The sequence below is a fragment of the Mustela erminea genome, chromosome 18, assembly GCF_009829155.1.
Source record: "Mustela erminea isolate mMusErm1 chromosome 18, mMusErm1.Pri, whole genome shotgun sequence".
NCBI lineage: Eukaryota > Metazoa > Chordata > Mammalia > Carnivora > Mustelidae > Mustela > Mustela erminea.
Window position 1 is genome coordinate 1,547,182 of NC_045631.1, and position 263,233 is coordinate 1,810,414.

The 263,233-nt window shown below is 59.1% G+C and overlaps 23 protein-coding genes and 3 long non-coding RNA genes across 63 annotated transcripts; 12 read left to right on the forward strand and 14 right to left on the reverse strand.

Annotated features, from left to right (window-relative positions):
* Window positions 1-15,340: 15,340 nt before the first annotated feature.
* Window positions 15,341-35,494, reverse strand: KIF1C (kinesin family member 1C). 2 transcript variants are annotated; one of them, XM_032320889.1, is made up of 23 exons: window positions 35,391-35,494; window positions 33,740-33,860; window positions 33,359-33,491; window positions 32,852-32,928; window positions 32,289-32,468; window positions 31,667-31,732; window positions 31,072-31,250; window positions 30,874-30,985; window positions 30,679-30,756; window positions 30,488-30,553; window positions 30,313-30,388; window positions 29,837-29,915; window positions 29,461-29,606; window positions 28,428-28,597; window positions 28,186-28,265; window positions 27,996-28,071; window positions 24,222-24,301; window positions 23,367-23,461; window positions 20,580-20,663; window positions 20,063-20,249; window positions 19,897-19,969; window positions 18,251-18,859; window positions 15,341-16,599 (listed from the first exon to the last, which is right to left on the reverse strand). In XM_032320889.1, the coding sequence occupies exons 3-23, from the start codon at window positions 33,462-33,464 to the stop codon at window positions 15,910-15,912; spliced, it is 3,309 nt and encodes a 1,102-aa protein (XP_032176780.1). In that variant the 5' UTR covers window positions 33,465-33,491; window positions 33,740-33,860; window positions 35,391-35,494; the 3' UTR covers window positions 15,341-15,909. The 2 variants fall into 2 exon arrangements, with proteins under 2 accessions (XP_032176780.1, XP_032176781.1); XM_032320890.1 differs by lacking the exon at window positions 33,740-33,860 and having other exon boundaries at window positions 35,391-35,483.
* Window positions 35,495-35,670: 176 nt separating this feature from the next.
* On the forward strand, window positions 35,671-41,490 carry INCA1 (inhibitor of CDK, cyclin A1 interacting protein 1). The gene is made up of 7 exons (XM_032320896.1): window positions 35,671-36,123; window positions 36,745-36,905; window positions 39,483-39,596; window positions 39,792-39,831; window positions 40,087-40,301; window positions 40,717-40,876; window positions 41,073-41,490. Exons 1-7 carry the CDS (start codon window positions 35,713-35,715, stop codon window positions 41,217-41,219), a joined length of 1,248 nt encoding a protein of 415 aa, XP_032176787.1. The 5' UTR covers window positions 35,671-35,712; the 3' UTR covers window positions 41,220-41,490.
* Window positions 41,453-45,836, reverse strand: LOC116577884 (translation initiation factor IF-2-like). The gene is given in 7 exon segments (XM_032321670.1): window positions 41,453-41,862; window positions 41,865-41,952; window positions 41,955-42,018; window positions 42,090-42,580; window positions 44,217-44,256; window positions 44,829-44,879; window positions 45,712-45,836. Coding segments are annotated over 7 exon segments (1,251 nt in total). The 3' UTR covers window positions 41,453-41,470.
* On the forward strand, window positions 41,751-56,535 carry CAMTA2 (calmodulin binding transcription activator 2). Of its 8 annotated transcripts, none has more exons than XM_032320888.1 (23): window positions 41,751-41,838; window positions 43,156-43,250; window positions 43,456-43,559; window positions 44,618-44,685; window positions 44,765-44,900; window positions 45,418-45,504; window positions 45,685-45,838; window positions 46,090-46,224; window positions 46,732-47,669; window positions 48,266-48,392; window positions 49,748-49,882; window positions 51,501-51,616; window positions 52,130-52,314; window positions 52,616-52,694; window positions 52,793-53,015; window positions 53,106-53,383; window positions 54,236-54,432; window positions 54,641-54,824; window positions 54,960-55,031; window positions 55,148-55,168; window positions 55,326-55,543; window positions 55,666-55,740; window positions 55,856-56,535. In XM_032320888.1, the coding sequence occupies exons 2-23, from the start codon at window positions 43,220-43,222 to the stop codon at window positions 55,917-55,919; spliced, it is 3,627 nt and encodes a 1,208-aa protein (XP_032176779.1). In that variant the 5' UTR covers window positions 41,751-41,838; window positions 43,156-43,219; the 3' UTR covers window positions 55,920-56,535. The 8 variants fall into 8 exon arrangements, with proteins under 8 accessions (XP_032176779.1, XP_032176771.1, XP_032176774.1 ...); XM_032320880.1 differs by lacking the exon at window positions 41,751-41,838 and adding an exon at window positions 42,308-42,418; XM_032320883.1 differs by lacking the exon at window positions 41,751-41,838 and adding an exon at window positions 42,308-42,418 and having other exon boundaries at window positions 55,326-55,513.
* A 147-nt stretch (window positions 56,536-56,682) lies between these two features.
* SPAG7 (sperm associated antigen 7) lies at window positions 56,683-60,156 on the forward strand. Of its 2 annotated transcripts, XM_032320903.1 has the most exons (7): window positions 56,683-56,786; window positions 58,808-58,875; window positions 59,097-59,185; window positions 59,296-59,380; window positions 59,495-59,584; window positions 59,667-59,823; window positions 59,930-60,156. In XM_032320903.1, exons 1-7 carry the CDS (start codon window positions 56,702-56,704, stop codon window positions 60,037-60,039), a joined length of 684 nt encoding a protein of 227 aa, XP_032176794.1. In that variant the 5' UTR covers window positions 56,683-56,701; the 3' UTR covers window positions 60,040-60,156. The 2 variants fall into 2 exon arrangements, with proteins under 2 accessions (XP_032176794.1, XP_032176795.1); XM_032320904.1 differs by lacking the exon at window positions 59,296-59,380 and having other exon boundaries at window positions 59,421-59,584; window positions 59,930-60,092.
* A 777-nt stretch (window positions 60,157-60,933) lies between these two features.
* ENO3 (enolase 3) lies at window positions 60,934-66,958 on the reverse strand. Of its 3 annotated transcripts, none has more exons than XM_032320895.1 (12): window positions 66,870-66,958; window positions 64,900-64,986; window positions 64,551-64,646; window positions 64,316-64,374; window positions 64,048-64,117; window positions 63,589-63,722; window positions 62,522-62,744; window positions 62,219-62,416; window positions 61,839-62,040; window positions 61,352-61,460; window positions 61,176-61,234; window positions 60,934-61,086 (listed from the first exon to the last, which is right to left on the reverse strand). In XM_032320895.1, exons 2-12 carry the CDS (start codon window positions 64,982-64,984, stop codon window positions 61,017-61,019), a joined length of 1,305 nt encoding a protein of 434 aa, XP_032176786.1. In that variant the 5' UTR covers window positions 64,985-64,986; window positions 66,870-66,958; the 3' UTR covers window positions 60,934-61,016. The 3 variants fall into 3 exon arrangements, with proteins under 3 accessions (XP_032176786.1, XP_032176784.1, XP_032176785.1); XM_032320893.1 differs by lacking the exon at window positions 66,870-66,958 and adding an exon at window positions 66,233-66,358; XM_032320894.1 differs by lacking the exon at window positions 66,870-66,958 and adding an exon at window positions 65,627-65,737.
* Window positions 66,959-67,931: 973 nt separating this feature from the next.
* Window positions 67,932-70,695, forward strand: PFN1 (profilin 1). Its single transcript, XM_032320905.1, has 3 exons — window positions 67,932-68,222; window positions 69,573-69,765; window positions 70,365-70,695. Exons 1-3 carry the CDS (start codon window positions 68,091-68,093, stop codon window positions 70,460-70,462), a joined length of 423 nt encoding a protein of 140 aa, XP_032176796.1. The 5' UTR covers window positions 67,932-68,090; the 3' UTR covers window positions 70,463-70,695.
* Window positions 70,696-71,183: 488 nt separating this feature from the next.
* On the reverse strand, window positions 71,184-75,695 carry RNF167 (ring finger protein 167). Of its 3 annotated transcripts, XM_032320901.1 has the most exons (10): window positions 75,517-75,695; window positions 74,890-75,384; window positions 74,731-74,811; window positions 73,445-73,570; window positions 73,251-73,338; window positions 72,969-73,059; window positions 72,651-72,756; window positions 72,409-72,502; window positions 71,767-71,847; window positions 71,184-71,686 (listed from the first exon to the last, which is right to left on the reverse strand). In XM_032320901.1, exons 2-10 carry the CDS (start codon window positions 74,971-74,973, stop codon window positions 71,385-71,387), a joined length of 1,053 nt encoding a protein of 350 aa, XP_032176792.1. In that variant the 5' UTR covers window positions 74,974-75,384; window positions 75,517-75,695; the 3' UTR covers window positions 71,184-71,384. The 3 variants fall into 3 exon arrangements, with proteins under 3 accessions (XP_032176792.1, XP_032176791.1, XP_032176793.1); XM_032320900.1 differs by having other exon boundaries at window positions 74,890-75,695; XM_032320902.1 differs by lacking the exon at window positions 73,445-73,570 and having other exon boundaries at window positions 74,890-75,695.
* Window positions 72,055-78,668, forward strand: SLC25A11 (solute carrier family 25 member 11). Of its 2 annotated transcripts, none has more exons than XM_032320897.1 (8): window positions 72,055-72,365; window positions 76,609-76,761; window positions 76,842-77,048; window positions 77,228-77,318; window positions 77,407-77,497; window positions 77,578-77,677; window positions 77,757-77,808; window positions 77,918-78,668. In XM_032320897.1, exons 1-8 carry the CDS (start codon window positions 72,070-72,072, stop codon window positions 78,071-78,073), a joined length of 1,146 nt encoding a protein of 381 aa, XP_032176788.1. In that variant the 5' UTR covers window positions 72,055-72,069; the 3' UTR covers window positions 78,074-78,668. The 2 variants fall into 2 exon arrangements, with proteins under 2 accessions (XP_032176788.1, XP_032176789.1); XM_032320898.1 differs by lacking the exon at window positions 72,055-72,365 and adding an exon at window positions 75,830-76,060 and having other exon boundaries at window positions 77,918-78,663.
* Window positions 78,669-80,220: 1,552 nt separating this feature from the next.
* On the reverse strand, window positions 80,221-84,192 carry GP1BA (glycoprotein Ib platelet subunit alpha). Of its 2 annotated transcripts, none has more exons than XM_032320891.1 (2): window positions 82,969-84,192; window positions 80,221-82,735 (listed from the first exon to the last, which is right to left on the reverse strand). In XM_032320891.1, exons 1-2 carry the CDS (start codon window positions 82,972-82,974, stop codon window positions 80,663-80,665), a joined length of 2,079 nt encoding a protein of 692 aa, XP_032176782.1. In that variant the 5' UTR covers window positions 82,975-84,192; the 3' UTR covers window positions 80,221-80,662. The 2 variants fall into 2 exon arrangements, with proteins under 2 accessions (XP_032176782.1, XP_032176783.1); XM_032320892.1 differs by having other exon boundaries at window positions 80,221-81,285; window positions 81,388-84,192.
* Window positions 84,193-97,588: 13,396 nt separating this feature from the next.
* CHRNE (cholinergic receptor nicotinic epsilon subunit) lies at window positions 97,589-104,722 on the forward strand. 4 transcript variants are annotated; one of them, XM_032319877.1, is made up of 12 exons: window positions 97,589-99,668; window positions 99,873-100,015; window positions 100,113-100,157; window positions 100,267-100,376; window positions 100,506-100,661; window positions 100,757-100,857; window positions 101,167-101,367; window positions 101,442-101,556; window positions 102,787-102,901; window positions 102,993-103,179; window positions 103,290-103,382; window positions 103,460-104,722. In XM_032319877.1, the coding sequence occupies exons 1-12, from the start codon at window positions 99,623-99,625 to the stop codon at window positions 103,774-103,776; spliced, it is 1,629 nt and encodes a 542-aa protein (XP_032175768.1). In that variant the 5' UTR covers window positions 97,589-99,622; the 3' UTR covers window positions 103,777-104,722. The 4 variants fall into 4 exon arrangements, with proteins under 4 accessions (XP_032175768.1, XP_032175770.1, XP_032175771.1 ...); XM_032319879.1 differs by having other exon boundaries at window positions 97,591-99,668; window positions 103,481-104,722; XM_032319880.1 differs by having other exon boundaries at window positions 97,592-99,668; window positions 103,276-103,382; window positions 103,460-103,716.
* On the reverse strand, window positions 101,656-102,789 carry C18H17orf107 (chromosome 18 C17orf107 homolog). Of its 4 annotated transcripts, XM_032319885.1 has the most exons (4): window positions 102,602-102,789; window positions 102,308-102,508; window positions 101,914-102,192; window positions 101,686-101,821 (listed from the first exon to the last, which is right to left on the reverse strand). In XM_032319885.1, the coding sequence occupies exons 1-4, from the start codon at window positions 102,689-102,691 to the stop codon at window positions 101,723-101,725; spliced, it is 669 nt and encodes a 222-aa protein (XP_032175776.1). In that variant the 5' UTR covers window positions 102,692-102,789; the 3' UTR covers window positions 101,686-101,722. The 4 variants fall into 4 exon arrangements, with proteins under 4 accessions (XP_032175774.1, XP_032175773.1, XP_032175775.1 ...); XM_032319883.1 differs by having other exon boundaries at window positions 101,656-102,192; XM_032319884.1 differs by having other exon boundaries at window positions 101,683-101,821; window positions 102,308-102,789.
* On the reverse strand, window positions 104,140-146,613 carry MINK1 (misshapen like kinase 1). Of its 10 annotated transcripts, none has more exons than XM_032319872.1 (34): window positions 146,497-146,613; window positions 118,816-118,881; window positions 117,230-117,286; window positions 117,018-117,143; window positions 115,486-115,596; window positions 115,137-115,227; window positions 114,593-114,723; window positions 114,298-114,352; window positions 114,077-114,155; window positions 113,691-113,866; window positions 113,431-113,500; window positions 113,009-113,222; window positions 111,636-111,749; window positions 111,104-111,190; window positions 110,719-110,907; window positions 110,411-110,584; window positions 109,741-110,001; window positions 109,253-109,338; window positions 108,983-109,093; window positions 108,740-108,849; window positions 108,520-108,608; window positions 108,293-108,316; window positions 108,012-108,172; window positions 107,639-107,741; window positions 107,419-107,556; window positions 107,213-107,321; window positions 106,719-106,886; window positions 106,477-106,620; window positions 106,144-106,278; window positions 105,929-106,029; window positions 105,697-105,846; window positions 105,459-105,618; window positions 105,230-105,369; window positions 104,140-104,962 (listed from the first exon to the last, which is right to left on the reverse strand). In XM_032319872.1, exons 3-34 carry the CDS (start codon window positions 117,242-117,244, stop codon window positions 104,879-104,881), a joined length of 3,906 nt encoding a protein of 1,301 aa, XP_032175763.1. In that variant the 5' UTR covers window positions 117,245-117,286; window positions 118,816-118,881; window positions 146,497-146,613; the 3' UTR covers window positions 104,140-104,878. The 10 variants fall into 10 exon arrangements, with proteins under 10 accessions (XP_032175763.1, XP_032175755.1, XP_032175753.1 ...); XM_032319864.1 differs by lacking the exon at window positions 146,497-146,613 and adding an exon at window positions 145,629-145,911 and having other exon boundaries at window positions 109,741-109,941; XM_032319862.1 differs by lacking the exon at window positions 146,497-146,613 and adding an exon at window positions 145,629-145,911.
* A 656-nt stretch (window positions 146,614-147,269) lies between these two features.
* Window positions 147,270-162,979, reverse strand: PLD2 (phospholipase D2). Of its 3 annotated transcripts, none has more exons than XM_032319876.1 (25): window positions 162,866-162,978; window positions 162,301-162,410; window positions 162,089-162,219; window positions 161,857-161,999; window positions 161,323-161,428; window positions 161,166-161,231; window positions 160,978-161,036; window positions 160,755-160,847; window positions 160,502-160,654; window positions 159,937-160,086; window positions 156,826-156,909; window positions 156,604-156,682; window positions 155,784-155,894; window positions 155,429-155,599; window positions 154,960-155,086; window positions 154,634-154,752; window positions 154,446-154,559; window positions 154,218-154,322; window positions 153,915-154,003; window positions 153,698-153,811; window positions 153,514-153,563; window positions 153,168-153,302; window positions 152,857-153,010; window positions 152,171-152,285; window positions 147,270-147,419 (listed from the first exon to the last, which is right to left on the reverse strand). In XM_032319876.1, exons 2-25 carry the CDS (start codon window positions 162,407-162,409, stop codon window positions 147,393-147,395), a joined length of 2,604 nt encoding a protein of 867 aa, XP_032175767.1. In that variant the 5' UTR covers window position 162,410; window positions 162,866-162,978; the 3' UTR covers window positions 147,270-147,392. The 3 variants fall into 3 exon arrangements, with proteins under 3 accessions (XP_032175767.1, XP_032175765.1, XP_032175766.1); XM_032319874.1 differs by lacking the exon at window positions 147,270-147,419 and adding an exon at window positions 151,084-151,899; XM_032319875.1 differs by lacking the exon at window positions 147,270-147,419 and adding an exon at window positions 151,785-152,107 and having other exon boundaries at window positions 162,866-162,979.
* Window positions 162,980-162,986: 7 nt separating this feature from the next.
* Window positions 162,987-164,168, forward strand: LOC116577108. Its single transcript, XR_004280384.1, has 2 exons — window positions 162,987-163,411; window positions 163,897-164,168. It is a non-coding gene; the product is annotated as an uncharacterized LOC116577108 (long non-coding RNA).
* A 7,555-nt stretch (window positions 164,169-171,723) lies between these two features.
* Window positions 171,724-173,693, reverse strand: PSMB6 (proteasome 20S subunit beta 6). Its single transcript, XM_032321839.1, has 6 exons — window positions 173,551-173,693; window positions 173,084-173,151; window positions 172,634-172,765; window positions 172,389-172,518; window positions 172,065-172,209; window positions 171,724-171,941 (listed from the first exon to the last, which is right to left on the reverse strand). The coding sequence occupies exons 1-6, from the start codon at window positions 173,650-173,652 to the stop codon at window positions 171,799-171,801; spliced, it is 720 nt and encodes a 239-aa protein (XP_032177730.1). The 5' UTR covers window positions 173,653-173,693; the 3' UTR covers window positions 171,724-171,798.
* A 3,617-nt stretch (window positions 173,694-177,310) lies between these two features.
* GLTPD2 (glycolipid transfer protein domain containing 2) lies at window positions 177,311-179,540 on the reverse strand. Its single transcript, XM_032322222.1, has 4 exons — window positions 179,317-179,540; window positions 179,145-179,209; window positions 178,752-178,918; window positions 177,311-178,657 (listed from the first exon to the last, which is right to left on the reverse strand). The coding sequence occupies exons 1-4, from the start codon at window positions 179,438-179,440 to the stop codon at window positions 178,120-178,122; spliced, it is 894 nt and encodes a 297-aa protein (XP_032178113.1). The 5' UTR covers window positions 179,441-179,540; the 3' UTR covers window positions 177,311-178,119.
* A 1,289-nt stretch (window positions 179,541-180,829) lies between these two features.
* Window positions 180,830-182,553, forward strand: VMO1 (vitelline membrane outer layer 1 homolog). The gene is made up of 3 exons (XM_032321971.1): window positions 180,830-181,695; window positions 181,805-181,920; window positions 182,195-182,553. Exons 1-3 carry the CDS (start codon window positions 181,510-181,512, stop codon window positions 182,490-182,492), a joined length of 600 nt encoding a protein of 199 aa, XP_032177862.1. The 5' UTR covers window positions 180,830-181,509; the 3' UTR covers window positions 182,493-182,553.
* An 841-nt stretch (window positions 182,554-183,394) lies between these two features.
* On the reverse strand, window positions 183,395-189,716 carry TM4SF5 (transmembrane 4 L six family member 5). Its single transcript, XM_032321972.1, has 5 exons — window positions 189,382-189,716; window positions 184,404-184,484; window positions 183,958-184,094; window positions 183,569-183,749; window positions 183,395-183,485 (listed from the first exon to the last, which is right to left on the reverse strand). The coding sequence occupies exons 1-5, from the start codon at window positions 189,556-189,558 to the stop codon at window positions 183,471-183,473; spliced, it is 591 nt and encodes a 196-aa protein (XP_032177863.1). The 5' UTR covers window positions 189,559-189,716; the 3' UTR covers window positions 183,395-183,470.
* LOC116578072 lies at window positions 184,025-186,311 on the forward strand. Its single transcript, XR_004280725.1, has 3 exons — window positions 184,025-184,117; window positions 184,411-184,496; window positions 185,294-186,311. It is a non-coding gene; the product is annotated as an uncharacterized LOC116578072 (long non-coding RNA).
* Window positions 189,717-206,176: 16,460 nt separating the features above from the next.
* On the forward strand, window positions 206,177-209,820 carry LOC116577665. The gene is made up of 3 exons (XR_004280572.1): window positions 206,177-206,756; window positions 207,633-207,756; window positions 208,931-209,820. It is a non-coding gene; the product is annotated as an uncharacterized LOC116577665 (long non-coding RNA).
* A 10-nt stretch (window positions 209,821-209,830) lies between these two features.
* On the reverse strand, window positions 209,831-214,704 carry ZMYND15 (zinc finger MYND-type containing 15). 4 transcript variants are annotated; one of them, XM_032321223.1, is made up of 13 exons: window positions 214,103-214,704; window positions 213,482-213,716; window positions 213,239-213,394; window positions 212,839-212,999; window positions 212,232-212,384; window positions 211,839-211,919; window positions 211,569-211,685; window positions 211,382-211,470; window positions 211,198-211,296; window positions 210,931-211,084; window positions 210,791-210,849; window positions 210,340-210,500; window positions 209,831-210,115 (listed from the first exon to the last, which is right to left on the reverse strand). In XM_032321223.1, exons 1-13 carry the CDS (start codon window positions 214,683-214,685, stop codon window positions 209,944-209,946), a joined length of 2,220 nt encoding a protein of 739 aa, XP_032177114.1. In that variant the 5' UTR covers window positions 214,686-214,704; the 3' UTR covers window positions 209,831-209,943. The 4 variants fall into 4 exon arrangements, with proteins under 4 accessions (XP_032177114.1, XP_032177113.1, XP_032177115.1 ...); XM_032321222.1 differs by having other exon boundaries at window positions 211,382-211,482; XM_032321224.1 differs by lacking the exon at window positions 211,839-211,919 and having other exon boundaries at window positions 211,382-211,482.
* An 895-nt stretch (window positions 214,705-215,599) lies between these two features.
* CXCL16 (C-X-C motif chemokine ligand 16) lies at window positions 215,600-219,510 on the forward strand. Its single transcript, XM_032321227.1, has 5 exons — window positions 215,600-215,848; window positions 216,175-216,313; window positions 216,582-216,664; window positions 218,170-218,586; window positions 219,216-219,510. The coding sequence occupies exons 1-5, from the start codon at window positions 215,782-215,784 to the stop codon at window positions 219,260-219,262; spliced, it is 753 nt and encodes a 250-aa protein (XP_032177118.1). The 5' UTR covers window positions 215,600-215,781; the 3' UTR covers window positions 219,263-219,510.
* A 121-nt stretch (window positions 219,511-219,631) lies between these two features.
* MED11 (mediator complex subunit 11) lies at window positions 219,632-221,208 on the reverse strand. Its single transcript, XM_032321228.1, has 3 exons — window positions 221,023-221,208; window positions 220,756-220,886; window positions 219,632-220,179 (listed from the first exon to the last, which is right to left on the reverse strand). The coding sequence occupies exons 1-3, from the start codon at window positions 221,105-221,107 to the stop codon at window positions 220,042-220,044; spliced, it is 354 nt and encodes a 117-aa protein (XP_032177119.1). The 5' UTR covers window positions 221,108-221,208; the 3' UTR covers window positions 219,632-220,041.
* Window positions 221,209-226,124: 4,916 nt separating this feature from the next.
* ARRB2 (arrestin beta 2) lies at window positions 226,125-234,100 on the reverse strand. 3 transcript variants are annotated; one of them, XM_032321313.1, is made up of 15 exons: window positions 233,970-234,099; window positions 231,223-231,253; window positions 230,495-230,555; window positions 230,339-230,383; window positions 229,977-230,173; window positions 229,635-229,694; window positions 229,207-229,274; window positions 228,936-229,071; window positions 228,653-228,737; window positions 228,383-228,455; window positions 227,968-228,105; window positions 227,194-227,277; window positions 227,023-227,102; window positions 226,860-226,914; window positions 226,125-226,611 (listed from the first exon to the last, which is right to left on the reverse strand). In XM_032321313.1, the coding sequence occupies exons 1-15, from the start codon at window positions 233,990-233,992 to the stop codon at window positions 226,518-226,520; spliced, it is 1,230 nt and encodes a 409-aa protein (XP_032177204.1). In that variant the 5' UTR covers window positions 233,993-234,099; the 3' UTR covers window positions 226,125-226,517. The 3 variants fall into 3 exon arrangements, with proteins under 3 accessions (XP_032177204.1, XP_032177203.1, XP_032177205.1); XM_032321312.1 differs by having other exon boundaries at window positions 226,860-227,102; XM_032321314.1 differs by lacking the exons at window positions 226,125-226,611; window positions 226,860-226,914; window positions 227,023-227,102; window positions 227,194-227,277; window positions 228,383-228,455 and having other exon boundaries at window positions 227,328-228,105; window positions 233,970-234,100.
* A 5,652-nt stretch (window positions 234,101-239,752) lies between these two features.
* Window positions 239,753-258,705, forward strand: PELP1 (proline, glutamate and leucine rich protein 1). Its single transcript, XM_032321167.1, is given in 19 exon segments — window positions 239,753-240,070; window positions 246,506-246,570; window positions 246,950-247,055; window positions 250,915-251,064; window positions 251,254-251,325; window positions 254,095-254,154; window positions 254,415-254,565; window positions 254,686-254,815; window positions 254,927-255,014; window positions 255,437-255,525; window positions 255,604-255,720; window positions 255,829-255,976; window positions 256,120-256,279; window positions 256,556-256,611; window positions 256,744-256,935; window positions 257,033-257,362; window positions 257,364-257,725; window positions 257,727-258,459; window positions 258,558-258,705. Coding segments are annotated over 19 exon segments (3,351 nt in total). The 5' UTR covers window positions 239,753-239,821; the 3' UTR covers window positions 258,651-258,705.
* Window positions 258,706-263,233: the final 4,528 nt, after the last annotated feature.

Below are 263,233 nucleotides of genomic sequence, written 5' to 3' on the forward strand. Positions count from 1 at the left end.
CATCCCCATTTCTGGTGGGCATGAGGATGTATACAGCTGGTGTTTCATGGTCTCCCTACAGGCTTAGGACTTGCACAGTATCTTTTTTACAGATGAGGGGAAGCAGTTTCCCTACTGAGTAGGAATCTCGGTCACCCTCTTGAATTCATGCAGGGACAGACATGTGGAAAATAAAAGACACCCCAGTCATGTTCTCCAATGGCCCTTCTCTCCCGTCCATGGAGAACGCGAGGAGAGCTCCCAGCACCGCCCACATCCCTTTGTTAGAGTTTAAGATCGATCACATCATCTCAGATGAATCTTACGACTCTGTTTCAGACCTAGGGCTCATCATGATTATGTTTTAATTGTCTGCAGACCACATTCCAAACTATCACCACACCATTAGGAACAGCACTGGATGTCCGCCCACACTTCGGCAGCACCATGAGCCATAGAGAGGCTCCTAGAGATATAGGACTGCGAGCACCACCTTGTGTACCTTCGGGTCCCTCCAAACCACCCCCCCCCCAGACATGTAAGCCAGCCAGGACAGGCTCCAACACAAGACGCTGGCTTGCATGGCCTTCTCTCCCTGGGAACCTCCCCACTTCTCACCTCCCTACATCCATGTCCTGTGTGACCTGTCCCCTCCCTCCTCAAACCTGCCTTTCTGCCCTTCTTTCAACCAGGCCAACCTCACAGTATATCGGGGATGCAGAGTCTCACGCAGCAAGGCACAGATGTAACTGGGCACAAATGATTCCACTGTTTCCCAGGAACGTGCCTTTCCCCGGTATAGATGGTGTTCCTTGAGAGCCTGGACTGCATTACACGTCCCCAGAAGACTCTGGCCGTGCCCAGCCCATGTTCGGTAGAAACCGGCCGAGCTAAAACACTCATGTCTCACCTCCACATACTGAAGCAAGAGCAAAAGTTGAGTCAAGACTCAATTAAGTCTTCCGTGTTGCCCTCCATCCTCCAGCGATGACGAGGCAGGCAGCCTCCTGCCGCAGACCTCGCTGTTATCCCCGAGGAGCCCAGAAGTCATCTAATTCTATTCCTGTGCTCAGGCGGCAACCCATCAAGGAGTCTTGGTTGGGGTGCGCAGCTGTCTCAGTGGGTGCAGCGTGCGACTCTTGATCTTGGGGTCATGAGTTTGAGCCCCATGTGGGGTGTACGGGTTACTTCAAATGTTTAAAAAAAAAAAAATCTTGGACAAACTATTCCTTCCTTCAAAAAACATCCCTTCTCTGTGATATCAACTTTCTCCTCAGGCTGACACGATCCATTTACCAACTCCCACACCATTAACTCGCTCTCCAAACCGTGTTCTCCCAGATGCCACATGCCTGCCCACAACACAGTCCTCGTCCCCACCACCGCCGAAATCCTCATGGCCCCTCTCAAGGAAAAGAGTCCCTTTGTTTCCGAGGCTTCGTTTTGCTGCCAACACCCACGACTCTCTCCAGACTCATCCTGGGCTCCTGGCCGTCCCTCCCTGCAGTGAGTGACCCCATGACCAAGGATAGGGCTACAGTGTTAATGCCGCAGAAGAAATCACAATGCATACATCTTACCCAGTTGGCAAAATATGGGTCTGGAGGCGACAGAACAACAAATCCGATCCGTACAAGTATCTCACACAGTTTGCAAAGCCCCCTCACCTAGACTGGCCACGGGAAGAGTGTCCCAAAGCTTAGACTGTCTACCGCAGGTGTAGGGGAGGCTCTCCTGGATGAGGGGGCCCAGAGGAGTCAGGAATTCGTCCAAGGGTCATCAGGTCAGACACCATGAGGCCGGGATGAGCACCCACACCTTCAGACCCCTCCGCAGACTCTTGTCACTCCAATCTGACCGCCTGCCCAGAGTCCCGCGCAACCTGCCTCCACCCCTTACAGGGGCCCCAAAGCGTGCCCTGTTTTGTCCCTCTTTTCCACGAGTCAGCTCCAGGGAGGACATATCAAATCCGGCTTTCACAAGATCTCACTTCCCTGACATGTGCAGAGCTTCTCCCATGGACCAAATTAAAGCCGTGCACAATGCTGGCGTCTGGGTCACCTCTGTGGCTCCCCTCCTCCCGGCATCTGACTCAGAGAACGTCATACATTCCCCCAGCCACCTCTGATTCCTCCCCTCCGGTTGCGACACGCAGCGCTGCCCCCCCGACCCTGGGCGTCGGGGCTTGTGCTCTCCCATAAGAACATTTTCCATCTCCCCGCCCGGTGACAAGAGCCCCGCCTGCCCCCTGTGAGGGTACCTGTCACTCAGCACTGACCAGAGCGTGTGCGTGGCTGACGGAGACAGGCTCCCGCGGAAGTCAGCCACGATTGACTGGGAAGTTCACAGTGGCTTCGAGAACTAGAACTTAAAAACCAAAAGATGGCACGAATTGTGCTGGGTATCGGGGAGTGTAGAGATTTGCCAAATCAGAGCTCTGCACCTAAAGCTAATGTAACATCGAATGTTAATTATATTTCAGTTTAAAAAAAAGAATAAGGGGGACACCTTGGTGGCTCAGTCAGTGAAGCGTCTGCCTTCGGCTCAGGTCGTGTTCCCAGGGTCCTGGGATGGAGCTCCACGTCAGGAATCCCTGCTCGGCAGGGAGTCTGCTTCTCCCTCTCTCTCTGTTGCTCCCCCTGCTGTGCTCTCCCTCTCTCCCTCTCTCAAATAAATAAATAAAATCTTTTTCAAAAAAAGAACACATTATAAGAACATTTGAAATGATAATAGTACATTTTTGCCATCTTTGTAATTATTTAAGATTTTATTTCATTTCATTTCAAGTAATCTCTACACCCAACATGGGGTTCAAATTTACGACCCTGAAATCAAGAGCCCCATGCTCTTCTGACCGAACCAGCTGGGCACTCCCAAGTAAGCTTTTAATTTTAGAACGGTTTTGAATTTATAGAAAAGTTACAAAGGCAATACAGAGAGTGCCACATCCCGGCCCCTGATTTCCCCCATCAGCATCCAACATAAGTCTGATACCTGCGCTACGATTAGTGGCTCATACACTGTTATTATAACACACTCTGACCAGCTGAAGCCCACAACTCACTCAGCTCTTGCTGGTCTTCACGGACGTCCTCTTCTGACCTGGGATCCCATCCGGGCATCACGTTTCATTTGGTAGGCATGTCCCTTTGGCTCTCTTTGGCTGTGACATACTGTACATTTAAAAATAACAGCACGACCCAGCACGTCACCGCAGGACATGCAGAAGCAAATCAAAACAACAAAACAACTCCCGAGTTCCCACGACACTCACACGAGATGCCAGCATGTTTGCGCCCACTAACCGGGCATTAGCATGAACAACGCAGCGTCCTTCTCCAGCTTTCAAACGGTGAACCCCCAGATCATTCTGATGCATCACGGCACCATTAAATGCACACGTCACCTCCACCCTGGGGAAAAGCCTGTCAGTTCGAAGTCAGTACCCACAGCGCACACGGGAGAGGATACCAAAATTTACACGCAAGAGAAGTAATGATGACTGTTTCAGTGAACGTGTGCCACGACACAGTAGAGGGACATCCCTAAACCTCCATGCACAGGTTTTTAAATTAATTACTGAGGGGTGCCTGGGTGGCTCAGTCGGGGAAGCCTCTGCTTTCGACTCAGGTCATGATCCTGGGGTTCTGGGATTAAGCCCTGCATCAGGCTCCCTGCTCCTTGGGAAGCCTGCTTCTCCCTCTCCCACCATCCCCCCACCTTGTGTTCCCTCTCTCACTGGGTCTCTCTCTCTCCGTCAAATACACACACAAAATCTTTTTTAAAAATTTTTTTAAAGATTTTATGTATTTATTTGACAGAGAGAGATCAAAAGTAGGCAGAGAGGGAGGCAGAGGGAGGGGGGAAGCAGACTCCCTGCTGAGCAGAGAGCCCAATGTGGGCTCGATCCCAGGACCCTGAGATCATGACCTGAGCCAAAGGCAGAGGCTTAACCCACTGAGCCACTCAGGTGCCCTGTAAAATCTTTTTTTTTTAAAGGAAATTTAAAAAAATATTTAAAAAAATAAGTGAGTTACTAAAACCTAAAGTATATTTATTTATCCTTGGAATATTGTTGTGAATATTTTTTTAAAGATTTTATTTATTTATTTGACAGACAGAGATCACAAGTAGGCAGAGAGGCAGGCAGAGGTTAGGGGGAAGCAGGCTCCCCGCTGAGCAGAGAGCCCGATGCGGGGCTCGATCCCAGGACCCTGGGACCATGACCTGAGTCGAAGGCAGAGGCTTTAACCCACTGAGCCACCCAGGCGCCCCTATTGTTGTGAATATTGATATGTTCTAATAACACACAAAAATGTACTTATCCAGTAACACAAGTTAAGATAACTTCCCCTTGAGACAAGGAATATAAAACGATGCTGTGGTCAAGCAATCATAAAACAAAACAAAGGAATGGGAGAAGATATTTGCAAATGACAGACCCAGTAAGGGGTTACTATAGAAAATATACAAAGAACTGATAAAACCCAATGCCAAAAAGTAAACAATCCAGTTAAAAAGGGCAGAAGACAGGAAGAGACATCTGCAAACACATAAGCTGGCAAGCAGCACTTCACTATCGGAGAAACGCCAATCAAAACCACCACGAGATACGGCCTCCCATCTGTCAGAATGACTAAAATCAAAACCAGAAGAAACACCAGGTGCTGGCAAGGATGTGGAGAAAAAAGGAACCCTCCTGTACACTTGTAGGAGTGCAAACTGGCGCAGCCGCTCTGGAAAACAGTAAACGTTTCCCCCTCCGAAAAAAATTAACAATAGAATTACCCTATGATCCAATAATCCCACTACTGGGTATTTATCCAAAGAATACAAAACAGTAATTTGGAAAAGGATATGCACCCATGTTTATAGCTGCAGTAATTAAAACAGCCCAACTATGCAAGCAGAATTGTCCGTCCAGCGATGAATGGATAACAGGGAAACAGTAAAACTACAACAGAATATTACTCGGCCATGAAAAAGAATGACCACTTGCCGTTTTCAACAACATTCATGGAGCTAGAGAGTTTAATGCTAAGTGAAATAAGTCAGTCAGAGACAGACAAACAGCCATGTGATTTCACTCACATGTGGAATTTAAGAAACAAAACAGGCAAAGAAAAAAGATTTAAAAATGGGGGGGCTCTTAAATACAGAGAACACACTGATCGCATCCAAAAAGGAGCCAGGTGGGCAATGGAGTCCGCATTCCCCGACGAATCACTCCACTGTACACCTGAAACTCAGACAATGCTGTATGTTAATTATACCGGAATTCATAAATAAATAAGGAAATGAGTAAATCGAGCAAAGAGGAAATAAGAAATATTTACTTGGAGTGCTGACGTGTGAGTAAAATGAAAAGAAGACAGAATGAGGAGCAGGCAGAATTACTGACAGGACCACTGGAATTCTATTATGCATTCGTCCTAAGGCTTGGTTAGCCTGCTCTCACCCCAGCATCCAAGGCACCCTTATCTCTCCGGATTGGGTCCCAGACTTACCACCAGAGGTGGTGGCACCATTTCACTGTGCCCTGATGCTCCCCCAGGCACTTCTTAGAATTACCTGCGGAGCTAACAACAACCTGATGTCTGTGTCCGGGAGTCGGCCAGGGCTTCCAGAAGACGACCCGGTGGCTTACACATCAGACGTGTGTCTTCTCATGGTTCTGGAGGCTAGAAATCCTCAACAGGTTAGACTGAAAGGGAGGCTGGAAGAGCACAGCAAGGCCTCTGAGCCCTGAGGACAGAGTGGATTAAGGGCCACGCCTGAGCCGAAGGCAGAGGCTTAACCCACTGAGCCACCCAGGCGCCCCACAAGATTTATTTTCTCGAAATATTTTTATTTTAAATTATTTCAAAATATTTGTGGTCTTTTGGGGCACCTGGGTGGCTCAGTGGGTTAAGCCTCTGCCTTCGGCTCAGGTCATGATCTCAGGGTCCTGGGATCGAGCCCCGCATCCAGCTCTCTGCTCAGCGGGAAGCCTGCTTCCCCCTCTCCCACTCCCCCTGCTTGTGTTCCCTCTCTCGCTGTGTCTTCTGTCAAATACATAAATAAAGTCCTTTTTTAAAAATTGTGATATTTTAATTTTGTCAGATAAAGACTTTGGGGTGGGAACCTGTCAACATTTTACAGGAAAGAAGGAAGGAGTGGGGGCGGGGGAGGGAGGGAGGGAATTATGGCAGCATGAAGGAAAATCCTTCCCAACAAAGGCGACCTCACATGTGCGCACACTCGTCTCCTGGGCCGTGCAGGCAACAGTTTCCCTCGGCACAGGGACAAAGTGTGCCAGCAGTGTTCGACGGCTCCTGCAATGAGACAGAGAAGAAACAGGGCCTACACGTTCAGAAATGGTGTACTTTTCCCAGGAGTTGGAGCACACATGTGTGGGGAGGGCCGCAATCTTCTGGGTGGTTCGGTCTGATTGGGGACTGACTTTTCCCTTCCGGGGGCAAGGAGACAGCCCCCTTCGCCCCACTACAAGCTGTTATTTTCTCTAAGGCTGAGGCTTCCCTTTGGTCACTGAAAACCACCCTCTGATTGGTCCAGGCGGGGGTGGGGTGTTTTTGTGATATTTAAAAACAGACCTTGATATTCCCTTTAAGGGGCAACCGTCTGGCTCAGTCAGTAGAGCGAGACTTTTGATCTCGGGGTCGTGGATTCGAGTCCCATGTGGGGTGTGGAGATCATTTAAAAGTAAAATCTTTAAAACAAAAAAGAGGGGTGTCTGGGGGCTCAGTTAAGCAAGCAGGCTCAATTGTGGCTCAGGTCATGATCTCAGGGTCATGAGATCCAGCCCTGCATGGGGCCCCATGCTAGGTGTGGAATCTGCTTAAGATTCTCTCTCTCTCCCTGTGCCCTCCCCACCCCCACCCCACTGCTTACACACTCTTTCTCTCTTTTTTTTTTTTTGCTCTTTCTCTTTCTAAATAAATAAATTCCCTTTAAAATAAAATAATTGGGGGGAAAAAGCAAAGCAAGAGTGTTTCATATATATGTGTGCATACACGTGTGTGTATATAAAAAATATATTTTGTATGTAAATGGGTATATGTGTGTGTGTGCGTACATATGGGTATATGGGGTGTGTGTGTGTGTACAGGCATGTGTGCAAAGAAACCAGATGAGTGTGTATATGAGCACACACAGGTACACACGCATAGATTCTGCCTGTATGAGAGCTGTTGGTCTTGACAGTGACGGTCTCCGGGGGACAAGACTTGGGCGCCACCGCAGCAGGGAGCCCCATTTTCACCACGTGCGCACGCCCCTCACACAGAGCGATGTTTTACCGTGTGGTTCTCAGAACACTTGTTTTGGTCTCTTCATTTCCCTTCATTTAATCTCTTCACTGACTGGACAGAGTTCATTCTCACCTCGCCACACTCACACCCATCTGAACAATCCAACAACAAAATAAGACCTGAACAAAGAATGGGAAAATCGGTGTGGAAACCGAGGGCCCGCTGTGGCCAGTCCAGACTCCTCTGTGGGGGCGGGCCAGGTTCCAGTCCCTTGTCACCTTCTGCAACACGTGCGATAACCCAGCTTCTCCCACCACGCCTTTCTGTTTTTTCACGTCCCACAGCATTTTCAGGTGGTTTGGGTGTTTTCAAAATTCATTTAACACGCTATTATTTGAATTTTCAAACACACACTGAAGTCGAGAGGCCAATACAAGGGACCCCCCCATATTCATCACCCCCATCCAGAGACCATCAGCTCATGCCTGACCTTGTTTCACTGATAACCCAAACCCACTGGGGATCGTTTCCCCCCAGAAGACCACAGCACTGATACCTGCTTTTCTTGCGGGGATGGGGGAACTTTTCTTTAATAACTTTATTGAGCTATAATCCACATACCATAAATTTCACCCCTTAAAATGTACAATTCAGGGGCGCCTGAGTCAAGCGTCTGGCTTCGGCTTGGGTCATGATCTTGGGGTCCTGGGACCAAGCCCTGTGTCAGGCTCCCTGCTCAGCAGGGAGCCTGCTTCTCCCTCTCCCTCTGCCTGCCCCTCCCCCTGCTCATGCACTCTCTCTCCCTCCCTCTCTCAAACAAATAAAATCTTTAGGGAAAAAAAAAGTACAATTCAATGGTTTTACCATGGTGACCTAATTTCAGAACATCTGTACCCATTAGCAGTCACTCGCCCTCCATCACCAGCTGCTGCAGCCCCAGGCCATCCCTTATCTGCTCCATGTCTAGGAATTTGCGGTTGCAAACATTCCATATAAATGGGACCACACCTGATGCTGAGAACGCTTCCTTGGGACTTTCCTAAACCCAACACCTCCGTGATTTAGTAAAAAGTCAGACGCTCAAAGGAAGTCAGCCCTCTGCCCCTCCTCCCGCTGTGTTCACCAAGGACGAGGGGTACCCCTCCCTGAGCCCCGACAGTCCCTGTTCTGCACTCCTCAAGCTGTAGGTGGCCCTCCTGCCCACGTAGGTAACCGGCCACCTTCATGTAAGGGAAATACGGGCCCGGCTCGGGGATGCACCAACCAGTGTCCCCAGCCACCCTTTTCCTTCTCTTCCCCGTCCCCCTTACAAGGCTGCACAGAAACCGGGAGCAGGTCTCCTGCCTCCCAGCTCCCGGGACGCTCAGGCCTCTGCACGGAAAACCTTAGTTGTTTTTCAGAACAGAAACAAAAGCAATGCCCTTAAAAGGAGAGGAACCACTGCACGGGGAGGGTCGGGAGGACGGCACTGCAGGGCCAGCCTCCTCCCACCCCGCTCTGGTCTCCGATCTCCCGCTTGCAAGATAGGAGGGAAACTCGGGTCCTCGCCTGGGAAGACTCCTAAGACCGGGGTCTGGGGTCTGTCCCCTCCCTGAAAGAAAGCAGGGCTGGGGGAGCTTCCCCGTGCCTGCACACTCCCTCCAGCGCCCATGCAACTCCGACCCAGGACCCACAGTAAGGAAAGCTTCTAGGAGAGCCATTCTCCGAGCGCCGGGTGGGACCAGGCGTGCGAGACCGGCCACTCGGCTCGGCCACAGTTCAGGGCAGGACTCAGAATCCAGCCAACGTGTCTGTCCTCTGCCACTGGCCTCCTCTGTTCGGCACCTTAATACGGTTCTCGAAAATCCACGTCGGCCTGTGGGAGGGGCTCCTCTAGACCGAGTCCCTGGGACACAAGAGGCGATGCTTGCAGAGCGAGAGCTCTCCCCAGTAGCCTGGGCTTTGGCGAAGGATCAGAAATAAAGCAAAGAAACACTCACATACTCATGGCCATAAAACGTAAGGGAAATCTGTATGATGGATCTTGTGCTGTGAAAATGGGGTTACTACTTGTTTCTGCTTTCTAGAAGTACCGAAGACCTTCTCATTAACATTGGAAGGGCTGTTTTCCTAATTCTAAGACCTGGGATTTTTAAAAGATTTTTGTTTCTATTTTGGGGGCACCTGGGTGGCTCAGTGGGTTAAAGCCTCTGCCTTCAGCTCAGGTCATGATCCCGGGGTGCTGGGATCGTGTCCTGCATCGGGCTCTCTGTTCAGCAGGAAGCCTGCTTCTCCCTCTCCCAGTCCCCCTGCTTGTGTTCCCTCTCTCACTGTGTCTTCTATCAAATAAATAAAATCCTTTAGACAAAAAAGAATATTCACATTTGTGACCTGGGCTCCTCCCGATCATTGTATAACCTGCTGGACACTCGAGGGCTTTGGCACTGAGAATGAAGGCTGGATGGCTCTCAGTCTCCTGGCCAGCTACCTCCGTTAGCTGGAGATGCCTCTCGCTCTGGCCTGCTGCCTGGAAGAGTGATCTGCTTGAGGAACAGCCTCAGTGTCCCATCTGTACTACCCTCACCGTTTTGATCACACCCGCCTTGCTGGAGGCCTCAGGATGGCTTCTCTCTCCTGCTGCCCACAGGAGAATCTGGGTCTGATTCTTAGGATGAAGTCAGTTCAACCCGGAATTTTAAAGAGCCCAGAGTCGGCGGCCGCAGTGGGGATTGGGGGAGGATGACCAGCCCCGAAATTCATAATTGCATGGTCACATGGTAACCGTAGTCACAGACGTGTATCCTGGGGAACCTCCGGAAGAGGAGTGCTCCTGACCCAGACTTGGGGGGCCAAGGTTTCCCAACACACAGCAGCTGGGCTGAGATTCACAGGGGCAAGCCGGAGGCAGCCCGTCAAAGGCGCAGTGAGGCTGGAGGAGGAAAGGCACAGGGCGGGAAACAGGGTGATGTCCGCAAAGAACCGTGAGCGATTTGGTGGTAGGCCCAGGGGGCCGGAAGGAAGACTGGAGACCAAGGACAGGGCCAGGCGCTGGAGGATTTTACGTGGATATTTAACGTCTTGGTATTGTCTGAAGCGCACAGCAGAACGTGTCCCATACAGGAGGGCCCCCCCTAAGTATATTTCTAAAGAAATACAGTGGGCGGATGGGTTAGGAGCTCTCTGAAGTTCCTCTGTCCTTGCAAACCAGCGGCTCTCAAGGCCTCTATTTGGCCCGAGTTCTAAATACCGTGAGTTTCTCTTATTATTATTATTTTGTTTTAGAGAGAGAGAGAGAGAGAGAGCATGCAGGGGGAGGGGCAGAGGGAGAACAAGCAGACTCCGTGCTGAGCGGGGAGACCCCCCTCAGGGCTCGATCCCATGATTCCAAGTTCACGACCTGAGCCGAAACCAAGAGTCGGATGCTCAACAACCGAGTGGCCCAGGTGCCCTTACACAGTGTGAGTTTCTAATGGAGTAGCAAGGGTCAAACCTCATCCGTAGGCTTATCTTCTAGAAAGTATTCTAGAATTATCCCTCTGGGGGAGAGGGCGTGATTTCGCCCTCACCTTGAAGGTACGATGTCCGGTTTGGCTGGCCTTTCCTGCTCCTCGGTGAGCTGTCAGTGGCCCGGATCCCAGACTGGGGGCGGAGAGGATGCGGCCCCTACAAACGCCTGTGGGGTGGGACTCCGGACCCGACGGGCCGGGCTGGAGTAGAGGCTTAAGACGAGCGAGGAAAAGATTCAGGCTGACTGGGCTCGCCCGCCTCTTCCATAGGAGGCCGGAGCTCCGCAGGCGCAGGGCAGGCGGGACTGCTGAGGGCGAAGAAGGCCAGTGGGGAAGAGAGAAGGCGGATCCGTGGTGACCGCGGGCTGCGGCAGCTCCGAACCAGGGCGGGCCTCCCCTGGGCGCGGCGGGAGGAGCCGAGGGCGTTCGCAGGCCGGCCGGGTCCCCGCTCACAGCCTAGGGACACTCGGGCGGCCTCGCGGGACCTCCAGGCAGGGCTGCTGGCAGCCGTCGAGGCTCCGGGCACCGACCAGGCGAAGGACGTGAGAAGTCCGGGCCTGCACACGCGGACACCGCCCACCGCCCGCAGCCCGCCCCCGGGACCGGCAGGAGGAGGGGCGCAGGCGTCCCTCCGGCCTCGCCGGCCTCAGCGTGAGAGCAGCCGCGGGCCCCCCGCTCCCGCCCCGCCCGGAGGCCGCTCCCCAGGACGCGGGCTCCCGGGGGGGCGCTCGCTGCTGGGGGGCCGGGACGCCGAGCAGCCGCGCAGATTCCGACGGGAAGGAAACTCGGACCCGGGTCGGCCCGCACCTTCCGCAAGCCCCCGCGCAGGGTTGGCCCCAGATGAAGCGATCCCTGCACGTTTGGCTTCGGAGCCGCAGGGCCCCGGCCTCACGCCGTCTGGGTCCGGCCACGCGGGAGGCGCAGCCTTCTGCGCGTGCGCGCCCCGCCCCCGGCCTGTCTCGCGGGCGCGCACGGCCGCGGGGTCCCGCACGGCCGGGCGCGCTCGAGGCTCTGTGAACGCGCAAGCGAAAGCCGCCCCCGGGGGAGGGGGAGCCTGCGCCGTGTCTCCCCCTGGCGGACAGCGGGGGAACAATAGGAGGGCTGCAGGGAGCTGTTCCGGCGGGCGCAGGTGCGGGCGGTGCGGACCGCGGAGCTGAAAAAACGCTTTGCGGTCGGGCCCCCCGGAGCCGACCTCGCTGTGCGGCGCCCCCTCTTCTCCCTGCTCAGAACAAGGGAACCGGAAGGCGCCCGCCGCGGGCCCCCCGCAGGCGCTCGCCCTCCGTGCTTTATCTCACGGATCTTCCCGGCGGCGTCACAGAGGTCGGGTCCAGGCCCGGCAGGGAAGCGGCAGCTGATGCGCGCCCCAGGGCTGTGCGCCCTCCCTGCTGCGGACCCAGAGCCTGGCCTAAGGCGAGCTGCTTCTCCTCCAGCGGCGAGAGCGCAGGGTCCCACGAGAACCTGGTTACGAGGAGAACCTTCCAGGCTCGGGACGCCCCGGGGGCACCGTCGGCCCTCCGCTCGGGCGTGACCCCAGTGTCGTGGGATGACCCCCAGACTCCCTGCTCAGCCTCTCCCTCCGCCTGCCACTCCCCCTGCTTGTGCTGTCTCTCTGACAAATAAATAAAACCGTAAGAAAGAAAGAAAAGGAGGGAAGGAGAACATTTTTTAGGCTAGTCCATGGGCGTGGGGCACCAGCTTGGAGCCACAGGAGCTCAGGGCAAGACCTTCCCAGGTATCTCGAAACATGTTTCTTCTCCGGGGATTCTGGGTGTGGTGGGGGGAGCCGAGGGCACGTGCCCGCTGATGAGCCCGCCAGGGACACTGCAGGTTAACGGCAGCTCCTAAACTGTGGGCTTGTTTCAGGATGAGAGAAGCAGCTGCTACAACCCCCGTCTGGTGACGAGACCTTTAGAGGAGACATCCTACCCAGATGCCAGTCCCCTCTTGCCTTCCAAGAGAGACAGACGTGGGAACATGTGCGGTGAGACAGACGCTGCTGACCTTGGGCCTGGAGGGAGGCAAACACTGAGTCACCTTTAAGGGGTGGCTGGATATGTTGAAGAAGGGCCACGGAGTATCCGGGCCATAAGGAGAACCTGCAAGCCAAGTTAGGTTAGGTTAGGTGGAAAGCTTAAAGCCAGCCTCCCTTGGGTAGCATCGCCTAAAACACTATTGGTACAGGAAGCAGGACCCCGGGGCACCCCCAGGGTCTCAGATGCCACATGAAGGGCACAATGGTGCAAACCCAGATGGTGATTCAGCCGGGGGGGGGGGTGTCTCAGTAAATGGCGAGTAGGAGCTGCCGAACGTCCACCCGAACCCACACACCATCAGGCAGCTGCTCACATTAAATCTTTAAAAGGGAAAAGAATGATTTCAAACGAAATCAAAGTAGAAGCCAGAAAGTATAGAAAAGCTGTGGAAAAGACTGTTTTTAAAGAAAGTTTTGGGATCCCCAAGTGGATTCAAGATCCCCAGACTCAGGTGGGAAAAAAAAAAGTCCTGACGAACAACTAAGGGAAGGAAGGAGGCCCCTCCAAGGAGGAACACAGAGACAAGTAAATGGCATTTCCAAGGAAACCAAGGGTGAAAGTGAAGAAATGTCCACACTGAGCAGGCAAGAAAGCTGGCAGACTGGGCGGCCTCTGCCCATGATCCCGGGGCAGGCCCACAGATAGCAGCTCCCGTCTCTTCAGGAGCGGCTTTGGCGAAGGCCAGAAGTGGGAGGCAGACTCAGGAAATACGTGAGACCCCTGAAGTGGGAGGTCATGGTGGCTTCTGGAAGGAAAGGTGACATGTGACGTCCAGGAGGCGTGGAGTCAAGTCATCAGGGTTGAAGCCCTAACTTTGTTCCTTAAGAACTGTAGGACCTCAGGAAACCCATTAATCTATTTAGACCTCAGTCTTCCCATCTGAAAAATGGACACTAAACGGATCAACTTTATAGGGCCTTAAGGATGGCATGCACGTGGAGTGCGGGCACATGGAGTGCAGGCACGTGCAGCAGGGAGGACCCGTGGGCACTTCTCTAAGCCTAAAGCTCATCACATTTTAAAACACTGATCTGGAAGGACGAAGCGGATAAAACACATTTACATAGGGTAGTCTTCCGGGGAAAACAACCCAACTGTATTTTTAAAATAGTGAGCTCAGGGTGCCTGGGTGGCTCACTGGGTTAAGCATCTGCCTTTGGCTCAGGTCCTGGGCTTGAGACCCCAGTCAGCAGGCTCCGCTCAGCGGGGAGCCTGCTTGTCCCTCCTCCCCTCCCCAGCTCATACTTGCACTGTCTCTCTCTCTCTCAAATAAACAAACTCTTTTTAAAAAATAATAAAATAATAAATAAAATAAAATAATGAGGGTGCTTGGGTGGTTCTGTCGGTTTTGTGGCCGACTCTTGATTCCGGCTCAGGTCATGATCTCGGGCCACGAGACTGAGCCCCACTCTCACCTCTGTGTTCAGCGTGGAGTCAGCTTAAGATTCTCTCTCTCCCTCTGCCCCTCCCTCCGCCTGTGCTCTCCCTCCCCCTAAAACAAATAAGTAAATTTAAAAAAAGAGTAGTGAGCCCTCCCATGCCAGGCACGGCTGTATGTGTCCGTACCACCCTGCGGCACGCTCCAACCCGCCCGGAGCCTGTATTCCATCATTTTCCTGCTCACATTCTATCTCCTGGACCAGATGATAAACTGCTCAAGTAAACACTGTCGCCAACCTATCCATTACATTCCAGGTCGTGGGTCACTGAAGACCTGGCAGTCACAGCTGCCAGAAGAAAGGTAGCCAGCGTCGGGGTGTGGAAACCAAGAGTAAATATACCATGCCCTCGCCCAGAGCGGTGGTTCGTCTGCAGTTGGGATAATTCTGTGGTTTTGGCTGCTGTGGGCAAACAGCTCTCTTTTTCACAGGGTGGAAGTGTTTCCCTGAGAACAGGACGGATGCATGGGGATTCCAGAGTTCTGCAAGGTGCCGCAGGCCAGGGATACAATGTAACCTCCAAAGCCTTTCCCATGCTGTGTGCTCCTTTCCCCCCAAGTCAGATCCTTAAAGCAAGCCCGAAGCATCCTTCCTGGACAGTATTAAGACAATATACTGATGCTTCCTGGACAGTATTAAGACAATATACTATCTGGAAGGCTGAACACACCCAGCCGAAAAGCAGGGACACGAAAAAGATGCAAATAATCAGGTGCAGGAAACTTGACTAACTCGTTCACATTCAAGAGCCATCAGAATCTCAGCTGCTGGGAGACCGTCCCAGCAGTGAGCTGACTGTGTGGTCTTGGACCCCACGTGGCCCCCAGATCCTCCAAGCACTGCTGGAACAGCTGGTGGGGCATGGATGCATGCATTTCCCGCAGCCTCCCCTCATCCCTCCCTCTCTCCTCTGTCCAGGACGGAGGGCGGTGCTTGGGGTAGAGGCGGAGCATTGGGTAAGCTGAAACCAAGGGAAATAACGGGCAACATTCAAGACCAAGACACAGCGGTCCTGAATCTTGATCTGGGTGGTGAAGGTGAGGGTGCATGCCTCTGTAAAAACTCACTGGACCGCACGCTTAGGACATGTGCATTTCACTTAGACCCTCTACACCTCCGTGAAAACCCAACCCGAACCACCACCAGCAACGAGCTCCCTGCGTTTGCTACCTTTATTGAACGCCCCACATCCTCCCAGGACCCCAGCCAAACCAGAACCCAGACAGGTCCCCCAAATATAGCAGGAGGCCTGGAAGGGGAGGGTAATGACTTGCCATCCATGCCCCACCTCCCTGGAAACAGAAGCCCACCACAGACAAGACAGACAGACAGGGGCCCTGAAGAGGACATGCCTCACCCTAGGTCCTCTTCCCTTTGCCCCGCTTGAAAAGAAAGTCAAAACCCTGGCTACGCAGCACCCAGCCCCCCACCCCACCCCTAGCAGCATTTGTGGGACCGCCCCCCCACACACACACACACGCGCGAGGGGCGCCCCGAGGCAGCGCCCATCCTCTTCCTTCACTTTGGTTTGCTCCTGGCAACTCCGTGTAAGCTTCCTCTCTCCAGCCTCCCGCCCAGCCTCTCCCACACCGTCCAGCACCTACTCGGACCTTCTCGCCCACCTGTCGCCTCCCTGCGCTGGGCTCCTGGGGCGGCCGCGGCTCCTCACCCCCCCCCCCCCCGCTCGGCTCCCCCCTACTCCCTCAGCCCTGCCGGGCCGGGCTCACACGGCTGCGCTGCTCTCTTTGAGGTCAGGGGCTGAGCGCTGGCGCCTCATGCGCGGGGGGGTGGTGTAGGGAGGGTAGCGGGGCCCCGGGGGCCGCTGCGCCGGGTAAGGTTGGGGCTGCTGGGGGTAATAGTTGTGCTTTTTGGGCTGGAAGTGCTGTGGTTCCGGCTGCGCGGACCCGCCTCCCCGGGACCGGCCGCCTCCGTCCAGGGAGTTCCTGCGGGGCCGGTGGGACCTCCGGGGACTCGGAGGCCGGCGCGCAGGGGCAGCTAGAGGGGGTGCAACCTCCTCAGGGGGTTGGGGCGGCGCGGGGGCCTCCCCAGCCGCCGCCCCCGGCCACGATTCCCGGTGCTGGGGGTTGCTCTTGAAGGGGAAGCGCAGCTTGCAGTCATGAGGGGGCACAAAGCGGGCGGGGGGCCGGCGCAGCCCCCCGCCCCGGCCCCCCGCACCCTGCAGTCCCTGCAGCCGCAACTGCTCCTGCTTGAGCCAGCGCAGGCGACCCCGGCGGAAGGCCGGGTCCTCCTCCATGAGCCGTGACACCCTCTCCCAGCTGGACAGGGGCGGCGACGGGGGCCGCGCTGGGGCCAGGGGCGCGCGCTCGCTGGGGGCTTCCTCCTCTGCTGCCTCTGTCCCCGGGTGCGCGGCCCAGGCTGCTTCCCGGGCCTCTTCGTTCTCATCGTCATTATCCTGCAGTGGGGAGAGGGCAACAGAGAAGGGCCGTGAGGAGAGCCGAGCGCTGAGCCGCGAAGGGCAGGGGTCCCAGAGGGGCTTGGAGACAAGGGCGCTGGGACAGTGGTCTCAGCTGATCCTGGCGGCCACTTCCTGTCGCTGTGGTCTGTGCCCTGGCCAGTAACCTCCCGTGCCCCCCTCCTCAATCCTCGTGTGCCAGGGCACAGGACCTGCTGCACAGGGCTGGTGGAAGGATTAACTGCTAACCCCATAAAGCACGTAGCTCGGGGGTCCCCTGCAGAGCAGGCACCCCAAAAATCCCGCTGAGTAAGTACCATGCCCCAGGGATGGAGAGGGCAGCACCGAAGGGGAAAGAAGCAATGGACCAGTGAATGAGAAAGCTCCACAGTGCGATAATATTCCCCACGTCCAAGAAAAGGTCAACAGAAGGGCATACCCATGCTCTTAACATATGTTATCCACGTTTCCCAAGAGCATCTGTAACGTAGGACCCCACGTGCTTTGTAGAAACGTGTACATTTGGAGGCACCTGGGTGGCTCAGTTAAGCGTCTGCGTTCAGCTCAGATCATCTCAAGATCCTGGGATTGAGCCCGCATCAGGCTCCCTGATCAGTGAGGGTGTAGAGGGGGGATTCTGCTTCTCCCTCTCCCTCTGCTCCTCCTGGCACTCATGCTCTCTCTCAAATAAATAATCTCAGGGGCGCCTGGGTGGCCCAGTCCTTAAGCGTCTGCCTTCCGCTCTGTCATGATCCTGGGGTCCTGAAACCGAGCCCCCATCAAGCTCCCTCTTTAGCGGGAAGCCTGCTTCTCCCTCTCCCACTCCCCCTGCTTGTGTTCCCTCTCTCGTTCTGTCAAATAAATAAATAAAATCTTTAAATAATCTTAAAGGGAAAAAAGTGTACAAATGTACATTCAGGTGAAGGGCAGAGCAGGGAAGGGGACAGGAGCCAGGGTGAAGGTGACTGCCACCGGGGGCCAGTGGGAGGCTGTCATGGCAGCAAACACCTGGGGGGCTTGGGGGGGGAGGCACTCTAGGCTCTGGAAGGCCTGCGGGCGGCAGGTGCCCAGAGAGATCCAGGTCCAGCAAGGAAGAAATGGCAGGAGCAAGTAAGCCTCAGTGACCCGGAGCCGGCAAGTGACCGCCGATCATACGTCCCGGAGGGCACGCGGGAACACCGCACCAAGCAACCCCCACACGGCCAGCCCCGCACTCCCTGAACACTTGTTCAGTGACTCCGCGCACGCCAGGGCTGGGTGACCAGGCGCCCCTCGAGGGCTGTTGTCCGGGGTTAGAGGAGGAGTGCGGGAGGACTGCCCAGCCAGACAGCTCCCGCAGCCACCTGCCACCCGGCCCCGCGGGACAGGGGCGGGTTCCTGGGGTGCATGCGCGCGCCCAGCGGCAACTTAAGGACTGTGTGCTTCCTACGGGGCTTCTCAAGCTCGGGTACCTCAGAGCCCCCCGGAAACCCGTTACAGATGCAGAGTCGTCCCCCAAGGCACGGAGGGTGGGTGCAGCTCGGGGATCCGCATCTTGGATGCGCGCCCTGGGGCCGGATGCAAAGCCCTCCCGGGAAGCAGGGGAGGCGCGGAAGGAGGCAGGGGAGGCGCGGAAGGAGGGTGGGGAGGCGCGCGCGACCGGGCCTCGCACCTGGGTCAGCGGGATGACGCGCTCCATGCGCAGCATGCGGTCCCGCAGCGCCTGCAGCTCGCGGTCCTTGCTGCTGTTCTGCAGCTTCACCTCCTGCAGGATGCCCGTGAGCTTGTCGATGTGCGCGCGCAGGTCCTCCACCTCTGCCCCGCGCGCGCCCTCCTCGCCGCCACCGCCGCCACCGGCCTCCTCCTCGCCCACCGTGTCCCAGACATCGCGGGCCACGGCCCTCCAGGCCTCCCCGGGGCCCTCGGGCTTGCCGTAGGTGCGGCACAGCTCCCGCATCTTGAGCGCGGCCAGGGCCTCGATCTCGGCGCGCCCGTGGCGGAAGTCGGCCAGGGCCACCTCATAGCAGATCTCCTTCACCGCCTGCATCTTCAGGTCGGCCATGGTGGCCCAGCGCGGGTCCTTGCCCTGCAGCCGCCGGCGCTGCGGGATCTGGTAGACCCGGCGCGGGGCCCGGCGCTTGCCGCTGCTGGGCAGGCCGCAGCGCTTGACGATGGTCTGCACGGTGGTCGGGGGCAGCTGCTCCCGCAGCGAGGAGATGAGACGCCAGCTCTCCTCGCACGAGCGTTTGTCTGAGTCGTCGCCACTGTCAGAGTCAGCATACTGCGCGGGAAGGACGGGACAGTGAGGGCGGGCGGGGAGGGCGGCCCGGGGCGCCAGAGCCACGCCGACTGCACCCCGCGCTGCGCTTCTCCCCTGTTCCGCTGGACCTCCTGCTTCACCCCCCGTTTCAGCCCTGTTCCGCTGCACTGCCTGCTTTAGCCCCCACGTCACCCCTGCTCCACTGCACCGCGCTTCTCCCCTGCTCCACTGCACCTCCTGCTTCACCCCCTCCCCTGCTTCACCCCTGCCCGGCTGTACCCTACGGTTCACCCCTGCTTGGCTGATGCTCAGGTGCACCACGCTTGGCCCCTGCTCTGCTGCACCACGTGCTTCCTCCCTGCTCGGCTATATGAGGGAAGGAACAAGCCTCCCTCGAAGACACTCGCTGAGGCTTTAAGGATGCCAGACGCATGGACAGCACCTGGCACAGCGCCATCCGCAAGCGGGAGCAGGGGTTACACCGAGTCTGCGAGGCCAGCGGCAATCAGCGCTCAGGACCAGATCACACATTCAAGGGTGAGCCTGCTGAAACCACTATCTTGTCAATGACGGCACAGGCGGTACTTGGATTCAGTAAAGATCAGACAGATCTATTCCAGGAAGCCCTACTCCAGTTGGCGGACTCCCTGCACCCAGTCACCGTCCTGTCCTGTCTCCTCCTGAACACCTCGGCCACCCCTCCACGCCATGCCATGCCCGCTCCCTACTCCGGCTCAGCATGAATGAGAAGCAGAGTCGGGCTGAAGCACCGCCGGCCCATCTCCCGCCTCTACAGGCCCCGCGCTCTGTGTGCGCCCCCTGTGCCCCACTGTCCGCACCACACCACTGCATGCCCCCCACCCTCTGTGTCTTCCCATGCCCCGCCCCCCAAGCCCGTCCCTCCGCGCGTATGTCCCGCCCCTTTTGGCCCCCACTCCTGTCACTCTGCATACGCACTCCCTGTGCCCCCTTCCGGTCCCGCTGCGCATGCGCCCCCTACCCCTTCTCCTCTGCACAGGCACCCCAACCCACACCCCCATGCCCTGCCCAGCCCTCACCAGTCGCTGCTGCTCCAGCAGAAGATCAGCCTCCTCCTTCTCCTTCCGGTACTGGTTCTCCAGGTCCTGCAGCCTGCAGTTGGGCAGAGGAGGAGGAGGAACTGCTTGGGGCTCTGGCGCCGCCACAGTAGGGAGGACGGCGACGCAGTGCACGCTCTCCCCGTACCTCTTCTCCATCTCCAGCTTGATGTCAATGCCCTGCTGCTCCAACAGTTCTTTCTGGGCGAAGTTCCAGTCCACGGGCTCGGAGGGCGGCCCGGGGGGCGGGGGCACTCCTCGCTCCCGCTCCAACCGTGCCTGCTCCGGGTGATTGAAGCGGAAAACGTGGTTCTTGCCCATCACAATCCTATTCCCTGCAGAGGGGAGCACAGAAAGGTGGTGTTGCTCCCCTACAGCAGCAAACCCATCCCGATGCCCACAGGGTCCAGGGCCCTGCCCACAAGCCCAGGAGCCCTGACGCCATCTCTCCCACCACCCCAAGTCGGAGGGCAGTCAGTCCCCTGCTGATTCTCGTCCCTGATGGCCAAAGGGAATCAAGGGACCCTGGCACCCTCGTCCTGCTTCTCCAGAGCCACAAGAGATAACGAGAGCGGGGTCCCTCCCTGCTACTTCTTGGCCCTTTCCTCCTTCCCATCCCCCTGCTGTCTTCTGCTTGTTTCTGGGTCCGGCACCCCTTCCCCTACCTGACTTCAACACCAGGGGCTCGGTCACCAGTCTCCCATTGACATAGGTCTCAGCTCCTTCACAAGGTTCCAGGGTGACCACCACTGCCAGAGGGAGAGAGGAAAGGGGGCCATTAGACCCTGGAGAAGAGGGGTGATGGTTACAGATGCCCATCTTGCAGGACCCTCAAAACACAGGCATGCACCCCCAGGCCCACCCCCAGTACCTGGCAGGGGTGCCACGGCCCCTCTGGTGGCAGGCAGCACAGGAAAGGAAGAGCAGAAGGAGGGTTAGAGCCCCAGCTACAATTCAGAAGCCTGTGCAGGGGATCCCTGGTGCCCCCCACCCATCCTCCCCAACAGGGGCTCCGCAAAGCAGTCACTCTCCGAGGGCTGGGTCTCCGGTGTCCAGCAGCTGGAAGCCTGTGACTTCTGTCCCTCAAGATGCACACTCCTTCCTTTCCCACAAACGCTCTCCCTGGCCCAGCCTGGGCTCCTGCCGCAGCCCCCAGCACACTGCTGTCTGCCGCACCTTCCGGACAGCCCCCTGCCTGCCCTCCCCAAGCGGCAGCCAGCAGAGCACTGTGTCCGCAGACAAGACAGAACCAAGCCGGCTCAGATGTCTATGGAGGCGTGCCTTGGGCCGCACCCGCCCTGGAGCCTGCCACTCGCTGGGACGCGGAGACCAGGCAGCTCGCCGTCCTCCAGGCGCAGCGCCCTACCTCAGAGCCTCCGCAGCCTGAGCAGAGGCCCACGGGCAGGCTGACCGACCTGCGAGGCGTCTATCAGCCTGGACGAGCAAGTCCTTCCTTACAGGGTCCTTGAAAGGTGCAAAGCAAGCGCCACGTGAGCCTGAGTTCCTTCGTGGGCCGTGGGCAGTAAAGCAAGCAGGATAACTGGGCCTCGAGGCCAGGGGAGAAGAAGCCAAGCAGAGCGGGCAGCTCAGGGCAGAGGAGGGCTCCTGTCGGGAAGGGGCAACCTCGGGGCACAAGCTTGGAGCCAGACCCACATCCGTCACCTCGTCACCTCGAGGAGGAAGGTGGTGGCAGAGGACAGGGCAGGAGTGGCCGTGGGGGTACCGGTCTGTCCCCTCACGCCCCCAATTCATTCACTCACTCTACAAGCGCTTTGCCCCCCACCATGTGCCAAGTGCTAGTTTAGGTCCTAGAAATACCCTGGAGGTACCCAGCGCTCACAGGGTTCCCACGGCTGGTCAGACAGACAGCAAGTCCACCAGCAGACAGTCTGGCGGCACAGGGAGGCAGCAGGAGACAGCTTTGCTCCTACTGGGCCAGGGAGGCCCCGTCTGCATCCACGAGCCCACAGCCGCCTGTGCACCCGAGCTGGCCACGGTGCATGTGATCCGGTTCTGGTAGCACTCTGACAAGTGCCCCACCCCCCACAAGCCTGAGTCCCCACGGCCGGGGGCAGCAGCACAAGCTGGATGGTCACTATTCTTCCCTGGCCACCGTCCCACTGGGCCGCCCAGTCCACTCTGCCTGGCTCCCGTCTCTTGTCCACTGCATGCAACCAAACCATGATACCCCCCCGCACCCCCTGGTTCCCAAAATCAGCAGCTGTTCTCGCAGCTGAGCCACCAGGCCAGGCCCGCCTCCCATCTCCCCAGACACACTCCGCACTCGCTCCGCATGCCCTGTGTGGTCTGGGCTACCACCTAGCACGTGGCTTGAGGTGACCCCAGAACAGGAACTCGGCAGAAGCCCTCAGGGCCATCCTGATGTGAGCTTGCAGCCCACTGCGTTCAGCTGCCGCCCCCAAGCCCTGCTGAGGCCCAATGGGCACGGGTCCCCCTCAGCTACCAGCCCTATATGGAGCCCTTCTTGATCTCACGAGTGCGCCGACCACAGGCGCCCCATCTCCCCGTCCCTTCCTTCAGCCTCAGGGGCCCCCACCAAGGCTCAGCCAAGGGAGTGCTCCCCTGTTGGGCGTCCTGCCTCCCTGCCCTGCGCACTTCCCGGGGCTTGAGTCCATGGGGGCCAGAGTAAACCTAAATCATTCCATTTCTTAAAACAGTCACTGAACCAGGACAAGACGGTGATCTCAGCACACAGCCTGGGCTGCCAGGTGGAGCAGCTGGCTGAGCGCAGGACTCTCTATTTCTGTTCAGGTCAGGATCTCAGGGTCACAGGCTCGAGCTGCACGTCGGCCCCCACGCTCGGCGCGGAGCCTGCTTGAGGCCCTTGCCCTCTGCCCCCCCCAACTCATGCACGTGTGCAGACGCGCGCTCTCTCAAAACTAAACCGTTAAACAGAAAAACCAAAAATCACTCCAAACTGCATGAGTATCGTTACTGCCTTCACCCGTAGGTCTCGTGATTCCTAAACGCCTTCGCTGCTATGACCAGGTTAGGGCTAGAAATCTCTGAGTCTTAGGGCCAAAGGGATACGCAGGCCCGAGGCTCTGTGGCCTGGACAGAAGTGGCTTTTGCACAGATCAACTCAGATTCCCACCAAAACAAATACAACTTTTCTTGGGAGGTAACCAGGGCACTATTTGAGGCTAAAAAACTAGAAGAGGCCAGGAGGTCCTCCTCACCAAAGCTCACCCCCACACACGGCATGGAGCTCTGGGGGACGACGCCGCCCCCTGGCCCCCGCAGAGACCGCCTTCCTGGGGCCAGTGCCCACAACCAGAGCTTCACCTGAGCTCGAAGCCCTGCCGAGAACAGGCACACGGCCCCTGTCACACAGCCGCACTCCCAGGCTGCAGACCCACCCTGGAGTCTGTATCCAGTGTGGGACAGGACCGCGTGCAGCAGACGCGCCGCTCTCCCCGCACCAACATTACCTTCTCCGTCCGGCTGAGGGCTGCTCTGGAACACACAGTGCTGCTCCCGGATGAACTGCCCGGTCAGCTTGATGTCCACGTCCACCTGGCCGACCCTGGGGAAGCAACGGCTGACGTTTTCTGACCGCGGGCCAGACGTTCGCCATGCCCCTTTGGAACGCAAGTTCACCCAACTCCGTCGGCCACTCTGGCATTCCCGCTTCACAGGTCGGGAAGCAGAGGCCCAAGGTCACATAGCCCTGCAGCAGTGATACTGGGGTCTGACCCCCAACCTGCCCGACTCAGGAGTCTGTGTCCGACTCACCATCTTACACAAGGGGAGAGGAAGCCTGGAGCGCACGGGGTCCCTCCCATTCCAAGGGCTGACCATCCTGAGGGCTCACTCCCTGTCCAGGGTCATCACCCAGGACAGCTGTCATGCTTCTGGTGGGAGAAGGGGCACCCCCACCCCTTTGGCTCCGGGACATGACCTCGGAGGCCCCGGGCCCCAGGGGATCGTTGGCCTTTGCCACCAAAGCCCCCTGCCCTGCCGGCACTGGCTCCCCAGCTATGAAGCTGGGGCTTCATAGCACCAAGGGAGGCCAAGGGCCAAGAATGTGGTGGTCCGAGTTTCCCGCCTGCTCTCCCACCCCATAAATCAGGGAGCGCGCCCTCCAAGCCAGGCCCCGGGAGTGGCTCAGCCATCCCAAAGTGACGACAGAGGGGATGGCCACTGTGCAACCGGGCTCACAACTTCTCAGGAAGCCTGGAAGGCGAGCTCAGCCTGGTGGGAGGCCGTCCTGGAGCTCTGGAGTATCTCCGGCAAGGTCACCGGAAAAGGGAGTCACTGACGTGGGCGTGACGGGGACGCGCTACCTGGTGATGCCGTCTTTGATGTGGTAGAGCAAACACTCAGACATGAGAGGGTCCTCATTCAGGTTCACCAGGTGGGGGGTCTGAGGGTGGAGGAAAGGGATCAGGCCCTGCTTGCCTGCTGTGCCCCACCTCGGGGGCTCTCCCACCCTGACCCCCACAAAACACCACCCTCCACACACACACGCACACACACACACACACACACACACACACACAGTCCACAGACCTGCCCCACCCATCCGGCCCCCCAACAGCCCCCAGTCCTCTGCACAGGCCGACCCACCTGTGCCCCCATCAGAGACCTCAAGACCCCCCCAGCCCTTGCCTCTGCTCTCCCCATCCCCTCCTGCCCCACCTTGGACCCCTTCAGCCTCTCGCCCCTCATGAAGAGTGCAAGTGGGCTCTGGGTGAGGGAACCACACTTCCCCAGGCAAGTTTCTTATGGACACAGACGACTCTTACGACCAAAGAGCACTACGCATCAGTTTGATGCAAGTACGAGTGAGACCAACAGGCCTGCAGCCCACAGCAGAGTCCCTGCTCCCCCGGCCACTGCCAGCCCAGGCTGCCTCACCCGGGGCCTCCCCGCCTGACCCATCCCGCGCTCCCGGCTGCCCAAGCAGGACGCTGTTCCACACCAACACCCAGCCCGTGCCCCCTCCCCAGAAGCACCTTTCCCAACCACAGTCTCTCTGCCGACACTCCCGTCCTCCCCAGGCACGCACTCCGGGCAGCCCGGACAGCCAGCCTCGTCCCTCCACAAACCCCACAGCCCTGACCGCCCAGCCCCAGGAAGTCTCCCTCCCTCCCCTCCCGCCCACAGCCTCCTTCAGCCCTCCCTGCCGGGGGCCAGCCCCTTGCCTGCACACTCCACAACTGAGTGGGGCCCTTGTCCACCCCTCCGCAGGCTCCAGGGGCACCCCTGGCCACCTGACTCGAGCCTGCTTTAGATGCAGTACCCCTGGCCTCCAGGCCAGAGCCCCCAGGTCAGGGCCCCAGCCCATGCATTGCAGCCCCGTCCCAGGGCGCCCCTAGCCTTCTGTGTTCCTGCCTTGTGGACTGTGGCATATCCGCTCCAGAAGCAGGCTCCCGCATCCCTGAGCACCCCCGGAGTTGCTCCCAGGTTCCCTGACAGGGAGCAGCCTCTGTCCCGGCCCCACCCGACCCCACCTATCAGAATCATCACTTCCTGTCCCTCCAGGTCTGTCTCAAGCTGACACGTCACTTCCTCCACAGAGCTTCCAGAGCCTTCCACTGCCAACACAAGACACCCTGCCCGTGCTCTGTGAGGACTTGCTACGGCCTCTCTACCTGCCTGATCCCAAGAGGTGCCAGGAACCCACACATGAGCCCCAACCTGACGCTGCTGGCCCCTCGGCCGGGGAAACAGTCAGTGTGGGGTGGGACCCACACACGTGGGAAATGCACGCCCCGTGGAAGTTTCTGACATTTTCAGGCCCTCCCTCAGCTCCCTCACTCATCGTCCCTGTCCCCAGGGCGCTAAGGCAGTGCTCATGACAGAGAGCAGTAAAGATCAGAGTTCAGGGCATCAGAGGACAGTGTGGCAGCTCGTCCTTGAGGACCAGGGGGACGAGGACAGTGGAAGACAGGCTCAGGACGACAGCCCCAAAGCAGGAGAGCACAGCGTGCTGGGATGGCAGGGAAAACAGCCAGGCTCCTGGCCCACGGCTCTCCAGGAGCGCCGCAAACAGCAAGCCCCCGGCGTCGTCCACGGTGGATACGATGCGTGTCAATGCGTCTGCTCTAACCGGGCACCCCGCCGTTACCACCACCCACCCCCCGGCTCGAGGACGCTCACGCCCTCGCGGCAGCCTCTGGCCTGCTCTGGAACAGCAGATACGGACGGGCCCTGGAAGCAGAAAGTGATCTATCCCTTGGGAGAGGAGACACGATTTAGGGCAGAGCTTTTCCATCTTTGCTCGGCCCTGGAACCCTTTGTTCAGATGAAACCGTACCTGGGAGCCTAATACGTCAAGCAGATAAGCAGGGAGATGCCAGGGCCGTGGCTGGGGACAGGGGACCCAGAGTCTGGCCCTGTCCATCCCCCACGGCCCCCAGGAAGGAGGCCCTGAGCTAGGTTGGAAAATCAGATCCTCAGGGCCAGCGGTGGGAGTCCCGGGAAGACCTTCTGCTCTCTCAGAGACAAACTAGCTTTTCCCGCAAGACCCGATCCCTGCCAGAGCCTTCCAGGCTGGAGATGGCCCCCCCAAGGCAGAGCCTAGCAGCTCCCCTCCTGCTGTATGCACGCCGCTTCACAGGCAAACGCGTGCCGCCTTGCCACTTGAGCGGCACGACAGTGAGCTGCCCTGACGCACCTCCTGCACCAGCGTGGCCTGCAAACCCCAGAACCCCAAACGCGGTGAGGGAGCATGGGCTCCCCTGTGGTGCTCCAGGCATCGGAAAGGGGCACGGTTGTGATCTCTGGAGGACACTTTAACAAAATACACCAAAATTTACACGGCGACTGCTTGACCCCAAACCCCCACTTCGGGGACTTTGTTCTCAAGATGATGAACCTACCCACGAGGCCACGCAGCGACACGTGGTTTTCAGGGTTCAAGACCGTGAGACAACACAACCGCCCGTGGGGAGGAGGCTGGGTGAACGTGGCCCCCGTCTACTCGAGTGTTCAGACGCAGAGAGAAAGTACAGACAGGACGCCGACATCCTGTCCTTGGAGAAGCGTGGGGTGGGGGGAGGGGCGGGGACCCAGTGCCGGTCCAGAGAGAGGCGGCATGCGTGGACGTGGGGACAAGTGTGCGTGGCTCACGCCTGTCTGCGCGCAGACCACCCCTGGATGAACACATCAGGAATGGGTAATGGCCTGATCCCGAGCCTTCGGCTGTGGACCAGACGGGCAAGGCCAGCTCCCTGGAAGGACTGGACACCCCTGCTGTGCTCCAGTGGGCCTCCACGGCACCCTCCGCTGCACCGGGGGTCTACAGACCGTCCCTGTGCCAAGCTGGCCGGTGAAGACCGAGGGCCCCTCCTGCCTCCAGCGAGGCTGACTGCACCCACCCTGCCTCCTTCCTTTCCCTGGGCATCTACCCCACAGCAGGCCAGAGACAGAGGTGCCCTGCTCGGCTGACACGGCCGTGATGTTCACCCCGGCAGTTGCCTGTCACCCACGTCCTATGCGGCCCGCAGGGCCCACGTACCAAACTGTGTCCCCAGGATGCCAGTTTCCACACGTCTCCAGTGGCACGGACCCTCGCATCCTGGAGCTCAGCGCCTGCATCCCTGCCTGTCCCCTTACAGCATCGTCTTCCCGTCACCCTCTCACGAGCACACGTCTGACTGCACGTCTGAGCACATGACATACGCACAGAGCACAAAATGTGACACAGTAGAGTGGCAGCACACACACGGCCATCCTAGCCCACACCCCAGCCTCCCACATCCTCCCCTTGCCCCTGGGGTAACCCCTACAGCCTGTTTCTTATGAATCAGAGATGAATTCCACATGAGCTCACATCGATCCGTGAACACAAATTCTAACCAGCTCTGGATCCCCTGCCTCCCGTAGGGCAGGGACGGGCAGGGATCCCAGCATCCGTCCACGGTCCCTAGAGCTCCGGCCACAGGTGTCTGATGAGACCAGCAGCAGGCTGCTGGCAGGGAGGCCGGACCACGTGCAGGAGGTAGCGGGTGTGGGACAAACACCGAGATCAGCGCTAGGGCTCGCCCCATGCCCCCTGAGCCTCTGTACCAACCCTTCCAGCGTCTCCTGGGCCTCAGCAGACCCTCACTCACCTTCTTTGGAGAGAAGACGCCCACAGTTCCCCCGTCCTCCCGGACAGCCACCCCCATCTCGGCCAGTAACGCTTCTCTGGAGGCAGAGAGACAAATGGTCTTACGGCGGCCCATGAACTCCTTCCCCGCAGGGCCCAGCCTCCCCTCCCCGGTGCCCCCCTCCAGAGCCCCAGCCGCCCGCCCCCCGCACCTCTCCATCCTCAGGGCCTCAGTCTTGCGTAGCTTCTCCTCCCACGTCTCATTGAGCTCCGCGATGATCTTTTCCGTCTCCTGGGGGCACACAACGTGTGGGGCTTGAGGCAGTTGGGGACAGGGACCCGCCACAGGGGCCATCCTGCCGCCGGGATTCCTCCTTCCTCCTCAACTCTAGCCTCGGGGAACTAGGCCCCCAGCAGCCCCCGGCTCCCCACCTTGCCGGCTCCGCCCACCTACCTGCAGCCTCTCCATGGCCTCCTCGGGCCCAATCTGGGGCTCAGCACTGGGGGAGAACGATGGCTCCAGCTCGCCGTTGTGTGCAGGGGGATGTGAGGGGGAAGCCGGGGCAGGAGGGGACGATACAGCTGGCAGGGCACCTCCGGAACCCCCCTCGTCCGCCTTCAGGCCTGAGGGGAGAAAGAAGTCAGAGGAGGCAGAAAAGATAGGGAGCTCATCGGAGATGCACAGAAGCTGTGCGTGGGGCCCCATGCCTACAGACTCCGAAAGACATCTGGTCAACCTTAGCCAAGCGGGGCCCTCCACTACTGTGGCCTTGACACATGGGCACTCGGTGTCTGCTTTTTCTTCTCCAGGCACGAAGAGCTCATTACTTAACATGGCTGTGAGGTGACTCCCACCATCAGAAAGTTCTCAGCTGCAGGGAGCCACGATCTGCCCGCATCACGGGTGCCTTCTAGGTAAGAAAGACTCTACTGCCCTCCCTTCTGCGAGCATCCCCTCCAAATGCAGGAGGGGAACGTCACGTCTACCTTACCCTGCTCCTCCCAAGAGCAGACCGCCCCCTGCCCCACTGTGCCCCTCAGGTGTTGACTGTCCACGGGGGGAAGGCCCCCGGGACTGGATGCAGAGTCCACACAGGACGTGGCTAGCATGGGTCAGGCACCCTCTCACCAGAGCACCACCCGGCGTCCGTGACATGGACTGTCATCGTGCTTACAGCCAGTTGGAACCTCTGACAATCCACAAGACCCTCTGTACAGGCAGGGCCCCCGAAACCTCCCTCACCTGATTTACTGCTTAAGCCACGGACGCAAGACTTGCCATCTATCCCCACTCGTCACTGTGGCAGTCCTCGAGGCCCCCGGAGAGTCTGGCCCCCCGGCTCTGGAATGGCTGAAGGCCTGCGACGGCCCCTCTGCGTATCTGCACCCACACCGCTGGGTGTACGAAGAGTCCCGTGCTCGGCGGACCCTCTCCGGTCTGAGCCCCCCGCGAGGGCGTCCCTGAGCGGCCCTCCCCAGACCCCTACCTCCCAGAGCCGAGGCCGACAGCCCCTGGGCCAGCAGCAGCTCCCGCAGTCGGGCCACCTCCTCCTGCAGCTCTCGGATCAGCCGTGCATTGGGGTCCTCGTTGATGACCGCGTTACAGCGGATCTGCTTGGTGCGGTCGGCGTACCTGGGGAAAGAGGCGGGCGGGCTGGGTGAGGCCCAGACGCCCCTGGGTCAGCGGCCCATCTTCCTCCCTCCCCCAAACTGGTAAACACTGGGTCCGGCGGAGGCCTGGCCTATCTCCTGGCCCAGGCTCTGAGCTGCCGCCTCCGAGCTCCGGGCCAGGTCCCGGCCGCCCCGCTCCCGCCGAGCTCTCCGGGCCAGGTCCCGGCCTACCCACTCCCGCCCAAGCCCCACCTGAGGGTGCTGAGTGTCTCCTCATAGTTGATGTCTGCGGGACTGAGCGCCGCAATCATGGCCGTGCGTGAGTTCCCACCTGCAAGACGGACACGCAAAACTCAGGCTGGTCCGGCCTAAGGACAGGCGGGCTGGGTCTCGGGGTTAGGGGTCTGACGGGTTCACCATCCGAGATGGGGCGAAGCTAGGAGTCATGGAACTTTCCCACGGACGCAGGTAGTCAGATGGGGGGAGGGGTGAGATCAAGGACACCTCTGACATCTTCGGGACACATCAGCGGGAGGAGGACGAAGCCAGCGGTGGGCACGGAGTCAGAGAGGGCTGTGGCTTTCCTCAGCATTGGGACATCTGTCAATGATGTCCCCCGTAGGGGACGACTGTGGGATTTGAGATTCTAGGGGTGGCGTAGGGTCTGTCAGACATATTGAAGCTGGGATGGGGCGGGGGCGTAAAGAGCGAGAAGAGGGGCTCCTCACCCAGATTCTCCTTGAGCAGCCAGGTGAGCACAGAGTCCCTGTAGGGGATAAAATCCGACTTCCGCTTCTTCGATTGCTTGGGAGGGGAGGGAAGTGCATCAGCATGAGCCGCCCACCTGCACCCCCTGCCCCCCGGCCTGTCCCAGAGCCGCTCCCTGCCCAGCCGCCTTCTCACCAGATCCGCCAGGGCCGAGATCACCTTCCCAAGGGTCGTCAAGGACTTATTGATGTTTGCACCTTCCTAGAGAAGGATAAGGAACGTGGGCAACGGAGGCCCCCTCCCCAGTTCCGCTCTGCCTCCCCCCAGCCAGAAGCACCACCCGCAGCGCCCAGCACCAACATCAGCCCCCTCCTAAGCCCCCTCACCTTCAGGCGCATGCCCCGGGCCCCGGAGGAATCGGCCCGCTCGCTGCCAGCGAGGTCCACCAAGCTGATTTTGCTGACCTGGGGGTGGAGGGGAGGGCAGGAGATGACAGGGTGTGGGCGGTGGGCAGGGCGGGCAGATCAGGGGGATGCCCGGCAAGGGAACGGGGCAGGCAGCCCGTGCTGGAGGAACCCCACCTTCTCCGAGTCCAGCCCAGTGAGCTGGTCGTGGCAGCGCTGCGTGAAGACGATAGTGAAGACAGCGTGGGAGCGGCTGCTGGTCTCGTTCATGTTGGTGGCGGCCACCGTCCTGGGGGAAAGGGAGTGGTCACTGCACCCGGCCTCTCACCTGCCTGGCCTGACTCCCTCTCCCCATGCTCCAGCCGCTGGCCTCACCGAGCCTTGTTTCCACAGTCCATGAGGTCAGCAATGTCCGCGTAGGAGGTCACGGCCAGCTTGGACAGGTCCTGCACGTAGGGGCCCAGGATGGGGTGCTCCCGGACCCGCAGAGAGCCCCGACTCTTGGGGTTCAGGAGGTCTCGCACCCGCTCACAATAGATCTCCATGTAGCTCACCTGAGCAGAGTGAGGCGAGTGAGCGGCAGGGCTGGTAAGCGAACCAGGAAGGACACCCGCGCCCGGCTCCCGGGACGGGACGCGGCTGTCGGCGTCTAGCGGACACCAGCACTCCGAACGCCCGGGCGCGGTACTGAGCACTCAGCACACACAGGCTCGCCGACCCAACAGCCTGAGGTTGGGGGGGGGGTTGTCACTGTCATTGCGGAGGGGGGTCACTGTCATTGCGCGGGGGGTCACTGTCATTGCAGGGGTGAACACACTCAAGAGAAGGGAGATGAAATCATCTGCCCAAGCCTCTGTGAGTGAAAGGAAGGGCCGGGGGAGCCCCAAGGCTGCCTGAGTCCTCAGACTGTGGGGAGCCTTGTCCCTGCTGCCCCTCCCCTGCCCGGGGCCCCTCCGAGACCCCAGCTCACCTCCACAGAATAGGAGAGTTGAGCGCTCTCGTTCTTATTAACACGAGAGAAGAGGTCCTCGCAGAGCTGGAAGGGGACACAGAGAAACTGCTGTTAAACCCCACCACGGCCCTGAGGGGGCAGGTGTTCCCACCATACAGATGGGAAAGCCATCTCAGAGAAGTTCACGCCTGCCCAGAGTCACCAACTACTACGCGGTGAGGCAGGAAGCACACCCCAACATCAGACGCACAAGGCTGCTGTGCCGCAGGGGCGGGGGACATGACGGTCAGCCCCCAGTTATCCCCAACTGCCTTTTCTACATTGTACACCTGTCTGCAGGGGGACTGTACTCATAGAGAAGTCTGACGCGAGATAAAACAGCTGCAAGGGGCAGAACCGGGCTCCAAACCCAGGATTCTCCAGCAACAAGGCCTGGGCTCTTCTCAGGAAGCTCTGCTGCTTCCATGGGGGTAAAGACCCCTCCCCATGGGGCCAGGAAGTCCACATAGCCGCCCACCCCTCGCCCCCAGCACATCCCCTATCGGAACAGCCTCCGAGGCCCAGGTCTCGGCTTCACGGTCCAGAGGGGGCAGGGGAAGCTGTCCGACCCCCGCCGCCCCGCCAGGCCGCAGGCGTGTACCTGGGGCACGATCCCTTGCTGCCCTGGCTCCTGCCGCCCCATCATGGTGTACGACTTCCCGGCCCCAGTCTGCCCATATGCAAAGATGCACACGTTGTAGCCTTCGAAGGCGTGAAGCAACATCTCTTCTCCAATGTCTCGGTACACCTGCTGCTGAGATGCAAACTGGGGGTCCTCAGCCTAGGGAGGTGGGGGCAGAGACTCAGCAGGAGCCCTACATGACTCGGTCCTCAGGGTCTGGCTCCCGAGAGTCTCGCCCCCATTGCCGCTGACCACCCAAAGGTTCTACGTGCCCGAGCAAACCCCACGCATGGTTCCAATCGCCCACAACGGGAGCCTGTGCAGCCTCCTGCCAGACCTGACCACCCCGAGGAATCCTCCTGCCCCATCCTGGTCCCAGTCACATCCTAAGGGTCCTTCTCGCCGCCACCCTAGGGTTCCAGTCCTCCCATCCCACCGCCAACGCACCCCACGGAGGTCCTATCTCCCAGTAAGGCCCCCTCCCCGGGACCTAACCCCCCATTCCTCGCCACAGAGCTCTCCTCTCACCCCAGCAACCTCACCGAGGTGTGTGACCAGTACGAGTAGTCGAAGGTGAAGCTTTTCGGGGCATCCTTACTCTGTTTGGGATTGGTGATGGCTGACAGGGCAGCAGAAGGAAAAGCAGGAAGGCCAAGGTCAGGTACTCCGGACCTCTCCGCCCATTCCCCCCGCGACCCGGTGTGGGAGTCCAGGCATCCCGCCCCTCACCTCTGTGCTAGTTCATCTCTCCCCTTTAATACTCCCCGCCCCCTCTAGCCACCAAGGCTAATTTTGGCTCCCAGGACCCGCCCCTCACCGGGGCTGCCTCCCCGATTGGGCAATGGAAGGCTCCAGGCCAACACCCCCCCACCACCGGGGACTGGCAGCATGGAAAGGCCAGCCTGCCCCGGCCCTGCCCCCGCCCCCGCCCTCTCCACTGGCACCTGCTCCACACCCAGTGTAGTCCTCCTCCCCGTCCGGCCCAGCAGGCCAGCGTGGTGGGCCCGCCCGCCCCACCCGTGCCCAGCCGACCCCGGGGACTCACTCACAGGTGGTGCTGCCCTGCATGCTGACCACACACTTGGCATCCTGGCTGGTCTCCCTGGCGTTGAAGGGCCGAACCCTCACTGCCACTTTTACTGAGGCCCCAGCCATGCTTCCCAAGACTGTCACCCTCCTCAGCTGAAGGACAGAGACAGGAAAAGTGGTCAGAGCCTGCCGGGGGCACCCAGACATCGCCTCTTGTCTTCTCCCAGGATCCGGCATCTCCACCCCCTTCCCCAGCTCCCCGGCCCCACCAGGACCTAGCTCCTGGCCCTCTGGCCTTCCTCCCAAATGTCACTCTCCTCAGGGACTCCCAACGGTGTTCCTGCCTCTCTCCCCAGCCATACCCCAGCTCTCCGGGACCTGGGCCATCATGCCCCAGTTACCTGGCGTCCTGGCCCCAGACCAGGGGGGCTGTATCAGCTCTGGCTGCCACCGGCCCTCGTAGGGGAAGCCCCATCCTACCTTTGGGGCCTGGCCACACCAGCTGGGGCTGTGGGGGAAACCCTGGTTGTGGGGGAAGAGTGGTTAGGAGGCACCTGTGGCTCCAGAGATGGGTAGGAGTTCCAGGGCTGGAGGGCAAGGTCAGGGGCAGGGGCAGGGGGCAAGGTTAGGAAAGGGGAGGACGGCGGTCCCTCCCGAGTGGCTGAAGGCAATGTGAACCCAAGGGCAGAGACGGCGGTATTTTTATTCCTCGTCACTCACAAGTGCACTGGACACCCAGAGAGAGGGGAGAGAGAGAGGCTGGACAGAAGGAAGCCGAGGCAGAAATACTGGCAGTGGCTGGAGGAGGGGCAGAGGGGGCAGAGTGACAGAAAGTCACAGACAGCAAGAAAGGGAGACAAACAAGACAAGAGGAAACAAGATCCAGGTCATGCTATCGACGAAATGAGGAAAGAACAAAAGAAAGGAGCCACAGAAGGTGGCAAAGACAGAAATCTTAGACAGGGAGAGCAGCTCTAGGGCAACGCCACAAAGTGGGAACCCAGGAGAGACATAAAAGACAACTCCAGACATAAAATCTGCCCTGAAATTCCCCCACAGTGCCAGCCAAGAAGTAGAAACCAGCTCCCACCTGGAGCCCACAGCCTCCACACCGGGAGGAACTGCCAGTGGGCAAAGTTCAAGGGCTGCAGGTACAGCCCAGCCCACCCTGGCTGTGGGCCCCAAGCCCCTCACCCAGCCCCCAGCACTTCCTCCTCAGGATCCTGGACAATGGGCAGGAGAGGGTGGGGACATCCTGCATCCTCACCAACCCCCAGGGTTTCTCTGTTGGGGGATCCCTGCAAAACACCTGTGCCTTTACTGGGGCACAAGGAAGCACTGTGGTGTCCCCAAAAGGAGGCAGGCAGGTCCCAGCCCCAGCCTGGGGCCAGCCCTATGGCTTCCACTGCCCTGGGGAAGGTGCCAGGCAGGAGCCCAGGAATGTGGGTGCTCCAGTGCTCACACCCTGGGAGGAGAGGCTGAGCAGCCCACGCCCACGGGCAGGAGGGTGGAGGCCAGCAAGACAGACGGGGATGCCCCAAGAACTAAACGCCCGACCGCTGGGCCTCACCTCCGCAGCCTTCCCGGGCAGGGCACGGGAAAGGGGACAGGGCTGGTGTGTCCCAGGACAGGAAGGGAGGAGCTCAGATCCCAGAGGCCGTGCCGGGAAGCGCAGCCCTGACCCCCGAGACCCTGCCCAGGGCAGGGACGACGACGGGGACGCGGCGTGGTCAGGCCGTCGCGGCTCATGGGGCAGGGAAGAGGGTGGCGCGGCCGAGGGTCGGCCGGGGGTACCTGCCCCCAGCCCGCCGGTGATCCCCGCGCCGACCCCGGTCCCGGCCTGCGCGGGCGGCCATGCGGACGCGGTGCTCCCTCCCGGCCGGCCGCCCGACGGCCGCCCCGGGCCTGGCACCTCTCTGCGCCTCCGCGGGACAAACAGCACATGACCCGGCTCCAGCGGCCGGCCGGGACCCCGGCTCCCCGCCCCCCAGCCCGGCACATTCCTCGGCGGGCGTCCCCTCCCTCCCCCGCTCTCCCCCGCCCAGCGCTCACCTCGTCGCGGCGGGGCTCCCCGGGCAGCTCCGCGGAGGGCACGGGGGCGACCTTCCCGGGGGGGGGGGCGTGAGACGGCGGCCGGCGATCGGGAGCGGGCTCGGGGTTGCCCCCGCCCCTCGCCGGGTCCCGGGCGGCGGGCGGCAGACTTGCGCCCCGGGGGCGGCAGCAGCAGCGGCGCCAGCGGCCGGCGCCCGCCCGGGCAGCGCGAGCTGGGGCGGGAGCGAGGGGGGGTAGCGGCGGGCGCGCGCACGCGGGGGGCGGGCGCGCGCCGTCCCGACTGGGGCCAGAGAGCGCCCCGGGAACGGCTGTTAAGGGGGCAATGCCCTCGCACTGTGGGGCCCCTCGGGTGCGGGCGCAGAAAGGCGCACTGGACGCTGGCTGGCGGGAGGGTTACGGCGCGCGAGGAACCGGGCCGGGGTGGGGGGGGGGTGGGGGGGCAGGGGGGGCAGGGGGCGGGCCCTGGAGGGGACCCAGGCCCCGGACCCGCGCACGTCGCCGCCGTCGGAGGCGCGCCCAGGGGCGGAGCCGCCCGCCGTGCCCCGCCCAGGGGAGCCCCCACCCAGGCCCCGCCCCTGCGTGCGCTGCGCGCCGGCTCCGCCCCCGGGCTCTCGGCCGCGCGTCTCTCCTCAGCGCCCGCCGGCGTTCTAGAACTCGACGCGCCGCCGCCTCAGGTGCCGGGACCGAGAGCGGGCGGCGGCGCCGGCCGGTCCGCTGCCCGGTCCCCTGCCCGGTAGGCCGGCCGCCGCCTCAGCCTGGGTGACGTCTCGGGCCCGGGACCCCTCACCACAGGCCGGGCCTCCGCTCACCGCCGCGCATCCCTTCCCTACCCCGCCCCCCGGCCCGCCCTGGTCGCTCAGGCCCTCTGCGGGGTGTTGTCCCCCTCCCTTCGGCTGCAAGCGCCCCGGAGAGGGGCGGCGCCCACTGAGACCCCTAAGCTCAGCTTCCCGCTGAGGCGCGGACGCCCACTCGGACCCCTCCGCGGCGCAATGCTTTGCTCTTCCTGCGCGCCGCCCCCCTGCCCGCCCTTCCGGGTGCGCGGGGCCCCTGCCCCGCTCGCGCCCGCTCTGCCCGGTCCCCCGCGGCGCGAGCCTAGCACCTGACGTGCCGGCCGCCCTGGGTCTCCTGGCGGCCGCACGGCCGGTTCCGCGCCGACTCCCGGCTCCTTCCGTCCGTCCGTCCGTCCGTCCGCCGCCCGCCGTCCCCGGACCTCGCTCGCTCCGGAGCACCCGTGTCCCGGCCATCTCTGGGCGTCCGACCCCTTCAGCGCTCTCCGCGCCACGTGCACGCTCTGCCCCCGATCGCGCGGCGCCCCAGACGCCCCGAGGACCCTCCCCCTCTCCTCCTGCTGCAGACCCTCCTCCAGCCCTCGACGGCTTCACGGCCTCCTCCAGCCCGCCGGGCGGTGCGCTACGACTCGTTTCCCGCGATGCTGCCCGCACCGGCAAGGAGACTCGGCCCGGCCACGCGTCCGGCCGTGCGGGACGATGGACACAAGCTCATCCCCTTTGCCAAGTGAGTCGTCCCCACCCCGTGGGGAGGGGACGAAGGGAAGGTAGGCGCCCGGTGTCCCCCCGACGGCAGTGCTCGACGAGGGACTCGGGGCTCAAAGCCTGGTCTCCGCAGGCGCACGACGCGCTCGGCTGTCCCGCCGACGGGATCCCTCCAGAACGGCGGTGTCCCGGCCGCGACGTCAAGCGCGGCCCCAGGGTTAGAAGGACGAGGGACAGACAGACGGAGCTGGCCTTCGAGGGGAGAAGATGGCACGTCCCAACACGAGTGTGACTTCCCTTAGAGTGTCAGGAGAGACGAAGTAGTGACCTGTGCTGGCAACCGGGGCGCTCTGCAGACACTTGGACTGTGGAAGGCGGCTCTGGGGACCCGAGTCTGAGCTTGGATCTGAAGATGAGAATCAGCCGGTCCGACAAAAGCCCAGGCGGGGGGTGAGGGGAGAAGAAGGAAGAGTGGGGGGACCCCCAGGAAAGAGAGAGGCGCGGGATCTTGTAGGACCGGGAAGCCCGCCAGCGAGACTGAAACTGGGTGACCCAGGGAAGAGTAGAGAGCAGCGTCGGCATTGGGGGCCAACGTCTGCAGGACCTCCCAGGCCACCGGGAAAGGTTCGGGTTTCATCCTAAGGACAGTGGAAGTCAGTGGAAGGTTCTCAGCACGGAGATGACACGAGCAGAGCTTTCTCCTTCCTCCCCGATTTCTTTGTTGTGAAAAATGTCAAAAAGCAAAGTAGAGAAACACTCGTTCTGGAGCTAGCGTCCGCGTTCTGGGAGCTTCCCACCTCACGGTTCCAGGCACGATCTGCTCATCTGTGCCAGCATCTAGCCGCCTCCCGCTCAGCTTATTTTGAAGTAAATCTCCACCCGTCCGTCATTTCAAACGACCATGGTTAAAGGGTTACTCACACTGCTCGGGCAGCAGACATGATTGCGGGGTGAGGACGGCAGCAGGGGGAGCAGGGGGAGCCCCTTGCCTTAATAGTCTGGGCTGGGGCAGATGAGCCGGAACAGCGGTGGAGGAAGCAGAATGGGCGAGGAGCGCTCAAATCGGATGTATTTTACTTTACTTTATTGTATATTTCATCTTTTTGAAACTTAAGTGAAACTTTTTTTTTTTAAAGATTTTATTTATTTATTTGGCAGAGAGAGATGACAAGTAGGCAGAGAGGCAGGCAGAGAAAGAGGGGGAAGCAGGCTCCCCGCTGAGCAGAGAGCCCGATGCGGGGCTTGATCCCAGAACCCCAGGACCATGACCTGAGCCGAAGGCAGAGGCTTTAACCCACTGAGCCACCCAGGCGCCCCTTAAATGAAACTTTTAAAAAATTTTATTTATTCATTTATTTTTTAGTTTGAGTAAGCTCCACGCCCAACACGGGGCTTGAACTCACAACCCTGACATCACACATCACATGCTGTACCTACTGAGCCAGCCGACCTCCCCCTCCTTTTTTCTATTTAAATGAAACTTTACTTTTTAATTATTTTTTTTTTTTTAATTTATTTATTTGACAGTTAGAGATCACAAGCAGGCAGAGGGGGGGTGGAAAGCAGTCTCTCCACTGAGCAGAGAGCCTGACGGGCTCGATCCCAAGACCCTGGGATCATGACCTGAGCCAAAGGCAGAGGCTTTAACCCGCTGAGCCACCCAGGCGCCCCTTAATTATTTTATTTTATTGAAGATTTTATTTATTTATTTGACAGAGAGCACAAGCAGGGGGAGTGGCAGGTGGAGGGAGAAGGAGACAAGGAGCCCAGTGTGGGACTTGATCCTGGGACCCTGGGATCATGACCCAGGCTGAAGGCAGAGGCTTCACTTACCAAGCCACCCAGGCGCCCTAAATTTTTTTTATTTTTAATTAAAATCTGGGTGTATTTTAGATGTAACTGACACAACTTGCTGATGAACTGAATATGGGAGCTGAGGGAAAGTGAGACAAACCTGGTTTGTGGGCTCCAGCATCTGGCCATCTGGGGTGCCTTCCCAGGAGGTGGGGCAGGCTGGGGGGAGATGTGCGTGCAAGCCTGGAGTCCAGGGGAGGACACGGATTTGGGGTTTTGTTAGCACATTGGTAGTACGTAAAGTCATGGCCCTGGGTGAGAGATGGAGATGAGAAGACAGAGGGTCCAGGCCAAGCCCTAGGACACTCCCCTGGGGAGCAGGAGACCAGCTGGCATCCAGTCTGGGGACTTTGGAAGTGCTGAGCCCTGTTCTCACACCCTTTGCTACCCAGAAGGATAGCAGTTTCTGTGAGTTAGGGGACACAAAGCAAAGTGAACAAGGGTTCTACTGGAAGGAACCTGCCCCGTCACGTCAGCTGAGCGGATGGGGCCTTCCTCTTTAACAGTGAAACCTGGTGTTCTCTGGTTGGGGTGCTTAGATGTTTGAGATCGGGCGAGATCCAGGCTCCAAGACTGCTAGTCTCGTCTCGCAAATCAGATCTTACCACCTCCTCTGCTGCAGTGGCTAGGAGAGCATGTGGCCAGCGGGGCCCATGGAAAGGCGGGACCCCTGAATGCCCGGAGTGAGTGGACGCTGTGAGGGGTGAGCTGAGCCAGCCCCGAGCCTCCCTTGTCCTCCTTTCAGGTGTTCCAGGGTTGTCTGCCGATCGGCACCCCCCGGCTTGCCTTCCCAGAGCCCCGGACTGATGCCCCAGCAATACGGAGACCTCTTCTGGGAGAACCTTAGCCAAAAGCCCAGGTGGGCAGACACAGAAAAGGAGGAAGTAAGACTGTAGAGTTTTGCATTAAGGCTTACAGCAATAAGGCCTTGTCTGGGGACGGTGGCCGATGGCCACCGTAGCTCCTACTGCCAGGTGGACACGTGGTTGGGAGAGTGGTCAGAGAAACAGATGGGGGTGTCCTCTGCACATAGCTCCCCTTTTGTGGTTTTCAGCCCCACCTGGATGGAAGAACAGTACACCCCACCCCTGCAGGTATGACAAACGTTGTGCCCTTAAACAATTCTTGATTAAAATTGTACCCACTGCCATTCTATCCTCAGCTGACCTTAACACCTCTTCTCTCTGCTGTCCCCCAACCAGTGCACGGACCACGCCCTCCTTTCTTTGCATTAGTCCCCGTTTCCACAGTCTGGGCTTCAAGACCCCGACTCCCTGTTTCAGTCCAAGCCCTCCCTTGAGAGGCCCAGTTCTGCCCTCTAGCCCCTTTCTCCCCATTCTTGGGCACAGAGAGCCACTGGATGCTCCCAGCCTAGCACTGGATGCTCCCAGCCTAGCCTGTACCCCCCTGAGGGGCTCCCACCACCGGAGCTGCTTTGCAGAAGAAAGAGAAGGAGGCCCCCTTTGGCAGGAATGCAGCAGGGACCTGGGGGCATCCCAGCCCGGGTGAGGGCAGTCGCTTATCATCTGGAGGATCTAAGGAGGCGACAGAGACTCATCAATGAGTAAGGAGAGAGACATCTGGGGCTCTGGGAGCCCAGCAGGGCTTGGGGGCAGGAGGGTTTGAATTAAGGAAGGAGCTGAGAGCCTTAAGGAATTGGAAGCTGTATGGAGACAGGGAGGGACCTGGGGGAGGAGGATAAGCCACAGGAGCCCCAAGGAGTGGAAATGGGTCACCAAAGACAGGAAAGCCATCCACGTAACTGGAGGATACTGGGCAGCCGCAGGTCACCTGTGAGTCCCTGGACGCAGGATGCTCCCATCTGAGGGGAGCAGGAAGCTGGGGGTGGAGGGGGGGGAAGTCCAGTGGTAACATCCCTGGGTCCCAGCAGGAACTATTCTAGGGCAGAGGGCTGAAGAGTAGAGATACAAGAAGCCTGGCCTCCAGGCACCTCATTCCTAAGCCTCACGTCCCCACAGACGGAAAAATGCCCAGTGGGGCAGCTCTGGGGCTACATCTGAGCCCCTGGCCCATGACCTCGGTGGAGTCCCCAGTGCCATCCAATACCGGCGTCTGGAAGAGGAGAGGGCTGCCTATCCACAGGAAGACGGCCACCTTCTCACCAGTGGCGGGACCCAGGTCTGGCAGAGGGACCTGGTGGGGTGGAGGAGGGTGTGGGGGGGCTGTCTGGTCTTGCGTGGAGGGACAGCGGGAGCCAGGATCCCCAGGCTAGGTGGCTGGCCTGGAGAGGAACAAAGCGCAGAGGGGCGGGGGTGCCTGGGCTTGGGGGCTAGGAAGCCCAGAGAGACAGCCTTTCGCGTTCTCAACCCTACAGCTGCTCTGGTCTCCCTGGAGCCCCCTGGACCAGGGCGGGTCTTGCCTCCCCAGGCGGCTGGGCTCCCTGGCCTCCTACAGCGCTGTCGGGGCTAGCAGGACGCTCCACTGCAAGCCCTGGGGGATAGAGGTGCGGTCTGAGGAGTGAGGATGGACGCCGTGCCCCCGCTGCCCCCCGCTGCCGCCGCCCCGCGGGCCCCAGGCTGGCTGGCGGCCCTGGAGCTCCCGACTTGTGACAGCGAGGCTTTTCCCCTTCCTTAACGTCTCCCAGCTGCCCCCACCCCTAGCCCCCTCGTCCTCCCTGGTCAACCCGCTCCTCGCGGGGCTTCCCGGGCCGGCTGCCCGCCCCTAGCCCCCAGGCTGGATCCCGGGCCCTGTGCCCACTCCTCTGTTCTGGCATTAAAAAGCAAGCGAGTCGAGCCCGGAGTGTCTCTCTGCCGGGGGAGCAGTGATGGAGAGGCCCGCGGGGAGGGAGGCCGCCGTCCGCTCCACCAGGACGCAGCTAAAGTGAAGTCGGGCTGGATCCCGCCGAGCCCCGGGGTCCCCGACACCCCGGAAACCTGCCCCCGGCGCGCCGCCCCCCCCCCCCCCCCGAACGCGGCCACCGCCCCGGGCTGCCTGGCTGCACCCGTCCCCCCGCAATCCCCTTAACGGGGAGGCCCCGCCCCGTGCGCAGTGACGTCGGACGCTGCTGTCAGCAGGCGCGGGGGGGGGGTCGGTGTGGGGTAGAATGGCCGCTGCCGCCGTCACCCGCGGGACCCCGGGAGGTAAGAGCCGGGGCCTCTCCCCGCCTCTCCGCCCCCGCGCCAGGGGGCGCCGCTCCGGGCTCGGCCGCGGGCGCGCGGCGCGGCGACCCCCGCCCCTCCTCCGGACTCGCCCCCACGCCGGCTCCCGTCCTCCTCCCCCGCGGCAGGGGGCGCCGCAACGCGCAGGGCCCCGCGGCGGACCTGCGGCGCCCGCACCGCCCGGGGACCCCGCGCCCCGGGCCCCGGCCCGGCCCTCGCCGCCGCGCGCCCGCGGGCTCTGTCCCGCGGCGTCTCTGGAGCGCCGCTGCGTGCGGGCGGGCGGCGGACCCTCGCACGTCGGGGCTTCTCCGAGGACCCCCGCCCGGGCCGCTCCGCAGCCTGGCAGCCTGCCGGGTCGGGACTGCGCACCTGCGCCCTGGGGCGGAGTCCTGACCCCGACCCGGCTGCCCTGCACGCAGCTCGCGCGGACCGGCCGCCTCCCCCCCCACCGCGGACACCTGGCGGAGCCGGGCTCCCGGAGCCCGCGCGGAGAGCATCCTCCAGCTCCCATCTGCTCCCGCGGGAGGGTGGGGGCTCGGGCTGGAGCCGGAGTGTGGATGGGGTACGCTGGGCCCGGAGGCCGGTGAAGCGGAGGCGTCTGGGCAGAGCGCTGGTGGGGGAGGGGTGCGGAGGGCCGTGAGCCTCCGGTGGAGCATGGGTTGTCCTGTGGGTGGGAAGCCGGGACCTGGGTACCCGGCCCGGCTTCGGCCAGGCCGTAACCAACCTGGACGACAGGGAGGAGGTTGCGACCAGTCGTCAGATCTGCCCTTCCTTCGGCAAATATCAAATTGGGGAGGAACCCAGGGTGTGTCTTGTAAGGCCCGGCCCTCCAGCAGACTTAGATCTGCCCTTCCCTCAGCATCCAGGCTCCCCTTTGCTGACCCAATCTCCAAGGATCAGGTGCCCGAGTGCCAGCCGCCCCCCCCCCCCCCCCCCCCGGCCCGGACCCCACCGTAGCCCCAGGGTCTCCGAGAGTCCCTGGTGTAGGGCCTGGGAAGCGCCAGCTCTGCCAGCCTCCCCCCTCCCCCACCCCACCGGTCTCTTCCTGATGACTGTCGGTGGTGTCCCTGGTGTCTCCCCACTCCTGCTGGCTCCTGGCACCCGGGTCTCCGTTCTCCCTCTCGTCCATGCCCAGCTCTACTCACACATCTCAGTCTGACCCCTTTCCCCTGCCTCCTCATCTTTCTCGGACATCACAACCCAGTTTTTCCCCGCTTTTCCAGTTCAATCTTCTTATCCTGGGTTGGGGCGGGGGCGGGGGGGGGGCTTCTGCCATGACCTTGTTCTCTCCCTTCCCAGCACAGACTCCCCCTCCCCCCGGCCCCTCAGGCCGGGGGTGATCTTGCCCCCTGGAACCCTCACCATGAATACCAAGGACACCACCGAGGTTGCCGGTGAGTTCACAGCCCAGGTTCTCAGCCCTTCTTTCTTCTAGCTATGGTGACCATCAAATTCTTGGGTCCCTGCTCTCCTTGTCCTGGTTCCAGGTCCTTCCCCCCCACCCCCGCCCCACCCTGTGCTTTGGATTCAGCCCTTTGCCCTGGGCTGCCAAGGGTGTCAGAGGCAACACAATGCACCCTCCCTTCTGGTTGTTTCTAGAGAACAGCCACCGCCTGAAGATCTTTCTCCCCAAGAAGCTGCTGGAGTGTCTTCCTCGCTGTCCACTGCTGCCTCCAGAGCGGCTTCGCTGGAATACAAATGAGGTTTTCCAGGGAGCCTTGGGGCGTAGGGCCTGGCAACATGGGCTGGAGGAGGGTGAATGGGGGTCTTCCTAAATGCAGAGCGCTGCCCTAAGCTCCTTGGGAGTCATGGAAGGGGTGTAGGGACCTCATCTTGGAGGCACTCACCAGCACATTTGCCTGGGTCAAAGTGATAGCAAGCAGCAACAGAATACTTCTCCCAAGCTGAGTGCTGTGCTAAGTCCCCGACCTAAGTCCTTCAGCAACGCTGTGGAGCAGACGTTGTTGCTCCCCCTGTGCTGGCAGGAGGAAACGGTCTCCCTCGTGGGGTTCAGTGAAGTCTGCAGCCTCTGCTTTTGACCACTGCTGATGCTGGCTCCTTCTGGAGGCACGGTCTTAGTGCTACACACCTTCTGTGCGCTCCCGACACACACACACACACACACACACACACACGATGCTTCGTGTGTCCTAGGCGCTCATCATCGGCTGGAGTATTTTGTTAGATGAAAACCGTCAGCAAGAGGGCACGTGTGGGTGTGATTGTTGCAGATGCAGGAAGGGCCAGGGCAGGGAGCGGGGCTCGGTGGAGATCCGGGAAGGGATGTGGTCCGTGGGATGACTAGGGTGTCCAGGCTCAGAGAAATGAGTCCAGGGCAATCAGGTCTGGGGGACACGAACACTCAGGAGCTCGCGGCTCAGGGCATGATCAGAGAAGAATCTGCAGAATAAGGGTAAATGGTGGGAGCAGGTGCTGGCTTTTGGGAGAAGCTTGGACTCAGGCTGAGGAATTCACAATTCCTAGCAGTGTCAAGCCACTGAGGTTTTCTGAACCAAGAAGTGGGACAAAATGGGATTTGGAAAGCAAAATCAAATGCGTGGAGGATGGAGGGTTTGGACGGCTGTGGTTGAGAGGGAGGGAAGGAGAGATTAGACTCGTGTTTGAAATGGAGCCTGGGACCCAGGAGGGCGGCAGTCCTCGCTGGGAGCCTCCACAGGCCCCTGGAGCTCAGTGGAGTTGGGGGGGGACCTGCCCCAGCCTCTATGCGGGGACCCCCAGCTGAGCGCCCCTCGTCCTACAGGAGATCGCATCCTACTTGATCACCTTTGAGAAGCATGACGAGTGGCTGTCCTGTGCCCCAAAGACAAGGTGAGCGGGTCTGTGAAGGCAGGCAGTGGCCGGCCCGGGATTCCCACCACGGAACTCAGGCCAGCCCTCCCCTCGCCAGGCCTCGGAACGGCTCCATCATCCTGTACAATCGCAAGAAGGTGAAGTACCGGAAGGACGGCTACCTGTGGAAGAAGCGGAGGGACGGGAAGACCACGCGCGAGGACCACATGAAGCTGAAGGTTCAGGGCATGGAGGTGAGGCGGGCGTGCAGCGGTGGCCGGGCTGCTCTCCTCCGTCCTCAGCGGGGCTTTGGCCCACCTCCTCCCACCCTCCGGGCCACTCCTCCCTTCTCACTCCGGTGTTTCAGCCCCGGGGGTGCCTCAGCCATGCGCCACCTCCTCGGACCAGCCAGCTCTCCGGGACTTGGGCACCCCCGGGGGCCGTCCAGGCCTGTTTCCCTCAGGGGTTCAAGTGCTGAACCTCGGAGCACAGGGGTTTCCCCCACCAAATCACTGCTCCAGTGTGTCCTCGCCCTGCTCTCTGACCTCGCAACAGTCCCTCCCACCTGTCCTGTCGGCCCGCCTTGTAAGGCCCCGGCCCCACTCTTCCTTCCTCTCAACCCCAGCTGAGTGCTGGGATGGGGAGGGTGTGTGTGGCGTGCAGGTGGGGGTGGCGAGGGTGGAAAAGCCGCTGGTGGAAAGATGGGGCTTCCTGCAAAGGGATGGAACAGAGGAAGAGTCGGGGAGCAGACGGGCCCTCCCCCCACCCCAGCCTGTCTCCTGGCAGTGTCTCTATGGCTGCTACGTTCACTCTTCCATCGTCCCCACATTCCATCGGCGCTGCTACTGGCTGCTGCAGGTGAGGGGGGCTGGGGGCTGGGAGATGGACTGAGGGCCACTGGGTTCTGAGTGGGAGGAGGAGCTTGGGAAATGGAGGGGAGTACTGGAGGATGGAGGGCGCCGGGCCTGAGGGTGGGGGGAACTGCCTGGGAAGAGAGCGGGGACTCCACCGTGCCCTGTGTGTGCCCCTGTTCTCCAGAACCCTGACATCGTGCTTGTGCACTACCTGAACGTCCCGGCCCTGGAGGACTGCGGGAAGGGCTGCAGCCCCATCTTCTGTTCCATCAGCAGCGACCGGCGCGAGTGGCTGAAGTGGTCCCGGGAGGAGCTGCTGGGGCAGCTGAAGCCCATGTGTAAGGGGCTCCCAGGGGGGCGTGGGCTGGCCCTTGGGGGCAGAAGGGCTCTGTACCCAGCAGCGTGGGGTGAGCGGCTCCCTCGAGCCAGGGGTGCTACCCGGAGGGAGTGAGGATTTCTGGCGTGTCCTGAGGTCTTGCAGTCACGGAGAAGGGCTGGAGGACGTTGGTGAGCTGTGAGGCTGCTGGCCGGAAGTCCCTGGTGCTCAGGTCCCCCAGCACGCCCCCCACCCCCCACAACGGTCTTCCAGTTCATGGCATCAAGTGGAGCTGTGGGAACGGGACAGAGGAGTTCTCTGTGGAGCAGCTGGTGCAGCAGATCCTGGACACGCACCCCACCAAGCCTGCGCCGCGAACCCACGCCTGCCTGTGCAGCGGGGGCCTCGGTGAGTGACCCCTGACCCTGGGACTGTGCTCCTGCCTGGCTGCATGGCGCTTCCGGCACCTCAGTCCTGCCAGGATTTGCATGCCGGTTTGCGTGTGTTTTGCATAGCGGAGACCGAGGGGCGGGTGCACAGAGGCCTTCCAGTCTGGGCACACAGGCCTAACCCGGACGCCATCTGCCTGCTGTCCTTCGCAGCTCCCCGCTACAACAGTTTGAGTGTTGACGCCCAGACTTAGCTTAATCTCTCGCTGGTACTTCCTTTGTCGTGTGCTTGTGTCCCTCAGGCCTTTACCTGCTTCTCTAACTTCTCCCCCCAGAGCCCCTGCCGTCCTGTTTAACTGGGTGGGGGCAGGGGGCACACGACACAACCGCTCCTGCCTCCCAGTGGCCACAGGAGGTAGTACACCTCCCATGCAGGACCCAGTGCCTGGAGGCTGGATGGAGGTTGCTGGGAAGGGGTGGTCCAGGCGGTGGAGAACCATGGTCCTCCCGCCCCTTTCCACTGCAGGTTCCGGAAGCCTGACCCACAAATGCAGCAGCACGAAACACCGCATCATTTCTCCGAAAGTGGAGCCCCGAGCGTTAACCCTGACCTCAGTCCCCCATCCCCCTGAGCCTCCTCCGCTGATAGCCCCTCTTCCTCCGGAGCTCCCCAAGGCACATACTTCCCCTTCCTCTTCTTCCTCCTCCTCCTCCTCTTCCTCTGGCTTTGCAGAACCCCTAGAGATCAGACCTAGCCCTCCCACCTCTCGAGGGGGTTCATCAAGAGGAGGCACAGCCATCCTCCTCCTGACGGGACTGGAGCAGCGGACCGGGGGCTTGACGCCCGCCAGGCACTTGGCTCCCCAGGCGGATCCTAGGCCTCCCATGAGCGTGGCTGTGGTTGTAGGCTCAGAGGCCTCTGCCCCACCGGCTCCTCCCAGCCCTGCCTTTGACCCGGATCGTTTTCTCAACAGCCCCCAGAGGGGCCAAACATACGGAGGGGGGCAGGGGGTAAACCCAGACTTCCCAGAGGCAGAGGCCGCCCACACCCCCTGCCCTGCCCTAGAGCCCGCTGCTGCCCTGGAGCCCCAGGCAGCTGCTCGGGGTCCCCCTCCTCCGCCAGGAGCAGGTGGGAGAAGAGGAAACCGCTTTTTCATTCAAGATGATGGCAGTGGGGAGGAGCTCAAGGCCCAGGGGGCCACCCCACCCGCACCTTCACCCCCTCCTTCACCCCCTCCTTCACCCGCCCCCCTGGAGCCGGCAGGCAGGGGAGGTAGAGGGGAGGCCTTGTTTGGAGGAGCTGCTGGGGCCAGCGAACTGGAGCCCTTCAGTCTTGCATCATTCCCAGACCTCATGGGGGAGCTCATCAGTGACGAGGCTTCAGGCGCCCCTGCCCCAGCCGCCCAGCTCTCTCCTGCTCTTAGCACCATCACGGACTTCTCCCCAGAGTGGTCCTACCCAGAGGTGAGCCTTGGGCCCCAGCCCATCCTCCATCCCGCTCACCAGCGCTGCCACCTGCGTTTCCCTATCTGCATGGCGGCTTTGCTCTCATCCCACCTGTCTCTATAGACAGAGCAGAGCGTAGTTGCTTCCCTTGTCTCTCCAGGGAGCCTCTCCCCGACTCCCCGTGCCCACCCCCCACATGCTGGGTATGGCTGTGAGTCCCCCAAGAGCCCTTGATATGGACTTGGGGAAGCCGAAGGTCTGTCCCCTGCAGTGAAGTTCTGCTCTCTGCTGCCCCAGAGAGCAAGAGGAGGAGCCTCGGTGGGAGGACAGTGGGAGCCCAAGGCAAGGGCTTTGGCCCATGACCACTGTCTGCCAATCAGCTGGTAGCTTTGGGGGAAGCAGTGAGTTCCCTATTCCTAGCAGGAGTGCTGGGAGGAGGGGCCAGGCTAGCTGACCTCACCCTTCGGGGTCCTGCCCCATTCCTGTACCCCAGAATCTAGCACAGGGCCTGCCGCACCGCAGGTGCTCCCTGGGGGTCTGAAGTCAGGATAAATGAACGAGTGAATGAACGCCCAGCGGGGCTCCAGTCACAGGACTTGGCTTTGTCTCTGCAGGGTGGCGTCAAGGTGCTCATCACAGGCCCCTGGACAGAGGCCGCCGAGCACTACTCCTGTGTCTTCGATCACATCGCTGTGCCGGCCTCGCTTGTTCAGCCCGGGGTCTTACGCTGCTACTGTCCTGGTACGGGGGTGGGAGTGCCCCGGGTAGGGGCTGACTCGTGGGCCCGGGAGCCTCATGCCCCCCCCACAGGCACAGGAATTAGCTGTGTGTCAGAAGTCTAGGCTCTGGCGTAAGCAGTCTAGTCCTGAGCAGACTGGCAGTCTTGGAGAAATCTCCTTTCTCCGGTCTGTGGCCTCCCTCCTGGGAGGTCAGGCATTTGAGCGGTGGGCCTCCACTGTCGCTCCAGGCCCTCTGGTTGCTTGGAGTCGGTTTCTAGTTCCAGTGCAGGGAGGTCTCAGAGCATTGGTCTCCCTCGATCAGTCTTGGACTAAAGGACATTGTCTCCTAGACCTGGACTGTCCAGTATGGTAGGGTTAGCCACGTGGGCCCATGGAAATTCAGTAGAAAAAATGAAAACGTGAAGATTCAGCTCCTCCAACACAGCAAACTCATATTTTTTTTGTAAGATTTTTTTAAAAGATTTTATTTGACAGAGAGAGATCACAAACAGGCAGAGAGGGAGGAGGAAGCAGGCTCCCCGCTGAGCAGAGAGCTCGATGCAGGGCTTGATCCCAGGACCCTGGGATCATGACCTAAGCCAAAGGCAGAGGCTTCAACCCACTGAGCCCCCTAGGCGCCCCCAGCAAACACATACTGAAGGTTCAGTAGCCACACGTGGCTTCATGCTGCCCTGCTGGACAGTACCAATCCAGAACGTTCCCGTTGTGGAGGCAAGCTCTGTTGGACAGCATGGTCTAGAGATCATTGCCAAGGCTCGCCTCTGCCCTTCTGCCCCCAGTTTTGCTCCTTACCTGCACCCAGCAGTCAGTGCTGCTCTGGGACCACAGGGACCACCAGAGTGACGGGACAGATTGGCGGTCTATGAGCATGCCCTATTGTGACAGCCTGGTCCAGCGGTGCATGAAAGGCAAAGGGAGACCAGGGAGGCTGGGTGCTGGGACTTCTCTCAGCCTACAGTCTGGGGACTAGTGCTTTCGTCAAGGCCATAGACATGAAGAGCCCAGACACAGCTCTCACTGGACCCTGCTGGTGAGTGGCTGCTTCTCTCTCCCCGATCTTGGTAACAGGCTCATGACCCTGCCCCAGACCTTGGGGGATCCGGCTGCTTCCTAAGCAGGGGCATCTGTGGACCCTCAGCCTCCCAGGCACCCCGGGCCCAGCCCGCAGCAGGTGTTAAGTTCTTGAGTGATGGGAATCCGGCCCCAGGTGGCACCAAGGACACGTCAGCCAGGGGCGTCCCTGCCTCCAGCAAGGGTACAGCACAGCCGACTGTGAAACAGTCGTGTGCGGCTCTCTTGCGGGGCCAGAGAAGGAGCCAGGGCGAGAGACTGTGTCCCTGACCCTGTCCCCCCCAGCCCATGAGGTGGGGCTGGTGTCTCTGCAGGTGGCAGGCCGGGAGGGGCCCCTTTCCGCCTCTGTGCTCTTTGAGTATCGAGCCCGCCGGTTCCTGTCACTGCCTAGTACTCAGCTTGACTGGTTGTCATTGGATGGTAAGTACCCTGTGTAGGGCCCAGCATTGGAGTGGGGCGCACTCCTAAACACCCCAGGACTCCAGTGGCCTTTTCCCAACTCCTGCTTCATGCTTCTAAAGGGGCAGCCACTGTCCCTCCCATACCCTCCCCTGGGAATCCTGGAGCCATCTCTGTCCCAGCTCTTGGCCTGTCCTCTCTGCCCCAAAAATGGGAGAGAGCCAGGCCAGGCCAGGAGGTGGGAGGTGGGACGGGGTCTGGAACAGTGTGCATGGGGGTCCGAGTGCACAAGCTTGCACGTGTACTGAGGCACATGATTTCAACTTCCTTTCTGTTTCTGCCTCTGCCTTTCAGGTAGGTGTTTGCAATAAGAAATCTGGGGTAACAAGAAATCTGGGGTAACAGGCACAAAGTAGAAGACTGACCACGTCACTGCTCTGTGACGTTCACCTTTAATATGCTTTAACACGCTTTCCTGTAGAAACATGCATGTGCGCACACACGTACTTACACGGAGACCCACGTGTTCCTGTCCTGGTTCTCCCTCCTGTGGCTCTCAGCGCAGTGTCCCCGCGGCCCCCACAGCCAGCTGGGGGTCCCCCTTCTCTGGGTTTCTCTCAGTTGCGCTGCCGCCCCTGCCACCCCCCTCCATCGCAGGACTGCTTTGCCTCAGGAGCCCTTGCCCCCTGCTGTCTCAGCCTTGGGGGGCCCCTGCCAAAGCCCTGCCCCACCACCCTGTCTCCCCCTGGGGGGTCTTCTCTCTCCCTGCGCTTCCCTATGCCCTCACCTGCCCCACTCCTTCCCAGTGCTCCTTTGCCACATCTCCCTCCTCTTCCGTCCTTCTGCCCTTTACCTCACCGTCCACACTCCTCCTGGCCATCAGCTCCAGGCCCTGAGCCTTTTCTGTCTTGCCTCTTAAGCAGGACATCTCCAACCTCCAACCCGTTGGGTGCCTGTTGTCCTGTGGCTCCCATTCCCTCCCGCCTCCCCTCCTTGTCCTCACGTGATCTCAGGAAGGAACAGATATGGCTTGGGGTGTGCGTGTGTGTGCGCGCACACGTGCTCTTGTGCCCAGGGTGGGGGAGGAAGAGGAGGAATGGACATGGCGATCCATCTTTGTCACCTCCAAGCCCCGCCATGCTCTCTATGGACAGCTGCGGGGGGCCGGGAGGAGGGGGTGGTGCTTCTTAAATCACAAGCCCCAAGCTCACTTGGACAGTAGACGACAGACAGGAGGGGCCCCAGAGTCCTTCAGCGCAGCGTGGGGGACAGAGATCACACTGGGGCAGGGAGAGCTGACGGAGGGCTCACCTGGAGGGCTGGGTGTGTGAGCGTGTGCACACGTGAGCGACCTGGGGCAGCTCGGGGCTGCACGTTGGGACCCCTGCCCCGTCTGTGTTTGGAGGAACGGGGTTTTGGTTCCAGATTCCGGTGCCTGGTCGGCGGGTAGCGCTATAGGTCCTCATTTTAGGCCTGCATCCTGGCTGGGCTGTATACAGGGCGAGGGGCCCAGGGGCTGTTGTTCTGGGGAAGAGGAAAGACCGTGGTGCCTCGTCTTCACCTCTCGGGTCTAGCCGTGGTGGCACGGGTATCCCCTGCGCCCGCCCGCTGCTCAGCCTCCCGTACTGCCTCCCCTCAGACAACCAGTTCCGAATGTCCATTCTGGAGCGGCTGGAGCAGATGGAGAAGCGGATGGCGGACATGGCAGCAGCCGGACAGGCTCCCTGCCGCAGTCCTGACGCGCCTCCGATCCAGGTACCTCCGTGGGGAGGGAGGTCTGGGTGGGAAGCCGAGGAGGGTCTCCCTGGAGCAAATGGCTCTGCTGTGGGACTCGCTTGTCCCTCCTGTCCCCAGCCTCCTCCTCCCTGACGTCACCCCGTGGCAGGAGCGGCTATTCTGGGCGCCCTCTTGGCATGACAGGCCACAGACGACAGACTATTTCTGATCCGAAGCGGGTGGGGGTGAAGGTGGAGGTGGGGGAGGGGACAGAGAGCCTGTGGGCCCGGGTCTCTGAAGACGTGGCCGGGCTGTCTGCAGGCACAGCACTGACCACAGCCAGCGTGAAGGGCACACACGGGCATGGCTGTGTGAGGTCCGGCTGCCGCAGCTGCTGAAGGAAACGAGCCATGGCGTGGGGAACGTCAGGAGCTGGAGTGGGAGGCCTGGGTGGCAGAAGCCTGGACGGGGAGGGGAGAGGACAGGTGGGGGCGGCCCAGGCCATGCCAGGCCGGATGCTCAGGTCCCTGCCTAAGGGGCTCTTCTCCACAGGATGAAGGCCAGGGGCCAGGCTTCGAGGCTCGAGTGGTGGTCCTGGTAGAGAGCATGATCCCTCGCTCCACCCAGAGGGGCCCTGAGCGCCTGGCCCACGGGAGCCCCTTCCGTGGCATGAGTCTCCTGCACCTGGCCGCTGCCCAGGGCTACGCACGCCTCATCGAGACACTGAGCCAGTGGCGGTGAGCAGGGCCACGGGGAGGCGACCAGGGCCAGGGACCGGGGAGGGCCCAGACCACCTGGAGCCCTGCCAGGAGGGAGTTGCAGTCGCTGTGGTTAGAAGGGCCAGGAGAGGGCTCACACTCCAGGAATTTCAACACCGCGGCCCCATCCCCCTACTTGGGACTCTGAATGTTGGGGCTCCTCCTGCCCTGTGTCTCTGCAAGCACCCCCCACCCATCTTGGTGCTTCTGGACAGCATGCTCCCGTGGCACCTGCCCTTACCCTGACCGGGCTCTGGTGTCCCTGTCCCAAATTCTCCAGGAGCGTGGGGACGGGGAGTTTGGACTTGGAGCAAGAGGCTGACCCGCTCAATGTGGACCACTTCTCCTGCACCCCGCTGGTGAGCATGTGCGGGCCGCTGCCTGGGGGCAGGTCTCACAGGGGAGACCCAGCCAGGGAGGCCCCAGGCCTCACTTCCTGCTCCCCACCCCCTTGTAGATGTGGGCCTGTGCCCTGGGCCACCTGGAAGCCGCGGTGCTCCTCTTCCGCTGGAACCGGCAGGCGCTGAGCATTCCCGACTCCCTGGGCCGGCTGCCCCTGTCCGTGGCGCACTCCCGGGGTCACGTGCGCCTTGCCCGCTGCCTGGAGGAACTGCAGAGACAGGAAGCTTCAGCCGAGCCCCCGCTCGCCCTGTCGCCACCCTCCTCCAGTCCTGACACTGGTGAGGCTCGACGCTGGTCTCTCTAAGAGGAGGCTGCAGGTGGGAGGACAGTCGGGCACCCCCTACCCTGGCTTCCCCCTCCCCTCACAGGGCTGAGCAGCATCTCCTCGCCCTCGGAGCTGTCAGAGGGCACCTTCTCCGTCACGTCTGCCTACTCCAGCGCCCCAGATGGTAGTCCTCTGCCAGCCTCCGAGACTGTCCCTGGCCAGCTCTCCACCGGTGGCCCCGAGGTCCCCCTGTTCCTCATGGACTGTGAAACCACCAACCCCCACGGGCCAGCCCCCTCCCCACCTCCTCTTCCAGCAGCCCCAGAAGGTGGGGCTGCCCCTGAGGAAGCAGATGGCCCGCCGGCCGTGGACGTGATCCCGGTACGCCACCGTCCGTGGATGGACGGAGCTGTGAGGGGTGCGGGGTGGGGGGGTGCAGTGCAGACACTGAGCATCCCGCAGAGCAGAAGCAGTGTCTGGCTTCAGCTGGGAAGAAAGGGTCGGCTGCCCTTGTTTTGGGGACAGGCACAGGAACCCTTTGCTTAGCACCGCTCAGAGCTTGTGACTCCGAAGTCATGAGGCATCAGAGGTTAAAAATCCTGGGGAGCAGCCCCTGCTGATCCGCGAAGACACGGGGTCCTCGGGGATGCTGGGCAGCATGACGGAAAGAGGAGCAGGGAGGGCAGCACGGGTTGACGGCAAGGATCCTGGGGGCTGGCAGCACCTGGGATGCTCAAAGCTGGGATGTGCCTTCCCCAGAGAGGCTGCCAAAGTCCCCAACAGCTTAAGGAATGGCAGAGAACCGTGCTGCGTGTGGCCAGAGCAGTGCACGGGGCCATGGAGGGGGCCTCCGGGGCCTGGGGTTTTGGGCCTGGCCAAGCCCATGGGGAGGGCGTGATGGGGGGCTGCCCAGGAGTGGGGGGCAGTGGGTAGTCAGCCTGGAATGCCAGGGGCTCTGTCTGCTCAGTTCCTGTATCCCCGTCTGGAGCAGGGCCTTCCTGTCCTGTTTGCTACAACGTCTCCACACAGAGGGCCATCATGCACCCACACAGGAGCCCAGGGATTATAAATGCAAAAATCTGCGAAGTGGGGAGCCAGGACAGCCACCTGCGAGGCCTCAGGCTCTGGTGGCTACAGGAGTGACAGGAGGTGGACGTTGGCTACAGCTGTGGCTGGGCGGGAGCACCTGGCAGTGGGGGCGGCTGGGGACTCAGCAGCTTCTCCCTCATGCAGGTAGACATGATCTCGCTGGCCAAGCAGATCATCGAAGCCACGCCAGAGCGGATTAAGCGAGAGGACTTCGTGGGGTTGCCCGAGGCCGCAGCATCCACAAGGGAGCGGACAGGGGCCCTGGGGCTCAGCGAGACTATGTCCTGGCTGGCCAGCTACCTGGAGAACGTGGACCATTTCCCCAGCTCAGGCCCCCCCAGGTGAGCAGCTCAGGAGAGAGCAGCATCTAGACGTGTCCTGGGTGGATGGGAGCAGGGAAGGAGCCTTTCCTGAGCCAGAGCTCCACTGCGGCTCAGGCACCAGGGCCTTTGAGAAGAGATGGAACAGGTCCCTCTCCATGCCGTCGCCCAAGCTCTGCCTTCACAATGGTTCCCTCCTCGTAACCTCCCTCTCCCTGTTCCCCTACAGCGAACTGCCCTTTGAGCGTGGGCGCCCGGCTGTCCCTCCAGCCCCCTCCTGGGCAGAGTTCCTGTCTGCCTCAGCCAGCGGCAAGATGGAGAGTGATTTCGCTCTGCTGACGCTGTCGGATCACGAGCAGCGGGAACTGTACGAGGCCGCACGCGTCATCCAGACGGCCTTCCGAAAGTACAAGGTCAGTGGGCCGGGGGGGTCCCAGGGTGTGCATGACAGCAGTCCAAGTCCGGGGGAGATTGGGCTCCTGGCCAGTGGCAGGACAGGTCAGGTGAGCACTGGGGGCCCTGGTGCTGACTCCCTTGTCTCCCCCCAGGGCCGGAGGCTGAAGGAGCAGCAGGAGGTGGCGGCGGCTGTGATCCAGCGCTGCTACCGGAAGTACAAGCAGGTGAGAGCTGGGTCTCCAGACGGCGGCCCGCAGGCACCCGGTGCACATGCACCCCCATCCCTCACCCCCACCACGCGGCCCTGCCAAAGCCCTAACTCCCCTTCTCTCTCCACAAGCTGACCTGGATTGCGCTTAAGGTATTAGGCCTGAGGTCTGGGTGTGAGGTTGTCCGTGATGATTCAGCTTCCCACGAGCGTGTGGACTAGAGGCTTACACCAGCTGAACCTGGGGGTGACCCGCAGGGGTTCGGGCCTCTGTTCCTGCAGTTCAGTCCCTGCCCCTCCGTGTCTGCAGTTTGCGCTCTATAAGAAGATGACCCAGGCGGCCATCCTGATCCAGAGCAAGTTTCGAAGCTACTACGAACAGAAGCGCTTCCAGCAGAGCCGCAGGGCGGCTGTGCTCATCCAGCAGCACTACCGCTCCTACCGCCGGCGGCCCGGGCCTCCCCACCGGCCCACAGGCAGCCTGCCCGCCCGTAGCAAGTACGGCTGCCCGCAGCCCTGCATGCCCAGGTCCACCACCCTGTGCCCACTCCCAGCCCAGCATCCAGCCCCTGCGTCTCCCTCGTGGGTCAGGGGGCTGAGGGCGAGGGTGCTGGTGTGCCACGGCGCCTCATCCTTTCTTCTGCCACCAGAGGCTCCTTCCTCACCAAGAAGCAGGACCAGGCAGCCCGGAAGATCATGAGATTCCTGCGGCGCTGCCGACACAGGTGCTCCCTTCTCTGGAGCGGTCCCTGGGGTACCTGCACGCGCCGGCGCCAGCCTCCCCGCGGGCCTCCCCCCCCCCACCGCTGGTCTCCTGACTCCTTCCCCTTGTCTCTGCAGGATGAGGGAACTGAAGCAGAACCAGGAGCTGGAAGGGATCCCCCAGCCCGGACTGGCAACCTGACTGCGCCCCGCCTTCCCCAGCGCTCTGGGGGCCGCTTCTGGCAGTCTCAACAGGGAGAGGCCTCTCCGGGGGAGGGGAGCCCCTGTCGGCAGCTGTCCCCGTCCCTAGGTCTCCCCCATGGGTCGCGACCCCGCTTCCGCGTCCCCCGCCCCGCAGACCCGCGCCCCCGCCTCCCTGCATCTCCCGCCGTGACGTCCGGAGCCCCGCCTGCCCCTTCTCCGCGCTCCCCCGCCGCCTGCGCCCGCCTCGGCCCTTCCCGACTTGCCTTATTTATTCGTTGGACGCGTCTCTGAATGTGCCCGCCTCGGCCCCTCCCCCGCCGCACGCGGCCCCTCCCCCGCCGCGCGCCCCCGCCCCCGACCCCGCGCGTCGGCGCGTCCCCTCCCTCGGCGGCCGCGGGGCCCGGGCCGCGGGGGGCGTGCGGCGGGGTCGCCCGGTGCCCCGCGCGCCCGGGGGAGGGGCCTGTACATACTGTAACATACAGAGGAGAGTGAAGAGTCTATTTAAGGCGCCGCGCGAGCGAGCACGGCGCGGCGGGGCCCGGCCGGCTCCACGAGCACGTCTACGTGTGCATGGGCTCGGTGTCCACGCGCTGCCATTAAACTCCGCTGCACCAGCCAGCCTCCCGCCTCTGTCTGCGCGCGCCGGGGGGCGGGGCCGGCGGCGGGCGGGGAGGGGCGCGGGCGCGGGCGCGGAGCGTGCCGCCTCCGACGTGTTTCCGGCCTTAAAGGCGCCTCGCCCTTCCCTTTAAGACGCGCCGCCCCTCCGCAGTCACTCCCAAGATGGCGGACCTGCTGGGCTCCATCCTGAGCTCCATGGAGAAGCCGCCCAGCGTCGGGGACCAGGAGTCTCGGCGCAAGGCCCGAGGTGAGGACCCCAAATCCACAGCCGCCTCTCCTCGCCCAGTTCTCAGGGCCACACTCTCGCCCCTTCGGACGCTGCCGCCTCCTCAACCTTGAAAGACCCCCTCACAGGCCCCTACGGCGACCCCCGGAGTCCCTAAAAGGGCTGCCGGCCCACCCGCTGCCCTCAGCGGCCGGTGATTGGCTGCCCGGACCCCAGCGCCAGCCTCCCGCCTTCTTTCCTACTGGCCTTCCGCGGTCCTTGTCTTTAATTCGCCGTCGGGCCCGCCCGTCCGCCGCTGTCCGGGTCTGATTGGCTGGCTGCCTCCAGCCCCCTCCCACCCGCTCCTGGGCCCGCCTGCGGGCTGGGGGGGGCGTGTCGGCGGGCCACACCCCAGCCGCCTTGCGATAGGCTCCGCAGCACGCTCTTCCGCAGCCTCTTCGCCCCTATTGGCCCCCTCCCTTTCGGGGTCCGCCTACGATGTCTGGCCCGACCTTCCTCGGGCACACCCCGCCCTCGGCGCCTCCGATTGGTGGCCGGGCCTGCCGGGCTGCGCCCCTCCTACCGCTCTCCCCGGCTGCTCCCGCGGCCTCGCCGCCCTTCCGTCGTGGGCGGTCGCCGGGTCCCCGGTGCTGCAGTGCCGCTCTGCCCGCTGGAGGCACGAGGGCGCCATGGCCGTCCGAGTGGCCGCCGCCTCCCCGCCAGGTTCCCCAAGCGGCCCGGAGCGGGCCGGGGCGCACCGGGGCGGCCGCGCTAGGGGCCCCGGCGGGCTGGGACCCGCGTCCTGCGTCCGGGAGCGCGCAGTCCGGACCGCGCACGGAGCGGTCACACCCGAGTTTGACATCCCCCAAAAGGCGTAGTCCGGGGGCCGACAGGACCTTCAGCGGGGCGGGAGCCGCCCGCCCCTTTGGGCAGAGAAACGTGTTCGAGGCCTCCAGGCGGGCAGCACGTGGGCGCTTTGGGCCGCAGCCGGACCCGGAAGCCGAGGTGCAGAGTCCAGTCGCTTGCCTGAGGTCCCAGGGTTCCGAAGCGGTGGGGTCGTCAACAGGCCAGGACTGGCAAACTGCGGTGTTTCTGGCTCACGTTCTTAACCTTAGTCGGAGGCCACCTTCCCAGACGCGTGGGGAGACCCGCAGGCCAGTTAGAGCAGTCAGTGGTCTAACTGGTCAACATAGGGGCCCTGGGGATACGGCTCTGAGATGAGACAGAGGGGAGCCCCCAGGCCGCCTGGCCGCGTCAACCAGAGGGACTGGCGGGGCCTGAACAGGGTCCCTGCCTGCAGCGGCTCCCAGTCCATCGGGCAGGCAGATGAGGCCTTGCACTGTCGCTTCTGGGCATATGCTAGAGCGCGTCTGTGACCCCAGCGTGCTCGGGCCCTAGGGTCTTGGTGGGTCTTGGTGTGCATGAGGAGGAACCACAGGTGCATAGGCACGGAGTGGTTAGGCAAACGGGAAGTGGTCCGGGGCAGCGGGTGGGCCGGAAGCCCAGGGGATTCCAAGTGACAGGACAGAGGGGAGGGGGGCGCCAAGACCCGAGCTGGTGGAGCACCCTCGCAGCTCGCCTTGGACATCTGCAGCCCCAAAGAAGCTGGGTGTCAGACCAACCACTGCAGTGCCCTCCTGTCAGTGCAAGTGAGAATCGGGGGTGTTACAGAATATAGGAAGTTCAATAATTTCTCCTTTTCTGGGGAGACAGCGTCATGGGAAGCTCCTGGAAGGCAGTGCTGCTTCTGTTCTCAGCGCCCCAGTGGTCTCAGGTCTCCATGTGGGTGGGCATGAAATAAATGCTTGTGAACCGGGTTTCCCACTGGGGCTGGGAAATGGGGTCAAGCATGGTTCTCCTCCTTGTCACTCCCACTAAAGCGTGCGCTCTTGAAGGGCAGACTTCGTCCCAGTGTCTGTGCCAGGCAGAGTGAGTGCACGGACGTCTGGGCAAGAAACACTTGCCCGGCTCTCCCAGGGCATGCCAGACCTCCTGTGAGGCCTCGCAGACGCCGCCGCCCCTCGCTGCAGCCCCGGGCTCATGCTACTGTTTCTCTCCCCCAGAGCAGGCTGCCCGGCTGAAGAAACTGCAGGAGCAAGATAGACAGCAGAAAGCGGAGTTCCGTAAAAGGGTGAGCCGCTGGGCCAGCAGAGGCAGCCTCGGGGAGGACTTCTAGAAGTTAGGATTGGAAGGTTGAGGTCTCAGGTTTTCCCAGGTGTGTGCAGTGAGAAGCCTGGAGGCCAGTGGCATGGAGGCTGGGGAAGGCTTAGGGGGCGAGGCCCGCTGGTGCAGGTCAGGAAAGGGGTCCTGGGGTGGAGCCATGGATCACGTCCTCTTCTTCTGTCTCCCAAGATGGAGAAAGAGGTGTCAGATTTCATCCAAGACAGCGGCCAGGTCAAGAAAAAGTTCCAGCCGATGAACAAGATAGAGAGGAGCATCCTGTGAGTGTCTCTGGGCTACGGGAGGCGTGAACAGGCCCACGGGGCCCCTGAGAAGTGGGTGCTGGGCCCCGGCAGCCCTCCAGACTCTCCCTTCTGGCCTCCCTTCCCAGACACGATGTGGTGGAAGTGGCTGGCCTGACGTCCTTCTCCTTCGGGGAAGATGATGAGTGTCGCTATGTCATGATCTTCAAAAAGGTGAAAGGCCCAAGCGCCCGCCCTTCTCTTTCCTTTCCAGCCTGTGCCCCCCAGAGGGAGAGGCCGGATGCAGCGTGGGTGTGGAGCCTGACCCCGTGGTTCCTTTATCCACAGGAGTTTGCGCCCTCCGACGAAGAGCTAGAGTCCTACCGTCGTGGCGAGGAATGGGACCCCCAGAAGGCCGAGGAGAAACGCAAGTTGAAGGTGAGCTCCGCCCAGCAGCCTGGCCCCAGGAGGGGTTGGGGATAGGCCCCCGAGCGCTGGTGCCTCGTCTTTGCACCCCTAGGAGCTGGCCCAGCGGCAGGAGGAGGAGGCAGCCCAGCAGGGCCCCGTGGTAGTGAGCCCCGCCAGCGACTACAAGGACAAGTACAGCCACCTCATCGGCAAGGGGGCTGCCAAGGACGCGGCCCACATGCTGCAGGCCAACAAGACCTACGGCTGTGGTGAGGCCCCGTGGGGGCGGGTGGCCGGGACAGGGCTGTGGGAGGTCGGGGGAGGCTGTGAAGCAGGGCTCCTGGGCCCTCCCCACACTCCTCTCCCACCCCGCAGTGCCTGTAGCCAACAAGAGGGACACGCGCTCCATCGAAGAGGCCATGAATGAGATCCGGGCCAAGAAGCGGCTGCGCCAGAGCGGGGAGGAGTTGCCGCCCACCTCCTAGGCGCCTCGGCTCCCCGGGGCAGGGCAGGGCAGGGGCAGGGGGGACAGGCTGCTGCTACTAGAACCCATCCTGGAGCCCCCCCGCCCCCCGCACCACCTCTGACGGCGTCACTCGGGCTGGGGGGCCTGTGTTTGACACCTCACTGTTGGAGCTTGGACGTGTGCGTGTGCTCGTGTGTGTGCGTGCGTGTGTGCGAACGCGCAGGTGGGTATTTAACGTGTATTATTCCCCCTTTTTCCTTGGAATTTTCTTCCTCGTGGGGCTGGGATGACTTTACGTTCAATAAACACAGTTTGACCCAATGTCCCGGTTTGTTTGGCCAGAGAAAGGTGGGTCCCAAGGAGGAAGAGGATTCTAGGTCGAACAGTATAAAATGCATGTGCCGGCCAGGCACGGCCAGACGCCGCCACTTTCCTGGGGGAGGTTTACAGGCGATCACATTGAAAGTGTGCACTCGCTGAGCACAAAGGGCCCGCGGCTTTGGCTCCTGGTCTCTCCGGTCAGGGAGGCTCTCTGCCTCGGTTTCCTCACACGTAGGATGGGGAGGGAAACCTAACCCTTTGACAGCACTGGTTTACAGATGTCAAGTGTCTACAAGGGTGCCCGATGCTGAAAGCTTCGGGAGCACGAGCCCTCGGACTCCGACCCACAGTGCACCCCGCGGGTAGAAAGACAGATCCGAGGGAGCTTTCCCTCACAGGGCGCTCAGACCCCAGGCCCCCCGCCCTGCTTCCACCCGCCTCCTTCAGAAGTGTGAGCCCGTCCCTCCCCTTCCTCCGGGTCCCAGCAGGTCATCCGCGTGTTCCTCCCTTCCTGCCCCACCTCTCCACCTCCAGGCGTGGCCAAGCCAGAGACCAGCATCCCCTCAGTCCCACCAAGGAGCAGGCCACTGTCTTGCTTGCCACCAGCATTTATTTCCGTGGGGAAAGGCTTGAAGGCCTGGATGGGTCCCGGGGGGGCTCGGGGCCTACAGCTTCTCACTTGGCCTTCGGGTTGCGGAACTTGCGTCCGGCAAAGACAGCCTTGTCCCCGAGAGCCTCCTCGATCCTAGAAGGCAGGCCAAGTTAGAGCTGCGCCTCCCAACCCCACCGCCCCAGGCCCCCCACATCCAGGCCCGCTGTGCACCACCCCCATACCTCATGAGCTGGTTGTACTTGGCCAGGCGCTCTGAGCGGCAGGGGGCACCCGTCTTGATCTGGGGAGGAAAGGGGGGTTGCGTGTGGCTGGTAGTGGGAGCGGCCTGCAGGGGCATCCAACCCAGGCAGGAAACCGGGGACCCCAAGAAGGCCCGTCAGACACTTGGGAGCCGTACCTGCCCCGTGCAGAGCCCCACAACGAGGTCGGCGATGAACGTGTCCTCGGTCTCCCCAGAGCGGTGGCTCACCATCACTCCCCAGCCATTAGACTGAGCCAGCTTGCAGCTGGGCAGGGAGGAAACTCAGTAAGATCGACCGGGGCCTCAGAGGGAAAGCCCAGGGCACAGTGGGGCTCTCCCCTTTGGTTTGGGGCAGTGGGCTCTTGGCGGGGAGGGGAATGACTAAGTTCCTTGGGAAACAGGAGAGAAGGGGAGAATCTCGATTTCGAGCGGGAGCTCCTGAGATACTGGTGGGAAGGAAAGGCAGAATCTGGGGGAGGAACCCAGCAGGCTGAAGGTGGGGCACAAGCAGGGTCGCTGGGGCAAAAGCTCTGGGGCCGGGAGGGTGGGATGGGGCAGGAGCTGGGGGACGTCAGATGTGGCTGGACAGGCAGAGTCGGGGCCAGGGGAGGCTGCGGCTGCCCGGGGGCCGGGAGGCACTCACGCCTGGATGGACTCGGTCACAGAGCCGATCTGGTTGACCTTCAGCAGCAAGCAGTTGCAGGCCTTCTTCTCGATGGCCTGGGCGATCCTCTTAGGGTTGGTGACTGTGAGGTCGTCCCCCACGATCTGGATGTTAACTCCCGAGAGGAATGAGGTCCAGGTGGCCCAGTCATCCTGGTCAAAGGGATCCTCGATGGAGACCACTGGTGAGTGGGGAGGAGAACCGGTTAAAGACCGGAGGCGCCTCGCGGGGCACAGGCCGGGAGAGCCCAGATGGGATTTCGGCAGGCTTTAGGAGCCGCGGAGGCGCCCCAGTCCCTGTGCTGGGCCTGTGCCCGGGTCCCAGGCAGGAGCGACAGCACGGCTGGAGGGGGGTCTCACCAGGATAGTTCTTAATGAAGTTCTTGTACAGCTCTCCCAGCTTCTCCCCAGTGATGTGCCGCGTGGGGTCGTCGGGGGACTTGAAGTCGAGGTCGTACTTCCCGTTGCGATAGAACTCGGACGCTGCCACGTCCATGCCGATGACCACCTTGTCTGGGTAGCCAGCCGCCTGGATGGCCGTCTTCAGCAGCTCCAGGGCTGGGGAAGGGGCAACAGGGAACCTGAGGGTCCGGGTTCATGGTCCCTGCAGCCCCTCCTCTGCTGGGACGCGGGGGCGCTGCCCCTCAGAGCGCTCACACTGACCCTCATTGTTCTCCAGGATGTTGGGTGCGAAGCCGCCCTCATCACCCACGTTGGTGGCATCCTTTCCGTACTTGGCCTTGATGACCCCCTTGAGGTGGTGGTACACCTCCGCGCCAATGCGCATGGCTTCCTTGAAGGAGCTGGCCCCCACGGGCAGGATCATGAACTCCTGCATGGCCAGCTTGTTGCCGGCGTGCGAGCCCCCATTGATGACATTGAAGGCCTGGCAGGGGGAGGGAGGGGAGGGCAGTTCAGACCCGGGCCAGCTGGGAGGGTCCAGCTGGAAGCCCGGCGTCCCAAATCCCCAGCCGCAGGGTCTAGAGTGAGCAATCTGACTTCTCAGGGTCTCTCTCCTTGTTTCTATAAGACGGGAGTACCACCCGCTTTCCCGCAGGGTCTTAAGCTCAAAATCAAACAGACTGGAAACGAGGCCTCCGGGGGTGCCTGGTCTGTGACAGCCAGTGGCGCCGCTGCGGAAACTTCCGTGGGGTCCGTGAGCCCGCTCCCTGCGTTAGCGAGGTCCTGTCATCACTCCCACTTTACAGACGAGGAAAACGAGGCAGAGAGTGCAGTTAGGCAACCTCCTCTAAGATCCGTGAGCAAACAGGCAGAGCCGGCTGCCTCCAGGACAGCCTGCGCAGGGAAAGCACCGTTGGGGCTTAAACCAGGGGCCTGTGTTTGATAAAGATTAAAGGAGATGGAGACGCCAGACCCTTGGCCTGAAGCAGCTGTCCATCTGACCTGCGGACTGGGGTACAGGGCACAGTGAGCCTTCCCAGTTAGCACCAAGCCCAGCACTGGAATGCGAAGGAACATGGGGCAGCGGGGAGGTGGAAGGGGGGGGGGGCCGCGGTTAGGTCCAGAGAAAGCATCGGAGAGGCTTAATGGGAGGCTGGAATTGTGGGAAAGAGGGAGGGGCCAGGCCGCAGCTCAAGAGGTTCCCTTTCAGGAAACTGTTCCTTCGGAGCTGGGTCTCGAAGCTAGACTTTCCAGGGGCTGCTGCTGCGCAGCTCCCTTGGTGGGGTGGCCCCGTCACTGTGGCGTGGGGCGAGGGCAGCTGCACTCACAGGAACCGGGAGGACCAAGTCTGGGTTCCCGGCCAGGTCTGCAATGTGCCGGTAGAGAGGGACCCCCTTCTCCGCCGCGCCAGCCTTGCACACGGCCAGGGAGACGCCCAGGATGGCATTGGCCCCAAACTTGGCTAGAGGAAGCAAGCACAAAAAAAGGGTGAGGGCTTCTCCCCCATGGCTTGGGGTCACCCCAGGGAGCATCGGAAGGCCAAAACACTGGGCACGAAGGGTGTGCTAAGAGCGGTCTCCCCCAGAGGCCCCCGCCCCAGGGGAATGTGTCAGCTTCAGGCCTGGCGGTGGGCAGGCACCAGGAAATGCCTGTGGAGTGAGTACAAATCCAGCCAGCCACGGTGTGCCCTAAATCATGGGATGCAGAAGTAATCCTAACCAGGCCTCCAGCCTGGCGTCCCTCCCACCCCTGCCACATCCCGTCCCTTCCCCGGGTCTTCCACTCACACTTATTCTCCGTCCCATCCAGCTCGATCATAAATTTGTCAACTTTTTCTTGATCCACAACGCTTAGTTTCTGGAAGGAGAGATTGGGGGCAGGGGATGGGGGGCAGAGGTCATGTTTGTCAGGAGTCAGGGCATACGCTGTGAGAAGAAGTACAGGTATTTGGGGGAGACGATGGACGGGTGGTCTGGTGAAGCAAGGCCTCTCTCAGGCTTGAGCTTCGGGGGTGGGGGCACAGGGGCATGGTGGGGGCAGCAAGCTCCCTCTTGCCTTTTCCAGCAGAGCGGGACCTAGGGTCTTGTTGATGTGTTCCACAGCCTTCAGGACCCCTAGAGAAGCCGGGGGGCGGGGCGTTCAGAACTCTGATTCATTCAGGCCTCTTCCCATAGATCCCAGCTTCTCAAGCGCGCTGGGTTCCAGTCCTCCACATCCCACGAAGCTGCTGAGTGCCCAGGTCCTGACCCCACCCGCACACGGAAGCTTGTCCCCCATCACTTTCCCTCACCTTTCCCCAGGTAGCGGGATTTGTCTCCGTCTCTCAGTTCCAGGGCCTCATAGATGCCCGTGGAAGCTCCGCTGGGCACAGCTGCTCGGAATCGGCCTGGGTGGGTTGAAGGGGAAGGTTACACACAGTCCCCTGCACCCTCAAAGGGCCAGAGTATGCTCTCGGAGCTCAGGGCCAGGGGCTGGTGCAGAGGGAGACTCCTGCTTCTCCACCCTGGGGAGCCAGGCTGGAAGAACTCTGGGGAAGGGGATCCCAGAGAAAGGAGAGGATATTGGGCAGAACTGGGGGGTAGGGAAAGAACCCCCCAGGCCAGGGTCTTGAGGAAAGGCACGCCAGGGGCCTGTGTTACCCTTGGCTGTGTGCAGGTCCACTTCTACTGTGGGGTTGCCCCTGGAGTCCAGGATTTCCCGGGCAAAGATCTTCTGCATGGCCATGGCTGCAAGACAGGAGGTGTGACTGCGTGTGGACAGCTGATCCCTGAAGGAACCCGAAATCCCTTGCCCTTTAAGAGTCTTCCCCACCCCAAGAAGGCAGGTGCGGGAGCTAAAAATATCCCACAAAAAGGTCACAGACCAAAGAGGCTGGCACAGCACCCCCCCCCCCTCCAGAACAGCTCCTGTTCCACCCCTATCCTAGGGATCCAGGGGCCTCTCCTTTAACTGCGCCCTCTGCACAGCTCCCCGGGCCCGCATGGACCCCTGTGGCCCGCAGAGGTGCCCTGAGGCCCTCTCCCTCACCTGTCTGCTGGGGCAATCGGTCCTCAGACAGAGCTTGCTAGCGCTTGGACCCTCTCCTGCTATGCTGGTTTTCTTCTTCCTGCTCCTTGGTCTCCTCTAAATCCGTGGCGACCCCAAATTCCCCATCTGGCTCCAACCCTCACTCCCCTTCACATACCTCTCTTCGCGGTCTCGCTCCCTGCCCTGGGCACCCCCCATCCTGCTTGTTCCAACCCTTCCATGTCTTTCTCAAGCACCCCCAGTCCTGGGAGGAAGAGAAGCTGACAGCTTCCCCACTTTGTCCAAATCAGCACCACCCTTCCCCACCCCCATCCTCTGAAACTGGAGGATTCACCAGACCTGGGATGTGTTCGAGAGGGGATTGGGGTGAGCTCCGAGTCTAGGTGGCAGCTGGGACAGTGTCAGCTCACCCCCTCTCAGGCTGGGCATTTATCCCCTAAGCACCCTGTGCCCCAGCCAGCCCCGCCTCTCCCCCTCTCCATCCTCCCCCTCCACCCTGGGCTGGCAGCCAAGTGCCCACTACAGCCGAAAGCAGCAGCCTTCGGCCGGGGGCCCCGGGCACCTGCCCCCTTCCCAAAGGTCAATGACTACTCCTCCTTCCTCTCTGTCCCCCAATAAAAGCCCCAACTTTTAATTCCAGCGCTGGGGAGGTGCAGGGAAGGGCTTTCAGATCGGGGGGTCTCTGCTCTCACCAGGATTATATTCCCCTTTTGCAAAGGTTAAAGAGGGACTAGTGCCCTTTAGTAAAGGCCAGGGGTAACCTGAACCCTGCTGGGCTGGGGAGGGGGCCTGGAAGAGGGGCTGCAGAACTGACATCCACACATGCTCAGCTCACTGGGCAGGCGCCCCGCCGCCTCTGCCCTCCCTTGGAGGAGGGGCCGGGGTCCCGGGCAAGCGCTGTGATCTTAAATGGAATCTCCCACTCGGAAAGCGAGAGGGTCTCACCTCTCAGGGTCCTCATGGCGGCCTCTCTGGGCCCCACCCCGGCTCGCGCCAGCTAGGGGGTGGGGGAGGGGGCAGGGAGCCGAATTTAGACGGGCTCTCAGACTTGGCGCGGCTCCCTACTGATAGCGCTGGGCCAGTACTTGTCGCCCCGGGTGCGGAGCGGCAGCCAGGAGCCCCTTTCCCCGCCGACCGCGGGCGCCTCGGAGCGCGGCCCCAGCCCAGCCGTGAAAGAGGTTCCTCAGCGGGGCGCAAAATGAATGGCGGAAGGAGGGGTGGCCCCTGCGCGCCTCTGAGCCTGGCGCGAATCTGGGGGGCCGCAGCTCGGGTACAAGCCCGCGGGCCCCTGGGGGCTCGTCACCTCCGCCGCCCTGTCCACGGCCCCGGCCCCGGCCCGGGCCGCGCCCTCCCGGAGTGCTCCAGCCGGGGTTCCGGGCGCGGCGTGCCAGAGTTCAGGAGCCGGCGGGCGAGGAGCGCCGCCACGTGCCCAAGCGCTGCCCCACCCGGCAGCCCGGTGACTCAGCCGCGCGGCTGTCGAGGAATGGGCCCGGGGGGCGTCGGGGGCCGGGGGCGACCGGCGGGACGCCCCTCCCCCAGGGCCGGAGGCGGCCCAGCCCCGCGGCTGCGCGGGCGACTTCACCTGGTCGGTGGTGGGGACCCCGGGCGCCCCTCCCCGCCAGGACGTGGGCGCGCACGACTTCTCAGCACAAGTTTCACAGAAAAGAAGAAAGAACCTGAGGGGCCCGAGCGGGAGGGGACTTTCCCCTTCTCGGAAAAGTTGCAAAGCATGCAAACCCCCGGTGTTCTTCCGCCCGGAAAAGTAGTCCCGCCCCCGTCTCCCGCGCCCAGTGACCTCTGCCGAACCGGGCCAAGGGGCACGGCCGGTGACCCGAGTGTGTGTGTGTTGGGGGAGAGGCCGGGCGGGGCCGGAATGCGGGGCCAAGGCCTGCCTGGGGGCTGGAGCTGCCCCGGCTTGTGCCCCTCGGGCAGATCCTGGGGACACGAGTGGCCCCCGGTGGGCGCCTTCAAGTCCGGCTCCGGCCACCTCCCCCCGGGCTCCCGCACTTCTGGACTGAATAAAACCGACGGGCAGCAGCGAGCCCGCGCGCGCTGCGCCCCCGCCCTTTCCGCCCGGCGGGAGACACGTCCCCGGCCCACCCGCCCGCCCGCCTCTGCGGGGGGTTCCGTGGCGCGCGCGCGCCCGCCCCGCGGGCCGCCGGCCCCAACCGCTCCGCGCCCTCCCGCCCGGCTCGGTCCCGCGCAGGCGCAGGCGCAGGCGCCGCCGCCGCTGCCGCCGCCGCTCCTGCCCTCCGGCGTAGGTGGGGGAAGGGGGAGCCGGTCCGTTTAACCCTGCGCGCCCCGCACCCGCCTCCACCGCGCGGCTCGCGGCTCGCGGATTAGCCTTCCCTCCACTTCCATGCCCGCCTCGGGCTCGCCGCCTTCCCCGACACCGGCGTCTCACGGATTTTCGGGGCGAAGCGGGGCTAGCCCTGACCCTAAGTGCCCCCGCCGCCGCCGCCCCCCATCCTTTCACAGGGTTTTCCACCCAACTCTGCAAATTTTGCAATAGGGGGAGGGATTTTTAAAATCGCCTTTGCAAAGTTCGGTCTCTGGGCAGGCGGGGGGGAGGGAGGGAACGGGGAGCAGGCCCCGCCCCCCGCCCTTTGCAAATAAAAATCCGGGGGGGGGGGAGGAGCAGGAAGTGGCGGTGCGAGGGCTGCTGCACAGCCGAGCGGAGCCGCGGTCCGGACGGCAGCGCGCGCCCCGAGCTCTCCGCCTCCCCCTGCCCGCCAGCCCAAGGCCCCCGAGCCCAGCCCGCCGCCCCAGCAGCAGCGCCGAGAGCAGCCCCCGCAGCAGCGCCATGGCCGGGTGGAACGCCTACATCGACAACCTCATGGCGGACGGGACCTGTCAGGACGCGGCCATCGTGGGCTATAAGGACTCGCCCTCCGTCTGGGCCGCCGTCCCCGGGAAGACCTTCGTAAACATCACGGTAGTGCGAGGCCCGCGCGCCCCGGGGCACCGGCCGGCGCGGACGCGGAGAGGGAGGGACCCGGGTGGGGGCGGGCGCGGACCGCGACCGGGTCCTCGCCCTGGAGGCGGTGCCGATGGCGGCCGCACGTGAGCGGGCCCCCCACGGCCCCGAGACCCGCGCCCCGGGGCGGCGGCGCCCATCCCTCCCGCTCCCCGCTCCCCGCTGCCCGCGACGGGGCGTTACATCCGGGGCACAGGGCGGGGAGGGGCGCGCCGCCCGGTGCGGAGGCCCACTTCCGCCTCGGCCAGGGCGGGGCGGGCGCGGGCACCGGCCGGCGCTGGGGGGACCCCCGGACCCGCTTCCGGCGGCCGGCTCGCGCCCCGCCACCATTGTTCCCGCTGCGGGCCGCGGGAGGTCGCCGCGCTCGCCCGGGGCTCCCCGCGCTCCCGGCTTTCTGAGAGAGGGCGAGGCCGCCCCACGCCCCCCGGGGTCGGCTGTGCGCCCCGCGCCCCGGGCAGGCCCGTCCCGGAAGTCCCCGCGGCCGCCCTTCCCGCCATGCGGCGGGGCCCGCGGCGGGGTAACTTTGTGAGAAGTTGGAGGCCGCGCGAGTGAAGGAATGAGGGATGAGGGCTGCCGGCCCCATCACCACCTCCCTGTCCGCGCTGCCCGGAAGTGGGGAGGGGGAGCGGAAGTTCAGGAGGGGGGGAAGGGGATTTCCGGGCGGGAGGGGACCGGATGTGGGGGTTTGGGGTGTTAGGGGGAGGGGGGAGAGGCTCCCTGGGGTGTCTGGACCTGGTTGCGGGGTGGCCGCCTCTGGCCCCGCGCCCCCTTCCCAAGTTTTCCAGCTGCCCCGGAAAGCCCCCCCGGGATCTGCTTCCTCCTATCGGGGCACCGCTACCTGGACCCAGACCCTAAGTCACCAGGAGACCCAGGCGTCCGGGCCCCTAGCAACTCCTGCAGAACCTTTGACCAAATAAGGGCAAAGTTGCTTCTCCTGCTTCGCCCGCCCCCTCCCTTCCCCTCTTCGCTTCTGCTTTTCCTGAAGGAGAGTGGTGTGCATCCAAAGGCTCCCCATTCCATGCCTGGCCACTCTGCTCCCTGGCTTTTAGCTCCCTTTATTTCTTGGGTTTGCTTTTCCTATTAAGTGAGATCGAGGCGTCCAGATGAACGTGTTGTTTCTCTGTAAGCATTTCCTAGGTTTGCCCCGACGCTCAGCAGGTCCTCTTTAGAGGTTCTCAAATCCCGGAGATGTACACAGAGCAGGGGACATAGAGCCCCTCTGGGGGGAGGTGTGGAGGGCGGGTGGGTCCTTGAAGCCGGTGGGAACCTCGTTGTACTAACCTGATGGCTGCCCCTTTCCCCTTCCAGCCAGCTGAGGTTGGTGTCCTGGTTGGCAAAGACCGGTCAAGTTTTTTCGTGAACGGGCTGACACTTGGGGGCCAGAAATGTTCTGTTATCCGGGACTCACTGCTGCAGGATGGGGAGTTTACCATGGACCTTCGCACCAAGAGCACCGGTGGAGCCCCCACTTTCAACATCACTGTCACCATGACTGCCAAGAGTGAGTTTCTGGCTCTTAACCTTTTCCCAGCTCTGGGATCCCTCCTGTACCTCCTGTTAGTCTTTTGGGTTCTTCCTGTGCGGCTCCCCAGGAGGAGGGGATCACGCCAGCCTGCTGGATGCTGGGACTCTGGATCGTTCCTTCAGTTCTCAGTTCCTCCTCTCGAAATGTAAAGAAGTTGAACTGTATTACCTCTTAAGTTCCTTCCTGCCCCTGAACCTTTTCAAAGGGGAAACCCTATTTTCTTGGGAGAGGTAGACGGGGTGGCCAGAAGTTGGCATTTAGCTGTCTTTTGAACTCTTTTGTTAAGATGTGGCGTGGCAGGCTCCACCGGGTTATTTCTAGCCTGAGTCCCAGGCACCAACCTGCCAGCCTCGGCCCCTGAATTTTAGTGGAGCCCTCTCCAGCTCCAAGCTTGATTTCCCCCTCTTGAAAAGCCCTATTGTTCCAGAGTGACTGACAGCCTGCCTGTGGTTGGGGGGGGGGGGGCTGGGAGAGAGGCGGTTGGGTTACAGCCCCAGGGCTGGACAGCTGCTCAACAGCTGGCAGGGGGTGGAATTGTGACACCTGGGTCCCAGCCTCCTTTCTCTTTTCTCCAGCGCTAGTCCTGCTGATGGGCAAAGAAGGTGTCCACGGTGGTATGATCAACAAGAAATGTTATGAAATGGCCTCCCACCTGCGGCGTTCCCAGTACTGACCTCGTCCGTCCCTGCCCCCCACCACTCCCCACGGCTTTTGCACCCCTGTCCTTCCCAGACACACACATACACCATTTTTATTTTTTGGGCCATTACCCCACACCCCTTATTGCTGCCAAAACCACATGGGCTGGGGGCTGGGGCTGGATGGACAGACACCTCCCCCTACCCAAACCCCTCCTGTGTGTGGTTGGAAAACTTTTTTTGTTTTTTGGGTTTTTTTTTTTTTTTTTCTGAATAAAAAAGATTCTACTAACAAGGTGCTGTGTGGTTTGGCCTGGGTGTCAGGATAGACAGTCCCCGTGACCCTTCGGCTTAAAAGAGGGTTGAGGGCATAAGAGGGTCTAGGAACTTGGGCTTCCTCAAGTCCTGCCCTGGGGTAAGCACCTGCCTGGGTCCACCTGCCCGGGTGGGCCAGCCCTTATGTGGTGGCATTTCCGAGTCCTACGTCCTCAGGTGCTAGCTGAATTGGTAGTTGATGGGAGTCTTCCAGACCAGAGAATGGGTTCAGGCCTGCGGGCAAGGCAGGGCCGGTTGAGTCATCCTCATGTGGGTGGGGCTCCCCCTCTCTGAGTCACAGTAAATGCCTGCCGGGGCTGTCCCCATGGCTACAGGTTCTTCTCTTTCAGCACACCCCTGCCCCTTTATGGCAAAAAAAAGGGGGGGGGTCGATTCCCCAAAAAGGAGTGCATGTGTGTGAGAATGATCTCACCTTTCCTGAGTTCACAAAAACTTTATTGACCCAGTAAGTGAAGACCCAGTCCCTCTCCAGACCCAACCCCCTCAAAAGGATGGGGTTGAGGGAGGGAGAAACCTGGGGTGGAAATGCCCCCCATCCCTCAACACAGAAAACTGAGCGAGGATGAGAGGCTGTGCAAATAGGTCATGGGAGGGGTGCATGGCAGGGGGGTCAGGGGACTATTAGACCAAGATGGCAGCTGAAGAGGAAGGGGGTGCGGGTGGGGGATCTGTTGAAGACCCGGGCAGAACAGGAGAGGTTGGAGCTAGGGAGCCAAAGGAGGCAGGTGGCGTGGGGCTGGGGCCCAGAAGCGGGGTCCGCTCTGAGGCAGGGTGGTCCCTCGGCTCCCCTTCCTCATCACCCTCTTGCCCCTGAGTCTCGTCCTCGTCTTCGTCCCCCGGCCCGCGGTGCACAGGCTGCTTACAGATGGGACATGTCTTCCGGGTCTGGGTGAGCCAGGGGTCCACGCAGCGGCTGTGGTAGGCTGAGAGATGGGGCGGGGGTGAGGGGGGTGAGGCACCTGCTGGGGAGGCTCGGGGCGGGGCCGGGAAGGGAGGGTCTCACCATGAGCACAGGGAAGCACTCTCAGTTTGTCCCCGTCCTCATATTCATCCAGGCAGATGGCACACACATCATACTGGTCTCCTGGGGCAGGAAGAAAGTCCTGTCACTGAGCCCTCCTGGACCAAGGCCCCCGAGAACTCTCGGAGTGGTGCCGCTGAACCTGCCAGATACCCTCCCTGGCCAGAGTAGGACCCGAAGAATCTGGGGTTAGGGAAGTGGGTTTCTGTGGGGGGAGTTGTACGGGTGGGGAGGTAGGGAGTGGAGGGGCGGAAGTGGTGGGGCAGGGCTTCTGCTTAGCCTTATATGGGCACTGGAGGCTCCAGGGCCTGGAGACCCAACCCCTCCTTACCTGTTTCTTCCTTCTCACACCAACTCCTCCCCACTGCTTCCGTCTGTCTGCTCTCAGCTCCCTTCCCGGCAAGGGCTGTCCTCCATCTCTCCCCCCAACTCTTGCATTTAACCACCTGTGCTTTCCACCTCCTGCTCTACTGTCCCAACCTCACTGCGCATGCAGGTGAAGAAAGAGAAAGCCGGCATCCCAGGCTGACACCTGCCATCCCTGTCCCTTGTCTCCCGAGCTCCAGCTCCTTTGGCACCAGGTGAGCCGTGGGAAAGGCCCCCACCTCTGCCCGAGCCTCTCACCTTTCCGATAGTCATGGGTAGGGATCTGCCTGAGCTGCTCTTTGGTCAGTCGGTTCCGCTGGAGCCGCTTCCGGTGCTGGATACAACGGACTACCTGGGGAAGGCGGCGCAGGCATGGGTTGATGTAGGGAACAAAACAGGGCAAATCCAGTACAACCCCCCTCCCCAACCTCCCAAGCAGACCCAGTCTGGCTTTAAAGGCCGCAGCTCTTGCCATCCGTCCCCCACCTCGAGGTACTCACCATCACTGCTCCCATGGCCAGAACCAGTAGGCCCACGATGCCTGTGAAGGGGATGAGGTAATAGCCCAGAGGAAAGCTGTTGTCTGGGACCAGAAGCACCCGAGCCCTGGGGAAAGGAAGGCCAGGATCAGAGGAGCAGGAAAGGCAAAGGGACAAAGTTAACATGCTGGATGGGGCCCACAGACTAAGATGGAGATGGGTGGAAAATCTCGAGGCACCGTGACAAGGATTGGAGGCTGAATGGCTAGGGCACAGAGGCGTGGGCTCCAGGTGGTCACAGAAGGGCTGGAGAGAGGGGAAAGGAGGGACGCGTCCTACCCCTTCTCGTAGACAAAGAGGGCACGCAGGTACTCGGAGCTCCTCTCCCCAATAAACACGGACGGGATCCAGATCTGCTGCTGGATTTCCTCTGCGGGGATCAGTGCGCGACGCTGCGAACCCAGCCCTCCGCTCCGCTCCATCGCTAACCCTGGCGCTCGGCTCTCCTGCTCTATCCTGCCCCAAGGACGGACTGTTCTCCCAAGCCGGCGGCCACACACCACCCATATCTCAGCCTGAGCTCTAGCGAAAACCCAGCTCGCCCAGGTGCCGCAGCCTCACCGCTATTCCACACCATGTTCAGAAGCTCGTTGGAGCCCACGTTGTGCACCACCGCTGCGCCATACCCCGCCTTCTGAGCATTCAGGACCTGGGGGACGAGGCAGGGGGTAAGGGGCCATCGTGGCCCTTGCCTCCCTTCGTGCCGGGTACCTCTGTCACCCTCAGCTCCCAGCTCCCACTGTGCATTCAGCAACCTTGAGGTCAAAGTTGCAGTCGAATCTTCGAAGCAGTGCGATAAAGACTGACCCGTTGACCGGGGCTGGGGGCGGAGGGGCAATGAGGCTGCAGGCATTGGCCGGCTGAGCCTCCACAAGGAAGCCCTGGGGAAGGAAGAGAAGCAAACAACAGTTGGATTCACTGCCCCACGGGGCCCCACCAAGCAGACTGGCTGCCCCGTGCTGTGAGCGCGCCGTCCCTCACTTCCTCACCCCTGAGCGTCCTACCTGAGTCAGAAGTCCGCCTCCTGAAGAGGCAAGGACATCACACGACACCCCTCGGCCAGGCCTCCCAGCATCCCTCTCCTGTCCAGGAGAAGCTTCTACCCCACACTCGAAGCTAATTCAGATTCTGCCTTTCAGATTCTCAAATTATAAACTAAGTTTGCACTCGCCCGGGTCACTCCCTCTCCAGCTCCGTGTCCCATCCTCGTCTCCAGCACGCACTTCCACAAAACACAGTCCCCTCTGTTAAGAAAACGGCCAAAGGCACCAAATGGAGCCACTTGTGCTAAGCCCAGGACCCAGATGGACTCCCTGAGTTAGTTCCAGCCTCCCCAGGAACGGAACCGAAAGCAGCCCGTCTGGAACCAGCGGGTCAGAACTCGCAGGGCCATCTGCCCAACAAGCCCCTGGCCATCCGCTGGAGCAAGAGAGTCTTGCCATGCTCAGCTCTAACTCGAGTGTAACTTACTTGTCCTGCCGCCTCTTGACCACCAAAGCCTCTCCCTTCTGCGCAACTCCAAGAAGCTCCGTCCTGCCTGCCACAGGGGATGCTACTCCGCTCATGAACTGTTGGCCATAGCCCACACGACCCTGAAGGTTCCCACACCTACAAGTGTCCTCTCTTTCCCGCGCTCGGTGATCCACCCACACCTAACGAACCAGCTCACGGACGCCGGGCCGGGGAGTGCTCGCCGGCCGGCGGTCCTCATGGTGAAGCACGTCAGCACTGCTTACGGGACCGGACTCTTCCCGAAACCCTGAGAAAACGCCTCTCACCCCATTTCCCAGGAAAACAAATCAAATCGCGGGGAGGTCACGGAGTTGCCCGATGTTGTAAGACCCTGCTGAGAGCGGTGCTCTGCCCCCGCCGTCGCCCTCGTCCCCTTCCACGCTCCTCCAGGGCGCCCGCGGGGGACTCTGTCTTCCGCCTCCTCCAGGCTCTGAACCCACCCCGGACGGGCTCCAAGCTCCAGCCCCGCAGGGGCGAGGCTCCGCAAGCCCCTCCCCGGGAGAGAGAAGGTCTGGCGGGGGGCCCTCACCTGCAGGCCCTCCTGGCTCAGGCTGGCCCCGAAGAGAGCGGGTAGGTCCGCGAAGTCCATGCTGGCGTTGTGGTCCGAGATCTGCGGGCGAGAGAGCCGTGTTCCCCGGCGCCGCGGCCCTGCGCCCCGCCCCCGCCCCTCACCGGGCCCTCCACTCACCGCTCGGATGAGCCCCCGCGCGGGGGCCGCCCCCCACAGCACGGCGGCCACCACCACAGGAAGCGGGAAGGCCGTGGGGCGCATGGCAGCGGCGCGAGAGGCCGAGCAGGCCGCGCCCCGTAGCAGGAGCAGAAGGGGGACTCTGCGCCCTCCGCCCCTCCCTCAGGATCCCGGGGGTCCGACCACCCCCAGGCCCCGCTTCCAAGCTACATGGGGGCGCGGGGGAGGGGCCCCGAGTGCGGGCGTGCGGTGCCCAGCCCGGTCTGCGCGGCGGGGCGGGAGGCACTCAATGCACCGCTCGCGGGTACAGGGACAGGACCGGGAACGGGGACCGCGGCAGGCACAGGTGACAGGAAAACTTCGGGCGGGGCGGGGGCGCTCCGGAGGCGGGACTTCCGGGCAGGTGCGCCGGCGTCCTCGCGGCCGGGGAAGAGCTTCCGGGAAGGAGTCCGGCGGCCTCCAGCCCTGGGCGCTCGAGAGGAAGGACTTCCGGTCCTAAAAGGGCCGTTCGGAGGAAGGTCAGGGCGGAGGGAATGCCTTTGCAGATGCAGCGAGCGCCGCACCCCAGAGAACGATCCAGTCCTTCCCCCCATGCCCGCGACCTGGGAGCTGCCGGATTTAACAAACCTCTCGCCCTCTCCGGCCGCCGCCGCGGCTGCGGCACCTTCGGGTCTCGCGAGAGTCCTCCCCACGCTGTTACCCCCGCCGGGGAACGCCTGCTGCTCCTATCGCGAGAGAGCCCGCCCCCCTCCCGCCGGCTTCCCTAGCTCATTCTGTCTCGCGAGATCGCCTCACACTGTTTTCCCGCGAGTCCAATTCAGCGAAAAGTCTGGGCTTTGGCTTCCTAAACCAGCCACACCCCTTCCCGCAACACCTCCTCGAAGCCCCGCCTCCGGCTCCGCCTTGCTCCCGGCGGCCTTTGCGCCGCGCGCCTGCGCCGGCTTCCAGCTGGGGCCGGCCCCGAGAGCCGGAGGGGCGTGCGCGCGCCCTCGGCCCTGTTGCGCGCGCGGTGTCACCTTGGGCGCGAGTGGGGCCGCTCGCGCGCAGGACCCGGAGCCGAGGGCCCCTGAGCGGCGATGGCGGCCACAGCGAGTCCCGGGGCCGGCGGGGTAGACGGGAAGCCCCGCACGTCCCCTAAGTCGGTCAAGTTCCTGTTTGGGGGCCTGGCCGGGTAAGCTCAGGCCCCGGCGTCGGGAGGGAGGAGGAAGGGACGGCTGCGGGTCGGTGGCGGTGACCCGGGTCGGCACGGGGCCAGCGCGGTCCCAGGCATACGCCGAGGTCCTTGGCGGGCTGCCAGGACCTTTCCCCCGTTGCGGGGCCCCTGCTGGGCTGCGTGCAGGCTCCTTGCACGGCCCGTCGGGCCACTTGAAATCCCCGCCCGGTGCTCGGCTCTCCCGGGTCCTGTGGGGCTCCAGGTCCTTGCCCGGTTCCTGTTGGGCTGCGTGAATTTCCAGGTCAGGAGCGCCTGCCTCCTCTCTGAGGTGGGCTGCAGACCGCTCGAGATCGTGCCTGACCCCCTGGAGCGGAGTGGAGCGCTTGCCGTTGCATGTCCCCCCCCACTGGACTTTTTCAGACCAGTGGCTCCTGGCACAGGCGGACACACACACATAACCACCAGACTTCTGGACACTTACTTAATCACGGGGCGGGCCTGGTGCTTGGTGGCCCCTCGTTGCCAGGTTCCAGCGGGCCCTGGACTCCGCTTCTGTCTTCCTCCAGGATGGGAGCGACGGTGTTTGTGCAGCCGCTGGACCTGGTGAAGAACCGGATGCAGCTGAGCGGGGAGGGAGCCAAGACGCGGGAGTACAAGACCAGCTTCCACGCCCTCACCAGCATTCTGAGGGCAGAGGGGCTGAGGGGCATTTACACTGGGTACGGGGGAGTGCTGGTGGGAGAGGGCGGCTTGGCAACTCCAGGCCCTGGCCTGACTCCCTGACCTCTTCACTCCCCAGGCTGTCGGCTGGCCTGCTGCGCCAGGCCACCTACACCACCACCCGCCTCGGCATTTACACAGTGCTGTTTGAGCGCCTGACTGGGGCGGACGGCACGCCACCTGGCTTTCTGCTGAAGGCCCTGATCGGCATGACGGCAGGCGCGACGGGTGCCTTCGTGGGCACGCCTGCCGAGGTGGCTCTTATCCGCATGACCGCCGATGGCCGGTGAGTTCCAGGTCTGAGTCTGCGCCAGCTTCGTTCTCTGGGATCTGGCGTCAGTGGACTGACTCCTTATCCCTGGTCTGGAGCAGAGCAGCGACGCCCGTGGTCTGACCCTCCTTTCTTTGCTCCTGTGGGGCAGGGTGGTCTATCCTGAGCTTGGCCTCTCCCTACCTTCCCACCAGGCTTCCTCCTGACCAGCGCCGTGGCTACAAAAATGTGTTTAATGCTCTGATTCGAATCGCCCGAGAGGAGGGGGTCCCCACACTGTGGAGGGTGAGTAAAGGGGCTGGAGACTTCGGGGGAGCAGGGGGCAGCTCTTGGCGGTCTCTGACACTGCGCCCCCCCATCCCACCACCCACAGGGCTGCATCCCTACCATGGCTCGTGCTGTTGTGGTCAATGCGGCCCAGCTCGCCTCCTACTCCCAGTCCAAGCAGTTCTTACTGGACTCAGGTGAGCCCCGGAGCGGGGGCACCCCAGCCTGGCCCGGGCCGGCTCCGCGCTGACTGCCGCCCCTACTTCGCCTCCCCCAGGCTACTTCTCTGACAACATTCTCTGCCACTTCTGCGCCAGCATGATCAGCGGCTTAGTCACCACGGCTGCCTCCATGCCCGTGGACATCGTCAAGACCCGGTGAGTATGCGGGCCGGCTCCCGGAGACAGACGGGAGACGCCGCTCTGTGTGTCTCTCACGCCCCTGCCTCTCCTGCAGGATCCAGAACATGAGGATGATTGACGGGAAGCCAGAATACAAGAATGGGCTGGTGAGGCAGTGGGGCTGGGGGCTCTGGGAGGGCAGAGAGGGTGCTGGGGGAAGCCGGCCACGGCCTTGGAAGCCAGGTTCTAGCCCCGATGCCCTGCCTACCTGTGCAGGACGTGCTGGTGAAGGTTGTCCGCTACGAGGGCTTCTTCAGCCTCTGGAAGGGCTTCACGCCGTACTACGCCCGCCTGGGCCCACACACCGTCCTCACCTTCATCTTCTTGGAGCAGATGAACAAGGCCTACAAGCGTGTCTTTCTCAGTGGCTGAGGCGGGCCAGGGGCCAGGGGCCTGGAGTGCCAGGGCTCCTGATCTGCCGCTGCTCCCGCAGTCAGTGCACCCCTGGGGGCCTGGACTCTTCTGCCCTGGGCCCCTCTATTTATTTGCCCTCCATGGTGTGGTTCTCTCCTCTGCGGCAAAGGACTCTGGTCTGTCCTACTCCTGCATTCCCCTGCCTTGCTTGTCCAGATTCTCATGATCTCTCTGCCCCTGGCTGTGTCGGCAGCTGGGGGAGCTGGGAAGCTGCCTCGAGCTTTCCGGCCTCCTCTTGGGCGTTAGTTTTGGGGCATGTAGAGGACAGCGGAAGATTCCCCCTTCTCGGTGGGTAAACCAAGGCAGGGCCGAGGGGACAGGAAACGGCAGAAGCTGTCAGGATAGCCAGAAGGTCCGCAGCAGGAGGACGTGACCCTCCACCTCACTGAGGACGTGATCAATAAATTGGATTGATGACATCACCCCCAGATCTGGATAGTTGTGGTGGCGGGAGGGGAGGCAGCTGGACAAAGAGGCAGAGGCCCCAGGAACACAGCAGCTGGAGCTTTAAAGAGAAGGTATTAAAGAGAAGGCACTTGCCCATTTTATGCAATCGCCAGGTCTGTGGATCGGTCTTGGTGTGGCGGCAGCAGCGGCAGCCGACAGGTAAGGATAGCCGAGACGCAGGCCCTGCCTGTTGCTTCCCGGCCACTCTCTCAGAGGCAAGGCTCCTCTCACGGAATCCCCAGGAAAGCCTCTGCGGCCTGGCGACTCAGGGAGAGGAGGGAGCAGGCTGAGCTGTGGGGGCAGATGCCCAGGGCCAGGAGGCTTGTGGGAACTTGGGACACCGGGAGCGTTGGCCAGAGACTTGATCTGAGCTCCACCCCACGGAGACTGATGTGTGCTTCCCAGGCCCTGCCTCGAGGAGCCCAAAACTCTCCTGGGGCATCAGAGGGCACAGCAAGGTCAACTGGAAGGAGGGCTGGGCAGCGTGAGTCCCAAAATGGTCTGAGCCAGGCCAGGGGACAGGCAGGCGGCAGGTGGGAGCTGTCCCCTTGGCAGAGCCACCTCAGGAGGAGGAGAGGAGCAGCCTGGCAGCCCGGCGCCCCGGCTGGGACCTCCCATGTCTGCCACTCCTCATACCTATTCTGGACATTTGTCGGCCTGGGCCACAGTGGCCACTCTAAGAGACCGGGAGCCTGGATCTTGTCCTTAAGGGGTTCTAAGTCCAGAGGGGAAGATGGCCCAGGGGCAGTGGGGGAGAGAGTGGAGAGTGGACTGCGGCAGGGTAACGGGGGCCCCGGCCCGGCTGGAGGAGAGAGCCCCGCTGGTGGCGGTCAGATGGATGGGGCGGCACACCTGCCCAACTAGAGAGTGAAGTCTTGGAGGGGACTCCTGGGGTGGGGGGCAGTGCAGGGAGCAGGTGATCTCGAAGCTTGCAGCCCCAGGAGCACAGGGGAGAAGCCCCTACTGTAAGAAATCAGCTGGGTGAGCGCGTTGAAGCCCTTCCTGGCTGAGCTCTGGGTTTGTGCTGTGCCCACGGGAGGTTTCCAAGCAGGACAGGCGTGGGTGGGTTTTCAGGTTCGTGCCATCTGGAGAAGTGGCGGGGGGGTCTCGAGCTAGGAAGGCTCAGCTCTCACTCCTGTTCTCTGGGCCCCAGAGAATGGGGCCAGCCTTGGTTTGGGCTGGAGACCCCGCAGGAAAGACAGCCCACTCTGTGTGGTGAGGGAAAATGGCGGAGGGTGGGCAGCGGGAGAGGAGTGGGTTCCAGCGTGCAAGCAGGACGCCTGGCCGGGGCGGCTCGGTGGTCGGTAGGACCCGGTGTGGTGGTGCAGGCCGCCGGGCACACGCACTGGGCACTGAGCTGGGCAGGTGCAGGCAGGCGTGGGGCGGGTGCCCGCCTGGCTCCTGGGTGCTGGGGGGCTGGTGCGCCTCAGGAGTGGCCGCTCCAGGAAGACTTAGGTTTTAGAGCTAGAACTAGTACTCGCGGTGGCCTGGTCGTCGGCCCCCCCAGGCAGCAGGTGCACTTTTGTGGGTGAGGGAGCCAACTTGGGCAGGGGCAGGTGGGGCTTCGGTCGTGCGAGTGATAGGCCCTCTGGGCACTCTGGTCTCCGGAGGAAACACAGGTTTTTTTTTGTTTGTTTTGTTTTGTTTTTTTTTTTTAAATTTTGCAAATACCATACAAGGCTGGAAAACTAAGAAATGCCCAACAGGGGGGAAGAAAAGGAAACCACCATGTTTGTGCTCCCCAGCGACTATCAGGGGCCCCGTCTCGATACGGCACTTTCCCAGTTCCCTCCCTTGTATGTGTGTGAGAATCCTGCTCTGTTCCCTTTGCTTTTCCCTCAAGCTTCCCCCAAGGTGACGGTAATGACATAGTGGTCCCAGAACCAGGAGCTTTGTCCTGTGACCTGCCCATTGCTCTCCACCCCTGCTGCCTCGCCGAGGTTGTGCGTTCAAGGTTGTGTGTGTGCTGTGAAGAGGTTTCTGGTAAAGGAAAAGTGATGAAGGCCTCCCCCCGACCTCATACTCCTTGCCCACCCACCCCCATCTAGATCCAAGGAGGAAAGCCATCACAGCCTCTGCAGGTCCCCAAACTGCCCACCCTCAGAGGCTGTGGCCTGCGTACCTAGTGCCCACTGTGCCCAGCAGGTCCTGACCCCGACCCAGACTCAGGGCTGAGGGCCGTCGTCCTGCCCGCAGAGGCCCTATGCGGCCGTTAGCCCGTACCCACAGGAAGAGGCTGGAGCGGAAAGTAGGGAAGGACCCTTGAAAGAAAAGCAGCCAGGCCCGGGGCACAGTCACTTGCTTTCCCCTCTGAAGCTCCAGATTTGTCGTCTGTGTGGCTGTGGCCAGGGCCCGTGACTCCGCGTCCCGGGCCCAGGCCAGCAGCGCGATGAGGACCACAGAGGCAAACAGAAGCCAGAGGAGACCCAGCACATAGAAGGCCAGGGGAAGGAGACAGCAGAAGTCAGGGTGGAACAAAGGGTCATTTCTGGAGCTCTCCAGATTCCCTCGAACCACCTCGTGGGCCCCTGGGAGGTGGACAGATGAGGGGCTTATCGGGTATCCCAAAATGGTAGGGAGTGAGGTTAATTTGGGGATCTCAAAGAATGTGGTCCGTTCAGAGAGAAATAGAGTTGTGGGCTCTGGGGTGGTGGTGGGGGTAGTGCGCTCTGGGGTGGTCGGGGGCGTGGTGGAGGTCGTAGTGGGCTCTGGGGTGGTTGGGGACGTGGTAGAAGTGCTGAGCCCTGGGGTGGTCGGAATTGTGATGGGGGGCTGAGGGGTGGGGGGGGCCATGGTGGAGGTCGTTTTAGGCTCTGGAGCGGTCAGCGTGGTAGAAGTTGTGTTGAGCTCTGGGGTGGTTGGAATTGTGATGGGGGGCTGTGGGGTGGTAGGGGCCATGGTGGAGGTCGTCGTAGGCTCAGGCGTGTTCGGGAGCATGGTAGAAGTGATGAGCCCTGAGGTGGTTGACGTCATGGGCCGGGGCATGGTGGGCTTCAGGGTGGTGGGGGGCATGGTGGAGGGTGTGGGGTGGGACATGGTGAGCTTTAGGGGGGTGGGGGGCGGGGGGCAGGGCGCGGTGGCCATGCTAGGCTCTGGTGCGGTTGGGAACAGGCTCTGGTTCTTCACAGACGTGAGGGTGGAAGGCAGATGGGGCACGTGGCGGTGTGGGGAAGCCTCGGATGCTGAGTGCGTCGGGGCCCACTGGGTTGTGTGGGCTCTGGTGTTGGTGGAGAACTTGACCACAGCCCGTGTGGCAGAGACCTTTCCCACCTCTTCCTCGTTCTCATAGTCATCATAGCTTAGGTCATCCTCATCCCCAAGACTGGGGCAGCCCTTCCCTGGGTAGGTGTAGACGGGTGTGTTGGCCAGGTTGACGCATCGCACGCTCTCCACGTTGGGAGTCATGGCCTTGGCGTCTACACCCTCCTTGAACAAGTAGACGTTGTCAGAGTTTCTGTCCAGCCAGCGAGCAAAATAGAGGATCTCACAGTCGCAGGACCAGGGGTTGTTGTGGAGAAAAGTGAAAGGCAGGAAGATGTTCCCAAAGAAGCCCTTGGGTACGGAACGCAGCCAGTTCCCTTGGAGGTAGAGGGTGTCCAGGTTCCCCAACCCATCCAGGAGTCCCAGGGGCAGCTCATTCAGCTTGTTGTCGGCCAGGCTGAGCTTCTCCAGCTGGGGCACGGGCCGCAGGAGCCCCGGGGGCACAGTCTTGAGCTTGTTGCCACGCAGGTAGAGCTCACGGAGCCCGCCTAGTCCGCTCAGAACGCTAGGAGACAGCGATGTCAGCTCGTTGAAGGAGACGTCCAGGATGGTGAGGGCCGGCAGTGCCTGTCCCAGCAAGGGCAGGCTCTTCAGCTTATTGTAGGACATGACCAGCTTCTCCAGCCGAGGCAGCGTCCCCTCCAGCTGCAGGCGGGTTAGCTGGCTCTGACGCAGGTACAGCCGTGCCAGCCGGGTCAGAGACTGCACGGACGCCGTGGAGAAGGCGCCCAGGGGGTTCGCGCTCAGGTGGAGGATGGCTGTGTCTCCTGGCAGATCCGCGGGCAGCACCTTCAGGCCCCTGTTGTCACAGTTCACTTCCATCAGGGTAGTCACCTGGGAGACCTCACAGACCTCCTGGGGGTACGACAGGCGTGGCAGCAGGAGCAGCAGCAAGAGGAGAGGCATGGGGACCTGGGGGCGGGGGGACATGTGTGGGCACCTTGTGGGCGCTGGGCATCATTCCCCCCGATTCGAGTCCCTGCTGCAGCGTACCCACCAGAAACCCAACCCCGGCTCCTGTCCTCCCCCACTGCTCTCTCCCACCCTTGCCGCCGAAAGCCTAAACTGCTAGCCCCACGGCCCCACGTTCTGGATTCTTATCCGTGCCTCAGCGGCCTCGACCCCCGGCCCCAACTCAAGCTTACAGGCATGCAGAAGGACCTCCGAGGGCACACAGCTGCTCACAGGGTGTGACTCTGCCCTGCTGTCTTCCAGCTCCACAGAGAGCCTGGGCATGGGCAGGAAGGGGGTGGGCATGGGGAGGAAATGCTGGCCCGATAGGGACTCCCTCCTGTGACCCGGGAACGGTAACCCTCCCGGACACAGGCCCTTATCGCCTCCTTCCACAACCGTCCCCAGCCCTCTTTGTGGCTCTCTTTGTCCCACTTCCCATCTCCACGTGGTGGGTTGGGAGCGGAGTCCTCCAACCACCCCCGAGTCCAGCCTCCAGCTACCACTTGCTTCCCCTTCGCAGTTGCCAATTTTAACCCTGACCGCCCTCTGCCTTCCCACTCTCCAGCACGGGTCCCCCCACCCACTGGCTCCACTGTGGTTGAGGTCACCAGTGCCCCCCACCCCTCTGTAGCTGTCGGACACTTCCCATTATGATCTTACTCGCTTTCTGCACTGCGTACCCACGGCCCCTCCAACCTTGGCACTCATGCCACTCGTTTCCTGCTGACTTCTCTGGCCTTTCTCAATCTCCGTAGATTCCCTTCCTCTGTCCTTCGTGGAAAGCCAGCCTCCCCCCTGAGCTCGGTCTTTGGCTCTCTCCTTTTCTTGTGCTTCACGAACACTCAACATTGCCCTCGTTCATTCCCTGGCTGTCAAACCCCACACACCCGCCCCAGTGGCTCACCTCTGCTCTGACCCAGACCCCTCTCCAGAGACCCGACATCCAGGTCCCACTGCATTTTGGATTCCGTGGATGTCCCACGAGCATTAAAACAACATGTTCAAAGCTAAGCTCATCATCTCTCCAAATAGGTGACCCGCCCGTGTTGTCCAACCCCGTGAACAGCACGGTCACCCCCCAACCACACTCAGCTATTCAGTCAGTACAAATAGAATCCCTGATGGTCATCCTTGCCCCTTCCCTTCTTCACCCCCCACACAACCTGTCACCAAGTCCTGCTGGTTTTACCTCCTGATCTCTCCCAAATTGGCTTCTTTCTGTCCCCGCTGCCGCCATGCCAAGTCTGGGACACCAGCTCTTCTCTCCGGCTTCACATCAACATCCTCCCAGCTGGTCTCCTGACACCCTGACCTCCCTTCTCCCCACCCCCCACCGGAGTGGTCTTCCAGAACTGCCTACAGGGCCTCCCTGACATGGGCTCCGGGGTCCTATGTGATCTGACCCTTGCCCACATGTCCAGCCCCATCTCTTTTTTTTTTTTTTTTTTTTTTTTACGATTTTATTTATTTATTTGACAGAGAGAGAGATCACAGTAGACAGAGAGGCGGGCAGAGAGAGAGAGAGAGGGAAGCAGGCTCCCCGCCGAGCAGAGAGCCCGATGCGGGACTCCATCCCAGGCCCCTGAGATCATGACCTGAGCTGAAGGCAGCGGCTTAACCCACTGAGCCACCCAGGCGCCCCAGCCCCGTCTCTTAATGCTCCACTCCACCTTTCACTCCGGTAGACCCTTTTCTTTCTTTCTTTCCTGTGCCTGGACTGTCTTCTCACCCCTTCCGCACCTTGTGCCCAACCCATATTTAAAGCCTTTTAAGACCGCCCAGCACCGCGGCACCTGGCCGGCCGGCTCAGTCCGTAGAGCGTGTGACTCTTGATCTTGGGGTCATGAGTTTGAGCCCCACGTCGGGTGTAGAGATGACTTGAAAACAGAACCAAACTTCCTGAGACCAAGTGAGGTGCCCTGTTTCAGCAAATCAGCCACCGTGTCTGTTGGTCCATCACCCCTTCCAATGATTAAAATATCCCCCCTCCTGTTCCCTGGAAAGGATGTCATATAACCACGTGAGTCTGCCACTGTCTACTCACTTCCCCACTGGGGACACTTGAACCAAATGTAAGTTAGTCCAAACACTTGACGTTTATATACTTTGCTGACTGCAAGAAGTCCTTGAGAACGTGGGTGACAGAGGATTCGAGCATCGGGAAGTGTAGGGAGAGGCTGTGGAGAGAGAGAGGCTGTGAGGGGGCGTGGGGCCCTGGGGTGCTGATTGTTGATATACTGGTATTAGGGTTTCTCCTTGTAAGCAACAGAATGTCCTGGCGAGTTTAGGATGAAAAGGAATGTATTTGTTCAGCATTCACAGACTTCCCAGTAAGGGCCAGAGAACCAGACTGGGAACTGCGGGGCCCGGAGCAGAAGCGGCAGAACCAGTCCAGTGAGCAGAGCCCTGCTCCTGCTCCGAGACCAGGTCCCCAAAGCCCATGCTGCTCGAGCCATGGAGACTCCGTGTCACCATGACCTCCCTGTGCAGAGGGGATCCCAGACCCCCCTCCTTCTTTGTGGGGCCAGCTCCCCTTCAAAGTCTGGGTGTCACTCAGATTAGTCATACACCTGTGACCTGGTTGCAAGGAAGTCTGGGAAACCAAGTCTGGTGACTTTAGCTTCTGTAATAGGAGCCCGATTTGGCTGCTCCAAACATTGCTAAATTGAAGGCTTTTGCAGACACGGAAAAGGAATTCCTCTGGTTTGGAACCTACTGACGTGATCTGCATGATCTGTGTTTCACATCCCTCACATGGCAACGTTCTGAATTTTTTTTTTCGAATTTCGCCTTTTTGAAAAATATATTTTATTTATTTATTTGACAGACGGAGATCACAAGTAGGCAGAGAGGCAGGCAGAGAGAGAGGGAAGCAGACTCCCCACTGAGCAGAGAGCCTGATGCGGGACTCGATCCCAGGACTCTGAGATTATGACCTGAGCCGAAGGCAGAGGCTTTACCCACTGAGCCACCCAGGCGCCCCTAATTTTGCATCTTTGCTTGGAATGAAAACTACTTGGCCAATAGGAATTTTTTAAAAAAGATTTTATTTATTTATTTGATAAAGAATGAGAGAGATAACCAAAGAGAGAGCAAGAGGGGGAGAGGGAGAGGGAGAAGCAGGCTTCCTACCAAGCAGGGAGCCCGATGTAGGGCTCGATCCCAGGGGATCATGACCTGAGCTAAAGGCAGATGCTTAATGACTGAGCCCCCCAGGTGCCCCAGGAATTATTCTTTCAATACTAGGTTGGTTTGCTCACATTTTACTTAGAGGTTTCCCATCTAAGTTAGAAAATAGAAGTGGCTCATAGATTTCTTTGAGGGGCTTTGTCTTTTTCTGTTTGTTTGTTTTGCTTTGTTACCAGAGTTATGCTGGCTTTAATAATTAAGTTGGAAAATTTTATATTGTCTGGAAAAGTTAGAGATCACAGGGATTTCCCATTCAATGCAGGGTTGGTGGAATTCACCTATAAAACCATCTGGACTGGATGCCATTTGGGGGATAGCTTCTGGACTACCTTTCCAGTTTCTATGATTTTTGGTCTTTTGAGGTTTCTTTTTTTTTTTTTTCCTATACTATAATTTTTTTTTTAATTTTTTTCTTTTGAGGTTTCTTGAGTCAGTTTTGGTAGTGGGTAGTTTCTCATAGAATATCTTGCATGTGGCTATTCAAATTTATTTGGCAGGTTTGAACATGTTTTGCTCTTATCATTTGTTAAAATCTCCATTTTGTGCTTATGAGCCCTTGTCTTTTCTTTCTCTCCCCACCTCCTCTTTTTCACTCACTGGACTTGCCAAAGATTAGTCTCTTTTATTGGACTAGTCAAAGAACCAGATTGATTAGTTTTACTAGAGAATTGCTGGCTTTTTTCCTGTTTGATGATGAATGTCTGCTTCCACTTTTAATAATTCTTCAAATTTTGAGCTTATTTTCATGTTCTCGTCCTACCTTCTTGAGTTGAAATCTTAGTTCCCTTATTTTAAATCTTTCTTGCTTTTCAGGTAAATCACTTAATTCATACTTTTCTTTTTTTTTTTAAGATTTTATTTATTTACTTGAGAGAGAGAATGAGAGAGAAAGAGAGCATGAGAGGGAAGAGGTCAGAGGGAGAAGCAGGCTCCCCACCAGGCAGGGAGCCGGATGTGGGCCTTAATCCCAGAACTCCAGGTTCATGACCTGAGCCAAAGGCAGTCGCTTAACCAACTGAGCCACCCAGGCGCCCCAATACTTTTCATCTGAATACTTCCTTGATCCATTTAACGTGTTTTATCATGTAATACCTAAGGGAAATATGTGTAATTCTTTAAATTCAGCATACATTCCTCTTGGATAAGAGGACCCCAGTTTCATTTTGGGAGGTCACCTCTCCCTAGAGGAGCACAGACTTGAGAGGAGTAGAGAAGCAGGCACTTTGCCCTCCCACTTTGGAAACCCAAATGTCTTTTGCAAGCTCCTTCCACTGCCTACTTCCTGTCACCACCCGAGTTTAGCTCCTGGCTGTAACCTAATCATGGACGACTGTTCTGGTCCTAGGATTTCAAATGTTGAGTGTGGCGACAAGGCAAGAGAAAATAGAACTGGGCAGCATTCATTACACAAAGTGCTCAGAAAAAACATAGAGTAGTTCCTCCTATTGAGGCCCCATTGCCGCCTGATCCCCGAGCAGTCCTGGACTGTCCGCGCTCACCTGTGCCCAGTGAGTCCCGCCTCTTCCCATCTAGTCTCTGTCACACTAAGTTAGGCAGAGGTGATCTCAGCCAAAGAATCCAATTCAGTGTTCTGGCTGTAGTTCATTTTTAAAGAGCTTGTGCAGGAGATGTTAGCTGGAGGCCTACCTGCTCAAGGTCCACTAAGATTTCTTTTTTATCTCTTAAAAAATCACTCCGCCTCCATCCTTAGGGTTCTTGGTGGGAATGATTCTATTCCTGCTGCAGAAGCGGACCTCAGCCAGGCCCCGGGGCCCAAGCCAGGAGCCTGACAGAAGCAGGTCGGAGCATCCCGTGGTCAGGCGAGACTGGTCCAGGCACAGAAACAGAAGGCAAGCAGGTCCCTTTCATAAGGGGGCCCATGACTTTTGTGGGAGGGTTGGAGAAGGCTTTCTCTAGATGTGGACAGGAGATATGTAACCCCGGGTGGGCTTGTGATCCCAAGTGGGTGTGGCCTTAGGATGAAGCTAATGTCAGGAAAGACATTTTAAAAAAAAAAAAAAAGTGGAAAAAATACCATTGGTATCACAAAGATGTTGTACCGAACTAATTGTGACATTCTGTGAGCCAAAAACCTGTTTATTTCTTTAAAAAAAAAAAGTTGGTATTGGGATATTTACTTGCAACATAATGAGCTTTAAGAGGTAAAAATTAGGGCGCCTGGGTGGCTCAGTGGGTTAAGCCGCTGCCTTCGGCTCAAGTCATGATCTCAGGGTCCTGGGATCGAGTCCCGCGTCGGGCTCTTTGCTCAGCAGAGAGCCTGCTTCCCTCTCTCTCTGCCTGCCTCTCTGACTACTTGTGATTTCTCTCTGTCAAATAAATAAATAAAATCTTTAAAAAAAAAAAGAGGTAAAAATTAGGGGCACCTGGGTGGGTTAAAGGGGTGCCAGTGTGTTAAAGCCTCTGCCTTTGGCTCAGATCGTGGTCCCGAGGTCCTGGGCTCTCTTCTCAGCAGGGACCCTGCTTCCCCCTTCCCGCTCTCTGCCTGCCTTTCTGCATACTTGTGATCTCTTTCTCTGTCCAATAAATACATAAAATCTTTAAAAAAAAAAGAGGTAAAAATTATATTTTCCATTTTTTTAAAGTAGAGTTGTGTACAAAGGAATTTTTTAAATTTCAGGTAGCTTTTCAAACATTTAGCATTTCTCTGAGGCCATTGTAGGTTCATGTGCAGTTGTAGGAAATGAGACAGGGAGGGCTCCCGTGTACCCCTCCATCCAGTTTCCCCCATTGCAATGTCTTGCAAACCCCCAGGAGCATATCACAACCTGGATATGGACATAGTTTTCACCATGAGGGTCTCTCCTGTGGCCCCTTTACACCACACCCAGCTCCCTTCCTTCCCCCGACCCCTGCTGCTCTGTTCCTTGGTTCTGCAGTCTTACCACATCGGGTTCGTGCAGTGTATGACCTTGGGGACTTGGCTTTTCTCCACCCAGCACATTTCTGTGGTTCAGAGCGCCCAGCGGTAGCGCATTTCTTCTTGTGGCTGGGTGATAGTCCACTGCGTGAACAGAGCATGGCATAACCATTCACCCCCGGAAGGTTCCAGTTGTTGGCTATTACAAATAAATCTGCCTTAAACATCAGTGTATAGATTTTTGTGTGACCATCTATCTTCGTTTCCCTGGGGAAATGCCCAGGAGCGCAATTGCTGGTCGTAGGGTCATTCTGTGTTTATTTTGGGGAGTCTACCTTTGGATTATCCCTTTTTTTAAATAAAAGATTTATTATATTTATTTATTAGAGAGAGTGAGCACAAGGAGGGGGAAGGGTAGAGAGAGTGAGAATCTCCAGCAGACTCGGCACCGAGCGAGGAGCCTGACGCGGGGCTCGATCTCGTGACCCTGAGATCACGACCTGAGCTGAAATCCAGAGCTGGAAGTGTAACCGACGGAGTCGCCCAGGGGCCCCCAAACCCCACGTTTCTGAAGTCTGTTTTCTCTCTGTTGTTCGGAATGGGTGATTTCCGTAGCTGTATCTTCTGGCTCCCTGATTCATTTCTCTGTTCCCTCCGTTGTATTGCGGGGCCCCACCCTGAGCTTTAATGCCAACTGTCCGCCTTTCGGCTGCACAGTCTCCCTCCCGTTCGTCTGCGGACCTTCCGTGCCTTTGCTGAAGTCAGGTCTGCATCTGCTTCCATAACATCTCGTTCGAGCATTTTGATCGTGGCTGCTTTAAGATCTTCTCCAGAATCCTCACACCTCCACCCTGCTCCTGTTGGGAGCGGCTGGTTGTCTCTGCCATTCCTGTTGAGGTCTTTGCAGTTCTTGGTATGAGGAATGATATGTACGTATTTTTAATGGAAACATGGCCATTTTCGTATTATTTTATGAGAGTCTCGGTCTAAAACCTTTCTGCTCCAGCTGACTTTTCCTGACACCGCTCTGGCGAGGAGAGGCACTGCCAGGCAGAGTTACAAGTTCAAGTCCCCCGTCAGCTTCTGTTGGCACCTGCTGGGGTGGGGTGGGGGGTCCCAGCTCCCCAGGCCCTCCCTGCAGCCTTCTAAGTGCAGAGATGAGTACCAGTCCCGACCCGCCTTGCCTCCGCTGAGGCCCCGCAGCGGGGAGGAGAAGGGGTGCCTCGCGATGGCCTGGGATGGAAACCCAGGCTCCCTGTGGTCACCGGCTGCTTCACCCCGAGCCCCCCACCCCAGCAGGGATGTTGGGACACCTCATAACGAGCCCGGGGAGGGTGGATATCTAGGCTCACTCTTTGGTCTGTGATATTTGTCTGGCATAGAGGGGTGATTTTCCAAGTTCTTTTTTTTTTTTTTTAAAGAGTTTATTTATTTGTCAGAGAGAGAGCACAAGCAGACAGAGCAGCAGGCAGAGGAAGAAGCAGGCTGTCCACTGAGCAGAGAGCCTGACGTGGGGCTCGATCCCAGGACCCTGGGACCATGACCTGAGCCGAAGGCAGAGACTTAACCCACTGAGCCCCCAGGTGCCCCCTATTGTCCAAGGTCTGCCTTGTTAGGCTAACCCTCCCCTGGTCCTTTGGCTAGAGCAAGCAGGCTTTTGTTGGGATATTATTACTAATATTAATGTTATTTTGTCTGTGCCTGCTTCTAATTGCCGACTCCTTCACCTACGTGTTTATAGAGAATGTTCTGGAGTTTAACCGGACTCAGTGGGCCGCACAGGGGAAAAGCACATCCACTCCCACCTCCCAGAAGCGGAAATATCCCTGGTGGCTTTGGCTACCTTCTCACGGCCAACGTTTCAGTTTCTCACCGTCGGCAACAAACACGCCGTGTGAGGGTTAATTTTCTGTATCAGCTTGGCCCAGACTCACCATTTGTTCACATTTTGTCTCATTGGCTTTATCACTCTCTCTCAAGTGTTTTTTCCTGAACCATCTGAGACGAATGCGGAGACATCGTGTCCCTCTGCCTCTCACATTTCCATGTGTGTTTCCTAAGAACAGGGACATTTTCTGACATGACTGCAGTACGCTTGCTAATTCAGGAAGTTCGATCTACGGTGCACGTTCCCATTTTGCCAACTGCCCAAAAAGATGTCCTTTAGAGCTCCCCGCCCCCACCCAAGCCCAGGATCCCGCTGGAGACCGCAGCTCTCGGGTTTCCTGTAACTGTCTTTATTCTTTGGACTTTGACATTTTTGAAAGCCACAATCAAGTAGTTACGTGGAAATTCCCTCGACTGTGCAGAATCTCCCTCCGTCTGTCCCACGTCTCTCATGGCTGGACTTGGGGTCCGCGTATCTGTTGGGTACTGTGGCTTTCTTCAGCCAATCATGTCAGCAAACACTTTATGTCAATTTGACCCATTTCTGGCGAGTTTCGCTCTGCCAGTGGTTAAGGTGGACCCCGTGCGCTTTCCCATGGTCAAGATCCTGTTTTTCCTTTTGTCGCTAAGAAGTGCTTTTGTGGGGAGATGTTTGGATCCAGCGCAAATACCCTGTTCCCGATTAGACTTTGGCCTGCAAACGGCGGCACCCCTCAGTGACCCTCGTAGGGTTCCATCATTGCCGGGAAGCATGAAAAAATCTTTGTAGGTGCTTTATGTTTTAAATTTTTATTTATTTTAAAAGATTTTATTTATTTATTTGACAGACAGAGATCACAAGTAGGCAGAGAGGCAGGCAGAGAGAGAGAGAGAGGAGGAAGCAGGCTCCCTGCGGAGCAGAGAGCCCGATGCAGGGCTTGATCCCAGGACCCCGGGACCACGACCCAAGCCAAAGGCAGAGGCTTTAACCCACTGAGCCACCCAGGTGCCCCAAAATCTTTCTAGGTGCTTTAACTGTATTCCTTTTCCTTGGTAACCAGCAGAACTGGACTAAAAACCAAACCTGCGAGGGGGAAGCAGGTTTCATGGAACTGTCCCAACTGTCGTCAGGTGTGGAATGTTCCCACGCAGTGTTTGCCGGCAAAGCCACTAACCAGGCCGTCTGCGGGGGTCTCCTGGGCTCTAAGGATGTGCCTCTCAGGGGGACCGTGGTGGAGTCGATGGCTCCGGATCTGGGAATTCGAGGAGGGAAACTGGTCCTGCCGAGCTCTGCAAACAGCCCAATCTGGGCGTGTGTGTGTGAGTGTGTGCGCGCGTGCGCATGCGTGTGATGTCCTTTGTTGAGCAGAAACTCCTAATTGTGATGTGTTCAGGCCATCAGTGTTTCCTTTCATGGTTCTTGGTCTTGGTGTCTTGTTTAAGAAACTCCCACTCCAAGGTAGCAAAACACTCTCCCACGTTCTCCTCTCTTAGCCTCACGGCTTTCCCGCTGATTTAAAGTCCTTCCTCCACCTGCCCTTTCCTTGTGTCATGGCATGTCTTAGGGAGGCGGCTTTCTCGGCTTTCTTCCTGCATTGCTCCCCCGCGGGGGAGGCAGCGGCTCACCCCGTCTGTGATCCCACCTGCCCTTGCAGATGTCACCCCACTGTTCGCCGCCACCGCGCGCTGTGTGCGCCCGGGCGGCTTCTCCGCTCTGACCCGCTTCCCACAGCTCGCTTGTCAGCCACGAAGCAAGGCCCCCTGGGTCCTTGTGTGTTTTGTGTTTTTGTTTGTCGTTGCTTGTTTGCCAGAACTTCGTGGGGTGTTTTAAGATCGGCCGGGGTGATCCTGTCCCCTTTTATTTTTCAGAACTGATGTGGCCATTCATGGACCATTATACTGTCAAAAACATTTCACCTTTTTTTTTAAAAGATTTTTTTTTAAAGATTTTATTTATTTATTTGTCAGAGAGAGAGAGAGAGAGAGAGTGAGCGAGCACTGGCAGACGGAGGTGGAGGGAGAAGCAGGCTCCCTGCCGAGCAGAGAACGCGATGCGGGGCTCGATCCCAGGACCCTGAGATCATGACCTGAGCCGAAGGCAGCGGCTTAACCCACTGAGCCACCCAGGCGTCCCTAAAGATTTTATTTATTTATTTGACAGAGAGAGATCACGAGTAGGCAGAGAGGCAGGCAGAGAGAGAGAGAGAAGCAGGCTCCCCGCTGAGCAGAGAGCCCAATGTGGGGCTCGATCCCAGGACCCTGAGACCATGACCCGAGCCGAAGGCAGAGGCTTAACCCACTGAGCCACCCAGGTGCCCCCTATTTCAAAATCTTGTCCAACAAGCCTCTCCCCATGTTGACAACGGGATGGCTGACGAAATTAACAAATATAGGAATCTGTGTTCTTTGGTTTTATACCACAAGGAGAACATTGTTTAACTGTGGTCATAGTTTCCCTTTAAAAAATCAGTTTTATTAAAAAAAAAATCAGTTTTACATGCTATGAAATAGAAAAGATCAAACGAGGGGGTGCCCAGCGGGCTCAGTCGGTGGAGTGTGGCACCCTTGATCTCGGGGTCATGAGTTTGAGCCCATGTTGGGGGTAGAGATTCCTTAAAATTAAAATCTCTCTCTCTCTCTTTTTTTAAAGATTTTATTTATTATTTGACAGGGAGAGAGAGAGAGAGCAGGAGCAGAGGAAGAAACAGATTCCCACTGAGCAGAGAGCCCGATGCAGGGCTCCATCCCAGGACCCTGGGATCATGACCTGAGCTGAAGGCAGAGGTTCACCCACTGAGCCCCCCAGGCACCACCCCCGCCGCCCCCCGCCCCCCCGAGCAGAACTGAATCGTCCACCGTCACTGTATACCCACTCTTTCGCCACCGCTGACGTTGGCAGGAGAAACGTTTGTGATGACTAGTTCTCAGGAAGGGTCTTTTTCATGATCTCAGCATGGGACTGAGGGGACTTTTGGAAGGAAAATACGGATGGGCAGGGAGATGAGACAAAAATCTTTCCCAAAACACGTCCTGCGTGTCGCAGGTGTGCGCCCATCACTGTGAGGAGGGACGATAGGAATTGTGTCTGTTTCGTGTCTTTCACAACCGTCATCCTCCACAGACACAGACAAGACCCTCAAAACCCGCCCCCCGATGTCGGTGAGCAGACAGTCTCTGTTTGTATTTGATTGTTTAAAGGGTCTCAGCGGGGCGCCTGGGTGGCTCAGTGGGTTAAAGCCTCTGCCTTTGGCTTGGGTCGTGGTCCAGGGGTCCTGGGATCAAGCCCTGCATCGGGCTCTCTGCTCAGCGGGGAGCCTGCTTCCTCCCCCATCTCTCTCTCTGCCTGCCTCTCTGCCTACTTGTGATCTCTGTCAAATAAATAAATTAAAAATCTTAAAAAAAAATCCACTGAAGGGTCTCTTCACCGTTAGGACGCCCAAGTCTGCTCCTGGAGCTAGTCCTCTGTGGAGCCCTGCAACAGTCTGTCTTATTTTTATTTATTTATTTTTTTTAGACTTTTAGTCATAATTTACACAGAGAAACTCACCCACGGCCTTTTTAAAAGGCCGAGTCCCGCTGCTTCTCGTCCGAGCAGAGCAGGTACTGTGTGCACGGAGCAGGGTCCCCGGTGGGGAGAGCCCGGGAGTCGGAGCTCCTCGGGGCTTCTCACGTCCTGCCTGTGTGAGGACGGCCCGGCTCAGGGCTTGGGGGGAGCCGGGAGTTCCTGGCAGTGGCGCTTCTCGGACTCGGAACCATCTTCTCCTGGGCTTTCGGAACCGTCAGCAGGATCCGTGTGGCAGTGTGCCTTCTCCCTCCGGAGCCCAGCCCACGATGTTCTAGAATGTTCCCTGGAATGCACTGTCCGTGTCTGGCTGATACTGAGACCTGCCCTCCCGCCTATTCCCTCTGTTCTAGAGGAGAAGTGGGTTCCAGATGGCCTGTAACCAGGCGGCCAGAGTGGACCCCTTCTTTCCTGCACTGGTGAGCCCCAACGACTCTTGTTTTCTCCCGTAGCCACGTGAGGGAAGAGGCAGGTCCTAGGGAGGGTGAGGGCGTCCTTCTGAGCTGGGGGGACCCCAAGCTGCGTCGGCCACCCCAGGTGCCCCTTTCTCTGCCTTCCCTCTCCCCCCTTCCTCTCCCATCTCTGATTCTCTCTCATTTTGGCCACTCCCTGCTAAAGATTTTTATTGTGAGTCTTTGTTCTCATCTCTTTCCTGAGGGACCAGCGGCCGTCCTGCTCTGGCCCGCGTTCCCCCCTGACCCTGGACCACCGCCCTCTCCGCACAGGCGTCTCTCCCTGGTCCCCATCGGTGCCCTTGAGGGGTGGCGCCTGGCAGCGCAGGCACCGCACGAGCCTTGGGTGGTATTCAGCGACGGAGGACATGACCCGTCCGTCTCAGTCTGTCGTTTGCTTGCCTTTGGGTTTAGGGTTTTGACCCTACAGGAACATTCTGTAGTTTTTCTTTCTCTTATGGCCGGACTTGGGGCTGCAGGGGAGGGAAGAAAGGCCTTCTGGCTTTCCGGTAGGGCTTTCTGGGTTTCGTGTCCTATGCCCATTATCTGGCCCAGAGAGTGGCATTCGGGAGTTGAGGGTCTGCTGGTTATTTTTTTTTTTTTAAGATTTTATTTATTTGACAGAGAGCGATCACAAGCAGGCAGAGAGGCAGGCAGAGAGAGAGAGAGGAGGAGCAGGCTCCCCACTGAGCAGAGAGCCCAATGCGGGACTCAATCCCATGACCCCGAGATCACGACCTGAGCCGAAGGCAGCGGCTTAACCCACTGAGCCACCCAGGCGCCCTCTGCTGGTTATTTTGATGATGGGTTTTCTAGTTGTTACAACGGGATTTATCTGATTAAGGCTTCTTTTCCATATTAATGTACTATTTTATCTTCGGACTCTCATATACTGAACAGAAGAAACAGCTTGACCCTTTTCCTCAGCACGGGTCCATCCAAGTCAGGAGCCGTGGCTTTCATCTGCGGGTTTGGCAAAAAATTTTCAAGCTCGATGCTCTTCTGTCCTGGGGAGGACGTGAGGACAAGCGTTCTTGTCCTTGGTCCCGCGTGAACGGGGTCCGTGCTTTTCTTGGAGAACAGTTTGACAAAAGGCACCAACTTTGGGTTTTGTTTTCAAACACATGAACTTTTTTTTTTTTTTTTAAAGATTTTATTTATTTATTTGACAGAGATCATAAGTAGGCAGAGAGGCAGGCAGAGAGAGAGAGGAGGAAGCAGGCTCCTGCTGAGCAGAGAGCCCGATGCGGGGCTCGATTCCAGGACCCTGAGATCATGACCTGAGCTGAGGCAGCTGGCTCACTGACTGAGCCACCCGCCGCCTGGCGCCCTGTCCAACTGTTCTCTACGCATACCTGTACGGAGACGCACTAACGGTAAGGGAAGGCACCTGTCTCGGGCAGCGACCACACTCAGGTTTCAGGTCGGCTTGACCTGGCCTTGAGCTCACTCACTCACTCTCCCATTTCAGACCTTCCTTCCCACTCCTCAGGCCCTTGCTTTAGGCCTTTTTAGTGTTCCGTGTCCCATCATGTCCCTGACGCCCTCCTACTCTGCTCTCAAGGGCACCCACCCGTGCACCTCCCCCAGTGAGGTCCCTGCTCCATCCTGCAGGGCCGGGAAGTGCTCTATTCTGGGAGTGAGGGGCTTGCACCCGCGCGAGCACGAACGGGATTGTGAATTCCCGTTTTCTCTGCTCGCTGTGACCGGACCTGCTGTGCCCCTGGGTTCTGGGGGTGGTGGGAGCGCTGCTGGGCGGCCAGAGGGCGCTGCTGGCCGGGGGCCTGGGGAGGGGTCTGCGGGAGAGCCTGTGCCCTCCCTGCATCTAAGGACAGCATGCGTTGCTTGCTTATGGTCAGAAGGATCTTTCCAGGTGCCGGGTTATGGGGCATTTTTGTTTTCTTTATGCTAGTTTACTGTTCTTCATGCTACTGTTGTTAAGCCAGAGGGGGACTGACTGGGGAGGTGCCTCGTTCAAAGAAGTGCCAGCCAACCAGCCTGCGGGGGACAGCCAGGGCAGCCGGCCAGGGCTGGGGAGGCCAGAGGCCCTCTGTTGTCTGTGTCCCGGTGCGTCATGTCTCTCCCTGTGCAAGTGTGCGGTCCTGTGCCCCCACTCCCAGCAGAGCGCACCCCCTTCCTGAACCGTGGCTGGACATCGTCAGGGATGGACTTCCTCGGGCCGGGCTTGGGTCAGCGTCCCCCCCCGGACCTGTCAACCCTGGCCAGAGGCTGGGCGTCTCTGAATACCTGGTCAGTCTTCTGGGGTCCCCTGGCTGGAAAAGAAGGGACAGTGCTGGGCAGATGTTCCTTCATGTGCATGACTTACCTGTTCAGTGTTTGTCAAGCGCCTCTGATGTGTGCGGTTCTGGGCTTTGTGCCCCGAACACAGTAAACCAGCAAGCTCTCGGCGACCAGAGAACGTGGGTGCTAGCGAGGGGGATGGTGTAGGAAACGGGGCTGTCTAGACACGGCTCTGGCTGACCCCTCTCTCCCTGTTGACAGAAGGGGGCTCTTCCTGCTGCGTGCGGGGAAGACTCATCAGACCGGCCTGGGGTGTCTTGACTGTGAGGGGACCCATGGCTGAGAATCCGGGCCCAGCTGTAGCAGGGGTGGGGGGCGGCCACTGCTCTGAGTTGGCGAAGGGAGTAGCTGCCTATTAGGCTGAGATCTCTGGGTCCAGGCTGGAGGTCAAGGCATCCCCAGGAAGACTGTTTTGTGGGGTGCTCACGAGAGAAACACAAAGCCGGGACACCTGGGTGGCTCAGTCGGTGAGGTGTCTGCCTTCGGCACAGATCGTGGTCTCAGGGTCCTGGGATCGAGCCCCGCATCAGGCTCCCTGCTCGGCGGGGAGCCTGCTTCTCCCTCTCACTCCCCCTCCGTGCTCTCTTTCAAATCAAATCTTAAAAAAATCCAAACACCACAAAAACACAAAGCCCAGATTCAAGTCAGGTGCCTGACCCCACACTGTGCAGGAAGCTTGCTGCCTCTGGCCGTCATCGTCCTGAGCAAACCAGCTCCGCTCTGTGCCCACCCCGGGAAAGTCTCAGGCCAACCCCATGCTCCCTCGAGCTCCCTGCTGCACCTGTGGCCCCCCGGGTGTCAGGCGCGGGTGGGGTGGGTCAGTGGGATCAAGACCAAACTTTACCCCTGAAGAGGGCGGCTGCCGCCACCAGAAAGCTGAGCCCTTGCCCCAGAGGGGCTTACAGAGGAGAGAGAAAAGTCAGGCTGGTCAGGAGCCCAAGCAGCACGGAGCAGAGCTGGGGTGGGAAAGGCGGGAGCGGTGCGTGGGTCCCCAGAGCTGCTTTGGCCTCCGACCTGGGTCCCGTCTGTCCAGCCCTCACGGAAGCCCCCCGCACACCTGGCCTGCAGAGCCGCTTCTGGTAACACACGGAGGCCAAGTGACCCGGCATCTCAGCGACCCTCTGACGGCACTGCTGTCCCCAAAGGCTGCTCCCTCCCGCTTTATCAGCTCTAGAACCTGAGCAGCCCGGCCAGCTCAGGGACTTTGGAGGGTGCATTCACGTCCGGTAAATCTCTGCATCTGTCACAGCCCTTGCGCAGCCATTGTTGCAAGGCCTTGCCCAGGCCCTGACGCGGGGCCCACAAAACAGGCACCAGCCCCGACCGGAGCCAGGAGACCTGCCAGCGTGCACGGAGGTAAGCGGGGCCCAACAGGTCCACTCTGCGGGGCTGGAGGGGAGAGCGTGGAAGGACCGGCTTCAAGGACGCGTGGGAAATGGACAAGCCGCACGGACCCTCTGGCCTTTGGGATCCTTGCTTGTGGCCCAGGTGCGAGGATGAGGGACCTCACAGGCCAAGAAAGAACACCCCAAAAGGACAGGTGTTTGGTGCAGTGTAACGGGAACACAGGTGCGCACGGTCGGTGAAACAAATCTCTCTGTCTCCCGCTTCCCCGCCCGCCTGCTTGGGCGGCTGCGGACCTGACCGGGGCCCTGTTTGGCACCTTTGGGACGGCGATGCCGGGCTTCCAGGATTCGTGTGAGGATGCGGCCGGCGCGGCACAGAAGGTGCAGAGCTCAGCCCCTCCCACGGCATCAGGCAGTCCGGAGAGCTTCTTAAGCACACAAGATTCCTGGCATCCCCCTAACTCAGGGCTCTTTGGGGTTGGAGCTTAGGAATTAGGATTTTAAGCAAGCACCTCAGATGATCAATTAGAGTCCTCTAAGGAGAAGAAATTAGAATTAGAGTCATCTAAGGAGATGAAAACGTCAGTTCAAGGGCGGTTGGGGCAGGAAGCCGGCGTTCTCACGCGCGGCCACAAGGCGGCAGCAGGGAGGCCAGAAGCGGGCGTGGACGCGAGGGGCGGGGAGTGGGCGCACCTAGGATACAGGCTGCAGGAGGCGGCGGGCCCTGGTGCCGCAGGGTCCCCCTGCCAGTTGGCCCGCTCCTGCCGAGTGCTCCCCTGAGGGCGCCTGTCTTGTTATCAGGTCTTTGTGGGGACTTTGCCAGCACTGCTGTGACCCTGGCTGGGTGGGGGGTGGGGGGTGAAAACGTGTGCCACGTGAGTGAGAGGCAGCACGGGAGGTCACCTGCACTGGGCGGCTTCTCCAGGTACACTGGCGCTTGTTCAGAGCAGGGCTACCCATCTCCCACTGCCAAGCTTGTGGTTCCAGGTGCTCTGCAAGGACCTGCACCTGCCCCCCCCCTTGCTCCCCAGCTTAAAAGGGTCGGGTCTGCGGCCAAACAGCAGGCAAAGGATGCTGGGACCAGGCAGCTGCTGGTGGGAGCGGCCAAGAGGTCTCTGGACGCGGGAAGAGGATTAGGTGACAGTCCCCTAACCCAGCCCGGAACTAACACCCCCGCCCGCCCTCCCTCCCACACCCCAGCCTGCCCCCTGAAGCCTGTCGGAGCTCAGAATAACCCAAGGACCAGACGGGATGGCAGGGGCTCTGCTGGGCGCGCTGCTCCTCCTGCGGCTCCTGGGTACGGCTGGGGCTTGGTGCCACGCATGGGGGTAGGGACGCCCAGGGACGGGCCAAAATGAGAGACTGAGAAGCGGGCTCGGTGGCAGGCCAAGCACACAGCCTCAGGGGCACACTCGCAGTAGAGCCCTGTGCACACCCTGGGGCAGCAGAGAGCCCCCCAGCCCCTGGTCCACAGCGAGCCCACGGCTGGACCCCTCCCCAGGTGCCAGTGAGGGGGAGAATGAGGAGCTGCGTCTTTACCACCATCTCTTCGACAACTATGACCCCGAGTGCCGGCCTGTGAAGGAGCCTGAAGAGACGGTCACCATCACCCTCAAGGTCACCCTGACCAACCTCATCTCCCTTGTAAGACACCCCACCCCCACCCCCACCCCGGAGCCTGGAATTCCACTCCTGGCTCTGGACTCCCACTTCAACCGTCCTGACCCGCTCGTTTCTGCAGAACGAGAAAGAGGAGACCCTGACCACCAGCGTCTGGATCGGAATCGTGAGTCAGCTCTGGGGGGCAGCAGGAGGTCTCGACACCCTCCCCCAAACTCCTGGCCGGCACAAGGTGGGAAATGCAGGGCACTTGTGCGACCGTCCTCACTCCTTAGGACTGGCAGGATTACCGACTCAACTACAGCAAGGACGATTTTGGGGGCGTGGAGACCCTGCGGGTGCCTTCAGAACTCGTCTGGCTCCCAGAGATTGTGCTGGAAAACAAGTGAGCATCGTTGGGTTTGGTGGAAGGCGGTGGGGCCTGGAGCCTGGGGCTGCACCTGGCGGGGGCTGGGCTTGCTGGGAGGGCGGGGGGTGGCAGCCCGGCCGACACCGGCTCTCTCGGGGTCCCTAGCATTGACGGCCAGTTCGGCGTGGCCTACGACGCCAACGTGCTGATCTACGAGGGCGGCTACGTGAGCTGGCTGCCCCCTGCCATCTACCGCAGCACCTGCGCCGTGGAGGTCACCTACTTCCCTTTCGACTGGCAGAACTGCTCGCTCGTCTTCCGGTGGGGCGAGCCGCTCAGAGGCGGAGGCGGGTGTGTGATGACGGGACGGGGCGGGGGCGGGGAGCGGCACGGACACGCTGGCCCTGGCTCCGCAGCTCGCAGACCTACAATGCGGAAGAGGTGGACTTCGTCTTCGCGGTGGACGACGAGGGCAAGACCATCAGCAAGATCGACATCGACACCGAGGCATACACAGGTGAGGCCTCCTCCTGCTCCGAAAACCCGCCCCTAGACGGTCCGCGTAGGGGACTCGCTGAGGGCGGTGGCCCCAGGCCATGGAGGCCGGGCAGCTGACCTTAACCTTGCCCCTCCACCGAAAGCACTGTCCACGGTGGCGCGGGACCGCCCCTTCCCGCCGGAACCACCTTCGCGCCGATGGCCCAGACCCCCCGAGGCCCCACCAGTCCGGGCGGGCCGGCCACACCTCCCCACCGCCCGCAGCCCCAGGTGTCACGGCCAGGTGTGCAGCCCGCGCCGGCTGACCGCGCCCCCGCCCCCTCCGCAGAGAACGGCGAGTGGGCCATCGACTTCTGCCCGGGGCTGATCCGCCGCCTGGACGGCGCCTCCCCAGGCGGCCCGGGGGTGGTCGATGTCATCTACACGCTCATCATCCGCCGGAAGCCGCTCTTCTACGTCATCAACATCATCGTGCCTTGCGTGCTCATCTCGGGCCTGGTGCTGCTCGCCTACTTCCTGCCGGCGCAGGGTAAGGGGCGGCGGGGGCCCGACCCCGGGTGCACGGCTAGCGGCGGGGCCTGCCTCACCGGGCGCTCCCTCCAGCCGGCGGCCAGAAGTGCACGGTGTCCATCAACGTCCTGCTGGCCCAGACGGTCTTCCTGTTCCTGATCGCGCAGAAGATCCCAGAAACGTCGCTGAGCGTCCCGATGCTGGGCAGGTGGCGGCGCGGCGCGGGACCCACGTGTGCGGGCGGGGCCGCGGGAGGGGCGGGGCCGCGGGAGGGGCGGGGCCGCGGAGCCGCGGGGCTAGGCCAGGCGAGGCTGGGGCGGGGCTACGGCCGCGAGACACGGGGAGCCGCTCGGCCGTCGGGGCCCGCCTGGGCTTTATTCGAGCGTGGGGCGGAGCTGGGGCGGTGGCGGGTTCTCGGGTCCCCCGTCCTCCGCTCTGCTGCTGGATGCCACCTTGAGGTCCCCTGAGTATTTCTGCCGGGGGCAGGCCGGCTCAGTGCCCCCCACCAGCCCCGCCGCCCCCGGCCCCCAGCTCCTCCCCGCCTCCTTCCCCGTTCTGAACTCACCGGTCCCCCGGCCGCCCCGAGACCCAGCGGGCGCCCCCACGGCGGCAGGAGGGAGGCGGAGCCCTGCAGGCCCCGCCCGCACAGGCACAGCCACGCCCCCTGCAGCGCCAGACGGGCCCCTGCGCCCGCCGCAGCCCCGGCTCTCCGAGCCCCCTTCCCCGCCGCCTGGGCTACCCGGGCCAGCGCTCCGCCTGGGTCCCCGGCGCCTGGGGCCGGGCCCGGGCTTCCGGCGTCGCCGTCCAGTCGCCGCACTTCCTGCTGGAGCCACAGGGCTGAGATCTGCGGTGGAGGTGCGGGAGTTGGCGGGGGCGCAGGGGCCTCTGCCGCCCCTTCCCCGCCGCCTCCCGCCCCTTCCACGCCGCCTCCCCGCCCCTCGGCAGCCCCCGCGCCCCACCTCGAACAAGGTGGCGCCGAAGCTCACGACGCTGGCCGCGGCCTCTCTCAGCACCAGCCCCAGAGTGGGCTTCGGGGCGGGTGGCCCCTGCGGCTCCCGCGGCTGGCGGGACTCGAGCTCCCGGAAACTCTGCTCCAGATACTCGTGGGCTGCGGCCACGGCGAGTTCCAGGGAGGACAGGAGCGGGGGCTGCAGGGCCACCTGGGCAAGGAGCGGGGGCGGCGGCGCCGGCGGGTCACCGGGCGGAGCTCCCAGGGGTGCCCGCCCCGGGCGGGGCCGCCGGCGGAGCCTCACCTCCGTGGAGCTGTGGAAGTGGTAGACCCACAGCAGGGTTTCCAGCGAGCTGGGGGTCCCCTCCATGGCCGCCGGCGGAAAGGGGGGCATCGGGGCCGCGCGCGCGCCGTCTGGCCCCGCTGGGGAAGAGCAGCCTCGCGGGCCGGGAGGGTCTTTTGTGAGGTCAAGCGCGGCGGGCTCCGCAGGTACCTCATCTTCGTCATGGTGGTTGCCACGGTCATCGTCATGAACTGCGTCATCGTGCTCAACGTGTCCCTGCGGACGCCCACCACGCACACCATGTCCCCTCGGCTGCGCCACGTAAGCGCCGGGTGGGCAGGGGAGAGGCCCTGGTGGGCGGGGCAGGCGACCAGGTGGGCGGGACCTAGAGCTAGCCCCGCCCCTCCGCCAGGTCCTGCTGGAGCTGCTGCCGCGCCTCCTGGGTTCGGGCGCGTCCCCCGAGGCTCCCCGGGCCACCTCACCGCCCAGGCGCGCTTCGTCTGTGGGCCTGCTGCTCCGGGCCGAGGAGCTGATACTGAAAAAGCCGCGGAGCGAGCTCGTGTTTGAGGGGCAGAGGCACCGGCACGGGGTCTGGACCGGTGAGCGGAGGGGAGCGCGCTGGCGGGCGCGTGTGGCGGGGCGGGCTCCCCAATGACCCTCCCCTCCCCTTCCCTCCCTCCCGGACGCCCCACCAGCTGCCCTCTGCCAGAGCCTGGGCGCCGCCGCCCCCGAGGTCCGCTGCTGCGTGGACGCCGTGAACTTCGTGGCCGAGAGCACGCGGGACCAGGAGGCCTCCGGCGAGGTGGGACAGGCCCCTGGGTGGGAGAGGGCGTGTGGTGGCCTGGAGGACCCAAGTCCCTGGCGCCATGGGAGACGCAGCTCGTGTCCGTCCCTCCCCAGGAGGTGTCCGACTGGGTGCGCATGGGGAAGGCCCTGGACAACGTCTGCTTCTGGGCCGCCCTGGTGCTCTTCGGCGTGGGGTCCAGCCTCATCTTCCTCGGGGGCTACTTGAACCGAGTGCCCGAGCTGCCCTACCCGCCGTGCATGTAGACGGCGCCCCCCGCACCCGTTTCTGGAGGAAACCGATTTTGAAAGCCGCGCTGCGGGCCCTTGCTGCGGTGCGGTCCTGTGCTCGCTGCGGCAATAAATCGGCGCTGTGCCAACTTTCCCGGCTGTGCGCGGGCTCGTGTGGCTGAGTGCGCGCACCTGTAGAGGTCTGCCCCGCCAGGGTCGGGGGCAGAGCACCGTCCTCCGGAAACCACTCGCCACTCTTGCATCCAGCCTTGCCGACCCCCCAGTGTTTCTGAGAGCGTAGGCCCTCGTGACCCTCTCTCCAGCCCTGGGAGCTGCTGTCTTTATCGGCAGAAAACGGCAGGACGGCCCTGGAAGCAGCTGGAACCTGGAAGCCGTGTGCCTCCCCTGGGGAGGGCGCAGGGCTCAGATGCCCCGAAGGCCCTAGGGCTAAGGGCCCCTGGGCCACCCGCTCATCCCAGGCCTGCTGGCTTAACCGGGCTGGTTTCCGGGACTGGGAGAGAAGACAGGGGCCCTGGATGGTAGGAGCTGGTTGAATTGTCTTTATTAACAAACGGGATATCCAAGGCCACTACATTGAGGGGGGGCGGGGCAGGGCTACTTGCTGCTCACACTATATACAGAGGCAAGCAAGGGGGTGCAGGGGGGAGCGAGAGCTCCCCACTCCCTCCCTCCACCAGGGAAGGACAGAGGCTAGAAAGAAAAGTGGTTGAAAAGGGGGAAATGTTTTGGCTGGCGGGGGTACCCCCTCCATTCCCTGGGGTTTGGGGGGAGGGGAATCATTAAAGTGCTTTCAGAAAATGAGGAAATGGTCCCTGCCCCTGGAGTGGCGGGCGACCCCCCTGAAACCTAGGGCCCAGTGACCCCCCCCAGGGTCTGGTACATTCAAGGGGGGGAGCCGGCTCCCCTGACGTGCAAATGAAGGGGCCCAGGGCCCTGCCCAGTCAGCAGCAGTGGGGTACGGGTGCCCGCCCCGAGCACTCTCCTCGGAAGTGGAGAAAAGGGGGGTGGGGCTCGGCCCTCTGGATTCCTGGTAAGGGGAAGCCGTGCCTCTCCCTGGAATTGGGACAGGCACAGTTTTGGGGAGAGAACAAACGGGGGGGGGGGGGGGCGGGAAACAGGATGGTCACGTGATCACAAAAGCATCAGGGGTCAGAGGTCACGTTCCCAGCAGGCTCCAGTGAATCAAACCAGTCAAAAGCAAAAGCCCAGGGAGGGGAAAGGAGGGCGGCCTGGGGGGGTCCGGCTGCAGAGGTGGCTGTCCCGTCACCAGTTCATGATGCAGTTCCGGTTCAGTGTCATGAAGTAAACCTGGCTGCTGCCCCCAGAGCGGACTGAGGCGAAGAACACCTGTGGGGTAGGAGAGGTCAGGACGGATGGGGGCCGGGGGGGTGGTCGGGACTAACTGCGAGCCGCAGCGAGAGGGGGACAGCTGGAAACTGCAGAATTTAGTCTTAGCGTGACCCCCCACCCCCAGAGGCAGAGCTGCTTGGGAAGAGGGCAGCCCCAGTGATGGTTGGGGGAGGGAAGGAGACTGTGATGCAGGCCCCCAGAAGACCCCACGGGGACACCCCCTGCACCGAGTCCGACGGCAGGGGCAGGACCAGGGGCTCCCACCTTGTCATTCCGCTCGCACAGGAACTTGAGCCTCTGGGCCCGTTTGTGCATGAAGACACCGTCCAGGTGGCCCGTCTCCACCGAGCGGATCTCAATGGCTTTCTCGCCCCAGCCCATGATCTGGTTGGAGCAGATGTAGGCTGGGGGAGAAGGGCAGGAGGGCCAGTGAGTGGGCTGCAGCAGTGGCTGAGGGCCCGGGGGGCGGCCCAGGGGCAGGCGCCTCGCTCACCCACGGAGGTGGGCATCTCTCCCCACTGCAGCACCACGTCCTTAATGATCCGCCCATAGGTGTTCACGTAGACGCCCTCGTCCTCGTAGCAGAGCAGCATCTCCATGCCGTCGGTGTCGGGGAGGAAGATAATGGCGTGGGGCGTGATCTGGCTCTGGATCTGGGGGCGAGAGGGCTCGCTGCAGGCCACGCCCCGCACCCCCGGAGCCCTCCCCGCACCAAGCCCCGCCCAGCTTACGTGCACGGGGATGTAGATGTCGTAGCTGTTCCCCGAGTCCACGTCCACCGCATGGAAGCCGGCGCTGGAGCCATAGATGACCTTGAGCCGCTGACCCTCTTCCACGGTCAGGTCGACCAGCAGAGGGCGGTGAGGGAGGTCCGCGAAGGACTGTGGACGGGAGAAGGGCTCAGGGGCTGCGGCTGGGCCGCTGTGGCCCCGCTGGGCGGATGGGGGCTGGCGGCGGGGCTACCTTGAAGGCCATGAACTTGTGGTAGGGCTTGGGAGCCCAGGCGTACACCTCCACGGAGCTCTTCAGGGCGATGACCAGGAACTTAATGCGCTCGTATTTCACTGCGGGCAGGGCAGAGGAGGGTTGGGTCCCGCAGGCCTGTCACTGAGTGCCTGGCCCCGTCGCCCGGCCATGCCGCCCAGGCCCCCAGGGCCGCCCCGCGGTGACCTCCTCACCCACGCGGTAGTGCCCGCAGCCCTCCATGTCCCCCACGGTGGTCCAGCCCTGCTTCTTCTCCACATCCGGGTCGTTGTGCAGAATCTTGTTCCGGAGCCAAGACAGGTAATAAACCCGCAGTTTGTTCCTTTTCCCTGAGGGCGGACACACAGGCCCTCACCAGCAGTCCAGCGCCGGCCTCCTGCCCACTCCAACCGCTGTCGGCCGCACCCCACGGCAGCGTCAGGGGAGGCCCCACCTCCTCCCAGGCTGCAGGTGGGACAGCGCAGGGGTCCCTGCGCCTGGCCCCAAGAGCGCCGCGCCTGGCCCCAAGAGCGCCGCGCCCGGCGCACCTGAGATGGTGATAAGCAGGTTGAGACCTTCTAGCACGTCCATTTGCTGGAAGCGCCGCCGCCCGATGAGCCCGTACACCTTGCCCTGGCCACTGCGGTCCAGCAGCATCAGGCCGTTCTCCGTGCCCACCAGCAGGTTGACACCTGTGACGGGAGCCGGTGAGCGGGTCACCAGCAGCCCGCCCTCCCAGGCTGCGAGCACAGGGACGCACTGCCCCCCCTCTCCCCTGTCCCCGGCTCACCCCAAAGGGCCGCACAGAGGATCTCTGAATTGAACCGCTTCTTGTACTTCCGAATCTCAGGGGTCTCGCTGTGGGCGCGGGTGTTGGTGGGGTTCACGTTGACCACGGACCCTTTCCGGACGTCGTACTGGAGCTGATCCAGCCGGCCACCCTCTCCCCCTACCAGGGCTGCCGGAAAGAGAAGAGAAAGGGGAGGATGGCTGCAGCCTCCTCCCCTCAACCCTCCCCACCCACCCCTGCATTTGGTGGGGGGGGGCTCCTCTGCATACTCAGCAGGACAGGGGAAGGGTGGAGAAAGAAGGTGCAGGGAGGAGTAGAAAGTGGGCAGAAGGCCCAGCAAAATCCCCATCCTGTCCCTCAGGCTCCCCAGCTGCCTCTGTCCCTGGCAGGCGCTCAGGCCCAAGTGCAGGCCCAGCAGCTCAGGAAAGCCACACCACCAGTGCCCAGCGTGTGCCCTCCCCCTGACCTCGAGCCACACCTCCTCCCATCCTCACCTGTGATGGGGATGGTGTCCCCACTGCCTCCGGGCTGGTAGACCCCTAGGTCCACAAACATGGTGAATGAGCTCTTGCCAGGGGCCTTTACCAGCCCACGAGACTGGTACTGTGGGGGTGGGGCAGCGGTCAGGCAAACGCTCAAGACCCGGACCCCACACCCCTGCCCACAGCCCCACGCCCCGGGGCTACATCTGCCCACTTACATCGCTGCCTCCGTCCTTCGACGGGGGGCTTTGGCCTTTGCCACTCTCCGTGGGCGAGTGGCTGGGCTGGACGACGTCAGGAAGGTTGGTGTAGCCATTGCTGTCCGCGTGTAGCAGGCCGCGCTCCTCCTCGGGGGTCTAAGGAACAGAGGGAAGGGAGCCAGTGCCGGGCCGGAGGCAGGGGGCACTGCAGGTGCAGGGAAGAAGGGGGGCCACTCACGCGCTGGACCACCATGGTGCCGCCCCCATATGGGGTCTGGGTCCCGGCCATCTCCTCCACGTCGTGGACCACCATGGTGCTGACACTGTCGGTGTCTCCGTCGCTGCCGTGGGAAACAGGATGGCCGTCAGCCCCCAGCTCCAGCCTGCCGCGAGGAGCCCGCCAGGGACTCCTCCAGTGGAGTCCCTCCAGTGGACACTGCCCCGCAGGGGTTGGGGGTGCTGGCACCTGGGGGAGGCCCGCCCTCCGCTGACAGAGCAGTGGGAGACAGGTGGGTACACCAGCTCAGATCCCCTTCTCCAGAGACCGGAAAACCCAGGATCCCCCAATCTAGGAGATGGGAAGCCTGCCTTCCCCCAGGGTGCCCCCATACCGGGCCCCGGGGGTATCTCTGCTCCCCTCGGAGGGCTCGCCGTTGCTTTCCTCCTCATCTTCACTGCTTTCGACCTCCTCACTGGAGGATGAGTAGTCCATGGCCTTCTTGGGAGGCCGCGGGGCCTCGTCCAGGGCTCGCTCTTTCAACAGCACGAAATCCTGCAGGGGTTGGGGGAGGAGGGACCCATAAGGAAGGGGGGTGGGGAGGGTGGGGGCCGGTAAGAAGAAAGCCAGAGAAGGGGCAGGCACAGGGGCTCCCAAGCAGGCCTCATCACTGACCTCACCGATGGCACGCTTATAGCTCTGGGAGGGGCCGCGGGGGCCGCAGGGCAGCGGAGGAGCAGAGAGAGGTGGAGAGAGATCAGTAGCCAAGAAGCGCGGCCCGTAGCCCCTTGGCACCAGGTGGCAGAGGGCCCAGCCCGGGGCTCCTGGGGGCCCTGAGGCCCCAAGCCCCACCCCACCCCCCACACAAGCAGGCGGGGCTGCAGCCGCTGCCCAGGACTTACTGCTGGCCGGCCTGGCCGGGAGCGGTGGTCCTCGGGCTTGGCTTTGTTCCCAGGGGAGAGCACGGGGGAGCTGTCCAGTTTGGAGGAGGCTGCACAGGGCAGGGCAGGAGAAGGGAGGTCACAGACCCCTGCTCGCCCTCAGTGACTCACAGCCAACTGGGCCCGAGGTAGGGTCCCCCCACAGTGTCCGGGTGGGCCCCAGAGCTGGGCCAGGCCATACCTCCCACGCGGTTCCGCTCCAGCGAGCCGGCCTGTGGGAGGTGCCCGTGAGACGGAAGGGCACCTTCTGGTCGCTCCCAGCCAGGGTCGCTCCTCCTGAGGTCGGGGTTGCTGTGGGAGGGCAGAGGCCGGTCAGGGAGCCCTGCCCAGGACTCCAGCGTAGCGCCGCAGTGCAGAGAGCCACCACCAGGGGGCAGCCCGTGGCCGCAGTGAGGGTGAGACTTGGGGGGGGCAACTCCATTACCTACAGGCGTTGGGCGGGCCAGGGGGCTGAGCAGGGGGCCCTGGAGGCTTGGGGGTGCCCCGCTCTGCCCGCCTTTGCAGATAGATTTGCCAGGCGGAGTTGCTGCGAGGTCTGTGGAGGGAGCACAGGGGTGCCCGGGGGGCGGGGCAGGGGGTGCTGAGGTGACTGGGGTGGGGCTGGCCCACCCCTGAGCGGGTGACCTGGCAACCTCCCCTGTGCCCCCCCAGCCCCTCGCCCCAGGGCCACCATGCATCCTCCCCCGGGGGCTACCTGGCGCGGACAGCCTGAGCCGGCCGGGTCCCTCCGGCCCCACTGGTGTTGAGGGCAGCGGCGATGGAGGAGGTCCTCTGAGGCACCTGCAGGGGACCGGGGTGGGGGGTGGTGAGTGCAGTGCATCCTCCACTTGGCCGGTGTTCTCCCTGGCTTTCAGGGACCCGCCAGCCGAGGTCAGGGACGCTCACGGATCTTCCACAGTCGTGAAGCTGGGACTCCAGCCCCGCAAGTCTGCCCCTGCAGCTCCCCGAATGCCATGGGCGTGCTTCAGGTCCCTCACTCAGCCCTAGGAGCAGGGACGTGGTCCCAGAGCAGGCAGCCTGCCTGCCTCCGGCCTGGAGGCTCACAGGATAGGGTCCAGGGCGGGCGCCTGGCCTTTCTCTTCCCTTCCAGCCCTGAACCCCGTTTCCACCGGGCCTGCTTCCCAGAGTTCCTCCTTTTCCTTCCCGTTTCTCCTCTTTCCTGTCCTGTGGCACGGCCCTTACCTTGGGTGGGGCCTCAGAATCCGGCCGGACCCAGGCTGGGGGGCTCGGGCTGGGGCCAGGCCCTTCGGAGGTGGGATCTGAGTTCTGGCGGATGACGGCTCCTCGGGCGCTGGGCGTGGCACTGGGCGTGGGGATGGCAGGGTCGGGCTCATGGGCGGCTGGGAAGGCAGCCAGGTTTCGGGTGGGTTGGTCCTGCAGGGACTGGGATCGGGGTACAGGCGCTGCATATGGCTTCAGTGGGACCCGGTGCGCCACCAGGCTCTGCAGGGAAAGACCAGGGAGGGTGGGCTGCCCGCTCTGTGGCGCATCCCCACCCGGGAGCGGGGCCTGGGCTGGGAGGAAGCTGTGAGGAGAGCCTCTGGCTTCCAAGTGTCCACTGGAGGAGAGGGGCTGTGGAAGCCCAAGAACAGGGGACAGGGCCAGACTCATGCAGAGGCAGGCAGGTGGCTGTCTTTGCCCCTGTACCCCGAGATCTGTGACCCCTGGCTGAGAGTGTGCATGTGTGCGCACACGTGTTTGTGTGCGTGCACACATGTGCCTGTATGTGCACGCGTGCCTGTTTGTACGTGCACATGTGTGTGTGTGCATGTGTGGGTGCACAGCTGTGCCACAGCTGTGCAGAGGGAGGCACCCGTATCTGCGCATGAACACAGACTGGGGCAAGGCTCACCTTGTGCGGTCCCTCCTGGGGCTCCACCGGCCTCTGCATAGGAGGGGTTTGGGAAAGGGGGCCTGGGGGCCCAGGGGTGGCCTGGGGGAGGGGGGTCTCGGGCCCCGTGCTGCCTGGCTTGGTCTTGGCCAAGGGGGAGTTCTGCTGCTTGTTCATCCTCGTTCTCTCCTCCACCTGTGGCGCGAAAGGAGGCCCTGGGGATGCCGGCTTCGCTTCCCCGTCCTTGGAGCACAGGCCCTCTGCCCCCGTCCCACACCCGGTGCCGAGCTCCCTGTTCCCCAAGCCTGCCAGGGCGCCGTGGCCCGTACCTCCCGGGCCCAAGCCGGCTTGTCAGCGGCAGCGACGCCGCGGCCGTAGTGATAGAGCGGCTTCCTGTCTGCGGGCAGGCCCTGCTGCTGCTGCTGCTGGAGGGACTTGAGGTAGGCGTGCTCCTGCTGCAGCTGCCGCTGGAGCCGCTCCGACTGCCGCTGCTCCTCCAGCTGCTTCCGCTTGTACTCCTGGGCCCGAGGGGAGGGAGAGCGGCTCAGCAGCGCGGCCCGGACCGAGGCAGGCAGGCCCTCTCTCCGGCCAACCGAGACGCGGGGTCTTCCCCCGGCGCCGGGCCGGACCCCCTGCCCTGCGGTGTCCCCATCCCACTCCAGCACAGAGGCTCCGCAGCCGCTGCTTCCCAGAGGAAGCCGGGGACCCCGTTACCAGCAGCAGGGCCTGTTCCTGGAGCAGCTGTTGCTGGAGGATCTCGAGCTGTCGCTGCTCCTCCTCTAGCCTGTGACGGATATACTCCTGGGGGGGGGCGGGGGGGAGCAAAGGGCAAGGGGGAGAGGCGGGGGGCGGCGGCGTACGAGGACGGGATCGGTGGGGTGAGGATGAGGAGAGCGGGCAGCGTCCGGAGAGAGACAGATGGGGGGGCATGAGCCCCAGGAGGGTGGGCGATGAGGAGGAAGCCGGGGTGGAGGGCCCGTGAGGGGCGGAGGGCAGGCGCAGGGGTGAGGTGTCGAGGACAAGGCAGAGATGGGGAATGAAGGCGCAGAGACAGGAGGAGGGCAGGAGCCAGGGTGGGGGTTGAAGGGTGGGAGAAAACAGAGAGAGAGTGAAGCTGGAAAAGACAGGAATCTAGGGGACGGGAAAGACGGGGCAGGGCATCGTGGTGCAGGGGAGGCAGGCGGCAGGAGCAGAGGGGAGGCGGGCAGGGAAGGGGTGAGTCTGGTGTGCACTGGGGGCGCTGTACCTGCTCGCGCTCCGCCTGCCGCCGCTCCTCCTCCCGCCGCAGGGCCTGCATGTCCTCCAGCCGCTGCTGCTCCTTCTCCTGCAGCTTCCGCTGCTCCCGCTCCCGCCGCTGTTGCTATGGGCGGGAAGAGGCGCTCTTCAGGCCTGCGCTGGACACCCAGCCTGCTTCTGGCGCCTGCCGGGAAGGGGAACCCTGCCCGACAGTGCAGGGAGGCCTTCTCCCTGGGGCTTGGGCTGCGGCACTGGGCGACTGACGCCCCTAGGGGCCACCGTGGATGATGCTTTCCCTGTCCACTCGTGCACGAAGCCAGCCATGCAACGGCAGCCAAGTGCCCAGGAGCTAGACACCCAGACCCTGGCCCCCAGCCCCGCTGCCAGCGGCACGGAGTGGGCCGCAGGGACAGCCTCTGGCCACAAGAGGGCGGCAGGTGCCCACGCAGAAGCACCAGGTCCAGGCCCCGCAGCCGGGGTGGCCCCTGTGTCCACACTAGAGAGGAGGCCTCCCGAGAGGTCCCTCCAGCCCCAGAGCTCCCTGTGCCCTGCCTGGCCCCAGCCTGTGCATCGGCTGCCGGGAACATGCGCCCCCTACCCCGAGGCCGGCTCCTGCCAGTCCTTAGCTAAGGGGCGGTTTTGGGGGGCAGCCGACGGGTATCGCCTGCGACTTAGACGGTTTTCTTAAGTCTGGCTCTCCGCGAACTTGGAGGTCACATCACCATTTCGACAGAAATGCCGACGCTGAGGCCGCGTTCACACCGTCTCCCTCAGCCCGTCCCTCCGCAGAATAAAGGCATCTGAGCACGAGTGCTTACGAATGCCTGCTTTCTAAACCGATCTAAAATACGCCGCCACTTAAATGCGCCTCTCTAGGGGGCACCTCGGTGGCTCAGTGGGTTAAAGCCTCTGCCTTTGGCTCAGGTCATGATCTCAGGGTCCTGGGATCCAGCCCTGCATCGAGCCCTGCATCGAGCCCTGCATCGGGCTCTCTGCTCGGCGGGGAGCGTGCTTCCCCCCATTCTCTGCATACTTGTGCTCTCTCTCTCTGCTAAATAAATAAATAAATAAATAAAATCTTTTTTAAAAATCTTAAAAAAAAAATTTTTTTAAATGCGCCCTTCTATTAACTCAGAGGTCTTTCTCCCACCCACCGCAATAAGTGTTTTCTAGCAAATCTAAGCCAAACAACCGAAAACAAAGGAGGATCTCGGGAAGGGATTTCCAGATCAGAACTGAAAGGTGCTGCGCCAGAAGCCCAGGGCACTGGAGGGTGCGCAGGGACAACGGGGACTGGCCTGTCCATGCAGAAGGCGCCCCCTGTGAGGCCGGGGCCTCCCCCACCCGCCGGCCGGCAGGGCACCCCCACCCACCCACCCGCACCTCCTCCACGCGCCGCCGCTCCTCCTTCTGCTCCTCGATGCGGCGCTGGCGCTGGTGCAGCAGGTGCTGGATGTGTGCCTCAGGGTCGCGCTGCTGCTGGAGCTGCTGCTGCTGCAACTGCTGCTTCACGGCCTCCGAGTTGCTCTTGTTCTCCTGCTGCAGCCGCAGGAATTCCCGGCGCAGCGTGGACTCCCCGGGCACATTCATGATGGAGCTGGGGGGTGGGGGGGTCAGGGCATGCACGGGGTGGGGGGTTGGGGAGACTCCGCCGCCGCCCCCACCCCCACAATCTTTGCCCCCCTCTCTCAGTCCCCCCACTCCTCCAACATCCAGGCCAGGTTCTCTGTCCCCGACCCCAGACCGGGCCCCCCCCCACACCCACAAGTACAGCTGCCCCCCCGCCAGCCGGGGCTGGGGCCCACCTGGGCTCGCCTTCCTCTCCGTGGCTGTCGTCCTCCTCCTCGCTGCCGCTGTACTCATACTCGGTCTCCTCTGCAGGGGGAGGGCACTGCTGTTCCTTGGCCTGGCGCCCCAGACCCCACCCCGGGCTAAGGAACCTTCCGCAGGGGTGAGCAGCACAGGCCGCGAGGGGGTGCACAGGGCTCCTGGGCGCGGCAGGACTGGGCTCCAGGGGGAGTTGGGGTGGGGCGGCTTAGGAGGGCCTCCCCACCGGCCGGCCTACCCTTCTCGCCTCGCTTCTTCCGGGAGCGGTCTATGTGGTCCTTGAGCTGGATGCGGACCTGGCGCTCGGTGGGCTGGTCGCGGATGAAGGGGAACTTGAGCAGCTGCTCCGTAGGCGGGCGGCTCAGGTACGTCTTGATAAGACATGTGTCGATGAAGTCGGTGAACTTCTTAGACCTGGAAGGTAAGGGGGCTCACGCTGGGAGGGGCCCCCCGGAAGCGGGGGGCAGTCACAGGCCAGAGAGAGAGATCCTCCATCCAAAAGCCATCTCAGTTTCCCTTGGGTCTTCTCCACATCCCAAGCCTGGTCCGGCCCCCAGCCCTCTGTGGTGCAGACCCTCACCGGGCATAGGGGTGAAGGCAGGGGTGCCTGGTCCAGGGACCTACCATTTCTTGGACTTGAGTCTGGGGGGTGGGTTCCGTGGGATGAGGAAGAGGGCTCGCATGGGGTGCATGTCGCACAGAGCTGGCACATGGGGGTGGGGGGGACACACCATGAGTCTCTCTCGCAGCCCTGCGCAGATCCCCAAGCAGTCCCTCCCACCACGACCTCCGTGACCCCCCCACAGCCCCTCTAGGGCTCCCTCCACTCCTGGGTCCACACTTACGGGGGGCCCCCTCTGCCATCTCGATGGCTGTGATTCCTAGAGACCAAATGTCACTCTGCAGAGGGAAGGAGGGACAGGAGCATGTTCCTGATGGCCCTCTGTGCCCACCATCCCGGCCTTGTCAGGGCCACTTCCTGGGCTCCAGCTGACCCCACCCCTCACCACAGGCACAGCACCGCACCTTCACCGTGACACCCGGGCTGTCTGAGCCTCTGCCCCCATCTTCAGTCTGCCCGCCACCCCATCCCCGTCCCACCATTGGCTGCCTCTGTGCAGCCCGCCCCCTGCTCCATACCCGGTAATCGTAGGTGGCGTCGGGGTTCTCGTCACAGGCGATGACCTCTGGGGCCATCCAGTAGGGGGTCCCGATGAAAGTGTTCCGCCTGCCCACGGTGCGGTCCAGCTGGGCACTCACCCCGAAATCCACTGGGAAGACACAGGGCGGGGGTCGTCCTGGGGGTCTTGGCGCTGGCAGGTGCATGCCCCAGAGGCAGCGGAAGCCCTTGCCCACCCAGACATTCCTGGACACCTCCGCTACCCCGTCCACATCCTGAGGAGCCTGACCTAATGTTCTTGCATCTGGGGGGACAACCATTGTGAAAGGGCCAAGGGCCAGGCAGGAGGGGCCAAAGCATCCCATCTCCCGTGAGGGACCTGCACAGCACCTGGGATGCAGATGTCCGGGTGGGGGCAGGGGACACTTCTGCACCGATTCCCAGCACGGGGAAGGGCCTCACAGGGGAGGAGACAGGACAGGCCCAGAGCAAGACCTGAAGCCTCCTTCTGTCCTGGAGGTCAGAGCGCCCCACCCGCCGCCCGCTGGGAAGGAACTGCCGTACCTAGCTTGACCTCGGCATTCTCTGTCAGCAGCACGTTCTGCCCCTTGATGTCCCGATGAATCACCTTGTGAGCGTGGAGATGGGCCAGACCCTGGGGCGGGACGGAGGGGGAGCTCAACCCCGGCGTCAGAGGGTACGGCCACCCGGAGGAGAGGGGCACAGAAGGCTGGGCTGAAGGGGCAGCCCCCACGTGACCCGGGAGCGTCCTCAGAGGAGGGGCCCCTGGAGAAGGCCCAGCAGCTGCAAGGTGGCAGGGACAGTGCCAGGAGGCTGTGCCCCCTGCCGCTGGAGGGTTCTGCAGGGTGGGCTGGGTGTCCCTGCCCCGACCGCCGGGGCCCCGGGCGCTCACCCGCAGGATCTCCCGGCAGATGTAGGCGATGCAGTCTTCCTTCAGGGCGTTCCCCTTCGTGTTCTTTACCAGGTCCGTCACGGAGCCTGCGCCGCAGAACTCCATCACCAGCTGCGGCACCGGGCCGGGGAAGAGCATCCATCAGGCAGGGCCTCCATGCCCCCATCCCCGACCCCTGCAGGAGGGCCAGAGGCCTCGGGGCCACAAGTGGGGTGAGCCGGGGAGATGAGAAGGCCATGCATGTGGGGCTGAGGGAGGCGGTCCAGGCCCTAAGCAGGAGCCCGAGGAACCCCGAAAACTAGACAGAAAGAAGTGACCGTGTGCGTTTTCCTCGGGGACTGCCCTAGGCTTTCGTCTGGATCCTGCGGGGACCCGCAGCCCAAAACCACAGGGGCAGCCCCGGAGCGCGGGCTGGCAAACTTTGGCCTGCCAGCCAAGCCTGGTTTTCACATTTCTAAACAGTTGGAAAAAATCAAACTAAGAATCCTATAAAATTGGGAGTTGGAATGTCCTAAGTCAAGGCTAATGGGACCCAGTCACACTCCCGTCCCCATTCACATGCGCACTGCCCGTGGCTGTTTTGGGGCCCAGAGGCCACTGTGAGCAGCTGTCACAGACTGTAGGGTCCACAGAGCCCCAGACACCGGCTGCCTGGCCTTCACGGCCAGCCCAGAGGCATGGCGGGGAATAAAAACCGTTCTCCAGGCCTGCTGGAGAAGTAGCAGCAGGCAGGGCGGGCCAGCAAGCTGCAGGAGGGGTCCTGGGGACACCCCTGCACCCTGGGGATCTGGAGGCCGGTCGCAGTGTTCCTCCACACAGCCCATGCAGAGAAAGGCCGCTGGGGACGTGTGCACGTGCAAATGCAGCGACAGTAATCTGTGGTCCCGCTTCTGGGCCCCTCCCCGACACAGGCCCAGGATGGGGGGGCGGGTGCAGTACGTCCAGCAGGGGGCACCCCAGGTAGGGCCTACGGGGACCATGACGCACGCCCGTGTGCAGAGTGCACAGGAGGTGCTTGGGAAGCACATGTCTGTGGCTGGCGGTGGGGGGGAGCCCCCGCTGAGCCCTGAGCCCGCAGCCACGGTCTCTGGCGCACTCCCTGGGTGCTGGGCTGCAGAGCAGGAAGGGCAAGGCCGGGGAATGGCGGGCCTGGCCTGGAGGGCAGTGACTCTCGGGAGAGAATCTGGGGGAGGCCCAAAGGAGCCACAGCAAGCTCTGGATGAAGGAATCAACCAGAAGGGCTTGTGCTCTCCAGGAGGGTCCGACCTCGGCCTCCACGCAGTTTTTGGGGCTGTGGATCCCCATGGAGCTGGGCAAGGAAGCAGGACAGACGGACTCACCTCCTGCCCCAGGCCCTGTTCAGGGAGGATGCAGGCAAACCCCAGGACCCTGGAGAGGCTGGCAAGAGGCTGCAGCGTGTGTATAGAGAGGCAGGGGGGCAGGGAGGCCATGTGCATGGGAAGAGGGCTGGGGGCCTGCACTGGTGTGCGGCTGGGCCTGGAGGCAGGGAGGACTGCAGAGGGCCGGCTCACCCAGAGCTGGTCGTCGTTCCCGGGCGGGCTCTTCTTGATGAAGGCCCCGTAGTAGGTGGCAATGTTGCGGTGGTGCGAGTACTTCTTCAGCATGTTGATCTCCTGTTTGATCTCCTCCTCCTCGTCCTAGGAGGACAGGATGGCTGAACCCAAGCCCACCCCCTTGCCCACCTTGGTGTCCCTGCCTGTCCCCCGCCCCCGTCGCTCCCTACCTCCGTGACGTCCATGACCTTGATGGCAGCCAGCTGCCCAGTCTTGACATGCCGACCCTGTGGGGCAGAGAGCCGAATGCGGAGGCTCTGAGTCTATGTCTGGGGACACGTGATTCTGGGACAGGCTGTGCCTTCTGGCTGTTTTTGGTCTTAGAAAGTGTCCCAGTGGTGACGAGACACTCCATCTATGGGTGTGTCACAGAGGCAGGCAGAAGCCCCTCAGAACAACTACGGGGCCCAGACTCCAAGTGCGAAGTTGGATTGAGACGACAGGTCCGCTCTGCCCCCTAAACAGCTCAGGGAGGCGCGTGGGAGTCACCTCTGTCCCAGGCCACCCAGTTTGAAGAGCAGGGGGTGAAACAGGTCCTCCCCCGCCTTGGGGGGGTGGTTGGGGGAGGGGTTCCGCCTCTCTAGCAGCTTCTATGCCAGTCCCACAGCCTCGTGCTTTCAGGAAGCCTTTCCCAGAATCGCCCCCTTCCAAGGCTTTTTATTATTACTGGCAGGAAAGAATAAAGACAAAGCTGGGATTTGAGGGAACTCGTGGAAACCCAGAAAGCAGATCAGCCTGCTGATGCCCCACCGCTAATGCTAATGGGAAGGAACTTCTAGAATATGTCCCTGCCATTCTCTCTCCTCTCCCCTCATCCCTCTGACATTCCTCCAGGAGCCATCCCAGCCTGGGACAGGGGAGTCCAGGCTTCCTGGGAAAGAGCAGGGAGCTGGGGGAGGGACGGTCAGCCCCTCCCATCATTCTTGTCTTCAGCAGTCATTCAAGACCCCAAGCCCAGAGCAGCAGCAGAACACAGCTACTATTTCCATGGCAACGACCAGGCTGGCAATGGGAGACTGGAGGAGGGGGCGCACCTTTCCCCCAAAGCTTACAAGGTGGTACCGATGACCCAGGAAATGCCCCTGCGATGCAGAGACTGGTGGAAAGGCCTAGCGTCACATCAGGAGAGGCAGAAGGGGGGCATATGCCCTAGAGGCTCCAGCTCTGGGGACAGCATCCGCCTGGGACATCTGATGTGCCACCTCCTCCTCCCAGTGCGACCTGTGGTCGGGCTGGGTGGGCCAAGCTGAAGTGACAGGCAACGGTCTTGGAACTGCTGCTTTGTGTGGGGGACAGGGACGGCCCCTGAAGCAGAAAGCCAGAGCTCAAGAAAACCACTTCCCCTCTGTGACAGGTCCTGGGGCTCCACCAATGCCAAGGCTGGGCCTCAGTGAGGGAAGAAGCCAGAACTGCCTTGTGGCCTGAACTCTGCTCGCAGTTCCCAGGTGAGCCCCGCCGGACACACACGCACAGCCACACACACACACGTGCACACACACACACACACACACACACACACACACACTTGCCACTGCCCTCCCGGGCCCCTGCCCACACCCTGCCCAGCTCCAGACCTCCTCCTGCTGAACCCAGGACTCATGGAGACTCCATGCACAGCCCACCAAAACACCCCACATGCTGGGCTTCTCTCTCCCACCACATTCACGCTCCTTACCTCTCCCAGCCTCCGTCCCCTCCCACAGCCCCAGAACTAGGGCCTGCTCCCCCCGCGCCGAGGGCCCCATTAGAGGCTCACCTTGTACACCTGTCCGTATGTTCCATTGCCGACCACCTCCACCAGCTCAAAGATTCCAGCAGGGTCCTGTGGGGCGGGAGACAGAACAAGGTGTGGGGACTTCAGAACAGAGCGGGAGAGACGTATCCGGTCAGGGGAGTGAGCAAATGGACAGGATGAAGGGGCTTCAGGGAACCCAGGCCCAGCAGTGTTTTTGGTGGGTTCAGGGTCCGTGTTCTACAGGGAAGTTCAGAAGAAGGGGGGAGATGACAGCAGTGGGAACCCCACTAGCCTTCAGACATGCCTGTGATCACACAGACAGCAACAAACTCTGGGAGGCTGCGGCCGCCTCTGCCAGACGGGGGTGCCCGAGCGTGCATCTCCGGAGCTGGGGTCCCCTGCACACACCTGCGACCATGGCGAAGGGCTTGGGACGGAGCCCGGCACAGAGTGTGTGTGCGCAGTACAAGATAATCATCGTTACGATTTTTTTTTTAAAGATTTTATTTATTTGACAGACAGCGAGAGAGGGAACACAAGCAGGGGGAGTGGGAGAGGGAGAAGCAGACTCCACACTGAACAGGGAGCCCAATACGGGCTCGATCCCAGGACCCCAGGACCATGACCAGAGCCGAAGGCAGATGCTCAACTGACCGAGGCCACCAGGTGCCCACTGTTGTGATTTTGTAAAAGCAGGGAGGAGGCAAGCCAGCCGGAGGCCACAAACCCAGCAGCCTCCTCTCTTGTCCTTTTCCCGCTTCTTCCCAGTCTTCCTGATACCCAGCATGGGACAGCAGGTGACAGAAAGGGCCACGGGGAGGGCCCGGGGGCTGGAGTACTTCCAGGCCCCGCTCTCTGGAGCCAGGCGGTGCCAGGAGGAGAGGCTGGAAGGGCTCAGACAAAGCCACCAAAGAGGCTCCCAGCTTGCTGGCCCCAGAGCACGCGGCCAGCCCAGCTGCAGGGACGCCCTCTGCACCCTCTGGCGGGGCCTTCTTTTGGAGACAGGCCAGGAGGTCAGCCTGCCCCTTGGCCCCCTGCAGGTCCAGCAGGGGGGTGACACCCCTGAGAACACTCTCAGGGCAGTGCCCGGACCTCTGGGGTTGATCATTTTAAAAGCCCAGAACCTGAAACTGCTTTCCCCCTGATTCTGAAACCAGGATAGGATTTCTGGAAAACAAAAGAACGCCTGACAGCCCCTCCTCGGCGAGCAGCAGAATCTAACTTGGCAGGGCCGGATAGCAGAGACAGTGGCCCGAGGCTTCCACAGGCATCCGCACCGGACACCGCCTGTGCCCGCTTTCCCAGAGAGGGGACCCGAGGACCCACACATGCAGTCCCCTCCCCATCCGTCCCCTCAGAGCGCACACCATCGTGCACCAAAGCCATGTCTTTCCTTTGCATGGAAACTCCTGGAAGAAAGGGGCAGCACCCTCCTTGCTCAGTGGCATGTCCAGCACCCTGCCCGGTCCCGGCTCGCAGCAGCCAGAGAACACCCGCACCTGCTCCAGGAGACGGTGCGGAGGGGCTGCCTGGCCCAGAGTTCTGCGGTTGCCTGTGCAAGCATTTGGCTCCAGCTGAGGTCACCCCACACAAAAACAGGCCGACAACAGAACCACCCTGAGCAGGTCTGACGGAACAGTAGGCCCCAAGAAAGGGAGAAAGTGTCACTGCGGGGACAGCTGATGGGAGTGGCCGGGAGCCCAGACCCAGTTCTCCTGTCTGCCTGCAGGCCCCTAGCACCCCCTGGAAGGGCTCGGCCTCTCAAGGGCCTTGAGCTTGGCCTGTTGGGCTGTGCTTTCCTACGTTCACTTTACTCTTTCCAAGGTGGACGGAGGCGGACCTGGGACTCGCGGTCATGAATTCTGGGGCGCTCCTCACCTAACACAGAAGGAGGACGGGCCTGGGTATCCTAACTACGCACGGCTGGTGCCTCAAGTCAGCACAGACCGGTTCAAGTCTGATCTCAGACCTGAACCCACCTCCTCCTCAGAAGTGTGGGAGGCGCTGGGGAAGACAACAGTCCTTGTGGTCAGACGTAATCTCTGGGTTCAGTTTTGCGGCTCCAAGTTGGTTTCCTGACCTGCTAACCAGGATGGCCGCACTTCCTGGGAAGAGCTTTCCAGACAATGGACCCGAGACCAGGCCTTTGACGGGTGTCGCGATGCCCGGCCTCCCTCCATACAGAATGTGGGGGCGGGGCCCTCTCTACCAACAGCAGGACCGATTCCACCCCTGTCGTCCGTCCCTTCTTCCCTCCAGACATCCCTGCTGGTCTTCCTCTCAATCCTGGGGCGTCCCCACTCTCGGCTCGTGCCTTACCATGTCTCGGTCCAGGGCCCAAGGTCACCCTCCTGACCTTCCCCTCGTGCCCAGAGCCGACACCTCCGTCGGGTATCCAGCTGTCCCATTGTTAACCAACCGATAAATATTTTCTGAGTGAGTGTCTACACTCACCCTGGGCCAGCCTAGGCCCTAAGCACGGGGAAATTCGTAGGGTAACTTTCTCTTCTTTTACTTACATCAAACATTTACCGAGCACGAACTCAGGGACAACTCCTCAGTCAGGCACGAAAGAGTTCAGCGATACGGGAGGAAGGTCCAAGACGGACCTCGCAATTTACAGGCCGAGGACCCCTACGTGCTCTAGGATTTTATGCCGAAAGAGGGAGCGAAGGCCCTCGGGGCATCGAGAAGCTGCCAGGCAGAGTGGGAGCCCCTGGAAAGCGGCCTTCTAGGAGGTCCTGGGCATCAGTTGTGTCCCGCGCGAACATTTAAGTGTTTGGGGCTTTGTCCTGCTCACACAGAGGCTGGGCTGGACGGAAGGTCCATTGTGTGGCTTCAGGGACAGGCTGAAGCAGGCCAGGTGCACCGCGCAGGCTCCTGCAGGCTGGGTGCATGGTTGGTGGGCGCCAGGAAAGTGAGAGCCAGCAGTGTTGGGCCGGGGACGACGGCTTGGTTTGGATGTTGCGTTTGCGATGTTTGGGGACGTCAGGCAATTAGGAACGAGGGTCTGGAGACAGACTGAAAATGGACACGGGAGACAGACGTCCAGAGAAGGAAGAACCCAAAAGCCGGCCTCTGGGGAACAGCCCTGGCCCCCATGGCGGACAGCAGGATGGGTGGCGCTGAAGAGAGCACCAGTGGCCACAGACTTAGACTTGCAGTCCCTCTGGGGGGCTGCAGCCGGGGGCGGGGCTGGAGGAAGTGGCGCCCTCTGGGGAAGTCGGGCTGAACGGAAGGGGACTCTGATGACGGGGCAGCAGGGTCACAGGCTTTCCAAAACAGGAAGGTCTCCCCTGTCCGTGGGAGGGAAGATGACAAAAAGACAGGAGACCGGGACGCCTGGATGGCTCGGTGGGTTAAGCGCCTCTGCCTTCAGCTCAGTCATGATCTCGGGGTCCCGAGATCGGGCCCCACATCGGGCTCTCTGCTCAGTGGAAGCCTGCTTCTCTTTCTCTCTCTCTGCCTGCCTCTCTGCCTGCTTGTGATCTCTGTCTGTCAAATAAATAAATAAAATCTTTAAAAAAAAAAAAAAAGACAGGAGACCGAGGAAGCCTGCCAAATTGACTTCTCAGCCTGTAGGTGCGCTGCGTCCCCCGAGGGGTTCCAGGAGCGATTCGGGCACGTTGGTTCTTCCCCTACATGCATGCAAGGGTCCAGAAGACCCCATTCAAATGCCCGCATTTATGCTCGACTCTATCAGCATGCTCGGCGGCTCCATCTGCTGGGAGTCTGCACGCACCCCTGCAGGCAGTGCCCTGTGCCTGGGAAGTGCCAGGCAGCCCAGCTTGCCCTCCGCACGCAGGCCCAGCTCTGGGAGAATGTGCTAGAAACACCCTCCAGCTCTTCCTCTGGCTGCTCAAAATCTCAGCCGCCAGGTTCCTGTCTGGCCAAATGCTGGGAGGTGGGAAGGGACGGGGACAAGGCTGTGGATGAGAACCCAAGGGACTGAGAAGAGACACTGGCCAGTCGGTGGAGGCCCACATTAAGATGAGGAAGCCTCAGGAGCAGCCGGCGGCCTTGACTTCACCGACCACATGGGTGGGAAAATCATCTGCTGTGTGGGAGGCGGGCCCAAGTGAGATGGGAAAGCTGGGGAGGAGATGCCTTCAGGATCCACCAGGATCCCTGGGGAAGATACTGCTGGGATCCGGCTCCCGGGCCTCCCATGCAGCATGTGGGTCTGGGGCAAGGGGCCGAATCTATGGGACAGATCCCCCCCCCCCCAATTCTACTGTGGGTCGGTGGACCTGCTCTGTGGAACTCTGCACTTCAAGGGGTACTGACAGGTGGGTGGGGTGCAGGCCTCCCCGCAGCAGGACCTGTGTGACAAACTGCCATCCTGTAGCAGCCCCGCAGCCCCTCCATATGCGGGGACTCGCTCACGCCCATTTTTCTGTGCGTTCATGTGCTGAGCCAGCCCGACAATGATCTCTTCCCTCTGCCAAGCCAACTCCTGCCCGTGTCAGGAAGTCTTCCCTGCTACCCCAGCCCATCCCGAGCTGTCCCACCCGTGACTGTCAACCTCAGTTTCACGTATTAACGGCACAGCAATGGAGTTTCTCAAGAACAGGACCACGTGGAGACGTGCTGTTCTGGGAATGACCTGAGAGCAGACTAGGCTGTTGACTCTCGCCACTTCCAGTCAATGTCATGCTGGGGGTTCCACCCAGTGTGATCAAGAAATAAAAGGCTTCCAGTCTGGGAAAGAAGAAGGGAAACTATCTCTGTGTGCCCATGACATAATCACGCGTACAGAAGATCCTAAGAAATCGACTAAAAATCTTTGAGAACAAATCAATGAGTTTGGCAAGGTTGCAGAACGTGAGATTAATGAACAAAACCAACCCTTTTTCTATGTTCTACAATGACTAACCCAAAAATGAAATTAAGAAAACAATTCCAGGGGCGCCTGGGTGGCTCAGTGGGTTAAGCCTCTGCCTTCAGCTCGGGTAATGGTCTCAGGGTCCTGGGATCGAGTCCCACATCGGGCTCTCTGCTCGGCGGGGAGCCTGCTTCCTTCCTTCTCTCTGCCTGCCTCTCTGCCGACCTGTGACCTCTGTCTGTCAAATAAATAAATAAAATCTCTAAAAAAAAAAAAGAAAAGAAAAGAAAACAATTCCATGTACAGTAGCATCCAAAAGAATACATTTAAGCCCAGAAGTGTCAGATGTGGCCACTCAAAATATGAACATTGTTGAGCAAGTTAAAGACCACATACACGAACAGGTTTCCCATGTTCATGGACCGGAAAACTCAATACTGTTAGGAGTCCACAGGTTTGGTGCACTTCTATCAAAATCCCAGCAGGCATTTTTGCAGAAATTGACAACTTTATCCTAAACATCATACAGAAATGCAAAGGATCCAGAGGAGACAAACGATCTTGCCAAAGAAGAACAGAGTTGGAGAACTCCCACTTTCTGATTTCAAACTCACTCAGAGCTACAGGATCCAGACAGTGGTGTGGCGGAATGACAGGCGTCTGGATCAGAGGATCCAAACGCCATCTCTTTGGTTTGCGGTCAGCTGATATTCGACAAGAGTACCAAGGCAGTCAAGTCTTTTCAACAAACGGTGCCGGGACAGCAGAGTGTCCACGCGCAGGACAATGGAGTCGGACCCCTACCTTGTGCCACATAAAACTTTAACTCAAAGTGGATCCCAGACCTAAATGTAAGGGCTAAAATCACACAAATCTTTTTTTTCCCTGCTCTCTAAAACCATGGAAATCTTAAAAGAAAACACAGGAGTAAATCTTCATTACCTTGGATCAGGCAATGGTTTCTTACAAAGGGCACCCAAAGCGTATACCACAAAAGGAAACAAACCCACATAAGTCCCTGGATCCTGGGATGGAGCCCTGCATCAGGCTCCCTGCTCTGCTGAGAACCTGCTTCTCTCTCTCCCTCTGCCTGCTGCTCTGCCTACCTGTGCGCTCTCTGTCACATAAATAAATAAAATCTTAGGAAAAAGACCAAAATAACAATAAAAAGACAAATAACCCAATTAAAAAATGGGCAAAATTTCTGAACAGACATCTCTCTGAGGATCTACAGTGGACCATAAGCACACGAAAAGGTGGACATTATTACTCACGAGGGAAATTCGAACCCAAACCACACGAGCTCCTATGTCACGGCCACTAAGACAGGGACTGTCCTGAGGACGGACAGTGACAAGCACTGGGAGGAGGCGGGGAAACTGGAGCCCTTGTGCACCACTGGGGGGATGTAAAATGGCACAGCCACTTTGGGAAACACTGTGGCGGCTACTCAAAATGTGGGACCGAGAGTTATCACAGGACGCAGCAGGGAGCTGCCCGGGAGAACTGAAAACCTATGTATGCACCAAAATCCGGACAAAGCGGGGCTCACAGCAGCATCAACCCTGGCGGCCCAAGGGCAGGGACAACCCCAATGCCTGCCAACTGGCGGACGAGCCCCATGTTGGGTGTAGAGATGACTTAATAAAAAAACCCAAAAAAATCAAAAAAAGAAAAATGATTCTGAGAATAGCGCTCAGAGCACTCAATAAAGAATTCTGATTAGTGACAGGCTCCATGCTAAGAAAACGGCCCGACGAAAATGGAAGGGAGCCCCCTAAGTGCTTTTGGTCTATTAACACATAAGGTCCTGAGCCAAACACAGAAAATGGTAAAATACAGCCACCTGGGGCACCTGAGTAACTCCGGTCATGATCCTGGAGTCCTGGGATGGAATTCTGGGTCAGCTCCCTACTCAGAGGGAAGTCTGCTTCTTCCTCTAACCCTCTCCCTCCTCGAGCTTTCTCTCTCTCTCAAATAAATAAATAAAATCTTAAAAAAAGATACAACCATTTACAGGATTAAGAGTTAGGGAACTCGGATTCCATTTTTGGCTCTGCTGCTAACAGGCTGTGTATCTGTGGGAAAGTCACCGAACCACCCTCGGTTCCCTTTCAACAAGAAGAGAAAACTTTCTGGCTCCCTGTCTGTGGCTGTAGCACGCCCGTGCACACCGCACGAAGATGCCCCCTCCGGGCCGTGTCCTCACGTCTTTGCCGGGCGCCAGAAGACAGCAGTGAGCAACAAGGCCTCTCTGTTCCATAACACACCCAGGATGCGGTCCCGGCGGCTACTCATGTTCCCGGGGAGACCTCCAGCCCCCAGTAGGCTATCAGTTAGGTTTTTGGGGAGTCAAGAATGACACACGGGTTTCTGTGCAGGGCAGGGGCGCCCCAATGCCGCAGCAGTCAAGGGTCAAGTGCACTTGTGCTGCACGGGGAACATGTAGGGCGACTCCCGAGAGCTTCCGGACCGGAGCGCTTACGGACACTACAACTTCGGGAAGCCTCCCGTGGACAGGAGATGTGGACAAAGATGCGGAGAGCATCCCATAGATGCTGGAATCCCTTACTGATGGGCACAGCTGGGAGACAGGAACCACACCCTCTCGGGGAGGCCTGTCACCGGCAGAGCTGGGTTCCAGGCAGACTGTGCCCTCTGCTGCATGGCGTTCCCTACGGCTCATCACCCTGCGTGCCCGCCCATGAAGCAGCAGCTGTGGGGCTAAGGCCGTGTGTCCCACAGCCAGGCAATGCCGCGGCACACACCCAGGACGTGGCTCACATGGGACAGCGGCCCCTCGGCCTGTCTCCTCCCAGCACCAGCCACATCTCTCAGTGCACAGGAGCTACTCAGGGTCCCCTCAAGTCCCCCTTTAAAGACTTCACGGAGTCAGTGACCCCAGCTACGGCCCCAGGACCCTTCCAGCATCAGGCACAGGTCGGGGCCCAACAAATGTCAGTGAGTGACAGTGAGGCCCGGCACTGGGGTCCTTCCCTTGGTCACTGGCTCTGCTGGCCAGTGGCTCTGGCCTTGGCTCTACGTCCCCTGCTCTGTGGGCCCTTCAGCAGCTCCCAGGCCTCCCACAGCTCCTATCTGCAGGAAGAACAAGGGGGAAATGGTGAGCCGGACTGAAAACCAGCAGGACACCCAGTCCGGGGCCGGGCACCCAGCACCAGTGACACCTTGCTTTCCCCTCCCTGAAGCCCGGGGCCGTTGAACAGTCTGAGCGAGACGGGCTGAGATGAGGTTCAGTATGAAGGCTGGGACCACCTCCCAAGAGAAAACGCACCGCCAGTCAGTGCACGGTCAGGCCCAGACTGCGATGCAGTTGGGGGGCGGGGGATGCTAACTGAAACCCGGGCTCTCGGGAGCAGAGGGCCAAGGCCATGGGGCAAGACACGTACAGACTAGCGTGCAGAGACCTACAAAGGGACAAGAGGACAGGAGGGCTCCGGGTTCCCTGCAGTCTGGGAGGAAAGCGGTGGGTGACAGAATGGGCAAAGGCGGACCAGCACCTTAGGACAGGCGTGACATTTCCGGGAAGTGGCCCCAAGCTGGCAGGGCTGAACCCCGGCGTCCGGTCCTGTTCCACAGACAACGGGCCTGCTCTGGTGGCCAGAGCCCGTGGGGGCGCTGCCTGCAGACGGAGCCCCCGGTGGGTAAAGGGCTTTGTGAAGTTCGTCACCAATGCAAACTGTTATTGGTATCAGCCGTAGCTTTTCTACGGTCACACGGAGCCTCCTTAAACCCTGGCTCTACCTTCTAGGAGTTTCTAAGTCAGACACCAGCACAGAGAGGACAGGATGAACGCACTGACGAGTCACGTGTGCCACAGCGGGACAGAGAGGTATGATGGGAAATGGACCCCCCAACTTTTCTGCTGACCCATGGGTCCTTTTTAAAGATTTTATTTTTTAGGGGCGCTTGAGTGGCTCAAAGGGTCAAGCCTCTGCCTTCGGCTCAGGTCATGATCTCAGGGTCCTGGGATCGAACCCCGTATCAGGTTCTCTGCTCAGCAGGGAGCCTGGTTCCCCCTCTCTACCTGTCTCTCTGCCTACTTGTGATCTCTGTCAGATAAATAAATAAAATCTTTAAAAAAAAAAAGAGAGATTTTATTTTTTAAAAGTAAGCTCTATGCCCAGCACGGGGTTCCAAGTAACAACCCCCGATCAAGAGACACGTGCTCCTCAGAGGAGCCGGCCAGGAGCCCCTCCCCTTCCCATGGTCTTAGGGTTACAGAATTTCAGAGCAGGAAGGGTCCGTCCACTCAGAATTCCCAAGAGATTCTAGGAGGCTCTGGAGTGGCAGGAAGGGGACTCTGTAAGGCCTGGGAGAGGGGTGGGGTAGGGCGGGTCTGTCCTGCGTTCCAGGGCCCTGTGGCACTTATGCACTGGGATGAGCCCTGACAGGTCCTGCCATTGTACACAGGGCCCAGAGGGGCCACTGTGCCCTGGACAGGAGGCGGGGCTGCAGGGGTGAGGGCAGGGCTTCACAGAAGAACCTGTGGCAGACAGATAGACAACAGACAACAGGAAGGGGCTCTAGGGAAAGAGTGGGGAGCTGTGGTCCACAGAGGGACCCAACAAGAGCAGCACAGTAGGGCCCAGAGCCACGCAGCTCTCGGGCCTAGGGTAGCCTAGGAGAGTCTGGGGGAGTTTGGGGGAGCCTGGGGGAGACTGGGGGAGCCTGGGGGAGTAGGCTGCCACAGCTCTGATTCTGAGAGTGGGCGGGCGGGCGCAGTGGCCCTCTGTGCACCTCCCAGAGGGAGACAATAGGCCTGGCTGCCTGAGCTTGTCCTGTGACCCCAAAAGGCCCACACAGAGAGGAAGAGGGGCAAAGGCCACATGCTACTGAGGTCCAGGCTGGAGAGGGGCCCTCACCCTCCTTGGGGCAAGACAGCGGCCTCAGAGCCACCCCCACAAGCCCAGCAGCCCAGGAGCCTTCGTGCACATACAGTGCCTGTCCAGCACAGGCAGCTTGGGACCTGCCCTTGGTCCCATCACCAACCACAGGACTTCTGGGAAGCCAGGGCCAGGCAGGGATGAGGCTAAGGGGCGAGGCTGACAGCCTCCCCCACAAGTTCAGGTCTTACAGGGACACGGGGACACTGCAAGGGGCAGAACCTCGGGGTGGCTGTCTAGCCATCCTCCAATGAGCGGGGAGCAGCTCTAGGCCGAGTGTGCCTGCCAGCCCAGGAGAGAGCTCTGCAGCTGGGTGTGCATTTGTGGGAAAGTGTGCGAGTGCACGAGGCAGAGAGGAGTGGATGCGGCAGGAGAGGCAGGAGTCTCACCCGATCACCTCCTCCTCCCTGCCCCGCAGAGACCACTGTAGCCTCCCCTGCAGGAGGCAGCTCCCTCAAGGGAGCCGGTCTGGCCCACTTGTGTGGTGCCCCCATGCCCATGATGACCTGGGGGAGCAGGGAGTGTGTCATGGCCCCTTCCTCCCCGAGGAGGCAGGCTCCAAGCCACAGCATGTGTGGACAGGCTCCGGGTGAGGAAGGAAGCCCATCCAGGAGCGGGGCACCCAGCCCCCATCAGCTGCCCCACCCAGGAGTAAATAAAACCTCCAGAAAGTCGCTCCCGGGTTCTCTGTTCTCTGCTCCCCTACGGCCCAGCCCTTCCTCCCATGCAGGGGCGGCATCGGCCCTCCGCTTCCTGGGATTCCAGTTCAGTTCAGGGGTTTGGTTCGGGTTCAGGGAAGGGCTCTCAGGGGGAAGGTGGTAACTGGAGGGCAGCGAGGGAGGGAGAAGCAGGCTCTGGGAGCCGAGGGGACAGAAGGAACCCAGAAAGGTTTGTGTGCTGGGGAGACACAGAGTTTTTGAGCCTCTCCTCCAGAAGGGGACACACACACACACACACGTGACCTGGACTCGCACGCACACAGAGGCAGAAACAGGTCCAGACATGACACATGCATGAACACAAATGCCACTCTAATGGGAAGGGAGTCAGAGCAGCGGGCGGACGGGGGGGTGGTGGTGGTGAGGGGAGTGGCCCCCTGCACACCGGCATGCCCAGCTTCCCCAGGAACAGACAGCAGTCTCAGACAGGAGCCCAGGCAGGTTGAGCAGCCCAGCCCTCCATCCAGACCGGAGGGGAGGGAACTAGGCAGAGCCTTGTGGGGAACTGGGATGTGCAGGGGGAGTCAGCAGTGGGAGGGAGGGAAGGAGGAGAGGGGCCAGAACACCAGCAGTGGGACGGGTTCTAAAATGGCCACAGGCAAGGCAGGGGACAGATGGTCCCTTGCTGCTGCTGAGCTGGAGAAGTGGGGAAAGGGAAAAGAAAAAATAAATATCACCACAGTCAGGAATTTAAAAATAAATCCCAACCCCTAGAAGATAAACAGCGTGTGTCCGAGGTCCCACCTGCCTCCACAGCGCTCTGGGCAAAGAGGGAGGCAGGCTGCAGAGGACAGCCCGGGCCACGCCCCTGCCCGAGGCCGGCCCCCAAGTCTGCCCTGGCCTGGCCTCAGCCTCCTCACAGCTCAGGTGCTATGCTCCTCAAGGGTCCCAAGTCGTGGAGCGGTCTGATCTCGGCAGAGCCACAGAACCACCCGCGGCCACCGCAACCCCTTTTTGTCACCGCACGCTTGGGAAGTGCTTCAGCCAACGCCCGATCGCCCAGCCCTCCCCATCCCGGTGTGTTTGCACCTCCGACTGGCAAGGGCCAGGCAGGACCTGCCAACCCATTTCACAGACGAGGATCAAGGCTCCCAGCACAGAAACCGCTGCTGCAGCACAGCAGGGACTCTCGAGCCGCAGGCAGGTCCAAGGGGGCTTCCCGCGACCCAAGGCGGCGCTGCCCCCACCCCCCAGCCCCACCCACTCCCACCCTGCGCTGCCGCCCCGCCCACTCCCTGGCCACGCAGAGCTCCCTCCCCTCGGAGCCCCGCCCACTCCCAGAGATCTCACTTGCCATCTGCAGACCAAACGCTATCCTCAGGCTCAGATCCCACCGCCTCCCAGCTGGCCTCCACGCTGACCTCCCAGGCGGGGCTCATCTGGAGTCTGCCAACTCCACCTTGGGGTCACCTGTTTCTTGTGGGAGCGGAGGTCCAGGGCCCTGCACACCCCTGCACTTCCCTGGGCTCTTCTAACTTGCCACGCCCTTGTTCAGCGCTCCACACTGGACCGCAACACTGTCGTCCTCCAGGAGGCACGAGGACCAGTGGCTCCCGCAGCACAAGCATTTGCAGGCACAAGCACATTGTTGCGACCAAGTCTTTCACTGCCTCCCTGCTAGGCTGCTCTTAGGGGTCAGGAACACCTCAAAACCTGTCTGTTGAATGAATACAGAAATTAAAGAGAGCTGCTGTTCTTCCTTCCTCCCTAGCGCCATCAATGGTTTCTAATGCTAGTTTTGGGTTTATCTCCATTTCTCCCAAATAATCCATGACAGTCACTTAAAAGCAATGCACTATGGCAGCTGCTAGAGTGAACCCCTTTTTGGCCTATATGCCTGGTGAATCTGGGCCTCTAGAAAGTGGACTTTGTTAAAGAAGCAAACTCCTACATAGTTGACAAAACCCAAACAAGAACATGATTCTTTTTTAAGTGGGCTCCAACATGGGGCTTGAACTCACAACCCTGAGATTATGACCTGCATGTTCACTCCACCAACCAAGTCAGCCAGGCACCCCCAAACCAGACCAGTAATAAGGATCCAGACACTGTGGGAAGCCAACAGGCAAGAAGAGATCCAGGGAAAACGTCCTGGAGGAGAAAGGAGAAAGAAGGCGGCAGAGGCTGGGCTGGGTGAGAGGGGCAGAAAGTCCCACCCCAGAGGCAGCTCCCAGGAGGGTGGGAGGCACAGGAGGGCAGGGACACCGCAGCCCAGCTTGGCTAGCGCGCCGTGTCCCTGAGACCCAGAAGGCCTGGCACCGGTTCTGAGGCCTCCATGTGATGGGGCAAACCAGCAGGTCATTTCCTCTCTGAGAGCCCCTTTTCCTCGTCTACTCAATCCCATCACAAGAAGTCTTGGATGGGAAAACGTTTTGAAATCCACCATGTGCTACAAATTCACACAGAGTCGTTATGAAGAGACTGCCTCCCAGAGAGCAAGGGAAAACTGTCAAAAGGTGACTTATGGGGCACCTGGGTGGCTCAGTGGGTTAAGCCGCTGCCTTCGGCTCAGGTCATGATCTCAGGGTCCTGGGATCAAGTCCCGCATCAGGCTCTCTGCTCAGCAGGGAGCCTGCTTCTTCCTCTCTCTGTCTGCCTCTCTACCTACTTGTGATCTGTCTCTGTCAAATAAATAAATAAAATCTTAAAAAAAAATACTTATTTAAAAGGTGACTTATGAACACTGTTGGTGTCCCGGGGATTTAGGGTGAAGACTGGCAACACGGGAGAGGAGAAACCAGTCAAAAGCAGAACCGAGTACAGGACAGGTGAAAGATGTGTGTGTGCAGATTGACTGCCCTGGAGGTAGGATTGAGAGGGGCTGGGAGGAGAGTAGAATGTTGTCCCAGTGGAAGGCGTGGAAGGCGGAAGGGGAGGAGGGGGAGGAGGAGAGGTGAAGGAGGAAGAAGGGGAAGAGGAGGAGGGGGAGAGGAGGGGAGGAGGGGGAGGAAGGAAGGGGGAGGAAGAAAGAGGGGGAGGGAGGGGGAGGGTGGAGGAGGGAGAAGAGGAGGACAGAGGGGAGGAGACTGAAGAGGAGGAAGATGAGGGAGAGGGGAGGAGGAGGAGGGAGGAGGGGGAGGCAGAGGCAGCAGCAGCAGGGTCGGAGGGGGCGGGAGGGGACCGCCAGCCAGTTCAGCCTGCAGACAGGGAGCTCACGGAGGAGGACAGCAGTAATCAGGGGCTGGGTAATAATAAGGCTTCTCACTGACGGGTTTCCACTGTAGCACAAACAAATCATTATACCTCATTGCCAACCTCCTCCTTGGGGAGTCAGGTGTCCGCAGATCCGGGGAAGGGACAAGGAAACCTGTGGCCTCTCTCTCCCCTCACTGCTTCTGACTCTGGGCATGGGGGTGGTGTCTGGCTGGCTCAGAGGCAGAGCCACTCCTGAATCTTGGGCTCGTGAGTTCGAGCCCCATACGGAGCAGAAAGACTACTTTTAAAAGATAATAATAAATAAATAATAATGGTAATAAAGTATATTATGTTACACATAATAATAAATATTTACTACTACTACTAAGTAATTCCAGATGGGTGGCCATCTAGGTGTGGTGAGGACGCCCTCGGGAGAGAACCCCCAAAAATGACAGGGGTGTAGAAGGCACATGCAGGAAGGGCAGGGAGGGCAGAGGACACAGACCTGAGTCAGGCAGCACAACCGGGGGAGGGCGAGGCCAGCAGGAAGGGGGAAGGGCTGTCTGAATCACAGACTGAGGAAGGCAAAACCAGGCTATTCTTCAAAGGGTGGGAACCAGATTTGCTGGGCCCCACCAAGGGCCAACGCAGAGTCAGTGACAGCCTCGGGGAGGGAGAGGACACAGGAGAGCTTCCTGACCAGTAGGATGGAGCCAACAGGCTCCCCCAACCCTTCCCTTGCTCTCCTGGGGAAACCTCCCTGGTGGCCCAGTGAACCGGCTCACACATTCTGTCAGCCAACAGCGACGGAGCACCTGCGGGAGACATGACCATGACCATGGTGATGAACGGAGCAGAGCAGCGCCCTCCTTGGCAGAGATTATAGGAAGCAGCATTTCCGGAAGGGCTAAGGCAGGGTCCCGGCAGCATAGGGGGCCAGGAGAGGCCCGCTGGGGCTACAGAAGGTTCCCGGCTCTGGGGCAGGAAAGCCTTCCATCTCTTGCCCGGGGGAGCCCGGCCGCCCCAGCCCCCGGCCTGGCATCCAGAACCGAGCCTTCGGCTAAGCACTCTGCAGCTCTCTGTAGCTGAGTCCCAGGTACCACTTCCTCACAAAGCCATGCGTCCCCCTCAGTGCGGCCAGGGTGAGGCCCAGGCTTTGCCCCTGGGCCCAGTACTTCCTCTGGGTGGGCCCGAGCGAGCTCCCAGCAGAGGGCGAGTTCCCAGCAGAGGACACAGCACAGGCCTCCTGACTCAGGGGCAGGACCGACAGGAGTGTCTGGTTCAGACATGAGATTTCGCAGCTGGTGTCTCTTCTAGGGACACGGGAAACCCTTCAGGGGACAGTGGAAGGCTCTAGGGCAGTGAAAAGGAAGCCAGCCATGCTTCCACCTTGGGGGCTCGGTGACTTGCCCACCCACGGCCTAGGCTGGCTACTCTTTCCCGAACAGCACACCAAGGAGGACAGGCTTGCCCACAGACCCCAGGAGACACCCTTCCTGGGCCTTTCCGAAGTGCAATCAGGCAACTCCCACCTCCAGCAAGTGGTCACCCACACTTCGTCACCACACCTGTGTAACCGTCACAGCAACCCCGTGACGTGGGCCTGGCCATCTCGTTTGACAAAAATGAGGCACAGGGGTAGTAACAGGTCTGGCCAGCGGTCGCCCAGTAAGCGCTGGGAACTCGGATGTGAATCCGACTCTGTCTCCATGGCCTGTGCTCTTAGGGGTGAGCAACAGGGAAGGCCCATGAGTCCGGGCCCCTCCCCGTCCCCCCAGATCAGTCCTCACCTGGTCCGGCTGCTCAGGCCCTGGGCCCTAGTGGACTCAGGAAGCAGCGCCCGGAGCGCACATGGAGGTCTGTGCTTCAGACAGGCCTGGAGACCTTCTTCTGAGCCTTTCCTTTAGTTCGTGTCCTTCCCAGATGCCCAGCCACAAGCTCACAGCCCAGCTTCACCCCCCCGAGGTCCATACAGAGGTGCTGCCGTTCCCCAGACAAGCTGGGACGTCACCCTGGGTGGTCCCATCCTGGCCAGCCCCTGCCCAGGCCCATTTCCCTCAACTTCCTCCAGCCCAGCGTCCCCTGCACACGCGCCCCCCCCCCATAAGTGTGCCTTTCCTCACGCGCAGGACACTGCAAGTCACGCATCTTACTGCTCATGTGTTTGCGGTGCTGAGAACAGACAGCGCACCACCTAGCAGGCCCTCCGAGACTTCCGGGAAGGAAGAGGGGAGGGAAGGGGAAAGCGGGCGCATGGCAACGGCCCCCAAGGCAGGGCTGGTGCAGACGAAGGGTAAAGAAGCCCGATGAACAGTCACTGCTCTCATCCCTCATTCTGCTAGCAAGGAAGCCGGGTCCCAGAGAGATGACACTCATCCGGGAACCAAGCGATGGGCTGGGAGCTGGAACCGTAGGCCTCCCGAGGCAGCTGTCTGGGGTCGTCACCTTGACCCCATCTGAGGTCACGAGGCAGCCAAGGCAGCAGATCTGCAGAGAATGCCCCTCGGACCCCGGGTGGACCTCACGGGAGCCCTGGGCTGCAGGGGGCTGAGGGGTGCGGCAGGGGGTTAGCGTGTGAGCACAGGGAGTCCGATGACCTACTGCAGGCCCCTTTACGAAGGGAAGATGGCCCGCATGAGCTCTGCCTTCCCCACTGGCCCTTATCCTACTTGTCCGAGTGTGGTGGTGACGACCTGACCCAGGCGGCACATGCTGCCGGACCACGAGGTGACACGCAAGCCAGGCAGTGCTTCTGGGGGGCTAAGCGGAACACAGCTTCATTCTAACATTGAGCCCTGGGGTTGGGGAAAGCAGGACATCCAAGAAAAAGCAGCAATCCCCATTCAAACCCCGCTCAAGGTACGGGCACTGCAGGCTCTAGATGGTCGTCCGCGGGGCAGGGGGAGGAGGGCCTGGAAGCCAAGGGGAGCATGGGCAGCCTCCTCTAGGGTGCGCACAGAAGACAGACAAAAAGTCCTCAGGCTTGGGGCCCCAGCACAAAGACTGATCCGGGACAAAGCCCCGAACACGGACCGTAAGTCACCATGACCAAGCCACTGGCTCGGAGGCTCCTGTGGCCTGGGCTCCAAACGGTAAGGATGGGCCTCTCTGTGAGGGGGTCCCTGCCCTCCTTGTGCCCTGGGCGACTTTGAGTCTCCAGCCTGCCTTTCCTGTCTTTTCCCCTCTTTTCCCTTGAAGGGCAATGAAGCAATGGCAAAAGGTGCGGCCAAAGGCAGGCCAGGAGGTGGGGCAGGCCATCTCACTGGGCACTTCTACACTAAGAAACCCAACCCAACTCCAGGTCCCGCTCTAGGTCTGCCGGGGCTGTGGGCACCCCCGATGCGGCTGACCCCACGCCAAACCCTACAGGCCTGGAGGCCCAAAAGGGGCCCCCGAAGGGTCCTCCAGGGCTGCCCACGGCTTCCCCAAAACACCTCTAGCAGCTCTCCACCCCCACCCCGTAAGTATTTAGGCCTTTCCAGCGGCCATTCACCCCACCGGAGACACGTTGGGGTGTGCCACCCATTGCCCTAACAAGACTTGTCCGTGTCTGAACTTCCGACATCTGGACACCCAGAATGGCCCCTACTGATACCCCAGTACAGGTCTGCTGAACACTGCTGCCAGCCTGAGCCGCACCCCCACCCACCCTGGGGAAGGGGCGTACAGGAAGGACCGGGAGGGGTCAGGAGCGCAGGCTTCCAGCAGCCAGAGCTTTCGCATGGCAGTGGGGAGGGGACTCGGTGCCCCTGCCGGGCACACTGAACTTGGCGAAGATGGTAAAATTTTATGCATATGCAACTACAGTAAAGAACTTGTTTTTTTTAAACGGAGGAATGAGACAGTCTCCCTCTCTTCCTGTGGAACAACAGGCCTCTTTTCTGAATCATTCAACTCTTTCTTCCAAACGAAATCCTCCAGGTTCTTTTTTTTTTTTTTTTTATGATTTACTTATTTAATATATCTAGAGAGAGTGCGCGCAAAGCGAGCACAGGGTTGGGGTGGGGGCGGAGGGAGAGACGGAGACAATCCCAAGCCGGCTCGACACGGGACACGACATCACGACCCCAACATCATGACCTGAGCTGAAAAAAACAAGAGTCGGGATGCTCAACCGACGAGACACCCGAGTGCCCCAATCTTCTGGACTCTTTTTTTTTTTTTAAGATTTTATTTATTTATTTGACAGACAGAGATCACAAGCAGGCAGAGAGGAGAGGCAGGCAGAGAGAGAGGAGGAAGCAGGCTCCCTGCTGAGCAGAGATTCCAGAGGTGGGGCTCGATCCCAGGACCCTGAGACCATGACCTGAGCCGAAGGCAGAGGCTTCAACCCACTGAGCCACCCAGGCGCCCCAATCTTCTGGACTCTTGTGCAGTCTTTCCCTCCTGTCATCAGAGCTCTCTGCCCGGAAGCCCATCCCACCGAAATCTCTATCTGTGCCGGGCACAGGCCCCGTGAAGTTTTGTATTCCTGGCCTGGGGCCCACCAATGCCAACATCCTCAGGAACCCAGGCTAATGTCTCACTCCCTCTTCTCAGAACATGTCCCACATGTCTGAATAAAGCCTGCCCTCTCCTGAGACCCAGATACGGACCGTGGGTCCCCCAAGGGCAGGAACCACATCTCACATGGGCTGTCCACAAGGCAGGCCACACTCCCAAAGTCCCCAGATGCCGCAAGCCCAGAAACACGGACAGTGGCGCATCCCTGCGCGAGCCCACACAGGCTGCCCGCGACCAGTCTGCATTCACGACGGGAGCAGGGAGGAGACCACGAGCGCACAGTCCAGGGCGGCAGCCACACCGCGCCCTCACCCCCGCATGGCCCCACTCATGCCCTGCCCCCAGGAGCAGGCCCACGGCTCAGGCGCCAACACGCTCTGGCTGTGTGGTGAGTCAGACCTGAGTCTGACTCGGAGATGTGCCGTGTCCTGGCTGGCCCACCCTAGCCGAGGTCAGGGACTCCCCACCTTCTGCAAGCTTGACAACTACACCTTGAAAGGGAGGAGATGGCCCGCTGGGAAGGGCCACTGGGAGGGCAGGAGAGCGTCTGTAAGCGCAGGAGCTACCACTAGTGCTCCTCACTGTTCTTATTTGGACCCCAAAACCCCTTCTGTTAAAACAGAAATGACAAATCAGAACTGACAGGAGAGAACAGGGGCTCGCTGGGAGTCCGAAGGACAAAGGAACAAACGGCAGAGCCACCTGCTGCCTCTCCCCCTCAACCCAGTGCTGTCCGACACGCGGGCCCGAGGTGGTTTCCAGAGAGAGGGACCTTGCTTGGGTCAGAGGACGGCAGCATCTCCACGCCCTGGCGACATGAGAACAAGAACCCACCACGCTCTGCTCTAAGCCAGGTTGAGAGGCAGTGAGAAGCGATGGCAGCCCTGTCCCTGGGCTTCATCCGCTTGTCCCCATCACTGCTCTATCCCCCACCCCTCACCCACCCCCAAAGTGTACCCGCGCAAGCTGCCTTCCTCCCTGTGAGATCTGAGTCATGGTGCTCGCTCACCACACCTCTGCCTTCCAGGAGCCAAGCTGAGAGGGCAAAGACCCGAGCGGAGAGATGCGTGTGCCGGCCTCCCCTGCCAGACCCCGGGGCACACCTGCTTCTGCCCGCTGGTGCTTGGCTGCAGGGCGCTCCTGCCTGTCTCCCTGAAGACTCCTTCCCCAGCCACTCAGAATTAAAGACCAAGCGCTCTGCGCTTCCACCACCTTCTCGGAAGTGTGCCTTGAAAGAAGAGCGGGCGGGTGGTAAGGAGAGAACACGCGAACCGTCTTCCTTCCCGTCTGCCTGGAGCCTGCCCACTTTACCTCGGGAGGCCAGCCGGCAGATGCGCACGAGCTGTCAGGACAGGCAGGTGCTGGGCGCAGAGCCCATGCGCAGCCCGCACTCCCCTCCCCACCCAGACCCCTCCCAGGCGGCCCTGCCAGCAGCCCAGGTGGAAACGGGATTCTCCCCTGTGCTGCCCGCACTCGGGGCATGAATGTCCCCAGTCCCCCTGCACGCATAGTGACCGCTACATGGCCCTGCCCAGCATTTCTGGACAGTCCCCAGAGGGAGGACGGTGCCGCCTTGGCCAAGGACGGCTGCGTAAGGATCCCACTGCGTAAGGGACCCCCCGCATAAGGGACCTGCACAGGACATGCGGGCCATGCTTCACTGCCCGTAGGTCCCATCTAGCGGGAGAGGACAGGCCACAGCAAGGCTCAAAGCCACATCTCCTGCGAAGTGAGTGCTTCCTGGAGCCCTATGCGCTCTATGAGGGATCAGCAGGGAGGAAGGGTCATGGTCACGGTCCCAATCCCTGAGGAAGCGCTGGAACAGACAAAACCACAAACATTCTGTGCGAGGAGGGAAGTATCCAAATGCTGAATACAGGAGGAGGTGACCTGTGAGGGCCAGGAGAGGCTTCTGGGAGGAAGGAGAAACTCCGGTGGCCTGAAGGAGGTGGCCTTCTCGAACCGCGGCCCTGCAAGTCCTCCGTCTGTGCCGCACAGCTCGTCGTTCAGAGACAAGTCCTCCAGACCGCTGCTTCCGGGAGCAGCTCAGCAGCACAAGCACCCCCCAGTCCTCGCCTCCAACAGTTCCCACTGGAGGAGGGGGCAAGGACCCCCAGTCTCTCCCAGAAGACCAGCCCCGGGCAGGCCTGCTCCCAGGAGGCCTTCTCATCCCACAGGCCAGGAGACAGAGTGGCTTCCCTGCAGCCCAGACTCCAGGTGTGGGGGGCTCTGGGTGCCAGGGACTCTGGGTGCCAGGGACTCTGGGTGCTGGGGTGCAGGGGGCTCCGGGATGCCGGGGCTTCAGGATGGGCCCTGAAGACTGTCCTGCTGTGGGGACACTCACTTCCTAGCTGAGTCCGAGGTCTAACCACCTCTGCTGTCCAAGGCCTTCTGATCTCCTTCCTCACCAGCTACCCCGTGTTTCCTGGGCAGAGTCCCCTCCTTGCCATCCTCCATTCATCCCTCTCTGGCCACTACGGCTCCTTCCACAGGCTGTGCCACCATCCAGTCTCCCTACTGCCCCCCTCCCGACACACAGATTCATTCTCCTGGCCTCTGTCTCCTTCAAGAAGGCCAAGACTTCATTCCAAACGTGCGAAACCAGGAACAGTACCCCTGCACTCACCCTCTACTTGCACACAGTGCGAATGGAGACTCCCGTCCACTTCTACACAGCATCTCCCAAAGCTGTGGGAGGAATCCCACCGCCCACAGATGTGAGAGCAGGAGCCAGGCTCAGGGCTGGGCCGGCCTGTGCTTATTCCTGGGAGACATGCCGACCTCACAGCCCAGCCGGCGCTCAGGCTCTCGGCCACCGGTGACACCCCCACCCCCGCGCAGGTGCCCGTGTGAGCAGATGGGAATGTGAATGAGCCGGATGGTAGTAATCATTTCACTGTGTACACGCACGAACAAACACAACCTGCCGTGTGCCTTGGGCGCACACGCCTTTATCACAAACCCGAGATAACCCGCCTAGTGATAACCCTTGTCCCTCACGCCCCTGCTCCAGAAACGAGCACACTCCCCCACCCTCTGCAGCCCGGTTCACGCTGACCCCACACACAGACCCTCCCCCCAATAAGCAAATAGGAGGGTCGCCTGGGTCATATGCCCTTCCCACGTACACTCCTTTACCCTTCACAACAAACTCCTTTACTCCCCCCACAGGAAGGTTCCGAAGAAATCCTTTTGGACATTAAGCCTGGAGTTCCCAACCCAGCCTCAGGCCAGGGCACTCGGTTGTTGAGTAAATGCTCTGCCCCAAGCACGGCCTCATTCTAGGGTCTCCCGATTCTGGCCATCACTGAACTGATGGCCATCACTGAACTGATGGCCATCACTGAACTCCCGCTGGTCCTCCTCTATCTGGTCTCTCTGTGCCAACCCCAGCTCGGTCTCTGGACATGCAATCTGCTTCTCTCGTTGACCAACCAAATACTTTCGTCTTGTGAAAAGCCGAGTGGTTCTTGCTACAGGCGCTCGTGGGTACTGGTCTTCCGCCGCAGTCTTTTCCACGGGCAGCAATCGGACATGTAACCACACACATGCATGTCCGAGTATTTTGTTAATGTCTCCCCCCATGCCTAGCCTGCAAGAAAACCCAGTCTATCTCGCTCATCAGTGTGCCCTCTGTGCCTAGTTCCAGATCTTTCTGCAACTCAACAGGAAGCCTAGCCACAGTTAACAAGCACGTCCTCAGGCTGTCAGCGGCTGGACTGAAAACCCCTGCGGCTCCCTGGGTCACTGCGATCCCACCTCTTTCCTCTCTCCTCCGTGGACCATTCCCTACCCTTAGAAAGAACGAAAAGCCTCAGTTGGTCTCTCGAGGAGCCTCCTGTGGAGGGGAGAATCCCGGGCGGGCGAGGAGGACAATGGCAGGGAGAAGAGGAGAGGAAGAGAATGGGCGAGGGGGTGGCCAGGGCCCACTTCTGCGACCGAGTAAGGCTGTTCTGGAGGCATTCAGGAAACGCTGTAAAAGGAGACTTATGAACCTGACTACTTTTTGTTCTACTTCTGCCACCTAGGAAAGACGGAGGGAGTTGGGGGTGTGAAGTGGGCGCTCGAGGAGGAGAAAGGACCGGGCACCAGATTTCAAGATGACTGAAGACAGGACAACAGAAATCGGTATAATTCATAGGAATCGGATTGAATAAAAACTTCCCAACCTCAAGGATGCCAGGGTGTTGAGGAGCTCAGCAACAGTTAAGAAAGAGGGAGCCTGGCGGGGCACCCAGGTGGCCCCGTCGACTAAGGTCCGACTTTCAGTTCTGGCTGAGGTCATGGCGGCATGAGCGGTGGGATGGAGCCCCAGGGCAGACTCCCTGCTCCTCCCCCTCTGCTCCCCAATCTCTCTAAAATATCTAAATAAATCTTAAAAACAAAAAACAAACAAACAGAAGGCAGGCAGGAAGGCAGGGGGCAGCCTGGGCTTGCACACGCACGTCCAGGCAGCTGTGCCGGGGCTCAACGCCACAGCTTGGCGCAGCACCCAGCCCGACGAGACACCCTCCCCACAGCACCCAGAACCTGCCTGCGCTGGGTGCTGATGGGACCTCCGCATTCCTTACTTACAGACCCAGGCCTGGGCACATGCTTGTGAAGAGCGGCTGCATACTTCCTGCCATCTTGTCCCCAAAATGACAGGGGAGGACACTCCACATCCAAGCAGGCAGCTGCCCCATGTGAGGCACTGAGTCCCGAATCGAAGGAGCGGGGGCCGGCTCTGCCGTCAGTGTTCCACACGGCCAAGTGTTCGCAGGGTCCCGCGGCCGGCTCTGACATCAGCATTCCACACGGAACGCTGTGGAATGTTCCATGTGGACGTTCGGCCAGCTCCCCTGCAGACCCATCTTCCTGCTGTCTTCACTGTCGAAAGCTCGCTTTTCCACACACCGTCCCCATCCGCCCACCTCTGGGGACCAGGGCAATCTGCTCCTTCGGACAGTGGAGAGCTGGGGGATCCCCTGTGCGGGGCGGATGGGTGAACAGCTGGCTTTGCCAGGTTCCCTGTCCCCTTCTTTCCATCATTCTGCCCAAGCAGCCCTGCACCTCACTGCCCCCAACTCTGCCCCCCATAGTTCTCGGGGGGTCACTCCTGGACACCCCTCCTTCTGCTAAAGGTCAGGCTTCCCACGGCCTACCCGAAGCAGGTGCCATCCGCAGCTGCACGGTGAGCAGCCTGGAGCTGCCGGCCCTCCCAGCGGTGCTGGCCCCACAGCCTCCTGCGGGCGCCAGGGACGGCAAGAGCCTTCTCCAAAGAATAGACACAAGAACACAAAATCATTAGGAAAGGGCCATGCTGTCTGCACGACGACCCAGCAAAGTCCCTCCTGACTGGGCGCCGCGACGGGATCTCAACACTGTGACCCTGAGCGCGGCTCCACGGTTTCAAGGACACTGCAGCCTGAAACTTCGAGCTGCCCGGACGGCGGAGAGAAGCTGTTTGATTTATGAAGTGGGTCAACCGGGAAGAGCGACGCACAGGGAAAGAGGTCAGCCTGGGGTCTGCTCCCTCCCCGTCCCGTCGGGTTTACGGACGCGCCTCCTTTGCAGGAAGCCAAGAGCCACAGTCGGAAGACTATTCTGGAACATCACCGAGCTTCGACACAGGGAGGTCTGAAAGAAGAGGCCCACGTTTTCTCTTGGATGGTCCTCAGTTTACTTCAAGGACGTTACAGGCAGATGGAGGCTTCCAGAACTCCGTTTACCACCAGACAAGATCTGATTCCACACACAAGTCAGAAGAGATATTTTCAATCGTGAGTTCATACAAGAGGAGCAGGAGGACGTGGAACCACACATTGACTGGACGCTTTCTGAGCAGGCACCACGCAGAGAGCGTTCCCGTGTCATCACACGCATCTGTTCAACGAACACTGAGCCCGTGTCACGTCCGAAACACTGATGGACAGTGGCAGGCAAAAATGAGCCAAACGGTCCAAATCCTGGCTCCCGCTGACCTCATGTTCCCATCGAGGTGGATAGAAACAAGGGTATCTGTCCGCCGGTGGTGAACACGACGAAGCAGAAGAAAGCAGCTGGAGGGATGCTAGAGAAAACTTCCGGAAAAATGTGGCAGGGGGACCGGGGCTGCATCAGAGGCTGCTGCGCTGGACGGCGTCTCTGACTGCGGTCTGGTGACAGGAGCAGCACACGGTTGCGTGTGCCCCATGCAGGACGGGGAGGTGCAGGGCTCTCTAAGACCCGCACTGTGACTCTCGCCCCATGGAGCTGGGGGGAGGGGCTCTCCCCAGACTCTGACAAGGTTCAACCGCGAGCGAGAAAGCTGGGACATGAACTCAGGAGTGCGCAGCCCCGCGCTCCTGGGCTGGGAGAGAAATGGAGCCTCGGAGTTCAAGTGCGCCCGGGGCTCACAAAGTGGCAGGCCCATGGGCCTTTCCATGCAGGGCGAGAGCTGAGTGCCATTCAGTCTGGCCCCCTATGGGACTATTACTCTCATCACCAGCTGAAAACCAAGCCTTCCTCTGAAACGAGGAGAAAGACAATGTGGGCTCTGCAAGGCCAGCTAGTAAGTGAACACGTCCCACTCTTGTCCCTCCCAGCCCCCCAGGCCCCCAACACAAGATGCCATAGGAGAGGGAAACAGGCTTTGCTACTCTTTCTCCTGGCTGTCGGTTCCCAGTAGAGAACAGACAGGCGCAGAACAGGAAGATGAGTGAGCCGCCACTCCCCAGGGCCACAGGGCTCTGGAGGTGGAGCAGAGGGGACAGGCACTGAGAAAAGTCAGCAGCAAGGAGAAAGGAGACCCTCCCTAGCCCCATTTCAAAGAAAGCATAGCCCTCCATCCTAACCTGCAGTCGCTGGGTGGTGGCGGGGTGAGAGGACAGGGAGGGGGACGTGGAGTGCTTCCTTGAGAAGCAGGGGGCAGGAAAGACAGATGCCCTGGGAGCAGGTCTGAGGCGCTCCTGATGGGAGGGAGAGGAGAAGGAGGCTTCTGCTTCTAGCACAGAAGTCCAGAAAGGAAATACCACAGCCAAGGTCAGAGGGTGTTTGCAGAATTGCTGGAAATCCCAGGCTGGGGAGTCCAGACGAGAGAGTGGAGGATTCAAGGAAAGGAGAAGCTGGAGCAGAGCTCCACATGATTTCAACCGAAGGTCACGGTTTGCACCCTCCCGTTTTATTGTGCATCAACCCCCACAGCCACAGGGACCCGTGACCAGGGTTAATCAACTACCAAGGTGGGAAGGGAAGACAAGGATTCTAATAGGAGCAGAGCACATTAAGGGGAGCCGGAAATTCCATCATATTATACCCCACCAGACCCTCTGCCCACCAACACACACACAGACACACACACACACACACACACACACACACAGAATGAAATTTAACGCTGCGTCTCCCTCCCAGCAACTTATCAACTTATCACCTTGTCTCCAGCAAGCCAGGTCTCCTGGCCCAACACAGCACCAAACAAATTATGCTCTGAATGTCAAGAAAAACTGTGTCACCTAGAGAAACCCAATTAACGACATGACTCTGTTCTCCTCAATTCCCCTCTCCCCCTCCAGGCGTATCCGGGGCACCGGTGTGGCTGACCGCCTTTTCCCACTACTGGCCACGTTCCCTGGTTGACTCCAAAGCCAAACGGATGAAACAGGGGCCTCCGGAGAAGCCGACCAAGGGAGGAGCGTCGGGGGAATCCTGCTGCCCCCCACACCCTGGCCTGTGGCGGAAGCCCCAGGGACACAGCAAGAACACAGCACCTGGGCGGACAGTCCCTGGAGGGTTCACCTTGAAGTCCTACGCTGCTCCTCAAGCGGCACTCTGCTGAGAGCTCCTAAATGGGGGCCGCACGTGCCCCGGGAGGGACAATAAATAGGTGTTTCCAAGAAATCCCTGCCGTGGTTGTTTCCTCCGACCCCCTTTCCTGATGGGCCCCTCCCCCTAGAGACCTCCATCACCTCCCCCCACCCCACCCCCGCTGTTCTCCCAGGCTCCCCAGACCGCCGGCAGCGTGTGTCCCGCCGAGTCTATACACACAAACGTCCTCCCGGCGGTCGTGCCGGGGCCTCGCACGCCGACCAGCCCCCCGCCCCCGCCCCCGCCCCGCAGCGCTGCCGAGGGGACCGTGCGAGCGGTGGGGACCCTGAGACCGGAAATGCCTGGTTCTGGACGGCTGCGCCGAAACGCAAGAGGAGGCGCGCAGAGAGCTGAGCCCCGGGACCAGGGCGACCGCAGCAGGCGCGGGGTGCAAGGGGAGGGTCGAAATGCCGTCCAGGGGAGAGGGGCATCCAGGGGTGGGCGAGCAGGGGGAGCTGTCAGGGCAGGGGCAAAGTTAAAACCCGAGGCGCCGAGAGCCGGGAGGAGGAGGAGGAGGAGGAGGGAGACACAAGTAAGGGCAAGGCTGGCAAGAGGCCCGGAGGAGGGCCGGGGCCGGGGAGGGGCGCCGGCGGCGAGACTCTGCAGGTGGCGGGGCTGGGGCAGCAGGGTGGGGGAAGGGGGTCCGGGGCCCGCGTGCAGGCAGAGGTGGCCGGGGAGTGTGGGGGCGGGGCAGCACAGGGCGGGGACCGACCCGGCTCCCGGAATCTGCAGCGCGTGCACGGAGAAGGGGAGCCGAGGGAGGGGGCCCCCGCAGCGGCGGGCGCCAGGGCGAGGGGCTGGGGGCGCCGGGGCCGGCGGAGGGGCGCCCGGCGGGCACGTGAGGCGGGCGGCCGCGGCGCTCCCCGGCGGCGGGGGGGGGCCTAGGAACCGGGGCGAGGCTGGGGGCGGCGCGCTCACCCGCAGGGCGGACAGGTCGATGTCGTCCAGGCTGCGGGCGGGGGCTGGGTCGCCCATGGCCTCCGCGGGCAGCCGAGCCCCGGGGCCGCTCAAGCTCCGGCTCGGTTATTCCGCTGCCGCCGTCGCCGCTTCTCCCCCATCGGGGGATCCCGGGGGCGGACTCCGCCGCGCCTCCCCCGGAGGACGCGGAGGGGGAGGGCCGGCGAGAGGACCGACCCACCGACTGACAGGAGCAAGCGCCCGGAGCCCGCAACCCGAGCCTCCCGCCGCTCCTGCGCAGGCGCGGAGTGGCCGCGCGCCGGGAGGGTGGACGAGGGAACGTGACGCGGGCGCGCCGGGTTCCCCTCCCCCTCGGCGCCGACACCTGCGCGCAGGCGCAGGAGAGAGCGCGAGCGCGGAAGGCGCGCGCGAGGGCCGAGCGACCGCGCGAGCCTGGCAGGCAGAAGTGGGCGGTGGCCGGGCGGCCGCGGAGCGCGCCCACCGGCCGGCGCGCGTGCGCACACGCGTTTCCTTCCCTTCCCCTGTTTTGCCCTTTCTCTCCCCCATTTCCTTCTTCGCTCTCCTTTGACGCTTTTCCTTCCCTTTCCTTCCTCTTTCGCGTGCCCCGCTGCCAATCAAGCCACCCACCTCTATTTGCGGGGGCAGGGGGGCGGGGCCCAACCCCCTATTACTAGGGGGGTTGTTATGGTAACTCCCCACGCGAGGGCTGGGTGGCCTCTAGATAGGATGGGCTGTCCACCCACCTAATTGCCATGGCAACGGTGGAGCCGCCGAGGGAGGGGCCTCGGGCTGAGAATTTGGCTAGAGAAACCACGTGGGAGTTGGGCGGGGGCGCCGGGAGCCTCGGGGGTGCCCTTTACCCCCTTACCTGGCTGGAGTCGGGAGTGTTGCGGGCGGCACCCGAGATCTGAAGACGGGAATCCTCCCGCACACCTTTGTCCCTGCACAATGGCTCTGTTTCAGCAGTTACTCGTTGACCGATCAACGGAGCCGCGCGTGGGGGAAGGGGTGGTCGCGAGAGGCGGAGGAACCATGTCCAGCCCCTCCAGATCTTGCATGGGTCACCTTAGTCTAGTGTGCGCGCAGCACCCCCAGCCGTTAGCCTCACTGGAGCCTGGGTGACGCTATGAGAAGAACCAGGAGTCATGTTCCGCCACTGTCACGCTGTGCACAGTGATTTTTCGAAAACTCAAATCTGTTGTTCAGTGTCCTGTTTGAGACCCTTCACTGCGCCCCTACATTTGAATCAAGTATGGCATCGAAGACCCTTTGATTCTGACTGCTTTTCCTGCATTGTTTTCAACACTCTGCCATCCCATCTCACATGTAGCCATAGTGAAATATACTCACAGCAACTGGAACCCAGCTCCGGCTCCTTCAGCCTGCACACCGGCTGTTTCTCCCTGGATATTCTGGCCACGCCCACTCTGCCTGCGCCTTGCTTTGCCCTACATATCTAAATCACCGCCTCCGTGAAGCCTTCCTTGATGTGCCAAGGCTCAAACTCTTCTGTTTTAACTGCCTGCTTTAAACCCATGGTGACACTGTAGTCTTTGAATTGTAAATGTCTGTCGCATCTCCTTAAAGGCAGGAATCATGACAGCCTTGTTCAGCACGGGTCTTGGCGCCCATTAGAGGTTCGGTAACATGGTAAGTGAATGAAGGCGTCTGTCCTTTGGGCAGACACTGGGTATATGGTAATGCAAGATCAAGTCCATGGGATAGCAGGAAAAAATAGAATCTGAAGTTAGTCCTTTGGGCAAGTCAATCTCTGAGGTTCAATTCTAGCATCTATGAAATAGAGAAGAGATTAGGATAAAATTAGATATGTATAGCACTTGGCATACACTAGGTCCTCAATACATTTGCTTATGCCTGCTTAATAGGCAGTGTTTAATAGAGACGCTGAGGGGCTCTTCGGTGGCTCAGTTGGTTAAGCATCTGCCTTTGGCTCAGGTCATGATCCCGGGGTCCTGGGATCAAGTTCTGCTTTGGGCTACCTGCTCAGCGGGGAGTCTGCATCTCCCTTCCGTCTGCCTGCTGCTCCCTCTGCTTGTGCGCACTCTCTCTCTCAAATAAATAAAATCTTTAAAAAAAAAATAAAGAGATACTGAATCAATGAGTGAGCTGATGAAGAGAGCAGGGATAGTTTAGACCGCCAGACTTCAGGGGATTGCAGATAGACCGACAAGACAGTTCGAAGCAGAAGCCTCCTAGCCCCAACCCAGCTCGGGACACCTGCTGTCTCCACCATCCCCCTCCACCACCGTTAATGAGGTAACGGTCCCCTTGGGAAAGAGGTACTTACTGCTGGCAATGAGGCTAATTAGCAGGATGCCAATTAGTACCAGGGGACCGCTGTATGTGGGAGGGGGGATTTCTTTTTTTTTTTTTAAGATTTTATTTATTTATTTATTTGTCAGAAAGAGAGAGCACAACACGGGGAGCAGCAGGCAGAAGGAGAGGGAGAAGCAGGCTCCCCAATGAGCAAAGTGCCTGATGCCCATTGATCCCAGGACTCTGGGATCATGACCTGAGCTGAAGGCAGATGCTTAACTGAATGAGCCACCCAGGAGTCCCATGGTGGGGGGGGGGGTGTATTTCTTGTGTGCAAGTGGCTTCTTCAGAGGAAAGCGTGGCTGGGCTCAAAGCATGGGAGCAAGGCAGCGGCATTCCCCCTCTCCCCATTGTCATCCACTGCCCACCCCTCTTCGAGGAAGCCTTCCCAAACTCTTACCTCTGCTCCCCTCCATCTCTCCCTGCTCCTGTGGTCAATTCTCAGACTGGGGAGCGAGGCTGAGGGACTGACGGGCAAAAGCCAGGACCTGTGCTAAACTTTTTCCTAATCATGAAATAGTCCAGATACATAAAAAGATATGAACATATGTATAAAAGGCAAGTTCATCTACCCACCACTCAGCTTAAGAAAGAAATGCCAGCAATTCAGGTGAAGAATTCTGTTACGTCATTCTGTCAGCCCCTTCCCTCCACTTGCCCTCGGAGGTCACCCTCCTCAGCCTGGTGCGGGTTCCACTCTCTTAACAAACCATACCGTTTACCGGCAGACCTCATTTTTTGGTTGCATATTTTCCAAATGGAAGGTTTGGGCAACCCAGTGTTGGGCAAGTCTGTTGGAACCATTTTTCCAACAGTATCTGCTCACTTCCCTTCTGTGTCACATTTTCCTTAATTCTCCCAATATTTCGAACTTTTTCATCATTGTTATATTTGCTATGGTGATCTGCGGTCAGTGATTATGACTCACCAAAAGCTCAAGCGATGTTTGGCATTTTTTAGCTCTATTTTTTATTTATTTTTATCTTTTTTAAGTTTATTGATTGAACTCCTCTCTATATCCAATGTGGGGCTCGAACTCACAACCCCGAGATCAAGAGTCACATATTCCTCTGATTGAGCCAGCCAGGTGCCCCAGCAATTATTTAAATAATTAAATGTTATTATAATATTCATATAATTAATAATTGTCATTATTTATATATCATATTAATATTTATATAATTAATAAGCCATAATTAAAGTATTTTAAAATTAAGGTATATACACTGGGATTTTTTAGACCTAATGCTATTGCATTTAACAGAATACAGTGTAGTGTAACATAACTGTTCTTACGATGCTAGTATTTACATGTATTGGCATGTATGTTTTATTTTATTGGTTTTTAAAATTTTTTTAAAGATTTATTTATTTATTTGAGAGACAGAGAGAGACAGCAGAGAGGAAAGGTCAGAGGGAGAAGTAGACTTCCCTCTGAGCAGGGAGCCTGATGGGGAACTCCATCCCCGGACTCTGGGATCATGACCCGAGCCGAAGGCAGGTGCCCAACCAAGCCACCCAGGTGCCCCTGTTTTTATTTTTTAAATATTTCATTTATTTGGGGGCACCTGGATGACTCAGTGGGTTAAGCATCTGCCTTTGGCACAGGTCATAATCCCAGGGTCCTGGGATCCAGCCCTGCATCACACTCCCTGCTTGGTGGGGAGTTTGCTTCTCCCTCTCCCTCTGCTGCTCCCCCTGCATGCTCTCTCTCTCTCTCTGTGTCAAATAAATAAAATCTTAAAAATTTTTGAGGGGCACCTGGTGGCTCAGTTGTTAAGTGTCTGCCTTTGGCTCAGGTCATGGTCCCAGATTCTGGGATCGAGTCCCACATCGGGCTCTCTGCTCAGTGGGGAGTCTGCTTCTCTCTCTCCTACTCCTCCTGCTTATGTTCCCTCTCTCTCTCTGTCAAATAAATTAAAAATCTTTAAAAAGTTTTTCCTATAATTTATTTCAGAGAGAGATAGAGAGTACAAATGTGGTGAGGGGAGAGAGAGACAGAGAGAACCCCCAACTGACCCCATGGAACATGGAACCCGGTGTGTTGTTCCATCTCCAGATCCAGAGATCACGACCTGAGCCAAAATCAAGCCACTCACTTAACCTACTGAGCCTCCCAAGCCCCCTGTATGTCCAATACCGAGCAATGCGTCACAACCAACAGATCAGTTTCTTCTTAGGGGGAGCAGCAGGTCGAGGGAGAAGCAGGCTCCCCGCGGAGCAATGAGCCCAACGTGGGACTCAATCCCAGAACCCTGGGATCATGACCCAGGGAAGGCAGATGCTTAACCAACTGAGTCCCCCAGGTGCCCCCAGGTAACAGCTTCTTAGTGCAGGAAAGTAAACCTGATGAAGGGTGTGACCCTAACAAGCCCTGGGAGGCCAACGACGTCATGCGGGTCACTTTGCTGCCCTGCTGGCTTCCCGGCTCTGGCTCTGCCACCAGACCGGTAGTGTCCCTGGGCCGCGTCTCCCTCCCTCCAGTCCAGAGAGGCACCGGCCGGGAGAACCGGATGCCGGCATGGAAAGCGTGTGCCTGCTCTGTTCGATATGCAAGCAGGCCCCCAGCAGTAAGCGGCTACGAGCACCCGCTTGTCTTTGGCAGAGAGTAGATGCTCAGTAAATACTTGAATCAATGACTTCATCTTTACAGCAAGCTGCTCTCATTTCCCAGCGGGGACCCCTGAGGCCCAGAGAAGTGCTAGGACCTGATGGGGTCACCTTGGCCACGACAAGCTGGGGATTCGGCCCTGTTCTTCTTGCCCTCAAGGCTATGCCCTTAACCACTCCCAAAGGGGCCTCCCTGAGCTTCTTCCCCTGTTGTCACTCCAGGACCACGAGACACCCCTTCAGCCCTCCAGCGCAGGGAAGCACCATCTCCTGGCTCTCCGGGGGTCCTGGCTTGGCCCCACCCTTCTTGCTGGCCAGGTGCTGCGTGAGCACCTCCTCTTCCCAGCAGCCGGGTTAGCTGCTAAAAGGACCAACAGGTACAGTAGAGATGAACGTGCAGAAAGGAGCCAGGCGCTGGGTGTGAGCAGGTGCCGGAGGGCCAAAGCTCAGGTGAGCGGGAAGGGGGAGGCAAGCGCCAGGCTCTCGGTTTGGCCAAGGGAGAGGCAGGGACCTCTTCTATGCCTTTATTTATGAAATGCTTCTTGAATGGATACAAAGCTAGTGTCTATCTGTAGGCAGGGGGAGAGAGTTAGTGTGTGCCTCCCACCCCACCCTCCCTGCCATGGGGGCTGAAGCCGGGAGAGGCTTCATCCTTCCCTCCACCTTGGCTGTGATGAGCCCGGAGAGGCCGTGGGGTGAGAGGGGTTCAAGGGCAGTTGGAGGTAAGGGGGAGCTGGGAAGGCCCAGGACAGAGCCAGCCTCTCCTGCAGGGACTGACTTCCCCGGGCTTGCAGGTGGGCGGGCAGATGGGTGGGAGGTTTGCTTCTCCCCCAGTGCAGTGGTTTCAAGTGGGCAGTGGGGAGGAGGAACTTCTCCGGGACTGTCTCCTGCCTCCCCAATCCAGGGTCTGGAGCATCCTCTTCGGGGTCCTTCTCAAGGGAGGGTCCACTGCGGTGACTTCTCTAGTCCCCTCAGGCATGCCTGCCTGCCTGCCCTGGGTCCCAGGGGGCACTGCCCTCCGTCCTTAGGGTTGGGGGCAGGGAGCCGGCCTCAGTGGTGCCTGAGGCGGCTGGTATGCCATCCCGGGCTGGAGCCACCACTATGTCCACACTTCGAGGGGCATCACGCCTTCCTTGCTCCCCAGGGGCGGCAGCAAATTCTCTTCCTCCAGGAACTTGAGGGGAAAGTGGACCAGGTGACCCTGGACCTGGGTGAGCTCAGACCTGGCCAGAGGTGGGCTGACCGTGGCCAGGGGCTCTGCAGCCACGTATTCCCGGAGTGCCCGCAGGGAGCGGGTGGCGTTGGATGGCAGGCAACGGAAGATCTGTGGGCGGGGGGCAGGGGGCATAGAAGCCAGTAAGGCTTGGAGAGACTCTGCCAAGAGTCCAAAAGCCCAACTGGGCTGGACACCCTCAGTTCTCACACCACAGCCCCCCACATTGACCCCGAGCTCTTGAACCCCATGATCTGCCCCCCACACTTTCACCTCTCTTCTGAGAATGGCTCAGTGGTGGGGCTCTCTCCATCCTACCCTGAACGAGACAATCCATGCATTTCCACACAGAGACCTCCTCACGCCCTGCCCCGGCACCCACCTGCTCATAGATATTGGCATTGTTCTCCGCTGTGTCTTGCCACAGCTGGAAAAAGTCATCACAGACAGGGTCTCGGAGGTCCAGATCCGGCCGGGCATCTGCCCCAAGAATCACACTACAGGACAAAAGGGTGCCCACAAGGTCAGATTAAGATCCTTGGAGAACCCGGGACACCTGGGTGGCTCAGTCAGTGAAGTGTCTGCCTTTGGCTCAGGGCCCTGGGATCGAGTCTACATTGGGCTCCCTGCTCAGTGGGGAGTCTGCTTCTCCCTCTGCCTCTGCTGCTGCCCCTGCTTTTGTGCTCTCTCTGACAAATAAGTAAATTTAAAAATCTTAAAAAAAAAAAAAAAGGATCCTTGGAGAACTTGACTGCTGGAAGAGTCATGTTGCGCCTACCCAAGTAATTCAAAATAAACACACTGTTAAATAGTAAAATAAGGGCAAACGAGCCCAACAGAGTTTTAATCTGTCTCTTCTTTGACCACTAACTTGATGCTTTACAAAAAAAAACCAAACTATTTTTAGAGTATTTGCTTCTTATCTTTTTGATAGCCCTACTTGGCCCTGAGTCAGATCGGGAACTCCAGTGCTACTTACGGGTAGTAAGCCATCCACACACCTCCCCGGAAGGCAGGCCAGCCCCCTCCCGACCTCTTCCTCCCCCGCAGCACCCTGTCCCACTCTACCTGAAGCAATGCTTCCGCAAACTCAAGGCAAACCTGCCCGCCTGATAATCCCTGCCATCCATGAGGGAGGGCTCCATCTCTGTGTCCTGGATCAGCACGGCTAGCTCACTGTCGCGCTTGCCCAGCAAGCTACGGTCATTGATGTTCGCAGAGCCTGGGACAGGTGCAGGACACGCTGTGTCTGCCTGAGCCCCAGGGGGGACCCTCTACCAGAGGACCAGCCAGCGTCCTTCACCCCATCCCCCACTGCTGGGCCTGGCTCCACACCCCACCCCTCCTCTTGCTGCCAGGGGTCCTGATCCGGGACTGACCAATGATGACCGTCCGGTCATCCGCGATGAGCATCTTGCTGTGGATATAGATGAGCTCTGAGACCGGGTGCCCACCCAGCTCTCCGTGGGTGCGCAGCCCACAGATGGACATATAGTCCCGCCACGCTGTCCCCACTGAAAGAAAGATGGGGGAGGGGATGAGGTAACAGGTGCCCTCTCGTGCTGATGGAGCCCTGTCCCAGGTACCCCCCACTTCAAAAGGCCTAGAGCTAGGTCTGCATGCGTCTCCCTGCAGCCCAAGACTACCTGCAGTCTCAGAACCATGCGAGGAGAGGCTCCCCTGCCCGGTGGTCCGGGGCCTGAACCCCCCACCCCCAGCACTCACTGGCTGCTTTGAGGCGATGTAGGATGGAGTACTCCCCACGGCACAGGGTCCTGCGGAAAAGAGTGGGTGAGGGAGGGGGAGGCTAGGGGATGTCAGGAGAATGGTGGACCTCAAAAGTCCAGCAGAAAGGGAGCGGGACATACTCAGGGCAGGGGCACGGATGGGTGGCCATGGGGAGGGTCACCTGTAGGTGAAGTGCAGAATGGCCTGGATAGAATTCCCACCACCTGTAGTGATGTCACCCTCGAAACCGGGCAGCAGGGGCAAAAGCACGTAGACTCGGAAGCACTGCCCATGTCTGGGGAAGGGGGCGGAGTCAGAGGCGGGGGTCAGATACAAACCACGCCCCTTCCTGGTTTAAACCACGCCCAGACACCGATCCTGCCGCCAGTCCGCCTTACTTGTGGGCCTTCAGGATTCTGTCCACAATCTCATCGCCCACCTTGTTGAGAACGGTCCGCCCATCCGAGCAGCTAATGAAGAACTGATTCTGAGGCAGGGACCCAAGACAGGCATCAGCCGCCAGGGCCCTGCCCGGTTCCCTCCGCTCGGCGCCAGCCCCATCTCGAGGTTCCGGCCCACCCCGGGGTTTCACACCTCTCCAGGCCCAGCCACACCAGCCCTCCAGGACTGATCCCACAGCTATCCTCAGTCCCTCTCCTCAGACGCCCCCTCCCTTCCCTGTCCCCCGACCCCCGTCAGACCTCGATGTATAGAAAGTGCTGGCTCTCCCTGATGGTGTGCAGGTAGGCGTTGAGGATAGAGTTCTCCAAAGTCCCTGCTGACCAGCGGTCCACAGACCGCAAGACCTGGGGGGACAAGGAATAGGATGTGGCTCCTGACCGCAGGAGAGCAGTCTGGGCAGCTCTCAGGTTTGGGGCAGTGGGCTGAAGGGAGGGAGGAGTGAGGACAGGTTGAAAGGGGAGCCTCACCTGCACGGTGGCGCACTGCCCCCCGGGGAGCGTGAAGGGGAGCTGGTCTGCTGTGCTGGTGGATTTGGGCAGCAGGTAGGGATACATGGGTGTCTTATACTTGGCCTTGGTCATCTGAGGTGGAGGGATGGCTGTCAGCGGGAGGTAGCTCCTTCCCACCACCAGCACCCCCAGGACAGAGTGAGCACCTTGGTGAAGTTCCAGCGTTGGATGAAGTGCCGGGCCAGGTCCCGGGCGGGGAGACCATGCACGGCCACCCCGACGTCCCGCCATGGCATCCGGGGCATGGTCTCCCTGTCAATGAAATCTGGGGGTCCCAGGAGAATCAGGGGCAAGGCCAGGGATGGTCTCTTGGGGACGGTTCCGACATCCCCAAGCGCTTCCGGCTCCGACAAGGAGCCGATCAGAGGGAAGGCCACGTTACCCTTGACCCAGCTCCTCCCATTCACAGCCCCCACCCGGACATCTGCCCCTACTCCCTTGTCCTGGGGGCTATGGAGGAGGGGACCCTCACCCTCAAAAGGCCGGTCCAGCTGTACCCAGTCCTTCGTGATAAGATTGCTGTAGTCTTTGCCCAGCCAGAAGAATTGATTTTGTGAGAGGTCTGGGCTGCCTGGAGAGTCGGAGCCCGGCGGGGGAGGCTGTAGGGGAACACACCCAAGCCGGGGGGGCAAGGAGAGGTCACAGGGAGCCATACAGAGCCAGGGCCCAGGAGGAGAGAGGGGCACTGAAAGACTGCGAAACAGAGAGACATAGAGAGTAAGAGTGACACAGATGGTTCCCCCCAGCCCTCAGTGGCATTGGATGTCCTAGAGGAGCGGGGAGGGGTCTGGGGGCGGGGAGGGATTGGGTCTACTTCCCAGCAGCTTCCTGGGGCCCCAGTAAGAGGAACCCCGTGGTGGGAAGTGCCTGGAACGGGTGGAGGGGAAAGGGTGTGCATTGATGCGGTGTTTAGGGGAGCTTGGGAAGGCCTTGGCGATTACCTGTGGGGCCACTGGCCCGGATGGGTCCCCGAGGTCAGTCAGGCGATAGTGCAGGTCATCCCAGCGGCCATAGGCGAGGTCCAGCCCCCCCAAGAAGGCCACTACTTGGTCCACAACCAAGAGCTTCTCATGATGGGCCCACAGGGTCACCTGGTCTGGGTGGCGCATGACCTGCCGCAGGTGGGGGAGAGGGGTCAGGAGGGTGGGCTCTGGTGAGGGGAGCCGAAGCGCCAGGAGGGAGGACAGGAAGATGGAAGAATGAGACATTCATTTGAGGACAGGGAGGGTTGGGGGCTGGGAAGCCTGGAGGGTAGGGCTGCGGTTGGGGGAGGGGTGTCTCTGACACCCGAGTCACCTTTATGTTGTGATGCAGCAGCATTAGGGCTCTCTTGCTATAGCCACTGTTAATGCCCAAGGCCAACTCCACTTCCTTAAACAGCAGGACAGACACACGGACACCCTCCTCCTGGTGGTGGGGGTGGGGTGGGGTGGTGGGGGTGGCAGTGTGGCCATCAGATCCTAATGCCCTTTGCACGATGGACCCTTTGCACCCTCCCAAACCCTGCCCCATGCTCGGGGTTGCTGTGTGAACCCCCACTCAGCCTGGACAGCCTCCACACTTACACCCAGCCATGGCGCTTGTGGCAAACTTGGCAATGGGCCAGCTGTTCACCTGTCCACCGGCTTGTCCATGTGCACAGCTCCTTGCCTGCCTGTCACTGTCTACTCACCCACGTTCCCCACCACGTACTTACCCCCCTTCTGTGCCACCCATCCTGCATCCACCCACTGCATACCTGTTGGCACCCCCTCTGACTGCCTATCCTTCTCTCTGTCCCCCTTCCCACCATCCCTCCGTCCACTGGCCCCCACTCGCCATCATGGTCTGCACGTCCAGTGACACCTACAGATGCCCGGACGTGGCAGCCACTGTGCCTTGTACTGAAAGCAGCGATGCTAGTCCAGTGAGAAAGGCAACACACATACGCCCCCAGCCCCAGCCCCCGATGAAATAAAGGGCACTGGGAGAGACATCTACACTGGCTCCAGGAGAAGCATGAAGAAGGAAGCTTCACATTCCCTACCTTCTCCCACACTGCAGTCTATTCTAAACCAACCCCCCCGCCATGGGCCGCCCCCTCATGCCTCCCCTCCAGCCTGACCCCTCTTCTCACCGCCTTCCTCTTGAGCATAATGTCCAGTCTCCAGTCATCTGAATGGGCAGGACGCTTCAGGTAAATTTCCGGACTCAGCCTGGGATTGGGGCGGGAGGTCAGAAGCAAGCTAAACCTTACCCAACCAGCAGCCACTCCCCCATCCCTCCCTCTGTGGCCCGTAAGCTGATCCCCGGCAGGCCCGACCCTGCCCCTTCCTGTTTGAGCTCTTCCCTTACTCACCACCAATCTGTGATGAAAATCTCCTCTTGAGCTCTCAGGATGGCATCCGCCACAGCGGCAAAGTAACCCGCCCCATTCACAAACCTGGGGGGAGGCCAAGCCAAGGAAGTCAGGGGAGTCAGAAGCCAGAAAGCTCTGGAGAGAAGACCGGAGGACAGCCACGGCTCAGAGGTGATAGCAGGGTCAGTCAAAGATCAAGAGTGATCAGAGCAGTCAGATGGATTATCAGATGTATCCAAGTGGGACAGACTTGCCAGTACAAGCTAAATAAAATTAGAAACCACAAAAGACACAATAAACGAAAGAAGATAACGACTAGAAGCATTAGTATGCCATATGTAAAGAGTTGTAACAAATCAGTAAGAAAAAGACATACAAGCAAACTGAAAAGTGGGCAAAGAATAAGAACTGACAGTTCATGGAGGAAATTAAAATGCTCAACCATACAAGAAGAGGTTCAATGTCACTAGCGAGGAAGAAAATTAATAATAAGATAAAATAACAGGTTTTGGGGAGCCTGGGTGGCTCAGTGGGTTAAGCCTTTGCCTTATGCTCAGGTCATGATCTCAGGGTCCTGGAATGGAGCCCCACATCAGGCTCTCTGCTTGGCAGGGAGCCTGCTTTCCCCGCCCGCCCCCGCTGCCTACCTCTCTGCCTACTTATGATCTCTGTCAAATAAATAAATAAAATCTTTAAAAAAAAAAAAGAATAGGTCTTTAATCCACGAGATTAGCAAAAATAAAGACCACTGATAACTTGCAATATTAACACGTGGGGAAGTGAGCATTCTCACAGGCTACGGGAATACACATGGGTTACAGCCTTCCTAGAGGACAGTTTGGCGGTATCTCCGGGAATATCGAGCACACATGTTCTCGAATACCAATAAATGCACAGAGTCTTTCTATTTCTAGGAATGCAACCTATTAAATGCTTAGACAAAAACTGGGTTCACTGCGGCATCGTTTAAAATGAGGAATAACCAGGGCACCTGGGTGGCTCAGTCAGGGAAGTGTCTGCCTCCAGCCTGGGTCACCATCAGGGCTCCTGGGATGTCCCTGCTCAGCGGGGCATCTGCTTCTCCCTGGCCCTCTGCCACTCCCCCACTCTTGCTTGCACATGCACACCGGCTCTTTCCCTCTCTCAAATAAAAAAGATCTTAGGGGTGCCTGGGTGGCTCAGTGGGTTAAAGCCTCTGCCTTTGGCTCGGGTCATGATCTCAGGGTTCTGGGATGGAGCCCCGCATGGGGCTTTCTGCTCAACAGGGAGCCTGCTTCCTCTCTTTCACTGCCTGCTCTCTACCTACTTGTGATTCTGTCATATAAATAAATAAAATCTTAAAAAAAAAAAAGAAAGATCTTAAAAATAAAATAAACAATCTAAATGCTTAATCCCTGAGGCACCTGGGTGGCTCAGTGGGTTAAAGCCTCTGCCTTTGGCTCAGGTTGTGATTCCAGAGTCCTGGGATCGAGCCCGCATCAGGCTCTCTGCTCATCAGGAAGCCTGCTTCCTCCTTTCTCTCTGCCTGCTTCTCTGCCTACTTGTAATCTCTGTCTGTCAAATAAATAAATAAAATCTTAAAAAAAAAATAAATGCTTAATCTCTAACACACAAATTAAGTGAAGGAAAAATAAACGACAAAACCAAGTGCAGGATCTGATTTACATGTAAAACAAACAGCAGGGGCATCTGGGGAGCTCAGTGGGTTAAGCCTCTGCCTTGGGGGGGAGTTGTGGTCCCAGGGTCCTGGGATCAAGCCCTGCATCGGACTCTCTGCTCAGCGGGAAGCCTGCCCACCACCACCACCACCCCCCTGCCCCCACCTCTCTGCCTACTTGTGATCTCTGTCAAATAAATAACTAAAATCTTAAAACAAAACAAAACAAACAAACGCTAACATACATATAAGCCTACCAAAGTATGCCGGAAAAGAGCTAAGAAGATAAACACGATACTATTGTGAGGGCTACTTCTGGGGAGAGAAATGGGCTGCTGGGAGGCGGGTAGGGAGAAGTGGGGCTGAGCACAGAGGGTTGTGCAATGAATGGAAACTTACATGCTTAACGTGTTTCCACGTCACTTGAATTCTTATTTATTTCATTTATGTATTTTTTTAGGATTTTCTCTTTTGAAGCAATCTCTATGCCCAACGGGGGGCTCGAACTGACGGCCATGAGATCAAACATCGCATGCTCCCTGCACTGAGCCAGGCGCCCCTTGACATTCTAATAACTAACAGTCTCGTAGGATGGTGAAGAGCGGGGTCTCAGCCCTGGGGCTGCCCGGATTTGAATCCTGGCTCCACTGTTTACAGGCTGTGTGACCTTGGGCAAGTTCCTCAACCTCTCCTTGCCTCAGTGTTCCCATCTGCAGAATGGGGACAACCACACCTGCCTCACGGGGTTCGCCTGACGCCTTCATAACACACATAAAGCACGTAGGATAGTTCCCAGCACACAGTAAGTACTACGTGAGTATAAGCCATTAGTTCTGGCGTTAAAAAATAAATGTTTGCAGCCCGTCCAAGAAAACAAGGCTTCCCCGACTCCCTCCCTGCCTGTGATGTAGTTTAGCTGCCTCTGCTCTTTCCAGCTCCCGCCTCGGGCCATCCTTGTCCTCAAGGCTGCTGCCTCCTGCAAGCCTGTCCTGATATCCCCATGCAGGGCCAGAGGCTCCCCTTCTGTGCTCGGTACCCCCTCAACTACCTCTGGAATGGCAATCTGTCATTGCTTCGTGATTGAATCAGCTACTGGGCTGGCTTCTTTCTCCTGCCACTGGGCCGGGCACAGAGTGGGTGCTTAGAAAAGGTTTGTTGAATGCATGAATGAATCAGAGAGTTTTGAAGAGATCCTAAGGCCCAGAGAGGGACAGCATGGCAAAAGGGGGGGGGGTGGTCACAGGAGGTCAGAGATTGGGTCAGAGGAGATTAACGAGTAAGGAGAGTCAGAGAGGTCAGAGGGAGATTAGATATCAGTGTGGTTAGAGGGCAGCTGGTCAAGGAGACCAGAGAAGCCGCAGGGGGTGGAAAGCAGAAGAGGTTCAAGGACTCAGAAAACAGCAAGTGGGCCCAGAAGCCCACAGACAGGCTCTGAAGGGACGTCAGTGTCTCACCACCGGGCCAGGGTCCCAGGCCGGGGCGGGGCGTAGCTGTCATGTCGGTGCAGTTGTATGAAGTCCCTGCCCGGGCCCTGTGCCAGCTCCGTGATCTCCTGGCCCCACCACCGTGCCTGCCGGTAGCTGCCACACTTGAGAATCAGGGACCTGAGCAGGAAGAACAAGGGGGACCTCAGCCACCTCCCCTCTCCGGCTGTCTCCTCCTTCCCACTTCCTGCCTTAGTCCCTCGTGCCCGACTCCACCCGGCCAAGGCACGTCTCTGCCTTCTGCACGGCTGGGTCGCAGGCATGGAGCTCGGGGGCAGACCGGGCTCTCCGATTTGTCGGACGAGAGAGTGAACGGAGGAATGGATGGAGAGCCATTTCCCTCTGTCCGAACCTCCTACTCACTGCCGCCCTCCCTGAGCCCAGCCGCTAAGAGTTCCCAGACATGTGGCCAGACCAGTTCCCTGGTTCCAAATCAAGGCCAGCTCCAGGGGCTGGAAATCCTTCCCTTCCTTCCACTCGCTCTCCCTCCCAGGTGTCCGTCCTCGTCCTCCCACACCGCCCCCTGTGGCCCTACCTGTGGGAGGTGTCGATCCTGACCCCATAGCGGGCCTCTGTGCTCCTTTTCCCCACGCGCACCTCGAAGCCAGGGTCGAAGAGCTGAACAAAGGAGATGGCGCCCGTCTCGAGGCACATGTACAGCAGGAAGGAGTCCTTCACCACCAGCCACCTGGAGCGGAAGGGCTCCGTCCGTTCCTCCCTGCCCGCGGGATCTCCTTCCTCACCCCTCCCTCCCGAACACGGCCTGGCGGGTCCGCTCTGGGACCCACCTCTTGGACCAGCGGTAACACACTTGGTCTCGGCCACAGCACGTGAGGCCAGGGACTCGGTGGCCTCCAGAGCGCTTCCGGATCACTCCCTCCCTGTGGGGGAAAATCAGGAGAAGATGGTCCAAAAGGAATCCAGAGCCCCCCTCCCGCCCCCTCCCTGCAATGCTCTCCCCACCCTCCTGTGGGTTTGCTGGCTGTGGGGTGATGGGCATCGGACACTCACAGTCCTTTCGAGCCAAGGTCTGGGATAAAGGACAGCCGGCTGACTTCCAGGAATTCTGTCTGCAGAGGAAGACAATGGCTCAGAGGAGAGACTTCGCCTTTCAGCAGACCCAGGGCCTCTGCCACATGAGGGTCTGATGATACTGTTCCACCTGGAACGGCACAAGGGCCCAGTCCCCGGGGCCTTACCATGGCATGGTAGTTGCGGTAGAAAGACATGGTCAGGAGGCGGTTAAGGTAATTCTCCAGGTACTTCTGAAGCAGGGATGAGAGACAGAGACAGATGGGACCAGAGCCATTTTTGCACACCAGAAGCCTTCCCGGCCAGCCTGGTGTCTGGTCGCACCTGTTTGCTGGATGCATGTCTGCTGGAGCCCTCGGGACCCACGCGCGGTAAAGAGGGTATCTCTCTGTCGGCTGCTTCCCGGGCTGGAGGGTGGGCCACACCAAAGCTGTGGATGAGATCGGGGAGGAGGATCAAGAAGAACCAGGAAGCGGAGAGCCTGGATTCCTGCAGCCCTAGGGATGGGATACTGGGGGAGGACTGGAGGCTGGCAGAAGGCCCCCGATCCTAAGAACAGAGACAAGAAAAGGAGTGAGGCTGCCAAGGGCATTTTGGGCATCCAGCCCGGCTGAGCTACTGGCACAGAACCACGGACAGGGAGAGCTGGGCTGGGAAGGTTTCCTGGTAACCGGGGTCAGGGGAGGGGGCCCCGGGGGCCAGAGCTAGGATGGGAAAGTAGCGGGGACAGAAGTATAGGTGGCTTGGAGGGGCGTGGAGACAGGCAGAAAACGGTACTGGGGGTTGGGTCAGGGGCTGCCCGTGCTGCCCCAGGGTGGGGGCTCCTGCCCTTGACAGGAAGCGGGAGGGTCCCCTTACCGCGCCAGAGGAAGCAGACTCATCAAGACTTTGTGTCTCAGGAGGTCCCGGTGCAGCTCCTGAAAATGCCGGAACTTCTTCTTGGTCGTCCAGGTAAAGGCGCCGTGCGTCAAACGGACAGAGTACAGGGTGCAGGTTCCCACCTGGGGGTACGAGGGAGGGACTGAACGTTTGTCCCCTCGTTGGGCAGCAGCTCTCCCTTTGCCCAGCTCCCTGGCGCCCGCCCAGCCACCTTGGAGCCACTGGTGTATCTTTCAGTGCCCACCACTTGGGCCGTGACCGGGACCCCAGGGGCGAACACCAAGGGGCGCATTTTCAGAGGCTGCAGGTCGTAGATGGCCAGAAACGGGTGCATCCGGTCAGCTAGGAGGAGAGAAGGTGTTAGTGCGGGACCCCGGGAGCTCTCCGCCCCTCTCCTCCCCGACGGCCGTGCTCGCTGCGAACCTGGGTCCTCTCCCTCCTTCAGAGTGTCCAACTCATCGGGCTCCATATGCAACTGGCTGGAGTCCAGGTCGTCCCCAGAGGAGAACAGGCTCGCGGGGGTCGCCGCCATCCTAGGAGCATTGGGGAGGCCTCAGGGAGGTGATTTGCCCTGCAGCCCCGCCCTCCCCCTCCCACGGGAGCCCCTCTTCTCCGTCAGTCCGCAACGCGCCGCGGACCCGCCTCTGACCTCCATCCGGTACCCGGGTCCCGCATCCAAAATCCCTCGGCCCCGCCTCCCGGCCCGACCCGGCGCGCCCAGGAACTCCCGCCACGCCGCGGGGGCCCCCGAAGCGGGCCGGAGGAGACGCCGGGCCAAGGGGGGGTGGTCCCTGGGGGGCTCAGGCCAGGCCCGGCCGCACGCGAGAGGGGGTCCCGCGGGAATGAGGAAGTGCGCGCGCCCCGCCCGGGAGGAAAAACCCAAATCTCGGCAGAGACCGCAGCCCCGCGGGCCCCGAGTGCCGCCCCCGCCGCCTCCTCCCCCGCCCCGGGTCGGGGCCCTCCGCCGCGCCCCTCCCCGGCCCCTCACCCGCAGCCCGAGCCGGCGCCCGCGCGGGTCCGCCAGCCGAGGGAGCGGCGCAGCAGCCGGGCCCACACCCGGGCGGCCGGGGAGGGGCGGGGCGGGCGATCGGGGCCGGCCCCCCGGGGGCGGGCCGCCCGGCCTCACCTCCGTGCCCGCCCCGTCGGCCCTGGCCCGCCCCCGCTGCCTGCGCGCCCCGCGCCGTCCGTCCGAGCGCACGCGCCGTCCCCCGGCGGGGCCCGCGGCCGGCCCCTCCCTCCCCGCGCGGCCGGCGAGGGCTGCGGGGTGGGGGGGGGGGGCGCGGCCCCGGGCTCGGGAGCGTGCACCGTGCACTGCGCACTGGCCCCGGGCCGGACTCTGGGCAAAGCCGCTCCCCGGGGACCGGCGGGCGGGGGGAGGGGGCGAGCCTGGACGCGCTGAGGTTCCACGAGGCAGGATGTGCCGTGGTTCCCGAAGTGTGGGTTTCCTTATCTGTCCTCTTGACGGACCTCTGGGCTGTTCCAGTCTCTTGCGACAGAGCGTCCGGAAACACTCCTACCGCGGCCTCGCGGGCAGGTGCGGTTCCCACTCTCGGGGGACAGCTGGGGTGCAGTGGGTGGGTCGGCGTGTAAGTCGGAGGGTTGGGTGTGTAAGTCGGAGGGTCGGGCGTGTAAGTCAGAGGGTCGGTGTGTAAGTCGGAGGTCGAGTGTGTAAGTCGGAGGGTCGGTGTGTAAGTCGGGGGTCAAGTGTGTAAGTCGGAGGGTCGGTGTGTAAGTTGGAGGTCGGGTGTGTAAGTCGGAGGGTCGGCGTGTAAGTCGGAGGGTCGGCGTGTAAGTCAGAAGTCGAGTGTGTAAGTCGGAGGGTCGGTGTGTAAGTCGGGGGTCAAGTGTGTAAGTCGGAGGGTCGGTGTGTAAGTTGGAGGTCGGCTGTGTAAGTTGGAGGGTGGGTGTGTAAGTTGGAGGGTGGGTGTGTAACTCGGCGGGTCGGGTTTGTAAGGGTATTTTAACGTTACAAGAAACTGCCGAACTGGTTTCCAAAATGGTCGCTCTGCTCTTGCCCAGCCCAATCGAGGGATGTTGGTCCAGCTCTCCCAGGGCACCGGCAGCGTTAGATGCTGTCAGTCTTTTCAGTGTTGGCCATCCAGTGCGCATGCACTAGCTGTCACCGGAGTTTTCTCTGCGTGTGTCTGATGCTTCACGAAGGTGACCATGTTTCATGCACTCGTTGGCCACTTGAATATCTTCTTTTGCAAATTGTCTGTTCCACTCTATTGCTAATTAAAAAACAAAACCACGTTGTCTTATCATTGAATCACGCATTCTTTATATATTTGATATTTTTACTTTTTTAGGTGCGCTCCAGCCCAGCCTGGGGCTTGAACTCAGGATCCTGAGATCAAGGGTGGCAGGCCCTACCAACAGAGCCAGCCGGGTGCCCCTGTATTTAGGATGGAAATCCTGTATCAGACACAGGTAAAACATATACTTTTTCACTGAATGGGGCATATGTGTTTCAAATAACGGTGCTTCTGGGGCACCAGAGTTGCTGAGTGGGTTAAGCATCTCCTTGGGCTCAGGTCATGATCCTGGGATCCTGGGACTGAATTCTACATTGAGCTGTTCCTCTGCGGGGAGCCTGCTTCTTTCCTCTCCCTCTGCTCCTCCTGCTTTCTCTCTGTCAAATAAATAAAGTCTTTAAAAATGATAATAATAAAAAATAAAAAGTAAAATAATGGTGCTCTTTAAAGAGAAGAAATATTTTTATTTCGATCGATTTGTGGTAAGGTACTGTTATTCTGCAACCGAAGCAAATACAGTGTAAAATGGTGCGGCCCCCTTGGAAGACAGTTCCTCAAAATGTTAAGCGTTGAGTGATACATCATCAAAAGAGTGTGGCACTGGCACAAAAACAGACCAATGGGACAGGGTAGAGAGCCCAGAATTAAACCCGCATCCGTATGGTCAATTCATGCACGGCAAAGGAGGCCAGAATATCCAGCGGGAAAAAGTTGGTCTCTTCAGTAAATGGTGCTGGGAAAACTGGACAGGTCCATGCAAAAGAATGAAGCCGGACCACTTTCTCACACCACAGTCAAAAATAAACTCAGACCAGATGAAGGATCTAAATCAGAGTTACCGCCTGAGAGGGCGCAGGCAGTGAGGTCTCTTTCTTGATGCATCTTCCGAGGCAAGGGAAACAAAAGCAAAAATAAACTACAGGGACTTCCTCAAAATAAGAGGTTTCTGTGCAGTAAAGGAAACACCAAACTAAAAGACAACCTGCTGAATGGGAGAAGATATTTGTATATGGTAGATCCAATAAAGGGTTAATATCCAAAATCTATGAAGAGTTTCTTTGGGGTGCCTGAGTGGCTTAAGTCGGTTAAGTGTCTGAGTCTTGATGTCAGCTCAGTTCTTGATCTCGGGGTCTTGCTTGGTCCAAGCCCTTTTTGAACTCGGGCTCCATGCTGGGCATGGACCATGCTCAAAAATGAAAACAAAAAACAACATGTACAGCTCAACACCAAAAACGACAATCTGACTTAAATATGGACAGAGGACCTGCACAGACATTTTCCCAAAAAAAACTTCTAGATGGCCAAGGGATACATGGAGATGTAGATGGTCCACATCACTTAGTCATCAGGGAAATGCAAATCAAAACCACAGTGAGATGCTACCTCACAGCTGTCAGAATGGCTAATAGGAAAAAGAGAAGAAAAAAGCAAGCATTGGGGAGGATGCAGAGAAAAAGGAACCCTCATACTCTGTTGCTGGGAATGTAAATTGGTGCAGCCACTGTGGAAAACAGCATGGGGGTTCCTCAAAACACTGACAGTAGAGCTGGGTGCGTGATCGGGTAATTTCACTGCCGGGTGTTTACCCGGAGGAAACGAAAACACCAATTTGAAGGTAGACGCACCCTTATGTTTATAGCAACGTTATTTACAACTAAATGTCCATTGATTGATGAATGGATAAATATGTGGTACACACACACACACACACACACACGGGAATGTTACTCAACCATAAAAAAGAGTGAGATCTTGCCGCTTATAACAACATGGATGGGTCTGGACGTTATAATGCTACGTGAAACAAGTCAGAAAGAGACAAACATCATGTGATTTCACTTATATGCAGAATTTTTAAAAATAAAATGAACAGGCATGTCTGGGTGGCTCAATTAAGTGTCAGACTCTTGATTTCGGCTCAGATCATGATCTCAGGGTCCTGAGATCGAACCCTTGGTCAGGCTCCACACTGGACATGGAGCCTGCGTAAGATTCTCTGCAGAAGTGCTGGGCGGCTTAGTCAGTGAGGCGTCTGCCTTCGGCTTGGGTCATGATCCCAGGGTCCTGGGATGGAGCTCCGCATAAGCTCCCTGCTTAGTGGGGAGTCTCCTTCTCCCTCTCCCTCTGCCTGCTGCTTCCCCTGGCTCCTTCTCTCTCTCAAATAAATAGTCTTTAAAAAAAAATTCTTTTTCTCTCCTTCTGTCCCCCAACATTCTCTTTCTCCCAAAACCAGGATGGACAAAGCATGAACAGATCCATAAATACAAACCACTGGCTGTTGGAGAGTGTGTGTGTGTGGGGCAAAGTGGGTGGCAGGGAGTGGGAGGTCCAAGCTTCCTGCTATGGAAGGACGAAATCATGGGGATGACAGGTTCAGCACGGGGGTCACGGTCAGTGAGACTGGAACAGAGTCGCATGGTGGCGGGTCATAGTTACACTTGTGAGCACAGTGTGCTGTACAGACCCGTCTGGTAACTGTCTGATCCCCTAAAACTAAGGTCACATTGTGTGTCAACTATACATCAGTCAAAAGAAAGACAGTTAGGGGCACCTGGGAGGCTCAGTTGTTTAGGCAGATGACATTTGGTTTCTGCTCAGGTCATGATCTCAGGGTTGTAGGATTGCGCCCAGAGAAGGGCTCCGTGCTCAGTGGGGATCTACTTGAGATTCTCTCTCCCCCTCCCCTTCTCCTGCTTGCTCTCTCTCTTCCCCTAAAATAAATACAGAAGGGCGCCTGGGTGGCTCGGTCAGTTAAGTGTCTGCTTTCGATCAGGTCCTGGGATTGAGCCCTGCATCGGGCTCCCTGCTCAGCGTGGAGACTGCTTCTCCCTCTCCCACTCCCCCTGCTTGTGCTCCCCCCTGGTTGTCTCTGTCAAATAAATAAATAAAATCTTGGAAAAAAAGAAAAGAAAAAAGTGGTATAGCCCCTACGGTGCAATACCACGCAGCCGTGGAAAGGAATCAAGCACTACCACCGGCCACAACAGGGCGACAGGAAACAGGGAGCGAAGCCAGACACAGCGGACCACACAGGGTAGGAATTCATGTACGGGAAATCCAGAGACAGGAGGTAGCTTAGTGGTGGCCAGCAGCCAGGGAGGAGAACAAGGCGGGGTGACTGGAAAGGAACGCAGGGTCTCTTGAGGGTGACGGAAATGTTACAAAAATTAGTCGCGATGTCTGCATGGCCGTACATATCGCAAAAACCACTGACTTGTGTACTTTAAAAGGGTGAATTTTACAAAAGTATGTTGTGCATGCCCATAATAGTGATATTAAAAAAACACAAGGAAACTGCAGATATATAGAACTCGGGTGAATTTCAAAACCATTAAGCTGACAGAAACGGGACCCCAGAAAGTAACACCATGCGGCCCATTTATATGAAGTTCTGATTGGGGTGGCTAGTCTCTGGGTGTACACACTTGCTAAGACTCCTAGGACTGTACGTGGATGTGTGTATTCACGTGCATGGAGATTTGTACATCCATCAAGCTGTTTGAGAAATATGAAACAGATTTCTGATGGTGGGGTATAGGCAGGGGTGCTTCCCATGCTGCATGAGGCACCCCCAGGGAAGGGTAAGGTCATGTTCACACTGCTCTCTGGGGGTGGGGGGGCATCCAGAGCCCTTGCCACAGGTGCTCCGGGCCCCCAGGCCTGGCTGAAGGCATCATTGCCTGAAGGTCACCGAGGGGTTCAGAGGGGCCAGGGTCAGCCTGGCCGGGGTAGGCGTGACCTCGGGCAAGTTGCCCATCTCCATGCCTCCAGCTCCTCAGCTGGGAGAGCAGGACGGCAGTAATGCCCGGCTCGAAGAATCACGTACAGGCTGACACCAGGTGACGCGTACAAGTCCCTTGAATCTACCTGGACAGCGTCGTGCATCAACTAGGACTGTCCTCTGAAAAGGGGGCAAGAGATACCAGACCGTCCCACGGGAACCAGGGTCTCATTCTACAAAAATAGACCATTCTCTAAAATCTGACATCTCGGGCATCCTGGATTCTCATGCCAGAATACGAATGAGCCCCCTGCAGTGTACCGGCCGGCACCGGGTTTTCCAGATTTCCTGTGGCACGTCTTGCGTCCCAGCCCCTCCATGTCTGTCTCTGCCATCCCTCCCCTTCCAGCGTCCTCCTGCTTCTCCCTGTAGGCCGGAGAGTGCCCCAAGTGACGGGGGCACAGAGGAGAGGTGTGTGACTGCGGTACCCGTCTACCTCTTCCCTCCTCCCTCTTCTCCTCCGCCACCCCCTGGCGCCTGTAATCACCAGGCAGTCTGAGGCTAAGTGGTAGTTTGGGCTGCACTGGGGGGGCTTGGAAGCCACACCCCTCCTCCTGGGGCCCCTCCTGGTCATTCCCCAGCATCCTGGTGGCCTCCACTGTTGAGATGGGTCTCAAGGGGGCATGGTGCTTCCCATGGTGTGGGTGCCGGAGACAGCGGGGGACTGAGAGACAAGCAGGTACGGGGGAGAACGAGGAAAATGGGGGGCGCTCTCTCTCTGGGGAGAAAGGGAAATGTTCAAACCAGCGAAGGGAAAAGAATCATTTGTTTCCCGGGATGGGAGGTAGATTCTCCATAGGACTGGCCAGTGCAAAACGAGAAAGCGAAGCCCCCTGGTAAAAAAAAAAAATTATGACCACCTCCAAGATGTAAGAGCAAAGCCCCCAGCCACCCCCCCGGGCCTTCTGCATTTTAGGCCACGTGTGACCACATAGGTTGCAGGCCATTGAAAGCAGCCCCACTCTCTCATCCTCCTCTGTCCCTGCCCCAGGATGCTCCCTTAGCCTCGTTCCTCCTCCTTGCAGGGAAGGGAGGGGAAGGCTGCCCCACAGCACCCTTCCTCCTCCTCCCATCTCCCTGCAGGCCTGGATCCCGCGGCCCCTCCAGATCCAAATCCCAGCCCAGCTCCGGCCCCCATTGTGGCCGAGGGAGGGATACCCTCCTCCGGCGCCTACTTCAGCCGGAAAGCCCGACTCTCCTTCCGCCACCAGCTGCACGACCTTGCATCTGCCAACGACTCCACCATCTGATGGGGATGACCAGGGGCTGAACGTCCAGGACGCATTGCAACCTTCCATCTCCAGACTTCTCTGTGATCCGTCTGAGCCCAGACCCTCGTAACCTTGTCATGAAATATACTTAGAGCTCACCCAGGGCTGCGTGCAGGGGAGCATGTGTGCGGGCTGGGGTGGTCAGCGGCCCAGGCCAGGAGGCCGGGTGCTGGAGCGGAGGAGGGGAGGGCAGCCCGGAGCGGAGGGGCTGCGGGGCTGGTGACCATGTCGCCGCCGAACTCCCATGGAGCCCAGCTGGGGCTGGCAGAATTGGGTGTGGGGTGTGCTGAGGTCCAGCTCGGAGCTGAGGGCAGCGTGCTGTTGGGAGAGGCTGGAGGCCGGAGGGGACCAGGGAACCAGGCGGGGAAGCATATTCACTACTTCCTGGTGGGCAGTGCGGACACGTCAGTGGGCCAAGCAGAGAGCCCGCTCCTCTCACGGACGGGAGATAAACACTGAAGCGGGCAGAGAGGGCGACGGCTGCGGAGGAAATTACACGGTGCTGAGAGAGCGGGATGGAGGGCGCTGCTGGAATCAGGTAGTTGGGAAGGAGCTGCTCAGAAGGTGGCATTGGAGCTGGAACCCAAACGGTCAGGAGCCGAGTGGAAATTGGGAACCCCCGTGTCGTGTGGACTCTCAGTCACCGATGCTGACAGCAGGGTGGAGGCTGAGCACAAGAGGGCAGGCGCGATGGCCAGGAAGCCTCTACTCGGTTCTGTCTTGAACCTAAAACTGCTCTAAATTTTATCTGATGGGAGGCCGGCCCGGCTCCATCGGCGGAGCACACACGGGGCTCTTGGTCTCAGGGTCGTGAATACAAGCTCCACGCTTGGGGGAGAGATGCCTTAAAAAAAAAAAAGTTTATTTAAAAGAAAAAAATCAGGGAGGCTGAGTCCTGGGCAGGAAAACAGGAAGTGTAAGGGCAAAACCCGTGAGGTCCTAGGGAAGAGGAAAAAAGCCAGTGAGCAGAGTGACACAGAGGGGGTCCTTGATGGGTGAGCTGGGTCACAGGGAGGAGCCAAGGTATGATCTTAGATGGAACAGCGAGACATCGAGGAAGATCAAGCAAGGGATGACACGCTCTCACTTACATGGAAAGTCACTCCGGTCGCTCTACAGACAAGGCTGCAGGAGGGCAAGTGTGGCAGCAGCAAGGTCACGGATGGGCCCGCTGCTGGCCGGTGGCCAAGTCACAGTGGTGGCTGGGATGAAGACAGGGGTGTGCAGTGAGCACAGCAGAGCTGTCCAATCACTAGATCGTATGCCTGAAATTCCTGTCACATCACTTACGGGAGAGCGGCGTTCAGTTCAGACGGCAACAAGCAGACGGAGGTTCTAGGACCTACTGTCCAGCTCATAGGTTCGGCTCAGTGCGGAGTGCAGGGGACGGAGGAAGCTAGGATGCCTTGAGGGAGGGAGGACTGGGTAAACAGGTTTTGCAGAAAAGTCAGAAGTTCTCTGTGAGTTGTTTATTTTTTTAAAGATCTATTTATTTTTTAGAGAAAGAGAGCTTGAGCAAGCAGGGAAGGGGGGGGTGGGGGCAGAAGGAGAGGGGATCGTAGACTCCCCGCTGAGCACGGAGGGGACACAGGGCTCCACCCCAGGACCCCAAGGTCATGACCCCAGCCATGATCCAGAGTTGGACTTTTAAGTGACTGAGCCACCCAGGCGCCCCTCTCTATGGGTATTTTAAACTTGAGGTGCACATTTGGGTTCAGACGTCTTCCTTTGCTCTTTTGCACTTAGTGCAGGACCTCCCGCCTCCTTAGGAAGCCTCCCTTGTAGCCTCGAAAATCCCCCAGGGCAGGATCGTATTCTAGGACCAAGGTTTCCAACGTGGTTCCTACCGTTCCCTTATCCTCAGAGCTGGAGGGAAAACGGGCACTGTGACCACATGCACACACTGAGCTCCTCTGGGTCCCCCGCTTGAGTGGGGATGGCCGTGGGGGCCCGGAGTCTGCCCTCAGCCTCCCACCCCAGGGGCTGAAGACCGGCTCACCATCACACCCCTGTGGGAATGACAGCTTTCAGGGCTGCCCCACAGCACTCCCAGCCCCACCCCCTTCTTCAACGCTAGCTGCAAATAAGGTCCACCTCTGTCCCCAAAGTGAATGCATCTCGCTGCTCCTCCTGACAAGATGAGGTGACACAGGTGAGTGTGGAGGGAGTGGACCATGAGTCTGGGGCAGAGATCCGAGGCCCTCTGGCCTTTGGGTCAGTAGCCAGACATGATGACAAGCAGGAGGCAGATCGAGGGGATGTGGCCCCAGGCCCAGGCAGGATTATGACTTCCGCCCTGGGCTGGAACAGGGAAGGGGGTGGGCCTTTTGTTGGGAGCTCCCATTTCAACCATACCTTGGTGTCCTAAGGACCTGGTACGGTGGAGGAAAGGGAATGTGGGGGAAGGTGGGCTGGACAAGAGGTTTGAAAACCACTCTTGCAAAGGCTTGTCCCTCCCCGCTCAGAGCAGAGCTTTGCACACACAGGAGTGGGCCAAACAAGCACAGGGTTGAGGTCAAGAAAAGAACCTCAAAGTAGATTCTTTTGGAAAAACTGTTTATTGAAGTTTATGTCACTAGGGGGTGTCTTCCATTGTATCCCAGAATTCCGGGAATCAGGGCGGTGGCAAAGTGGCAATGGTGAATTTGGGAATCTGGTCTCCCAAAAGTACCTGCCGCTCCACCCCTGATTCTGCGATGGCTGCCAGGCGGATCACCCCTCCGCTGGAGCCGTCCCGCTCCATGGCCAAGGCAAGAGCTGCAAACAAAAGAAAGCTGGGGTCAGGGTCAGATGTCGGCTTCACAAGGAGTGAGGAATGGATATGCGGGTGGCTTGGATATGAGGGCTGGAGTTCACAGGCCCAGAAAGCCAAGTCCGCACCATTGGCAGTGAACTGCAGACACTCGTCCTTGGTCATGCCTTCCCGGTAGGTCGCATCGACGTAGCCATAGATGTAGGAGCTCCCAGAGCCCCCAATGGCGAAGGACTGCCTTACCATCATACCCCCCATGGGCACTGAGTACACCTGCCAGATGGAAAGATGAGAAGAGTCACCGGCTATACCGACGGCAGCACACAGACATACAGCGGCCCATGTGGGACCGGTCTGGGAGGTACAGACTGGGAAGAAAAACAGAAAATGGGTGGGGTGGGGAGAGGATCAAAGGCCTGTGCTCTGCTGGGGGTGGGGGTGGGGTATCTCACCTGCCCTCCCTCCTGGGGGTCCCAGCCAGCAATGATGATTCCTGCCATCAGGTCCTCCCGGTATCGGTAACACATCTCCTTGAAGAGGCTGGCCGCTGTGTGGACCAGCGGAGGCTCATTCAGCTCAATGCTAGAGGGTGGGGAGAGTGACAGGAAAGGTAGCCTCCGGGCCTGGGAGTCAGAGCATTTAGCACCTGGGGTCCCAACTCCATGCGGATACCCGCCCCTCCCCTGCCCACAGGTACCTGTGGAAACCGAGCTGGTAAGTGACGGCATCGGCTACTGCCTGGGTGTCAGCCGCTGAGCCCGAGCGGCAGCAGAAGATGCGATCATGAATAGGGGTCAGCTTGTCAGTCACTCGATTGGCGATGTAGGACCTGAAGGGTGGCAGGGCCGTGACGGGGTGATCCCACTCGTCTCCCACCCCTATCCCACTACTGCCCACTCCCGGGGCTCAGCATTTCCCATTAGTTCCCACCCAAACAGAAGCCAGCAGAGACTTTCGCAAAAATGTCTCCAAAACGTGAGAAAGGGAAGTTGGGAAGTAATGGGAGCTGGAACAGATCCTTCAGTCCAAGGAGGGGAGAGATCTTCCCCCGCGGGGGGCTGTGGAGGGTCAGGACGGCCTGCCAGGCTAGGAAGGAAGGAAGGGAGGGAAAGATGGGATGCCCGGCCAGGACCTGTCCGGAGCTCACCCAGTGGTCGTTCTGGAGTCGGCTCCCAGAACCACGCCCCCTTCAAACTGCACGGCCATGATCGTGGTCTGGGGTAAGGAGAAAGGGGTGAGTCCGGGCCCCTTCCCATTCTCCCGCGTACGCAAACCCCAACGATCCCTCAGTGCAGTCCCCTAGAACACGCAAGTCGTACGCCACCGACCCGCCAGCAAATCTCCCGGGGCCTCAGCACCCCCGCACAGTACCAGGTTTCCAATCCCCACATCCCCAGAGGGCCCACGCCGGCCGGAAACCCTCGTCCCGCGAGACTCCGGGCTCCGCGCTCCGCGCTCCGGCGTCCCTCTCCAACATCCTCAGGACACCTCTTCGGCGCTCGAGCATCAGACCACCTCTATTCCCCCCCACCCCGTGTTCCAACCCACGCAGGCCTCCTCCTCCCATCGCATCGAAGTTTGCGCACATCTCCTGAACCCCGGGTGCCTTCTCACCCCTGTGGAGACTTCCCGGCCTTCCCAGTCCGGGGTAATGGCCTCGGGACCCCAGGCCGGCGCGGACCCCAAGCCTCGAGTGGCTATTAAGGTGGCCGCCATCTTCCTCCTCCGGAACTGCCACAAAGCAACTGTCGTAAAGCGCTCTGTCACTCTCTTCAGTCTGGCCGTGGAGCCCTCTGCGGCGAAGCTAAGTCACGATTGACGGCGGAAGGGAAAGCAACGGCGCAGGGAAGATTCTTTTGCGACGGTGAACGCTTGACGGCAGGGTGGCCGGTCGACGAGCAGAAAAGCGCCCACGACGGTGTGGATGGACTACGGTTCCCATCGGGCTGCGCGGGACTTACGTAATCTGAAGGGCGTCGCGGTTCAGAGTCTTGGGGTGCTTTTGGCCGTCTCTGAACTAGAATGGCCGCACAGGCCTCGCTTCTCTTGGGTGTATACACCTAGGACCGTACACTCGGAGTGGAATTGCTCGGTCATGTAGGAACTCAGGCTTGGGGCGCCTGGGAGCTCAGTCAGTCAAGCGTTCGGCTCAGGGCATGATCCCGGGGTCCTGGGATCGAGCCCCGCATCGGACTCCCTGCTCGACGGGAAGCCTTCTTCTGTTTTTCCTTCTGCCTGCCGCTCTGCCTGCTTGTGCTCGCTGTCAAAGACTTGAAGAAAGAAAGGAACTCTGGATTTAGCATTTTGCGGAAATGACAGTTCCCCATAGCAGCTGCCCCGGAGGGGTCCGCCAGCCCCGCGTGCATCCGTGAGCACCGCGTCTCTCCGCGTCTTTGCTGACTGTCACTGTGCGCTTCCTGTTGTGGCAGTCCTCCTGGGCGCGAAGGGGCATCTTGGGTGGCCCCCACCCCCATTTCCTTATTGATTAGTGATGTTTTTATTCTATTATTACTTTTAAGTAATCTCTACACTCATCGTGGGTCTTCGGCTCACAAGCCCGAGGTGAAGCGTCACATACTCCAGCAACTGAGCCAGCCACACCCCCAAAATTGGGTTACCTTTTTATTGTTGAATCCTAGGCGTTCTTTTTTATTTCTAGATATTCTAGATATTCTAGATATTCTAGATACTAAGCCTTTGGCGCCCCTTTTTATAGTTTCTTAAGTCGGATGGTTGATCTATTGATTTACGATCTTTCTTCATTTTTAAAATAGGCATTTACATGGGCGCCTGGATGGCTCAGTGGGTTAAGCCTCTGCCTTTGGCTCGGGTCATGATCTCAGGGTCCTGGTATTGAGCCCCACATCGGGCTCTCTGCTCAACAGTGAGCCTGCTTCCCCATCTCTCCGCCTGCCTCTCTGCCTACTTGTGATTTCTGTCTGTCAAATAAATAAATAAAATCTTTTTAAAAAGTAGAATAAAATAAAATAGGCATTTACAGGGACAAGTTTCCCTGTGAGCACTGCTTGTGCTGCACCCTAAGCTTTAACGTGTTTTGTTTTCCTTTTCACTCATCTCACAAGGCTTGCCCTGTGATTTCTTCTTTGACCCACTGGTTGTTCAGGAGCCTGTTGTTTTTTTTCTACGTATTTGTGAATTTCTCAAATCCATTCCTGTTACGGATCTCTATTTCATTTCCTTTTAGGGAATATTTTGTGACTTCAGTCTTTTGAAATTTATTTTTTTTTTAAGATTTATTTATTTGAGAGATGGAGAGTGAATCTTGAACAGGTCTGGATCCCAGGCTGAAATCAAAAGTCAGACCCTTAACTGACCGAGCCACCCAGGAGCCCCTAATCTTTTATTTATTGTTTTAATCTTTTAAAATGTATTGAGCTAGGGGCCCCTGGGTGCCTCAGTGGGTTAGGCCTCTGCCTTGGGCTCGGGTTGTGATCTCAGGGTCCTGGGATTGAGCCCCGCATTGGGCTCTCTGCTCAGCGGGGAGCCTGCTTCCCCTCCCACTTTCTCTGCCTGCCTCTCTGCCTGCTTGTGATCTCTGTCTGTCAAATAGATAAATAAAATCTTTAAAAATATTTATTGAGCTATGGTGAGGCCTAACATACGGTCTCTCTTGGAGCATGTCATATGTTTATTGAGCTATGGTGAGGCCTAACATACGGTCTCTCTTAGAGCATGTCATATGTGCGCTTGATAAGAACGTGTATTTTCCTGGTGTTGTATGGAGCGGTCTTCCTGTGACTCTGCTGGTCTTCTACATACCACAGCTGGAGTGGGTTTTTGAATTGCGAGTCTGATCTAAACGATCCCCTGCTTCAGGTGAACTCTGGAGACAGAGTCCTAGCTCTGTAAGGTAGTTTGTAACATCCTCCTTGAACCTGCTCCTGACCACCTGTCCAGAATCATGTCTCCTCTTTACTTTGTAATTTTTTTATTACAGGAAAATATAATGTAACGTAAAGTTCAGCATTTTCAACATTTTGTCATATGATTCAGCAGCACTAATTACATTTGCATTACTGTGCAACCTCCCCTTTTCATTTGGACTCTAGGCTCCTGCCATCTGAACCATTTCGTATGTTCAGACATTCATTTAACAAAAGGCTAGTGAATGTCTACTAGGAGACAGGCATTGTTTGAGGCACTGGATGTACATCAGGGGACATTTCTGTCTAGAAACTCCCTGCCCCATGCAGCTTGCATTTCTCAATGGAAACAAAACACACCAAATAATTACAAAACACAGCGTGTTATTAGACGGTGACTCATGCTAAGAAAAAAAAAAAAACAAAGTAGGGAAGGGAATAGGAGGAGTGTGTGTGTGTGTGCTGAAATTTTAGGATCATCAGGGAAGGGGCCCCTGGGAGGCTCAGTGGGTTAAAGCCTCTGCCTTCAGCTCAGGTCATGATCCTGGGGTCCTGGGATCCAGCCCCCCATCCGGCTCTCCGCTCAGCGGGAAGCCTGCTCCTCCCCCTCTGCCTACTTGTGATCTCTGTCAAATAAATAAATTTTTAAAATCTTAAAAAAGAAAAAAAAGAATAATCAGGGAAGGTCTCCCTGAGGAGACATTTGAGTAAAGTCCAGAAGGAAGGAGTGAGGGAAGTCATTTCTCTATTTCGGGGAAATGCTTTCCAGACAAGAGGGAAGAGACAGTACAAAGATCTTGAGGCAGGATCATGCGTGAAATAATGAATGAAAATCCAAGAGGTCAATTTGACCAGTGCAGTCAGATCACGTAGGACCTTTACGAAGGTTTTCATCATTCTCAGCTGAAAATATAACCTAGAAAATTTACTTAAGTTCCATTTTTTTTTTTTTTTAATCTGAGTGCAATAGGGAGCCACCGGAAGGTTTGGAGCCTGCAAGTGATGAGATATGATCTATCTTTCAAGAAACTACTTTGGCTGCTCTGTGAAAACCCACAGTAGGGAATCCGAGCATGGGACACAGAGACAACTAGGAGGCCACTGTAATAATCCGGGTGATAGACATAAAGGTGGCTTGACAAGGGGGATGGCAGTGGAGATAGTGGGAAATGGTCAGATTCAGCAGATCAGATGTGGGTGGGATGAGAGAGAAACAGAAGTCAGGACGACTACCAACTTTCTGGCTTAAGAACGTGGAAGAGTGGGACGCCTGGGTGGCTCAGTTGGTTGGACGACTGCCTTCGGCTCAGGTCATGATCCCGGAGTCCCGGGATCGAGTCCCGCATCAGGCTCCCAGCTCCATGGGGAGTCTGCTTCGCTCTCTGACCTTCTCCTCGCTCATGCTCTCTCTCACTGTTTCTCTCTCAAATAAATAAATAAAATCTTTAAAAAAAAAAAAAAAAAAAAAAAAAAAAGAACGTGGAAGAGTGAGTGGTCATGTACTGCCCTGGCAGAGACTGGAGGAAGTACCTGCGGGGAGGGAAGGCATGGGAAGCTCAGGTTGGGACATGTGAGATTCTAGCAGACATTCCGGTGAAGACACGTAACCGAAGCTGTACAGACAGGATTCTGGGGTGCAGGAGGAAAGTGGGCCGGACCCACCCTTTGAGTTCTCAGCGTGTGAAACGGCCATTTGCCCGTTCCCTGTTGCCGTGGGAGCGGTCAAGGGGGCCTTTGCAGGAGCCGCGCGCCCGCTGGTGCGTCCTGGTGCGCAGCTTTCACGCTTGGGCGGCCGAACGCAGGGACCGCGGCGCACACGGAGAGGTGCGGCTCCGGGGGCGGGGGCTGCGTCGGCGGCGTGTGCAGGCGAGCCCGGCAAGCAGCCGGCCGCGCTGGGCCGGGGCTCGGGGCGCAGGGCTGGGCCGGAGACTGGGCACGCGGCTGGCACCCGCAGCCTTGGGAGTGGCTGGGAGCGTGAGTCTCCGGCTGCCGGGAACAGGGTTGATGCATCTTCCCACGTCCATTGTTTCCACTTCCCTCCAGCGCCTGCAGTCATCGCACGAGACGCCCCGAACCCGCCGCGCCCCACGAGCGCATTTTATTCCCACGGCACGGCCCCTCTCCCGCGGCTGCGCAGAGCGGGCGGGGCGTTACCCAACCCTGCCGGGGGCGGGCCCTCCAGGCATCGACGTCACGCGGAGGCGTGGCTCCGGCGGCCCCGCCCACTGGGCGGACGCAGGGGGCCTGCGGGCCAGAAGCCAGGAGGTTGGGTCTCGGCGCGTCTGGCTCGCCGGGGGCTTCAGGCCAACTGGAGTAGGCTGCGCTCGGCCAGCAGGCCCTGGGTGCGGTTGTAGACATCTTCCAGGGTGCCCGCCACCCGGACCAGCGCGGCCCGCGCCTCCGCCTCCCCGGCGCCCGGGCACGCGAGCTCCAGCCAGCGGCCGCGACCCGGGAAGGCGAGGAACGCGAGGCGGGCGGCCTGGCGGACCACCCAGGGGTGGTGCGGGCCCAGGGCCGTGCGATACGCGTCGCTGCACTGCACGCCGGCGTCCGGGCCTCCGAGCGTCCCGGTCGCCACCCGGTGGAGGCAGAGCTGGGACCAGCGCAGCGCTCGGTGCAGCAAGAGCAGGATCCGGGAGCCCGAGGAGCTGGCGGTGTCTCGCGGGGCGACGCCGGGGCGCTCCAGCCGTCCCTCGTGCCGCTCCCACGCCGCCATGGCCAGCAGCGACGAGTAGTGCGCCGCCTCCGGGCCGTGCACTCGAGCCTCGAGGGCTGTCACTTTGGCGAAGGCCTCGCTCGTGGCGAAGGCGAAGATGGAGCCGAGGGGACTTAGGAACCTGCGTGTTCGGTGGCGGGCAGAGCGCGGTGGTTGGAGAGGGGGCGGCGGAGCTCCGGGAGGTGGCGCCGGGTGGGGGGTGCGAGAGTGCTCACCTGACCAGCGCCCTCCATCCGGCTAGGTACTGAGACAAAGCCAGGTCCCCTTCGGGGTCCAGGCTGGCGCGGAACGGCCCCATCACGTGGCCCAGCACGCCCTGGGGGCCCCCACACGGAGGCTCTTCCCACTCGGGGGCCTCCAGGGAACCCGACTGTCGCGGGACCTGGGGGTAGACACGCGCGGAAGGGGGCGGGAGCAGAACCCCTAGCCCGCTGGGTCTCCTTCGCCCAGCAGCCCCCTGGCTGGCGTCTCTCCTGCCGCACTCGGCTGCGGACGGGAGAGGGGAGCCAAGGCGCAGGACCCGCCGGTCACCCGATCCTCAGCCCGGCCCCGTGCCCGCGATCGGGGTCTCACCCGGAGCTCCCGACCCCAGCCCTATCCGGGCATACCTGGACCGGCGGCGTGCTCTCGGGAATGCACGGCTGCGTCCCGGATCCGCAGCCTAGGGGGGTGCCTGGGGAGGGGCGAGGCAGAGCGCTGAGGGCTCGGAGAGGGGGCTTAGGTCCCCAGCGTTTGGCTTCCCCGTTCCTCACCGAGCCGAGGAGGGCGGCGAGCACTCACGCGAGCTCCAAGCGCACACAGAAAGCAGCAGCAGCAAGAGGAGCGCGAGAGGAATCGCGTGGCGGACCCAGCGCCGCGAGGCCAGCCGAAGCAACGCGACCCCGACGGCTGCTGCCGGGGCCATCGCCCCCTTTCCAGCCCAAGCCACCCCTTGTCCCTGCGTCTCGGTAGAAGCCTCCGGTGCCCTAAGTTGCTAAGGGTTAATAATTAACCCACTAAGTCCCCTTCCCCTGTGCCCTTTGCCCCAGAGGGCAGCATCCCCGCGGGGAAGGACCGGATGAAAAGGAGTAGGGGGATTCACCGACGAAGAGGATGGCGGCGGGGGGATGGGTTCGTCAGCGACCACAGGTCTCTGCGTTTGCCTTCCTCGTGGGGCCAGGTGGTAGTAAGAGAAAGAGGGCCTGGGGTCGAACCAGCTCCCCCACTGAGCCATGGCGCCTACATTAGCTCTGGGCTTGAATTCTCGCCACTGTAAATTGAGGACAATAATAGGTACTTTGTCGATCTCACCTGAGGATTAAATGGTAACGTATGTGCAAACACTGTACATGGAAAATCTTAACCACAATTGCTCCATAAATCTTTCCCTATGAAGTTCAAACGCAGGGCACCTGGGGTCCAGGAAGTACCCCCTTCTAAATTCACAAGCCTGTCTCCAGGGGACCTGTCTCCATCTGGATGTTTTATACGTTTACATTTTTGCGGCTTAGTTTCTGTTAAACCCCAGATTGGTTCCGGCTCTCCCATTACTCATTTTTTTTGGGTGTGGTTTTTTTTTTTTTTTTTAAAGTAATCTCTCCGCCCAACATAGGGCTTGAACTCATGACCTGAAGGTCAGGAGTAGTATGCTCTATGGACTGAGCCAGGCAAGCACGCCCCCCACATTATTCTTCAAACCAAACTTTATGAACTATTTCTGCATCCAGGCCCTGTCCTAAGCCTCAAGAAGACGAAAGAGACTTCACACAGCTTCAGGTCCTGTGGAAAATGTATCACATCTCCCCCATGCAGATATGGGCTCCGATGAAGACAGGAGCCTTGTTTTTCCTGGTTGCTGTTCTATTTGCAGCACTTAGAATAGTGCTAGGCCAAAATACATTATTGCTATATAAATATGTATTGAATAAACACAGGAAAGTGTGGAGAGCAGGCAAATCGGGTGGTGTACCCCATGACACATGAGCGTTTTTTGTTTCTTCCCCAAATAGGAGTCCACCTGGTGGTCATAGCTAGGAAAACACTCAGGGGAAGGACCCAGGAAGTGATGTCAGAAACAGCATCTCTTGGGGTGCCTTTGTGCCTCAGTCCGTTAAGGATCTGCCTTAGGCTCCGGTTATGACCTCAGGGTCCTGGGGTTGAGTCTCACGTGGGGCTCCCTGCTCCACAGGGAGCCTGAGCCTGCTTCTTCTCCCTCGGCCTGCTGTGCCCCCTGCTTCTGCTCTCCCTCTGTGTCAAATAGATAAGTCAATCTCACACACACACACACAACCAAAAACAGCATCTCTTGTTCTTAGGGGTTCTTAATCCCCTGTCCATAAACTTCCTAGAATTGTTCCTGTCTGTGTATGTTTTCTTCTTAGGGGAAGGGGTACCCCAGATTCTCTGGGACTCAGGGCTGCAATCACTAAGGAGGTCCTTTCTAGCTCGCACAGTTTCTAGATTCTTGCCCCATCTCTCCCTCTAATGCTCCCTCCAATCCTGGAGGTCCCTAAGGTTGCTGGTTACCCATCCTCTCCAGCATATCAGAACATCCTTTCCATCCCCAGATGGAGGGTCTCTCCACTTCCCAGAGTTGGAGCATTTCCCAGCTTGCTGACGTTGATCTTAGGCATGTCACTTGCCATCTCTAAGCCCCATTTCCACCATCTGCGGAGTAGAAAGGGTAATCCCCCCTCCCACACCCGCCGTGAGAATTGAGTAACAACGCCAGCAGAACAGAACCAGAAAGAGCCTGCAGTAAATGCTCAGTGGGGGGGTGGGGTTCATTCAACTGTTGGTCAGTTCTCTGGGCCCCTTCTCCTCTTCTCCGGTGCTGGAAGCCTCTGTCTCCTTGAGCAGAGGTGGAGTGTGCAAGGTTCCCGGAACGGATTAGTTTCGGGTGTCAATCCAGGGGGCCCTTCCGTAATCAGAGCCTTCAGAGGAGCAGAGATGGTATAAATCTGCATAAGGGGCCAGGCTCACAGAGGCTGCAGGATGGAGAGGGGGCCAGGAGCCCAGCTGCTGCTGCTGCTATGGGCCACCTGCTGGGGACACGCACCAGCAGACCATCTGAGCGACTACGCATCGGTCATCGACGTGACCAACGGGGGTCCTTGGGGTGACTGGGCCTGGCCCGAGATGTGTCCTGATGGATTCTTCGCCAGCGGGTTCTCGCTCAAGGTGGGGGTTCAGGCCTAGGTCTCTGAGGAGGGAGATGCACGACCCCGTGCGGGGAACACAGCATAACAGTCTTTTAACTGGTCCTTACCCATCCGATCGCCCTATCCAGGAGGAGCCCCCCCAAGGCATTCCTGGCGATGACACTGCTTTGAACGGGATCCGACTGCACTGCTCGCGGGGGAACGCAGAGCGCAACAAGCACGTGGTGCAGTCCCAGTCTGGAAGGTGCGGAACAGGGTCCAAGGGCCCCCCAGGATGCGGATATGCCCCTTACCCTGTTACACGCCCACCCACCACCGCTAAAAGCTTCCTCCAGGGCTGTGGGGCAGCTTAGACCTGGGGAGTGGGTGGAGACCTCCCCTCCGCCCCTTGGCGGAGGTCAGGTGACAAGACCCCACCCACCCGGGTCGTGCAGCATCCCCTGAGGAGACCGCAAAGCTGGGTCGGGAAGGGGGTGGGGGGAGGACCCAGAGGTAGAGCTTCTCCCCTTCCCTCGCAGGTGGGGCGTGTGGAGTGAGCCCCTGTGGTGTCCCGGGGATGGCTTCCTCGTGGCTTTCTCACTGCGTGTGGAGGACCCGGAGACCCGGGGGGACAACACGGCAGCCAACAACGTGCGCTTCCGCTGCTCCGACGGCACGGAGCTGGAGGGGTCAGGCCTGGCCTGGGGTGACTTTGGAGAGTGGAGTAAGGCCTGCCCCAAAGGCATGTGCGGTTTGCAGACCAAGGTGGAGCAGCCGAGGGGCCTCCTGGACGACACCGCGCTCAACGATGTGCGCTTTTTCTGCTGCAGCAGTTAACCAGGGCCCCGGCCCCGGGGGCCAGTCCCACGGCTCGCTATTAAAGCTTCTCTGTCTTGGCTCTGGTCTTGCTTGCTTCATGGGTAGGAAACTGCGTCTCCCCACTCCTCCTCCCAGCCTGAGACACGGCCAGTCCCAAGTTCGGCTTGGGGCTCAGGAGTCCCCAAATGCCACTGAAAGTTACGGACCCATAACCTTGGAAAATGCCCTTAAACACACTTTTGCACCCAAGTGCGGGGAGTCCTCGGCCTCCTGAGGGTGCCTGCGGACATCTGGTTGTCATTAGGAGCTCAGGCTGTTTCCTTTCTGAACTACTAGGGACCTCAGCTTGAGAAACTTCTACCAAATCAGGAGACGATGAAGCTAGAACATCTCAAGGCCTCATTTTCTAGAGTTTAAGCTCATTTGTCTTTTCCACAGTTTCCTTCCTTTCCCTACAAAAGTGAAAGAGTGGCTTTTCCATGTACGGATTTCCACCTGAGACTTCCCCCTTTGTCCTCGGGGCTCGACCTGGAACCTCCCAGCGACCCAGCTGGCTAACCCACTCACCAGATTGCGGGGCCAATTTTCCTTTCTCAGACTTCATCTTATCTTAAGAAGTCCCTTCAGTGGCCGATACCTATCCCATTACCAGCGCGTTTTTCTAAAAAGTGAAGTAATCTATTTCCTTAAAAAAAAAAAAAAAAAAAAGTACCCGTCTTAGACCCCTGGGTTGCTCAATTCTTGAGCGCATAGAGCCCGCCTGTCTCCTCTACCGCTGGATTCGAGCTCATGCTCACAGCTCAGGGACCAGTCGCTGAAACGTGCAGGGGTCCCACACCGGGGCGCCCCCGAGGCCCTGCGTGTCTGGAGGCCTTGGAGCGCTCCTGCGTGGACGGGACCCCCCATGTGAGACGCGCAAGAGAGTTCAAAGGTTTATTTCCAGGGCGGGGTGGGTCAGGCGGGCGTCCAGGAGCGAGCAGGGCGGTCAGCGCAGCCTCAGCTCGGGGAGCCCTGCGGGAATAAGGCCGTGAGGGCGCTGCCAGGCCGCCAGCGGAGCCCCGCTCCAGCCCCAGCCCCAGCCCCCGCCGCCCCACCTTCTTCCTGCAGTCGCCGCAGAAGACGCCGAGGGCAGCGTTCACCAGCTGCACCCCGCACAGCACGATCTCCAGGCACGAGGCGGCCACCAGCAGCGAAAAGAGCGTCACGTTCCACGACACCACGCCGGGCGGCTCCTCGCACAGATCCCACAGGGTGCGGTTCTGCAAGTAGAAGCCTCTACGGACGGGGCCGGAGCGGGGTCACGTGAGAGGGGGCGGGCACCCGGAGCGCCCGCCCCCCCAGCCCGGCGCGGGCGCCAAGGGGGTTCGGCCCACGTGGAGGTGGCCCCGGCGAAGGCGCGCCGAGTCCCGGGGTTCCCGGGCTCCCGGGCTCCCGGGCTCCCGACAGGTGGCAAACGCAGGGGCGGAGGCGCGCCGAGCCTTACTCGGTGTCCTGGAAGTGGTAGTCCCAGCGGCGGTCCATTAAGCACTTGGGTCCAATTCGGAGCCCGGCTCCCGACACCGAGAGGCAGTAGATGGCCCCCAGTACCCCGAATGCCGAGGAGAAGACGGAACGCAGCATCTGGGGGCGCAGTGCGAGCGCGGGTGAGCCGGGCCGCTGCCCCCGCGTGCGCGCGCCTTACCTCGCTGGGCTCCAGGCCCAAGCCCGCGGCCGGCCCGGAGCTGCCCCAACGAGCCAGAGGCCGCGGGCGCTCGTGGGGGCCCCGTTCCCCTTTGCAGGCGCGTTGAGGCTGAGGCCGGTGGGAGCGGGGGCGGGGAGGGGCGAAGCGGAGCTGGGACCCTGCGGGGGAGCTCCCGAGACTTCAGGGGTGGCTCTGCGAAGGCCGGTTCAGAGACCCAGCCCCGGGCCCCGCCCCCTTTTGGATCTTACCCTGCAGCGATTTCCGCAGCAGCCGGCACCGCAGCAGCCCTTGCCCCCCGCGCGAACCGCTGAAATGCCGGGACACAGCACCTGCGGAGGAAGGTCAGTATGACGGCGCGGCCCCTGCCCTCCCCCTTCCAGGCATCCGTGCACGCATCGGTGCTCATCTCCCCCTGGAGCCGCCCGGGGTGCCCTCAGCCCTTTGGACCACAGGAAGACCTTATCTCCACTGCTCCCAGAGGGCGCTGGGGTTCTACCTTTACCATTATGTCCTCGCCTACTTCTCTGGGTTCACACCGCAGCCTCCGGGAAGGCGGGGCCCAATGTCACGATATTTGCCACAGACTTTGGTGCCTAGTAGGTGCCCATTTGAGCAGGAGTCAGGGGGTCTGGGGTTAAGCCCCCCACGCCCTGGGCTCACTTCACACTATATGAATGGATTCTCTCTGGGTCTTCCTACCCACCTCCCAGACCTGTGCGTACCAGGGGGACCAGAGATCAAGACTAGATCCATAACTATAAATCCCCTGGGCAGCAGGAGGAACCTTGGCGTTGGAGTGTCTGGTGAGCTGGGATTAGGTGGAGGGCGGAGGATGGTGGTAGTGAATGCTCTGATGGGAAGCGTAGGGACCCCCAAGGTCCAACCCTGGTCCTTTTTGTCCTTCTTCCTCTCTGTGGCCCTCCTCCCGCAGCCCATCCCTTTCAGGGCACCCGCTGTCCCCTGGGGGCAGTCCTCAGCCTCAGATTCAAATCTACTTGCTGAAGGGTGTGTTCCTTTCACTGTCTTGGTTTTAGCCTAAACCAGGCAGCCTCCTACTGAGCTGGCAAGTCCGCCAAAGTTCCCCCAAATTCACCTCCCTGTGACCTTATTTGTCCCCGTCAGTGGAAATATTTTTCAGGTCACCCACACCAGAAAACTGGAATCCTTCACACCCAAGCCAGACCTCAAGTCTTCTCAACTTCTCCTTTAATGGTTCTCAAATCTGTCTGTCCATTTGCCTGCATGGTCCAGCACCCGATCACCTCCCACAAGGATGATGTTCTCAGCCTCTCTACAAGACATCTATGTTGGTCCTGTGCTGAACACCCCATCCTACATCGCTCCCACCAGAGTGAACTTAACTTTCAACCGGGACTTTTCTCTGCCCAAAGCCTTCAGGGTCTCCTCAGACAGGAGCCCATTAAGACTGAGCTCTGGGAGGGGCGCCTGGATGGCTCCGGTGGGGGGAACCGTCCGACTCTTGATTTCAGCTCAGGTCATGATCTCAGGGGCGTGCGTTTGAGCCCCATGTCCGGCTCAGTGCTCAGTGTGGTTGCTGCTTGGGATTCGTTGTCTCCTTCTCCCCCTCTCCTCCCACAACCCACACGCATGCACACACACACACACACACACACCCTCTCTCTCTCAAATAATAAATAAATAAAGTCTTAAAAAAACCAAAGACTGAGCTCTAGGAAGGCAAGCGAGGCTCCTCGCTTTGGCTCTAGCCTTGATCTCTTGCACAACCCCAGGTTCTTTGCCTATCGCCCATCTCTGGGATTCCACAGCTGTCTTGATCTTTGCCTCCCTGTGTGCACAGAGTGCACCAGGCAGCATTTCGTTCCTCCCTAGGGGTGGGGCCAGGAGTTTTGATTCTGTTATCTCACTCATCCTGACCTCACCGAAACACCTGCAGAGCTGAACGGGAGTTCTGCCGGATGCTCCCTCTCCCTGCCTCCAAGTGTCCCCGCAGGTCTAGAACCACCGCTGGCCCTGGTGCCTTGCTCCCTCTTACCTGCGAAGCTCCAGGATCCAAAGACACCTAGAATTGCCTTTGGGATTGACCAGTTTTCGAATGACCTACCTCTTTGAGATTTCTATTTTCTTTTTTTTTTAAAGATTTTATTTATTTATTCGACACACACACACACAGAGATCACAAGTAGGCAGAGAGGTAGGCAGAGAGAGAGGGGGAAGCAGGGTCCCTGCCGAGGAGAGAGCCTGACACGGGACTCGATCCCAGGACCCTGAGACCATGACCTGAGCTGAAGGCAGAGGCTTAACCCACTGAGCCCCCCCAGGTGCCCGAGATTTCCGTTTTCTTACTAAAAGTATTTAAGCTCCTTTCGTTGTACAAGCTCCTCTGTCTTGCTCTGCACCATCTATTCTGCGCCAAGAGAAGGGTCATGGTAAACACAGAATGAAACACTGAGTTCATAGCTTGAAACTGCTTCTTTGGTGCCTGGCTGGTTCTCGGCCACTGTCAACTCCCCTGGCCAACCACAGTGGCCTCTGTGGGCTCTTAGGTCACTGGCTCACCTCCAGCTCTCATGCCACACGGCAGCCTGTGGGACCCCCTAAACCCAGCAGGGTATGGAGCATCTAGAACTCTCCTACTTTACTGGTGGGGATGAACTTGGGATAAGAGCTTTGGAGAACTCTGCGGCAATATCTATCAGTACTGAACGCTCGCACTCCTAAAGAACCAGGAGTTCACCCCCGAGTATCCATCCAACAGCCACGCAAACAGAATTTCACCTGAAGACATTTATAGGAGTATCTAGAGTAGACTTATTTGTAATAAACCCAAGTTGGGGCCTATCTAAACATCCATCGCCGGTAGGATGTTTAAGTTAATTGTGGTCTATTCACACACCAGAACGCGCTGGAAATAATAGACTACATGTCTACATAATGATACCAGTGAAATCACAAACATGCATGGAGCTAGAGAAGCCAGACACAAAATTATTATACCGGACAACTTCATTTATATAACGTGCCGAACAGGCAAAACTAGCCTACGGGGTTAGAAATCAGGGGGTTGGGGACTCTCGCGGGTGTCGAGCCCGGCATGGGAGGCCTGTCTGGGATTCTGGTAATGACCGGTATCTTGGTCTGCGTGCTGGGTCCGTGGGGTGTTCACTTTGTGAACATTCACTGGGCACTTCTCCGTGTGACTTACAAGTTCAAACGCTCAAAAGAAGGTAAAAGGTCCTTCAGTAGTTTGCTGCTGTCCTTATGATAAAATTCAGATTCCTCACAAGGGTGTACAGGGTCTGGCCGGTGCCCACCTTGGATCTCATCTCACTGAAGCCTGGACACCCATATGATCCCCGGATATGCGAGCCTGGCCTGTGCCCTTGCCAGCCCCTGTCTGCCGTGCGGGGTCCTTTGTTTTCTCTTGTGGGGTTCATTTCAGATCTCGCCTTATCGAGGCCTTGCAAATGCTATAACGGGGGCTGACCGGCTTAGTCAGTAGAGCACACGATTCTTGATCTTGGGATTCTGAGATTGAGCCCCATGGGAGGCACAGAGTTTACTTAAAACAAATGAAAAGTATACTCTTGGGGCGCCTGGGTGGCTCAGTGGGTTAAGCCTCTGCCTTCAGCTCAGGTCATGATCTCAGGTTCCTGGGATCGAGCCCTGCGTCGGGCTCCCTGCTCAGTGGGGAGTCTGCTTCTCCCTCTCCCTCTTCCCCTGTTCATGCTCTCTCTCTCAAATAAATAAATACAATCTTTTTTTTAAAAAAGTATACTCTCTTGGGGCACCTCGTGGCTCAGTGGGTTAAAGCCTCTGCCTTCGGCTCAGGTCATGATCCCAGGGTCCTGAGACCAAGCCCCGCATCAGGCTCTCTGCTCCGCGGGGAGCCTGCTTCCTTCTCTCTCTCTCTGCCTGCCTCTCTGCCTACTTGTGATCTCTGTCTGTCAAATAAATAAATAAAATCTTTAAAAAAAATAAAAAAGTATACTCTCTTGACTACAAGTGAAATTCAAAGGGGATAGAAGATGATGTTAAAGAAAGAAAGAAAGAAAGAAAGAAAGAAAGAAAGAAAGAAAGAAAATCCTATAAACCGTGCCCCCCCCCCCCACAACGTGCTGCTTTGTTTCCTTGGTGGCACCTACGCCCATCCTGCTCATTTGTTTACGTTGCTCATGGAGGGTTAATCGAGTGTCTGCAGGTATAGGGCACTGAACAGGGCAGTTACCCCCCACCCTTGGGAGCCAGTGAAACAGGTAGTCCCATTCTCGTTTTCTGTGATCCTGTGATCTGGGCAGCAGGAACCCAGCTCCAGGGAACGCAGGGACATGGCCTGTGGGGGAGGGGGCGGGATGGCAGGAGCTGTGTGGGAGGCTCAGGGCTTGGAGGTGGGAAGAGTGCATCTGGGAATGAGCCTGGGTGAGGGGGTATGCTAGGCGTCTTGGGGGGCTCACCATGGAGGCACATGGGTTAGATTGCAGGGAGGTGGGGTTGGCAGGGCTGGAGAGGGGTGCACTGTGACATCGGAAGAGGGTGTACGGAGCAGTGTGGTCAGAGAAAGAGGCAAAGGTTGGTGAGCCCTGTCCCCGGGGACCCTCATCTGTCCCGGGGAGACTTTCACATGAGGAGTGAGGAACCCTGCTGGGCAGGTCTGTAGTCTTCACCCCATGACTGCTGTTAACCTATCCTGACCTTCCAGAAGTTCCCCCCAACAGGGAGGGGTGGGAGGATGGGGATGAGGAGGTCCAGAGAGTCATCTCCCCTCCCCCCACTTCTGACAGATCAGTCTCCGGAAGGTTCTGGGGTCCCTACCCCAGGTTGCCCCGAGCTCTGCAGCCCGGGATGGTCCTAGAGTGAGGGAACATGGAGGTGACAGGTGGGATGATGGAGCTGTGACTCTGCCCCTGGCTCCTGTGTCCCTACCCTTCCCCTCCTCCTCCTCAGCCGCATCATCTTGGCCTGATGGACACCCACACAGCCAGCTGTTCCCTCTGCCCTCGCTGGTAACGGGTGCTAGTATCTGCAGCCGGTGGGGCTGGGAGACAGGCAGGACAGCCTCCCTCCCCTCGTCCCCAGAAGCGGGGCTGCCCTCCTGCCTTCCTTCTCCACCCCCCTCCTCCCCCACCACCGCCGGGTTCAGCTCAGGTGCTGAGCTCCCAAGTGCTCAGGATCTGGGGGCGGCCAGGGAGGCTCCAGGTCCCCTCCCCCTCCCCTGCTCGGGAACCACCTCCCCCACTGCCCGCTCACCATCAGGCCCCCACCGAGGAAGCCTGCCATGAGCCAGACTTGCAAACTGAGGTGGGTGGTGTCCGTCCAGGTGGTCTTGCCCTGAGGCACCAGCAAGAGAGCGTTGGCCACGATGCAGACCAGGGAGAGGGGGATGAGGGAGAGCCCCACGAAGCGGGAGCACTTCCCGGTGCACATGGTGAGGCGGCTGCGAGGCGGCAGGCCCCGAGTGAAAGTGAGGCCTGACTCCCAGGTCCAGGAAAAGAACAGCGAGCCCAGAGCAAGGTACAAAGGTTGGGGAACAGGCGCGGCAGAGGCCGGCAGGGAGAGATAAGGGAGAGAGGCCGGCGAGGAGGAGGTGGAGGTGGAGGTGGACGGGCCTGCCCCCCCCCCCCCCCGCCCCGGGGGAGGGTTGGGGAGCTCAACGTGGAGGAAGTGGCCTGAGGTCAGCCTGCTCTTCCTCCTTCCCCGCACGAACCTGCTGCTCTCGGCACCCCTGGGGCTCCTCCCAGGCTTTGTGACTCAGTGCAACCCCCATGCCTTTCTGCCTTGGGGTCCCTGTGGCTTCCAGGGCCTGAAGACTGGGGTGAAGCCAGGCCTGGGGGGTGGGTCGCGCGGGAGCCATGGGCCGTGTGAGAAGCGCTCTGTAACCCGAGGTGCGCTCCTGGGCCTGCAGTGGCCCCCTCGATCCCAGTGGGCCCAGGAGGAGGGGCCTTTCCGGAAGGAAACTAAGAGGACGCTGGTGGTCCCTCACCTTCCGCTCATTCGTGCTGTCAGTCCTTGTCCAAAAAGCCCTCCTCCTGGGGAAAATTCCGGGGTGGGGGGCTCATGGTTAAGGTTAAGTGTCTGCCTTCGGCTCAGGTCTTGATCTCAGGGTCCAGGATCCAGCCCCTCCCTGTCGGGCTCCCTGCTCAGTGGGGAGCCTGCTTCTCTCTCCCATCTCTCAGGGGTTCCCCCCAGGACTGATGGATGCAAGCGCTCTGGCCCTCCAGCCTCCAAGTCTGACTAGGGTTTCACTGGGTGATGGCTGCAGGATGCGAGCCAGTCCCACCACAGTCATTTCTGGCTTGGGTGGTTGTCAGCCTGTGGTGGGAGGAGCTCTGTCTCTGTCCCGGCAGGCCCTGCTGTTGCTGGTGGCCTAGCGTCCCCACAGGGGAGGGCTTGCCTGCTGCAGAGCAGAGTCAGTCAAGGACCAAGGACGAAGAACCAAGAGATGGAGGGAAATCGTCTTGAAGGCAGATCAAGCTATACCTGAAGCCTGATCAGCCCATCAAGGTTTTGGTTCCACCAACCAGTTCGAGGGCTGTTTCTGTCCACTGCGACATGGAGAGTCTGTTTTGATCCAGAGGTGAAGTCATGAAGCCCCCGCCATGGGCAGGACCCAGTGCTGGAGACGGTGGGGACTCCCAGTCAGGGCATGGGACCCAGATGTGGGCCTTGGCAGCAAAAAGCAAACTGAAGGCCCAAGGATACTGTGGGAGTGCTGTGGAGAGGTGGGGTGGCAGGACAACAGAAGGCACATGAAGACGTCACACAGACTGCGGTCTCCAGCCAGTGGCCCCTCACGCAGCTTGTCCCAGCAGCCCACTGAGGCCACCACTAAGAGACGGGAAGTGGAGAACGCTGATCACTCAGGACAAACGCCAGAATCCAGGAGGGACTCCTCCTGTTTATAAGACAACTGGGGGCGGGGGACTCTGTCAGTTGAGCATCCGCCTTTGGCTCAGATCGTGATCCAGGAGTCCTGGGATCAAGTCCTGCACGGGGCTCTCAGTTCAGCGGGTAGCCTGCTTCTCCCTCTCCCTCTGCCCACTGCTCCCCCAGCTCATGCTCTCTCTCAAGTAAATAAATAAAATCTTTGTTTAAGAGATTATATTTATTTATTTGAGAGAGAGACACACAGTGAGAGAGGGAACCCAAGCTGGGGGAGTAGGAGAGGGAGAAGCAGGCTCCCCGCGGAGCAGAGAGCCCAATGCAGGGCTCGATCCCAGGACCCAGGGATCATGACCTGAGCCGAAGGCAGAGGCTGAACCGACTGAGCCACCCAGGACCTCTAAATAAATAAAATCTTTAAAAAAATAAATAAATCAACTGGATTCCGAAAAAGCTTTGAAGAGTTTGCCGCTTGAACCAGACATGACTCTGAACCTCCCCCCAGCTCAGCCTGGGACTCGTCGATGGCTGTTGTTACAACTGGTGTTTGGTTTGCTGAATGCTTTAAAAACATGCCCACGTTGGTTCTGATGCGTCTCTTTATTGATTTTCTGTCTCTTTTCATTAATTGTTTTTCACATCCTCCTGGGTTTGGGAGGTGCGTTCTACATCCTGGTAGTGGTTGCTTGTCAGGGTTGCAAAAGTGTCCCTTGTCCTGATTTTCACCCCCGCAGCCTCCCTCGAGGGGCTCGTATGGATGGCTTCCCGTGCTGGGCTTTCTGGCTTTCTGGCCAGAAGCAATGTTCACTGTCAGAGCGGTGCTGCGTCGCCAGGAAAGGGCCTTCCCACAGCAGGGCCAGAAAGGGGACTCAGTCCCGTCCCGCTGGGCAGAGTGGGGTGCAGGGTCTGACCAGCAGTACCGCTGTTCAGGTGTGTAAAGAGAAAACGAACCGTGGGTGGGTGGTCCGCAGGTGTTCCTTCTCTCACAGTTTTACAATTCTGTGTGTCTGAAATAATGTGAGAAACATCATAGGGACGGGGCACCTGGCTGGCTCGGCTGGAGAGCATGCAATTCTCAGTCTCAGGGTCGTGAGACCTGCACCCATGTTGGTACAGAGGTTGCTAAAGATAATAATCATAAACTTTAGGGGAGCCTGGGGGGGCTCAGCCAGTTGAGCATCAGACCCTTGGTTTCAGCTGAGGTCATGATCTCAGGGTTACGAGATGGAGCCCCACATCAGGCTCCACACTCAGCGTGGAGCCTGCTTGAGATGGTCTCCTGCCCCTCCCCACTGTTTGCACGCTCTCTCTCAAATAAATTTTTAAAAACCCAATAAACTAAAAAAAAAAAAACCTTTTAAAAGTTTAATGATAAATATAAAAATGAAATTATTAAAAAATAATAAACTTACGGGATGCCTGGGTGGCTCAGTCAGTTAGGCGTCTGCCTGCAGCTCAGGTTGTGATCCCGGGTTCCTAGGATAGAGTCCTGCATCGGGCTCTCTGCTCAGCAGGGAGTCTGCTTCTCCTTTTGCCGTCCAACCTCCTTGCTCATGCTCTTTCTCTCTCAAACTCTCTCAAATAAATGTATAAAATTTTTATGTTATTTTATTTATTTGACAGAGAGAGATACAGTGAGAGAGGGGACACATGCAGTGGGAATAGGAGAGGGAGAAACAGGCTTTCCGCAGAGAAGGGAGCCCAAATCGGGGCTCTATCCCAGTACCCTGGGATCGTGACCTGAGCAGAAGGCAGACTCTTAACAACTGAGCCACCCAGGTACCCCTAAATGTATAAAAATCTTTAAAAAAGAAACTTTTAAAAGATACCCCAAAAGTCATAGGGATTCTGAAAATTTTCTGCAAAACCAGGGACAGTCACATCTTGGAGACTGAAAGAAAGAAAAGAACGCTGGAGAAATACTTCCTGTAGGATTTGGGTGGGGTTTTCAGGCAGGTTTTCACTGGGATCCTCCTGGAAGCAGGAGGAGAGCACTGTAAGAAAGCCAGGCTGGGCTGCGAAGGGGCCACCTTGTACTTGGGGGAAAAAAGAGAGAATTGCACAGATCCTCCAACACGGAGAGAGGATGGAAGCCCATGTGGGAAAGCAGGACTGCCACGAGGTCAGAGGGGATGAGGGGTGCAGGGGACATGCTTGAGACATCCCTCCGGGCTAGGACACCCGCTGTTCCCAATGACCCAGTGGAGCCGGTGGCCGGACGCCGCAGTCCACAGTGTGCGTGAGGAGGAAGGTGCTCCGGGTGTAGGTCTGTCTGCATCCACCGGTCCAATGGCACAGCATGTCCCATGGAAGATGTTAAAAGCCCGCGAACCCGCGTTCATCCTGAATAGCTGCACCATCAAAGGATACGTCTCAGCAGCATCGTAGGTCCCCGAGAAAGGAACGAAAGTCGGCCTGCCACCGAGAGTCTGTGAGGCCCTCAATGCCAGAAGACAGAGAAACAGGGTCTGTGATTCTGACCCAACAAAGCTCTATGACCCAGTGATTGTATGACCATCCAAGGGGCTTTTCGGAAGGGAACGGCAGTAGAATTGCGTTTCTGAGAATGCTTGGGTTTGAAATACAACTGTGTTTCTTTCTTCTCCTTTTTAATTATTTTTAAAAATATTTGAAGTCGGGACGCCTGGGTGGCTCAGTCATTAAGCATCTGCCTTTGGCTCGGGTCATGATCCAATCCCATGGTCCTGGGATTGAGCCCTACATCGGGTCCCTGCTCAGGGGGAAACCTGCCTCTCCCTCTCCCACTCCCCCTCCTTGTGTTCCTTCTCTCACTGTGTCTCTCTGTGTCAAATTAAGAAAAAAAAAATCTTAAAAAAAAGGAAAAAAGTATTTGAACTCACCCAGAGATGTAGTAAAAGCAAAACCCCCCGAATGGGGAAGTCCTGACGTAACTCTAAATTTTTGTAAAATTTAGTTGCGAAACCAAATGTCTGTTTCAAAGAGAAAAGTCTTTTGAGGAGAAAAATATATATCTATAAATCCTAAAAATCATGTTAAAAGAGGTAACGCTGTCCGTTGTTTATTGTCTGCTCAGAATCTATTTTAAAGAAATAAATGTGAAGTAACAGAAAACCCAACTCTCCTGAAACCAAAAGGGAATTTGCTGATTCAGGTAATTAAACCATCCAAAGGTAGAACTGACTTTCCAGCATGATTCATAAAGAAGTAATTGATGGGCTGGACTTAATTAATATTAAAAACTTGTGCCCGTCAGGAGAATGAGACAAGCTATAGAATAGGAGAAGCTACTTGCAGAAGACATAGTTCATCAAAGACTGTTAACCAGAACATGCGAAACACTCTTAGGGGGCGCCTGGTGGGCTCAGTGAGTTAAACATCTGCCTTCAGCTCAGGTGGTGATCCTGGGGTCCTGGGATCGAGCCCTGCAGCGGGGTCCCTGCTCAGTGGGGAGCCTGCTTCTCCCTCTGCCTCCCCCTGCTCACGTATGCTTACTCTCTCTCTCTCTCTCAAATAAAATAAAATAAAAACCCAAATCAACAATAAAAAAAAGAACTACCCAATTTAAAAATTGGGCAAAAGACCCAAATAGACTCTTCCCCAAAGAGGACGTCCAGGTGGCAAATAGCATATAAGAAAAGGTTCCACATCATGTCATTAAGGAACTGCAAATACTCCTACAGCAGGAAGACACCAGCACACACCTACAAGAACGGCCAAAATTCAAAATGCTGACAACACTAAGTGCTGGTGAAGATGTGGGGAGACAGGAACTGTCAGTCCCTGCTGGTGGGAATGCCACACGGTGCAGCCACTGTGGGAGCAAGTCTGGCCATTTCTTATAAAACCAAACATTCTCTCAACCACGCGATCCGGCAATCAGACTTCCAGGTATTTACCCAAATGCACTGAACACTCAGGTCCACACAAAAACCCACACAGGGATGTTTATAGCAGCTTTATTCTGGATTGCCAAAACTCGGAGATAGCCAAGGTGCCCCGCAGTAGGTGAGTGGATAAAGAGACAGATGTGGTCCGTCCAGACAATACACTATCGTCCAGCATTAAATGAGCTTTCAGTCTGCAGAAGGACATAAAGGAGACTTAACCACGTGATGGTACGCGAAAAGAAGCCAGTCTGAAAAGGCCAAGTGCTACGTGGTTCCAGCCCTGGGCTGGGTTGGGAAAGACAAAACTCTGGGGACGGTAACAAGGGCCACGGGTGCCGGGGGTCAGGGAGGGCGGGGAGAGGGATGGACAGACAGACCAGAGTGCATGTTTGGGGCAGGGAAATCACTCTGAGTGATGCTCTCAGGGTGCATCTGGGTCGTGACTCACGTTTGCAAAACCCACAGAGTGTCCAACACTGAAAGGAACCCCCACCATAAACTCTGGCCGTGGGCGATGATGGTGGGTTTGTGTAGGCTCACGGGGTGAAACACACACACCACTCTGGGGAGAGGTGTTGACCTTGGCAGAGACGGGGGATTACCTGGGGGTGTAATGGGAACATTCTATACTTTCTACTCAATTTAGTGGCCCTAAACGGTTCCAGAAAAGACGTCTGCTTTATTCTATTCTATTCTATTTATTTGAGAAAGCAGCACGAGCAGGGGGAAGAGCAGATGGGGAGGGAAAAGCAGCCTCCCCGGTGAGCAGAAACCACCCCCCCGAAGTGGGGTCGATCCCAGGCCCCCTGGATCATGACCTGAGCCGAAGGTGGACCCTTCACCGACTGAGCCCCCCAGGAATCCCCGTGCTGTGTTTTCAAACGGGGACAAAAGGCGAAGGTGTTTCTAAAGGCACAGAAGGGACACAGTGGGGCGAGGACTTGGTGAGCAGGAGAGTCCTTTCCATGGCCGGCACGTGGAGAACAGGGAAAGGAGTAGCGGCTTCTGGAGGTGCTCTGGGGACAGTCGTGGGGGGTTCCTGGGAAATCCTGCCCCAGCAGGGCCCTCCATCAAGGACCGGTGATCAGTGACCAATCGCACGGAGCTCGGGATCCAGTGACGAACGCAGACTCCGGTAACTCGATGCGGACACGATTCAGGAGAGCCGGACTCCAAAGACACGTTGGAGGTAGGACGACATCGCATTCATTTTGCATATGGTTTTCTTTCCCTGGAACGCGCTGGGGTGACTTTGCAGAGGCTTTGAACCGCACGTAAAATGCACATGATAAGCGCTGATCGCGTTACAGCTTAGCCGGCAGTGCTCTCTCTTTGCGACCCAGGGAGGAAGGACGGCGCTGCCGTTGCGGGAGTCCGAAGTTGAGTGAGACTCAGGGGCCAGCTCACGGCACCTGCCAGCAGAGTCTGTCCTGTGACTGGGGAGGAATTCAGGGGGGAAGGACACGCGTGGGGCCAGGGGCTAAGAGAGGCTGGCGGCGGCTGCTCCAGGTCTGGGTCTCGGGGACTCGGAGCCACAGAGACCCATCCCGGCTCTGCTCTTAGTCCAGTGCTCCTCCAGCCTGAGTCCGCACACCCTTCTTCCCCTGGATCTCTCCGCAGGCCCTCCAACCTCCCAGGGGCTGCAGGGATGCGCTGCGGCAAGTGAGGCTCCAGGGACTGCATGTCCCTGTTTTGCAGACGAGGAAGCTTGGTTCCAGGGTCCGAGCTCCTGACCAAGAAGCTCTGTTGCTTCCACTGGGAGAGGGGATGCCTGAGGTCGGGAGGAGAGGTCGTGGAGGCCGGTGTGGCCCAGGAGGCCGGCAGGCTCTGGGCAGAGGCTCTGGGGGCACTGGAGGCTTGCGTGATTAGGACTGGGGCGGGGGGGTCGGAGGTGGGCGCAGAGAGGAGGCAGGGGCTAGGTTTCGTGGGGCCTTGAGAGGCGTTTTAAGCAACTGGGTGACATGATTCTGTTTAAAGAGACTGTTTCGGTGGTGTCTGGAGTGGGGATTGTAGGGGGCGGGGATGTGCAAACAGGGAGACCAGGTGTCGAGAGGCTGTCACAGTCCAGGTGACCAGCAGGGGGGCAGGCGGTCGGAAATCCATGTTTAGCTTTGGACCCTCCCAGCGGCTCAAGCACTGATAGCCTAGTGTCAGCCAGAGGATCGACGACGGACTGTGTGGGCTTTCCCGTGTTCTGTGCGGGGTTCTCACAGTAAAGTAAGCGGAGACGTGATCAGGAGAGCCACAAGGAACATACATTTACAGCGTCGTACTGTACTGACTGAAAAAACCCCACAGATAAAGGACCACGCAGGTCAAAACCGTGATGTCCGACGGTCGACCGTCTACTTGTTTCAGGGTTCACTCCTTGCCCGGGGCCATCTTCCCAAATTGGGGACCACCGAGCCACAGGAAGAGACCTCCCACAGGTGGTAGCCAGGTTGGGAAGCCCCTCCGTGTGTTCCCCTTGGTCAGGCTGCTCGGGTTGTGATTCATTCACTGGAGACGTCCGAACACGGTGTCTAGGCCGTGGGGCCTGCTCTGGAGGCCGGAAGACCAGCATGGAGAGGCCGGCGGGGCTGGTTTCCGTGGGTGCCCTCTTTCCCTGGCGTCCTTCTCTCCTTGTCTTTGTGCGATCTTCCATCTGGACGTGTCTGTGTCCAAATTCCCTCTCTTTGGGAGGACGTCAGTCTCTGGGGATGAGGGACCACTGTAGTGACCTCTAACTTAGGTAAAGTCCCTCCCTCCGGATATGACCCCGTTCTCAGCTCCTGGGAGCCAGGACTTCAACATAGAGCCTTTCAGGAGCCACGGTTAGGCCCTAACAGGTGCAGAAATCTCCCCGCCCATCATGGGGCCAGATGTGAACAGTAAGGGCCACCGGTACCTGCAATTTCATCGGCATCCTCTGGGCTGATGAAGGCCCAGATGATGGGGGCAGGAAGGAAGGCGTTTGTTTGACTTCTTAATTGAATTGGGGAGACTCTTAGCACATTACTCTCGACTTCGCACCCAGAAATACAAGTTGAAAATATTTTTCAGGGGCACCTGGGAGGCTCAGTCAGCTGAGTGTCTGCCTTGCTCTGGTTGTGATCCCAGTGTCCGGGCTCCCTGCTCAGTGGGGAACCTGCTTCTCCCTTTCCCTTCGCCATTCTCCCTGCTTGTGCTCTCTCTTTCTCTCTCCCTCTCAAATAAATAAGTAAAATCTTTTAAAAAGTGTTTTTAAAATTTTAAAGGGAAACATCAGAGATACGCAGAATGGGGTGTGTGCCTTCCAAAGCTTGGAGGAGATCAGAACAAAGCAAACTCAACTCATGTAGAAGATAAAGTATCCAGGAAAACCAGAAAGCATAAAATAAGGTGACTCATCATGTCAAACACATAACAATTTGTGTAAGTATTTTAAACTCCTCCATGAAAAAATTAATGTTTTCAAATGGAGCTAACTGGCCAAATGGTGTTAGTGGTGTTGGCCTCGGGGGAGGGGCAGGGTGATGGGACACCAGAGGGGGAGGGGACTTCTTCTCCGCCATCTTTGAAAGACACTTTTTTTTCCCAAAAGATTTTATTTATTTATTTGACACAGAGAGAAAGATCATAAGTAGGCAGAGAGGCAGGCAGAGAGAGAGAGAGAGAGGAGGAAGCAGGCTCCCTGCTGAGCAGAGAGCCCGATGCGGGGCTCGATCCCAGGACCCTGAGATCATGACCTGAGCCGAAGGCAGATGCCTAATGACTGAGCCACCCAGGCACCCCCAAAAAGGCACTTTTCTGCCTTTTGGATTTTATTATTATTGCGTTGGGCGTTTTTTTTTTTTTTTTCACTTCTCATTTTTTTTTATTTTTTTTTAAAGATTTTATTTATTCATTTGACACAGAGAGATCACAAGTAGGCAGAGAGGCAGGCAGTGAGAGAGAGAGGAGGAAGCAGGCTCCCCGCTGAGCAGAGAACCCGATGCGGGACTCGATCCCAGGACCCTGAGATCATGACCTGAGCCGAAGGCAGCGGCTTAACCCACTGAGCCACCCAGGCGCCCATCACTTCTCATTTTTTAAAAAGTTTTAATTTGTTTATCATTGTGTTGTTCCTTTGAAATAATAAATACGTAACATAATTAAACCGTGTCGTACAGATCATGTTTTGTTAAAGGGGCCGTGGCATGGGGTATAACTACAGTTATTACGTAACAGCCCCAAACCTTCGGGCACTAGGTCATATCGAATGAAAATACACGAAGCGAAAACAGTTAGCAGTAAATTGGGAAGTTGTCAGAAATACAGCAGTGTGGGAACCTGTCACCTAAGTCACCAGGCGTGGGCCAGTGAAGTAGGAGAAAGTACTCAAAGGTACAAAGGTATTGAGAATCGAAGTGATGATAAGGTTGATTGATTACTTACCACTCATTCAGCAAGTATTTACTGTGCCTGTATGATGTGCCCCGGCCTGTGGCTAGATCCCCGGAACACAGCAATGAACATAAAGTTTTCATGCCGGAGCTTGATTTACCTGGTATTTAGTGACCTTTGCATCTCATAAAGGCAGAACACACCCCCTTTGATGCCCAGGAAACAGTCTCAAATATGAAGCAGGTTCTAGGCTCTGGATGAAATGTCAGATTCCTCAAACCTGGAACTGTACTGGCCACATTCTCTGACCACGAGCCGATACACCGGAATCTTCCCCAATGTCTAGGTAACAAAACCAAGGCCCTGAAGAACCCCAACATGGTCCTAGATAAATTTTTTTGAAGTTTATTATTATTTATTTAGTCATCACTACTTGAACGCAGGGCTCAAACCCATGACCCTGAGAGCAAGAGTCCCTCGCTCTCCTGACGGAGCCAGCCAGGCGCCCCCAGTCCTGGATAAATTTCTGATCAGTGGTTGCAAACCTCAGGTGACTATGAACAGACAATGAGAACAGGTCACGGCGAAAGGTGAGGCACTGATAACACCAGGGGACTGAGTACTGGTGATCAGTCAGGCTTGGTGCCAAGACTCATAATTCTTTATCTTACATAATCCTCACGACAGGCACAACACGGTGCTTATGTTGTAAAGCAGGCACTCAGCAAACATTGGCAGAATGAACGTATGTGGCCCAGAGAGGCTGAGTCTCTTGCCTAAGACCACACAGCGTGAAGCGGTCAAGCTGGGACTTGGACTCGGACCCGTCAGACTCTAAATCTCGTGCTTGTAATCGCCGTGTCACATCACCAACAGGACTGATGCAGTATGCCAAGGGGATGAGCTGAGAGTCAAGCTGGCTTTACCCCAGACCAATTTTCGGGGCCTTCCACGTACCAGTGTGATATTTCTGTCTTTCTCCCCTCTCTCCTTTTTTCCTTCACAGGAAGGAAAGAGACACAGAGTATTGATGTATGCCAGGCGCTGTTGAATACACTGGGGGTTCAGCTGGGAGAGACAAATAGTGAGCGCAGTAAACGTGCAGCTCTATGGAGCGATGAGTTATGAAGGAAAATAGAGTTCAGGAGCTACAGTAACAGCTGTTGAGGACGACTTTCTTTTTTTTTTTTTTTTTTAAAGATTTTATTTATTTATTTGACAGAGAGAAATCACAAGTAGACGGAGAGGCAGGCAGAGAGAGAGAGAGAGAGGGAAGCAGGCTCCCTGCTGAGCAGAGCACCCGATGCGGGACTCGATTCCAGGACCCTGAGATCATGACCTGAGCCAAAGGCAGCGGCTTAACCCACTGAGCCACCCAGGCACCCCGAGGACGACTTTCATTAGGAAGGCCAGGGAGGCCTCTCTGCGGCGGGGGCGGCCAGGAGGGAAGGTCGAGGAGGCAGAGTGTTGCAGTACACAAGGGCATGTGCCAAGGTCCTGGTGCCGGCCCATGGCAGGCGCGGCAGAGAGGTGGGGTGGTTGGAGCTCGGCCAGCCAGGGGAGAGCTGAAGAGTTGAAGAGGGAGCTGACCCCAAGGTGGTGATGGGATGAGGGGCCATTTATCAACGTGAGGACGCAGGGGGAGGACAGGAGTGGGGCAGGGATGGGAGAGGGAGGGGAGTCGAGAAGAGAGAGGAGAGGCTCAGAGACGGACAAGAAAGGGAGGGGTCAGCACAGGGTCTCCGGACAAGGTGGGAGGAAGACCAGGACTGTGTGAGTCGTGGAGGCCAAGGCCATGTTTCAGGGAGGCCAGGCCGCTCTGTTCAATGCTCCTAAGACGGGGAGAAATGACACTGGGTCCGGCATCATCTGATGAGGGCCCTTCCACTGGGGTGGCAGAAACATGAACAGAAGAGAAAGAGAAAAACATTCGAGGTACAAATTCAACACCAAAGACCGAGACCCACATAGAAGAAAAAGGACTTTGCAAGGAACAGTCATGATGAGAAGAAAAATGGAACATTTCTTTTCTGGAAGGACAAGAACTAGGATCACGTGCCAAAGATGGCCAGGTGCTGCCATCTGGGGAGAGAAGCCACATGAAGTCATCATTTCCGAAGGACCGCGGGGCAGAGCTGAGAGCCTCCCTGTGGCTGGGCAGCGCAGACTCGCCTTGAGATCCGAGATCCGGGCCGGCGTCTGTCTCCAGCCGTGCCCAGCAGTGCGGGCAAAGTCCCGTGGCGGGTGGAGCCTGGTGGAGCCTGGTTCCACTTGGCGTTTTGCAAGTAGGATGGAGGAAGAGGACAGGAGACCTGGGGGTGTCTGGGTCGGGATGGACAGCTGGGCATACGCAGGGTGAGGTCAGCCGGAAAACCTGCACAGGACGGGGGACAGTGGCCATGTGGACTGGCCAACAGACTCCGGAGCCCGGAGGTTGGGACTAGCGCAGCTCCTGATAACGCCAGGGTCCTGGGGCTCGGCAATTGGGGTGTGTGGTTAAGGTGGGGCGAGGCGTGCAGGGGACGGGGAGCTGCTGGGGTGCCGGGCGGATCGCAGAGGCAGCTGTCTTAGTCTTCACCCAATGCTGGAGGCCCCCACCAGGCGGGTAGATGCCAGAAGATGCTTGCAAGCAGGACGGGGGATGGACGCCAGTCAGCCCGTGGTCGTGCACTTCAAGGAGCCTGGGGCTCTGAAGGGAAGGGAAATTTTCTGGAAACCATAGCAGGGACGGAGGAGGACACCTGCCTCACCCCAGGGCATAGGGAATGTGGGAGAGACAACGACAATCTCTTCCAAGAGTTGCTTTGAAGCAGAGCCAAGTCTCCATGAGCTCAAGAGGGCAGAGGGGATGCGGAGAGCAGACCTGGATGGCTTGGGGCAGGGTGGGGGAGGGTAGGAGATCGTCCCTGGGGATAAGCCCAGGGAACGAGGGATGCCCTGGCCAGTGTGGACCAGGGCTAGAGGACATGGTGTCCCTGTGAAAGGTGGGGGTTTGTTTTACTTACAGAGTCTCTTTTGGGCTGGGTCTCCCAGGCACTTTGCTGTAATAATAATGGCAACGCACAGCCTGTACTGAATCCCCCCTAGGCTGAAGGCCCTTCTCAGCGTTTACATGTACTAACTTCCCTTATCCTCACGGTTGTCCCGTTACTGCCCCCCTTTGGCCGGTGGGGGAACCAGGCAGGAGAGGGTGGGTAACTTGCCTACTTGGGGAGTCTGGATTTGAACTCAGGCACCTGACCCTTACCTAAGCCTTGTCTTTTTTTTTTTTTTTTTTTAATCTCAATTTTAAGAAAGTATTTTGTTGGGGCACCTGGGTGGCTTAGTTGGTTAAGTGTCTGCCTTTGGCTCAGGTCAGGATCCCATGGTCCTGGGATCGAGTACCACATCGGGCTCCTTGCTCAGCGGGGAGCCTGCTTCTCCCTCTGCCCCCCAACCCTGGTGCTCTCTCTCTCAACAAGGTATTTTGTTTTTATTTATTTATTTTTTTAATGTGAGCTCTACACCCACCGTGGGGCTCGAACTCAGGATGCCAAGACCAAGAGTCACGGGGTTCTCCAACGGGGCCAACCAGGCACCCCTAAGGAGGTATTTTATTTACCTTCATACAGCCAAATTGTTGTCATTTCAACACATAATCAATATAAAATGTTATCAATGAGATCTCTGACATTTTTTTCTCCATTACGAAGTCTTCAACATCCAGTTTGTGTCTGAAATCAGATGTGCCACGTTTCTCGTGTTCAGCGGCCACATGTGGCAAGAGGCACCGTACTCACTCCTCAGGCTTGGCTCTCCTCGCATTCCAGTCCACATCCGGCTGTCCCGCGAGGCGGGCAGTGCCCGGCGGGGAAGGTGATCTTCCCGGGGAGCTCACCCACCCATCTCCCCAAGCCTCCTGGAAATCCCTCCATGTACTTTAAAGGAAATTTTGCAGAGGTGTTGGTGATTCTTTGCATGGCCAATCCTGAAGGAGAACAGGGCTCTCATGATGGAAGTCAGTCTTTTTTTTTTTTTTTAATTAAGATTTTATTTATTTGTCAGAGAGAGTGAGCACAGGCAGACAGAGTGGCAGGCAGAGGCAGAGGGAGAAGCAGGCTACCCACCAAGCAAGGAGCCCCATGTGGGACTTGATCCCAGGAGGCAGCCGCTTAACCAACTGAGCCACCCAGGCATCCCGATGGAAGCCATTCTTATCTGTTCTGGGAAGTTGTGGGTTTTCCAAGAAGCAGTGTGGGGTAGTGGTTCAAAGCACATGTTCGAGTTGCCTCATTTGTTTCCAGGTTCCTCTGCTTGACCTTGGTTAAGTAATGACCTCCCTATGTCTCAGCGTCTTCATCTGTAAAATGGGAGATACTACTCATACTTGCCGGTTTGTGATGAGGATTATGTTTATTCATATATGTACATAAAGTGCTTAGAACACGCCCAGACACAAGTAAGCCCTGAGTGTATATTCTGTACCAGCTCCCACAGAGCATGGCTCCCAGGAGAGATTCTCCGGGGTTCTGGGTCTGAATCGGCCTGGCTTCAAACCAGGTTTGTCTAAATCCAGAACTCATGGCCTACCTCCAGCAATTGGTTGGACAACTAGACAAGCCTTGCCCTCCAGGGTCCACTTTCCCCACAATATAGCAGGGAGGGATATCTTCATAGAATTCCTTTAGCAAATTCCAGGTGGCTATTCTTGAAGATTTTATTTATTTATTTGACAGACAGAGATCACAAGCAGGCAGAGAGAGAGGAGGAAGCAGGCTCCCTGCTGAGCAGAGAGCCCGATGTGGGGCTCAATCCCAGAACTCTGGGATCATGACCTGGGCCGACGGCAGAGGCTTTAACTCACTGAGCCACTCAGCCCCCCCCACCCCCCCCGCCGCCCCGGTGGCTATACTATCCCAGGCACAGTGTGAGGGCATAGCTCTAAAGAAGAGAGACCAGTCTCCCCCTTTGTGGAATTTACTTTTTTGAACGTGTTGAAGGAGGAGGTATAATAAATGTAGATAAATAGATAATAAGGCAACCGGGATAAGTGCTCGGGGAAAACAGAGGTGTGATATGATGGAGAAGGGTGGGGATAAAAATGTTTCATCTAGTTCTGAACTCCAACAGTACTGAACTCCTTGCTGTTTCTCCCAAACCTCTTACTTGCTTTTGCCCCAGGACCTTTGCACATGCTATTACCATCTTTTCTCTTCTTTACCTGCTAACTACTACTTGTTCTTCAGGTCACTGCTTTGATGTCATTTCTTCCAGGAAACCCTCCCTGATACCCCAAGGCTGTCTTAAGTGCCTCCTCTGTGTCTCTAAGAGTCCGGAACTTTTCAGCATCACACCAGTCACAGCATACTAGAACTTCCTGGTGATTTCTCCATGTCTTCCAGGCCTCCCTCTAAGCCTATGACTCTATGGTCTACAGTAAAGAATACATTTCATATCATTATGGAATACACACACACGCACACACACACGAACGTAAATGGTAGATGCAAGTGAAGCAAATGTCTCACAAAATAATATTCACTCTCATGACATATGATATACCTAAACTTTTATTCTCATTAAACAAAAAGAATGCTGAAATAAGTCAATTGAAATAAAGTCAATCGAGTGGGCCTCAAACAGCATTTGGAAAATGGAAAACAGCATTTGGGAAAAAAAAAATTTTTTTTAAAGATTTTTATTTATTTATTTTTCCGAGACAGAACACAAGCAGGGGAAGCATCAGGCAGAGGGACAAGCAGGCTCCCTGAAAAATAAACATCTGGAAAAATCTTCTCTTTTAAGTTATTTGTTTCAGTAATCTCTATGCCCAACATGGGGGCCTCGAACTCACGACCCTGAGATCAAGGGTCACTTGCTCTTCTGACTAAGCCAGCCAGGAGCCCCTGCATTCTGAAAATCTTGCCCTCGGGCACCTGGGTTAAGCTCATTCAACTCGGGCCATGATCTCCAGTCCTGGCATCGAGTCCCCCATCCCGCTGGGCTCCCTGCTCAGCGGGGAGCCTGCTTCTCCCTCTCTCTCTGCCGCTCCCCCTGCTCATGCTTCCTCTCTCTTTCAAATAAATAAGATAAAATCTTAAAAAAAAAAAAAAAAAAAAAAGGATAGAGGAAATCTTACCCTAGCCAGAGGTCAGAGTATTTCCTCTACGGAGAGCCTGTTAGTGGATGTTTTAGGCTCTGTAGGGCCATATGGTTTCTGTGATAAGAACAATATTCAAAACCCCAGCTGTTTGCATCACGAAAGTAGCCCAGACACCATGTGAATAAAGAGTTGTGGGGTCTTTTTCGATATAAATTTATGGACACTGTCATTCGAATTTCTTATAATTTACACATCATAAAATCTCCTTCTTCTTCCGGCGTCCTAGCTTGGCGCTCATCAGAAAGCAGGCGGCAGGCTGGGTTGGGCTAGGGGCCACGGTTAACCAACCCGTCCCTGCCGCAGCCCTTAAACTCGGCGGAGGCAGGGACCACGGTCTTCTCTCCTCCGCCACATCCCTCAAGTCCCACACAAAGCCTCCCTTGCATTCGCTCAGTACTCAGGGAGCAGATTACAAAAGGTGGCAATGTGTGAATTAAACATTTTTGTTACACAAGGACTGGGCGCTTGTGGAAGAAAAAGGAGCAACACAGCTAAAACCAAGCAGATCTTCAGTAATCCTGCCGCTGAGCGATCACCGCATCCTTTCCCACTTTTTATGCAGTAGAAGCCAGGAATTCAGAGAAAGGTTATTTTCTGGCCAAGGGAATGGTAAAAAAAAGTTCTATTTCCCCTCAGTTCACCAGGGACATGGGCTTCCCTTTTATGGTCTTAGGAGACAAACAGGGCATGCTGAGGGCTGTTTGGCGGGGGTGGGGGGGGGTGTCTACCCTTATCAGGGAGTCATGGAAGTTCTCCTTTCCTAGGGAAGTGATGTTCAGGCTGAGACGATTGAGCAAGAAAATGGGGAAGTTGCGCTGTGCCTTCAGAGGTGTCTGGCTGGACGCTAGAGAGGGGGTGGGGAGGAGCATGAGATCAGCCTGTGGAGGCAGGCACAGACTGCAGGACAAGGGTCTTCTCACCTAGATCTAATTACCAGCTTATAGGAACTAAGGAAGATAGATGAAGAAATTCAAAAAACCAAACCAAACCAAATGACAAAAACCAAAAACCACAGCAGAAAACATCTCAAGGAGGCAATCAGCCAGATCCAGAATGAGGAAGATTCTACGGGATGAAGATTCTGTTTCTCATTGAATCAGTGGCTTGCAAACAAAAAGATTAAAGGGAGGGAATTCCCTTAGGAAGCCAAAGCCACGTGTGGGGCCTTGTTTATGTCTTGGAACAAATCAGCTGTAAAAGCCATCTCTGAGATAATCAAAGAGATTTGAACGTGAACTTGGTATTGGAAGAGAGTAAGGAGTAATTGCTAATTTTGTTGGCTACAATAATGGTCCGGTGGTTACATTTGTTACTTGTTAGTTATAGATGCAAGTAAATGAGATGGCAGATGTCTGGGCTGTGCTCTCAAACACCCGGAAAGAAGCTGGGTGAGTGTGAGTGTGTGTGTGTGTGTGTGTGTGTGTGTGTGACATCTTGTGATAGACTAATATATATTTGGTCTTTGTTCCAGTTCCTGGCAGGCTGCTTCTCAAAATCTTGGAATTTCCCGAGTCAGAGGGGAGAGAGGAGGGATTTTTGTTATTCATACTAAGGCCTTTTCCAACAGGGACCTGAGTGCATGCTAACGAGGGTGGGTCCTGGATCTCTTCAGGACTATTCCCCTGGAATAACATCCTGCCTGTCTGGATGGCAGGCAGCCACCTGTGGGGGTTTAAGAAGGAGCTGGGAGGGGGGTCCTGCCTCTGTCCAGACAGTCTACTCTGCAGCATTTAAAGCCAAAGATATGCCCTTCAATTAGTCTCTTTCACAACCCACCTTTAAAAATGTTCTCCAGGAAGCTGATGATACCATCTACAGAATGAGGCAACTCTTTCACACCATACCCGCTGGTGTCTCTGGTTTTGCAGTGACCCCAACCCCCTCCCCGTGACCAGGGCACACTCGTTCTCACCGTGGCCATCTCCGAGGCTAATGGCCGAGACTTAGGCTGACAAAAACCTAAGCCCAAACCAGAACTCTTTTCTGATTTTATTTATGTATTTGAGAGAGAGAATGAGAGAGAGCGAGAGAGAGAGAGCGCGCATGAGTGGGGCGAGAGGGAGAGGGAGAAGCAGGCTCTGGGCTGAGCAGGGAGCCCGATAAAGGCCTCGACCCCAGGACCCTGGGATCATGACCTGAGCCAGAGGCAGCCCGTTAACTGACTGAGCCCCCCAGGCACCCCAAAACTCCTTTAAAATCTAATTTTGGCCACTGCAGATAATGACCAGGGAATGGTGTGTTTGTTTCCCTTTTTTCTTAGACAGACAGGGAACCAGCTCTCTGGGGGATGGGTCCCGTTCTAAATGCCACTGGTCAGTTTGTCTTTGGTAACAGAGTGTGGCCCCACTGCTGTTCACACCACGAGGGACCGCATGGCCACCGAGAGAGGTAAGCCTCCTCATCCCTTACCCATCCTCCTCTTCCCAAACCACATCTCTCTGGGAGCCAAGGCCAGTGTAGCCCACTTTTGACACTATCGATTAGCTGTTTTTACTCGTGGCACTCTGATACCAAAGTTGTGTGTATGTGCGTGTTTTCCCCACACAACCTATTCTCCACCTGCCCAGATCGCACCTTGTGGGGTGGGAAACTGATGTCCTCTTCGGCCAAGTCTCACACTAGGTCCCCAGAGTGAGCTCAATCTCCAAGGCTGCCCCCACTTTAGATGCCTCTGTACTTGTACGACTGAGTCGAAGTTAGGGCTCCCGGGACCCCCTCCGCAGGTCCGCTAATTTACTAGAGCGGCTCATGGAACTCAGGAACACGGTTTCCCACCACTGATTGATTACCAAGGACACAACTCAGGGACAGGCACGTGGTGGAGATGCACAGGGCAAGGGGTGGGCAGTGGGGTGGGGAGCCCTCATGCCCTCTCCAGCTGTACCACCCTCAGAACCTGCTTCAGGGTACCCACCAGCACAGACGCTCTCGGATCCCCACCGGTGAGGGGGTTCTGGGGAGGGTCTATTATCTTAGTACGACTGATGAGCTCTTGGGACTAACTCAGGCTCCAGCCTCCTCACCACTCCCTGGTGGTTGAAAAGTGGGGTGAAAATTCCGGCACTCCACTCACACTATTCCCAGCAACCAGCCCCCATTGGAAGTTAAATGGGTCCACCTAGGGTCACCTCATTAGCATAAACTCAGGTATGGTTGGGAGAGCTTGCGATGAATAACCCAAGATACCCTCCTATCACCCTTTTCACTAAGGAGCTTCCAAGGGTTTCGGAACCTCTTGTTCCGGGAACCTGGCAAATGCCTTATTGTGTCGTAGATTCCCAAGAAGTAGGAATGAAATGAGAGAAACATTGATAATTGTTGAAGCTGAGTGATAGGTAGAGATTCTGATGCAGTCTCTGGGCTTTTGTGGGTATTTGGAAACTTAGAAGCTAAAACCTTTATAATAAAAGAGAATGAAAGAAAGGGAGAGAAGAACCCGTAAGCCACGCGGCCTGTTTATGAAGACAAAGACGTTAGCATTGACGCAATACCGTTAGCTAAACCCTACAGATCTCGTTGGGATTCCTCCAGGTTTTTCATTAATGTGCTGCTTCTGCCCCAGGATCCAAGGCAGGGGACCACACCCTGGTCAGAGGTCCCCTGTCCTACTCCCTTCCTGTCAGTTTCTGGGACCTTTCTTGCCTTCAGTGACTTGGACGCTTTGAAGAAGGATGGCCAGGCATTTTGTGGACGGCCCCAGTGTGGACTTGCCTGCTGTTTTCTCACCATCAGACCGAGGTTATGGATTTTTGGGAAGAATACGAGGGTGAAGTGACTTTCTCACTTCAACCTCTTTTCAGGTTGCAAAACCTCGGGAAGCACAGGATGTCCACGTGACTTAGGCTCATTAACCTTCATCTCTTGGTTAAGGCTGTGTCTGCCAGGCTCGTCCACTACTCTTCCTTTTCTATACTCAGTGACTGAGTCACTAAACCCAGCCCACACTCCGGGGATTTTAAGAGTGGAGGAAGGTCACGGAGAGATTTAAGCAGGTTTAGTCGTGTCCTAGAAGAACTCCCTGCCTGACACGCGAGTGGGCAGTGAGAGTGGACATGACCTGGATTTGAGGGACGTTCCCAGTGTGACTCAGCACAAGCTGGGTCTCCGTGGCGCGCGAGGAATGGGAGGAGGATGGCCCACGGTTGGGGGGCTGGCGGCCTTTCTCGGCCCCTAAGCCAAGGCCTGCGCGCCCCCAGGAGCTCGTGTGTCCCCTGCCCGCCAGTGAGAAGCCCCTCTCCGCTCCTGGGTCCCGCCTCGACTCGGGGCGGATCCCTGAGGGCTACTGGGGCCTAGAGACTGGCACACAGACAGCAGGAGTGTGGGGTCACCAAGGAGGGTCGCAGTTGGACCGCAGCGGTCGCGGGGCTGAAAGAAGCTGGAGGAAAACGAGTCCGCCAAAACCCTTGCTCCCCGCACGGCTAGCGCGGGTCACGCGTGTGTAACCAGGGCGTCCGGACCCAGCGGTTGCAAACCATGCTTTATTCACCCCGACTCCCAGCCCGCCGCCCCGCGCCGCGCCTTTCGGTTCTCCCTCCCGGGGCGTGCGGGGGGCGGGGGGCGGCCACACCTGAGCCCTCACCTGCGCCGGCGCGCCCCCCGCCCGGGTTTCTTCTCCCCTCGGCGCCTGCGGGCGGGGGCGGGGGGCGCGGCGGGGGCCGGGACCGGGGGCACCGGCCCAGGCGCGGGTCGGGCCCCGCTCCCCTGCGGGGGCTTGTAGACCAAGTGGAAGATGAAGGCGTTGCAGTACCTGAGGGGGCGGGACGCGTCAGGGGCGTGGCTTCGACGGGACGGGGGCGGGGGCGGGGCGGCCCGACGCCCCTGGGTGGTGGGCGAGCGAGCGGGCGGGGTCCCGGGAGCTGCGCCCCGCCCGCCGTGTGGGCGTGGGGTTGAGGCCAGCGAGGGCGGGGCTGGGGGTCGCGGGAAGGGGTTCTCCGGAGGGCGCAGAACCCCGCGGGGGTCGTGGGCCCTTACCAGGGCATGCAGTTGTCCGCGGCTCGCAGGCGAAAGGGGGAGCGGAAGGGGTTGGGCCGCGGGGGGCTGGTGCCCCCTCCGGTGGCCACCGCCATGGTCTGGTCGTCCATCACGCAGCCGTACTCGCTGCTCTCCGTGAAGAAGGCCGGGACTCGGAGGGACTGCGGTGGACGCGGGCCTCTGACTCTCGGAGCGGCGCCTCCGCCCAGCCCCTCCCCAGGCGCCAGGGGCGCAGACCGCGGTGGAAGCCCGGGACCCAGACAGACTAGGAGCGGGAGAGGCACGAAGCAGACAGACAAGACAGACCGGGTCAGGAGGGCCCTGGGCGCGCCCCGGGTCTGGAGCAGAGAGTGGAAAGAAGAGGCTTTCGGAGAAGGAGGACGGAGGGGGAGTGGCAGGAGGGGAGATCCCTTTTGGCCCCAAAGCAGGTCCCTTTTGGCCCATCCCCCACCTGTAGCCGGGGCAGCGAGCTCAGCCAAGTGTCCTTGAGACCGAAGCCAGAGTTGAATCCTGCAGGCCGAGGGAGAGCGGGCAGAAGCTGTCTCCCACGGCCTTCGCCCATGTCCCCACACTCCTACCCCAGGCTCTTACCAATAACCAGGTCCGGCTTGGGCCCCTGGAGCAGGTGGTAGGGCCGCGCGGACACCTTGATCTGCAGGTCCCTTCGGCCCCCCTTCTCCTTAGTGCTAGAGCTGAGCCGCGCAGATACTCCAGAACCCGGACGAACAGATACTTCTGGGCCATCCTGGGGAGCCAGGAGTGGAGGGGAGAAACCGCTCCAAGTTGGGGCACTGGGAGGCATGTTAGGCAAAGGGAGTGCAGGAGGTAGTGGGCAGCTCCTCCCCCACCAACCCTCACCCTCTGCAGGGTAAAATGCTGCTGGTCACTGTCCAGGGGCAGGCCGTCACCCACAAACTGCAGCTCCAGCGCCACGTGGGGGAGCAAGACCAAGAGCTCCTGAGGCAGAGAGGACAGATCAAGGTCCCACCCCACAGCCAGCTCCACGCCCAAATGCCCAGCCTCTGGTCCTGGAGGGACTTACCCAGAACACCATGACGAGGTCGAACTCCTTCCCTGCTTCCACCACATGGATTTTCAGTGACTGCTTGTTCTGGATGTTGAGCTCAGGGACTGGGAGAGAAGCTAGAGGCTTAAGAAGATGGTCTCCCTTCCCCGTGTCCCCCTCCAGCTCCCTGCCCCCCTCACTCCCGCTGCTCTGCTCTCCTTACAGGATTGGGGCACCAGGTGTGTGATGACGTAATACACAGTCAACGGGTAGGTGAGAAGCACGGCCATGGGGGAGTCCAAGCTGAGGCCCCTCCATGTGTAGTAATCCTGCCATGAGCCTGGGGAGAGCGGGTTAGTGGGGGACCTGGCCCCCGTGTAGATCCCAGCCCCTTTTAGTCTAATAGCCAGCCCCCTCTTCCTCAGCAGTTCAGACTGCTGACCCGTCCGTCTTTGTCCCTACCTCTAGCTCCCTCAGGGCCCCTCCAGCTCACCAAAGAGGCCCCTGGGTGGATCTGGGGGCACAGGGGGCATCAGGGAAGGCCCATCCCCCTGGAGAAGCTGGTAGGGATCTCCTGGAAGGATGGAAGGAAGAAGAGGATCCTGGTGTCAGGAAGGCCCCCATCCGGCTCATCCCCCTCTTCCTTCCAAAGGAGCTATGTTTCCTGGAGCTACAGCAAGAGGAATGGGAGATTGCCTGTGGACGCGGCTTCTCGGTGGGGTGGGCAGGGGTGACTTCTTTGAGGACTGGGGAAGGCCTGAAATGACCGTGGGGGGTGGCAGGGGAGTTGGGTGCGTGCATGGGGGTGTTATCCAGGGCCCTGTTTTCTCCCCCCATCCTTCCCTCTAGGCTGAGGGACCCATGCCTGAAGAGAGGCCCCACGAACCACTGAGAAGAAGGCTGAGGGCTGGTGCGCTGCCCCGGGGGTGCCTGGGGGTGCCAGGGCCTGGAATGAGCATGCTGAGTTGGGTCCAGTAGCCGCGAGTGAGGCCCCGTGAGGCCAGAAAGGCCTCCTTGTTGAAGGTTTCACTGGTCACCTCTGGAGAAGGAGGAGGGGAGCAGTTGAGGGCCTGGTGGCTAGAACCCCAGGCTCTAGCTCTTCTTGAGGCCCCTGGCTCTGAACCAGGTTCTGGTCCTCCAGAGAACGAATATTTCCTAGTGTCTACAGGGCCAAAGGCACCAAACCCATAGGGCCCTTGTAACAATTTTACCGTTTTTAAAAATACTCATTAGACAGATGAGAAAACCGAGGGTCTAAAAACTCAAGGGATTGTTGATGGCCCCCAATCACTGGTGGGGCTGGGCAGCGGGGGATGCAGGCTCACACTCCTCTGCTCCAGACCCTGTCTGCAGCCCCAGGGCTCTAGCCTCCAATCCTAAATCCCCAAGCACTTGGCCTTCAGACCCAGAACCCTGTACCCAGGCACCCAGCCTCAGTCCCAAACCCCTACCTCAGTTCCCCTCCCTCCCACTGCCCCATCGCCTTGGGGTACCTGCGGCATAGGTAAAAGGCAGAGTTGCCAGCTCCCCGGCCCGCTCCATGAAGGCTGCAAGCCTTGGGCACCAAAATCGGTGGCTCACGTCGTCAGGGCATCGCCGCCAGTCGGCCCGGAGACAAGCCTCGCCACAGTACAAGACAGCACTGCACTGGGGGCTGGGGTCACAGGGGGTGGTGGGCACCCAGCTTTCAGCCCTGTGGGTGCTTGGTCCTTGTGTGCCCAGCAGCTGCCCGTGTATCATTCGGTCCGTTTTTCTGAATACTCTGCTCGGGACAGCTTGCTTTCTTCCCTCCTTTGACTTCCCAGGCCCGCCCTCCCCCACCGGCCAGTTTTCTCTGCTTGCCTGATTGTTGGGGGGCTCCCTCCCTCTCATGCCACCTCTTTGGCTGCTCACCAAGGTGTCAGCTTCACTTCAAAGCTATGCCTGTGACAGACGTGGCAGGTTCGAGCCCGGAGGGAGGCAAACGTGAAGCCCGGCCGGGGACCCCACGTCCGCATTGGCGCCTTGGCTAACTTCACTCCCAGCCTCGGGACCAGACTCTGCAAGTCTCTGAATGGGGGCAGGCACCATCAGGCTGGGGGGCTCAGGAGTCCAGATCCCTACGCCTCCCCAGCCTCAGATACCACATTTCTGTACCGATGCAGCTGGGCGTCTCCCACGGTGAGCTGCCGGGGCTTTCGAGGGTCTCCGGAGCCCATTGGGCAGGCCATGCTGTGGCAGAGGAGAGCATAGGCCCGAGGAGCCAGGTTCTCCGTCCCTGAGGCCTTGCCGGCACTCCCCTGGGTTCCGTCCATCAGCAGGTCAATGCCCAGGATGGTGCCATGTTCATCGGTCACCAGTAAGAGGCAGGAAAGATGCAGGGGGGCAGCCTCTGGGGAAGGAAGGAGAAGTCAGGGGCAGGGGTATGAACGTCATACGTGCAACGGCTAGACGGGCCAGCTAAGTGAACAGAGGGGACCGGGTAGAGAGGGTATGCCTCATCAGAAGGGGACACCGGTGCTGGGGTGTCTGTGGCCATGCAGAAGTGTGAGCCTGCTGTTGGAACTTTCCAGCTTTTCTGAGACTTCTGGAATTTTTTTCCTTTCAATATATAAATACTGGCTCCAGTTGAAAAAACAGAAAACATCGTGGGTCCATAAAAACACCTCTCCAGGCCAGACTGCCCTGCAGGCCAGGCCACCGATTGGTGACGCCCCGCTGGGCTGCCTGGTGGAGGAGGTCTTCCAAAGGGCAAATCCCCAGCCCAGGGGTTCTTACCGCTTCTCCGCCCCTTCCTCCTCTCAGGGCCGGCTTCATCCTCTGCCTTGTCCTCCCGGCAACCATCCTCTCCGCCTCCTGCCAACTGCACAGCCTCCTCTGTCTCCCCTGGAGGGTTTGCTTCCTGGGGGGACTCCCTGCTGGCGGGGACTGGCTCCCCAGCCTGGCCACGGTCTACTTTCTCCAGGCCTGCACCCTCCTCCTCTCCATTCTCTTCCTCTTCCTCCCCCTCCTCCTCCTCTTCCTCCCCTTCCTCCAGGCTGACAAAGCTGACATAGGGGCTTAGGTCTCGGAGGTGGAGTGGGGGTTCATCTCCCAGGAACCGGGCAGCTCCCAGGCCTAGTCCGGGGCCTGGCTCTGCCCCTTGCCCCAGGCTGATGCCCACACTTCGGTTGGGCAAGACGTGAAGCACCCAGAGGGCGGGGTCCTGGGGCAGCCTTCTGATCTGAGCCTCCAGCTGGCGCCAGCGGCCCTCAAGGCTGGACCCCGCAGCCCCGCGCTCCGCCGCGAACTTTCGGAACCAGCCAAACAGGAGGGCAGCGAAATCAAGGAACTCATCTCGGTATCCAGAAACAAACTCCATGTCTTCAGGGCCACAGGGTCTGGGCCCAGACTGAGCAGAGAGAGGAAGGGGTGTATGGTGAGGGAGAGGGTAGGGGTGGTTCACAAAATGGGGGCGTGATTGAGGGTCTCAAGACAAGTTTTCAGGGCTCAGGGTGGGAGTTCAGGGGGAGAACGGGGCTAGGCTTGGAAGTGGGCGAGCAGGGGTTAAGACGAGTAGTCAGGAGTGAGATGGTATTTGGGGCCCAAATCTGCGGCCCAGCCCCTCCAGAGTAGGGTAATCCTATGGGGACCGGACCGCCAGGAGGGATTATTTTGGATCCATCTGTAGGGTATGGTGGGGAGGGACCGGAGCTGGGGCATCCCCTCGGCTTGGATCGGTTCGGCCGGGGGCCCCCGCGGACCTAGCCCCTCCCGGCCGCCCCTCCACTCCGGTACCTGCAGCCGCCGCCGCCACTTTTCGAAGGTAAATACCTCGGGGCTGGCGGGGGGCGGGCGTGACGTCAGGGCGGCCCGAGCCCGCTGCCCGGCTGGCCCCGCCCCCAGCGCCCGAGGCGCGCGCGGAGGGGGCCGGACTGCGTCCGCCGCAGCTCGCGGACTTCCCCGGGGGCATCACCCGGCATGTGACCGCGGCCCGGCGCCGGCGCCCGGCGGGGAAGCGAAAGCGCCGCGGGGGTGGCGGGAGCCTAGCGGCCGAGACTCCGAGGGCCGCGGCCTGACCTGGGTCGGCCGGACGGGCACCCCGGAGCCGCGCCGAGCCCGTCGCTCCGCCGCCCGCGCCGCGCGCCCCGCTGAGCCGCCGCGCTCGCCCTTCGCTTTGCGCGCACCTCCCCGGCGGTCCCTGTTGGCGCGGTGGTCCGGGGCCGGCTCCCGGCGCTGGGGCGCGGGGGCGAGGGGGGCCCCGCCTCCTGGGCTTTCCCCGCGGCGGCGGGCGGCGGGCGCACGCGGGCCCGCAGTACCGACCGCGCTGTCGGTTCGGACGGTGGGATCGCGGGAAGAGGGCGCCGCCAGCTCGCGCCGCACCCCCAGCCCAGCATCCCGGCCGCGGCTGCCGGCGTCCCCGCGGGCGCGGGACCAAGCCGCCGGCCGCCGCGCTCCGGTCCCCTCTGGCCGCGGAGATGAGCCGGAGCCCGGGCGCCCGGCTCCTCGCGCTCCTCGTCCTGCTGGCGCTGCTGCCTCCGCCAGGTTGGTCCGGGACCGCGCTGGCCCCCGCGTCCCCGAGTCCGCACACGGGGTGCGGGCGGAGGGTGGGGGGGAAGGGGGAAGGGGGCGCCGAGGGCCGAGGGGGGGTGTTGGGTAAGTGGCGAGCCGGGGTCCCCAGGCAGCCGGGGCAGGGGATAGGCTGGGGGACATCCGGGTCCAGGCCGTGCTCAGGACGTGTTTGGGGGTGGGATGTGTGGGTTGGGCTCGGGGGTCAGATCCGGGATGGAGGGAAGAGGCTTAGTAACAGGGAGGGGAGCCCCTTGAGCGGGGAACCTGCGCTGACCACCTGGGTCGCCCCCGCCCCCCAGGCCATGGCAACGAGGGCAGCGTCATCGGCAGTTGTTACTGCCACAGGAGGATTTCTTCCCACTCCCCTCCGAAGGGGGAGGTCATGGCACATTTCCGAAAGCACCTGAGAGCCTACGATCGCTGTAATTCCTACATCAGGTAATCTCCCGGAGCGCTGGGAGCGCAGCGCCTCTGGGTGCCTCCGGGAACCTCGCAGTCGACCTGGAACTCCTGGGGGGAGCGACCCCCTCCCAGGATTCCATTCGCCCAGCAATTCTCCATGCCTTGCTTTCCCTTTCCCACCTACCTGGGAATTTCCCAGGCGGGGCAGAAAGGTTTCCCCCCACCACCCCGCCCTGCTCTTGGCAGTGACTTCACATCTTTGGAATGAGGAAAGAGCTGAGGTGACCAGGCTTTTCCTTTCTAGGTTCCAGCTACACTCCCGCAGCGTGTGTGGGGGGAGCAAAGATGCTTGGGTTCAAGAACTGGTGAGCTGGTTTGATCGCAAAGGTACGGGCTTCCCCCTTCTCCCTGGGGTCTGTCTCCAGGGCAGCCGTCTCCTCCTCACTGTGGGCTTTGCTTGGGTCCCCTCCCCATGACACCTCGTCTTCCTGTTGTACCTGGTGCCAGGTGAAGTCCCCTCGACCCCTGTTCACCCAGTGTCACCCACCATCGCTGTCGTGATTTGTGCCACTCCCTCCCGTGCTCTTATTTAATATTTTTCTGGAAGCCAAGGCACTACTTTTGCTTTCCAGTATTCTACTATGGAAATTTAAAGACTTACACAAAAGTTGAAAGACTTGTCCAGGGGACACCCATAGGACCACTACTTGGAGTCTACGTTTCTAGCTACGATTCTAGCTTTTATGTATTTGTATTTTATGTCTTTTATATAGTAGGTACAAAATACAGCAGACACAAATTCCTGTTTTACAATGTCAAGTTTATAGCACATAACCACATTTGCTTTAGTGCGAGCCCATCTATCTCATTCGTCATCAATTTTATTTGACAGAGAAGAGTGCCTGAGCAGGGGAGAGGGGGGAGGGGGGAGGGAGGAAGGAGGAGGGAGGAGGGAAGAGCAGACTCCCTGCTGAGCAGGGAGCCCTGTTGCAATGCGGGCTCCATCCCAGGACCCCAGGGATCATGACCTGAGCTGAAGGCACACGCTCAACTGACTGAGCCCCCACAGGCGCCCCTTATTTTTTGATGCGTTTCCTGGTTAGGTGCAGGCATGACCACACTTCACCCCCAAACATCTCAGCTTGGGTATCATGGAGCTCAAGACTTGATTGTTGCCATTTCTCTTTTGAGGCTAAATTTACATACGATAAGAGGAACAAATTCTTTTTTTTTTTTTTTAAAGATTTTATTTATTTATTTGACAGAGAGAGAAATCACAAGTAGGCGGAGAGTCAGGCAGAGAGAGAGAGAGAAGCAGGCTCCCGCTGAGCAAAGAGCCCGATGCGGGGCTCGATCCCAGGACACTGAGATCATGACCCGAGCCGAAGGCAGCGGCTTAATCCACTGAGCCACCCAGGTGCCCCAAGAGGAACAAATTCTTAACTGTACACATGCCACTTTTGAGATGAGCCTGCTGTATTTTTCTCATAAAATAAATACACAAAATGTCCTAACACTTGCAGAAAAATAGTCTTGCGCCTCCTCCATGGCGCACAGACCAGTCTGTGGGCTAGAGACCTGCACACAGGCTTTCCCTTCATCCTCCTGGCCACTGTGGCCCTTGCTAGAATTCTCCCTGCTCTATAGCTGAAAGAAAGGCCTCCCAGGGAGGTCAAGAGACAAGGGACAAGGTCACACGGCAACTCTGTAGCAGAGTCAGGGTTCCAGCCCAGGTGTCCCCCACGTCCCAGTGCAGATGCTTTTCCCAGTGCTTCCTTGTTGCTGGTCGGTTCACTTCCTTCTCCACCCCGCTCTGCCCTCCGCCTCTGCCTTCCTCTCCGGCCTTCAGCTGTGATCTTGATGTTCTGACTCCTTACTTCTTGCCTCTCCAGAATATGGATATGCTAACTCCGGGAGTGCGGCCTCCCAGGAGCTTTTACCTCCTCCCAGCACCCAGGTTCCTGAACCCACACAAAGGGCACCTTTAGACACGGGCTCCCCTGCTCCGACGCACCTGCCACCTGCCTTGCAGTCCACCGCACAGCCCATGCTTCCAGCAGGGGCCCAGTCCTTGGACAGAAACCTCACGCAGAAACCTCACGCAGATGACATCACTACATCCACTGAGGGCCACGGTCGGGGGTCTGAGGAGAGGCAGAAGCAGCTGGAAGAACAAATAGGGCCTTCCGCGAGAACCTCAGCCATGGTGCCAGTGGTCTCCCTCCTGACCATCATCTTCGTTCTCACTGTGGTCCTCCTGTACGTGTTGTGCAGGAGGAGGAGGGAGCAGTCACTGCAGCACACTCCAGGTAAGCGGAGCCTCTGGGGTCCATCTCCCTAGAAGCTCTTAGGTGGCCGGAAACCGGAAACCTGCCCCAAGCAGACAGATACGCATCTGTCTGCATCATGAACCATAGGCCATGAGAGAAGATCAGGTAGAGACGGTTACAAAAGAGGGAGAGAGGAAGGAAAGCCATCTCAGGCCCAGGGACCTATCCTTGACCTTCAGAGCCAGGCAGGGCTTGGAGCAATATAAGATGGTAGCTAGGGGCGCCTAGGTGGCTTGTTGTGAAGTGTCTGCCCTTGGCTCAGGTTACGATCCTGTGATGGTGGGATGGAGGCCCGCATTGGGTTCCCTACTTAGTGGGAAACCCGCTTCTCCCTCTCCCACCACGCCCTGCTTGGGTTCCTGCTCTTGCTATCTTTTTGTTAAATAAATAAAATCTTAAAAAAAGATGGCAGCTAGAGCAGGCTAAGGGGAGAGGAACTCATGAAGGAAGGTGGGAGCCATTTATTTAGTTCACAAGTCTCTCCTGAGCACCTGCCCTGTACTACGGTTGTATCGTTGAACTTTGGGAATCGAATCCTCCAGCTCAAGCTAGTCCCCCAACTTTCCTTAATTTTAAAGCTGATACCTTCATCCCTTTCTCTTTTCCAGATTTGCCGCGGTATTATACACCTGTGGCATCAGACTCCAGTGCCTGAGTGGAGAGCGGAAATCTGAGGGTAGACGCCGTCCTTTATGCAGCCCCGCACATCTTTAATACTCAGGATAATCTCTAGCACATGCTAGGCACTCCACAGCCAGTTGATATTTAATATACAAGTATCCGGCCACTGCCCTCTCGTCTGCTCTTCCGCGATTTCTTTTCCATGCTGTAACATAAAATCTACAACTCACTGTGATACCCTAGACAAATTATGTGCTTAATTACTAAAGATTATTTTTATAATTATTGACTCTTCTATTCTGCAGACACTGGCCTCAGGCTCCTGCCCCCTTCCCAGGGTTCCTGGCTCCAGCGCCTACCCTCAGGGTCCCACCGCCCCCTTGATTTTCTTTCCTCAATCCCAGTATCACCCACGTATGCTCCAGTGAGAGTCCGAGCTCTCTGCTTCCGTTGCTGTTGTTTTTTTAATTAAAACCCCTGGTTCTGCTTTTGTCTCTTTCCATGAAAAAGAATGTGCCTTCGCTGGTCCAGTCTACAGAAGCCTGGGGTAGGGCACGGAGTGTTGAAGGAAGTGCCTGGTGGTCTGATCTCTGTCTGAGCTTGTCTGCACTTCCTGGTGCACCTGCGGGAGCACCTGTGGGAGCAGTCAAGGCTGCCTGATCTTCAAGTGTCTCCATCCCCACCTTCTGCCCCCTATACCCTGCCCAGCCGGGCCCAAAGTGGCAGCCCTGATGTCCCACGCCACAGGTCTCTGGGCTTTGTCCCGGGTGCTGGTGGTGGCCTTCTTCCAAGTTCTCGCTCTAGCTGGTTGGCCTAGTTTTCCAGCATCTGCTCACAGGTTCGAGCCACATCGCTGAGCTTGAGACGGGCGTAGTCCACTCGCTTCAGGGCCATCTGGCAGTCCTTCCTCGAAGAGTAGCTGGAGCCCTCATGGGGCTGCCCGGTGGCCACCTACAGGACAGTCAGATGAGTCGGTGACACACCCCTCCCCTGAGCCAGCTCCCTAACCCAGCTAGCATCTGGTCTCTTGCCTCCTGTCCCCCCTGAGCCAGACGCCGCTGGGGCCCGGTCACTCGGGGTAAATCACCGAACGTGTTAACCTCGTCTAAGATGTGGGTAACCCCAACGACTTCCTAGCCTTGTTGCAGGATTAGATAAAGCGGCACGTCGTAAACACTCAGCGTCTGGCACAGCGAGAACCGGCTCACCCCTGCCCCTCCTTTCAGGGTGCCGCCCCTTGAGACCCCGAGGTCAGGTCAGGTTTCTGGGCGCACGGCCCTGGCTTTGGCACCGACCACCAGTCCCTCCCCAGGGCCTCCCCGCCCGGCGGCTCGTGGGCCAACGAGGCAGGCAAGGCCGCCTTCGACGTCTTCCTTCCCGAGGGGGAAGCCCACCCCGGAAGCGAGGGTTCGGCGGAGGTCACCGGCTCCCTGGAGGCCGGGTCGCCACCGCTCCGGAGGCCGAAGCTCCGCCGCGAGGACCCCGCAGGCCGAGGCGGAGGCGCAGGGCGCGGCCGGCCGCACGCACCTGGGTGAGGTAGCGGATCTGCCCCGACAGCTCGGCCTCCACGTGCTGCACCGACGCCGTGAAGGCCGCTGCCTGGCGGTCCAGCAGCCGTTCGTTGGTCTTCTCCTTGGACAGCTCCAGGATCACGGTACCTGCGGGGGCCGACAGAGGGCCGGGGCTGGCCGGGGCTGGCCGGGGCTAGCCCGCGCGGAGCCCGTCCCCCCGCCGGCCCCCGGGGTCCCTCCCCTCCCCGCTGCGAGCGCGGGCGCCGGCCGTCGTGTCCCGAACCTGCATTCTGGAGAATGGCGCCGATCTCCCGTTCGATGTCCTCCAGCGCGCGAAGCCTCTCGTTGGCCAGGCTGTAGGTCGCCATCGCCACCCCCGGCCGCCCCTTCCTCGGGGTTTTTCTCCCTCTGCAAAACGCGGCGCCTGAACCCGGAAGCGGCTGTCGGTGTGCGCCTGCGCGCGGCGTGCTCGGGGCTGCGACTACAATTCCCAGGATGCTCGGCGCCGGCCGACCTGGCGAACTACAACTCCCAGGGTATCGTGCGCACACCCTGTTCTGCGCCGCCGCCGCCACCTGGCGGCCACCTGTGGTAAGAGGAGGCAGCGGGGCGTTGGCTTCCCGGTCCAAGGCGGTTCGGCCCTGCGCGCCTCCGCGGCGTTCCTGGGGTCTCTGTTGCGCGGCTGCTGGTGCTGGGTGAGGATGCTGGGAGCCCCGGGGTGCTAGGGCACCCCTCGTAGGGGCCTGGGGGACAGGTGCGTGGCTCCTCCGGGGCGGGATGCCCGCGGACACCGGGCTTGGCAGCCTGTCCCCAGGGGCGGGCGCCGCTCAGCCCCCCTCTCCCGTTCTGGTCGCCGGTTACGCGGCGTCGTCTGGGGATGCGTCCTGAGCGGGATGGGTTCTCAGGCCGTCGCTTAGAGGCGCGCGCAATGCACCTCGGGGGACACGGGATTCTGGGCGCGCGGTGCACCTGCCCGCGCCCGGACACGAGATTACCGGCGGCGGCGCTGCGGGAGCCGGGGGCTTGCGGCTTAACCGCGCGGACGGGAGACGGGAGCCGGAGCCAGAGCAGGAAAAGGCTTGCAAGCTAAGTGGTTTGGACCTCGTCCTGAAAGCCCTTGGGAGCCCTGGAAGGATTCTCCAGACGTGTGCTCCGGCCGGGTTCCTTCTGGAGAGGTCGGTCGGGACAGCTCTGGACACGGGGAACGAGGCTAGTCGGCACGGGGCTAGCCAACGGATGGAGACGGTCGGTTCAGCGTGAGGGACCCAGCATGTGACTCCGCTGCTTTTAAAAGTCCTAATACAAGAACAACAAGGAGGGGGGTCTTATTTGGGGGTCAAAGAGAGAGAAGCAGAGGAATTAATAGGAAAAATTTAGATAGAAGCATCAAGACAGAAGGGTATCTGGTGACTGATTTAGTAATGAGGTGGAGATGAAGCCAGTAGTGAAGAAAGCATAAAAGCAACTTGATTTACTCTTAAATTCACCCCCGCCCATCCCATTACTGGAGTTTTCTTTGTTGAAGGCGGGAAACAGAGGGTCTTTGCATGAAAGGCCCACCCGGGGCAGAACTGTATTGGAAACAGAGAGTGGGGCGCCTTGGTGGCTCCGTGGTTAAGCGTCTGCCTCCGGCTCAGGTCATGATCCCAGGGTCCTGGGGTCCAGCCCCACATCTGGCTTCCTGCTCAGTGGGGAGGTGCTTCCCCCTCACCCACTTCCCCTGCTTGTGTTCCCTCTCTCGCTGTGTCTCTCTCTGTCAAATAAATAAATAAAATCTTTTAAAAAAAGAACACAGAGATTAGGGGCGCCTGGCTGGCTCAGTCAGAAGGGTGTGAGACTTGATCTCCGTGTAGTGAGTTTGAGCCCCATGCTACTTAAATGAATAAATAAATTTTTTAAAAACTAGAAGAAAAAAAAGAACTAAAAGAAAATGGGGGTTAAATGAAAGTTTATTTCCTGAGTTGTTCCAATCTGGAATTCTCTTCTCCGGGTGTGCTAGGATGCGGGCTGAAAATGCAATGATTCAGCAACATAATTTTTCCCCCAATAAAACAGCCCAGCGTGGGTAGTTCAGCATGCTCCACAGGTCATCTGGAGAGTTAGGGATGAACTCAGAGAATAAACAGATTCTTTAAATGACAGTGACTCAGGGCAGACAACCTGGTGCCGGAGGAGACAGGTCATCGATAGACGGCACGAGGATGCCGGGTAATGTAGGCACGAACGTGTGAATGTTGGTTATTGATCTAACCTCCCCCGATACTATTCTCTCGGGAGTATGGGGCCTGTGGGGGTCTCTCACTGCTGGGGAGAGACACGGAAGGGGGCTCAGTCTTCACGTCGTATGGTGGGACACCAGCGATGATGCTTAAGACGAAAGTCAGGAAGCAGCAAAGTGAGCACGCTGCTTGGAGGTCAACACCAGGAAAAACATCAAAGGATGTAAAAGCAGCTACCTCTGAGAAGGGAGCTGGCGAGCCATGGGGTATAAGCCTTGTGCTTCTATCTGACTCCTTACTCTTGGTGTGTCCATGACTTTGAAAATAACAACGTGGGGCACGTGGTTGGCTCAGTGGGTTGAGCGTCTGCCTTCGGCTCAGGTCGTGATCCCAAAAGTCCTAGGATCGAGCCCCGCGTCCGCTCCATGGGAAGCCTGCTTCTCCCTCTCCCACTTGCCTTGCTTATGTTCCCTCTCTCTCTGTCAGATAAATAAATGAATAGTCTTAAAAAAAAAAAAAGAAAAGAAAAGAACGCACGAAAAGTGAAATGGTAGTGAGGAAATGAGTAGAGACTGACTTTATGTGGAAGAGACTGGAGGGTCTTCTCTGGTTTCCATCCTTCCTTGAGCAGAAGAGACTTGCGTGGATGTATGACATACCGCAGATGGAGAACCGGCAGAGAAAGAGGCAGAGGTTGAAGAGAGGGGATGGCGGGATGAGCTGGGGAGTCAGAGGAGGTGGGAGAGGAGCGACCTGGGCACCGGTGGAAGGACGAGCTCTGAACTCTGGCGGCGGCGGCTTGAGCTTGGTTGCATAGGGAATCATCCCCGTTGGTGTTTGTGGGTAGAGGCGGGAAGTTGCAGTCATCCGTCCCTGGCGCCCTCATCTCTGTGAAAATCAGAAGTCACTAGGAGCATGGGGGAAGATTTGCAAGGTGGCGAGGGAGGTGGCCAGGAAGACAGAGAGGGACAGAGGCTCATTGGGAACTGAGGGCCCAGCTGAGGTTAGAGACCATAGGTTGGCATTAGCCCCGGGCGTGTACCCAGTGCCCGGTGTTGGCACCTACGATGTGTTAAAAATGACTTGCTGAGTGCCTGGGTGGCTCAGTCAGTTAGGTGTCTACCTCCGGTGCAGGTCATGATCCCAGGGTCCTGGGATGGAGCCCTGCATCAGGCTCCCTGCTCAGTGGGGCGTCTGCTTCCCCCTCTGCCTCTTCCCCTACTCACACTCACTCTTCCTCTCTCTCAAATAAATAAATACATAAAATCTTAAAAAAGAAGAAGAATTTGTCCTGCAGATCCAGTTCGTGTGTGCCCAAAAGACCTGTCTTCGGGGATAATGACTGCCCTGGTGTTTGCCTAGCCGAAGAGCGGACCTCCTTCACGGCCGTCGGCAGGAGATGGGTAGAAATAAAGGCCACCCAGGGAGTGGAAAGTCACAGGGCGACTGAAAGAATAAGGAAGATCTGTAGGCGTTGCTGCAGAAGGGAAGGCACCACTAACGGGAAAAGCGTGGTAGAGAGAGGAGGGCACATTGTGCTACTGTCTGTCCGGAATAAGGGGAAATGCACCTGGGCAGGTGTGACTGGATGAGAACAGCATCTGTGGTTTATTTGAATACTGTCTCGGGACGAATGGTCACGGGACTGGGGACAGTGGTGGCCCCTGGGAATGAGGCACGGGGACCAGGGGCAGGAGGGAACCTTCTTTCCGCTGTTGATCGTACATGGTTTGGATCTTTTTTCTCTACACCATGTGCATGTTTTGCTTTCTTAAAAACATTAACAACTTTATAAAAAGCTAAAAAAAAAAAAAAAAAAAAAAAGGACATCGGCTCTCAAATCGTGTGCTCATTCAAGATCTAGATGTGTGGATTCTTCCTGGGACCTGCGGGATCAGGACCCTGGAAGGCAGAGCCTGGGATGGTGCGTCCTTATCTCGCCTCCCCCCTTCCCTGGGGGTTGGGAGTGGGGAGTCCTGATTCACCTGAAATCCTGCTGAGCTCTGGGCCGAGAGCTCAGAGGTCAGAGTGGGCTCGTGGGAATCAGTGGATGCTGGCGCTTCCTCTGTGTGGCGGGGGCCGGGCTGTGCGGGGTGGGCTGGTGCTTCCTCTGTGTGGCAGGGGCCGGGCTGTGCAGGGTGGGCTGTACTGGGGAGCGGGGGGCAGCCAAGGGCACTGGCATTTTGGCAGCACTTAAGTCCGTGGGTAAATGGTGGTGGTCTAATTGGATGTCAGGCTCCACAGACTGAAGGCCCATAGGAGTGGCCCCCGGGCCCCATCTGGAACCACTTAGCCTTGCTGTCTCTGCCCCATTCCCATCTTCTCACATAGTGCTGCCATCGCCCAGAAGGTTCCAGCCCGTTCCTCATTTGCCGGTTCTGTGCTCAAAGGTCCCTCCCTCCAGAGAGATCATTCCCAAACCCCAGGCTAGGTCAGCACTCCTCGCCCTGGACTTCTCCTTTGGAGCATGGATACTGTCACGAGGTCACCAGGGAGTGACTCAATGGTGGCTTTGGTCACTGCGATGTCCTTCGTGATACCCGGCACGGAACGGGCACCCCAGGCACGGGCTGCTCACTGAGTGAATGATGAGCCTTACGAGACACAGGAGACAAAGGCTGGGTGACAGGAGTGGGAGTGGGTGCAGGGGGGGTAGGCCTTGTCCGTGGAGGGTTGCTCCCGCCCTGCAGCCCGGCATCCGGGAGTGCCTGACGCACATCCGAGAAGCCGCAGGGGGATGTCACAGGTGAGACTCCCCCCGGCCCCACGGAATGTCGTGTGGCTTCTGTCCAGGGAGGCCCGTGGCCGGGCTCCCACCGAGCCCCAGGACTAGGTGGCCGGAGCCGAGCACCCAGCACACATGACCGAGTGGTGACGTGTGCCAGCGGCAATGAGGAAGAGCCCTGCCCTGCCCAGCTCCCGAGGCCCCCAGCCTTCGGGGAAGTGAGCAGCTGTTTCCCCTGTGAATGCGACAGCTGACGCTGCGGGTTCTGGGCCGAGCAATCGCGTTTCAGTGCCTCCGTGGAGCACAGGGCAGCCCAGCACTCGGACACCGACTGATGGCCTTGGGGCCCGGCGAGGAGGCTGGCTGGGTGCTCAGCCCCCCGCGGCCGGTCCCTGATAGCTCCGGTCTGCTCCTCCCACCCCCCACTGAAGACACAGACGCTCCTGCCTATGAAAAGGTTTAATTTCTTCTTTATGCTCAGAAACAGAGAAGTGGCCTTGCTCCCCCAAGAGGGTCTCCTCTCCCTGGAAAGGGAAGCTGTTGCTGTGATGTGAGGTTGAACGCGGGGTTCCTTCTCCCCACTTCCCCGCTGTCTTTCCAGCACCCTCTGCAGAATTTAGTCTGAACACAGCTTGCCGCCCACGGGGGAGGGGGTGGGGGGGGGCGCAGCTGGAGTCCAAAACATCAGGCCCATGTTCCACGAGAGATGGGTCCAGTGTGTGCCTGGGGCGGCCAGCGCGGGAGGGAGGGAGGGGAGGCATGGGTGGGGGGAGCTGCTGGGCAGAGGCGGGGAGGGCGGAGAGTCTGCCCCCCCACCTCCGCACCCACCCACTCCTAGCAGAGCTGGTCCTCATAATCCTCCTCCTTCATCCCTTTTAGCCTGAGCCGGGCGAAGTCCTCGAACACAATGTCGTCGTCCGTGGCATAGCTTGACGGTGGAGGGGGGCGCAGTGAGGGCTCCAGGCCCTCTGCTCGGCCCCCCGCTCCCCTCCCAGACACAGGGGCGTCCGAGCGAAGGGGCTGGATCCATGGGCAAGGAGGCTATGCCATCTGGATTGGGTGTTTCGGCCCTCCCTCCCCAGGGAGGAGAAAAGCAGGGGTGAGGGCACCCTGGGGGGCTGCAGGGCTCTCTGGCCACAGAGGTCAGAGGTCGAAGGCAGGGGTGGAGTCTCTTACTTGGTATCAAATTCAATGAGGTTGGTGTCCACGGGTACACCTGTGTCCGGAGCAGCTGCAGGAGGAGAGGGGTAGGTGGGCAGGCACCGGGGGGGACCAGCGGGTCTCCCCTGGCCTTGCCTCCCGCTGCCTTGCGGGGGTGGGGGGCTTGGGGTGCGCTCACCTGTCTGGGGCCTGGGGAGGGTGATGTGGTCGTGGGGCTTGGGGTGCATGAGGACGAAAGGCAGCTCCACAGAGACGTCCCTGCGGGGCGGATGGGGGAGGTGGTGTGAGAGGCCCTCGCGGCCGCACCGGGAGGAGACCCCCGCGCCCCCCACATTCCCCGCACACTCACCCGCCACGAGACACCACCAGCTTCACCTTGACCCTGTAGGACACCAGGATGCCCAGCACCTCCTTGTTGGCGCCCTCCTTCACGCTGCAACGAGGGGGTTTGGGTGGGACCCCGTCCCGGCCGTGGCCTCCAGCAGTGTGGGCTGTGCTGTTCTCACACCAAGCACCCCGCGGCACCCCTGGGTGCCCCGCTTGCAGCTTAAAGTGTCCTTGTGACCTGTCCTTGTGACCCGGCACCATCCAGCTCTCCGCCACCCCGACCACATCCCCCCCCACCCCTCCCCACTCATTCTGGCCTCTGGCTTGCCATGCGTGTTCACGCAGCGCTCCCCTCACACCTGGGCGCCCTGGGGGAGGCCCGGCCATCAGTGACGGTGTGGCCATCACCCAGAGGTGTGGCGGCCCCACACTCCCTCACGCGTCCTTGCAGAGACAGCACCTGGGCCACCGGACCCCTCTGCCCAGGACGCTCCTTGTGTGGCCAGTCACCGACTTACTCTGGGTCCTTCCTCAGAAGGACTCATGCCTGGGGGTGGGGAGCAGCCTCTTTAAAGGGCACACATGCCGCCCACCCTGACACGTCCCTGCCTCCTCTGCCTTGCTCCTTCTCCACGCTCGTCACTAGACGGGTGGTACATTTCACCGTTGATCTGTCTGTCCTCCCCCTCTGGATTCTCTGGTCCCTTCTGAGCCCCAAGAGCACCGGGTGCCTGGGACAGAGCCTGAAGAAGCGCGTGAGCCTGGGCCATAGGAGCCCCCCCGCCTCCCCGCTCACATGGTGCTGGAAGCCAGGTTGGTGTCCTCGTGCTTGAGCTTCCCATCCAGGGCCAGACCCCGCTTCTCCCGGTTGTCGCTGAGCAGCGGGGTGACAGTATACACCTTGCAGAACGTGGAACTGGGGGACACCTGGTCACTGGGGAGCAGGGACAGGAGACTGAGACTCTGGGGGGGCGGGCCGGGCGAGGTGGTTGCTCCCACCCCCCGGGGGCTTCCCCCCCCACCAGTGCTGCCCTATTTGGGCCCACAGGTAATGGGGGCTGGGTTAGAGCTCAGTCCACTCCAGAAAGCGAGCTCAGAGCCACCTGCGGGGAAGGAAGGCCCTTGTAGGTGGGGACGGTTCAGAGTGGGGACGGTCTCTCAGGGTTGTTCCTCTGCCCTAAGGTGCAGCCCCGGGGTGTTCTGTTACTCACTCTTGTTCGATCTGAGCTACAGGGCACTTGTACTGGGCAGTGCTGAAGAGGCAGATGTCGGCGTACTGTCTCACTGCGGGGTGGGGTGAGGTCAGGCAGCCATGCTTGGAGCGCAGGCTGCAGCCCCCCAGGCCCCCTGCCCTGGACCCCACGGGGCTGTGTTTCCTTCTGAGGCAGCCTCCCGCACTGGGGTGTGTCCCTGCGCAGAAATCATACCACGTGGGCAGCAACTCCCACCCCCAAGACCCCCTCCTATCCCCCACCTCCTACCAGAGACTTTGATCTTCTTGATGGTCTTGGTGGAGTTGTTGGTGACGTGGACGTTGACATTGAGGGGCTCCCCGTGGTAGTAGAGCTTTCGGGAAGAGGGGGTCAAGTTAATGCGATCTGTTTGCACTGGTCCCATTATCAGCGTCCCCCCTTCCCCCACACAGACCCGTGGCTCAGTCTCCCTCTAAAGCCACGCCCACACCCAGCTGTCCTGGCAGGTGGCTCCAGCCCTCCCCCAGGGCCCTCTGCACTGGAGCCCCTGCATCCTGCCCCCGCACCCCACCTCCTTGTCCAGGGAGGCCTCAAGGTGCAGGGACCGGTCGGACATGAGGAAGTGGCGTGTGGTTTCTGCTGAAGGCTGGGGGCCGGGTTTCTCTGGGGCAAACTGCACCTTTCGGATCACCAGACGCACAGAGTTCCTGGGGGTGGGGAAGAGGGGCGGCAGGGGGTGAGTCCTCAGACACCCGGACCCCCAGCGCTGCCTCCCTGAGGCTTGGGGCTCCAAGGCGTGGGGAGGGGATGCGCACAGCATGGGGGGGGCTTGCTTCCCTCACCTTTTGTGGCTTTTCTCTTCTAGTGATTTGGCACAGAAGGCGCGAATCTCAAAGTCTACCCCGCAGGCCTTGGGAGGAGAAAAGGTCACATCTTACACAAGGCCCCTGACACCGCCACACCCTTCCTTCTCCCTCGCCTCGGTCAGGGGTTCTTGCCCCATCACTGTGTGTTGAGGAGTGTAGGGCCTGGGGCTTCGTCCTCTGCCTCCCGAAGCCCCCAGTACCTGGCAGCGCCTGGGTCCTGTCTGCAAGGCGAGCCCCTATACTCACCTGGGAGTGCCCAGAGTCACCCGGGAGCAGACAGACCACATTTCCACCGGGGACAAGTCCCACCCTGGCTTCTCCCTGACAGCCCCCCTCTCGATGGGTGCCAGGTTCCTACTGGAGCCCGTTCTGTCCCCTGACCCTCGGACCCATTCCCGCTGTACCTTCCCCGTGTCCTCGGGGCCTGGCTGTAGGGTGACGGAGCAGGGAAGGTTCTGGGGGATCTGTGGGGAGGCAAGGGGAGGCTTCGGTTCTTCCAGATCTTTCTCCCAATCCCCACTAAGAGGCTGGAGGAGGCATCCCGATGGGTGAGAAGGGGAAGAAGGGAGGGGCCCCAGGGAGGAGGCAGACACAAGAGTGACCGTGAAGGCGGGGTGGGGGGGCTGTCCAGGGTCTCCTCCTCACTGCTGATTCCAGATGTGCCTGGAGCAGGGGCCTCACCGTCCCCCCTTCCCGCAACTCAGTGGCAGCCCCCTTGCCCTGTAGAGGGTGGAGGGCGTCCTCACTGTGAAGAAGAAGGGGTGGGCGTGCGGGCCCAGCTTCCTGAGCAGCCGGTCCTGCAGGCGGGTGGGGGGCCGCGGGGGGTTGGGCGCTGGCGGGAAGGCCTGGTAGTTGGCGATGAACAGGTCTTTGCGGAACGACAAGCCAAGCACATCCAGGTCCTCGCGGCCATAGCGGAAGGCGCAGGTGAGGGTCACAAACACTGCGGGGGGGGGGTTTGTTGGTGGTGATCAGGATCCCACACCCACCCCCCGGCCCCAGCCCTCATCCCCAGCAGCAACCAACCTGCCTGAAACCGACTTCCCTCTTCCCGCCCCACTGGGCCACCCCGACTTCCCTGAGGCGCCCCCTGCTCTCGGGCCAGTACCTTTGCGATCCTTCAAGTAGTCAGGGTCCACAAGCACCACGCCATCTGGGAAAGGGACACACAAACTCACTTCCTGTCAGGGCCTCCCCTCCATCTCTGGGCCCAGGAGCCTCTCCCTGTCTTGGGGGCCTGGTGCGGCTTTCTGGACACACTTACCTACGGGGTCCACTTTGTCCAGGTGGTCTACAAAGTCCCGCTTCCCCAAGTACACAGTGAGCTGCGGATACAGAAGGGGCACAGGGAGGATGGGGCAGGAGGGTGCGGGGCACGTAAGCCCCAGAGCACTCGTCCTGCCCCTGGTCTTTCCCAGGCTGGGGTTAGCCCTGGGGTTCCTCCCAACAGGGTCAGAAGGGGAGAGCAGTGGGGTTTCCCAGGTTACCCAACCTTGAAGCTTTTTGCACCTCTGTCCACAAGTCAGGCAAGCGCGTGTGTGTGTGTGTGTGTGTGTGTGTGGTGAGTGGGGAGTGGGCTTGGAGAGGACTCAGGGGGGCCCCCCAGTCATTTAGAGAGCAGGGTGTGGTCTCACGGGCTCCTCTCCGGGCGCTCTGGGATACACAGGCTATAGCCTAGGGGCTCTTGACCATTCCCAGCCCAGGAACCCTGGGCCCACTCCCAAGAGGGGTATAGCCTAGGGCTCCTGGCTCCTCCCCCTTCCTCTAGCCTAGGGACCCGGACCTGTCCCCACCCAGGGACCTGTCCCCACCCAGCCCTGCCGCTGGCTGGGGTTGAGTGGCCTTTGCGGCAAGGGGCTTCGGGAAGGAAGGAAGTCAGCTCTTAGCTGTCACAGGAAGTGGGGAGCTAGGGGTTGGGGATGGGCGAGGGGCAGGCTGGGCCTTGCAGGGGCCCGGAGTGGGTTGGGAGCAGAAGCAGCATGGGGGACTCACCTTGCAGTTGGGGCTCGACTTTTTGAAGACCCTAGCAAAATAGAAAGGGAAACCCCGCTGCCTCACACTGGGCAGCGGGGACCTCCCCACCCTGGCCCGAGAAGCTGAACTCACCCGGGACTCTGCTTGCAGGCTCTGGGGCTCTGCCAGCTCTACCCCTCCCACTTCTTCCCAGGAGAAGGGCCACCACAGGGCCTGAATATTCCCAACACCCCACCCCCCCACTAGGTCCCCTCCTCCTAGGACAATGGCCCTTGGTTGCCACAGGAACTACCCAGGCTCTTCCCAGAGCACTTGCCCCAGGGGACCCGAATGGGCAGGCTGTAGGAGCCTCTGTCTAGGACCGAACCCTGTCCCTGACTTCTCCAGTACTTCAAAGACAGCTGGAGTGCCCAGCAGGGCAACGGCCCTGGCTTTTGCGCCTAGAATGGTTTCTACCTGTAGGCACTACTTTAGTGTGACCTGATTCCATTAACCTCCGACCGTTCCCCATCCCTGATCTCAGCAGCCCCAAAGCCCATCTCCGGAGGTCGAGTTCAGCTATCACTTCCTTTGGGAAGCAGATCGAGCCCGGACCCTGGTTACTCCTCTTGGGGGGGGCGGTGTGAGAGCTTGCACAGGCCCCGAGCCACACATCACCTGCCCCAGCAGGTCACCTGCGATGGCCAGAGGCCGTACTCAGTTTGCGCCCCCAGCACGAGGCCAGCCAATTGCTAGAACCGCGATGCCCGCTGCCGTTGATCAGGAGAATGCCCCAGGTTCAGCGCCATTTCAAGGGCTTTGCGTGTGGAGGTCCCAGTGTTCCTAGTTTACAGGTGAGGGAGCCGAGGCATGGGGGCCTGAAGGGTTTAGCCTAAGGCCCCACGAGGTGGAAACGGTGGGGCTCAGATGAACACCTTCGGTCTGGCTCCGAGCCCACGCTCTCCCTCACTAAACTGGTATTCTCCCATCTCTGCAATCCCCACTAAGTGTTGAATTGCAAGGGATTTGCTCCCCCAAGCTGAAACAATCTAACCCCAGACTCTGCCTACTGCTGTGGGTGTAGTAGGTATCCGGTGAGCCCCTGGGCTCCGGCCACTTGTGGGTCTGACTTTCCTCATCTCCATGCGCTGTCTCAGCAGCAAGCCCTGGGAAGGGTCTTTGGCAAGTAAAAACAGAAGTCCCGCAGACTGGCCCATCCTTCCTCCAGTAATAACCCCCGTCCCCGGTTTTGCTCTAACAACCTCACTTGCCACTTCTTCCCATAAGGTCAGGCTGTCCAAAGGCCATAAGGCAAAGGGTATGGTGGCCCCCGGTGTCCCCATCCAATAAAGGAGAATAAACACTGGTAGGGTGGCAGCTAGAACAAGTACCCACTCTAAGGACGGATAGCTAGGGCACCTTCCAGTCCCCTTGTCTTTGCTTCTAGTTTTCCTCTATGTCCCAGGGCTTCCTCCTATTAGGATGAAGCCACCGATGGTGGTTGTGGGGTAACGGCCCCCAAGTGTCCGCAGGGCCACCTGCCCTGGGGAGCCGAGGCTGGGGAGCAGCAGCACTTGTACACCGAGGTCGGCCAAGGAGGCAGACTGTGGGGGTGCCCAGAGGTGCCCATCGAGGGGGCCAGCGACAGCAGAAGTTCTCCATTTCCTGTGGCCCAGAATTAGACGGAGGTGGCGGGGACTGTGCCAAGTCAGCAGTCCCCCTCTGGTCCATCCATCCTCCTCCCGGAACCACATAACGGAAATTGGGGGCCTCCCTCAAGTCAGTGACTTCCCCTTTCTTTGGGGGTGTTTGAGCCCTAATCCAGGGCACCAGTCCTCCCTCTGATCATCTCTCTGATACTACTAGATGGGGTGCTCAGAAGCCTGGGTTCTTATCCTCTGCGGGCAGGGAGTGGTGGGGCTGAGATGATGATGTTTTTCAGCCAAGTGATGTCTGAGGACCCAGGCCCCATCCTGGTCCCTCCTGGATAGAGGCATACGGCCCCAATCTTTTCCTCTTCTGCTCCGGCTCCCCAGGGACCTGGGCATTCACCCACTATCCCCTCGGGGGGTGTTGGCCCACAACAGGAAGTGGATTTTGCTAGAGACCAAAAAAGAGAACTCGGGGTATCAGTGGAAGGAAGGCGCCTCGACGATTGCACAGAAAACATCCGGGGAGTGGATGGCGTGCTCAGGGCAGATACTGCCTTGCCTCACCTCCGGGAATAAAAGTAAGGCCCAGAAGCGGGGAGGGTCGTCAGGCACTCTACTCCCCCAAGATGAAGCTGTTGCTCCTAGCAACCTGGGGGAAGGCAGAAGTTTGGAAGCAGAGACACCTGGCCCTTGGGACAGCCCGACTGCCTGCGGTTTACCTGACAGGAGGCTCTCCAGCAGCTCGGCACGAGCCTTCGAGGGGGGGGGGGAATCCCCTCCCGGCATCCGGACCTCCCATACCCAACCCCTTAGGGCCAGCCACCTGCTCCTCCTTCCTCCGCCCCTGCATCGCTGCCTGCACCGGAGAACCCAGTCGTCCGGCCCCCACATCCCTGCGAGAACCCAGACGCCAGGCTCCTGATCGCCTTCAGCCCTCGGTTTCTGCAAGGGCCCTGGCATGCGTCCCCCTCATTATTCTCGAGGACCCAGGCGCGCGGCCCCAGATGGCTGCCCCCGCAGGGACCCAAGAGTCCGGCCCCCGGGTTCTCTCCCCGGTGTCCTTGTCCGGGGACCGTCCCGGCACCCGCCCCGAGCCGCCGCCCACGTCCCGCCGCGTGGTCCCACCTCCCTTACCTGGTGCCCGGTTTCTCCCCCATGGTGCGCGCGCCCGCAGCCCGCCGCCCGCCCGGTTCGCGGCTCGCTCGCAGCCTCCCAGCCTGCTGCCAGGTCCCCCGCTCCTCCCCGAGCCACTGCGCACGCGCGCCCGCCGCTCTTTCTCCTCTCCCCCGCCCCTTCGGCCCCCCCGCGCTCCTGGGGAACAGGGCCCAGCTGCGTCAGCCCGGACCGCGCGCGCCGCGGCGCCGCCCGCCCTCTGAGCGCAGACCGCGCGGTGATTGGCTCCTCCCCCGCGCCCGCCCCTCCGCGGCCCCGCCCCGCCGCTCCCGGGGCGGGGGAGGGGGTGGGTGGGCTGGTCAATCCTGCGCGCGCTGTCCCCCGTCCCCCCTCGGCCCGCCCATCTCCCCGCCCCTCCGCGCCCCGGTCGGAACCGATTGGGCTCCCCGGCAAGGAGGTGCCCGCCTGCCCGGAGGGGAGAGCCCTGTGATTGGCTCCCTGCGCCCAGGGCGCCGCGGGGGTCCCCTCCCCTTTGTTTGCTTTCGCCGCCGTGGTGGAGGCGACGGAGGCGGCGGGGGCGGCGGAGCTAGCTCTGGCACCGTCTGGGAGGAAGGATGAGGGGATGCGCACGTGGGTGAGCGCTTCCACATGCGTGATGCTTTGCTTCAGGGCGCGCCGCGCTCCCCAGTGCTCGAAGCCTTCTTCGGCCCGCCCTCCCGCCGCTTTACTGCGCTGTGTCAGCTCCCTCTGGCGTTTATCTTTCCTCTTCCACCGGGTTACTGTGCCTAGTGTCTCCGACTACCCATCCCTTCCTGTCGTCTCTTCGCGGCCGGCATCCATGCCTCCATCCGTCCATGCCTCCATACATCCATACCTCCATCTGTCCATCCGTCCATGCCTCCATCCGTCTATGCCTCCGTGCCTCCATCCGTCCATGCCTCCATCCGTCCATGCCTCCATCCATCTGTGCCTCCATCCGTCCATGCCTCCATCTGTCCATGCCTCCATGCCTCCATCCATCCGTGCCTCCATCCGTCCATGCCTCCATCTGTCCATGCCTCCATGCCTCCATCCATCCGTGCCTCCATCCGTCCATGCCTCCATCCATCTGTGCCTCCATCCATCCGTGCCTCCATCCGTCCATGCCTCCATCCGTCCATGCCTCCATGCCTCCATCCATCCATGCATGCCTTCATCCATCCGTGCCTCCACCTGTCCATGCCTCCATGCCTCCATCCGTCCATGCCTCCATGCCTCCATGCCTCCATCCATCCATGCCTCCATCTGTCCATGCCTCCATGCTTATTTTGTGCCAGTCACTGTGCTGGGCGATGGGGATGCAGACATGAATTCACGTGGCCCCTGCTTTCCTAGCACAGTTCAGGAGACACATAAACAGGTATTAGGGTCACAAGAATACTATCATGGAGGTATGGTTCAGAAGACAAAGCGACTACCGGCGCTTGACTGGAGCAGAGGTGGTGGGGGAACACTGTCCAGAGAAGGACACATTGGAGGGCAGTCTTTCTGAAGGGTGGGCAGAAGTTGAGAAAAGGTGTTGCAGAGATAGAGAAAGGCAAGGCACGTCCTCTGCGGAAGGGTTTGTGGGGTTCCACCACAGGAGAGATGAGGGGGAGGGGGAGGACTGGAACAGAGTGTGAAGGATTCCATACAGCAGGTGAAGGAATGTGGTGGAGGTCTTCCCTGGAGGACACTTAGATCCAGTAGTGGCTTTTTTAAAGCAAGAGATTGGCATGATGATTCCTCCTTCAGGAGGAGAATTCTGGGCAATGTGGAGGATGGAGAGAGTGGGGCAAGGTTGTCTGGACTGAAACAAGTCAAGAGGAGAAGAGGGGCCAGGCAGAAGGGCCATTTCTAGGGCACAATGGAGGGGGCCGAGGCAGGGGAAGGGGGATGATGGGTCGGACCTTTCTGGACTTAAGCAGCTGATGTATTTCCCCTTCTTCCATGTCTTTTCTCATTGTCCCCCTGTCTTTCCCGCCCAAATAACTTCACACGTATCCCTCCACTTTTCCATGCAACAGAGAAAGTAATATGCACAACAAGACAGTTTCTGAGATACTCTTTAAGGTTCAAACAGAGGAAATAAGATGAAATCAGAGAGGGAGACAAACCGTAAGAAACTCTTAGCTCCATGGAACAAACCGAGGGTTGCCAGAGGGGCTGGGTGGCTGCGGTAACTGCAGATGGGCATTTAGGAGGGCGCATGATGGAACGAGCACTGGGTATTGTGTCCAACTGATGAGTCACTGAATTCTACATTGGAAACTAGTAATACACTGTATGTTCACTAACTGAATTTAAAGACATGAAGTTATTTGAAAAAAGGTTCAAACATAGGCCCTCAGTTCTGTCTCCCCCTTCTAAGCTCACTCTTCCTCCCTTCCAAGCTTTAGATCATACATTTCTTTTAGACTTATGAATCACTTTTGTCAAAGGGTCAGGACCAGAACATAATGAGATAAATATTGGTATAAATCTAAAGTGATTTGGGGGGACACCTGGGTGGCTCAGTTGGTTGAGCATCTGCCTTCAGCTCAGGTCCTGGTCTCAGGGTCCTGGGACTGAGCCCAGTGTGGCACTCCCTGCCCAGCGGGGAGCCTGCTTCCCCTTCTCCCTCTGCTGTTCCCTGCTTGTATTCTCTCGCTCTCTGACAAATAAATAAATAAATAAAATCTTTAAAAAAATAAGGCGATTTTGGGACTGAACTGTAGTGGTCTCTGTGGCATGAAAGTTACTGTATTAAAAGGTACTAATATAAGGACAATTTTAGAGAGATGTTAAAGAAGAGTAGAAAAAAATTAAAGAGATGGGTCATATACGGGTGGGAAAACCCATCATTATAAAGAAGTTGTTTCTCTGCAGATTGTGTATAAATTTGACACCATATCAAAATAACAATGGGAAGCTGGTCCAAAGGTAGTGGCTTATCTCAAGTGATGGTTCATGGTTCCAACTTCTTGTTCTACTCTTGCCCCCTTCTCTTCACTGCTGCACCTGACTAGTCTTTAAAAGTAAATGAATAGGGGACACCTGAGTGGCTCAGGTCATGGTCTCAGGGTCCTAGGATCGAGCCCCACATCAGGCTCTCTGCTCAGCGGGGAGCCTGCTTCCCCCCCCACCCCGCCTGCCTCTGCCTACTTGTGATCTCTGTCTGTCAAATAAATAAATAAAATCTTACAAAACTAAGTAAGTGAATAACAATGGGCCTTTTTGGGGAGGGGAACTTGATTCTAAACAATCAGAAAAATCAACTCACAAGTTTAGCCAGGATAATTCTGAAAAATAAGAATAAAGCAGGCCTCTGTCTAACCTGATAATTTATTATGTTAACAATAATTAAAATTGTTATTGGTGCAATGATACGAAACAGAGCAATGAAAGGGAACAGAGGACCCCGATACAGACTCACATGGTAGCATTTCCAGTCGACGGAGAAAGAACGGCATATTCACTGAGCTGGGTTGAGACAGTCGGCTATTCATTTGGGAGAAAAGAAGTGATGTCTCCATCTCATGCCTTAAACAAAATACATTCCAGATGGGTTAAAGCTCTAAATGCATGGAATAGAACTATAGAAGGATTAGGAGAAAAACAGGAAAATATTTTTATAACCTTGGAGCTTAGGAAAATCCTCCTAAGACATCAAACCCCAGGGCTATAAGTAACACCAGGATACACTTTACCATGTGCCAAAACACTGTTCCAAGCATTTTACAAATATCAGGTCATTCAGTACTCACAGCTCTATGCGTTAGGGTTTTATGATCACCCCCCACTTTACAAATGAGGAAGTGGGGGCACAGTTAAGAAACTCAAAGACTCATACAGCTAGCAAGAGGCAAAGCTGGGGTCTGAACCCAGCGGTCTAGCTCAGAGTCTGTGGCTTTTATTGAAACGCCCTACCTCTAGAGGACTAAGAGATTAAAATAAATAAAATGACAAATTGGAAGAAGCCTCTTGCAAAGGGGCAACACATAATAATCAAGAATAACTCCGGGGGTACCTGGGTGGCTCAGTCCTTAAGCATCTGCCTTTGGCTCAGGTCATGATCTCAGGGTCCTGGGCTCTCTGCTGAGCAAGGAGTTTGCTTCCCCCCCCACCCCCCGCCTGCTTATGATCTGTCAAATAAATAAATAAAATCTTAAAAAAAAAAAACCACTCCCCACATCTCTGAAGAGTTCCTACACAGTAATAAACCTAGTTATTGGGATTATGCATAAAGCACAGTTTCATATGATTGGGGGGTGGGGTGGGTGTTAAGTTAAGGCAATCTTCCTAGAAGGCACTTTGCCAGAGTAGGCTTTCTCTTTCATCCAACTTTCATTTATTCACTCAACAAATATGTATCGAGCACTTTTTATGGGCCAGGCACTATTCTTGGCGATAAGACTGAAGTAGTGAGGAAGAGAAGACCCCTCTCATGTATTTTAGCCAGAGGAGACAGTAAGTAAGAAATACATTGGAGGGGCACCTGGGTGGCCCAATTAGTTAAGCATCTGCCTCTGGCTCAGGTCATGATTTTGGGGTCCTGGGAGCAAACCCCAGGGTTGGGCTCCCTGCTCAGCAGGGAGTCTGCTTCTCCCTCTCCCCCCTCTCGGCTTGTGTTTTCTCTCTCAAATAAATGAAATCTTTAAAAAAAATTAAATACACTTGAGGTAGTGTTATGAGCTATTTAAAAAAAAAAATAAGCAGGGTGACTGGTAAAGGATGAAGGGGTTTGGCGTGGGGGCTACTTAAAAAAGGAGCCCTCTTTGAGGATGGCAAGATGGTATCAGAGCTTGAAAGAGAAAATTATTCCAGGCAGAAGCAGCAGCATGTGCAAAGGTTCTGCGGTGGGAGCGGGCTTGCTGGAGGATAGAAAGTCTAGTTCGGCTCAGGGATGAGACAGCACAGGGACCTACTGAGGGTACCCGTGGTTAGCATGGAGGTGGGAGAGGTGCGACGCCTCAGATCCCAAGGATTCTAGGAGCCCGGGTAGGAGGGCGGGATTTCAGTCACCTCTTGGGAAGCCAGCGAAGGGCTTTACGCAGGGAGTGGGATTATTTATATTTATATACATATATTCTATAGCTACTAATATTAGTATTATTACTAACCGACTTACATCTGAAAAGACTGGTTGCTTTGCACAGAGAGGACTGCCCAGGGGCCACAAAAGAAGCCGCGAAGAGGCGATAGGAGTGCAGGGGGGCCGGGACCAGAGGGACCCTGGAGATGGAGAAATAGAGAAAAACCCAGCCATAACGGGATTTGTGTTTGGAGAGGAAATACGTAAGGGTGACCCTTAGCCTTAACTTTTCTTCGGGTTGTGAGGTCGCCCTCGTGCAGGACAAGCACACAGAGAGGTGTTGGAGCGTTCCGAGGCCGCACCGGGGGACGGCGGCACGGACGCAGCAGGGGTTAAAGCGCGCCCGCGGCCCAGTGGCCGGCAGCTCAGAGAGGCAGCGTGGGGCGGTCGCGATGGAGGCCTCGGGGACCCAGGCGGCTCGTCTCCCTGCAGGCCGGGCGCTGTCGGAGCTCGTGTTTGAGGGGTGCGCGGACCGCCGCCTGGGCATTGCCGCCGCAGCACACACGCCCCCGACCGCGGCCACGCTGACAGCCAACCGTCCGCACCCGGGGCGCGGCAGCTGAGTCCCGGGCCGCGGGCTCCTTTTGTCTGGCCCACGTGGCCCGCCCGCGCCCCGGCCGGCCCGCCCGCGCATGCTCCCTCACGCGCGGCGCGCAGAGCCCCGCCCCCGGCCGCCCAGTGCGCAGGGCCGCGGCCCCCTCCTCACGCCCCCTCCCCACCAGGCGCCCGTCGCGGTGCGTTTGCGTCATCGCGCCACGCCACCACCGGAGCCCGGGCGAAGATGGCGGCAGCCGTTCTTAGCGGGCCCTCGGCGGGCTCCGCGGCCGGGGTGCCCGGCGGGACGGGGGGTCTGTCGGCGGTGGGCTCGGGCCCGCGTCTCCGCCTGCTGCTTCTGGAAAGCGTGTCCGGGCTGCTGCAGCCGCGCGCGGGGGGCGCCGTGGCGCCCGTGCATCCCCCGGTGCGCTCGGCCCCGCACTTGCCCGGGCTCATGTGCCTCCTGCGACTGCATGGGACGGTGGGCGGGGCCCAGGTGAGTGCGGCCCGCGTGCCCGCGGCCCTGCCCGGGAGCCGGCGCCGCTGCGGGGCCGCGGGGCGCGGGGGGCGGCGGGGAGGGCGGGCTGGAAGGGCTGGGGGCTTCTGCCGGAGCCCGTGTCGGTCTGGGCGATGTTCACGCCGTCGGCGGAAACTCCGGGGCGAGAGGAGGGGCCTCGCTGCTCCGCCGCTGGGCTGTTGGTAGTCGCTCGGGACTGTGGGTTCGAGTCCAGGCCCCGCCGCTCAGCTGCACCATCTTCCCTCTCCCCTTCGCGGTCTGGTTGTGGGATTGTTCCGACCGAGTGAACGGACGTGGAAGACGAATGTTGACCGAGGCCCTCCCGAGCCGGAGCCTCGGGCGCTCCACTCTCAGATGCGGTGGCGCTGAATACAGTGTCTGGAAACAGCGAGAGTGGCGTGGCCGGGACTCCTCACCTGACCCCGAGGATTGCGGAGGTTTTCCTGAGGCGTTGGAGCTTAAGCCGAGATCCTCCCCCGTCCCCGGAAGAGCAGGGGGTTGGCTAGGGAAAGTAAATGGGAGAAGTCCACGTGGGAAGGTCCCGTGGCAGGAGGGGCATCGCGTATGGGGCTGGAAGGCCATGGGGACCAGCGCGGGCACAGTGAGGCTGGTGCGGTGCGGGGCAGAGCCTTGTAGACTGGCTTAGAAGGGGTCCTTCTAAGGACCCGCAAACTAGAAACCCAGATGTCCACCAAAACACGTTCCTGCTCCCATGCCTTCCTCATGTTCAGTCCTGTTGATTTTATTACCCAAGTAGCTTTCAGATCTGTCCACTCCTTTCCATATCCTTCCTGGCGTGTTCCAGTGTTAGCTTGAACCCTGCTTTCTCGCGCAGGTGAAGGCACTGCCTATAGGAAGGCATAGTGTGTCCAACCCGGCGTCTAAGGGTGGGTGCCACTGCCATTGTCCTCGCTTCGGCCCTCCCCAAATTCTACCCACCTCTCAAGATCCATATACATGAGGTCTTCCTTGTCCCATCTTTGTTCCTTGGACCTTGCTAGCACCCTGCTTCCTTCCAGCAGGAGGGTTGTCTCAACCTTGGATAGTTCTTTGGTCTGAGTCCCAGATTTATCAGGGACGGTCTCATCGCTGACACTGACGTTACTCCCTACCATTGAGGGTGACAGAACCGTACCTCTGCTACTCAGCCCACTTTGGGAAGTGGGAGCTGATGACGCATTTTCTCGTCTCAATCTCCCACCTTCTAATCCACGTGCGTTTCTGAAACGTTGTCTCTTCTGCCTATACACCTCTGGTTTCTTTCCTTGTTCCAAGTTTTGCCTTCTCCCTCAAGACAAGTCCGTGAGCCCAATGTCTTATTTTCCCCAAGTGTCTAAAGCCTGGCAGAATTTCGAGCAAAGCTAAAGGTGATGTGGGAATCTAGGCTCCCCCTTTAATATTGTCCGTGCCACATTCTGGGGCATAGCCTGCCTTTTTTCTTGCTAACATCTCTTGTCCCTCGTATTGGATCCTGGGTTCGTGGGGCTCACAGTGCCACCTGGAGGGTTTGCGTCTGCCTGTTTTCATTCAAACAATACCGAGGTGCTGTTACGCAGTAGCTATTGTTCTCATCTCTGGTAGACACGTAGGCGTGGTCTTTTCCCTTGGAAAATTTCTAGTCTAATTGAAATGAGAAATGAAAGTAAGGAAATAGGCTTGGAGCTTATTGGAAAGACAAATAGAACCATCGATTGGGCCATCTGTTTTGGCTGAATCACCAACTAGCTTTCCTATAGGTGGCGGGAACTCAGTAGTTGCACAGTGAAACTGCCCAGTTTCTGGTATGGATTATAGCAAGACTTGTGTCCTTGCCTTGGTCTTGTGGCATTTCACTCGTTTCTCTCATGGCACCTGGAGTGAGCTTGCTCCAGGAAAACGCTGATGGCGTTTGCCGGGTTTTACAATCTTCTCTAGCTGGGTTTTCTTGACTTTGGGCCTTTGCACTGTTCTCCACTTGGAGTCCTTCCCCGTGCTGCTGCCCTGCTCCCTGGAAAAATCTTTTCAGTTCTGTGCTTTTCACTGCCTTTGGGAAACCCTTCCAAACCTTTACCTGTGATTAGCTGTCCTTTCTTACAACATAGTGAAATGATACATTTATTCATTTCACATGTTTATATAACCTTCTTCCCTCACCAAACAGCTAGGCTTTGATTTGCTCTATTTTATATGTAATGAAAAAAGATGGAACTCGGGGCACCTGGGTGGCTCAGTGGGTTAAGCCTCTGCCTTCGGCTCAGGTCATGGTCTCAGGGTCCTGAGATCGAGCCCCACATCAGGCTCTCTGCTCAGCAGGGAGCCTGCTTCCCCCTCTCTCTCTCTGCCTTTCTGCCTACTTGTGATATCTCTTATTCTGTTAAATAAATAAATAAAATATAAAAAAAAATAGAACTTACTTCAGAGTACACAGAGGTAGAGAAAATAGTATTTTGAGGGATGCCTGGGTGGCTCAGGTCATGCTTCTTGGGTTCTGGGATAGAGTCCCGCATTGGTCGGACTCCCTGCTCAGCCGGGAGCCTGCGTCTCCCTCTGCCTTCCGCTCGGCCTCTTGTCGCTCTCTCTGTCAAATAAATAAATAAAATCTTTAAAAAAAACAGTATTTTGAACCATCCCACCCTATGCTGTCCCCGTCACCCAAATTTAACAATGGATGTTTTACCAAATGGTTTCATGCCCACTGTCCCAACTCTGCTCCCCTCCCCCAGCTTTTTAAAGCAAATCCCACATCTCATTTCGCTTGTAACCGCGTGGTCTTAGAAGGATGGAATGTCTTATTCTGCTTTTATTCCCAGGGCTTTGTACTGTTCTGTGCCCTAGTCAGTAGCCACTGATCTGCTTAAAAATATCAATAAAAGGGGCACCTGCTGGCTCAGTCCGTAGAGCAGGTAACTCTTGATCTCAGGGTCATGAGTTCAAGCCCCATGCTGGGCATCGAGTCGACGTAAAAAAAAAAAAAAGTATATCAATATAATGACAACATTCTTTTGCTGAAAACTGCACAGTAATCCCTACCTTGTGTGGCCTCTGCTGACCTCCTGACTTCATCTCACACCGCCCCCTCTCTGTGTGGACCCCGCTCCAGCCGCCCAAGCTCACCTTGTTTCTGGAGTTGCTGGGACCCTTGCTCACCAGCTCCTGGGCACTCTCTGGGAAACTTGGGAAGCTCGTGGAGGGTGACTTCCCACTTAAGTCTCAGCTTCTGTGCGCCTGTTTCACAGGAGTCTTTCCTGACCACTGCGCCCCAGTCCGCCCAGACACAGACGTTCTCTGACTCATTGTCCTGTTCGGTTTTCTTCCCAGCATTGATCTCCACTGGAAAGAAATAAACCTATGTCTTATCTGTTACATTCTTTGTTCTCTTCTTACCCAGTTTAAGCTCCACTATAATCCCTTTGCTGCCCCTCCCGTCATTGTACTTGCCGCCCGTACCTCCTCTGAGGTGAATTTAACTGTTCATTCTCTGCCTGCTCCTGCGTAGCCCAGTGTGGCTTCAGGACAGGTGTCCTTGCGGACTGTCACTTAGCACTCACGGCCGTCATCGTCTGCAGTGGACCCTAGTGTCGCCCTAGTCCCACCACGTTTCCACTTCCCCAGACAGCCTCTAACTGCCTCTGTGCACCCTCCCGCTTAGATGTTCACCTGCATCTCGTCTCACTGAGAAGGTAGAAGCCATTGGATGGGTGGCCCTTTGGGTTCCCGCCGGGTTCACTAAGTCTGTGGCCATACGCTCTGCCTTCCCTCCCATGCTGAGGGGTGAGCTGCTCCATGCCCCTGTCCCCCAACTTCACCAGCTCTCCCCACTGTTGGAGCATTTCATCCTGCACTGCCCCGAACAGCTTTAACACGCCCCTCCCTGGCCCCACTGTCTCCTGCCCCATTTCTCTTCTTGGCAAGACTCCTCAGAAGAATTGTACTTGATGTCCACAGTTCTCTTGTTTCTTCTTCTTCTTCTTCTTTTTTTTTTTTTTAAAGATTTTATTTATTTATTTGACAGAGAGAGATTACAAGTAGGCAGAGAGGCAGGCAGAGAGAGAGAGAGGAGGAAGCAGGCTCCCCGCTGAGCAGAGAGCCCGATGCGGGACTCGATCCCAGGACCCTGAGATCATGACCTGAGCCGAAGGCAGTGGCTTAACCCACTGAGCCACCCAGGCGCCCCTTCTTTTTTTTTTTTTTTTTTAAATACCATTGCCGGGGTGCCTGGTTGGCTCAGTGGGTTAAGCCTCTGCTTTCAGCTCTGGTCATGATCTCAGGGTCCTGGGATCGAGTCCCACATCAGGCTCTCTGCTCAGCAGGGATCCTGCTTCCCCCTCCCTTTCTGCCTGCCTCTCTGCCTACTTGTGATCTCTGTCTGTCAAATAAATAATAAATAAATCTTAAAACAAAATACCATTGCTTTGAAATAACTTAAAGTTTATGCAAAATTTGAAATAATTAAAGTAATCCCCATAGACCTTTCACCCCGATGCCCTACATGTCAACATTTTATTTTATTTGTTTATGTTTAAAAGATTTATTTACATATTTTAGAGGGCAAGGGAGGGAGAGGGACCAGCAGGCTCCCAGCTGGAGATCCTGACCTGAGCTGAAACCCAGAGTCGATGCCTTAACCTGCAGTTCCCCTCTTTGCTGTACTGTCGCGGATGCGTGGAGCCAGTCAGCCATCGCTGTGGTCAATCTCATGTATTTATTTTGATTACTGTTATTTTTAAAGGTTTAATTTTTTAAGTAATTTCTACACCCCACGCAGGGCTGGACCTTGTGGCCCGGAGGTCAAGAGTTGTGTGCTCCCTTGCCCGTGGGGGCCGCGCGCCCACCGTGATGGGTATAGAATGGCTCATTCCTCCAGAAGGAAGCCCTGGGCCTCCGTGGTCCCTGCCCGCTTCCCTACGGCTGTGCTCTACTCTTTGTCTCTCGGTTTGCCTGTCTCCACCGGCTCATGGGAACAGATTTTACACGTGGCGTTTCGGGTCTGGCTGCTTTCGTGTAGCATCACGTTTTGAATGCTCGTCCGTGTCCCAGAGCTTCGATATTATTATTATTATCATTATTATTTTATTTAATTTATTTTTTAAAGGTTTTATTTATTTATATGACAGAGATCATAAGTAGGCAGAGAAGCAGGCAGAGAGAGAGAGGAAAGCAGGCTCTCCATGGAGCAAAGAGCCCGATGTGGGGCTCGATCCCAGGACCCCGGGATCATGACCTGAGCTGAAGGCAGAGGCTTAACCCACTGAGCCACCCAGGTGCCCCTATTATTATTATTTTTTAATATGGCCACTCACTCTTCCGTCCTGTGGGTCTGTGGTCCATCGACCGGTGCGTGGGCCCTCGGGTGGTTCTACTCTTGGGCTGTCAGGAAGGACGCTGGGAAGCATCACGTGCGAGTCTTGGCAGAACTGGGTTCTCGGTTCTCTTAGGACTGTCCCCGGGGCGGCAAGTGCTGGGTCATGTGACCTTCGGAGATGCTGCCAGAATGTTCCGAAGTGGCTGCACCATCTTCTCTTCCTGTCGGCAGAGTATTCAGATAAGGGTGTGTCTCACTGTTCCCTTCGCTTGAGGGCGCCCCGAGAGAGGGCTTCTGTGCCTGCTGCGTGGAGGCCCGACCTCCCTCCCCCATGCCAGGCGCTTGGCTCCTTCCCAAGTCTGCTTTAGGCTGCCCCATGGCCCTCGGCTCCATCCCACTCATTAGTGTTGAGTCGTTTGTGTATTTTCTGCCCTGGGCATCTAGCACACACGCTCCCTAGCACCTAGAGCAACGTCGCATGTGAGGTTGACCTTGAATACGTATTGACTGAAGAAGCGAGTCAACATTTCCGTCATGAGAGCGGGGACCTTGTTGATTTTGTCTGGCTCTGGACCCCTTCATCCGTTGCCGTGTGTCCTGTGTGTGTTGGGAGAATGAGTGATGGGCACGGTTAGGGGGGCCCAGGGGTCATGCGAGGAGCTCGGCCTTCCGCGGGGCAGCAGGGTACTCTTGGGAGGCCTGGGAGGAAACCTGTGTCAGGGCCCCCAGAATGTGCGGGAAGGAGGCTCTGGCTGACTGGGTCGGTGTTGGCATTGGCTAACGGCTCTGAGGAGGCCGGGAACAGGATGAGGAGGGTTTGGGGGTGAAGGCCGAGGGTAACAGATGGGGTCAGCATCCATCTAGCAAGTGTGTGTGGCATCTGCTCTGTGCTGGGCGCTGCCCGGGGACACTGAGCTGGGATGTGGGTCTCGGAGGGAGGTGGGAGAAGGGGTCAAGCAGGACGGGCCTGGAGGAAGGCCCCTGAGGCACAGGCTGCTGAGTGTCAGCTGCTGGAAATGGGGCCTTGGGGCTCAGGGGAGGCTTCACAGGTGTGGGCAGGGAAGGGCCCAGAGAAGCACCCCCACCGACTTCAGCATCCTGTTCCTGATTCGCTTCCCTGTTTGCTCCCCCAGAACCTCTCCGCCGTTGGGGCGCTGGTGGGTCTCAGTAACGCACGGCTTGGTTCCATCAAAACTCGGTGAGTCTTTAAGCCTCATTTTTCCAGGGGGTGGTTCCTCAAGAAGCAGGCTGTCCATCTGTCCATCCATCCATGGTCAGCATCCTGTGGACTCAAGAGACTTATTGTCGAGAGGGTGGAGGGTTTCCTTCTTCCCGTGGGCTCCCATGGGGTGAGCTCCACCTGCCCCGGCCCCAGCTCATCCTACCTGGGACCACCTCCGTTCCCAGCGTCTTCGCTGCTCGCATCTCACCAGAGCCCTCCAGGCATTTCGGGAGTTGGAAAGCACTGACGGTCTGGAAGGGGCATCTGCTCTGGCCCCCGGTGCACCAGCGTGGTGACTGGTATTCTCGGGAGCGTGGCTGCCGCTGTGGGCTGTCACTGGCTGCTTCCCTGGCAGGTTTGAGGGCCTGTGTCTGCTGTCCCTGCTGGTGGGAGAGAGCCCCACGGAGATGTTCCAGCAGCACTGCGTGTCCTGGCTCCGGAGCATTCAGCAGGTGCTGCAGGTAAGGGGTCCCGCCCCCGCCGGGACAGGGGCAGGAGAGGCAGGGTCCTGACAGCAGGGAGCACGAGCGTCAGGTGCAAACATGGTAGTAAACTTTCTGATGTTTTTATCCAGGGGGTGTTTTAATTCATTTGACCTTCACACACTGGAACCACTGATGGATTTCACTTCCTCGCTAGCTTTTCTAACAAGCGACATCGCGAAAGTTCCTTTTTCCGGGTGTTTTATTTTTATGTATTATTTGCTTGGGTGTTTTTTTGTTTTGTTTTGTTTTTTTGTCTTTTTTTGCTGCTCCCTTTTCCTCTTTCAGCATTTTCAGTTTTTTTCTAACCTGCTTTGATGGTCTCCCCACTTCATTCTTGCGCAAGCACATTCTGAGCACGGGGGCTGAGTGCTAAGTTCTGGGGCACCGTGGTCGGGTGACCCTGGCCCCCGCTGGCATGGTTCTCAGAGTCTAGCACAGGGCGTTGAGGGACTTTCCAAGAAGTAAATGTCTCAGGAAATAAAGAAAAACAACACAGCATAATTTTACTCAGAAAATGCAGCATGTGAATCATGCCCAGTTAGCTGGTACTCACGTTTCCAGAGCATGTGTTCAGAGCAGGTCAGTAAATTGCACTTACCTGACAGCCGCTGTGGAAATCTGTAAATCCGTGTACCGGCGGGAGACGTGGTGCAGTCCTCCCGTCTGAATTCCCCCATGGTCAGAGCCTTGTCCTCCGCACGGCCCTGGCAGCTCGTCGTCCTTCGTTTGTGTGACTGCAAGCGTGTGTGTTGGCGTTCGGATTGCAGCCAGGTTTGATCAGTCTCTGAATTTTTAAGCTCCTGAGAACAACTTCAGGGGGTTGTACCCAGTAGGTACTGAAGGCCTCAGTATGACAGGATTCTGTCTGTCCAGTAATTCTCTAAATACACTGCTGACTGTGTGATCAAAGGCCGTGTTCTGTATCTGGCCAAACCTTTTTTTTTTTTTTTTAAGATTTTATTTATTTATTTGACAGAGATCACAAGTAGGCAGAGAGGCAGACAGAGAGAGAGAGAGGCGGAAGCAGGCTCCCCGCCGAGCAGAGAGCCCAATTCGGGGACCCTGGGATCATGACCTGAACCGAAGGCAGAGGCTTTAACCCACTGAGCCACTCAGGTGTCCCTCTGGCCAAACCTTCTTTAGGAAAATTTTCATCGTTCAAGTGCGGCTGACATGCAGGGTTGTGTTCGTTTTGGTGTGCCCACCATGGCTCGAGGGTTTCTGTGCTCTTCTCCGGGGTGTAGATAGGAAGCGTTCTGGCTTTGCAAACCACGTATGCTTTTTGTTGGCATTTTCTCTCTTTTTTTCCTTTCCAACTGTTTAAAAATGTAAAACTCCTGTTCTAGCTTGTGGGCTATGCGAAAATAGGCTGTACAGACCATACAGTTGCTGATGCCTTTTGTAGCGGGAGAGGCTTTTCTAGAATAATCGCACAGCTGGGGGCCCGGCCAGCCCGTCAGGAGGGCCAGCCTGTCAGGAGAGTGTGTGACTCCACGCGGGGCATGCTGTCTGGCCCGGCAGGGCGTGGAGCGGCTTACAGACAGAAGGGAAGGCGCCCTGGGTGTGGCGCAGCATGCCGCCCGGGACGTGGGGTGAAGAGCACAGTCTCTGTGGACCAGTGGTTCATGGAGGGCTTCTCTGAGCTGATGGGGCTAAGAACGTGTTGATAAGTGTGCAAAAGCCCCAAGAGGACAGGAGTTTGGCCCAGTTGGAGAATTACCAGCAAGCTGGTGTGGCCGAGTGGGGTTGATGAGATGCCACTGGGGACGGGGGTAGGGAGGGATGTCGGGACATGGGGCATGTTAGGGAGCTCGTGTTTGTTGTTGGAACACTGGGAATTCATGGAAGGTGGGTTTTTTTTTTTTTTTTTTTTTAGATTTTATTTACTTATTAGAGAGAGAGATTGAATATGAGTGAGGGATAAGGGCAGGGGCAGAGGGAGAAGCAGACTCGACTCCCTGCAGAGCAGTGAGCCTGACATGGGGCTTGATCCCAGGACTCAGATCATGACCTGAGCCAAAGGCAGACGCTTCACCCATGAGCCCCCCAGGCGCCCCTCATGGAAGGTTTTGAGTCGGGGTGAGGACGAGATGATGGTGGTGGTGACGTGATCAGATTCTCAGTTGGAAGTACTACCTCGGCTGCTGTTTGGAGAAAGAACTAGAAAGGAGCCAGATTGTAAGCAGAAAGACCTCGTAGAGGGGAAACCTCCTGGTAGCTTCTGCTACCAGGGAGGAGCAGAAAGGATGGGAGGAGGCCGCAGAAAGGATGAGAAGTTGAGTCCAGGAGAGGCTTAGAGGCAAAGTGGACAGGTCCTGATGGTGGAACAGGTATGTGTGAGACAATCCCGGATTTCCGAGCACCGGGATGGTCAGGCTCAGAGGGGAGGGGGGCAGCCTGGGGAGCCAGGCCTCAGCGACTCCCTTAGTGAGCATAGCCCTGAGCAGGTGTGAGCGGCAGTCCGCGGGCTCGGTGGGTTTGGGGGGCAGTGGAAGCTCAGGTGAGGGTGTACTCGGGCACTTCCATGGACAGCGTGGGAAGACGCGCCCCCCCCCGAACGCGGCCAGGTAGCGGAGGGGAGCCAACAGGACGGGGCACTGTGCCACAGACGGCATGGCAGGGCTGTGGGTTGGGTGGCGTGGAGGGAAGGGGCAGGACCCGTGTGTGTGTCTCTGCGGCTCAGAGGTGGAGCGAGGTGTGGACGGAATGCTGGGTTTCCGATTGAGCAGCTCAGGGGTTCGGAGAGGGGCAGAGCACAGACATGGGTCGGGAGCGGGAGCACGTGGGGGAGCCAGGCAGTCCCGATGCTGGGCTCGCATGGGAGGGAATTGTGCAGTGACTTTGGGCAGGTGCGTGGGGCTCGGGAAGGGTATTTACAGAGGGGTGCTTCTGTGCAGAGGACTCTGCGGGACTAGCGGGACAGGCGCTGGGGGACAGTCCACGCACAGGGTGACAGGATGGGGGAGAGGGCTGTGAGAATGAAGGGACGGTTTCAGGTGTGGCCGGGGACTCTTTCCCGTCCCAGGGCTTCCTTTGTCTGTGAAGGTGGGAGGAGGGGTGACCAGAGGGGGCATTAATGGGACCAAAATGCAGTGTCAGAGGTCCCTGTTCTCCCTTTCTTTTTTCTAATTTCTATTTTATTTTTTAACTTAAATTCAGTTAGATAGCACACAGTATATCATTAGTTTGCAGATGTGGAGTTTGGGGTTCCATCAGTGGTGTGGAACACCCAGTGCTGATCACATCATGCGCCCCCTCCATGCCCCGCACCAGTTGGCCCAGCCTTAGCCCTCCCTGAGCTTACTTGCTTACTGATGAGCTGTACTTGTTTTGTGGCTGCACGGCCTCGGGTCTGGCAGGAGGTCGGTGCCAACTCTGCTTCCCGTGTACACGTTGATTTTCCAGGGCAGTCCTAGATCCACTCTGTTTTTTCCTCCACGAGTCCAGGGTAGGTGTGAGCCAGGCCGAAGCCTACTCGGCGACATGGGGTGGCTGCGCTATGGCCGTGGCTGTCCCTGGGCGAGAAGGATGCTCCTCCGTTCCTAATGGGGGAGCGCAGTCAGGAGAACTACTCGCCATCTTCCGTTAGTCAGATCTGTAAGGCCTGGCTTTGTTTCTTCCCAGCACATTCAGGGCCTCAGATACCCGTGGTACTAAAGCCTAGACACGTGTCCTTTCTGTAGACACGCTACATCCCCGTGTCCCAGTGGGTGTATGGGCAACAGTGACAGTGCGGTGTTCCTCGGAAGCCCCATGCTGGCCTGCCCCTCCCCGGGCCACCGCCTCTTGGCAACTGCGGAGGCGAGCTCAGGAGCGTGGGGTTCGTTGCTTTTAGTCCCAGGACCCGCCCCCCACGATGGAGCTGGCCGTGGCTGTCTTGAGGGACCTGCTCCGCTATGCAGCCCAGCTGCCTACGCTCTTCCGGGACATCTCCATGAACCACCTCCCCGGCCTCCTCACCTCCCTGCTGGGCCTCAGGCCGGAGGTGAGACCCCTCCCAGCCCCCGCCCCCAGCCCGAACAGTGCTCTCCCTCCAGCGGGTCGGAGTGCAGGGAGCAGGTGGGAGAGGGAGGAGAGGTAGGGCCGAGGACAGTGTGGCGGGGGATGGTGAGCGTGTGGGGTCCTGGGGGCATTGGGCTCTGCGCCTCAGCCTGACTCTCTGTTCTGCCCACAGTGTGAGCTCTCAGCGCTGGAGGGCATGAAGGCCTGCATGACCTACTTTCCTCGGGCCTGTGGGTCTCTCAAAGTAAGTATTCCCCGAAAGGCCTTTTCCACCCACGTAACCCTTGCTCGCTGTCTTAGCTCAGAGCCCGCAGCGGAGGATTCGGAGCACCCGTCTGCCGAGCGCACGGTCCCGTCCCCGCGGCTGGCTCTCTGGGCTCACAGGGAAACTGACTTGCCGGTGCTCAGTGAAGATCGGAACCCGCGTCTGATGCCAAAGCCCTTAACCCAGACTCCTTCCCCCGTCTGCCTTGCCCGTTCTCCTCCCATCCTGTCTCACTTGCTGCCTACGGCTCTTGCCGTTTCCTCCAGGAAGTCTTCCTGACTGACTGCTTTTCTGTATTAACACGTAGTTCCGACTAAACTATGTCATGACCTGTACGGGGTTTTTTGCTTGTGGTTTTTCTGTTTTTTTTTTGTTGTTGTTGTTTGTTTTGTTTGTTTTTTTTTGAAGGTTTTATTTATTTGACAGAGAGAGAGACAGTGAGAGAGGGAACACAAGTGGGAGAAGCAGGGTTCCCGTGGAGCAGGGAACCTGATGTGGGGCTTGATCCCAGGATCCTGGAATCATGACCTGAGCCAAAGGCAGATGCTTAATGACTGAGCCACCCAGGCGCCCCTTTGTTTTTTTAACCAAAGTTTTACCGAGTTCTGTAAACTCTCCCTTTTTTCTAAAATGCTCTAAGGGAGTTGCTTGCGTGCCACAGGCTGGGTCCCTGTGCCTGAGCTTGCTTTGGTCGGTGGTCAGGGTGAGGCGTTCCTGTGGGGCTTATTGGTTCAGCTCTCGGTGGGCATGTCTGTCTGCCTGCACCACCCCCGCCCCCACCAACCTTTGGGTTCAAACCGTTGGGGCCTCTGGGATGCCCAGTTTCCCTGCACTGGTGCGTCTTGGTTGTCCCTATGAGTCTGGAGGAGAATTCAGCCTTGAGTTTCTGAGGCCAGGCCTGAAGTTCCAGGGCGCTTTGTAGAGCTCTAAGACCTTTTCCAGATGTTGCTACAGGGCGGGATGGGTGTGCTTTTATTTTGCTAAGAATAAGGTGTCCTGTGGAGAAGGGCCGTCTGCGGAGGGTTCTGGCTTTGTGGGCTGCCAGCGTGTCCGTGGGAAAATGCAAGGCTCCCGGGCGGTCTGTACCTGGAGGCTCTTGCCGTGGGGACAGGACAGGATAGGTGCCGTGGGAGTGTCTGTCCTTGGCTTGGTACGGAGGATCCCAGGGCAGCGGCGGTCTCCCAGGTTCTCCCAGTCTGGGCTGCTGCGCCCCTGCCTTCTGAGGCTGGGAGGTGAGTCCGCAGGGCCTCTAACTTTCCTCGCCGAGGAGATGAGTGCTTTGTGGCCTGAGACATGGGGGCCATGCCCCATGGGCACACTGCTTGCTCGCAGGTCAGGTGGAGTGTCTTGCGGGAGCCCCCACTCCTGTGCATCTCCTAGGGCTGTGCTTTGCCGCACTTCCGGACATGGCCCGCAGCCTGCCCTGTGCCTTGCTCTCAGCAGGGGGAAGCGGGAGCAGGAGTGGACCGAGAGGGCAGGGCACTCCGGGATCAGGCCTTTGGCTGCCCTCCAGGAAACGTCCTCGGGGAAACGGAGCAGTCAGGAGACATGTGTGCAGTTGCTGTTGGTCTGAAGCATACCGAAGCCTCCCGCATTGCTGGGAAGGTGCCCTCCAGGCACCCCCCGAGCCCGGGAGTGGTTCCAGGCCTTGTACCCTGGGGTCAGCGAGAGCAGCACTTGGCTGGCTGGCTGTGAGTCCTGAAGGGTGACATGGGAAGCCCCACGCAGTTCCCGCTGCGGGGCAGGTGTGGGGGAGGTTGGGAGGCTTGGCCTCTGTCCGGAAGTGCCTCTGCGTGTCTGCAGCCTGTGGTTCCTCTGCGAGTTCACCATCGTGTGCAAGATGCCCCGTACTCACTGGGTCTCTATTCCCCAGCCTGGGGTCCACGGCCTCTGTGCGCTCCCGACCATGCGTCTCCCTGCTGGTCCTACCCTGTGGGTGTCCTCCTTCTCAGCCCTGCTGGCCGCCGGCCCGCCCGGCCTCCTAGTGCCTGCCCCCGGGGGCTCACGTCTCGGGTCCTTCTGATGCCCTCTCACTTCCCCTGGAGCCGGGGCCCCGTTTCACACCTTCCCGACTCTGATGAGAACGTGCGTTCTGAGGAGTGTGATAGAGTCTCGTGTGTCACTGTTAGCAAGTTAGATGCGGAGATCGTAGCTCTTAACAGCGCCTGAAATTCCGAGTTAGTGATGTACGACGTAGACCAGTGTTTCCAGATGCCTGCGAATTAGAACCAGAGGTGGAAAGGTGTGATTTCCCCTGGTGGCAGGCAGAGATGTTGCTGCCGCTGCTGGGTTCTCTCTGTCCGCGTTTGTAGTTATCTTACAGGCTAGTGAAACAGAAAATGTTTCTTGCCAGCTACGTTTGCAGGCCCCCTGGATTCTAGATGGCTTTGCCGCGGCCAGCTGAGCGGGTGTTTGCCTATGGCCAGGCTGCTCTGACCTGTGCTGACCAGCGCACCCCTGCCTGGGGCCTCTCTCCTGGCTCACATCTTCGCCTGGTCGAAGCTGGAGGAACAGGACTCATTTTGCAGAAATGGGCGTGAGGGAGCCCAGTGTCTGTGGGGCGGGACCGGGAGGTGAACTGAGGACGAGGGCCCACTGTCAGCAGGTCTGCTCACAGGCTGGGCGCTGCGGGTTCTGTGTCCGCAGGAGACAGAAAGCTGGGTTTCCGTTCTGCTGCTGGCAGTGGACCAGAGTGTTCCTCTCTGGCCCTTGACTCACCAGCCTCTTCCTCTCTTTCCCCCGACCCAGGGCAAACTGGCCTCGTTTTTTCTGTCCCGGGTGGATGCCCTGAGCCCCCAGCTCCAGCAGGTAAAGGGAAGAGAGGGAGGCGGAGAGCCCGGGGGTCTGAGCTGGAGCTTCTGTTTGTTATCTCTTGGCTTTTCTCTCTGTTGCCGCCGTCGGATTGGGTTCTCGCTTCCCTCCTGTTTCGTGCACAAGATGCTGACCTCTAGCTCCTCTGCCTCGTTGTCCTTTCTGCTCCACTCTGAGCTCTCTTGGCGCGTGGGGGTCGTTGGGCTGCGGGGCTGGGCCGGGGTCCCGTCTGACCGCATCTGACCTCTCTCCTGCAGCTGGCCTGCGAGTGCTACTCCAAGCTGCCCTCTCTGGGTGCCGGCTTCTCGCAGGGCCTGAAGCACACGGAGAGCTGGGAGCAGGAGCTGCGCAGCCTGCTGGCCTCCCTGCACAGCCTGCTGGGGGCCCTGTATGAGGGCGCAGAGACCGGTACGGGCCGGGGGTGGGTGGTGGGGAGGGGGAGTGGGCAGTGGGTTTCCACCTCCACAAGGAAGGCAGGAGGGGCGGATGAAGGGTGTCAGGGCGCGACGTCCTTGTGTTTCCGTGCAGCCCCCATGCAGTATGAGGGCCCTGGCGTGGATATGCTGCTCACGCCCTCGGAGGACGGGGACGCCCATGTCCTGCTGCGGCTGCGGCAGCGCTTCTGCGGACTGGCCCGCTGCCTGGGGCTCATGCTCAGGTGCGTGGGGACCAGGGGCCGGGGCCATCCTCATCAGGACAGGGTGGGGGACGGGGGGCGGTCAGGCTGGGGAGCCCGCGCTGAGGACTGGTCTGCTCTCCTCCTCTTTAGCTCAGAGTTCGGGGCTCCTGTGTCCGTCCCTGTGCAGGAAATCCTGGACGTCATCTGCCGGGCCCTCAGCATCAGTGCCAAGAGCATCGTGAGTGGAGCTGGTGCTCTGCATGGCGTTCTCTGGCTGGACGGGGGGTGGGGGCAGTGCGGGAGCCGCCACTCCCACAGCGGCGTCTCCCGAGGCTGTCCTGGCCAGCCCCCTTTCTCTGGCCGGGTGCCACCACGGTGCTTGTCCTGACATGTGCCCACTGGGGCACGTTGGCTCCGGTTCTCAGGACGCATCCAGCGGGTGCTTCCCCAGGGTGGGGGTGAACCTGGGGCTCAGCGGGGTCATGGCTGAGAGGTCCAGCCACGCTCCCCGTCGTCCTCTCCCAGGTCTGTTTTAGAGGACGGGGTCTTTCCTGGTGGGCCAGTGGGGCGTGCGGGCCCCTTTCTGTGCGCACACATGTCTCTGTGTCCCTCTCTTTCTCCGCGTGGCCACCCCCCCACTCCTGCCGTGTTTTCCCGCAGAGCTTGCTTGGAGACGGCCCCCTGCGGCTGCTGCTTCTGCCTTCTATCCACCTGGACGCCCTGGACCTGCTGTCTGCGCTCATTCTCGCGTGAGTGGCAGAGGACGGGGTGGTCGGGGGATGAGGACGCACTGGGAGCGGAGCTCACTGTTCTCTCTTCACTCTCAGGTGTGGAGGCCGCCTCTTGCGTTTTGGGGCTCTGATCAGCCGCCTGCTTCCCCAGGTCCTCAATGCCTGGAACCTTGGTAGGGATACCCTCTCCCCAGGCCAGGAGAGGCCGTACAGGTGACCGTGAGGGCGGGCGCGTACCAGAGAGCACGGGCTGGGAGCTCTGAGGGCGTCCCCCTCATGGACTGCTCTCTGCCCACCCCCCCCACCCACCCACCGCCATAGCACCGTGCGGGCCAAGGTATATGCCGTGCTGGAGCTGTGGGTTCAGGTGTGCGGAGCCTCGGCCGGAGTGCTGCAGGGGGGTGCCTCCGGAGAGGCCCTGCTCTCCCACCTGCTCAGCGACATCTCCCCGCCGGCCGACACCCTGAAGGTGAGTGAAGGCCCTGCTCCTGGCCCAGGACTCTTGTCCGGCACCCTTGCTGGAGCGAGCCTGCCTGCCAGACGCTGTCTCCTGCTGCCCTCCCGCCTCCTTCTTGGCCCTGGGCCGGCGACTTAATGTCCGTCCTCCACCAGCTGCGAAGCCCGCGGGGGAGCCCGGATGGGGGGCTACAGTCCGGGAAGCCCAGCGCTCCCAAGAAGCTGAAGCTGGACATGGGGGAGGCCGCGGCCCCACCCAGCCACCGGAAGGGGGACACCAACGCCAATAGTGACGTGTGTGCAGCTGCGCTGAGAGGTGGGAGAGGCCGTGCCCTGCGGCCCTGGGCGCGGGCAGGGTGGTGTTGGACGTGCAAGAGGTCCTGCGTCGTCGGTGCTCTGGGCCCCGCTGCTGGCCCTGCAGCCTCTCGCTCGGCTCTGGCTGCGTCTCTGCTGGCCGCGGCCTTGTGTGCCCTGTTACAGAGGGCTGGAGTGGGGTGGTTTGCCTGCACCGGCCAAAGTGGGGGCTCATTGTGGGCTGCGAGCACCCGACCCACAGCCAGCCTGCCCTTGTGACCCCCCTCTCCTTCCCCAGGCCTCAGCCGGACCGTCCTTATGTGTGGGCCCCTCATCAAGGAGGAGACTCACAGGGTCAGTGGGTATGGGGGCGCTATTTGCATGGGGGCCAACCCCAGGGGTCAGGTGTCAGCCCTGGGAGCCAGCGCTGTGGGGGGATTGGGTGGTCTGAGCGCCGTCTCTGAGTGTGCTCCGTGTTCTTTCCAGAGACTGCACGACCTGGTCCTCCCCCTCGTCATGGGGGTCCAGCAGGGCGAGGTCCTGGGCAGCTCCCCGTATACCAGCTCCCGCTGCCGCCGGGAGCTGGCACTCCTGCTGGCCCCGGCTCCCCGCTGCCCGCCTCCCCTCTCCTGCGCAGTGCAAGCCTTCTCCCTTGGCCAGCGAGAGGACAGCCTTGAGGTAGCTGCCCCTTGGCCCTCCCTACCCCCCACATCTGAAGCCAGGGCCTCCCCTTCTGGTGCCTGATGCTCACACCTGCCCTTGGCCTCTTCCTCAGGTGGCATCTTTCTGCTCGGAAGCGCTGGTGACCTGTGCTGCCCTGACCCACCCCCGGGTCCCTCCCCTGCAGTCCATGGGCCCTGCCTGCCCTACGCCTGCTCCAGTCCCCCCTCCTGAGGCCCCATCTCCATTCAGGGCACCCCCCTTCCAATCCCCGGGCCCCATGCCCTCGGTGGGCCCCATGCCCTCAGTAGGCCCCATGCCGTCGGCGGGTGCCATGCCTCCGACGGGCCCCTTGCCGCCAGCGGGCCCCATGCCTCCGACACGCCCTGGACCTCCAGCCACAGCCAACCACTTAGGCCTCTCCGTCCCAGGCCTGGTGTCTGTGCCCCCCCCGGCTCCATCCTGGCCCAGAGAACCATCGGGCAGGCTCCAACGAGGACCCCGTCCTCGCCCCTAGTGGCACTCCTCCACCCCCCATACCCCCGGATGAGACTTTTGGGGGCAGAGTGCCCAGGCCGGCCTTTGTCCACTATGATAAGGAGGAGGCATCCGACGTGGAGATCTCCTTGGAAAGCGACTCTGATGACAGCGTGGTGATCGTCCCCGAGGGGCTGCCTCCCCTGCCGCCCCTCCCCCCCTCGGGCTCCACACCCCCGCCTATGGCTCCAGCCGGCCCGCCAACTGCCTCCCCTCCCGGGCCGGCCAAAGAGGAGCCCGAGGAGCTTCCCACGGCCCCGGGGCCTCTCCCGCACCCCCCCGACCCCCCCTGTACCGGGCCCCGTGGCGCTGCCGCCTCCCCAGCTGGTCCCTGAAGGGACTCCTGGCGGCGGAGGACCCCCCGGCCTGGAGGAAGACCTGACGGTCATTAACATCAACAGCAGTGACGAGGAGGAGGAGGAGGAGGAAGAAGAGGAGGAAGAGGAGGAGGAGGAGGAGTATTTTGAGGAGGAAGAAGAGGAGGAAGAGGAGTTCGAGGAGGAGTTTGAGGAAGAGGAAGGAGAGTTGGAGGAGGAGGAGGAGGAGGAAGACGAGGAGGAGGAGGAGGAGCTGGAGGAGCTGGAGGAGGTGGAGTTCGGCCCCGCAGGGGCACCGGCAGAGGAGAGTGGGCCCCCGCCGCCGAGCCCGCCCCCGGCGCTGCCCCCTGCCCAGTCCCCGAAGGCGCAGCCTGAGCCCGAGGGGGAGCCCGGGCTGCTGCTGGAGGTAGAGGAGCCGGGGGCCGAGGAGGGGCCGGGGGCCGAGGCTGCCCCCACACTGGTCCCTGAGGTGCTCCCCTCCGAGGGGGAGGGTCCGCCGGACACGGAGAGCCCCCCAGCTGGGCCACCTCCCCAGGAGCTCGAGGAAGAGGAGCCTTCGGCTCCCCCGACCCTGCTGGAGGAGGGGACTGAGAGCGGGGGTGACGAGGTGCCGGTCCCCCCCGAGACACCTGCCGTGGCAGACGTGGAGGCGGAGGCCGAGGCAGAGACGGCCGCCCTCCCCGAGAAGGTAGGCGGGCAGGGGAGGGGGCTCAGCTCTGGGTCTGTCCTTCTGTGTTGCCTGTGTGTGTGTGACTGTTTCCAATCTTACGTCTTTTTGCCGAAAAGGAGCAGGATGACACGGCCGCCATGCTGGCTGACTTCATCGATTGTCCCCCTGATGACGAGAAGCCACCACCGGCCCCGGAGCCCGATTCCTAATCCTCTCCTGCCCCCCTTTCGGTTTCTAATAAAGTTCTGTCCTGGGAGATCACCTGCCGCCCGACTCTTGCCCCGCGGCGTTCCCGGCCTGAAGCCCCATCGCCTGCGGGCTTCCCAAGGTACTCGTAGTGCTCCCTGTGCGTCTGCACAGCGGCCCGTGCTCCCCGGCGGCTCGACTGCCCTGCGACATCCCACCGTCCGCCCTCGGCGCTGCTGGCGGTTGAGACCACGAGTAAGGAGCGGGGCTGCTTGTCAGAGCCTAGGGTGGATGTGTGGGAGGTCAGAGCACTGTGTGTCCCAGAGAGAGTGTGTAAATATGCGTGCTCCCGTGCCCCCAAAACCGTGGGCTGGAAACCATGTGACTGGAGGTAGACAAATGTGAAAGGTACGGAGGTGTGAGCCCTGTTCCCGGGCTGGGCCTTCTTGTGACTGGATCTGCGCCCCCCCCCCCCTGGAGCTGTGGCCACGGCCCAGCTGGTGTCTGGTCCCTGCAAACACGTCACGCCTCGGCCTCTTTGGGGCTCTCGTGTGTGTGGGAGCAAGACGGGCGTCCGTCTGCTGTGGCATGAGCACAGGTCTGTCTATTGCGGCATGAACACAGGCCGGAGATGTGGGCAGGGCAGCTCGTCTTCCCGAGTGTGCGTGTCCTGAAGGCCCTTGTTAGTGAGGCCAATTTTTGGCAACTTACTCAGGTTTACAAAACTTTTCCCCCAACCTGCGATCTTGAGAAACCCCAAGCCTGTGGAAGGGCTGGAAGAAGAGTGTGACCATCACATGGACTCCCCGGTCGCAGACGTTAGTCCGCGTTCGTCTCTGTGCAGCTGTACTCTGTGTAGACCCGTGCGTCCGTGTGCACACGCACCTCTGCCCGTAGCAGTGTGTTCACATCTGGACCTACCTTTTTTTCATAGCATCGTGTAAAAGTCTGTTTGCAGACCTGGTCCTTGTCCTCTGAATTTGTTAGCGTTCTCTGCTGAGATTAAGGTCGTTTTTCTAGGTCATCACAATACCACCGTCAAAGCTGTGGTAAGAGCCCAGGAGCAAGGGTGGGCGCCCTGAGACGGGTGCGCGGGCGTGGACAGGGACGTGCCCACTGGGTCATGTGCTCCTGCGGGGATGGGTGACTGTGTGGGGACAGGGATGGGCGTGCAGGGCGGGGCTGAGGGGACTGGCGAGTGCGTGGGGCAGGTGTGTACCCTGGGACGGGTGCGCAGACACGCACGGCCTTCCCTTCAGCGTTCCCGGGGAAGGTGGTGCCTTACCACCAAGGATGGACCCATCTCACGGAGTCACGATGTGGTTATTCATCAGACACTGAGTGCCGGTTGCGTAATAGCCGCTGCTGTCTCCTTAATCCGGGTTTTAGAAATGCCTCCGGGTCACAGGAGCTTTGGGAGGAGCACAGAGGGTGTGGGGGCAGCCCCCCATTACCTCTTCCAGTTGTCTCTGCGTGGTTAGGGCACAGTGTCGAGACTAGGGTTTGCTGCTGGTACGGTGATGGGCCGTTTTACTGGCAGCAGGCAGGGCAGCGCACGAAATGCAGAAACCCCTCCCTCCAACCCTCCCGGGCTGAGCTTCCAGACGCTGCGTGGCAGGACAGAGAGCAGATGGGCGCTGAGAGTGAGCAGGTGCTGGGTTTGCAGCGCGGAGAGGGGAACTGGGGTGTGGGGGCGTGTTTTCAACATTTGATGAGAATTTTCAGACATCGAAAGTGCAGGATTTACACAGAGTGCACGCACGCACCCACCGTGTTCCTGCACCTGGGCACGTGTGTGTGCGCACCTTTGTGTGTGTGTGTGCATGCGTGTGTGCGTGGGTTTTAGGTAGGAGGGTTTGGGGGGTCTCCCTGAGATGGGCGGTGAATGAAGGGCTGGCAGGAGGTGATGTGAGGGCTGTGCAGGGCTGGGGGGGCTCCCAGCGTCGCCAGTAAGACGTCCTGAATCGGGAGCCCTCTCGGGGTGCGGAAGGTGGCCAGTAGGATGGACAAGGGGGATGGGGTCGGGTAGGTGGCAGGCTGGGAGCAGGAGAGGGTGGCGAGGGGGTGTTGCAGGAGGCATTGGGCAGACCACATATTAGGGGTTTTGTTTGTTTTGTTTTAACAATGTTCTTAATTTAAATTTAGCTTAGTTAACATGGAGTATTATTAGTTTCAGAGGTAGAGGTCCATGATTCATCAGGTGCGTGTAACACCCTTGTTACACGTGCCCCCCCTCCATGCCCGTCCCCAGTTACCCAGCCCCCCAACCCCTCCCCTGCGGCAGCCCTCAGTTTGTTTCCTACACTTAAGAGCCTTTTATGGTTTGTCTCCTCTCTGTTCTCATGTGATTTTATTTTTCCCTTCCTTCCCCTGTGATCCTGTTTTGATTCTTAAATTTCACGTGTGAGTGGAATTCCTTCCTTGCGGCGGTGGCGGATGCTCCGGTGCGCACACTGCCTCTGTACCCGCTCACCGGGCAGCGGGCATCTGGTGTCTCCACAGTGCGGCTGTTGTGGGTGTTGCTGCTGTGAACACTGGGGGGCAGCTGCCCCTTTGAATTACCGTGTGTGTGTTTGTTGGGTGAGCACCCAGGAGAGCGGGAGCTGGGCATAGGGCAGCTGTTTTCAACTTTCTTCGGAACTTCCATCCTGTTTGCCGGAGCGGCTGCCCCAGCGCGCGTCCCCACCAGCCGTGTGTAAAGGTTCCTCTTCCAGCGGGAGTTCTGTCGGCCCGCGTGACCTCTCTCGGGAGGTGGATGCGAGGGCGGGTCAGGCTGGGGACGCGCAGAGGCCAGGCTGCGGCTAGACGGTGTGGGAGTGGCTGGAGCCCAGTCGGGGTGTGTGTTGGGCGGGAAGCAGGTGGGTCTGCAGGTGACACCTGTGGCTTCTCAGCCTCCTCCCTCTGCCTGCGGTGGCGGCCGGCGCTGTCCTTCGCTTCCGCTGTGTGCCCAGCGAGTCTCTGCGCTGCTTCCCTAGCTCTTGCTGCCACACAACAAGCAGGCATGTGTGTACAGATCACGTGTGCACACGGGTATGGATGTGGGGTCCAGCAAGCGTGTATGTGTGCACAGAGGTGTGCACGCGAGTATTGATGTGCGGGATACAGATCTGACTGTACTGTTCTGTCCCCATGGGATCTATCAAACGGTCCATCTTTTCGTGGTTTGAAGCCCCAGCTTTGCTAGATTTCTGAATTTCTGCCTGGGTTTGGGTCTGTTTCCCAATCTCGTGCTCTGTTCCTCTGATCTGCCGGAGCCCGCTTCCTTATTGTGGCTGTGGTCGGTTCCAGGGTCTAGTTGCGGGGCAGGTAATTAGAGCATGTTTGGCTTGACTTTGGGCCAGGTCACCGTTCGGGGCTAGAACGGCTTCACGGTTCAGAACAGGGTCGGGCAGACGAGCCCCTCCGGGTTTCTGGATTGATGCCTGTGGAGATGGGGGAGCGCTTGTTCTCAGCGAGCTTTTCAGCAACGTGCCTCCATGCTCGGCGGCCAAGGGAGAGTGTGCTGACCAGACAGCAGGACAGTTGATTAAATTTTCCAGGCGGTTAATGATTCCACGCGGACAGTAGCGATCAGCGCTATGCTCTGGACCTTGCCCGAGATCCCTGTAAGCAGCTTGGGTCTGTGAATTACCTTTTCACGGGAGCACCGAGCTGGAAGGCTAGCGTGTGCTTGCCTGGGAACCGTTCAGAGGGATCAGGAGTTGGTTGTTTTTGGGGTCCCTCTGTGATTAGTGGACAGGGGGATGTCAGAGGTGGCTGGGGGAGGCGGCGCAGGAGAGCCTGGCTCCTGCGGGTGACTTCGGTCCAGGGCTGGCGCAAGGACAGGTGCGGACGGAAGCAGGAGTCGTGGGAATGCGCACATGGGTTCTGGAGCCGCCGGAGGCTGTGTCGGGGTTTGGGCTTTGTTTGCCACTGGCCAGGGTTCTTTTAAAGTTGAACCTCCCCGAGAGAAGTGATGAGCTCTGTCTCCCATGAGCTTTGGCTCAGAGATGGTTCAGGGAATGTGTGGTGGTCTCTGTGGAGGCTGGGGAAGGTGACTTCAGGCCGGCCAGCAGCAGGGACCGGAGCTCAGGCTTTCCCAGCATCTGAGCGCCCTCTGGCGGCTGTCTGGGCCTGGGCTGCTGGGGGGAGTCGTGAATGCTTCATTTCGGGTGACCCTTGCTAAAGCTGGCTGGGCCTCACCTGGGAGCAGTCCCTGAGTCTGCTTGTTCTCAGGAAGCCCCGTGCCTGGCCCAGGCCGTAGCCTCCCACCAGTGTCCTTCCTGCTGACTGTTCTGTAGAAATGGGGTGGGGTGAGGTGGGGTGGCTGGGAGCTGGGAACTGTAGTAATCCCCAAATGACAGGGCCTGTTGCCAAGGACGGAGTGGTTTTGGGTTATGAAATGCCTAGTGGTTTTGGCCTAGAAGCAGGGTGGTAGGCATTGGGGAAGTAATACGTTATTTGAGGTGTTTCTCTAAAGGAACCCACGGTCTGGCAGTATTTGAAACCCCGAGCGAGCAGTGTCTCTAGGAGGCCACGCAGCCAGAGCTGTAGGGCCCAGCACGGGAGTGTGGGGTCGAGGAGGGCAGAGAGATTTGGGGGGACAGGCACCCAGGGACGGAGGTGA

Excerpts from the sequence above, each read along its gene's own strand:
- ENO3 (XM_032320893.1), bottom strand. Across the intron at positions 62,417-62,521 it reads CATCCTGGAGAACAATGAGG|CCCTGGAGCTGCTGAAGACG; the intron begins GTCAGTGTGAGC and ends CCCCTTCCCCAG. Across the intron at positions 61,235-61,351 it reads TGGGGCTCTGCACGGGGCAG|ATCAAGACGGGTGCCCCCTG; the intron begins GTACGGCTCCCA and ends TTTCCTCCCCAG.
- VMO1 (XM_032321971.1), top strand. The coding sequence starts at position 181,510 with ATGGAGAGGGGGCCAGGAGCCCAGCTGCTGCTGCTGCTATGGGCCACC. Across the intron at positions 181,696-181,804 it reads CCAGCGGGTTCTCGCTCAAG|GAGGAGCCCCCCCAAGGCAT; the intron begins GTGGGGGTTCAG and ends CGCCCTATCCAG. Across the intron at positions 181,921-182,194 it reads GTGCAGTCCCAGTCTGGAAG|GTGGGGCGTGTGGAGTGAGC; the intron begins GTGCGGAACAGG and ends CTTCCCTCGCAG.
- CHRNE (XM_032319877.1), top strand. The coding sequence starts at position 99,623 with ATGGCAGGGGCTCTGCTGGGCGCGCTGCTCCTCCTGCGGCTCCTGG. Across the intron at positions 100,377-100,505 it reads GAGATTGTGCTGGAAAACAA|CATTGACGGCCAGTTCGGCG; the intron begins GTGAGCATCGTT and ends CGGGGTCCCTAG. Across the intron at positions 101,557-102,786 it reads AGCGTCCCGATGCTGGGCAG|GTACCTCATCTTCGTCATGG; the intron begins GTGGCGGCGCGG and ends CGGGCTCCGCAG.
- MED11 (XM_032321228.1), bottom strand. The coding sequence starts at position 221,107 with ATGGCGACCTACAGCCTGGCCAACGAGAGGCTTCGCGCGCTGGAGGAC. Across the intron at positions 220,887-221,022 it reads CGCCATTCTCCAGAATGCAG|GTACCGTGATCCTGGAGCTG; the intron begins GTTCGGGACACG and ends CGGCCCCCGCAG. Across the intron at positions 220,180-220,755 it reads AGATCCGCTACCTCACCCAG|GTGGCCACCGGGCAGCCCCA; the intron begins GTGCGTGCGGCC and ends ACTGTCCTGTAG.
- INCA1 (XM_032320896.1), top strand. The coding sequence starts at position 35,713 with ATGCCCTCGCACTGTGGGGCCCCTCGGGTGCGGGCGCAGAAAGGCGCA. Across the intron at positions 39,832-40,086 it reads AGTACACCCCACCCCTGCAG|AGAGCCACTGGATGCTCCCA; the intron begins GTATGACAAACG and ends TCTTGGGCACAG. Across the intron at positions 40,877-41,072 it reads TCACCAGTGGCGGGACCCAG|CTGCTCTGGTCTCCCTGGAG; the intron begins GTCTGGCAGAGG and ends TCAACCCTACAG.
- KIF1C (XM_032320889.1), bottom strand. The coding sequence starts at position 33,464 with ATGGCTGGGGCCTCAGTAAAAGTGGCAGTGAGGGTTCGGCCCTTCAAC. Across the intron at positions 30,389-30,487 it reads TCTCGGCCCTGGCGGATCTG|CAATCGAAGAAGCGGAAGTC; the intron begins GTGAGAAGGCGG and ends TCCCCTCCCAAG. Across the intron at positions 23,462-24,221 it reads ATCAAAGACGGCATCACCAG|GGTCGGCCAGGTGGACGTGG; the intron begins GTAGCGCGTCCC and ends TTGCTTCCCCAG.
- ZMYND15 (XM_032321222.1), bottom strand. The coding sequence starts at position 214,685 with ATGGAGTTTGTTTCTGGATACCGAGATGAGTTCCTTGATTTCGCTGCC. Across the intron at positions 213,395-213,481 it reads GGAGACGCCCAGCTGCATCG|AGACTTGCAGAGTCTGGTCC; the intron begins GTACAGAAATGT and ends GCCCCCATTCAG. Across the intron at positions 210,501-210,790 it reads GCTCGCTGCCCCGGCTACAG|TCCCTCCGAGTCCCGGCCTT; the intron begins GTGGGGGATGGG and ends CGTCCACCGCAG.
- PFN1 (XM_032320905.1), top strand. The coding sequence starts at position 68,091 with ATGGCCGGGTGGAACGCCTACATCGACAACCTCATGGCGGACGGGACC. Across the intron at positions 68,223-69,572 it reads AGACCTTCGTAAACATCACG|CCAGCTGAGGTTGGTGTCCT; the intron begins GTAGTGCGAGGC and ends TTCCCCTTCCAG. Across the intron at positions 69,766-70,364 it reads TGTCACCATGACTGCCAAGA|CGCTAGTCCTGCTGATGGGC; the intron begins GTGAGTTTCTGG and ends TCTTTTCTCCAG.
- SPAG7 (XM_032320903.1), top strand. The coding sequence starts at position 56,702 with ATGGCGGACCTGCTGGGCTCCATCCTGAGCTCCATGGAGAAGCCGCCC. Across the intron at positions 56,787-58,807 it reads GTCTCGGCGCAAGGCCCGAG|AGCAGGCTGCCCGGCTGAAG; the intron begins GTGAGGACCCCA and ends TCTCTCCCCCAG. Across the intron at positions 59,186-59,295 it reads AAGATAGAGAGGAGCATCCT|ACACGATGTGGTGGAAGTGG; the intron begins GTGAGTGTCTCT and ends CTCCCTTCCCAG.
- MINK1 (XM_032319862.1), bottom strand. The coding sequence starts at position 145,685 with ATGGGCGACCCAGCCCCCGCCCGCAGCCTGGACGACATCGACCTGTCC. Across the intron at positions 110,908-111,103 it reads AGGAACAGGCCCTGCTGCTG|GAGTACAAGCGGAAGCAGCT; the intron begins GTAACGGGGTCC and ends CCTCGGGCCCAG. Across the intron at positions 109,339-109,740 it reads ATTCTGAGGCCCCACCCAAG|GTGCCTCAGAGGACCTCCTC; the intron begins GTAAGGGCCGTG and ends GGTCCCCTGCAG.
- CAMTA2 (XM_032320880.1), top strand. Across the intron at positions 52,695-52,792 it reads ACTTCTCCTGCACCCCGCTG|ATGTGGGCCTGTGCCCTGGG; the intron begins GTGAGCATGTGC and ends ACCCCCTTGTAG. Across the intron at positions 55,544-55,665 it reads CCGCAGCCCTGCATGCCCAG|AGGCTCCTTCCTCACCAAGA; the intron begins GTCCACCACCCT and ends TTCTGCCACCAG.
- ARRB2 (XM_032321312.1), bottom strand. The coding sequence starts at position 233,992 with ATGGGGGAGAAACCGGGCACCAG. Across the intron at positions 229,275-229,634 it reads GCCCCGAGGACACGGGGAAG|GCCTGCGGGGTAGACTTTGA; the intron begins GTACAGCGGGAA and ends TCTCCTCCCAAG. Across the intron at positions 227,103-227,193 it reads CTGGTGGTGTCTCGTGGCGG|GGACGTCTCTGTGGAGCTGC; the intron begins GTGAGTGTGCGG and ends TCCGCCCCGCAG.
- SLC25A11 (XM_032320897.1), top strand. The coding sequence starts at position 72,070 with ATGGGCACTGGAGGCTCCAGGGCCTGGAGACCCAACCCCTCCTTACCT. Across the intron at positions 76,762-76,841 it reads CTGAGGGGCATTTACACTGG|GCTGTCGGCTGGCCTGCTGC; the intron begins GTACGGGGGAGT and ends TTCACTCCCCAG. Across the intron at positions 77,049-77,227 it reads CGCATGACCGCCGATGGCCG|GCTTCCTCCTGACCAGCGCC; the intron begins GTGAGTTCCAGG and ends CCTTCCCACCAG.
- PLD2 (XM_032319874.1), bottom strand. The coding sequence starts at position 162,409 with ATGGCGGCGACCCCCGCGAGCCTGTTCTCCTCTGGGGACGACCTGGAC. Across the intron at positions 160,087-160,501 it reads AGGATCGACACCTCCCACAG|GTCCCTGATTCTCAAGTGTG; the intron begins GTAGGGCCACAG and ends CTTCCTGCTCAG. Across the intron at positions 152,286-152,856 it reads TTGCGGAAGCATTGCTTCAG|TGTGATTCTTGGGGCAGATG; the intron begins GTAGAGTGGGAC and ends TTTGTCCTGTAG.
- C18H17orf107 (XM_032319882.1), bottom strand. The coding sequence starts at position 102,691 with ATGCCCCCCTTTCCGCCGGCGGCCATGGAGGGGACCCCCAGCTCGCTG. Across the intron at positions 102,193-102,307 it reads TCGGCGCCACCTTGTTCGAG|ATCTCAGCCCTGTGGCTCCA; the intron begins GTGGGGCGCGGG and ends CCTCCACCGCAG.
- GLTPD2 (XM_032322222.1), bottom strand. The coding sequence starts at position 179,440 with ATGGCCCCGGCAGCAGCCGTCGGGGTCGCGTTGCTTCGGCTGGCCTCG. Across the intron at positions 179,210-179,316 it reads TGTGTGCGCTTGGAGCTCGC|GCACCCCCCTAGGCTGCGGA; the intron begins GTGAGTGCTCGC and ends GCCCCTCCCCAG. Across the intron at positions 178,919-179,144 it reads AGAGCACGCCGCCGGTCCAG|GTCCCGCGACAGTCGGGTTC; the intron begins GTATGCCCGGAT and ends GTCTACCCCCAG.
- PSMB6 (XM_032321839.1), bottom strand. The coding sequence starts at position 173,652 with ATGGCGGCCACCTTAATAGCCACTCGAGGCTTGGGGTCCGCGCCGGCC. Across the intron at positions 173,152-173,550 it reads GCCGGGAAGTCTCCACAGGG|ACCACGATCATGGCCGTGCA; the intron begins GTGAGAAGGCAC and ends TCCTTACCCCAG. Across the intron at positions 171,942-172,064 it reads TCTGCAGTTCACTGCCAATG|CTCTTGCCTTGGCCATGGAG; the intron begins GTGCGGACTTGG and ends TTTTGTTTGCAG.
- CXCL16 (XM_032321227.1), top strand. The coding sequence starts at position 215,782 with ATGAGCCGGAGCCCGGGCGCCCGGCTCCTCGCGCTCCTCGTCCTGCTG. Across the intron at positions 215,849-216,174 it reads GGCGCTGCTGCCTCCGCCAG|GCCATGGCAACGAGGGCAGC; the intron begins GTTGGTCCGGGA and ends CCCGCCCCCCAG. Across the intron at positions 218,587-219,215 it reads GTCACTGCAGCACACTCCAG|ATTTGCCGCGGTATTATACA; the intron begins GTAAGCGGAGCC and ends TCTCTTTTCCAG.
- RNF167 (XM_032320901.1), bottom strand. The coding sequence starts at position 74,973 with ATGCGCCCCACGGCCTTCCCGCTTCCTGTGGTGGTGGCCGCCGTGCTG. Across the intron at positions 73,571-74,730 it reads TGAGCCAGGAGGGCCTGCAG|GGCTTCCTTGTGGAGGCTCA; the intron begins GTGAGGGCCCCC and ends TTCCTTCCCCAG. Across the intron at positions 72,503-72,650 it reads TGGCCATGGGAGCAGTGATG|GTAGTCCGTTGTATCCAGCA; the intron begins GTGAGTACCTCG and ends CGCCTTCCCCAG.
- TM4SF5 (XM_032321972.1), bottom strand. The coding sequence starts at position 189,558 with ATGTGCACCGGGAAGTGCTCCCGCTTCGTGGGGCTCTCCCTCATCCCC. Across the intron at positions 184,095-184,403 it reads GCTGCGGAAATCGCTGCAGG|ATGCTGCGTTCCGTCTTCTC; the intron begins GTAAGATCCAAA and ends CTGCGCCCCCAG. Across the intron at positions 183,750-183,957 it reads TACCACTTCCAGGACACCGA|AGGCTTCTACTTGCAGAACC; the intron begins GTAAGGCTCGGC and ends CCCCGTCCGTAG.